Source organism: Esox lucius, chromosome 6 (genome assembly GCF_011004845.1).
Source record: "Esox lucius isolate fEsoLuc1 chromosome 6, fEsoLuc1.pri, whole genome shotgun sequence".
Lineage (NCBI taxonomy): Eukaryota > Metazoa > Chordata > Actinopteri > Esociformes > Esocidae > Esox > Esox lucius.
The window spans coordinates 23,161,529-23,377,234 of record NC_047574.1 but is presented as its reverse complement, the minus strand read 5'-3'; the positions used below and the strand labels follow the sequence as shown (position 1 = coordinate 23,377,234).

General features: G+C 39.6%; 6 protein-coding genes across 12 annotated transcripts; 2 read left to right on the top strand and 4 right to left on the bottom strand.

Moving 5' to 3' along the window:
- The first annotated feature begins 1,018 nt into the window (after nucleotides 1-1,018).
- On the top strand, nucleotides 1,019-8,715 carry LOC105010727 (inactive pancreatic lipase-related protein 1). The gene is made up of 13 exons (XM_020047193.3): nucleotides 1,019-1,061; nucleotides 1,145-1,199; nucleotides 2,232-2,386; nucleotides 2,515-2,637; nucleotides 2,796-2,930; nucleotides 3,423-3,531; nucleotides 3,890-4,009; nucleotides 4,198-4,317; nucleotides 4,739-4,857; nucleotides 5,931-6,060; nucleotides 6,225-6,336; nucleotides 7,330-7,497; nucleotides 8,584-8,715. The coding sequence occupies exons 2-13, from the start codon at nucleotides 1,145-1,147 to the stop codon at nucleotides 8,654-8,656; spliced, it is 1,419 nt and encodes a 472-aa protein (XP_019902752.2). The 5' UTR covers nucleotides 1,019-1,061; the 3' UTR covers nucleotides 8,657-8,715.
- A 5,384-nt stretch (nucleotides 8,716-14,099) lies between these two features.
- hspa12a (heat shock protein 12A) lies at nucleotides 14,100-54,338 on the bottom strand. Of its 2 annotated transcripts, XM_010870267.4 has the most exons (12): nucleotides 53,909-54,338; nucleotides 35,993-36,069; nucleotides 35,730-35,860; nucleotides 30,159-30,345; nucleotides 29,628-29,732; nucleotides 29,436-29,552; nucleotides 27,638-27,809; nucleotides 22,590-22,676; nucleotides 21,567-21,671; nucleotides 20,636-20,894; nucleotides 18,646-18,749; nucleotides 14,100-18,158 (listed from the first exon to the last, which is right to left on the bottom strand). In XM_010870267.4, exons 1-12 carry the CDS (start codon nucleotides 53,997-53,999, stop codon nucleotides 17,527-17,529), a joined length of 2,067 nt encoding a protein of 688 aa, XP_010868569.1. In that variant the 5' UTR covers nucleotides 54,000-54,338; the 3' UTR covers nucleotides 14,100-17,526. The 2 variants fall into 2 exon arrangements, with proteins under 2 accessions (XP_010868569.1, XP_010868570.1); XM_010870268.4 differs by lacking the exon at nucleotides 22,590-22,676.
- A 34,916-nt stretch (nucleotides 54,339-89,254) lies between these two features.
- eno4 (enolase 4) lies at nucleotides 89,255-114,770 on the top strand. Of its 2 annotated transcripts, XM_010892251.4 has the most exons (13): nucleotides 89,255-89,528; nucleotides 91,008-91,136; nucleotides 100,245-100,432; nucleotides 101,137-101,273; nucleotides 101,769-101,938; nucleotides 102,055-102,186; nucleotides 102,418-102,486; nucleotides 104,546-104,710; nucleotides 104,921-105,046; nucleotides 105,150-105,342; nucleotides 113,273-113,334; nucleotides 113,703-113,820; nucleotides 114,337-114,770. In XM_010892251.4, exons 1-13 carry the CDS (start codon nucleotides 89,352-89,354, stop codon nucleotides 114,399-114,401), a joined length of 1,731 nt encoding a protein of 576 aa, XP_010890553.1. In that variant the 5' UTR covers nucleotides 89,255-89,351; the 3' UTR covers nucleotides 114,402-114,770. The 2 variants fall into 2 exon arrangements, with proteins under 2 accessions (XP_010890553.1, XP_019902970.1); XM_020047411.3 differs by lacking the exon at nucleotides 91,008-91,136 and having other exon boundaries at nucleotides 89,256-89,528.
- A 344-nt stretch (nucleotides 114,771-115,114) lies between these two features.
- shtn1 (shootin 1) lies at nucleotides 115,115-146,493 on the bottom strand. 5 transcript variants are annotated; one of them, XM_034292609.1, is made up of 17 exons: nucleotides 146,345-146,493; nucleotides 142,378-142,430; nucleotides 141,642-141,688; nucleotides 136,955-137,063; nucleotides 132,020-132,185; nucleotides 131,390-131,487; nucleotides 131,036-131,117; nucleotides 130,522-130,616; nucleotides 129,222-129,368; nucleotides 127,309-127,462; nucleotides 124,586-124,703; nucleotides 123,515-123,597; nucleotides 121,148-121,254; nucleotides 119,579-119,629; nucleotides 119,268-119,388; nucleotides 118,306-118,473; nucleotides 115,115-117,298 (listed from the first exon to the last, which is right to left on the bottom strand). In XM_034292609.1, the coding sequence occupies exons 1-16, from the start codon at nucleotides 146,400-146,402 to the stop codon at nucleotides 118,355-118,357; spliced, it is 1,608 nt and encodes a 535-aa protein (XP_034148500.1). In that variant the 5' UTR covers nucleotides 146,403-146,493; the 3' UTR covers nucleotides 115,115-117,298; nucleotides 118,306-118,354. The 5 variants fall into 5 exon arrangements, with proteins under 5 accessions (XP_034148500.1, XP_010890552.4, XP_034148498.1 ...); XM_010892250.5 differs by having other exon boundaries at nucleotides 136,955-137,049; nucleotides 141,629-141,688; nucleotides 146,345-146,490; XM_034292607.1 differs by lacking the exons at nucleotides 142,378-142,430; nucleotides 146,345-146,493 and adding an exon at nucleotides 141,779-142,359 and having other exon boundaries at nucleotides 136,955-137,049; nucleotides 141,629-141,688.
- An 883-nt stretch (nucleotides 146,494-147,376) lies between these two features.
- On the bottom strand, nucleotides 147,377-187,294 carry atp6v1ba (ATPase, H+ transporting, lysosomal, V1 subunit B, member a). Its single transcript, XM_010892252.5, has 14 exons — nucleotides 187,080-187,294; nucleotides 167,445-167,500; nucleotides 166,917-167,015; nucleotides 166,739-166,832; nucleotides 166,052-166,129; nucleotides 165,346-165,485; nucleotides 161,557-161,658; nucleotides 160,595-160,692; nucleotides 160,303-160,426; nucleotides 155,641-155,791; nucleotides 155,027-155,109; nucleotides 154,773-154,877; nucleotides 154,483-154,612; nucleotides 147,377-148,340 (listed from the first exon to the last, which is right to left on the bottom strand). The coding sequence occupies exons 1-14, from the start codon at nucleotides 187,183-187,185 to the stop codon at nucleotides 148,198-148,200; spliced, it is 1,509 nt and encodes a 502-aa protein (XP_010890554.1). The 5' UTR covers nucleotides 187,186-187,294; the 3' UTR covers nucleotides 147,377-148,197.
- A 16,734-nt stretch (nucleotides 187,295-204,028) lies between these two features.
- vax1 (ventral anterior homeobox 1) lies at nucleotides 204,029-212,717 on the bottom strand. The gene is made up of 3 exons (XM_010892253.4): nucleotides 211,586-212,717; nucleotides 209,131-209,318; nucleotides 204,029-206,058 (listed from the first exon to the last, which is right to left on the bottom strand). The coding sequence occupies exons 1-3, from the start codon at nucleotides 211,800-211,802 to the stop codon at nucleotides 205,522-205,524; spliced, it is 942 nt and encodes a 313-aa protein (XP_010890555.1). The 5' UTR covers nucleotides 211,803-212,717; the 3' UTR covers nucleotides 204,029-205,521.
- Nucleotides 212,718-215,706: the final 2,989 nt, after the last annotated feature.

Genomic DNA, 215,706 nt, shown 5'->3' with positions numbered 1-215,706 from the left:
TTACAAAAAAAGGAACATGATTACTTTCACAGACATCACAAGGATTTAATGCTGCATGCAGACTTACTTTGTCATATCTGAAAACTGATTGTGAAATCCAAACGGATTACAAGCTAATGGAGCCCATTGTGTTTCTAGGAACTAAAAGCTTTAGCAATTTTCAAAATCTTCCCCAGACATATGCCACTATACAGTTCTAGTTGTCCTATGTGACGCAAACAGGTTATAAAGAATGCGTATTTAATTTGTATACCTAAAACTCAAAATTAAATTGCTAAATGATCCATCTTATGATCATCTTAAAACCATTATCGGTAAAGTATGTAAATCCCAAACTAAGGGCAAATATTTAAGTCAAGATAAGTCAAGTGTCCAAACCAAAATGGCCACCATACAGATCATGTGGAGGCCTTGTCTATTTCCCTTTGCTGGTTTCTACTGTATTGTATTGTACTCAACCCTACTCTATTGTATGCTACTGTACTGTACCTTACTCCACTGTGCTGTTTTCTACTGTTCTACACTCTGTAGGCACTGTACTGGACCTTTCTACTGTCCTTATATTACTGTACTGTGTCTTACACTAACACACTGTTCTTTACTGTACTGGTCTGTACTAACCACGTAAATGATACATTTTTTATGAGGAAAATTGTTAATGGCAATGTCTGTACTAAAGCCAGTTGTAAAACTAATTAATTCATCAATTACACAGATTTCCTTCATAATTGGAACTCTAAAATGTCTAATAATGACAAAATTCATAAAATCAATATAGATTATTGTAAAGAGAACTATACAAGTGATATTTCTCTAAAAAACTTTATACTATTTTGTTAATTTATCTGTTAACAAGGTTAATCAAAACTCTGATGCATGGTCTTCCCGTTTATATTTTGGAACTCATTCTGTGGGCTGGCAAGGAATATTGTCAACATTTCCAATAATCTGACATCTAACAGCTCCACCTGCCTGTTTCCCAGACATGAAAGGGAGATTGTGAGGACTAGGCCAGCATATAAAAACAGCATACTGAGCCAGCTTAATTGTCTGTTGTCATTGTAAGTATTGGTCACTTCATTTCTTACAGAGAATATGATGAACGTATATATTCAAAGTTCATGGTCCTCCCTGTATCTTTTAGATGTCACAGTTTTGGATTCTCGGTCTTCTTGGTTGCCTTTTAGGCGCAGCATATGGTAATGCATCAGTATATATTCCTGCATGTGTCAGTTGTTTTGTAATATATTTTAGCAGAGGTCACTAACAACCTTAATGTTAGTTTCATCATGGGGTGTAAATAATTGTAACATAATTTAGAAATGTGAATGTTATCTTACATTTCCAAATGACTTATTCTTTGTTGTGGGGATGTAGAAATTGTGTTTTGTTTTAGTAAACAGAATGTCAGGTAATAAATTAAGAGTTTAATTTCAAAACGCTACATCCACACATTTTCCAGTGAGTTAAATCATCAGATATGAATGGTTACCATAACCTTGATGTGAGTAAATTATCACTGTTTTCCCAAATTTTGTAGAAATGTATTGGAGTCGTTTTTTCCTTTCACAATGTCGTTTTTTCCTTTCACATAAATCTGTTGTTTAGCTGAAACTGAAAATGTTCATGTGCTGTACAGGCATAATCTCAAATGACATCTTATATGATACCATATTTTGGACCAGAGCATAGATATCATATTACTGTATTGATAGATGGTTTTTTAGAATTTATTAACAACATTTAGAAACCATCGACTGGTAGATTTGTCATATGCAATGATTATACTGTGGAAAAAGCCCACAAACCTTTTTCACATATTAGCTCATGTGGTTTCCTGAAGGTTGTCTCACTGGAACAGCGATTGTTGGCCCCGATCACTGCAATGCTCAAATGCTTGACACTGGATTCTTTAGACTGTGACGGTCACTGTGAAAAAAGTTACAATTAACAACAAAGAGGAAGCTATTTATAACAGAAGCAATCATGTCAGTTTGACATAGAAGCATGTTAATTGATCTCATGAGGATAAAAAGCCAAATGACAAATTTTTCAGTAAGTGGATATATGGGGTTTTGGAATAAAAATATTTAAATCCTTCCATCCAACAATATCATCTTGTGAACAGCAACATACTGTCCATGAGAGTTAACAACATTGTGTGTGCGTGTGTGTGTGTGTGTGTGTGTGTGTGTGTGTGTGTGTGTGTGTGTGTGTGTGGTGGCCTGCAGCTGCTGAGGTCTGTTACTCCGATCTGGGCTGCTTTAAGGATGACATGCCATGGGCCGGTACCACCGAACGGCCAATCACACGTCTGCCCTGGAGTCCTGAAAAGATCGGCACCCGCTTCCTCCTCTACACCAGACAAAATCCTGATGCATTTCAGGCTAGTGGACTCCCTGAGGACACATGGACTACCAACCACAATTTACCATTGACTGTGTCCATTTACATAAAACTGTCACGTGCCAAGTGTCACTGTATGAAATGTAATGGAGAAATATGTCCCAGCAGGAGATCAAGGCTGACGCGGCTATTCTCAAAGCATCCAACTACAACGGGGACAGAATGACCCGTTTCATCATCCATGGCTTTTTTGACAAAGGGTATGAGAACTGGCTGATTGACATGTGCAAGGTAGGCCATGTGCAGCTCCAGTCTGTTAGTTCAACACACCATAAGCCTCTCCAGTGGGACTGAGCTTGAAATTGCATTTAGGGATAAAGTATTTTCAGTTTTTGTTTTCCAGAACAGTTCCCAGTGAGCCATTGAAATGTCATGTTTTTTGCTCTCAGACCATGTTGACAGTAGAGGATGTCAACTGCATCTGTGTCGACTGGAGAAAGGGGGGGCTGTCCCTCTACACACAGTCAGCCAATAACATCAGAGTTGTCGGGGCCCAGGTGGCACAGATGATTGAAGTCTTCCAGGTGAGAACTGCCTGAACCAGAGTTGACACCTGAATTGTTGTGATTAATTCCTTTGAGTCTTTTAGTCTTTGGAATTCAGAGAATACAATTCTCCTAAATTTAAATCTCTATTCAATTCTAAAAAGGTAATATAATACACGACAATTCCCCAAATTCACATTTCAATTGAATTTCTTTGGCTCTACATCTACAAACCACATAATTTTGTTGATTTCTATTAACTAGGGAAAAGTTCAATTGGATCTTGAACAGTGAAATACAAATGCCATTCCAGTTCCATAACTTGAAAACTATTAAAGCTTGAAAATCAGAACATTTTCAATTTCTCCATTTCCGGTGTAAATTAAATAATGTCACTGGGATTTGAAATTAAACTGGAATTTACTCCACAGTTCAATTTGACAGATTATTTCAGTTGGCTACAAAATGCTAAAGGACACCAACATCACTGTTGATAACTCTCCCATGAGCATGTTCTCTGGCCTACTGTAGGATGTCTACCGACAGAAGCCTAGCATGGTGCATGTTATCGGACACAGTCTGGGAGCCCACGCTGCAGGAGAGGTGGGCCGCAGGATCCAGAAACTGGGACGCATCACAGGTCAGGTCTTAACTAGCTACCATACGTACTGTATAGGCAGCGCTTGACTTGGGATAAAATAAGTGAAGGAACTGACAAATCGCACATTAGATTATGTTCATCAAAATGTATGTGTTAATAGGGCTTGTTCCATTAAAGTAGCCTATCCCAGACGTCCCAGGCGTCTCTCTTTTGCCTTAAAAAGAAACCGGAACGTCATTCCGGACCGTTCCGGCCCAAGTCAAACACTGTGTATAGGTCAGGTCCTCGTGGATACACGGTAAGACCAAACCCAGGTCCAATGTCCCAACCCATAAAATAACCCAGAAGTAGTCTGAGATGCTGAGGTAGTTCTCCTGATTTTGTCCTCCTCTGTTAGGACTGGACCCAGCTGAGCCCTACTTTCAGGGCTGCAGTGCAACCGTACGCCTGGACCCCTCAGACGCCATGTTTGTGGATGTCATTCACACGGACATTCTGCCCTTCATCCCATATGTTGGTAGGGACACAAAACAACTGTTTCAATATAATATACAAATAGTGCATATATTAGTCTTCTATTCCAGAAAACAGCATTTGTTAGGGTAACATAGGCCTTAGGTTTTCTTTCAATGTCGATACAACTATGTTATTTAGAATAAATTGTTCTCCTCATGAAGGGACTAAATCATTGTTTTTTGGTTTCAGGCAAGGGTATGTCTCAGGCCGTCGGTCACATTGATTTCTATCCTAACGGAGGAGAGCACATGCCTGGCTGTGACAAGAACATTGCTTCTACCATTGTGGACATCGACGGGCTTTGGGAAGGTAAGACAACTTTGGATTCCCTTGGGCAGATAATCTGCCAAAGTTGTCTCCCCCAGGAACATTGGAGTTGCACTAATGAAAAGAAATCAATTAAAAATCACTTTGCCTCAGTTTCCTAAGTTGGACCTCTCTAGTCAAACACATTTGAAAATAGGGGCAAGCTCCTTTTGATAAGTGCTTCTTGGTGGGGCTCAAGCGGCGGCATTGGTGTCATGCCTGGGGGCTGGGCGGCACAGCTGAATCTGCCACTTTTCATCTTGAAGATAAGAGGGAGAGTAGCAGGAGCCGGCGCCACATAGCTGGAGATCTTGAAGTGCCTGCTGCTCGTCGTATGTTGGGAGACAAAAACATGGCCTGTGACCCCCTACTGTCCCTCTAACCCTGATCCCTTTCTGTCTGCTCGGTCCTGTTGCTGTGCCAGGCACCCGTGACTTCGTGGCCTGCAACCACCTCCGGTCCTACAAGTACTACAATGAGAGCATCGTGAGCCCTAAAGGCTTCACGGGATACCCCTGCTCCAACCAGGACGTCTTCGACTCCGTAAGTCACGTTAGGATGTGAAGGGGGGGGGTTCTCCGAGGTGTAAGGGGGCCACGGCGTGAATTAGGACCATCGCGGGCTATAAAGAGGTTCTGGATTGGGGTGCGTTACGGAGGGGGTACCACCTGTTGTAGTATGTGACATCGATACGGCTGTGAACCGTTTGTATGGTTTTAGAAGTTGATTCGCCGGGATTTGGGTCGAATGAGGGCTGCAGCAGACGGGCTTCCCCCACGGTTTTCCTGTGGGAGGGGCCTTGGTCTGCAGCTGTCTGTGTTACTGACAGTTTATCTCTGCTTCGGGCTGTGACCCCATGAAACTGTGCCAGGAACACGTGGTATGAACACGTAGCACCGTGTCCCCAGAGAGGCTGACCGACACCTTGTTTTTCACCTTGTAAGCACGTTCGGGTGTTATGCCTTCGTCAAGTTGACGGTCATAACCTTGGCTCTTCCCACACTATAAACCTTTATTTAGTTGGGTCATTCGGATCTATGTATTTACAGGGTGTCAATCCAACACGTAAAAGTTGGTTGGGGGAAAAAAGACCTCTGGTTCTCTCTCTGCTTGAGGGTACTAGAAAAAGCCATAGATATTTGACAAGGATGGTGAGAAACTGCTAAAAGAAACAATGATTGCTCAGATAGTCTTTATGGTTTAGTGCAGTGTTTCTCAACCCTGCTCCTGGACGCCCCCCTGCCCTGCATGTCTTAGATCTCTCCCTGTCCTAACATACCTGATGTAGCTCATGAAGGACTTGATAATGAGCTGATCATTTGAATCAGGTGTGACAGAGCAGGATGAGATCTAAAACGTCCAGGATCAGGGTTGAGAAACACTGGTTTAATGTAAAGTCAGTGCAGTTAAAATTATCTCTTTTTTTATATTTTGTCTTAGATTGAAATAAAAAAATTCGGACATGTAGTTAAACACTTGAATATTTCAAAGTATAAATATCTCCAAAGTTGTAAACATTTGAGGCATTTTCGCTGACCTATAATGTATTAAACGTTCTAAACATTGAAATTAATATCTTGATAAGGACTTCTTTCACCTCATTGTATGTCTTTTAGGGGAAGTGTTTCCCGTGTGCAGACCAAGCTTGTCCCATTATGGGTCACTATGCAGACACCTTCCATGTCCCCAATGGCCAATCCAAGCTGAAGTTCCACTTAAACACCGGAGAGGCTGTGCCCTTTTCCCGTAAGTGGCCTTTCTCTGACACAACATTGGGGTGAAATAAGTATCCTCCTCTGAAATACCTATGGTTCTTTACAATAGTGAGACCTTGTCACAGTGGATCAAATAATGCAAGGACAATGATTTACTTCATACACAGTTCATGACCCTGGGTATTCAAATTCCAGGGTACCGCTATAAAGTAAGTGTTAATTTAGATGGAAGTAGATCTGTGTCGGGGATCATGAAGATAGCTCTGTATGGAGAGCAAGGAAACACCCGTCAGTATACGGTTCACAGGTATGTCAACAGTCCTCATATACACTAGCTAGTAGACCAGTTAACATCACAAACAGTAGACCAGTTAACGTCACAAACTGTAAACCAGTTAACGTCACACCCTATAGACCAGTTAACGTCACAAACTGTAAACCAGTTAACGTCACACACTGTAGACCAGTTAATGTCACACACTGTAGATCAGTTAATGTCACAAACTGTAGACCAGTTAACGTCACAAACTGTAGACCAGTTAACGTCACACACTGTAGATCAGTTAATGTCACAAAATGTAGACCAGTTAACGTCACACACTGTAGACCAGTTAACGTCACAAACTGTAGACCAGTTAACGTCACAAACTGTAGACCACTTAACATCACAAACTGCAGACCAGTTAACGTCACAAACTGTAGACTTGTTAACGTCACAAACTGTAGATCAGTTAACGTCACACACTGTAGATCAGTTAACATCACAAACTGTAGACCAGTTAACATCACAAACTGTAGACCAGTTAACGTCGCAAACTGTAAACCAGTTAACGTCACACCCTATAGACCAGTTAACGCCACAAACTGTAGACCAGTTAACTTCACAAACTGTAGACCAGTTAACGCCACAAACTGTAGACCAGTTAACATCACACACTGTAGACCAGTTAACGTCACAAACTGTAGACCAGTTAACGTCACACACTGTAAACCAGTTAACGTCACAAATTGTAGAACAGTTAATGTCACACACTGTAGACCAGTTAATGTCACAAACTGTAGACCAGTTAACGTCACAAACTGTAGACTTGTTAACGTCACACACATTTTGAAAATGTTGAATTCCAATTGTATCCTTTGAATTGACTGTCACCATATCATAAAATAATATATATAACATCAGTTGGTGTTTTGAATACTGTTGAACTTGACTCACCGAATCATTAATACTGTAGTACAACTAACTGTTCCAATCTAAACTGACTACAGGAATAAAATAGTTTTGCTCTTTTCCGTGAAGTGGCCGCCTGATTCCTGGTAAAACCTATGAGGTCTTTGTGGACGCTGAGACTGACATTGGCGAGGTGACCAGGATGAAGTTTCTCTGGAATAACAACATCATCAACCCCTTGCACCCCAAGTTGGGTGCCGCCAGGATTGAGCTGCAGCGAGGGGTAGACAGGAAAGTGTACGTCTACCTGCCCTGCCTGTCTGTCTGACCACACTACCCTGCCCTGCCTCTTTGTCTGTCTGCCTGTCTGTCTGACCTTACTACCCTGCCCTGCGTGTCTGTCTGTCTGCCTGCCTGCCTGTCTGACCTTACTACCCTACGTGTCTGTCTGACCTTACTACCCTGCCTTGCATGTCTGTCTGTCTGTCTGACCTTACTACCTTGCCCTGCGTGTCTGTCTGTCTGTCTGCCTGCCTGCCTGCCTGTCTGACCTTACTACCCTACGTGTCTGTCTGACCTTACTATCCTGCCTTGCATGTCTGTCTGCCTGTCTGTCTGACCTTACTAGCATGGCTTGCCAGTCCATCTTGTGGGGTAGCTGTCTGAGTCCCAGGTGGACAGCAAGGCCATTGGTTAATGCTATCTGTATGCCCTCCAGTGCCAGTAATACGACCTTGAGGCATCAATCTCAGCCCTAGAAAAACTAATATTTCAATATATGATACTAAGGGCCCTTGTGACAATGTTTATGTTCATTTAGTCTTCCTGATTTGAGATCTAAGATGGGAAGAACACCTTAAATTACATTTTGTTTTATTGTATACACAGGCTAACAATGACTGTAGCTATAATTAACAGGCGACAGTAAACACCGTCCCCAAAGTATGGGACAGCGCCCCCTTTAGTCAGCTGAGATTTGGTACAAATTTCAAAAATCATTCATAAGCCAGACCTCACCCGAGTGAATGTTTTTTGGTTGATTTAGTTTTTTGTTGTTTAAGTTACTAACAAAAAATATTGCATTAAGATACTTTTTCTATAGATGCTATTAATCATCTTTGGTTAATATCGATTTCAGTTGGTTTCAGAATAGTGGTGCATTTTTTCAAGTGTTTTACAAATTCTAAATGGCGGCGAATCCACCCGGGTGAACTTCATGGGTCCCTGCAGCAAACTGGTTCCTTGGGAGGAATGGGAGCTATCATCCCACAGCACCTCTATTAAACATAGTTGCACAGAAAAAACATTAGAGGGCAGTGTAGGACCATCTGTGATACACATTCAGTCATGTCCCTGGCTCACCACCACTCTCCTCCGTTGCAGCTATCAGTTCTGTGGAAAGAAGATGGTGGGTGAGGATGTGCTTCAGACCCTTGATCCCTGTGGACTTCAATGAAGCACAACCAAACAGGGTGCACAGAGCATTTAAATAAAGTTACAGCATTTGAACTCTCACTTTGAGTCACAGTCATTCAACCATTTTACAATATTCTAGAAAGGTCCTGAATACTTGTCTATATAATATACTGTATATTCAAATGTGGCAGGTCACTTTTAAGCTCAGTCGTGGTTGTTGGCTGGTGAAGAGCATCCTGGTTGAGCGACCTATGTGATAAGATGGAGATTGCCACAAACCAGCAAGGAATTGCTCTAATCAGGCAAGGCCAAAGGTACGAGTTAGACTTGACAAATTTGAGAAGGAAGGAAAAATAATGAAGTGCTTCAGCAACATTAATGAAATATTGAAGAAATTTTTATATTTTTGTTCAAGGACAAACTTGGAAGCCAAAAGTACAAACATGAAAGAATGCAGATTCAGGTTGGAATCCTGACTTACAGTGTGTGTTTGCAGAAATTAAGTTCCACATCTCATTATTACCCTTAATAATACAGAATAATGTTCACTTTCTCTTAGGGCAAATAGCAAGTTATAAATACCAGTAACTTCAACAATTGTGTGTTTTGCTGGCAATAATGTTTTGCCCATCAGTAGATACATAAAAAACGTGTATTCTAAAAACAACTTTAATTAAAAATGTAATACTACTATATAATTACAAATTATAAATCAGGTGGTTTGAATCAGTAATGCGGATACTATATGTATTTTGCCATAGTATATCGACAACAGGTATGACAACACATCACTTTTTACTGCTCTAATTATATGGGTAACCGGTTTATAATACCAGTTCTGAAAACAATTAAAACATGGAGACATGGATTGAAACCTAGAGTAATTGTCTGTGTTGTAATTGAGCAGTACAGCATCTAGAGATTTTGTTGCATTTTGCCAATATACCACGGCTAAGAGTTGTGGCAAGGAACTCCACAAAGTGTTGTGCCTAAGAATAGCTGTTAGCCATGGTATTGGATATATACCATAGCCCCTTGTGCCTTACTTTTTTATTAGAACACAGACCATTAGTGTAGAATCACACAATATACTGACAAGGTGGTGTCAGTCAATCAAAATACCCAGGCCAACATGAGTAAACTTGCTTAGTTGAGATACACAATGAAGGAAAATAAATACAACCCGGTTTCTAAAAATGTTTGGACGACAGAATGCAATGACGTGCAAATCATTTAATCCCTATATTTAATTGAAAATAGAACAAAGACAACATATCAAATGTTGAAACTGAGAAATCTTATTGTGTTGGAAAAATAAATGCTCATTTTGAATTTGATGCCAGTAAAAAACTGCGTTGCATCAACTCTTCTTTTAACAACACTGCAAGTGTTTGGGAACTGAGGAGACAAATTGCTGTAGTTTTAAGTGAAATGTTTTTCCATTCTTGCTTGAAATAGGATTTCAACCACTCAACAGTTCAGGGTCTCCTTTGTTGTATTTTACGTTTCATAATGCGCCAAATGTTTTTAATGGGTGACAGGTCAGGACTGCAGGCAGGCCAGTTCAGCACTCAGACTCTTTTACTACAGATCCATGCTGTTGTTATATGTGCAGAATGATGTTTGGCACGGTCTTGTTGACAAAAGCAAGGCCTTCCCTGAAAAATATATAATCTGGATTGCAGCATATGGATTGCTGTATATATTGTTCAGCATTAATGGTGCCTTCACAGATGTGCAAGTCACCCATGCCATGTGCACTAATGCACCCCCATACCATCACAGATTCTGGATTTTGAACTGTGAGCTGATAACAAGATGGATGGTCCCTCTCCTATTGGATGCGGGGTCCATGATTCCCAAAACATTTTTCTAATTTTGATTAATAAGGCCACAGGCCAGTTTTCCACTCAGTCCATCTTAAATGATCTATTTTTTGGGAATTTTGTTTATATATGATTTATTCTTTGCATGGTCGGGTTTTAACTTGCATTGTGGATGCAGTGATATACTATGTTCACAGGCAAAAGTTTCAGTTAAAATTAGGCTGAAAGGGCTGTTGTTGAACAAGAAAAAAATTAATACAGGAAAACGTTTTCAGAATATACTTGATTTTGTTTAAGGATTGATTGTTGGTGATTTGCAAGAAACTCTTGTCGCTTGCAAATCCCGCAACCATTGATAACAAATCCATTCAACTTGTACAAGAGATAACGAGTTGGGATGCTCAGCTAGGGTTTGTGCAAGCACAAATCCACACTAAATGACACGCTAAGATCATTTCTCTCCCATTCCCATTCAGACACCGAGTGCAGCCAGCCCAAAGACCTGCCTAATGTGTCCTATATATGTAGAAATCCAACAGCCCTAGTCTCTCTCATTAATGTGTCCCTGGCCTTTTACCAGCTTATGAAGTCCTGATTGGGTCTCATTGTTTTGTCTTCATTTATTTGAATACCCACCCTATGATTACGCCTGGGGAAAATACAGCATTAAAAGGCAAGCTGCCATTTTCATCAGAGCGCTAACAAAGTACATTTGCATGCAGTGACTTCTCAGAGTCGAGCCATCAGCCTTCGCACAATACCAATCAGAACAATCTGTAGAGCCACAGCCTTGAGAGCGACTACATTATAGTATTAGACACAGAATTTAATATGGGGCTAAGGGGTGTGTGGGGGGAGTGCTTATGTCTTCAAATCTGCCTCGAGACATCCGTCACTGTCCTTCTTTTCTGTTTCTTTGTAATAGGCTCATTGAATGTTGAGGCTAATGACAAAATAGCTGTCTAATTCCAGTAATTATGGCTGTTTGTCTGAGGGAATTTGTGGATGACAGCGTTTCATTTTGATCAGTGCTCCCTGAGCTCTGGGGGTGGCTTTGAAGCTAACAAAGCACAGGCAGGTCAAGCATTAGCAAGGTATACTTAAAACAGAGGAAAACACGACAGATGACAGAGAAAAGATTTTTCCGTGTGTGTACAGTTCTATAATTGGATGTGTATACAAAAGGATGGTACTCTATGAATGACAGAGAAAGGGTTTGATAACTTTGGATTAGATAATGGTTGGAATATATAATTGCTTTGTTGGACTCCTTGAATACCAGTCTTCTGAATCCTTGCTTATTAAATGTGATGTTTTTTGTATTTCCTTCATATGGAGTGTGTTATCTAGATAACCACAGAGTGTTAAAGGGGTACGGATGGTGTCTGGCCGGTCCTAAACATTTGATATTTAGAAGCCCTTAGCACACTAGGACTCTGTACTGGGTGAGGCTTACTCAAGGGAAGTTGGTGTACCCACATTAGGAAAAACATTTGTCTCTGCTAACTTTGCCATGGCTTTACTACAACATGTAACAGTAATTTATATAAAACTCTTGTACAAAATCCCCAAACATGCAATCGCGTCTACCACTGGATTCTGTTTATGTAATTGGAGCTGGAATATGTTAATATGTATGGCACCTAGACCCGCTTCATCTTCACACAATTTGTTTGTATGTGCCTGTGTGTGCATGTATGTGCCTGTGTGTATGTGGCTGTGTGTGTGTGTGTGTGCGTGTGTATGTGCCTGTGTTTATGTTCATGTGGGCAGGTGATTACCCTCCATTTCTAGAAATTGCTTTTTTAAGCTTGGGGTTAAAGTTAGAGCCAAGATTAAAGTTAAGCCTTAAAGGTTAGTTTTTTTGCATTTGGTTTAGTGTTTATAGCTAGGATTTGGGGTTTCAAGTTAAAGTTAGGGGTTAGAGAATGTTTTAGTTTTTTTACTAGAATTACATTTTCGTCCCCTAAAAAGTCCTCACATGTATAGTAAAACAAGCGTGTTTGTTCATGTGTGTGTCTGTGTGTGTTTGTGTCTCTGTGTATGGAGGTAGGTTATCCAGACAGCTCTCTCATCAATATTCACTTCATAGATAAGGGTGTCTGCTAAGCAAACACATACTAATGAAATCAAACGATGGCTAGGTACCCTAACAAAGGGGAGGGAGGGGGGCAGCTCAGCAGAGCCCAAACGTGCTCCAAATGGAATGATAACATACACACAGCTTCAAACCTCACCGCTTCCCTGACAGAGTAGTGGAGAGTGTGTGTGAGAGGGTGTGGGAGGGATCGCAACAGCAGTTGAAGGGCCTACTTCGAGAGATTTGCCCCTTGAAATTGCTGTAGCAACTGCCCTACTTTCCAGCCATTTCGGGGGCGACCACCGCACCAATCTGGCGCCCACAGCCCCCCCATCCCCCTTTCGCACATACACCGACGAAAAACAACCTTGCCCCGCGTGGGGTTGAGAGACTCTCCACTAACACTCCTGTATTAAAATAACACACTCGCTCCTAAATGCGCACATTGATTGAATAAGAAGTGCCTGGGTTTAGTTTCATATTCAGCTTGTTGGATCATTAGCGAGGGCGCTTGAGGCTAACTACAATTTAGCAGTGGATTTATAATGCCAATCTATGTACATTCAAATTGAATAATGACACAGCAGTACCATCAGAGTACAGAATAGCACAATAAGGTTGGTGTGAAGCCCGTGCTTTTTTCACACCTTCAAACCCAGGACAAATTCGGCTAATCATCGCTGTATTACGTTATTGCAGGACTGTAGATCCCTGGCTGTGACCACACTGAGGGTGTCTCAGATGGAGGGGGTATGCAAAAAAAAAAAATAGAAAACCACATTTCCATTTCACACCAAAACGTGCGCGTGGAACAGGACAAGCATGAGCACCCCCGTATTTGACCTTTAAGTACTATATAAGGTACTCCAAAGCCATTAGGCCTATTAGATACAGAGATCCGGTGGATAGTATGGACTTATGTCTCAATAACGTCCCAACTCCACACACCACTCAGCTGGAGCTAAATCAGGATCGACTCATCTCGTAATATCCTGTTCTGATCTAGATGAAGACATCAGACAGAAAGCAGCAGAGTGTGAACTAATGTTGTAGGAAGTCTCGAAAACATAACTGCTTCATTTTCAGATGTGAGACGTTACCCGGAAAGGAGTCAATAAATATCAAAGCCATTAATATTATAATTTTTCAAAGAAATAATTTCAATTCACTGTAGTTTCTTAAACTGTCCACTAGAGAGTAGTGTTGCTTTTCAGATATTCTCCTTGTCTACTCAAGCCCTGAAGAACATGCCCAGATTGGTCACACAAATTAAATGAACTCTGTCAATTTTGGATTTACCTCATCACATGTTCTGCAGAATAGAATACATAAAGATATTGGTTGCACTGAAGTGTAACTCTACAACAATTTCAAAACATGTCCTGTGTCATAACTGCTAAGAAAAAAAATATATTAATTTGAATTGTTTCCAAAATTATGATTGATTGTATAATACATTGTAGCTTTTGTTTCAAATATTAATTATCAAGCAGCATTGGTTGGTCATAGACCATAATCTGGTTTCTTCTTCCTTTCTTCCTGTTACACATTTTGTAACGAATAACAAGGTAGTCAGATTTCTTTGAAATACACATAGAATTTTATTGGATGACAGTTCGGCTGTGGATACTTGGCATTGAATACAACAAATGTAATTGAAAATGGTAAAAGCAGGACTTCAGTAATAGAAACATAATGTGTGCCAACCAAAGAATAAACTGAAAGACATTTAATTTGTGAAACATTTAAGAGTGGCAATGATGGCTGAATAGTTTGGTGACTCCTATAACAAGCACCGAATCAAGAAGCAGTGAACGTTCATGTCCTGTAATATTGTAAATTCTTAATTAGGATTTAAGCACTTGGTTTAAGTATGCTGAAGCTAGCTAGAATGACGCTGCTTAATTGTCAATCAACCCTTTTAACTCCAGAGTCATACAAATCACTTCACAGAATCATTTTTTTTTATCCATTTATAGTGCCAATGGTATCCTGCTGTATTAAAGAACCAACACAATCAACGAAATGCTAAACATATATTCATACTGACAGCTTTGAATACCGAGCAGCTACGTACAATATTTGGTGTATTACTGGAGACTGCACCAAATCGTATTTATCAAAGTAGCAATACATTAAAGAAACTCATTTTGTCATTACATCTTTGAACACAAGTCATCCATCTACCTTCATCATTACGGGAATGGGTTGATCGTTGAGCATTAAATCAGTTAGAATGGAGAGCGGGCATATCTGGGCACTTCAGGGATTGGATTTCAATCAGTTGGGAAGATGTGTTTATGATTACGGCGTGAGATCGAATAAATGTTACCGTAGCAGTTTTGGTTCATTGGTCATTGTAGCTGGAGTTGAAAAGGTCACACTTTTCTTCACACATGATGTTGTACCACTGTCACCACACCTACCCTCAAACCGAAACCTTGTTAAGAGTTACTCATGCAATACGTGCACTGCAGGAGAGTCCCAGAGACAGCATTAGAGATGAAAGCCTAAGCATCTTTTCACATCAACAAATGAAGCAAGGTCAACCTAAATTCGGTTAATTCTTTTTAAACCCCAGTTTAGTGTTCGCCTAGAGGAACAATGCGGGAAGACCGTAGACATTCAAGTAAGGTCGTCATGCATGGTCTAAACAAAATCTGGTAACAAGCCACTCAAACTGTGCATCTTTGAACTGCAGCTATTGTTGGAAACAAAATCAATTCAAATCCAGCGCAAAGCCCAGATCCTAGTGAAGAATACCCTACCTGTCTTTAATTTGCACTAGAGGCGTTGTTAATTGTGTCTAAGTGAGTTCACCAGTACATGCCAACATGCTGCAGTGCTCTGACATCTCGTGTTAGGCGCTATATAACACAAACACAAATTTTTCCAGAATGAAAAGCTATAATAATCCATTAATATTAGTGATATATTTTTAATTGAACTCATATTCTGAAATCTTTCTTATTGTCATTTTCTTTCCTTCTATTCATGATCTAATATTTCAACAGCAGTAACTGTAGCTGTTAAACACAGGTAAAATGGAAGCACATATTCAGTGGTTGTGCTAAATCGTGGTAAAGGAATAATAAGGTATAATTGCAGATTGTTATTGCTCTTTTATAATTTGCACTTGTATAATCATTTTAGGGACAGAATTGCAGAGGATTGGAATGGTCACTTTATTTTTTGCAGTTTAAGGGATAGTTTCAGTTGTCTTTATGTCTGTCTGTCAGTGTGAATTGGCAATAATTCTAGATAGAAATATTCAACAAAGATTTCTTATCAATGTTTTGAATGCAAAATCTTTTTTTTCTCAGAAGCCAATTGGTACAGATGACAATTGAAATTATATTGTAAAAACTAAATGTAAACAGACAGAAAGCGAACAGAAAATTGCCCAACCAAAGAAACTCCATATTTGATAACAATAACCACTCATGTTTTAAGGACCAAGGTATTCAAGTGTTTTTTTTTTGTCAATTACAGGGCAACACACAGGCAAGGCTCACTTTCATTCACAGTCGATGAATGTGCCATTCAAATTCTGCCTTGACTCACATGGTACGGCTGATGAAAACAATAAAACATGTTGAGATGAAAGCAAACAAAACTCTGCTCAAAACCTGCTAAAATAAAAAAACAAATCTGTACAATATTTAAATACTGTATTTACAGAAGAAATCTTTCCCAAAGGGCTTGTACATAAATCTCCTAAATTTGAAATATTCAAAAAGGAAATTCAGTGGCTTTTTATCCTCTGTTGTATCATAAGCTTAACAAATGAATGCAACAACAAAGCACATTGCAATGACTAGGCTATATTCTAATCAGTTGGCAGGTTCAGCTAGCAGCATTGTCAACGTTTTCACTTGTATGTATTCTCCAAACATTTCACATTCTTGGATTGATATTCTGCTCTGAATCAGTGCAGGATGTTAACTAGTTTGGTGGATTTTTAAGCAGTTTGTGAGAAATGATAGTCTTCACAATCAAGCCTGATGTCATAACGGGTGGGTGTTAGTCTGTGTTTCAAACACAGATTATTTTGCAGTGCACAATGAACAACACTTAGCAGCCAGCCTTTGCCGTTAACAGATATTGTTGACAGGATAGGTGTATGATAAAATGTTGACCCAAACTTAACTTAGTTTCCATGATTTCAAATGTATTTTAAAAGCTAAGCTTGTTTTTGTAGGGTAATATAACTGTTTTATGGAATATTGTCTGCCTTATCACAGGAGAAGGTAAAGATAAATTCAGACTGGAAATCTGTCCAGGGAAAGTGACAACAGATCAAATGTGTTTTTAAAGGTGAAACACTGCCTTCCTTCATTGTCTCTGTTGCTCCTCCAACCCTCGCCCAATAAAACTCTGCTCTCATCATTAGGATACATATCTGAATTATAGAGCACTGCTAATGAATCTATAGAACTGCTGTTCATGGAAGCCCCAGGTGTCTGGCTTTAAATGTCTTAATCAATCACAGCAGTTATGAAAATATTGTCCTATGAGCCAGGGTTGGAGGGGAAGCAAAGGCATTGAGTTGTGGCTGTATGAGCTGTGAAATTGGACTAGGCTACTATAGTATCCACTACAGTATTCACTTAGCTACCATGAGCCAGCACCGCTACAGCACACAACCAGAGAAACCACACAATGGACCTGAAACCAGGTTGTCCCTTTCCTTAACAGTAAGCACCTACAGTACAAAGCTGTGTTGCATGTATGTATTCGCTCAAGGACAATTCTAGAGTGAAGGGCATTAATGCAGCTCACATTTAAGCCTAGAGAGACAAACACAGGGATAACACCTGAGTGCAAGTTTGTTCCTGACCAGCAAAAGCAGAATCAGACTAGAACTCATGTTACAGGGAATCTGAACAGGCTTAAAAGATCCGCTACACTCCTACAGCATTCTAGCCCCCGGCTCATTGTGTGCCTGCTGACGTTTAACCTTCCTTCGACCCTTTGAAACTTTTTAGTTCTATTTCGTGCATTTTACTGGCTAAGGAAGTCAATGCTAGCCTTGACTGAACGCGCGGTGGCGACGTCCACTGCCATCGCCCGGATCTCCGTGTCCCCGAACTGCATGTGCGTCTGGATCTCCCGGCGGGCGGCGGTGCTTTCCGTACCGGTCACATCCAGCCGCAGAGTGCCGCACTTCCTCACGCCAGGCTCGCTGATGAAGCTCACGACCTCCTTCTCCGAGCAGTAGATGTGGATGACAATGACCTGCTGGCTGGGCTTGGCGGGCGTGTAGCTGCGCTTCACCGTCTCGCCCAGGGCCACCGACTGGTCGCAGGCGATGAAGGTGTCGAAGACGTCGGTGCACCAGCGCGTGCCGTCCTTCACCAGCATCTTTTCCGGCGGGTGCTTGCCCTCCACGTAGCGGTTGAGGACGCCCACGCCGTAGGTGAGGGGTGAGCGGCGCACCTTGATGACGCCGGGGTCCAGTCCGAAGAGGACGGCTCCCTTGAGGATGGTGAGGCCCACGTCGTGGGGGATGATGATGCGGCTGCGCCCCTGCAGCATGTTCTGGACGGCCTGCTGCAGGAGTGGCGACTCGGCGAAGCCCCCCACCAGGAACAGGAACTTGATGTCGCACACCTCCGGCTTCTCAAAGAGGTCAGCTGAAAGGAGATGGTTATTCAGGCAGATGTCCTCCCTTCAGTATGGGTGAAGTGGTGTTTTTAGCGGGGGAAGGGGGGGGGGTGGGTAGAGGCCAAAACCAATAAGCATGGGTAGTGCCGGAGAAAATCTTGAACACACATCACCAAAAGGGTGTAGGTATGGCTTAGATTAACATGAAATGGGCTGCAGTGTTTCAACACATAAGGCTTGAGAAGTCAAATGAAACATGAGCCTCAGCCATTTTGAATGCGAGTTCAGACCTCATAAAAATCAACGTTTCATTAAATTCTGAAGCCAGTCTTTCTGAGTTTATCAACCCTCACACGAAAACACCTGGAAAGATTTCCTAGTCATCACAAATAACATCTTTCAGACACTGCTAGTATAGTACATAAGGAGCCTCCCTGGGTGACTGTTAAGAAGGGCTTGGGAGGACCGCTTCACCCTTCAAGACAACAGGTCATTGTCATAATAGTGGTTACTCACTAAGGTGCTGAATGATGTGGTCGATGGTCGGCTTGAAGAGGGCGTTCATGGCATCAGGGTTCATTCTCAACATGCCCTGGGAGGACCACTTCACAAAGTCCACGCTAAACAGACATGAGAGGACAGACAAGCATGGCATTATTGATCCTGCTCTGATTACCAGACTGGTAGACTGGTAGACTACAGTAAAAGCACTGATACAGTGTCAGCAGGTGGCCTATAATGGCTTGAGGAGGGGAGATAAATCCCCCGAATAAATATCATATACCAGTGTCTTTCACTACCTTCTACACATTGTGCTTCTTGGTACACATATGGAGATTTAACACAGTGATGTCCGATTAAATCTATGTTGAGTATGCCTCTATGCAGTAGATTACATGAGACCAGATTGTACTCCTCCCCCTCTCTGTCTGGTTATTGTGACAGGTCCTATAACGTATAGAATCCTTCTGGTGCCTTCCGATAATTCTGCTTGGTGTGTGTACGAGTGTGCGTGCTTGCCAGTGACTTCTCGGTTTCGCACACGCTATTCCAGCACAGTGAGATGGACCAAAATGATTTAGAGTTATGACTCAGAGGACCCAAAGGAGGTTCAGGTTTCTGGAATCTGAACATCTCCAAGGTCATTTGAGTTGAATGCAGAATGTAAATCTATATGCATGCAAGACAGTACTATTAACAGTCAGTCTACATGAAGGGTTCAAACTAGCCTTAACGAGCTCCATGGTCACAGCTGGAAATCTGTAATCTTCTGGTTTCTGCATGCTTTGCTCGGGCATTTCTTTCACACCTGTTCTCTGAGGTTATTATCGAAACGTCTTTGTACAGTATATGAAGGGTTTAAGTAATTGAGTAATTTTGAGTCATCTTTAGTGAATTAAAGTGCATAACATGGCACCAAACATTCATTAGTGTACTGTACCACTACTAATGCACATGTGTAGGCTGGAAGAAAGCATTTCAGACTATTTTTGTTTGAGGTAATTTGAATTGAATCCACCTGAGTGGGCACACTTAGTCAGCTAATGAAACTAGTCTACTGTATTTTCCAGCAGACGCCTGCTATCTCTTAATTAGCTGACTGACTGTAAGGTAGTTGAGAGGGAAAAGCTGAATTCAGAAGGGAAAATGTGTTCCTCAGTTAGCTGACTAGGCATTTTCAAACTAAATGGAGTGACTGTGCACATCAATGAATGTTTGGACGGCCCCTGTTCATTCAACTCATTAGAAAATGAAAGAGGTGACATTTCCATGAATTCTGCCACAGCTTTGCATTTCAGAGCAGCCACAGTTTAATGATGGGAAGACTTAAAAACAAACAGGTACAATAACTATTGAGTTAAATGGATGATCATTGCCTGTGCCTGGACAACGGATTTATACTGGAGTGGTCCTCACTGTATAGACAGATTATCTGGCTTTTTACCCCACTGCATTACATTGTGTGTTTTGGTATTCAGTGATTGTAAGTGTTGGATAATACACTGTATCTAATCTCATTCATAGCATACATACAAAACCAAATGAATAACATTTGGTCCTAACGATGATAAAAGATTAAATACTAGTGATTTGCTGCAAATGAGTTATTTCATGTTTTATGTTCCTTTTCAGGAAATACCTGGGAATAAAAAAATCAATACCATGCTCGGGTATACAGATCTTAGATCTTCACCTTACCGGGTCAGGATCAGAACCAGTAATATTCTGTTTACTGGCCCAACGGCTTGAGCGCAAGGCTACCCTGCCACCCCATGTGATATGTAACAACTGTAGATCTATACGGAGGACCTAAGTCTGTATTCCAATACACACATACATCAAGTGGATGTGTTCCGTACTGTAGGTCAGCTAGGCCAGGCTTAAAAAGACATGCTTGGGTAATCGTGTAATCACTCACTAGGGATATAAGTGAGTGCTATCAGTACCGGCGGTATTCTGGACCATCCTCTTACTCTCCGAAACACATTCACATGACAACACTCACTTGCTTTTGCGCAGGGCGTGCTCCACACTGTGACCTCTGAACTTCTTGTAGTAGTCGATGAAAGAGAAGGGCAGGTTGATATTGAGGGGATTGGTCCTGTCTGGGGCCGCCGCCCGTTTCCGGGACTCAAACGCGATCATCAGATCCACCCAAGCAGCTGGCCGCTTGATCTTGAACTGATCGATAAAGTCAGGCCCAAAGATTTTACACAGGAGCTTCTCAAACTCGTAGTCAATACCAATGGAGCCGTAAGGACCGCCTGAGGAGGTGACAAGAATCTGGTCAATAACATGTCAAAAGGAGCCTTGTGGCTGGGCATAAATATCACAAAACAGTGTTTCAAAATGTTATGATTGGATCGGTCTGACTTCCAACTCACAAAAATAATCATAAATTTTCTATACTTGATTAGAAATCCCACTTAGTGATGCAAAGGGCTGCATTACTGTGGGCTAAAAAAATCTAGGTCTACTTACTCATATTTCTAAACCGTTGAAATCATGTGGAAATATAATTAGAGGGGAATTAAATGGGCAGCATTTAACATGAATGAATGAGCCAGGGAGGAATTTGTGACAGGGTAGGAACCAATATTTTCAGACAGTGTTTCCCAGGGGACCCTACGAAATTTTACGTAACATGTTTTCTTTAACTTAATGCAGGGCTGCTCAATCCTGTTCCATGACAGCAACGTTCCTGGAGGTTTTCTATTCCTAATTTACCACACCTGATTCTAATAATGACCTGTATAAAAAGCCAAATCAGGTAAGTCACAATTGTGGTTGAAAGAAAAACATCAAGGACGGTAACTCTGGAACAGGAAACAGGATTGAGCTGCCCTGACTTAATGCACAGTCATGCTTTATTTATTCCTCGCTGACTTAGGAGAAACCATTGTGTAAACACGCTGATACAGACCCAGTGTCATTACCTGAGGCTTTATAGAGCTCCTTGAGATGTCCTTCTGGGAGCCGGATCTGATGGACTGTGAGATCAACCGTTCCTCCACCACAGTCAACCACTACATAGCGGTCACCTGGGGACACAGAGAGAAGAATGCCATTGGACGACGAGGACCTGAAGACTAGCAACAGCACCTCTGAAACAGGCAGATTTCCCTTGTAAAGCTGCTTTTGTTTCTGGGAAACGCTTAGCGGATATTGAACATGAATGGTCAGGACACTGTTGTGCCCTGAAACCCCAAATGGGTACTGGTGACCTGGAAACAGTGTAGAAACATAAACACTATGGCAATAGAGGCATGGAGGACATAGATAAAGAATAAGCCAATTTTTGTGTTTAGTTTTTTACCCCAATTGTCTCCCCAATTTCAAAACATCCAATCTGGGATTAAAACCCTAACCTCCCACCAGCAACTCCCAGCGCACACGGGACAGTCAATGTCAAAACATGTGTCCTGCGAAGCACATTGGATGCCGTCCTGATTCTTATCACGCTCAACCGGGCGGTCTAGACCGAGTCCTTATATACCAGAGGGAACGCATTACGCGACCTTCTACCTTGATAGCGCGCACAGGCACCAATCCAGCCACAAGGGGGCGCCAGAGCATGACAAGGCCAGGCAACCATACTGACATACTAACCACCAACAAACCCGGCTGGTGACTTTACCCCTCTGTTGCATTTTAAATAACCCACTATCAGTATGCCCACAAGTCACAGTGGTCAGTAATCACCATGTAGTCATGGAAACCACCGTACGACCACTGACGTCAATACCCAGCCACACCTACAGGAAGCACTTGATTAGTGGTGCAACATAATTGGGAGTGTAAACTGTAGTTAGCCCAAAACTAAAAACAGTATGTCCTCACACTCAATAAGCACGATGTAATTGTTTAACAGGGCAGTGAAAAAACAGCACTTTGCGTGATCAGCGGCTTAGGACAGTAGAGAGAGAAACAGATGCGTAAAAGTGAGAAAGAGACTCTACCTTCTTCCAGCTCCGACCAAAGCTCCCCTATGACATTTTCCACCAAAAAGGTGCGGCTCTGCCGTTTGCTCCGGACATGCTCCTTGGCTGGTTATTGACAGAAAAAGAATGATTGAGTGTGAGAAGGGTGAAAGCGCTTTGGGCGAGCTGTGTGGGTCATACAATGTAAGTCAAGCAACAGGATGACAGGGCTACAGTACATGATGTGTAGGATATAGGCGTGAAGTCAGTGGCAGAACTGTCTCTATGCCCCTTTCCAGGGTCATTGTGGTGTCTTGCAGGAACAAGCAAATCCACTGTGAGGCTATCTGGAATGAGTATTTCACTTTCAGGTTGGAATTATCAGCATACTGTTGATGCAGATTAAATGTTCTTCCTTTAGGCATTGAAATGAGTTAGCTACAAAGGAACAAGATAACTGACCAAGTAAGGGACATTCTGTACTTAACGTTCAAAACTGGAGAATGCACTTATGATGAGTACCGACAAGCTGAAGTGACATTAATATTTACATATTGACCATGTAATCACTGGTTTAACAACAGGAAGGGACAGTAGTAGTAGTAGTAGTAGTAGTAGTAGTAGTAGTAGTAGTAGTAGTAGTAGTAGTAGTTGTAGTAGTAGTGGCATGCTCACATCGAAGGGTGTGAGGAGGACATTTCCTCCATCAGTGGAGAAACAATACACACAAGGAGGAGGACTTTCCAACTCCAGGAGGGCGTGAGAGCTCCATGTTATCACCACCTCACCACCATCAACATGTCAAAACACAATGAAGACATCACCTTCCAGGAACGCTGGGAGAATGTCGGCAGTTGGCTATGGCGACTGCTGCTCCAGCAAATGAGCGGCAGTTATGGTTAAATGTAAGGAGGAAACAATAGCAGCTGGACCTTTCCATCCTGTAAGTTTCCTTTTTGAACATAAATATACCTCAGTTGGAAATGACGTGCAACATCCTACTGGAGAGCCCAGATTCAGAAATGTTTTCCAACCTCTCTCTGACCTGCCAGCAAAACAGCCTACACCCACAATGCGTCTATTTCTTGCATGTTTTACTCAAACCCACTAAATATTCCCTAATTACTATAGAAAACATTTAGATAAAAATGCATATCCACTGTATGCTTATCCAGAATAAAGCCTTAAACAACAATCTCTACAGAACAAACTATGTATCTTAGAGGAATGTAACAAAATAGGGAAAATGGAAACTCAAGTCTTACACTGCATAGTCATAGCTTTAGGCCTGGAACTAAGCAGTCCAAACTCAGCTTGTCTCCAGAAGAAAAACAGGAAGACAGATTAACTAGTCTATGACAGCATGGGGCTAGCACAGAAAACCTTGATGGAGGCGATGATCACTGTGATCAAAGATGTGTCCAGTTAAATAGCAAATCCTTTATTTATATAGTATTTTAGATAATACTACAATAACAATGATACAACAATGATAATATATTTAGTACAGTGTAACCATAGCAGTTAGTGACATTCAGAATGATAGGTTCGACAAAATGCTTGTTATTTCAGGACTGAAGCCTATAGTTTTCAAATTGACAGCTTGGGTAAATGTCAGCTTCTCATCAAGGTCACTGACACTGAGGAGAATGGATTCAATCCATATTCCATGATCTCCCTGAGCCCAGTACATTATACAATCACGCCTTGGAACACTTTGGAATTCTCAACAAGCCTCTGTGAAGGCGATGTTGATCACACAACGTGTCAATTCACTCAACAATAACAACGTGCAAAGATCAGAGATCTCTATGAAATGGCAATTTAAAAAGGTTGATACACTCTCAGAGAACATCAAAATACGTTTTTTTTAAGGGAGAATGTTATTGAGGAAAGACTGCCTAGAGTCAGACTGAAGTAGTGTATTTCGACCAAAGGAATACTGTGTAAAACAGCTTTCAGCTTATGTATAGACATTTGACCTCCAGAATGGATAAGGGCAAAAATAAATGGGAGTTTCTCAAGTCCACGTTACTGTGAGTGCCACTTAGTCCTATCTCTAGTCAACCAGACTGAGATGGCCAAAAACAAGCATAAAGAAAGGCATTGTAATTGTTCATAGCCATTAGCTATGGCTGATTAACATGCTGTCAAGTGAATTTGGATTATATTAGATAATATGGTTTTACAGGGTCATCATTTAATATTGGAACGACCTTCTGTGCATTCAGACATCAGTAAATGTGCCATGCTAAATCCTGAATCCTCTCAAAAATGTAAAATACAAATAGTATTTCTTAAGATAATATGCAACGCCCTGTGCACATTTCAGAAACAAAAAATATATACATTTTAATTGGGCCAAACATGTTTAAGCATGTAAATGTAAAGATTTTTGTTTATTATATGTCTTTTAAGATGAATTGAAGTACACTGTTTGTTTGCATACTAGAGGTGTTTTACATGAACAAAAACAATCAAGGCCATATCACGGCTGTAACCTGTCCATAGAACAGGTCCATCTGTCATTTCTCTGATCTCCCTGTATCTTCTACTTTACTGACACTGTAAATATGTACATGAACTGCAAATCCATTTATATTATATACTCACAGCTTACATCCCATCCTATTCAACACCCATTTTATATACAGTCATGTAAGAACACCTTTAGCTTCAATAGCTGGTGTTGCCCCCTTTGACTGAAATAACTTAATGTAGCCATTTCTTGTAACTGTCTATCAATCTCTTATGAGTGGGAGGATTTTTTTTATTCTCCACAGAATTGCTTTCACTCATGTTTGAAGGCTTTCTTGTAAGGTTGTTTTTACCCAAGTGTTGTCTGGTAATGTTGTGTTATTATATATTTTATTTCCTTTCTGACCTCTCATGTAGGCCAGGTTTGTGTCGTGTTTTTCTGACAGTTGACTTACATTTCAACATTTATCATGGCAAGAGTTCTGAAGATCCTTGATGTTACACTGGGGTTCATACACTCACCTAAAGGATTATTAGAAACATACTAATACTGTGTTTGACCCCCTTTCGCCTTCAGAACTGCCTTAATTCTACGTGGCATTGATTCAACAAGGTGCTGAAAGCATTCTTTAGAAATGTTGGCCCATATTGATAGGATAACATCTTGCAGTTGATGGAGATTTGTGGGCTGCACATCCAGTGCACGAAGCTCCCGTTCCACCACATCCCAAAGATGCTCTATTGGGTTGAGATCTGGTGACTGTGAGGGCCATTTCAGTACAGTGAACTCATTGTCATGTTCAAGAAACCAATTAGAAATGATTCGAGCTTTGTGACATGGTGCATTATCCTGCTGAAAGTAGCCATCAGAGGATGGGTACATGGTGGTCATAAAGGGATGGACATGGTCAGAAACAATGCTCAGGTAGGCCGTGGCATTTAAACGATGCCCAATTGGCACTAAGGGGCCTAAAGTGTGCCAAGAAAACATCCCCCACACCATTACACCACCACCAGCCTGCCCAGTGGTAACAAGGCATGATGGATCCATGTTCTCATTCTGTTTACGCCAAATTCTGACTCTACCATCTGAATGTCTCAACAGAAATCGAGACTCATCAGACCAGGCAACATTCTTCCAGTCTTCAACTGTCCAATTTTGGTGAGCTCGTGCAAATTGTAGCCTCTTTTTCCTATTTGTAGTGGAGATGAGTGGTACCCGGTGTGGTCTTCTGCTGTTGTAGCCCATCCGCCACAAGGTTGTGCGTGTTGTGGCTTCACAAATACTTTGCTGCATAACTCGGTTGTAACGAGTGGTTATTTCAGTCAAAGTTGCTCTTCTATCAGCTTAAATCAGTCGGCCCATTCTCCTCTGACCTCTAGCATCAACAAGGCCTTTTCGTCCACAGGACTGCCGCATACTGGATGTATGCGGCATTCTTTGTAAACCCTAGAAATGGTTGTGCATGAAATCCCAGTAACTGAGCAGATTGTGAAATACTCAGACTGGCCCGTCTGGCACCAACAACCATGCCACGCTCAAAATGGCTTAAATCTCCTTTCTTTCCCATTCTGACATTCAGTTTGGAGTTCAGGAGATTGTCTTGACCAGGACCACACCCCTAAATGCTTTGAAGCAACTGCCATGTGATTGGTTGATTAGATAATTGCATTAATGAGAAATTGAACAGGTGTTCTTAATAATCCTTTAGGTGAGTGTAGACTGCTATGAGTATCTTTCGGTCAGCTCTTTGAATTGGGTGGGATGACTTGTCCTATGTAGATTGGCAGTGGCTTGGAATTTTGTCTATTTGTAGATGCTTGGAAATACACATTAGAAAACATTAACCTTTCTTCTTAGGGCCTCAGACAGGTCTTTTGAACTTGTCATAATATGTTACTGCGCACCCATATGGTTAAGACCAAACAAGACTAAGTTTGTAATCATCAGGCTGGACTCTCCCAGGTTAGTCTCGAATGATTTTCTAATAATTTACACCTGTTTTGTTGCAACTTATTCTAATTTTATCCAATTTATGTGACGTAAAGTTTGGGATGTACTAACTTTCTCAGGAAAAGGAAATTGCATTTGTGTTTATTTTAATTGCATAGTTGGATTTAAAGTTTCTTTTTTGGAATTTGTTAAATTGGTTACCATTATCAATTAACCTGGTTGGAATTTAGCTCATTTATCCACATTTCCAAATATGTTCAAAAATACTACTTTCCTGGGGGTGTACTTACATTTTCACCCCCTGAAAAGTATGAGTGCATTTTGTTTTGTGTTTGCTAATACATCAAGTAAAGTTCTGAGGATGAGTAAATGCACTTAGAGATTATAGGTAAATCTGATTCCAGTATGACTTCAGTGGTTCTATCTGGCCAGCAACTATTCCCCCTTCCTGAATAAAATTATCCAAATTGGACTTTACCTTCAAAGACAGATTTTACACTTTTTGGTATGACCAATAATCAACCTGTAGCACACAATTAGTTTGAGAAGCACATAATGTATGACATCATCACATGTGAGATGTAAAATTATGATGGCACATTATTGTAATATTCATATTCTAATTAGCCTGTGGACTGGCGGGGTCGGAGTTTACCCTGGGTCATCCCCGTCCCCACATTCTCAGTGGGGCTGAAACCATTCTGGGTGGTCTTGGTGCCAAAGTCAACCATCTGGTGGAGGCGGAGCTTGCGACAGTAAATGGAAGCTGCCTCAGGCTCCAGGGCAATGATCAGCTGCTCTGGGTTGTCGCGGGGAACCAGACCACCCTAGAGGAAGGCAGAACCCAGACAGAAAATACAGGAAGTCAACACAATATTGACGTCAATACTAAAACATTAGCTGCTAGATACAGAGTCTCAGCATTGCAGAACAACACTCTGTTCTGTAAAATCTGCATGTTGCAGTGAAGGTGTCTTGGGAGAGGGAGGGGGGGGGGCTAAGGGAAGAGTGTGCCTGCTCCCATCCAGTTCCCCTCAGCACCAACAAATTATAAATGATCTAGCCAGAGGATGCTGAGTCACTGACTGCAGATATGCAGCCTCTCCTTCTCCCCTCCCACTCCTTCTCCCCTCCCTCTCCTTCTCTCCTCCCTCTCCTTCTCCCCTCCCTCTCCATCTCCTCCCTCCCCTCGGAAATTCCTCCCTTACTGAGCCTCTATCCCCGCTGCAGATCAAGCCGTCTAAACAGCCCCTCTCCTCTCCGTCCTGAACTCATCTCTTTTCTTGGCCATCTCGCTCTACTTCTCTCCCTCTCTATCCTGTCTCCCACACTCATGCTCTCTCTTCTCCCTCTCTCTCCGCTCCCTTCTCTCACACACCTGCTTCCTCCCTCTTTACCGCAGAGGGCAGGACAATGTCTCTATTGGACGGCTGTAGCCTCAGACAGACTGCCACACCCATGTGATCCTCTCTCAGACAGTCTAATATACTGGACCCCCACCCCTCTGTCCCTTCTCAGACAGTCTATTTTATCCCCACCTCTCAACCCTCACCACCTACTCCTCCGCCTCTGAACCTCCTTCCTTCACTCTTGTCTGGCAAACAACCTGTCTCACCACAACCCGGCCTGTCTCACCACAACCCCGGCATGTCTCACCACAACCCGGCCTGTCTCACCACAACCCGGCCTGTCTCACCACAATCCCGGCATGTCTCACCACAACCCAACCTGTCTCACCACAACCCAACCTGTCTCACCACAACCCCAGCCTGTCTCACCACAACCCGACCTGTCTCACCACAACCCGACCTGCCTCACCAGTTCAGTTCAATAGTGTGAAATGGAGACGTAGTGATCTGTAGGACCAAGGTATTAGTCATGTTTTTATTCAGCCCTCTTCTCAGCCTTTTGAAAAGCCTCACAGTTGACCCTCCATTTTCTTTACCCTCTACCGACTATCTCATCCACTGTCTCATCCTCATAGTCTCTCTCTCTCCTCCTCTCTCGATGATGAAGTCATCCCTTTCCCTGGTGGCTCCACTCCTGCAGTCATGGATCAGTCTGCCTGTGTCTGGCACCGCAGTGGGGGAGGGAGGGGAGACTGGGAGAGGAGTGTTCATCCCTGTCTTCCCCCGCCGTCCCACAGCAGCCACCCCTCTCTCGTCTATCTGCAGAGCTAACCATGGCCGTAATTCGCTTCTCTCCCTGGGGTGTGCAGTACCTCAGTGAAACAACAGAGGGCTTCACTCCTGTGATTTCAAAAGGGACAGGCAGTTTGATCCGTAACATGCTCGTTGTTTGAAATGTTAACGGGAGATTACAGCTGACAAGGTCTTTTGAAACCAGGAATACTTGTGTGTGTACATGTGGGCGGCGCCCATGCGCCCCGGGTCTCGCCGATCGCCTTCGGCGTGCACACGTACGCGTGTTTCAACGTACAGGGGCCAACCCACCTTGTAAGCTGCCTCCCTCATGAACTGCTTGGCCGGCATTTTCCAGATGGCTGGCACTGTAATGACCCATCTGACGTCGGCGTTGTCAAACTCTGCCCCCGCCTGGTCACTCAGCTCCTGCTCGGAATCACGTCAAACATCATCACTCTGAGCCACCCAACAGCCACGTCAGTCCCAGTGGTCTTACTCTACCTTCAGAGCTTGCTCCTTGAAGAATGCCAGGGCGTACGCGAAAATATCTATGGCTTTTACCCTCCTTCCATTGGCTGCATGAAGCTCCGTGTCGATGGAGAGATTCTAATTGGGCAAAGGAAGGAGGAGATAGCAACAGAAAAAAACATTTGAGGTCTGTGTTACAGCAATCTTCCGTTTTAGAATTGCTAATAAACACTAAGAAAGATTGAGCCAACATAATATAACAGCCTTATTTATTTGAACCTCTTTGATGAAATACTGCATGTGCAGTGACAGTAGCTTGAGCCAACGTTGGTTTGCTGTGTTACCTACTTGGCACAGAGCACTTCAATAGCTAGCTGCAGAGTCAGCACAAGGACAGATGCTGGGAAGTAAAGGACGTGTGTTATTGTGTTTGTGCAGGTGTTTGTATGTGTGTGTGCAGGTGTGTATGTGGAGGTGTGTGTGTGTATGTGTGTGTGTGTGTGCACAGGTGGGTGTGCGCAGGTGTGTGTGCGCAGGTGTGTGTGAAGGTGTGTGTGTCCTTACTGCAGTGGTGTGGAGTTTCATTTTGAACTTCTCCAGGTATAGCCAGTGCTTTGACTCTGTAGAGTCTAGGTCGTGGTAAAAGTCACGTGCTGCGTAGCCAAAACTATGGAACTTCCTGTCCGGTGTCAGGAGGATTGTGGTAGGGGTCTTCTGATTGGACACTCCGGGGTCTCCACCCTCCCAGCGTCTGGGAATGACCGGAAAACACTTCAACCATTGAGCAACAAAACTGCAGCAAACATTTGCTTGAATCTGGAACAACAAAAACCATATTTAACAATGTGTGCGTTTCTGGGGGGAAATTCTGAGATTTGGTTGGGTGTAACATAAACGCACTGTTTAAAATGGGTTTAAAGTCATTGCGAGTCATAAGATTAGAAACCCAGCCACTTCCCTGCAGTGCATCTTCTCTATTAGTTTAAAAAAAGGGCTAAATATAGCTCAATCAGGCCAAAGCATTTATAAGATAATGTAGCACATCACTATGTCAAACTGAACAAACATTTCTGCAGACAAAAGACATGTCCAAGGTCAGCCACACCACTTGAAGTGGTGTTCCCTCAGCAGTCCTTCATTGACAGTCATTATCGGCTTTCTGAACTTGACCTATGCTAATTGAGATAAACTAGTTCTAGGGAAAGAAGGCTAACTATATTTAGTTCAGTTCCCTTGGAGACAAGCTTAAGTTTGCAGATGTGTCCTGATGAGGCCGTGAGTCTGAGTGGGTAATGAGTCTGACTCATTTAGAAGATTTGGGAAAAAACACTGGAAGCTCAGGGCTTATTTTCAGCTAATCCACACTGGCCGAGTTTATGGGCAGATAGATTAGCTACATCATACCGATGCAGAATGTTTTGTACACCGCCCTATCGTGATAAACATCGAAAAAAAAAGATACTTCAAATTACACCATAGTGTTACAGCACATCATTGTAATAACGTCTATAATTAACATGGTCATTAAGCGCTTCAACATCTGTAATAACAGCCAGTTAGTCGTTGTAAAGGAATGGAAAACATGGTTGTGATTGAAACTGCTGTTGAAATTCACTTTGTGGTGTAATTCAATGACCTACATGTGAAAACGTGGCTGATAATAAAGCTAGTCTACTGTATAGCGTGAGGTTCTGGACTGGAATTTGCCTCACTGCAGTAATAGCTTACTAAAAAATGCAGTGCAGAGTGAAAGTGTTAATTATTAATTTATTTTCTTTTCACTGTGTATACAGTCTGTAACACAGACATTGAGAATGGGATTATATCCATACTTCTGAAATCAATATCTACAACCCTTTTTGCATGCAAGGTACATATTACTAACGGGTGGCTTAGTGAAAATCCAACAGAACCAGTAAGAACATTTACTTGAGGAATTGGTAGCCATTTCTGAATAGCTGTTTTTGTCTCAGGATGTTTGATTTGAGTGTTTAGCAATGCAAGTTGATTCCCTCTCCATTGTGAGTGCCAGCGACAGCTAGGACTGGGGATGAATGCTAATGTGTACATCAAAAAGACACAAATGGCATATGCTCTCTATCAACACACCAATGCAGTTTTCCTCTTTTTTTCAAAAACAATTTCTGGCTTGACATCTCTATCAGAGAAGGTCTCAAATGTAACAGCACCGGAAAACAGTTATTTCGAGGTAGGAGAAAATACAGCAGATCAATTTTGAGGGCTTTTCCAGAGAAACTATTGTTTATATAAGGACTCGGAGAGCATATAATTCAATCCAAAATAAATAATCTTTGGTCTGTGGGTATTTTCACTGCAAGGTCGGCTAGCACTTGTAAAAATATATAGCTCAATTGATGGCAAGAGTGAATGACCCAAGAGAGTACAGGATTCCCTCCACCGACGCTTCTCTTGGTCTGGGACTGTGTTGAATCACCAAAAAGACCACAGTAAAGAGATCAATGAGAAAGACCATGGGAGATATAAGGTCATTGCCGCACAGTCAAATAATATTTCGTAATAGTGAATATTTCTCAGTCTTTAATGATTTATTTTAACGGGCCCACAATGGCAATATTCAAGTCAAGATGTTGATATCTTTGGCTGAATTTGCAGAATAACATTTAGAAGTTATCCTTTTTAGGTTTAAAAGAAGTTACTGTTAATGGCAAACGTTTGATATCTTACATAGAATCAATAGCTTAAATTTAAGCACATTTGAATGGGGGTCAAAGAGGGGTATTGGACTGTTCCCCCATGCTATGGCATTTCCATTGATTCACCCATGTTCCATTGTTCGCTTTACCACATCTATGGAAGATACTCTATGTAATCAAGTACTTCCTCAGATCAACTTCTTTCTCAGAATACTACATCTTTTGTCGCTGTTCAATGTGGTAGCCTAAACGCGGTCCACAACATTATATAATTTTGATATACGACTGTGATTTTTTTGGGGGGTATTAGAAAGTGTCAAGGCTTCTTGGTGGAGCATCCTGGCCACAGGATGCAGTACTGACCAACACTGACCAGGGGGAGGCATCGTTGGCAGTGGTTTCCTTGACGCTCTACTGATTTGCTCAACTAAAGTTGTTAGCAGAAGGAATGTGACCTAACACGCAACAATGGTTTACAGCAACACGGCTCCCAAGCCCAATGGGAGTTGCTGTGATGGGACAATGTTATAAGTATAACTGAATATGAATTAAATTGCGGGGAAACATCTGATGCTAATTCTCTGTTCATATTTGAGATTTTCTGCATGTTTGTTAAATGTCATGCATAAACTGTAACAGATTATATTGCATTTATTTTTCCAGACTTGGTTTCTTTATATAGAACATTTCTTCTTCAAACTGCTTATTTTCAAGTCCCATTATAGCTACCACTAATAATTCAATCAAGAAAAACCTGTATTCACATTGGCCTTCTGTGAATAACATTGGCCACCCATGCTCTAAGATATACAAGGAAACTGAAGTATAACTATATTTGTGTATGAAACCATATTAACACCTCCAAGTATGGAGGCTGGTCTTGGTATCTGGCCCACACAGGGAGAGAGCTGTTGCTACAGATCTCTGCTCAATGAACCAAATCTTTCTCCTAGTGCTAACAGGACCATTATACTGACTGGAGCCATGACATGATGACTGCCAATGAGGCATATAAGTGGTTAGAGCGGAAGCTAACACTGATCCTTCTGACATTTAAACACTGTCATTGTAATCCTGTTAGAAGACTGTATACATTTCCATTTGATGACAATGAATTTGAGGAGAAGTACTTTCAGACACTCCTTTACCATGGCTATCAGTAACCCTTATTACGCCCAGAACATGCCAAATAACAGGACCACAATGCATTACGGCTAACACATCTCGCCTGCCTCACCTGACAGAGAATATTAATAGGACTGTTACAGAGAAGAACAGACTTGAGTTCACCTCCCGATGACTCCCTCACTGACCACAGGTTTACTATGTAAAAGATGACATTAACAACACCGACCCCATGTTTACTATGTAAAGGATGACATTACCAACCCCAACCCCATGTTTACTATGTAAAGGATGACATTACCAACACCAACCCCATGTTTACTATGTAAAGGATGACATTACCAACCCCGACCCCATGTTTACTATGTAAAGGATGACATTACCAACCCCGACCCTATGTTTACTATGTAAAGGATGACAATACCAACACCAACCCCATGTTTACTATGTAAAGGATGACATTACCAACACCGACCCCATGTTTACTATGTAAAGAATGACATTACCAACCCGACCCCATGTTTACTAAGTAAAGGATGACATTACCAACAATATCCCCATGTTTACTATGTAAAAGATGACATTACCAACTCCGACCCCATGTTTACTATGTAAAGGATGACATTACCAACACTGACCCCATGTTTACTAAGTAAAGGATGACATTACCAACACTGACCCCATGTTTACTATGTAAAGGATGACATTAACAACACTGACCCCATGTTTACTATGTAAAGGATGACATTACCAACACTGACCCCATGTTTACTATGTAAAGGATACCATTACCAACCCTGACCCCATGTTTACTATGTAAATGATGACATTACCAACACCAACCCCATGTTTACTATATAAAGGATGACATTACCAACAATGACCCCATGTTTACTATGTAAAGGATGACATTACCAACACCGACCCCATGTTTACCATGTTAAGGATGACATTACCAACACTGACCCCATGTTTACTATGAAAAGGATGACATTGCCAACACTGACCCCATGTTTACTATGTAAAGGATGACATTACCAACACTGACCCCATGTTTACTATGTAAAGGATGACATTACCATTACTGACTCCATTTTTACTATGTAAAGGATGACATTACTATTACTGACTCCAATTTTACTATGTAAAGGATGACATTACTATTACTGACTCCATTTTTACTATGTAAAGGATGACATTACTATTACTGACTCCATTTTTACTATGTAAAGGATGACATTACTATTACTGACTCCATTTTTACTATGTAAAGGATGACATTACCAACACCGACCCTATGTTTACTTTCTAAGGGATGACATTACCAACATTGAGCCTATGTTCACCTTGTAAAGGATGACATTCGCAACACTGACCCCACTATTATTTCACAGCCATAAACAACTATGACTAGCAACCACACCACATTCACTTCTGAAAATGTCCTTCACCACATTCATTTCTGAAAATGTCCTTCACCACATTCATTTCTGAAAATGTCCTTCACCACATTCATTTCTGAAAATTTCCTTCACCACATTCATTTCTGAAGATGTCCTTCACCACATTCACTTCTGAAAATGTCCTTCTGAAAATGTCCATCACCACATTCACTTCTGAAAATATCCTTCACCACATTCATTTCTGAAAATGTCCTTCACCACATTCACTTCTGAAAATGTCTGTATCAAATTTCACAATCAACTGCTGTAGGCCTACTCTCTATATTAATGAAAACTATTTGTAAACCTACGACGACACAACGTTTGAACTTAACTGATTGAGAATGTCTGAAGGAGAAAGACTATAGTGCTATACAGGTGATGATGAAGACCATACTTGTATAAACTTGATATACCACCTGACCTGAAGCTCAAGAAATTATCAACATTTGACACATTTTAGTAACATACAACATGTGGTTAAATACTGATACCACATGTAAATGCACGTAATAGTATCCTAAGCCCTTTTTCGTTAATTTTTTACATTTAATATAGGTAGATCATGGAGGTGTAGTTTGAATAATGCAATAATATTTTTAGGAAGAGCACTGATAATGTTGTCCACCTTGATGACCTGACTGCATTTACACGGAGCTAAGATTAAAACACAAACTCATCCACCCACCGGCATGAGTCAGGCGAATCAGCTTAAATTTCAATCACAATATGCAAAGTGTACATTCACATAGATCTGGTATAAATGTGTGTTTCTTGTTAAGCTAATACAAATGCGCATACAGTTTGAATATTTTATAAAAGGTGTAAATAGGGTCAGTCTCTCTTTCTCTACCTTTACTCAAGCACTGCATTGCTGTGTTGGCTTGGCTCACCTCATTGTGTGAATGCATTCTGGCTCCTTGGTGAAGGCGTAAGCATAGCCACTGGAAGTGGTCCCAAAGTCAATCGCAACCACCACCATGAACGAAGGTCCTGTGTGGGCGTTTGGGTCTGTGTCATTTTGCTGAGGTGGACAGGAAAGAAAGACAATGAAACATTTAAAGGCATGTGTACTTTATTCTAGATGGACATGCAGGTGGCGAGTAGCTACATTACAAAAGTAAGTAATGCGATTGTCTGAGCACACATTTGGTACCTGGATGTGAGAGGGTGACAGTGGGGTGATGCCTGGGTCACCCATGCTCTTGGCTGGAGAGGGATTTGCCATCTCATCTGAGGAAGGACAAAGAGAGAAGTGAATGTAACACAAGCCAACAAGTTAGTGTTGGTTGTTATACAGCAACCAACGTCTAAAAAATCAGATTTAGCACATCCAATACTGGCACATTGTTACTCCACATTTCTCAACAATTCACCGAAATTGGGTGGCCGTGATCTTCATTTTGATCGTTCAGTTATCTTCTAATAATGCACTGCAAAGATTAAGACCATTCTAACATTTAATTTGAAACCCATGGCTATCTTTCAATCCTGCGTTTAGAGGGAAATGGCTAATGCACCTGGCTTTTAAACACAATGGCATTTGAATTAAATTAAAGATTGTGTATTGGTCCATTTGCCACCACTTTCATTAGCTTCACTTAATAGCACTGGTGAAAAGGCCTTTTGACAATGTAGAATAATAGTGCTTCCTCTAGGTGTCTGGAGATGGTCTGTCCGTTTCCACATCGCTCTTCCTTTTCTCCTCGCCCTTACAAAGTGGGTGAGTGGTCTGAATCCCCACAATGCACTTTACTTGGTAATTACTGTGTGGAATTACAGACCACCTGTGGATAGAGTCCATCCTCTCCACACCCTCCCCCATACCCCAATTCTAAAATCAGAACCGTGAGTTTTATTTCAAAGGGACAATCTGCATGTCTTAAAACAGTTTTTGAAATACTTTTAATGCTCAATAAATTCTATTGACAAAATTGAAACTGCATAACCTATAACATGTTAAAGATATTTGAATATAATGGATGGTCAGTCCTCTATCTATAGAATTTGAGAGCGGTTACAATTCTCTCACGTTTACGAAACCAGTGGTGGGGTGTTGCTTTGTTATTGTAGCAGATTTCCCCTTTAAAAGAGGACAATGAAAATCAGCACACTAGGTGTGAAATGATGCTCTACTGGTGAATGTGTTCAAGTGCTGTGCCACGGATGGGTCTAGGGTTCATCGTCTGAGGAGTTTGTGCCGGCAACATAAAAAACGTAATGAAAAATGTCATAAAATTGTATAGAGGAGAAGAATTTAAATGCAGACCATTTTTCTGACTGTCTAGTGCAAGTTTATTTGGATATCTGGTATCTAAATACCACAATAAATCCTTTAGATTATACAAGTCAACCAAAAACCTCAAAGTAGTGATGACGTCAACTGATAATTGACGACCACATCGAAGAGAACAAAAGAAACGTAAGTCATTTACCGAACTGCTAACAGTTAATGAATTCATTGTATAGTGTGCTTTCACATATTCAAAACATTTGTAATGTGGTAATAACAACCTACCAACACAAACATTCTGAGACCACTGCTTGTAAAAGTGGGGCTGTTGAGCCAAAACGGATCCCCCGAAAAATGAGCACCATGTAATAAAACCGCTCACTTTGAAATTTGGAATTCCACAGCTTACAGAAATATGTAATGTACACAATATATTGCTTGTTATTGTTTGTTATTCACAATAGTCCCAGAATGCATTTTTAACGCTGGGCTCTGAATAAGATTTGATGTGTACCCTGGAAGTTTGAAATAAGGTTGGGGGCAGTGATTTTTCACCCTGGATTACACGTGTCATTGTGGAAGCCAAACTTGTCATTCTCCCAAGTCATTCTACATAGTGTGGCCACATCAACACAAAGACGTTCCAACACCCAAACACTATGAGAGGGTTTATATAATGAATAACAATAACAAATGTCAATAACAAGGCTATAAAGAGGACGTAACAGTACCAAGTCAATATAGAAGGGCATGAGCTCATTGAGGATTATGTATATAAGAGACAACACAACGAAATAGAGAATAAACAGTGACAGCAGCAAATTTAAATAATGTAAAAGTCTATGTGTGTGTAGTCAGTACTAAATAGATAATGCAAAAAAGGGAAAATGGAGATAAACCAGGTTGCCAGGCGACATTTGGCCATTAAGTTTAAAAGCCTTGTGGCTTGGTGAAACTGAACAGGCACTAGTTGAGTGTAGAGATCCTGGATTACAGGGAGCTTGTCCTTGGTGATGAAAATGGACCTTCTCAACACCATCTAAAGCACAGTGTGATCAGGGAGGGGGCAGTGGCCATACCGAGCAGGGATGCAGACTGTGGGGCAGCCGTCTGATCTGAGGGGCCTCCAGAGGGGGGAAAGGCACCGACGGGCTTCCTTCAAAACTGCCTGGACGTTTGTGGACCATATTAATTCCTTAGCAATGTGGACGCAGAGAAACTTGAAGTTCTCCCTTTCCACTTCAGCCTTGTGCAGATGAATGGGGGCGTGCTGGCTCCGTTTCCTGACGTCCGCGATTAGCATCCCTATGGCTCTTTTCATTACACCTATTCATCATAATGACCAGTGATGGGGCTTGCCACCTTTGAGTTATCAGCAAACTGGATGATGGTGTTGGATTTGTGCAAAGGAACCAGCGCATTCAGGAGGGGAATACGAATGGCCCTTGGTTAGGGTGGTGGATGTGTTCCAGCCTATCCTCACTACCTGGCAGGCTCTGGCACGGCGTACTGTTCTGGGGCCTTATCAGCCATGCACACATTTTTTGTTAAATTGTGGGGTACGTGGAGATCCTTGGATTTGTGCTGCAAATTATTGGGGTGGCTCAAACAGTTTATACATATTATACACACAGACAATGAGAACAAATAGGACATGATTTCATGCTACTATAGGACACGGACACAGCAATGGTATAGCCAACTTATTAAAGCAGTGTTATTTAATGCTAGTCCTGGGGACCCAAAACACCTCTTGTTTCTATTTCTACTTAATTACACTCACCTGGTGTCTCATATCTGGGATAATACCCGATTAGCAGGACAGGAGGAAAACCAGAAGTGTTTTGGGACATCAGGAACAGAATAGAATACTACTGGATAAATAGTTCTATTTGTTGTAGGTCTAAAGTAGCGCTAATGAACCAGTTTTGAACTACCACAAAAACAGTTACTTGATGAAACTGTAGATTGAGTGTTACGTTTCCCCCAAAGAGTGGTACTTCTGTCTGGAATGTTCTACACACATTCTGACAGGAAGTATAATATGTCAGGGTCTTTCCTCCTCCACAAGTGTCTGACAGCATCTCTAGGGTAGAGAATGTTCATACTCCCCACCCCCCACCGCCCAAAATCATTTACATATATCAAATATTTCTGCTATCATGGCCGGATGTGTAAGCCATTCTTAAAATTAGGGTTTACATTTACATTTACATTACATTTATTGCTGTGTGGCCTACAGCTGGTTCAGTTGTCTCCTCTTTTTCACCACTTTCCTGTCCAATAAAGCATAAACACTAGAAAAATGCTCTCCTTGAAATCCATTGGTGTTTTGTGATATAAATTATGTTGCCTCAGTAACCTCATAGCTAAAGCTGAACTGAGTAGGAAGAGGACCTCTTTTTGTATCTGGACTTTTTTCTTCTCCCTGCAAAACAAGCTTTAACTTCCTGTTCTCGTCACATTCCTTGGTTTCCCCCAGACGACTCCACATTTTTTTTGCCCCTAAGCACAGATGTCAGACTGGGTTTTTACAGGGAAACAAGGGCCTAATCTGACGGTACAGTCAAGGTTTCAGACATCACAAATGAGCAGCAAGAACAAGAATTAAAAACTGGGTGTCAAATTTAGAATCTTTGGCACTAGCAGATTAGCATATCTGGTATTGTATTATATAAAATATATATAAAACATATTTAATAAATATATGATATATTGTTATATGTTATGGCATTGTTTAGGTTTGATAAAGGTAACACACTACCACACCAAGTTTTCATCTAATGACACGGTTTCATAACAGAAAGTGAAAATTCACAGATCCAGAGATGCTCTTCATCTTTTTCATTTTTTTAATGACATTGTTGTGTCTTCCAGAGGGGTCATTGTAGCCCACTCTCAGTAAGTGCCTGTGTGATGAAGACAAAATAGGCAAATCCAATCCCAGCTTTTAACCTTTGCCCCTTCAGCACTCTGCTAAGAAATCATGTCAGACTCCTCTTGTCACCTCTGCCCAGATCACTGCAGCCAGGCTCACACCACCTCAACACAGAAAAAACTGAAATGGCCAAACATTAAATGTCCTCGTCATCTTATCGCTGGTCTTTTAGGCTATGATAATGGGACCAGTAATTGAATTGCTGCTGGTATTGGAAAATTAAAGATTGAAAAAAAACTAATAATGCATAAACATGAGGAAAACATTATTTGTAATTCTCATTTACAATCCTAAACTGTTCTGTATATTAATAAAAGCCTTAGAGTACTAATTGGCTTACCTTGCTAAGCCTCATAAATGTTAACAGGCTCCTCCCCGTTTTGTCTAGGTCACATTTCAATATCAAATTGTAGTTAAAGAACTAATTGTACATCAGCCCATATGACGGTTTGCAATGTGTGGCAAATGTTGTTAATACAAATATCCTAACAAACTTCCTTTACTGATGTTTAAGACCATGTGTTTGGCCAAAAGGGTCAGTTCTGTTTTATGCATTAAATAATTAAGCATGATTAAGCATTTGTTCAATCTTTGTCTATAGATGCTACAGTGCGAATCAAGCAAAATACAGTATGTCACAAATGTTATGACTGTAGATCAAACATCGTGATGCATGTGGCCTTGCAAAGTCAGCTTTTTCAATTAATGCCAGTAGCACTTTTAAGCCAGTGAGGGGAATTTTTTTATGCTGGACCCCTATAGCAAGGCATATAATTCACACAAATGTCATTAAAATTGGTTCAGTGATGACTCAGATATCACACAAACCATATGTATCTATGGCGTACAATACGTACGTTCAGATAGAGACCCATCTTTGAATTAATTGTGCAGACAAATATTGGCAAGTAAGAATCTTCTCTTTTTCCAAGTCTGATCAGATCCGTTTGAAATCTGTTGCACCTTTTCCAGAACAAATAGCAAGTTTGGCCTTGTAGGCAAACAGGCTGCTAACTTCAGTCTTAAATGAAAACAATGATATTGTCCAGGGGACATTCATTGATATTGTGCATGTAATCCATTCAAGACACACTGTGTACAGAATGATAGCACAACTGGCATGTAACCTGTCAACACCAGAGAGATGAAATTAGTTCCCTCATAAAGTGGAAACTCATTGGGTGAGTGCAAGCAGAGCAGACAACTTTTGTGGCACTGTGAACACCTTAACTAAAAAAGATGCATTATTAAATTCACTGCCACAAACATTCCGTGGGACAAACAAAACAAAAACTATCAAAGGGCTACATTCATATAGAAGAAGGGAACATTTGATTGGGTGGCTCTCCCTTTGAGAGAATGTCCCACTTCTTCGCACATCTGAGGTCCCATTCATGCCATGTGGCAGCACAGCAAGCAGTCAGAGGGAAGCTGAGAGGGAGAGAGTGAAAGAAGAGGCCGCCTTCATTCTCCCTTCTTTCTCAACAGCATCCAGCTGGCTAAGTGCCCAGACACTGCAGGGCAACATCCTGACAACAGCTGTAGCCCAGAGATTTTTCACCATCCTTCGTGGTCAAATTTAAATGGTTTCAGACCTGCTTTTCAGGTGTGTTCTACTATAACTACTACAGTGCCCTGCATAAGTATTGGGACAGTAAAGTATTGGGAGAGTAAAGTCAAAATTGCTGTCTTTGCGGTTCAGTCAAGGCATAAAAACATGATTAAAAGATTAATATGAGGTAAGAGTACAGACTGTGACCTTTCTCCAGTCGTTTCAGCACATACTTTGGGCTGCACAATATATTTTTTTCAGCATTGACATTGCGATGTACGCATCCGCAATAGTCAAATCACAGAACGTGCAATTTCGTAAGGTAAACATATATCAGTCTCCAATATATATTTTTTTCAAATGGAAAACTAGCATTATATCTGTCTGATATAACGTAATTTATTCCAATTCATGGGTTATTGGATACACAGTTAATTATAATAATTATTATTATTATTTTAAACACGGAGTTCTTTGCTGCACGTGGTTGACATGCAGGCTTTGCTTGCACGTGACGAAATGATGAGCAAGGAACAGGCAAAAAAGGCCAAATTTGGTTGCATAAATAAATGCATTGTCAGTTATATGGAAATATTTTGGCTACAGACAGGATGATGTTGACCAAAAACAGGTCCGTTGTCGAGAATGCCCTGCAATTGTTGCCACAACTTGAGGCAACACGACCAATTTGTTTCATAATTTAAGGCAGCACCACAAATCTTCGTATGAGGAGTGCAAAGCATCTCAATGCCATCCATAGCAAAAACACCATACAAGAAAGGTTCCAAACGGCAAAATCACAGATTCAATAACATTTCACGTCACCAAAGACATGGAACCAATTAACAAGGTTACCAAAGAGGGTTTTAAAAACATGATCCGTTTGCTTGACAAGCGGTATGTAATGCCATCACGCAACTATTTTTCTCAAGTTGCCATCCCAGAGCTGTGGGAGAAATGCAAGACAAGTTGAAAGAGAGCTGTCACAAGTAGAATATTATACAGCAACAACGGACTTGTGGTCCAGCCGGACAACGGAGCCCTACATAAGTCTGACCATACACTTTATTAATGAGGACTTCAACCTGAAAAGTCGCTGTTTGCAAACTGCATTTTCCCAGAGGATCATACAAGTGAGAACATCGCAACAGGGATGAGAGAAGGGACCTAGATGATTGGGACCTAGATGAGAGTCGTCTAGTCTGTATAACAACAGACAATGGCGTGAACATGGTGAAGGCTGCTGCCCTGAACAAGTGGACCAGATTGCAGTGCTTTGGCCACAGACTGCATCTTGTAGTTGGTAAGTTATGCCCAATTGCGCATTCTATTTTACTACTGTTGCTATTGCTAAACTATTACTGTTACATATTATTACCTAGCAACCTGCTCTGAAACATAACATTTTTCATAAGTTTCATACATTTTTATTGTAGAGAATGGGGCTGGGGAAGAATGAAGGATACAGAATGTCAGGTTGATAGCCAAGGCTCTTTCTGAAGACATCCTGTTTTTTCATATCTATATCATATCTATCTATATATCGCAGAAAAACTAAATATCACAATGTCAGTTATTTCCAATATCGTGCAACCCTAATACATGTTTTAGTAACTAAACACAGCAAAACGCAGACCCCAAACACAGACTTATAAGGCAAAAGCGAAGGAGAGAACTGAGTCTACACTTTCCCTATCTCTTTTGTGTGAACAATCAATGCAACAGAACACCCCAGATAAATTAGAAACACCTGGGAGCAGAATGGGGGGATGGAAAGGTGAGAGTGATGTTATTCTTAGTTGGTAAGACAGAAATTCTTAGAAGGAGACAGAAATAAAAGCTGACATTATGTGCCTTTGCTTTAAATTCACCTTTAAACCTTATTTTCATATGCCTTGAATTTTGACTTGCCTTGAACACTGCCCCAATGCTTATAGAGGTCTCTATAAGGGCTGTTGTATAATGTGACTGTCAGAATGCAAATTTGCCTGATATCTGAAAAATGTACCTGACGCCCAGTACACCCTGCCGTGTTCTATAAACAGCAGGAACTTAACCAGACCCAGGCTTCTGGGGCTCAAGCACCGGTTGTTTTTTGGTCAGCGCTAAAATCTTTCTCACACACACACACACACACACACACACACACACACACAGACACATACACGTTCTGTTTGTGCACTAAATTGTATAGGCTACACCATATCATATGTACTGCAGAACTAGAGATATAAACCTTATGCAGCAATCTTGTAATCTCATTCTCAGACATTTCCAATGTGTGTATTATGCAATAAGCTCGGTACACGGTTTGCAGCAGGGAAATGTAGAGGGAAATAAAACTGGAGGGAAAGAGTCTGGAGGAGACAAGGCCCGGATGTGCTGCCATCATTGGTAATGTATCATTGGGAATGCATCTTCGCATGCGTTATATAATTATATAGGAGCCAATCATTTCACATGGTTTTTATTTATTCAATCAGTTAAAAGTCGGTGGCAAACCGAATCCCTGTTATGGTAAAACTGAGGTCCTCCACAGAGGATTGTAATGTATTGTACAGCAGTTACAAATAAGGCAGGAGTGTGGAATGATTCTTCAGACATTATAAATATTATGTAGCATACTTGCAGTCCACATTATATTTATTGAGCAGAAAATCTTATCCAGAGCAACACACAGGACCAAATATGGCGTCTCGCTCAAGGGCATTATTGCAGAAATTTATTGCATTTCTCAATATGAAAAACAATATTGACCAGCCTAGACAGACAGAGAGAAAGAAAGAGGAAAGCAAGTTGTCAAAAATAATACCTTAAGTAAAATAATTTACTCACTTAAAGGGGGTACATTTATTCATTTCTAAGTACAAGTTAAATACTGTGTGCAGGACTCCCTCCATGGTATCTGGCTGTACCAGGAAGTACCAAGGTGCTGATATAAAGAGAACTGTCTCAATCTATAAATCTGTGTCTTCTGTAGCTCAGTCATAAGATGGTCCAGCAGAGGAGATTCTGCAAATGCACCGCCTTTATTGGACTGAGTGAAAATTAAAATCATTAATACAGAACATGACTGATAATCCATCATTTTGTCTAGACATTTTTTTTTTGATCTTTTGGTATTCATATATGTATTACTACATGTTATTTTTGACTAAATCTTAGCTCACTCCCTGAAGCAAACCTAAAATGGCCTGGACAATATTATTGGCTAGAAGTAGTTAGATTTCTTTTTATTGTCCTTTATTTCGGAATTGAACTAACCCATGGTGAGTTGCAGATACCTGATAATGAGAATTTTCCTGTTTTGCCTCACTGTGTACACTGCAATAAGCATGAAGAAAGATTTGTCTGAAAGTCAGACACAAGGCTGTAACCAAGCATTGACCATCTCAAGGTTACAAGTCCATCTCCTTAGACCGTGATGTTCCTGTTTCCACCGTACAAATATTATCTAGAAGTTTAAGGCCCGTCTCACCGTACCCAACCGCCCAGGGCGTGGCCACAGGAGAATAGGAGAATTCCAATGATGGAGAGAGTCCCTCTATCCACAGCCACACCAACCCAAGCTCAATGTTAGACACTATTCACAGCTCTCTCCACATTATCTGCAGACGAATGGGCTTGTTGCCGGACTAAATGTAAAAAAAACTCATTTTTCCAGATCAGTCTTTTAAAAAATAAGCGTAACAATTTGACACAAAGGCTGGCTGAGGCTTTATAACAAATGGCTCAGCAGCTACACAACTTGTGTTTTTACCTTCCCACTAAGAAACTTGTAAAAACAGTACGCCAGCATCACCTATGACCTGTAAATAACCAAGATGTTAGGAACAGGGATGCCAATTACCAAATAAACATACAGAGATGTGTCTATCAGTCAAGGCTAGCTCAATGTTTATGTACGTTTAGTCATTTAAATATGTTAGTTCCCTTTAGGTAGTCCCTCTCCAATGAACACAAGTTCCTACAGAATGGGGACAATTCCCTAGTGTCAGCCAAAGCTAGGTTCAGAAGTCCAAGGAAGCTTCCTGTATTTCACATTACGTCAATAAGCAAACTAGCTAGATTGTCTACTGACAAACTGCTTGACTAGGTTTATAAAATGTATAACAATCTGCACCAAAATTAAAGAGACTGTTTTTACATACTATTTTGTCAGTCAGCATGTTTTATTGAGCATTGGATCCTTTTGATCACAGTTGACAGTTGCTGACAAGAGTCTTGGTGGGAGGCAGCTGCTTTGTAAAATCTCATATCAGCTACAGTAGCCATTTACTGACTCAGCAACAATACCTATTCAGTTTTTGCAAAACATATTCAACTTAATGTTTGCTGGAGTGAATAGCAGCATTCATATTCCATTTCCTTTAATATAAAGGTTGACTAGCTGGCTCAGCTATGTTAACTAGCTAAGCGGTCTAAACTAAAAGAAATACATGAGCCATCGAGTGTCCAATATTATCATTAGCTTTTAACAATGGCGTCCTTTAAAAAAAAGAAATCAGCTGCTATACTAGTTGCATAGTGTCACATCCAATGGCAGAATCCAGGATCCATGAAACGTGACATGCTGTCTCGTAAATTAAAATATTGAGGGAAAAAACTATTTCTGTGGGTGTCTGATGTAGCAGGTAGAATGTCACATTGACAAAAATGTTAGACCTGCATGACCTGCTAATTTTAATGAATGTCAAAGTTAAGAAATGCTGCACATTTGTCAACAAAACATTTTAGGAAGATGGTAATATGCTACAATATAATTTCCTCATCAAAGGAGGTTTATTTGGAAACTGTAACTGTATCTAACAAAATCGTTAATACATTTTATGTAGTCATTGTGTGCAAAGACCATGGGACAAAATACTACATTTTAATTTGAATTTGCACAAATACTTAGTAACTCTAAAGAATATGTATGAAAAATAATCTTTGTGTATTATCGCTTAATATGATATATTTCATGCTAAATCTAAAAGGCTGAAACACAGAGGAAGATTTTTAAAACAGCTTCATTGTCCAAATATAAATGGATGGGATTGTCGAACGAGGGTGGTGAGGCCTTTGAAAGCCTTGTTTCCTACCAGGGCAGAGCAGTTAGGTCATACTGAGGAAATTACTAAAACCTCTCCAAAAAACAATGGCTTCTTTCTCTCTTTCTCTAGACATCCTGAATGACAAAAATAGCTTCCCATTGTGTAATTATTGTAGACACATAAACATTCACAGACATTCGCTAACAACAGCATTGCTTTGGCAATAATTTACATGATCACGCTCAAGATACTAACTTTACATCATCAAGACGTTTGCAATCAGTGCTTTCACACATTTTACTATTAAACGTGTGTCTGGATCCGCCCCAATGCTTTTTTTGGCCCTAGGTGCACCGAAGGCAGAGCTAATGCTAAATAATTTAACAACGTAGAATAATTGAAAGCTTTGTTTTTACCAGAGTTCCAATTCATTATTGTTTACACACAGCTATGGTGCTTTAAATTAAATCTGTCTGAGAATCTGCGCAGGCTTAGCAAGATATCCGACTGCACTGCATCTATTGAACCGTCCTTCATTAATACAGTTTTTTGTTGTTTGTTCTCAAACAGCTTAGAGCAACACATCCATTAAATAAAAAAGAGCACAAAGGAATGCAGGTCCCTAACATAGATGTAGACAGCACTGATGTAGACAGCACTGATTTTGGAAATTTATGTTGAAGATCTTGTATCTGACATCATAATGATGGGAGAGAAATGTGATTAAAACCAGTAAGTAGTAACACATTCTTACATTCTTAGAGTCCGGCAAAAACATGTGAAACCAATAAGGCTTTATTGGACATCAACCAGGCGTGAGCTTCCTCTGTAGGCTTTCGTTTCCAACACTGAACTGTTGAGATTACAAAGAGTAGAGTTGAGAAAATACAATGAGTACAGCTTGCTGTGGAGTAGATTTTGTTTAATTAAGGAGAGCACCACACACAGAGAGTTTGCAGTATGTTCAAGAAGGGCCTCTTGTGTAATTCAAAAGACAGCTAATGTCTAGCAGCTGGTTTGCACTTATTTTCACATCTACAACTGAATAGCTTGGGAAAAGTCCCCAAAATCGTCACACAGAATGGCTAGCTATTTAAGTTATTCACATCTAGGCAATAACAAAATGGTATCCTATCACAATCACTTTAATGACATAAGTTCAACACAGGTAAGAAATGTGATCTACTTGTTGAGAAGAAACCCATGTGTTCAGGTGGCACCTCTGTCCTGTGTCTTGTCTTGGAGCAGCGGTTGGAACTTTTTAATCTTAAGGTCTTTTTGGCATTAAAAGACAACTTTCTGCCTGGTTACCATTCTTTCTCAGTCACTCCCAGTCATTGGGTTGAACTCAAGCAGAGCCACTAATGGCAGAAGTCTTAAATCAGCTCTGACTGCAGCCACCAATCCTCCAACGCCCCCATGCATTTCACAGACAGATTGCAAGTAAATGAACAATTATAGCCTATTAGATTCTGCAGCTGAAGGGTCTACTACACTGTACATGTTTAATATGAAAACAGCTTTATCACTGCTGTAGCTCCAGCTGTACTGGAGCTGTGACATCACTGGTGATGTGCTGTAAAGTGCCCAGCCAAACACTCAGCAAGAATGTATTGGTTGCCATGAGAAACTAAAATGTCACCTATGTTACTAACTGATATGTGAGTAGAATGACATGGCATGACAGGACATCTATGGTGCAATTCATTTTTGACAGCTCATGGTGTGACCCACACTGAGGTATTGTATTGTATTGTACACCACCAAATCTAAATCAATGGTCAATGTTCACCTATGGTCACCCAGCTGATTCGTGACCTGACTGATCATGTAGTGATTCTTACAATACAATCTTAGGCTAGAAGTAATCTTTAAGGCATTTCAGCATCTGACTGGACCTAATTGCTTGCACACTTCTTTTCCTTTGACACTCAGGATTGGTCCCTTGCATGCATGGAATGTGCCATGCTGACCCTGGTCTTTAAAAATACTATACAACTGTTCTCTCTGTTAATTAAAGTTGAGGAGGTTGTAGTCATATATGAGGGAGTCTGTGTAAATACTCACAGCTGGACAAATAGGAAAAACAGTCCACTTCAAGTTAAGCAAACCAGAGGAAAACTAGGATTAGCAACAGGGCTAACATTGAATCTCGTAATTTTTTTAGAATATAGTACACACTCTAGAGCAGTAACTAAAGGAAGGAAATAAATTCAGGCGTGGGGTGTTTCTCATCTGAGTGGATGATCCGACTGCAAATGGATCAAAGCTAAATCCCCTAATAAATTATTTAATAATATAACCTTTTATGTGACAGTTGCAGTGGGGCTAATTGCTGAGCCTTCAGACAGGTATCGCATTGATTAGACAATGTGAGACCATTTAATCAACTGATGTGTAATAGATATAATAGATTACTTATGTAGCTATGATTTGCCTTCTAGTTTAATTACTTGTTGTGACAAGCTGTCGCCAGTGTTAAACTAAAGCAGCTTTTACACTACGTTAGTTTTATTAAACAAGACTTGAACAAAACTTGGTCAGATATGCGTCAGAGATTGTTTTGGTATGAAAAGGTGAAGATCTTAATTTTCGCTAAATTACATGACACACCTTCCTGAGAGACTCCCCAAGGCTACTTGACAAACCTAAAGACAACATCACAGTCAGTGCGTATTGGAGTGAAATTAGCTGTGACGTTGTATGTCTGGTCCTGCTCCATGTATGAACAGAATCAGATCCAAACTGTTGTTGGGAAGCAACAGAAAAATAATCTTACACTGGCACCTGTTCTAGAAATGTACAGAGCTGATGTATTGATTAATTGTACCACTGTATATACCTTACCTTCCTTAAAGAGTTCTGCTGAATTTCTATCACACATCTGAAAAATGATACTATAACCAACCACAACACTTGGGCAGCTCTGCATTAGTTACCAGGAAAACAACAGACAGTGAGATTATATCCCTTCCAGGACTGGAGGCCTAAAAGCTGCACACGTGTTGTGCCTTAATGCATACATCTGGCCCAGCGAGAGTTCACTGTCTTATAGTGTGAATACAAAACAGCATTTAAATGCCATGTAAAGATGATTTAAATGAATTGGTCATCAGGACAATTGTTGTAGTATAAACAGTCCTAGTCTGTGTTGTTTATCTGTAACGAACTTGGAGATCTCCGTTGAACAAATAATATTGCTGGTGTTGGTAGAATTGTTGAGGTGCCACTGAGTACTTTTCGTTGCCTCCCAACTACAACATAATTTTTTTCTTCTTTTTTTTCTGACCTCAGTAACTACAGGGAATACTTGGAAATCTGGCTATAAATCGTATTTATCTAAATAAAATGTTGATCCGACTCGTTTGATGAGAGTTGTTTCGGAGGAATCATGTGTAGTCTACTCCCCAAATTCATTCAGAGGAATCATGTGTAGTCTACTACCCAAATTCATTCGGAGGAATCATGTGTAGTCTACTCCCCAAATTCATTCAGAGGAATCATGTGTAGTCTACTACCCAAATTCATTCGGAGGAATCATGTGTAGTCTACTCCCCAAATTCATTCAGAGGAATCATGTGTAGTCTACTACCCAAATTCATTCGGAGGAATCATGTGTAGTCTACTCCCCAAATTCATTCAGAGGAATCATGTGTAGTCTACTACCCAAATTCATTCGGAGGAATCATGTGTAGTCTACTCCCCAAATTCATTCAGAGGAATCATGTGTAGTCTACTACCCAAATTCATTCGGAGGAATCATGTGTAGTCTACTCCCCAAATTCATTCAGAGGAATCATGTGTAGTCTACTACCCAAATTCATTCGGAGGAATCATGTGTAGTCTACTCCCCAAATTCATTCAGAGGAATCATGTGTAGTCTACTACCCAAATTCATTCAGAGGAATCATGTGTAGTCTACTCCCCAAATTCATTCAGAGGAATCATGTGTAGTTTATCCCCCAAATTCATCATCAGTTTTGGGTGTGTCTACATGCTCAATCAGAGGGTTTGGATTTTATTTGTCATCTCTAAAATTTGTCACGCTCTCAAGATGGGAACTGATCAATATATCTGAAGCCATCAGCTGAGTGCAAGATCAATGTTCATTTGCCACATTCTCCCATTTCACTGTTAATTGTTACAGTGCTTAATATTTTTAAAACACTGTACGTTAATCAAACTGAAAAAAGACAAGATTACTACAGAAACATGAGCTGTGACCACACCCTGGATAGTATGGAGCCTCCATTGTCCTGTCCTCCTACAAAGCAGAAATGGAATGACTCTGCCGTGGCTGGTGACTTCTATCTCAGCGACGGTGAGGTCACCGTCCCCCTTTACAAATTAGGATTGGTACGTGTTGTGTGGAATAAGAAGCAGGCCATGCTGATACAGGGCCAGCCGCACTTGGCCCCCCCTTGCTCTTCTTCAGGAGGGCTCCAGACAACCAGTCGACCAGGAGGGAGAGATCCGGCCACCTCCCCATTGCATCAGCCTAAATTCAATGCAGCGGCTCATTGAAGCGCATTCAGAGCACATGCCCTCCGACCATATCACAAAGTCAGTGGTAGGATAACCTAAAGTAGCAGGCGTAAAACACAGCATCAGGGCAGCATCTCCCACGTACTGGACGAGAAGTAGAACAAATGTCTAGGCAAGGCCCGGAGCCATGGCCAGGCACGTACACAGGTAAGGCTCAACCTGTGCAGAGCACATGACCCTTTGTATTATAGTGCCCTTTCCAGTTTGTATGGACCTGTTCGCACTCCAACTGGCATGTGTCGTCCGTCATTTTTGCCGTGCATCACGCACTCTGACACAACGACCGTCCATGTGAGCCGACAACTCCGCCCGTTTAATCAGTTTCAGCACATGCCTCTCAAAAGGTCTGTGCACGGTACTGGCCATGGGGAGTGGGGGGTTAGCAGCACCTTGCCATTCCAAATGCTTCACTATTAACAACTGATTTGACAGAGATGCGTGCCGACAGAAAGAATCATCATTTTCAGATTGAGCATCCAATAAGCGACAAACCACCCCTTTATCATCATAGCAGCCCATCTATCTGATGCTCACTGGCAAAAGAAAGTATAGATTAAAAAAAGAGTATACCACAGTGAATTAGAAACATTAGTAACATTTAGTTAGACAAGTAGGCAATGTTTGACTCGCTCAGATGCTTTCTCCAGAGTTTCAGACACTGACAAATGAAAGTAAAGTGTGTGTGCACACTGCTTGGATGTTGAACCTGTTTTGGATGAATGTGCAAAGGTAAACTAGTTTTCAATATGTTTGAGATTTGTCATTTGTTTGAGAATCAGATGAAAACATCATGACTGACTGCATTCGTGCTTTATGGAAAATGTCTTTTTTTACAGGAACATGTGCCGGTATTCACAAGGGTCCTGTGAAAAAGTGCTCTCCTATCATAAAATGCCCATTGAACATATTCTAGCACTAGGTCTGTGCTTGTTCTCTGCCGTACTGTTAAACAAAATATTTTTGACTAAGTGTCACTATGGTAATGTACAACAGTGACATGGCCTAATAGGTTCTGCTTTTCATTGTCCTCTGAAAACAGGAGCATCCAGGTTTTTGGGATCCCGCAAAGGGTATGAACAAGGAAATATAAGAAAATAGCAGCCATCACTAAAAACCCAGGCTGTTTATGGTTTCTGAACAAACAAACTAAATCCAGTCAATTATTTCTGATCATGAAATCAAGCATAGATCGATCTCTGTAAAAAGGTATCCAAAGCATATTGCTAATCAGCTCTGACGTTCAAAACACAGGAATGTGTGATGATATTATTTCTGTAGAATTTTACCCTGATGATGTCAAAATAATAAACAAGCTGCTTAAACGTCATTCTGTGACACCAGTCCTCTGAGAAAGGGCTCAATCGAGCCGTTATGTGGGCGCATCATGAGTGCCCCCAAAATGAACAAAGATCTCTTTATCTGAATCCTCAGCGTGTCGCCGTGGGAACGTGAAAGACGAGCATGCATTGGGATTTAATCCAAAGGCAAAATGTTTGTCTGCTGGCTGCTCAAAAACTAGAGTATGCTGTGACATATGCGCAAACTTCAGGCCGATAAACTGTCACAAAACCCAACCCTAAAGGTGGAAAAGGCAAATGGTCAAGCCTCAAGTTCATTGTGACGAGACAACACCATAGCGTATTCACAACCGGTTGTCAACAAATCACATGCTTGCGCAACATCCTGGGATGAAGTGTGCTAATTAGGAGATGACAGACTTAATACAGACAGGAGGTCCTCTGTTCAGTTTTAACTTCTCAGCGGGGCATCACTAGTGGGACACCTAACTTCCACGACAACACCACAACACAACAGCGCGTAGTTAGCGCCAATTGAAATCTCTTCTTCGGATTTAAATTATATCCCAAAAACAATTTACATGCCTTCTTATGCCTACTCATCTATGAAGATTTTCTTGCAAATAAAAGAAAATAAACCAATGTAAAGCCTAGTTCTAAATTACATGTTGACCATGAAAAGAAGAATTTTAACAACAAAAATTCACTGCATCCAGGCCTGAACTGATTGCCCATTGGGCTACGCCCATTCCGTATAATACAACAATTCAAATAACTGCTATCAATTAGAGCAGTCAGAGTATATACCGATTGCCCAAACGTTACCAGATTGCTGCTCTACCTGCTATGACAGTAGGGCACGCAGACTTTTGCTGCATTGAGTCAGACCTCCCGTGGGACAGACCATGTGACCAAACTGCACCGCTATAGAGGATCAAGCTCAGCGCGCGTTTATACCTTTTCCGCGAAATAAAAAGGGCGTAATAGCAGGCCTATGTGCGTGAACGAGACTGATACCCATTTTGATGGACTGCAGTGGAATTGTACTGCAGAGTAAAATTATAATAATGTGTGGTGGTCAAGGTGAGTTCTTAGAGGTAGCCTAAACCCCCACATTGCGGCAGAACTGATTCCCGTTAAAGCCGCATGGCCACGACACTAGCTTATAGGCTACGCTAATAATAATAATAATAACCCTTGTAGTTTATAGGCAAAATAATGAATTATCATATCAAAGCTAAATATATCGAGAGCGCATATCTCTATACCAAAGCAATCACGTACAAGGACGAGTCACACCAACCGTGAAAACGGAAAAGGAATCTTCCTGGTGTGATCTCAAAAAGCTGTAATGCGCACTGATATAATGTGCGCACCTACAGAGTAGCTTCAGCTTCCAATAATAGCTTAGAGTTTTTTGCAGGATAGCCTACTTCAGAATCACAAGAGGGTAACAAAAGAGCATTTTACCTGCTATTATGTTGTCTGGTGTCGATTCTTTCTCAGTCGTCATGTCCATCTGTTCTATCTTTCCTTGAGTCTCCCTTAAACAGTTACACATGCAGTTTGTCCTTGTTTACTTTACGATATATGACAACCTCAATTCTCTTCCCTCGGATATTCGCTCTTTTTTCTTCACTTCCTTTAACTAGAAAATAAGACTTGCTATTAATGGCGAGCTAAAAAGCACATTTACAGGATGCACAGCGGGCTTGACCCATTCAGCTTAGTCGAGTTTAAACGATCTAAACATCCAAAGAAAGGAAGTCTGGTAGTAGGCTACCCCAGGCTCCTACTTTCCGATTGTTAGGTAGCCCTCTGTCCTGTCCTGTCCCGCCCCTCCCCGGCTAGCGCAGCTGTTCTGGCAAGGAATGTCTCCCAAACCAGGCTAAAGTCTAAAGCAGGGACTGCAAGGATGCAGCACGAGCCAGCCTATACCAGCGTTTATAAACTTTTTTTTGCCAGGGACTGGCAAATTATGGTCTTTTCTGGAGACCGCCTGCGTAAAAATATTGATTTTATTAAAACATGTTTTATGACAATTTCTTATAATACAATATTTGCTAATATTAACACTAATACAATGAACTAGCAAATTATGATTCTCTATTTTAAAACATCATTCTCTATTTAAGGACAAGTTGGGCCTACTAAAAACAATTAATGGTATTGGGAACTTCATGTCAGGGAACATCATCTAGTAATAAATGACGAAAAACAGACATTGCTTTAAATTGGGATAATGCCTCAGTTCCCTTTTAGCGTCCTAGCAAGCACGTTTATTTATATAGCACAATTCATACACAGAAGCAATTCGATGTGCTTTACAAATAAAAATACAATTATATAAAAATACAATAGCATAAAAACAAATACTTAAATGAAAACATCAAAACAACATCATAATAAGAAAACATTGAATAAGAAAATAGAAATAGAATAAAAAGTGGATAAAAGAATAGGAAGCTATAAAAGCTGTAAGGCTAAACTGTGGGGTTAAGTTTAAGTGCTCAGTCGGTGTGTGAAAAGACAAGTGTTTTAACCTGGATTTAAAAATGGATACGTTTTGGGCATGATAAGATCTTCTGGTAGTTTATTCCACTTGTGTGCAGCATAACTGCTAAATGCAGCTTGACCATATTTAGTTTGGACTCTGGGTTCTACTAGCAGACCTGTGTTCATGGATCTATGAGCCCTGCTCGTTTTATATTCTTCAAACATATCAGAAATGTATTCAAGGCCTAAACCATTCAGTGATTTATGAACTAAAAGCACCACTTTAAAATCTCTTCTGTAACTGACTGGAAGCCAGTGCAAAGATTTAAGAACTGGAGTGATGTGTTCTGTTCTCTTGGTCCTGGTTAACATTCTAGTAGCAGCATTCTGAATGAGCTGCAGCTGTTTTTCAGTTTGTTGGGGAGTCCAGTTGAGAGGCAATTACAGTAGTCAACCATAAAAGCATGGATGAGCTTCTCTTGGTCTTTTTGGGACACCAAGACCTTGATTCTGGCTATATTTTTAAGATGATAGAATGCTGTTTTGGTGACCGCAGAACACCAAGATTATGCACTTGGTCCCTGGTTTTTAGGGCCTGAGAATCCAGCTCTGTACTAATACTAGTTCTTTTATTTTTGTTGCCAAACACAATAATTGTAGAATAATCCATTTTATCTTGGTTTAATTGTAGACAATTTTGGTTCATCCAGGTATTTATGTGCTCTATTTAGTGACACAGTGAGTCTATTGAACTGCTGTCAAACAGTTCAAGAGCCATATATATTTGAGTATCATCGGCATAGCTGTGGTAGTTAATGTTGTTTTGTAGAATTTGGCCCAGAGGTAGCATATAGAGATTGAACAGAAGCGGTCTGAGAACTGATCCCTGTGGAACTCTGCATGTCATAGCCACCCTATCAGATTCATGATTACCAATGGTGACTAAGTAACTCGGCCATCTAGATAAGATCTGAACCAATCAAGGACTGTCCCGGAGAGTCCTACCCAATTTTCCTGCCTATCTAGAAGTGTTCTATGATCTACAGTGTCAAATGCTGCACTGAGATCTAATAAAACCAGAACTGTTATTTTTTCAGAATCAGTATTCAGACATATATCATTTAAAACTTAGCAGGGCCATTTCAGTGCTGTGGTGAGGACGGAAGCCTGACAGAAATTTGTCTAAGAGACCGCTTGAGGTCACAAAATTGCTGAGTTGAAGACAACCTTCTCAATGATCTTGGCTATTAAAGGGATAGATGCATCCAGTGCTTTATGGCAGTTGTTTTTAGAGACATTGGGAAAATGCCTGACTGCAGAGAGCTATTAACTGTTTGCTGTAGGTCCATTGTTATAGTTAAAAAAAAGTCTGATGGCAGTGTGTCGAGACAACATGCGGAAGCTTTAAGATGTTTCTTCTAGGGATTTTTGATAAGTTGTATTAAATTGCGACATAACCAAGTTATGTCTTGGTGGTCATAGTTACGGTACAGTGTCATTAACAGACTGTGTAGTTGTAATGGTCTGTCTAATACTTATAATATTTTCACTAAAGAAACAAGCAAATTCATTACATTTCACAGTGGACATGAGTTCTGATGCTATCTGCTTTAGGGGGTTTGTAAGCTTGTCGACTATTGGCAAAGAGTGTGGGTATTGTTAAAATTCTTCTTCTTGTTGATCATTCCCGATATATTTTGCTGTCTGGCCCTGCAGAACTCATTGTTGAAGCTGCCAGGGATTTGTTTATAGAAGTCATAGTGGATTGGAAGTTTAGTTTTCCTCCACTTACGTTCCGCTTTCCTACATTCTCTTTTCAGGGTGCTTACCAACATATGGTTCTCCATGGTGTTTTCTGTTTGCTCATAGTTTTCTTTACCTTTACCGGTGCAACACGATCCATGACATTCAATATTTTGGTATTAAAATGATCAAGGAGTACATCAACTGACTCAGCACTTATTGTTGGAGCGATAGCTATGGCTTCCATGAACTGAGCATTGGTACTCTCATTAATGTACCTTTTCTTAACAGAAACAGAGTTTACTTGAAAATACGGGGGTGATAAGTGAATAAAAAAAGACACAGAAATGATCAGACAGGGCCAAGTCTTTGACCATGACGGAGGAAATATCGAGACCTTTAGAGAGAACCATATCTAGGATGTGGCCTCGAGTGTGCATATGCTCTTTCACGAGTTGAGTGAGATCAAATGTGTCAAGCAGTGGCAACAGGTTTTTTGACATTATTGTTTGTATTATTATCTATGTGGATGTTAAATTCTCCTGTAATAATAAACAAGTTATAATCAACTGATATAATAGAGATTAGTTCAGCAAATTCATAAATAAAATTTGCAGAATATTGTGGAGGTCATGAAATGGTTAAAAGCAATATTTTGGGGGCACCCTCCAATGTAAAACAGAGGTACTCAAAATAAATAAAATTACCCAGTGTATTTTCTTTGAACTGGAATGTATCTTTGAATAGGGCAGCCACTCCTCCTCCTTTCGTATCATTTCGACACGTATTCATATAGCCACATTTCTTAGGGTGCTGTCTCGTTAAGAACAGTAGCACAACAATCTTCTGTTAGCTGCGTTTCAGTGAGAAACATAAAATCTAGGTTGTAGGATATTATAATGTCATTTACCAAGAATGAATTGTTGGCGAGGGATCTGATATTAAGTAAAGCCAGCTTAATAGATGAAATCCCGTCACCCGTCTGCATACCTGAGTTTGAAAATTGCTGACCTTTTCATTATCATGGTATAAGCTTCTGCAGTCCTGCCCAGGCACATTTTCTTACCATCTCATTATGTAAATAATGACCCAGAAATCTATAAAATAATTTTCAGGTTACCTCTTATTTTTAGCTTTTTGTACTGCCTTATAGGAGACCAGGAACAAGGTACCCTTTTCGTCTTTTGCTTGTAATTAAAATATTTATTTAGTTAGATTTATGTCACAACCAACATATAACGCTAAACTAGCTAAAACTACCTACTGTAACCATTTTAGATCATACCAGATGTTTGTGAAAGTGGCTATAATGACATCTCACTGACACAGAAGGCAGAGGTAATAGTAAAATAATGTGTGGTTAAATTTGAATAAGGACTTTATGTTCTTTTTGTGAGGAATGTCTCTTGTCTTGCCACCCTACCCCACAGCTCAAACTTGAGAATATGCATGATGGTTGTACAATGCAGGGGTGTGCAGTTCATGTAAGAATTTCATGCAATACTTTAAGGTTGTTTTAGGCCCCTTGGTAGCCTCCCTGATGAGCTTTCTCCTTGCCTTGTCCTCAGGGATGTCCTTATCTTTGACATTTTGCCTGGACGTCCTGACAGGCCACTTCTGGGTGGTGAGGATAGACAAGAATAAATCATCCACACACACCTTTAACATGGATGATGCCTTGATAGTGGTAGGTTTGATCACAGATGAGGCAGCCTGTAAGAAAAAAGTCAGAGAAGTGGCAACGTGGTGCCTGGAAAATAGTTTATTTCTCAATGTCAGCAAGAAAAAGGAGCTGATCATGGACTACAGGGAAAGGCAGTGGCAAGCCTGAGGGTAAGTGTTGGTACTGTAGTACTGGTAGGATCCGAGTTCATCACTGTGGCCAAACTCCCTGCCATTCAGAACCTTTACACTAGGGTTTTCTAGAGGAAAGCCCTAAAAATAGTAAATGACCCCAACCCCAGGTTGTTCTCTACATTATGGAATTGCAGGCATGGTATGTGGTACTAATGCCTCAAGTCTGTAACTAACAAAACTCTGTACAGCCTCCAACCTGAAGCCAACAGACTTTAGACTGACAATTAATTATCAGATAATATCTACCTAGCTATCTATCTATTGAGCATGTAAATTCAATCCACACACACACATACCTTGCAAACATCTGTAGTTTAATGGCAATTAAGTGCTATTTGTGTAGTATCAAGTGGTTTCTAGCCCCTTTGAGGCATGTTGATTTTTCCTATTCTTAGGAATTCAGTCACAAAATGTGATTAATTCACCAATGCTACCCCTCTCAAGAACACAGACGTGCATCCTGATGCTAACAAGCTGTGCAGGATGCATTAGAGGGGAATGTGACTAAAAGACATCACCAATTGACTCAAGGAAATTAATTGAATTCAAATTTCCTAAGTCTTAAGCATTAACTGAGACGTTTACTGATGCAACACAGTGGAAAACCTGCCCCTGTCCCAACTTTTTTTAAACGTCCATCCATCCATCCATCTTCTTCCGCTTATCCGGGGCCGGGTCGCGGGGGCAGCAGTCTAAGCAGGGATGCCCAGACTTCTCTCTCCCTAGACACTTCCTCCAGCTCTTCCGGGGGGACACCGAGGCGTTCCCAGGCCAGCCGGGAGACATAGTCCCTCCAGCGTGTCCTAGGTCTTCCCCGGGGTCTCCTCCCGGTGGGACGGGACCGGAACACCTTCCCAGGAAGGCATTCCAGAGGCATCCGAAACAGATGCCCAAGCCACCTCAGCTGACCCCCCTCAATGTGGAGGAGCAGCGGCTCTACTCTGAGCTCCTCCCGGGTGACCGAGCTTCTCACCCTATCTCTAAGGGATCGCCCAGCCAGCCTGCGGAGAAAGCTCATTTCGGCCCCCTGTATCCGGGATCTTATCCTTTCGGTCATGACCCAAAGCTCATGACCATAGGTGAGAGTAGGAACGTAGATTGACTGGTAAATCGAGTGCTTCACCTTGCGGCTCAGCTCTTTCTTCACCACGACAGACCGATACATCGACTGCATTACTGCAGAAGCTGCACCGATCCGTCTGTCAATCTCCCGTTCCATCCTTCCCTCACTCGTGAACAAGACCCCTAGATACTTAAACTCCTCCACTTGAGGCAGGCACTCTCCACCAACCTGAAGTGGGCAAGCCACCCTTTTCCGACTGAGGACCATGGCCTCGGATTTGGAGGTGCTGTTTCTTGTGTTTCTGATAAACGTGTTTCTGGAAAATTCACAATGGGCATGTCTTTTCTCAGTTTAAACATTTGATATGTTGTGTTGTACTATTTTCCACTAAATACAGGGATAAACGATTTGTACATCATAGCATTCTGTTTTTATTTGCATTTTATGCAGTGTCCCAACTTTTTTGGAAACAGGGTTGAAGATAACACATTTTTGCATTTTAGTTTTTCCACTTGGAAACATTAACTTTACTTTTGGTAAGCAAGTCCATTATACAGTGCCACTGGAAATAATTCAGTCCTCTCACTATTTAATTTACCATCAGTCTACAAACAATACCCCATAATGACAAAGCACAAACACATTTCTTGGAATTGTGCCAAAATTGATTGAAAATAACAAACTGAAATATCTCATAATTATTTAGACTCTTTGAGCTCAAATTGAGCTCAGTTGCATCCTGTGTCCTTTGATCACCCCTTGAGAAGTCAACACAACTTGACTGGAGTCCACCTGTGGCAAAATATATTGATCGGACATGATTTAGAAAGATACATAGTGTCTATTTAAGGTCCAAAACCAAAAGATAAGCCATGAAGACCAAAACTCCCGTAGACATCCCAAAGAGAATCATGTCAGGGCATTAACCTGGAAAAAATATAAACTAAGGAATAGGTTCGGAACCACCAAGATTCTTTCTAGAGCCGGCCAAACTAAGTAACCTGGCAAGATGTCCAAGCCAAAAAACAAGTATACACCTGTATTATTTTGGAACCACTTATGCTGTACTTTAGCACAATGTATAGTATTATAATAGTAATAATGACATTTCAACAGTGGCTCCCATTCTTTTTCTGTCAGGTCCCCTATTTTACATTCAGAACATTCAAGGACATTCACTTCATGAGTTATGAAGATACTGGGAGTTTTTTGGGGGGTTCAACGGAATGGTTAACTGACAGCAACGTTCAATTGTTTTGGATGGACAGCTACATCATATGAGTGGTAAATTACTGCACTTGCATTAAAGGGGCATTTTGGAGTAATTGTGAAATGGTAGACATCTATCGGTCATTTCCTGGATGCTGACATCCAGTTTACACAATTTATGTTGAGTGGAAGAACATGCAGATATGTCCATTCAGGTGTACTACATTATTCAAATAAGCAATTAACATCCAATCAAGTTCTGTGGCAAATATAAACATATATTTTAGTAGGGTTGTGGTGCACTCATAGAAAATATGCCAAGGCCCATTGAAGCTGTTCTGGTGGCTCATACTGAGACCTTACTGAGATTCTAAGTTGGTATTTCTTTCAATGTATCACCAGTCTGTAGCCTTCACATGATAATCCATAAAAATAAAAAGTTGTCCAAAAAAAAACGTATATTATGTTTGATCATTGATAAATTGTTAAATATAAAGAAAAAGCAAGCTAACCTGGTCCATGTTTACCTTCTGGTTCAGTGAGCTATGTAGAAAGGAGAAAAACGGTTTGTCGCATTGTGTTTTAAAGATTAATGTCCCCATCTTCAAATCTCCCAAGCTCTAGGAATAGTGAAAAGTTTGTAACTGAATTACACATCATGAAATTGAGAGGGAAGACAACAAATGAATATACTACATTGGAAGTAACTGGTAAAAATATATTTGAAACCGACATTCTCTTGCTTTATTTGTGTAGAGCTTTTCTAGCACAATTACACAAAGTGCTTTACACAATAAAAATATAAATACATTAAAATAATAATAAAAACATGTATAAATACATATATATTATTTTAAAAAGTTAAAAAGAATAAACTAAATATAAAATCACAATGGTAAAATATTCGTAAAAGCCATCTTATAAAAATTCTTATTTTATTATATCTTATTTTGGCAATGTTTCTAAGTTGATAAAAGCATGACTGCACCAGTTTTTTGTTTTATATTCAAATTGTATGTCTGGATCAAAGAAAACTCACAGATTTCTGGCCACAGGCACAATCTTTTTTTTAAAACTTCATCCGAAATAGATGGAGGGGCCAATAATTAAAACGTTGGTTTTATCAGTGTTTAAATTAAGAAAATTATTGGACATCCAGAATGTAATGTCTTCCAAGCATTTATGCAGAACACATAGTCATTTGGCTATGTGTTCTGCATAAATCTTGGTTGAAGACTTCAACCCCTGAGATCCCAACCCAAAGTTTGTCAATTAAAATGTTGGGGTCCATATTGTTGAAAGCTGTACTAAGATCCAGTAACAACAAGATTGAACATTCCCCAGTCTGCATTCAACAAGTCATTTGTAACCTTAACAAGAGCAGTTTCAGATTATGTTTCTAATGAAACACTGGAATATCTCAAAAATAAAATTGTGTTCCACCACCTGTAAAAGTTGTTTTGCTACAAATGTTTGGATAAGAAGGGCAGCTTCGAAATTTGCCTGTAGTTTTTAGAGGTGTCAAGATTAGGTTTTTAAGAAGAAGCTGAACAGATGCTGACTTATAATAGTCAGGGACACAACCTGTGTGGAAAGAACTGTTTGTTGGGGAGAGTAGTTCAGGGACTACTGGCCTGAACTAGGGACTATATATGCTCAAAACAACCCAGCAAAATGAGTTTTGTGAGAGTTACCACATTTGCTTGATCGCCTTGGTAACTAAGTTCATAAACAACCAAACACCTTTGTCTGAATACATAAAAAGGTAGCGGACTGTTTGGAATAGTAACAAAGAGATTTAAAATTCACAAACCTTTTTGAGGATCAAAGATACCACTGTGAGGCTCCAATGAAAGAAAAGAGAATCCAAACAAGGCGTTTGACACCAGCAAACAAGCTCTAGAACTTTTGAACACTGTGGTATAACATCCTTATCCTTCAACAGTAAGCTTTGATTCATTGCTAGCCCATTGGACTGTTCCAGTGCACATTGCTTCTTCCAGACGATCCTGACTGTCTACCCTGGAATAGCAATATACAGTGGGGAGAACAAGTATTTAGTACACCCCCGATTTTGCAGGTTTTCCCTCTTACAAAGCATGTAGAGGTCTGGAATTTTTAATCATAGGTAATCTTCAACTTTAAGAGATGGAATCTAAAATAAAAATCCAGAAAATCACATTGTATGATTTTTCAATAATTAATTTGCATTTTATTGCATGACATAAGTATTTGATCACCTACCAACCAGTAAGAATTCCGGCTCTCACAGACCTGTTAGTTAGTTAAATAGAGCTTTTTGATCTAAACTCCACTCGCCATGTTTGGAGGAAGAAGAAGGATGAGTACAACCCCAAGAACACCATCCAAACCGTGAAGCATGGAGGTGGAAACATAATTCTTTGGGGATGCTTTTCTGCGAAGGGGACAGGACGACTGCACCATATTGAGGGGAGGATGGATGGGGCCATGTACCACGAGATCTTGGCCAACAACCTCCTTCCATCAGTAAGAGCATTGAAGATGGGTCGTGGCAGGGTCTTCCAGCATGACAACGACATGAAACACACAGCCAGGGCAACTAAGGAGTGGCTCTGTAAGAAGCATCTCAAGGTCCTGGAGTGGCCTAGCCAGTCTCCAGACCTGAACCCAATAGAAAATCTTTGTGGAGGGATTTCTGAGGATTTCTGAGATTTCTGAGGATCTCAGAAAATGAGTTGTTGATACTCATCAGGCTGGAAAATGTTAGAAAACCATCTCTAATTCACCAGTTTACAGTCAGACAGATTGTGTACAAATGGGGGAAATTGAGGACCATTGCTACCCTCCCCAAGAGTGGTCGACCAACAAAAATCACTCTAAGAGCACGGTGTGTAATAGTCCGCATGGCCACAAAGGAACCCAGGGTTACCTCTAAGCACCTTAAGCCCTCTCTCACATTGGCTAGAGTCCACCATAAGGAGAACACACCAGATACTGAAAGCAAAAGTTCACCTACTTTTGCCACTCACAGATATGTAATTTTGAATAATTTTCCTCAATGAATAAATTACCAAGTATATTTGTTTAAAATGTGTTTAATTGGGTTCTCATGATTTACTTTTAGAACTGTGTTTAGGTCCTATTTGTACAGAAATATTGAAAAGGGTTCAAAAACTTTTGAGCACCACTGTATATTTATGTTGTACAATTTGTAAAAAATCTAATCTGGATTGACCAGGAAAATCCTGCACCTTGATACAATATTATAAACCTTTTGAACGGTAAATACAGCATTGAAAGCACTACACTGGGAAGTGTACTGCACAATGTGGAGAGAAGGATGAAGTCACTGCCTGGGAGCTTTAGGCCTGAAATGCTTTTTTGAACAATGTTTATATTGTTGTTTCAGTTTTGAATGGTGAATTTTGATGTTTACTTCACAAACAAGTATGAATCATCCAACCTAAACAAGAAAAAGGATATTTAGTGCATGAAGATTCACATAAAGGTTTTGTAATAGACCCCTAGTCGTGAGAAATAAAATAATAAATTTAAATGGTTTAGTTTATCATTGGGCCCCACAATGTGGTGTAAAGAATTATGAATCCTAATAATTCTGAATGGGTGTTCAGCCCGAATCAGTAAGTATCATGATTTTACTAATACTGTCTCTAAAATTGCTACCTTTAATAACATTTAAATGGTATGTTTGTTCTGCAACGATCTGCAGCTGCCTTACTTCCTTCCCGCTAACGAATGATGATAATGAGCGTGGTTTATACGTGTGCCAAGCGGCCGACGTCATCCCGTTTTGGGCGCGGCCTCTTCTGTGACCATATTTGGAAGTGTCCACTTTCGTCATGATCTTGTAGCTGTAGCTGGATATACTTGAATCACTGTGGGCATAGTAAGTAAGCTTGTTCATGGAACACAACATCATCCATAGCAATGGGGTTAACCCTGCCCTTTCTTTTAGCTTAAGACTTCTCCCCATTCCTTAGTAAAAGTTGGTCTTAGCAGCTGTGTAAATAGGTTTTAAGAGGAAACTCTTAGCTAGGAACTTTTAGTGCTGTTTAGGAGTCCTCTTAGTGGTAATGACAAAATGTTTTGTGAATATGGCCCCAGGAGTCACATGATTTAACCAGCCATGGGTGGGGGCAAAATAGGTAAACAACGAGGCACAGCTGCTTCCCACATCCTTGTGACATGACAGTCTTGTTCCATGGTGTGTCTTACTGTAAGTAGCTCTTGATAAGACTCTCTGCTAAATACCTAAAATATCTGTCTAAAATGTATATTACAAAGGTACAATTTGTATGATGCCTGAAAGCCTACAGAGTTAATGGCATTTCTTGTCAATGAGTGTAAGGTTATGTTGGTGGTAGATAACATCTGCCTTATATACTTGTAATATGTGGTTGTCGATTCCCCATATGCCGTAATGTCACCACGTCAACATACAGTACATACAGTGGGGAGAACAAGTATTTGATACAATGATGATTTTTCAGGTTTTCCCACTTACAAAGCATGTAGAAGTCTGTAATTTTTATAATAGGTACTCTTCAACTGAGTGACGGAATAAAAAACAAAAATCCAGAAAATCACATTGTATGATTTTTAAGTAATAATTAGCATTTTATTGCATGACATAAGTATTTGATACACAAGAAAAGCAGAACTTAATATTTGGTACAGAAACCTTTGTTTGCAATTACAGAGATCGTAGGTTTCCTGTAGTTCTAGACCAGGTTTGTACACACTGCAGCCGGGATTTTGGCCCACTCCTCCATACAGACCTTCTCCAGATCCTTCAGGTTTCGGGGCTGTCGCTGGGCAATAAGGACTTTCAGCTCCCTCCAAAGATTTTCTATTGGGTTCAGGTCTGGAGACTGGCTAGGCCACTCTAGGACCTTGAGATGCTTCTTACAGAGCCACTCCTTAGTTGCCCTGGCTGTGTGTTTCAGGTTGATGTCATGCTGGAAGACCCTGCCACGACCCATCTTCAATGCTCTTACTGAGGGAAGGAGGTTGTTGGCCAAGATCTCGCGATACATGGCCCCTCCATCCTCCCCTCAATACGGTGCAGTTGTCCTGTCCCCTTTGCAGAAAAGCATCCCCAAAGAAGGATGTTTCCACCTCCATGCTTCACGGTTGTGATGGTGTTCTTGGGATTGTACTCATCCTTCTTCTTCCTCCAAACACGGCAAGTGGAGTTTAGACCAAAAAGCTAAATGTTTGTTTCATCAGACCACATGACCTTCTCCCATTCCTCCTCTGGATCATCCAGATGGTCATTGCCAAACTTCAGATGGGCCTGGACATGCGATGGCTTGAGCAGGGGGACCTTGCATGCGCGGTAGGATTTGAATCCATGACGGTGTAGTGTGTTACTAATGGTTTTCTTTGAGACTGTGGTCCCAGCTCTCTTCAGGTCATTGACCAGGTCCTGGCATGAAGTTCTGGGCTGATCCCTCACCTTCCTCATGATCATTGATGCCCCACGAGTTGAGATCTTGCATGGAGCCCCAGACCGAGGGTGAATGACCGTCATCTTGAAATTCTTCCATTTTCTAATAATTGTGCCAACAGTTGTTGCCTTCTCACCAAGCTGCTTGCCTATTGTCCTGTAGCCCATCCCAGCCTTGTGCAGGTCTACAATTTTATCCCTGATGTTCTTACACAGCACTCTGGTCTTGGCCATTGTGGAGAGGTTGGAGTCTGTTTGATTGAGTGTGTGGACAGGTGTCTTTTATACAGGTAACAAGTTCAAAGAGGTGCAGTTAATACAGGTAATGAGTCGAGAACAGGAGGGCTTCTTAAAGAAAAACTAACAGATCTGTGAGAGCCGGAATTCTTACTGGTTGGTAGGTGATCAAATACTTATGTCATGCAATAAAATGCAAATTAATTATTGAAAAATCATACAATGTGATTTTCTGGATTTCTGTTTTAGATTCTGTCTCTCACAGTTGAAGTTCACCTATGATAAAAATTCCAGACCTCTACATGCTTTGTAAGTAGGCAAACCTGCAAAATCGGCAGTGTATCAAATACTTGTTCACCCCACTGTATATATACACACATAAAACTATAAATGCTCATTAACCATATTTTGTTGAAGTTTGGCATTCTCACCTAAGCTCCATGTGCCATCTTTTCTTTTTCTCCATCAACACCGGCCGAGTAGCAGAGATAAACGTCATCATGTCACCTGGTCTGTGGTGAATAACATATCCTTACCCCATCTGGTGGTCACTTGCTGTGTTACTTCCTCATAGTCAATGAACATTTATTCTAGTCAGTTAATAACGGTAATACGACACGGTTGATTCAGTACTTTACTTTTTTAACCAGACATCTGCCGGGTTAACTTCACACATAGCTACTACACAGGAAGTTAGTCATTTGTTTAGTCATACCGTGTGAACATTTAACAAATAGTTCACTCATCACTATTTGTACAGGTAGAAAGCAAGGCGACTCCCTGTCATACAAATAATGCAGGAACCAATTCAAATTCAAATCAAAATAAATTCTAATTCAACCACTACTAATCTATCGCAAGCCTTTAAGTGCCTGGATCCATTCCCTTATATTTGTGGTGGTATACTACCCTGAGTAAGCTGTGGTATATAAACTGGTTAACAACACAATTACAACCCTGTTTCTAAAAAAGAAAGGATGCTGCGTAAAATGCTAATAAAATCAGAATTAAATGATTTGCAAATCTAAATTTGTTTTGGGAAAAATAAATGCCCATTTTGAATTGGATTCCGGCAACATGTTTCAAAAAAGTAGGGACAGGTGCGTGTTAACCACTGTGTTGCACCACCTCTCCTTTTGACAAAACTCTGTAAGTGTTTGGGAACTGAGGAGACCAATTGCTGTAGTTTTGAAAGTGCAGTGTTGTCCCATTCTTGCTTGATATAAGATTGCAGCTGCTCAACAGTTCGGGGTCACCTTGCTGTATTTGTCATTTCATAATGCGCCAAATGTTGTCAATATGGGACAGGTCTGGACTGCAGGTATGCCAGTTTAGCACCCAGACTCTTTTACTATGGAGCCATGCTGTTGTGATACATGCAGAATGTGGTTTGGCATTGTCTTTCCTGAAAAAGATGTAATCTGGATGTTGCTCCGAAATCTGCATATATTGTTTAGCATTTATGGTGCCTTCACATAAGTGCAAGTCACCCATGCCATGTGCACTAATGCACCCCCATACCACCACGGATCCTGGCTTTTGCAATGTGCACTGATAACAAGACGGATTGTCCTTCTCCTTTTTAGCCCAGAGGACACAGGGTCCATGATTTCTGAAAAAATCTCAAACTTTGATTTGTCAGACAACAGGATAGTTTTCCACCTTAAATGAGCACAGGCCCAAAGAAGGCACAGGTGTTTCTGGATGCTATGTACGGTTTCTTCTTTGCATGGTAGAGTTTTAACTTGCATTTGTGAATGCTGCGACGCACTGTGTTCACAGACAGTGGTTTTCCTGAGCCAATGCAGCTATGTCCTCTACAGAATCGTGTTAGTTTTTAATGCATTGCCGCCTGACGGCCCAAAGATCACGGCCAGCCATTGGTTTTCGCACTTGCCCCTTACGTACAGAGATTTCTCCAGCAGCGCTAGCAAAATAAAAGCCATAATTGTTGTCAAATGTTGTCCTTGTCTGTTCTTTTTCACAGACTAGAATATATGGCCTTATACATTTCAATGACGCTTTTATTGTGATAAAGAAAATCTGAGTGCTTTCAGCATTATATCCTGCTGCTGAAAATAACCATAATGATGCCTCATTTGGCCATCACTACCTTCAGTAGCTATGTTATATTAATCCTAAAATAAAACTGTTTACGGTCATATTGCGACTATTTCTGGCGGATTTTCAAAGTATGCATCCGTGCATGATTTTTGGGGTAATATAGGGTAAAGTAGGGGTTTCCACGATTCACTCGTCTTCTAACTTGACGAAAATGTCAGTTATCGTCACCTATTTCCATAGTTATTGTATCAATGTAATTCATGAATGAAAGGAAAACTAATGTTGTTATGCCATGAAATAGCTTTGGCAGTGTAAAGTTCATCTTCAGTCTTGCTAGCAATTGCTCAATTCTTATGACAATTCCAAGTAGTAAGTTAGTAGATACTAGTAATTCTATTACTGGCTAATAATATGTTAAGATGTCCAGTGGCAAAAAACATACAGTTCATAGATGCTATTTCGGGTGGAGGTAAACTCAATAAGAAAGTTAGTCAGTTTAACACTCTTAATCGTGTCTAACGAAACAAATTTCTAACTTACACAACGTTTCCAGTCTTTTGGTTCCTCCGCCCCAGCTCTTTTGAAATGTTTTGCTGGCATCAAATTCAAAGTGAGCATGTATTTCCCAAGAAATAATAACATTTCCCAGTTTAAAAATTTGATATGCTTCTCTAGGGAACAATTTTCTATTGAATATAGGGTTTAAATATTTGCACATATCTTTCTCTTTACATTTTACAGCGTCACAAGTTTTTTGTGGAAAACAGGGTTGTAGAACAGCACAAGTTTATGATTTTCAGGACGTTTGGAACTGTGTCCTTGAACGGACACTTCTATCACTTTTTCCAAAATGGTTACATATGCACGTAATTTCTGTGATGATGCATCAGTATTTTAAAAGGACACAATATCCCAAAACATATTTAAAAAATGTAAGCAATTGAAATAGAAAATACTATTGGAACCCAGATCTGGCATGCTCAAACACTCCAGGTCTGCAATGAAGCGGAGTGGAGCATCTACAAAACCAGGGTAATCTTGTTTTTTTGAAAGTAGAAGAAAGGGAAAACACATCCATTAATAATTCTAGCACAGGGGCAAACACTATGATGGAGCTTAAGAGCCTGAAAAAGTGTTTACTGGTTGTGAGGACAAAGGCCCTTTCCTCCTTTTACAAAGTGCATAAAGGCCTGGATGAATCAGGCAACATTTTAAGTATAGCTGGATTCATGTTCCACAACTAAGGATGTTACTGGCATTCTTTTCTTGTTGCAGTCTTGCAGCATTATTATGATCAATTTATATCTGCCTAATTGGAAAATGCTCTCAAAATCTTACAGAGGGAAGACATATTCAAGAATGGTAAACAAAACAAATGATCCAACTGGTAAGAGTTCTGTTTCTCAGATTGCTGAAGCATTGTATTCACGGCTGCTCTTTGCCATTAGCTTACCTCCTGGTTTGCATTTAAGGACAATAAATTAACATATTGAATTGGGATACTTTAATGTACTACCAATGAGGTCCAGTGTATGGTGTGGTATTATACTATGTGTTGTGTGATGAAGACTTGGTCCCTATTTTGAAAGATGACAAACTATGGTTGGAAAAATAAAATGTATGATATGCTTGATCTAATGTGATTATGGATACCACTGACACAATTTAAACCCCAAAAACAGTCTTCCTTTTTCACTTGGATATAAACATTAGGTAACATGAAAATTCCATTTGTCATCTATAACCATGGGAAACAGCTCACAAATGAAAATAGGCAAATGCTTTGTGACTTTCATAAACCATCCAATGTAAAAATATGAAACTAAATAAACACAAATATACAGTGGGGAGAACAAGTATTTGAAATTCCAGAAAATCACATTGTGTGATTTTTCAATAATTAATTAGCATTTTATTGCAAATAAGTATTTGATCACCTACCAACCAGTAAGAATTCTGTCTCTCACAGACCTGTTAGTTTTTCTTTAAGAAGCCCTCCTGTTCTCCACTCATTACCTGTATTAACTGCCCCTGTTTGAACTCATTACCTGCATAAAAGACACCTGTCCACACACTCAATCAAACAGACTCCAATCTCTCCACAATGGCCAAGACCAGAGAGCTGTGTAAGGACATCAGGGATAAAATTAAAGTTTGAGTTGAGTTCGAGATGAAGGTCAATCTCCCTCAGTCTGGGGCTCAATGCAAGATATCCCCTCGTGGGGCATCAATGATCATGAGGAAGGTGAGGGATCAGTCCAGAACTTCACGGCAGGACCTGGTCAATGACCTGAAGAGAGCTGGGACCACAGTCTCAAAGAAAACCATAAGTAACACACTATGCCGTCAAGGATTAAAATACTGCAGCGCATGCAAGGTTCCCCTGCTCAAGCCAGCGCATGTCCATCTGAAGTTTGCCAATGACCATCTGGATGATCCAGAGGAGGAATGGGAGAAGGTCATGTGGTCTGATCAGACAAAAATAGAGCTTTTTGATCTAAACTCCACTCGCCATGTTTGGAGGAAGAAGAAGGATGAGTACAACCCCAAGAACACCATCCCAACCGTGAACCATGGAGGTAGAAACATCATTCTTTGGAGATGCCTTTCTGCAAAGGGGACAGGACGACTGCACCATATTGAGGGGAGGATGGATGAGGCCATGTATCGCGAGATCTTGGCCAACAACCTCCTTCCCTCAGTAAGAGCATTGAAGATGGGTCGTGGCTGGGTCTTCCAGCATGACAACGACCCGAAACACACAGCCAGGGCAACTAAAGGAGTGGTCCTGTAAGAAGCATCTCAAGGTCCTGGAGTGACCTACTCAGTCTCCAAACCTGAACCCAATAGAAAATCTTTGGAGGGAGCTGAAAGTCCGTATTGCCCAGCGACAGCCCCGAAACCTGAAGGATCTGGAGAAGGTCTATATGGAGGAGTGGGCCAAAATCCCTGCTGCAGTGTGTACAAACCTGGTCTAGAACTACAGGAAACCTACGATCTCTGTAATTGCAAACAAAGGTTTCTGTACCAAATATTAAGTTCTGCTTTTCTGATGTATCAAATACTTATGTCATGCAATAAAATGCTAATTATTACTTAAAAATCATACAATGTGATTTTCTGGATTTTTGTTTTAGATTCCGTCACTCACAGTTGAAGAGTACCTATGATAGAAATTTGACTTCTACATGCTTTGTAAGTGGGAAAACCTGCAAAATTGGCAGTGTATCAAATACTTGTTCTCCCCACTGTAACTTACATTACCACTATAAGGGTATCAATCAAGAAGTTGAAAAACAGTTAAACACTGGTAAACCAGCTTTATAGAGGACATAAGTACTTCCCCATGCACAGTGAGGAAGATGCTTCGGGAGAAAATACTAATATATGGACCATTGTTGAAAGTTGAACAAACTTGGTTCTAGAAGATACTAAGGCTCCAGTATAAAAATAGATGCCACTTGCATGCAAATAGTCTATTTAGAAGGGTTGCCAGAAAAAAGCTTGGTTAAAAGCAACCAACAAATGTTTTCCAAACACCCCTGGATTGCAGCCAAGTGCTATGGTCAGAGCTAAAAACAACATTGCCTTTTGGATGTGCACACTAACATTGGGTTTGGCAATAAAAGGATGATTGTGATTAAAACAACTTTAAAACTCCAGTAAAGTATGGTGGCAGATCTTTGATATTATGGGTTTGCTCTGGGGCCTTGGTTAAGTTCCACAGCATAATCAACTCCACCAAGTTCTTTGCCACTATTGGATCCTCCAGCAAGACAATGACACAATTACACTTAAATTGGTTTATGGAATAGAATTCCAAATAAAACCTACACCAGAGGTCTCAAACCGGTTCCACGGAGGGCTGAGTGTCTGCAGGTTTTCGCTCTCACCTTGTACTTAATTGACTAATTAGGTGACTAATTGGTTAGTTTCTACCCCCACCTGGTTGTTTAGGTCCGAACTGGGAACCAATTTAAAGAAAAACCCAAAAACCTGGAGACACATGGCCCTCCGTGGAACCGGTTTGAGACCTCTGACCTACACTCTTAATGGAAGAGGGCCGTCTATACAAGCAGACTAAAAGAGCTCAAGGATCTGGAAATATTGTTTAAGGAATTGCCTCTCCCAGAGTGATTCACATATTTGTAAATTACAATATGGCTTATTGTTGTTCATTATTTGCACACCTTTTTGCTCATCTTCATTATGGTTGGCAATCATTTTGTAGGTGACTGTATAAAAGTTAGTTTCATGCAAAAGCTTAAAAGGAGGAACAGTGCAACTGGTAGCATAATGTGCATGCCATGATTGATTAGGGTGCATGCACCATAAGCCAAACCACCACCTACAAAGTCCACAAGAGGGGAGTGTCGGTGCAGAAACGGTCAAGGCTTGTGGTTGGTGTCAAGTTGACCATTAACCTAGCGCTCATGCAGTGTTCAGAGAACAAGCATCTGCAGGAGGGTTAATACTTTTATGAAAGACATTCTCTAACAAGCATAACAAGTGTCGATTACTGAATTAGCCTATGGAAGGAAGTTCTGCAATTAATTCTTTACTTGAGGAGGCCTTATAATAATGTCCTTGAATCCATGTCCCAAGATACATGTGAGGCAAGGCCTTTGCTATAATAACAAAAAATGTGTTTATGATGATTTCAGTGTATGGTAAATTATTAATATATCTTTCGACCTAAGTAACATTTTAGGATAATCTATTAATAAAGTATACATTTATTTATATTAACTCTGGGTCCATTTGACATGTGTGCTAATCTTACCATTAATAATTACAACTATATTTACCAGAAACTGGTATGCTGTGTAAATGAAAAGAAAAATTATGCAAAGATCTGCAAATTATTTAAACCCTATATTCAATAGAACATAGTACAAAAACAACATGTGAAAAGTTGAAACTGAAAAATATTATATGCCCATTTTGGATTTGATGGCAGCAACACTTCAAAAAAGCAGGGGCAACAAAAGAGTGGAAAAGTTGTGTAATGCAAAAAGAAAAACGTGGCGGAACATCTCACAATTGATTAGGTTAATTGTCAACAAGTCAGTAACATGATTGGGTACAAAAAGAGCATCCCAGAGAGGATGAGTCTTTCAGAAGTAAAGATGGGGTGGGGTTCACCACTCTGTGAAGGACAGTGCGGGCAGATAGTGCAACAATTTAAGAATAACTTTTTCAATGTAAAGATTGCAAAGACTTTTGGGATCGCTTAATCTATAATAAATAATATCATTAAAAGATTCAGAAAATCCGGAAAAGATCTCTACACAAGGGACAAAACCAATATTGGATGGTCATGACCTTTGGGCCCTCAGGCAGCACTGCATTAAACATAAACACGATTCTGTAGTGGACATCACTCCAAGAGCTCAAGAACACTTCTGAAAACCACTGTCTGTGAACACAGTACATTGCTGCATCCACAAATGCAAGTTAAAACTCAACCATGCAAAGAACAAACCAGATGTAAACAAGATCTAGAAACGCTGCCACCTTCTCTGGGCCCAAGCTCATTGAAGATGGACTGAGGCGAAGTGGAAAACAGTCCTGACAAATCAAAATGTATACATACTTAATAATACTCTATTTTGTTCAAAATTCTAAATAAAATCTAATTATTTAAAAAAAAGATTTTAAAATGTACAAATATTTTAATAATATTAATAATATGAACATAGCTAAAAGTTGAAAAGGAAAGTTTTGAGTGAGGAACAGAAGCGTTCAATTTGCAGTGGTCTCTTAATTTTAACCCTTCTGTTCCTCACTCAAAACCTTCCTTTCCAACTTTTTTGGAAAGGAAAGTAAAAGGTGCAGTTGTCTCAATTCTTTCCAGAGCTGTATGAAATTGAATCTGAGTTATTTTTATTCTAGCTACTTCATATTTTAAGGGATACTTACTCCTGGGCTGTGTGGAGGTCTCAACGATATCTTAAGGTGAATGCACAAACTAAGTTATTCTAGATAAGAGCATCTGCTAAATTGACATGTATACACAAAGGAATATAACCTATACAATACGTTACATATTAATATACATAACAACTGTTAGAATCACAGGCAGTTTAGAAACATAGTTCAGTGGCGCAGTCAGCATTTTTGTAAAATACAAATGTTGAACAGGGGGATTCCTAGTGGATTTATGTAAAGTAGCCTACACTCATAAGGACTGGCTTAATAAGTTCACTAAATCTTGTTCAAATCACTCCCCTAATCTGTGAGAGACAGGGTTCACAGGTAGGTCAACTAGAGGGTCACATCACTATTTATTCTCAAAGTACAGATACACATACCCATACGTTTTAATTGCTGCAATAGTGCTAAAAGGGTCAAAACACACAAATTGCATGCAGAGTTAACATGGGGGAATAAACTTCAGGTAGCAGGATTACATTGATCATGACTGACCTGAGCTTCCCGCCTGACCTCTGCTGATAGTATGACATGGGTAGGTCCACATTGATCTGGCCTGCATGATTCCTTGGCCTGGATTCATGTTGAACCTCTAATGGAGAGCAGGTGGCAGCCAATTACGCTCCCTGCGGACTGTACAATGTGTTGCAGTTTACCCCTGCATCTGACAGACGAAAAGCAGGCCATGATGGAGGAGATGAGGACGGAATCTAAAAGTCATGTGAAGCTGTCTCAGAATTGACTTGGAGAGTCAATTCAGCTGCCACACATGGTACATTCACTGGTGGGCCTTGGTGAATGCTGTGATGTTGTCCTTCTAACAAATTGTTAGAGATGGCACCTAGGAATTTGAATGATTCAGCCAAACTATAGCGGAGTCCACAGTCTCAAGGTGGATAGGTGGAGAGTGTTTCCTGAAAACACACTCCACCTCCATGGTTTTGACTCCGGGTTATTTTGATTGCACCAGTCCCCCAGCTGTTGGGCCTCTCCATGGCACATAGACTGATCTCCATTAGATATCAGAACGACCACACTGGTTTATCTGGCAAATAGAGTAACTTGATAGAGGCATTGGAGGAACAGTCATTGGTGTAGAGCATGTAATAGTGGATAATGGAGATAGAGACGGAAAGGCGCACACCCACTTAAAATGTTGTGTTCAGTTGGTCAGGAGGTCACTAGGGGTGGGTATTGGCAAGTACCTTCCGATACGATGTACAACGACTAGCCATAACATTGTGACCACTGACAGGTGAAGTGAATAACACTGATAAGCTTATTATCATGGCACCTGTCAGTGGCTGGGATATATTAAGCAGCCAGTGAGGGGTGTTCCTGGCCTGCAGTGGTCAGTACCTATCAAAAGGGGCTAAGGAAGGAAAAGCGGTGAACCGGCAACAGGGTCATGGGCATTACAGTTTGTTGCGTATGGGGATGCGTAGCCGCAGACCAGTCAGGGAGCCCTTGCAGACCCCTGTCACTGCCGAAAGTGCCATAAATGGGCACGTGAGCATCAGAACAGGACCACGGACCAATGGAAGATGGTGGCCTGGCCTGATGAATCATGTTTTCTTTTACATCATGTGGATGGGCAGGTGCGTGTGCGTCGCTTATCTGGAGAACACATGGCACCAGGATGCACTATGGGAACGAGGCAAGCCAGCGGAGGCAGTGTGATGCTTTGGGCAATGTTCTGCTGGGAAACCTTGGGTCCTACCATTCATCTAGATGTTACTTTGACACATACCACCTACCTGAACATTGTTGCAGACCATGTGCACCCTTTCATGGCAACGGTATTCCCTGATGGCATTGGCCTCTTTCAGCTGGATAATGCACCCTGCCACAAAGCAAAAATGGTTCAGGAACGGTTTGAGAAACACAACGAGTTCAAGTGTTGACTTGGCCTCCAAATTCCCCAGATCTCAATCCAATCAAGCATCTGTGGGATGTGCTGGACAAACAAGTCCAATCCATGGAGGCCCCACCTCACTACATACAGGACTTAAAGGATCTGCTGCTAACGTCTTGGTGCCAGATACCACAGCACACCTTCAGAGGTCTAGTGGAGTCCAATGCCTTGACGGGTCAGGGCTGTTTTGGCAGCAAAAGGGGGACCTACACAATATTAGGTAGGTGGTCATAAATTATGGATGATAGGTGTATATCCCAATACACATGTAACAATTCAATACATAACAATATCACAACTTAATCACAATACATACTAAAGTGCTAAAGAAACCCTCAAATAATATTAGGCTATATACTTGAAAGGAGAATATTTAGCTACTCCCCTTTAGCAACCCCTAATAAAAAAAAGAACCACTCAATTTGAAATAACTTAGAACTTCTCAATTTAACCCTTTATACACCAATATAACTCTAGAATGCGGCTGTAGATTACGGAGAATTCTCAAAATAAATCATATTTTCTCACACGTTTCAAACAGACATAGCACAAAAAACAAATAACAATTACAAGTTAACTTTGTTTTAAAGAGCACGTACACTTTAATTTGACAACACTTGAATGTAACTGATATCATTTGTTTTCGCCCATTAACAAGCAATAGAAAGAACAAACGCCGCCAGGCGTCTGAGCAAAGCGTAGCGCGCGTCGCAATCGGGCCAACGTTGAGCCGCTTTCATTACAATGCCTTCCAACAATACCCTGATCAGCGGCTCACCAGCGGCTAGCCACTTTTATGTACTAAACCCAGCGGGATGCCTAACGCCCCAATATTAGGTTTTATTCATAATAATCATTTACAATAATTTGTATCATATCACAAATGACAATGAACTGAATAAAATCTAAACAAATTATTTCAAATAGTGCAAGATGCATACAAAAAAAAAACATTAAACATGTGCAAATAATTTTTTTTAATCAAATAGTGCAAGAAAACATGTCCAGCAACAGATATAGTAAAATTACAGTATTTGAATGTGAAAAAGTACAAAATAAACATAATATAATACAAAATAAACCAGGGCTACAATGGCAGTAATATGCATATGTGTGACCTAGCAGCAAACAATAGTTACTGAATATTATAGATACATCAGTGCAATAAGCTTATGAACACCTTATGAACACTACAACTACAATCAGAATTAAGAACATACACACACAGCTTTAAATATATTAAGAGGATAATGTGATCATATACATAACATTGTACATAGCAGCAGTTAAAAAAATAATACAAGAAAATAATAAAAATAATAATAAAAAAAAGAGTACTGTAGATTAGCAGCAATATCGGTTGTGCTGGAGATGTCATTCATATTCACGACAGGTCCCTTGTACCACCGCAAAGTTTTCTCCCGCCTGCACAGTCAACTGCCCCTTTCTGGTACCTGGGGACCTGGTTCTGGACAGTCTCGTCCTTGGCATCCTAGTTGGACGGATTCTTCCTTATGGTTCTTGTAATACAGTAATGAGATATTTTACTTTAATGGTCTGACATGATTGAGAATTGCATGACATTCAAGACAAATGAAATGTTTCATGAAGACAACATGCTAGCTCAACTATTGTCTTGTTTTTACCTGATGGTAGAGCCAGCTGTGCCCTCGGCTTGACATTCTCTTCAGTCAGACGTTTATCAGAAGCTGAAAAGCACAATGAAATGTCAATAGCTTAATAGTGAAATAAACAAAACTGCCATATACATGTAATTTCAGAAAGGCTGTACAGTATTGCATTTTAGTAAAGGGCACACATTCAGACAAATGCAGTTTCATGAAGACAAGAGTTGCTAGCGTAACTATAGTCTCGTTTTTACCTGATTGTTGAGCCAGCTGTGCCCTCAGCTCGACCTTCTCTTCAGTCAGCCACTTGATCTTCTTCAAATGTTCTGAAAGTAAAGACAGTGGTAATTATTCAGTCCTAAATATCTGGTTATTTTACAATCAGAACTCAAATCACAGTGTCCGCCAACATTTTCATTCTTACCTTCATGTGCAGAGCTAAAACTTCCCCCAAGCTCTGCCTTCTTGCCCTTCAAATTAAATTAACAAATAAAATTGGAAGCAACATGCTTTAATAAGTTAAGCATCTGGGTTAAGTGAATTAACCCACACATACCTATGTACCAGTCCTCCACATGGTGGCGTGGAGTACCTCTCTGGTGCCTTGGAGTAGTGTGCTTGCTCCATCCTAAAAAATAAAAGTTGGGGAACAGGTAAAAATTGTGAAAACAAGTAAACATTGCAGAAATTATGAGATCAACATGTAAATCACATACCTCCAGGGCTGCAATCCACAGGGTGTTGTGGTGTAGATGTACCTTGGGGTGGTTTTTGCTCCTCTGGCATTACACACGTCCAGTCTCTCACGCGTCTAGGAAAAGTTAAGGATTTGTAAGCATTTACCCTGCAAAACATATTTTCATTCCAAGTTTCAAATTGTTATTATGTTTTCAAATTCACCTGCATGCTTGATGAGCTTATAAGGGACATCCTCCCAGGTGTCTTCAGGTGGTGAACAGGTTCTGACAAACTTGTCGTGGCTGAAGGACTTACTGCTGGTGATGCTGTGTGGTGGTCAGTAGCAAGTAGTAACTCCCCCTTTAAGCCACAGGCGTGGAACTACTGCCACACAGTCAGTCATCCTCCTCCGGGAACAAAACTACAGAAAACGTCATGACCTGAAAGCAATGTTTAGAAAAGAGGTTAAAAAAACGGCAGTATAAGACACACAAAGCCTAGCTAAGAACAATGAGGATACACAAAGACACCTCAGTAACGTAATTGTAACAAGTGCAGGTATAGCTAGTCTAGCTAAATGTTATGGCCAAGAGTAACATTATCCACACGTTATACACAAAGAAAATACAATTTAGCCTACGTTACGTATAAGTTACAAGGAATACGCACATTATAACATTCTAACTTGTTGATTAACTAAGAAACACGATTTAGACAAGTTAGCTAACGATGTTACCATACCTGTTTAACTGTTGAGATGTGAAGAAGCACAAAACATCTGAACTTGAGGATGAACGAAGAAACAAAAAATAGTAAGCAAACAAACTTGGGGACACACTAAGAAACACAAGGGTTACTGTAGGTATTTTCCCGCCAATGGTTTAGAACTTGCGTTCAGCTACCAGTGACTTTGACTAAAGAATTCAAATGTTAATAGAATATTGCATTCATTGTTTAATACAAAACAGTCATTACGTTCTTACTCAGTAAACTAACAAAACGTATAATTATTATAATAACACAGAACAGAACTCACCATAGTTAAGTAGGTGACTAGGCATTTAATAATTTCCAGTCCAATTCAGAGCATATAGCTTATACCTTACACCCTTTGAAAAAGAGTTGTTCCTTTTCCTGAACGAGACTTAAAGCACCAAGTAACTAAAATTATCCAGTTTTCACAATACTAGAACGTGGTATTCCTAGCTTGCAAAAATTGCGATTGTTTTGCCTTACATGCAATTAACATTCATTACAGCGCCATCTATGGACACGGCAGTGTTTAAACACAGTAAAAACTGTCCCCCATTAAGCGATTAAAGTCGCAATGGCGAGAGACAGCTCTTTCTATGTGTTTACTGTACATGTCTACACAAAGGTCCCTTTACACGAGCAATAGTGCAAGGTCAAAGTTCATTTTATTCATAAACTACCAATGTTGACCAACATTCTGTAGAGTAAGATTTAACAATATTAAATAAAGTTGATACCAATAATCAGTACCAAAATAATAGGGGTACAATAGCATCTCTGATGGAAGAAAATGGCAACACAAGCAGATACAGCAGATCACAGCGCACACCCTCTCATCAGCAGCTAGCCGCCAATGGAAAGCAGCCTGAGATGCAAATTAGCTTACGCAAATTGAGATCAGGAGAAAAACGGCAAAACCTGGGGGGCAGCTGGCTGTAGTATATTATAGCATGCTGCGGCCCACCAGCAACAAAACGCCGGCGGGCCGCCAACGATTGCTCACTGGCAGTTAGCCGACTATACAGCTACTGAAACGCTTTCTAGTACAAGACTGAGCAAGCAACCACTTGAGCTCCACAGCTGATGTGCTTGTCTCTCAAGTTATCACGACAGGGTTGCTGACAACACTAAACTTGCATCCGCAGTTTATTTGTTACTAACCTCGACAACATTATCACTTTCAAAGAGCAAGGACGTGTCTAACCTCGTATCACCAAACAACACAGAAACATTCTCTTGTAACATAAAAAGTTGTGGTCGCTTTTGCGCTTGCAGTTTGAGTAAAGAAAAAAGTCAAATGACAGCATAACCTTTTCTGGTTTGTTTTTAATGACGACATCCATGGGAACACAGTAACAGGCTTTTATCAGGTAGATTTTGTGATGTTGGATATTTACACAAATATTATTGTTAAAGAAACACACCCGTTCAGCAGCCGCTACTGTAATTTAAAAGAAGGCTATAAACATTGATTCTACAGACCAGAATATCAATACAGTAATGTGAAAAAAAGAATCTCGATTTTACATTAAATTGTTGTATTGGCACAGCACTAGAAGTCACTGATCCATCTGTGGGAGTTTGTCTTTTAATAGTTCTGGGATGATTGTGTTAAACACAGAGTTTAAGTCCACCAACATTTTTCTTGCATTAGTCTTTGGGTTGTGGAAGTGTTGGAACGCCCCTGATGATAGCAAAAACAGCATTCTAAGATAGACCCAATATCAACGGTCAACAAGCAATGGATTGCGATGTTATAAGGATACTTTGCTGCCTCAAGACCTATAACACCAGTTTGATGGCAGACAAAAACACAGTTTCAGTGCCTTTCTTAGCATGAGACTCCACGCTTTAATAAAGACCTCAACTGACTGGTAGCAGGCAAAGAAACATGGTTTGGATTTTGAAGACTTTAATAAATTGTTATCAGGATAGGAGCACCACATACCAGGTCATGATTGCAGAGGACCCGAATGCTCTCAATGGGGATGCAAAAGTATTTGGAGCTGACCCAGGGAGGCATGCCAATTGTCTTGTTGCCTTGAGGCATGGAGTTGCTGCTGCACCCTCTAGACAATAAAGGTTGATTTGATGGCAGTGTGGATGCTAAGGAACTTATAACAGATTCTCTTTACTGCTGTTGATATGTTTTGCTGCATGTTCTCTCTTCTGCTTCCTAGAGTCAACCTGAGTTCTGCTGACATTAAAGGACAGTCCTGTTAGCCTTGTGAAGATGCCTGGTCAATTAAATGTAAGCATGCAGAATCAGGAAGCCTTGTGCGGCTAGAGTCCTGACACCTGGATGCCAGTTTGCTTAACTACTTCCTGTAGGCTGAATAATCCTTGTTGGTTATCAGGCTTTAAATCATGTTATCGTCGTTAAACTTGATGATGGAGTTGGTGTCATCTAGAGGCACACAGTCATGGGGAAACAGGGAGTAAAGCAGAGGGCTGAGGATACACCCCTGGGGGACCTCAATGTTAAGAGTCGTGAGGAGGAGGTGATGTTCCAATACTCAAAGCCTAAGGTCTTCACATCAAAAGGACTGCAAATTGAGTGGTCTCCAGACTCATGTTTAAAAGAAATTGAGGACCTATTATTTACTCACCTTTTATACATCGGTCATTGAGTTGTTAGGTTAAGTTATGGCGACATCGAATACAGTACAGGCTGTCAAGGGCTCCAGACTGCAACCTGATTATCACAATTGGCAACCTTCGTCTTTTTCAGTTATATTTGAATAGGTTGAATCAGTGCAACCTTAAAAAAAGGTTTTATAAATTCTAGGATTTGGTTAGACACAAATGTGAATTATTCTTATCCGGATTTCAACAACTCTTCTTGTGTCTGTTTTGCAAGTGGCATGTTTGGCTATGCAAGTTAGCCATTTTATGCCTCTTACTCATCCTTCGCAAACCAATCTTTGATGCCATTTATAAAGTTCAAAACAGAGATTGTTGTACTAAAACACAACTTCACTCTCAAATCAGTGTATGCTAAAGAAACAGTGTGCACCCAGTTTACTGATGTCATACCAGATACAATAGAGAATTGAACCACAGATCAAGTTGCCTCGTCCCCATAGATTTGCTTGGAAAATATTTGAATATTATTTTGTGCTATTTTCTGCAACAAATACACATTTGTTTTATAATTTATAAGACAAATTCTAATCTTCTTCTTGTCTCTGTAGCAGACATATGATGAGCTGAGTTGTGAAAATTGTGAGGACAGCAATACATACCATATTGGCACATATATTGTGATATAAACCTTCTAAGAGATTTGCAGCCTGGTATACACTATACACAAAAACAACATGACATGAGTCCTTTGATAAAAACATCTAATCTGTTTAATTCAATCTTCTTTTAATCCTCTAGTTCAACAGAACCTATACATAGGGTGTGTGTGTGTGTGTGTTTCTAACTGTTTGTAGGTTCAGTTTTTTCGATCACAGCACCACAATCTCTACAAGTAACTGGACAGAGACAGGGCAAGCCTGGGACTATAGGAATGGGGATGGAAATTGTGATATTGTATCATTGGTTTCAGTATAGACTGAAACCAATGATACAATATCTAAACCTAAAAAAAAGGATAAAGTTAGCTAAACCTAAAAAAAAAAAAGGAGTTATCTAAAAATGACCTGCAAACATTTCAGGCTAGTGGAACTACAATCAAAAGCAGTCAAATTATTTGATATCATTCAAGGTCAGGCATGAGGCAGTTTTACTCACACGATGGTTACGAGTCCTCTCTCACCTGTTGTCTCCAACCGTCTTTGACCGAATTCTAGTTATGCACGGTCCAAAACGAAACGCATGTTCTGCAATGGTTATAAAACGAAAATATGTCACGGCCTGTTAATAAATCCTCCCGTTAATGTTTTTATACATAGGCTAGACATAACGTGTGAATGCATACTGAAACCGTAAGAGGAATGTAGAGGCCTACTCTACTTCACGCGATGTCCAGGCGATGGCGACAATAACACTAGCATCACTATTACGGACATCGACGTGATGAATCTCTCATACATTTTGAAACATCCGCATGCGTAAAAGAGCGAAACATTGTATTGCAATTTTGGTTTTCGACCAAGCATGTAATGACTATCGGTTATCCAAATTGACATTCCTACTCACAGTGTTATTCCATCCTATTTCTAGAGGAAAATGTGTCAAATGTGTTTTTGTCTTATCTTGACAACAGAGCGGCCATCTGTGGAAAAATGGGTTAATTAGTTGGCCTATACATTTTACTACATAATATTTGTTTTGGCTCACTGGGCTGCTTTTGTTAGCCTAGACTATGAAACAACCGAATATACAAGCTTTATGTGAATGTGATGGAGATGGGATGTGTCCTTTAACATATATGTTTTGTATTTTTGGCATCCGCATACACGGCCACAACCTGAATAAGAGCCAATGGAAGCACTCGATTCTGTGACGTAGCAGACCCTGCTGCCCTCTCGTTGACTTGCTGTCTTGGAGCAAACTGCCCTTTGAGTGAACCAGTTATATGCTTGAGCTCAGCCGATACACGTGGCTGTTCATCCGATGCGGTTTTGGGACTGCTCACTGTAGCCACGGTATTAATTTGAGTGGCTGCGGATCCGGCTTTTCGCGGACCATAATTCTCTGGCGATATTGATCCGGTAGCTTCTGCGCATGTCCGGATCATCTGTGTATCCCTTTTCTTCTTAAGGGCTATCGGCATCATTTTATCGTCATAATGTACTGTATGTGGCGTCCGTTTATACATTTTTTTTTATTGCTGGAAAAAAACAGCTGTTTGAACGAACTTTACAAAAGTATATATAAAAACTATCCCATCTTTCCTCTGTGCTGTACAAACTTCGACATGTAGATACAACCAAATGTGTTTTGGAACTAACATACCTATTACAAATATACTTTTTAAATGCAATGCCCCGGAAAAGTCGGATCTGCAGGCACGGCCTTTAGGTAAAGGGAAGAGAACAGTTCGTTGCAGAATGTTAAGGTAGAGCCACATTCGATTTGTTTTAAATGAATAGTGTAGCAATGGCCGGATAAATGTTTGTAGGAGTTGCCCAGATTTTCAGCGCACACGTTCCTAAATTAGCCTACAATTTTCCATGATTTAATTTCCAATCTTCTACCGATTATTTATATTGTCTAATGGGACTTACAAACGCATAAGACATATAAATAACTAAAACATGGACATAATATAATTAAATGGTAATGTCTGACAGGCAGACGCATATCACACGCAACCTAATTTGTACAGCAGACTACGCTTTCTTGTGTAGGACTATTTAACATAATCTATATTTCCACTAAATAAAGCCTAAATCGAAAAAAAATTGCAATGTTCAATAATGTTTGAACTCTACTGTACTATATTAATTTTTTTATTGAAATGATCTTGCTTAATGCCAAATGTTCCTTCAGCATACCAAATGTCAACGACCTCAGCGTTTTTATCCGTCAACTGCACATTTCGATGTCGAATATTAGTCTATCATCCCTTGACCACTTGACTCCTCAAACGTATGTGATGTCCTCTGTTGCAATGAAGAGCGAGGAATTTACGTGAATCATTTTAAAACAGAAATCGAGGCTATATTGGTATTTTTATTTCACCTTTGCCCGCTGTTCGAACCTTGACTCTGTCACCGGATTGAACCTTGGCTGACTGCCAAATCTAACTGCTAGGATGTTATTATTAAAAGTGGATGTGGTAACTATAAAGACACAGATGCATAATCGGCTGCACTATTCTCTGGGATATTGTAATTCACTATGAATATATATCTGTAAACACAAGCTGGGAAAGTGATTGTAAAGAACATCTCTGAATTGTGCATAATGCACCCCTCTAAAAAGGACAATGAAGGAGTCCTGTTCTCTATAAGTATTGCTCTGGTTTAAGATGGTGTGTTTATGACATCATCAGGAGACTGGATAACACTTTACATTAAGTGGCTCTAATTACTACGTAATAATAAGTGAAGTATTATTGCCCAATTAAATCCAGGAATTTTTAATTTCACTTCCACTATGTCATTTCACATAAGTAACTAGTAATGCTATTACATATTCTCTTGTTCCACTATATATAATGTAATTACTCATTGGAGGTCACCTGTTAATTACATATTAAAGATCCGCAGTTCACAGTTTTTGCCCACTGCTTGTAAAATCTACTCTGTCAATCCAAAAATGGTCCTACCAAGTTTACTATGCCATGTATTTGCTGATTTGTGCCCCATGTAGGCAAAACCACTCCCTTTCAAACTTGCAATTTAACTCAGGTGAGATAGTTATCTTCCTAATAGGAGGATAACATATACAAACACCATATTTTAAATCCAGCCCAAAATAGAAGGTTTTAACACTGTTTTGTTAATCACAACAGTTTCAGACTGCATCTTTAACTCTTAACAAAATGCGACGTTACATATTAGTTCACCTACCATCAACTCAACAAAATATCAGTGTGGAATTGTACTAGATTTAAATAGGCTTAGGAACCCTAATAAGAACAATTGTAACAAAGCAAACCCTTTATTCAATACACTATTTGAGGCAGGTAAAAATACAGAAATAACATCTTGTTACAATTATTTCAAATCTTCAATGCATGTAAAACATCACATTGTGTTATTAGCATTGTAATTGCCAAGTGAATGTTAAGTGAATGTAATTACAAAAAGTGAATGTAATTACAAAAAAATATTAGTTACTTAAAGCACAAAGAAAATGTGTAATAACAGCAGTATTTACACATGTGAATGTGTAATCACATATTTCTTGTACCAAATGTGTAATATCTAACTGGCAACAAAAATATACAATTTAATTGTATACTATGTAATTACTATGTTGTTGTTACTGCTGTTATTAATACTGTTAATACTGCTGTTATTACACATTTTCTTTGTTCTTTAAGTAACTAATATTTTTTTGTAATTACATTCACTTTTTGTAATTACATTCTCTTAACATTCACTTGGCAATTACAATGCTAATAACACAATGTGATGTTTTACATGCATTGAATATTTGAAATAATTGTAACAAGATGTTTTTTCTGTATTTTTACCTGCCTCAAATAGTGTATTGAATAAAGGGTTTGCTTTGTTACAGTTGTTACTATGTTAGGTACATATTAATTAGTGAATGTTTATATCAAGTGTTTACCCAAGATTGCAATATTTAATTATGTGCCCGGGTGAACAGGATTCAATTAAGATTAGATGTTCACCATGGACAGCCTAATAAAAGTACAGATAGCAAATGCTCTCATCTTTAAATCATGATGTAATACCTATTTCATATATAGGTTCATGTTTTTGTTTCAAGTTATTTTGCTAAATGTATAGGTATAAGAATAACAAGACCTACCACACACACAAAAATCTTACTTGCAGGATTTTCTTGGGATATGAAAATAAAGAAATGTAAAAGTGATAAAATAATAAACACAGTATCAGTTCCAGTAGTGTAATTAATTTAAATAAAGATTTACACGCAGTGTTTCTTTTTCCTGTCTGTCTGTTATGGTTGAGTGCGTTCGTGAGTGTCAGTCAAGCCAAGTCAGTGTTGGTGGTCAGACAGGTAAAGAGTAAGATTAAATATATTACACAATGTTGTTTATTTGAGATGAGATGATGGGTAAAATGTTGCTGGTGAAGACTATATTTGTTGGGAATGACTATTAGCATAGTTTTGCATATTAACATTTCAGAAAATTAGGCTATGGTACTTGAAGTGGGCCTATAGTGGTTAATTGTTTTTATGCATTTAATTCACTTTAGTTGGAAACCTATCAAAAAGCATACGTAAACGTATAATCTAAAATCTAATCATTATACTTTTGTCTTAACCATACAAAATATACAATATATGTTCTATTGATAATTTACCGGATAACCTCAATGAATCACCAATGTCTTTAGATATTTACGCGTTCAGCCTTCTGTTCTGACACACGTCATCATGAAAGATCAGCCTACATTTGCATAACAAACGTTTTTTCCGTAGTTGTTTTACAAACAAACCTTTTTCTATGATTCAGGTGAGATGGGATGCAGTATAGGCAAATATAGATGTTGCGACTGGAAAGGAGAATTACGTTAAAAATGAATGGATGCAACAGTAGCCTGAAGGTCAAAGTGCGTAAGGGAATGGGCCAAGAAAGAAAGTGAATTTAAGAGATCATCGACCGACCAATTTGAATTAGCTTAAAATAACCGCAGGGTCTTCCCTGAAACTGTTGGCCTACGTGACACTGAGTCAATGCATTCAATACAGGCACACCCCAGGGCTTTATGTCCAAACTCAAAGATAGAATAGACAAAAACACAATATTTATTTTAACTTTTTTGGGGACATTAATAACATAAACAATGATAATAATACGAATAATGCGCTAATAAAAATAAAGTCTTATTCTTACTATTATTGCTATTATTATTATCTGCTTTACGCAATTCTTTAGGCCTACACTTTCATTATCATAGTTGCGTATTTGCCGTAAAACATTGTCTGAATCATTTATTATCATCTTGTGAGCCTGCAAAATAATGAAAACAGAAAAACAGCCAAATGTATGATGCAGCTCCGTATGGGATAGTGATTTTTTTGTTGAATTCCGGAATTTAACTACGCCTTCCTAAAACCCACTTTTTATATTGACGAGGCTTATGAAACAACCACTGTCGAGTGCTTTCTTAAGGCTACGTCAGCAGATCCTAACAGCAGTACTTTACAGACCCTGCTCACTGTTGAGAGGATAGGGTTACTTTTCCCTGAAGACTCTATAGATAGATTATATAGATTATGTTAGAATAGATGGATACTACTTGACTGAAACCTTGCTTTCAATTCAACAGCAAATGCATATATCACCAATAAATACGACCTAAAAACTAGGACACACAGTCACTTAAAGCAGTATAATCATGAATATTAAGAAGTTACATAGCAATAGTGTTAAAAATCTATATGATACAAAAAGGAAACAGAAACGTTTTGTTTTGGACCTTGGTCAAATAGGTTTTTCAGTCATCTCACTACAATGCCCCACAGGCAGATATTTGGTAGTGTTGGCCCAGGGTGGCTACTATTGTAATCTATACTTTTTAAGGAACGATCCGTTTGGGATGGGCTCCAGGTTGTCCCAGTGGATGCCGATGGTAGATCAAGCCTTCTTGATTTAGCATTTTCTACGTCTGCAATATGGCTTATGATGTTACGCCCATGAATGTCGACAAGTAAAACGAAGCATCGACTCTATTCATTCACAGTTGAATATTAGTTTGAACATCATCTAAGGATCTTTTTTTATAGTAATAACATGCGCTTTTTTAATAATCAGAGCGTGTTTTCTTTTCACTGCATGCTTAAGTCAATTATTACGAAATTGAATATTTGTAGGAGTCCACCCTTTTCGCGGTGGACCCACATAGCCAAATGCGTTTTCATTATACTCCCTATGTCAATCACAAACTAATTCAGGTTAAAGATAACAATGTAACGACTGGTATTATAGTAGTATAATCAGATTTTTTTTACAGTCGGTTCATATTCTAAAACATAAACCTCTGCAATCCTTTGTTACATTATTTTGTAGGAAGTTGTAATCATAGATATAAAGCATGGTTGTAATCGTAGGCGGTTCTATCAAGTGTTGTGTATCAACGGTTATAGTTCTATCTCGGAAATTCTGTGACATTTAAGTTGCTAAGCAACAGTTGTAGCCTGTACCAAGGCAACGCTCTGTTGACAGTTTCCTTGCCTTCTTTCGCTAGCTAGTGTTCACACGTGTAGTCAGATTATGTAGCTAACCCTTGATCTCTAAAATATCCCTATAGAAAGTTATAGATATGTCTAATAAAGGCTTAATAAGCTGTAACAGCCGTGTCTCCAAAGAAGACCAGGAGTTTTATGTTTTAAAAAATAAAGCTGCTGAATATTTTAGGTCAAACGGTGTTCCACAGAAGATAGAGTGTATCCTGAACGACATGTTCTTCGATCAGCCTGATGACATTTACGGTTACCTGGTATGATCGCTCATTTATTGATTGGCTTACATTTTAACCAAAAGCAATATATTAAATGTGTATATAATCTCAACGTTAGAGAGAACGTTGGGGTAATGCTACCAGTATGTAGTCTAACTGGAGAAAAGGAATCGCTAGCTAACGTAGTTAGCCAGACTAATTAGGTGACTGATGGTTATTCAGCTTGAAACTAGCCTACATTGCTTAGTTGTAAGCCTCTAACCAGCCTACAGCGTCATTGCGTTTCGGTAGCTTTTGTTACATTATTATTTTCCAGTGGACTGCAAGAGTATACTGTAAGGCTATATGTTTGCAGTTTAGTACGTTTGGTATGGTATGTGGAGTTTTCTGACCCAAAATGTTGACCCCTGTATCATCATGCCAAAATAGTTCAACATACACTATATGGCCAAAAGTATGTGGACACCCCAACACATTTTTGAGTTCAGGTGTTTCAGCCACACCCATTGCTCACAGCTGCATAAAATCCAGCACATCGCCATGAAATCTCCACAGACAAACATTGGCAGTACAATGGGTCATACTGAAGATCACAGTGACTTAAACGTGTGACTGTCATTGGATGTCACCTTTGCCAAAAGTCAGTTTGTGAAACATCTGCCCTAGATCTGCCCCGGTCAACTGTAAGTGATATAATTGTGAAGTGGAAGCGTCCAGGAGCAACAACAGATGAAGCCACGAAGTGGTAGACCACACAAACTCACAAAGCAGGGCCACCAAGTACTGAAAGTGTGTCTGATGGGTGAATCTGGGTTTTGACGGATGACTGGAAAACGCTACCTACCGGAATGCATAGTGCCTGCTGTAAAGTTTGGTAGTGGAGGGATAATGGTCTGGGGCTGTGTTTCAGGTTTTGGACTAGGCCCCTTAGTTCCAGTGAAGGATCATCTTAATGCTACAGGATACAAATAAATTTGAGACAATTGGGTGCTTTCAACTTTGTGGCAACAGTTTGGGGAAGGCCCTTTCCTGTTCCAACAAAGCTATGTCCATAAAGACATTGTTCAACAAGGTTGGCGTGGAAAAATTTGAGTGGCCTGCACACAGCCCTGACCTCAACTTCATTGAACACCTTTGAGTTGATTTGGAACTGCGATTGCAACCCAGGCCTTCTCGTCCAGCATCAGTGCCTGATCTCACAAATGCTCTTTTGGCTGAATGGGCTCAAATTCCCATAGAGTTGAGTGGCCCACAAATTCCCACAGAGTTGAGTGGCCTACAGAGTTATAGCTGCAGAAAGGGGGTCAACTCCATATTAATGCCCATGGTTTTGGAATGGCATGTCCAACAAGCTCATATAGGTCTGATGGTTGGGTATCCACATACTTTGGCCATATATTCATTTTACCCTTTACTCTTTGTCAATCTTTGCCATGAATGGAGTGTGGCCAATAAGGTGCGGAGTGTGGCCAGTTGTTTTTTCTGTTTCTGCAAATATTTTTTTAAATCATTTTCTAGGCAAATTACTTTTCTAAACTCTCAACACCACCTGTGATAAGCAGAGTACTGGGGAGGGAAATTTATGATGGAAAGGGGGAACTATCTCTCCAGGCAGAAGTCCTCTGCATTATCAAAAATGAAGAAAAGGTAAGATTCCTTTCACTTAGTGCTCTAGTTAGCTGGAATAATTTTACAGTGTTCCATCTATACTCACCTAAAGGATTATTAGGAACACCATACTAATACTGTGTTTGACCCCCTTTCGCCTTCAGAACTGCCTTAATTCTATGTGGCATTGATTCAACAAGGTGCTGAAAGCATTCTTTAGAAATGTTGGCCCATATTGATAGGATAGCATCTTGCAGTTGATGGAGATTTGTAAGATGCACATCCAGGGCACAAAGCTCCGTTCCACCACATCCCAAAGATGCTCTATTGGGTTGAGATCTGGTGACTGTGGGGGCCATTTCAGTTCAGTGAACTCATTGTCATGTTCAAGAAACCAATTTGAAATAATTCGAGCTTTGTGACATGTTGCATTATCCTGCTGGAAGTAGCCATCAGAGGATGGGTACATGGTGGTCATAAAGGGATGGACAATGCTCAGGTAGGCCGTGGCATTAAAACGATGCCCAATTGGCACTAAGGGTGCCAAGAAAACATCCCCCACACCATTACACCACCACCACCAGCCAGCACAGTGGTAACAATGCATGATGGATCCATGTTCTCATTCTGTTTACGCCAAATTCTGACTCTACCATCTGAATGTCTCAACAGAAATTGAGACTCATCAGACCAGGCAACATTCTTCCAGTCTTCAACTGTCCAATTTTGGTGAGCTCGTGCAAATTGTAGCCTCTTTTTCCTATTTGTAGTGGAGATGAGTGGTACCCGGTGGGGTCTTCTGCTGTTGTAGCCCATCCGCCTCAAGGTTGTGCGTGTTGTGGCTTCACAAATGCTTTGCTGCATACCTCGGTTGTAACGAGTGGTTATTTCAGTCAAAGTTGCTCTTCTATCAGCTTGAATCAGTCGGCCCATTCTCCTCTGACCTCTAGCATCAACAAGGCATTTTCGCCCACAGGACTGCTGCATACTGGATGTTTTCCCCTTTTCACACCATTCTTTGTAAACCCTAGAAATGGTTGTGCATGAAAATCCCAGTAACTGAGCAGATTGTGAAATACTCAGACCGTCTGGCACCAACAACCATGCCACGCTCAGAATTGCTTAAATCACCTTTCTTTCTCATTCTGACATTGAGTTTGGAGTTCAGGAGATTGTCTTGACCAGGACCACACCCCTAAATGCATTGAAGCAACTGCCATGTGATTGGTTGATTAGATAATTGCATTCATGAGAAATTGAACAGGTGTTCCTAATAATCCTTTAGGTGAGTGTATGTTACATATGTAAAAACATTGCTCAAAATCTGCAATGTGCCTGTGCAAACTAGCCTCAAGGTTTCATTGTAAAATCTTTATGCTGTTGAATGGGCCATTTGAAAGAATTTTTTTGATCTAGCATTAATGACTTCAATAAATGTGCAGGCGTAGCCATGGGAAGTATGGGCTCTGGGGATGCTGCAGCCCCCAACCCCTGTTGTAGCCTCAGCACCCCCGACAGAGTTTGACGGCAAAATCCCTCCATTCAAACACAACATGCAGTTTTCTCATAATTCCATTAACAGCCTACTTCATACCGCTTAGAAATATATAATGTTGTGTGCAGTTTGTACTGTTAGTGTAGTAACACTTGTGAAAACAGACTGTTAGAATAGCTTATATACTGTAACTGCATCTGGCACTTTGATCCAGTTAATTAATCTTTTTGTTACTCGTGCTTGTTTTCTGGCATGTATGCACAGATTTTTACGAAAGATTCCTTCTGTGCCCCACTTCCATTATTTTCGTTAATAACGTCAGAGCCGTGCAGAGACCTCTCCAGTGGTAACACTCCCAGCTTCATTCACATATGGCTCCCCACCAGAGAAACTAGGGTTCAAAACTAATCTCTACCCTCACTACTATATGTCTCTCCTTCCCCTATCTCCAGCTGTCAATTAAAAAGAGCAAAACAATATAAGGAGAGTGAGTGGCCAAGTCTGACCAGGCCAGTGAAATTTGCACATGACTGCAAGCTCTACTGACCTTCTGAAACAGATTTACATTGTGGAAACTAAACTGTCAGTTTCTGGTAGAGTATGCTCACTGGAAGTTAGTAGCTTGAACAAGCCAGGGTGTGCAAACTTCCACATTCTGTGAGACATGTAGTATACTTGAGAACACTTTGAGATACCAATTGCGACCTCTTCTGGATGTGGGTATCTCATCCAGAAGAGGTTGTGAGAAGTTGCCGACTTGACTGGGGCTCTAGTCAGAACTGATGGAAATAGCCTCCCAGCTGGCAGATTTGAGCCCCCATGGTGATGTACTGTATCTAGGCTTGCTCTATGACTAAACAGCCTCCTCGTAATGCCACTACCAGTGAATCGTACAGTGAGACAATAACCCCAAGCACACTTCAAAAGAATGGTCAATTTACCACAAAATGTGCATTTAGCAATGGCCATTGTATAGTCTTTCAGACTTAAAGTTACAGTCTGGGACTTCTGCAATTCAATCTTTTTTAAACCTCCCATTTTGTTCTGTGTTGTTTATATGCACTAACTATAAGGATAATCACGATCAAATGTCAATTTGCCTTTACATTCTAAGTTTGAAAGTGTGTGGATTTGATTCAATGGAGCACAAGTCCGCAAATAGATGACACAATGTTTGAGGGGGACACTTTGGCTCCACAGTACAACTTTTATAACCAGTGGGCAACAATCAAGGACTATATCTTTAACTTTATTACAACCCTGTTTCCAAAAATGTTGGGACGCTGCGGAACATGCTAATAAAAACAATGCAATGATGTACAAATCATTTATCCCTATATTTAATTGAAAATAGTACTAAGACAACATATAAAATATTGAAACTGAGAACTGTTATTGTTTTTGGAAAAATACATGTCCGTTTTTAATTTGATGCCAGCAACACGTTTAAAAAATAATTGTGACGGGGCATGTTTACCACTGTGTTGCATCACCTTTTCTTTTAAAAATACTCTGTAAGCGTTTGGGAACTGAGGAGACCAATTGCTGTGGTTCTCAAAGTTAAATGTTGTCTCATGCTTGTTGTCTCCTTGCTTGATTTAGGATTTCAGCTGCTCAACAATTTTGGATCTCCTTTGTTGTATTTTTCATTTCATAATGCACCAAATGTGTTCAATGGGTGACAGCTCTGGACTTCAGGCAGGCAGGTTTAGCACCCAGATTCTGTTGCTACGGAGCCATGCTGTTGCAATATGTGCAGAATGTTGTTTGACATTTTCTTGCTGAAATAAGAAACACCTTCCCTGAAAAAAATATTGGTCTGGATGGCAGCTTTATTGTGGCCAGCCTAAGGCACACCTGTGCAATAGTCATGCTGTCTAATCAGCATCTTGATATGCCACACCTGTGAGGTGGACGGATTATCTCAGCAAAGAAGTGCTCACTAACACAGATTTAGACAGATTTGTGAATAAAATTTGAGAGAAATAGGCCTTTTGTGTACAAGCTCGTGATAAATGGGGGCAAAAACAAAATTGTTGCGTTTATAATTTTGTTCAGTGTATATGGCGTTATACATTTCAGTTATGGCTTTTATTGTGATAATGAAAATCTGAGTGCTGCCAGCATTATATCCTGCTGCTAAAATAACGCTAATGAAGACTTGTTTGGCCATCACTACAGTAAATAGTTTCATTTTAGGCTCCCCGTAGCTACAGAAGGTTGTAGCCAGCTAAGTTTTTGTCTATTCTCTTTCACCACTGGCCGTTTTACCAGCTAATTAGCCATTTGTGAATTACATTGAGTATCTATCAGTACAGGTGACAATAACTGACTTTTGTCAAGTGAAAAGACGAGAGATTTGTGTAGGCAGCAAAGTGTTTGTCTCTCCTGAACAAATCCTAATATCCACCAGAAGTGTTTTATTTTAGGCTTCCTATTACATAGCTACATAAGGTTATAGCCAGCAAAGTTTTTGTCTGTCCTGAACTTCAGGCATAATGCATTTAGACTGTTACAGGAGTTGAACACAGGACCTGTTGTTCCATAGCCTGCGTCCCTAACCACTATGTTATTTATCAAGGGACAGACAGCCAGTCAGTCAAGGACGGACAGACTCACTCACTTACTCACTCACTCAGTAAGAGACATTCGCTCTTCTAGGCCGGCTCCGCTTACGCGGAAATAGGCCTTTTGTGTACCTAGAGAAAGTCTTAGATTTTTGAGTTCAGCTCATGACATATGGGGGCGAAAACAAAAGTGTTGCGTTTATAATTTTGTTCAGTGTAGTTAATCTAGTATGTAAAAAAAACAGACAAGAACAACATTACAACGGACATTAAACATAAAATGACAGACTAGATCGTTAACTATATCGCCTTATATAGTTCAATGATGGCTTTTATTTTGAAAAAGAAAATCTGAGTTAGCGCTGCTAGCATAATGTCCTGCTGCTAGAAGAATGTCCATCACTAGTTTACTGTTATATTGCAACTATTTCTGCTGGATTTTCGAATTATGTTTTAGGATTTCTTCAGGATAGTCAAACACTTCGCTGGCTAGACAATTCTCTAATCTTTTCACTTCACGTAAAAGTCTGTTATCGTCACCTATATTGATACAGTAGTTATTGTATCAATGTCAATCACAAATGGCTAATAAGATGTTAAAACGGCCAGTGGTAAAAGCCATACATTTAATAGAGGCTATTTGTGTTGGTGGTAAAATTAATAAGAAACGTTACAAAGTTTAACACAATGCGTAATGACGTCTAGCAACATATTACTGGCTAATAAGCTTTTAAAATGGCCAGTGGCAAGAGACATGCAGTTCATAGATACTATTTGTGGTGGAGGTAAACTTCGTAAGAAACGTTACTCAGTTTAACACGATAGTTACTGGTGTCTAACGAAATATTCAAACTTGACGTGATGTTAATGCATGACAATATGCTATACTGACACTAGGCAAATGGTCAGCTCTGTGGCGTAGTGGTTAAAGACACAGCCTTTCACGAGGGTGAGCTGGGTTCTGATCTCAAGAGGGCAGCCATGATCAACCTTTTCTATTGTGGGCCAGCTGAACTAGGCTTGCTTGGTTTCTTGTTTCTTTAGCATTAGGCCCACACAACCTTTCCAGTATTTTGTTTCCCTGTCCTAGCTTTTTTGAAACATGTTGCTGGCATCAAATTCAAAGTGGACGTATATATTTCAAGTAACAATAAAATTTCTCAGTTTCAACACTTGATATGTTGTCTTTGTACTATTGAATATAGGGTTTAAATGATTTGCACATCATTGCATTGTGTTTTGCTTTACATTACAGCATCCCAACTTTTTTGGAAACAGGGTTGTAAAAACCTGTGATTTGAATTGAAGATGACGGTCTATGAGTGCAGACAAAGGATAGCAAGGACCTGGAATGATTAGAGGAATGGCCTTAGACAATTAGAATAAATTTCTCTCTGACCAAAATGGCTGGCATTTTGTGCATGGATTATGACATATCCCCTCTAGTATTTTATTAGGATGTCTATGGTTGTTGCTTGTGGCTACTGATGCAGCTTTTCCAGACATGGCTGGTAGGAGGGCTTCTCCACATAGCATTGGTTCGCAGCGTCATTCACCTTTTAGGGGCTCCCGTTGCCAAGTGACCTGTTGAGCTAGGTGCATGGGCATTTTTTTACGTGAAATGCCGGAATCTTGCTTTCTATTGCCCTAGCCTCTAAGATTAAGGTGACCAGATGGCTTCGTTTTGCGAGCTATTTCCCTTTCTTACTGTTCCTTCTGCATCTGCGCAACAGACTATATCAGTCGAATGAGTTTTCTGCACATGATTGAGTGGACTAGGCTATCCGGTTGTGTGACCAGCTTTTTGACTGTTTTTATTGGTTGCCACATGTGGAAGGGTTAATGGAAGTTGACTAAGTAGCCGGCAGTGACTATGCACAATACCCAGGCTGCCTCGTCCTGCAGGGTTCAGGTCTGGCTGGTCTGCCATCTGCTGTTTCATTTAGTATCGGCTGGGGTTGGCTTGGGTAGGATTCAACTTCCCCATAGTTCTTACTAAAAGGGATTGTATCGTTATGGTTAGGCTATAACTAGTGTTCCCTGAAAAGGGAAACAAGGTACAATTCTGATTTGGCCATGCGCGGTTCCTGTGGTCAGTGAAGAGCAACATTTGATAGAAGGAATGAATTGGCTTAGCAACTGTGGATGTGTAATGATTGCACACGGAACAGACGGGTGGAGGGATGGATCCAAACGCAGAGCGCAGGAGCCCTTTTATTAGGGAGAAAACACAGTAGTGCAGAAGGAACAGGCTGTAGCGTAGTCAATAGGCAGGCGATGGGTCGGTAACAGGCAAAGCACGTAGGCAGGAGGCAGAGGTACAAGTAGGGTAATCCAGAGAGGCGGTCAACAGGCAGGCAAAGGTCAGGATACCAAAACAGGCTGTTTTCAGAACTTGGCTCAGACAGTGGAACGCTCGGGATTAGAAGGCTCAGTAGAGTGCAAACACAAACAATACCTCACGAAGACTGACAGCAAACACAGAACTCATATAGGGGTTGAACAAGACACAGGTGTAAACGATTATGGGGAATGGATAGGCTATATTCAAGGCACGAAGGGAAACAGGGCACATCCCAGACCTCACAGGTTGGCAGGGTTGTATTGTCTTTTTTAAGTTTAACTTTGGGTAACAGTAGTATCTTTTGGCAAAAATCTCAAAGTTTGAAATTGAAGTTGCTTACTACCCAATTGCTGAACTCATATAGCAAAATGTGAGTTTCAATTGTGTGGAGGCTGCAAAAGATTCCTAATATTGCAACATTCCTGGCACAATTCCTGGAAAGGGTTTATTAATCTGTCAAAGTAGGTACAGTGGGGAGAACAAGTATTTTCCCACTTATAAAGCATGTAGAAGTCTGTCATTTTTATCATAGGTACTCTTCAACTGTGAGTGACGGAATCTAAAACAAAAATCCAGAAAATCACATTGCATGCATTTTATTGCATGACAAAAGTATTTGATACATCAGAAAAGCAGAACTTAATATTTGGTACAGAAACCTTTTTTTGCAATTACAGAGATCATATGTTTCCTGTAGTTCTTGATCAAGTTTGCACACACTGCAGCAGGGATTTTGGCCCACTCCTCCATACAGACCTTCTCCAGATCATTCAGGTTTCGGGGCTGTCGCTGGGCAGTACAGACTTTCAGCTCCCTCCAAAGATTTTCTATTGGTGTTCAGGTCTGGAGACTGGCTAGGCCACTCCAGGACCTTGAGATGCTTCTTACGGAGCCACTCCTTAGTTGCCCTGGCTGTGTGTTTCGGGTCGTTGTCATGCTGGAAGACCCAGCCACGACCAATCTTGATTGCTCTTACTGAGGGAAGGAGGTTGTTGGCCAAGATCTCGCGATACATGGCCCCATCCATCCTCCCCTCAATATGGTGCAGTTGTCCTGTCCCCTTTGCAGAAAAGCAACCCCAAAGAATGATGTTTCCACCTCCATGCTTCACGGTTGGGATGGTGTTCTTGGGGTTGTACTCATCCTTCTTCTTCCTCCAAACACGGCAAATGGAGTTTGGACCAAAAAGCTCTATTTTTGTCTCATCAGACCACATGACCTTCTCCCTTCCTCCTTTGGATCATCTTCAGACGGGCCTGGACATGCGATGGCCTGAGCAGGGGGACCTTGCGTGCGCTGCAGGATTTTAATCTATGACGGCATAGTGTGTTACTAATGGTTTTCTTTGAGACTGTGGTCCCAGCTCTCTTCAGGTCATTGACAAGGTCCTGCCGTGTAGTTCTGGGCTGATCCCTCACCTTCCTCATGATCATCGATGCCCCACGAGGTGAGATCTTGCATGGAGGCCGAGGGAGATTGACTGTCATCTTGAACTTCTTCCATTTTCTAATAATTGCGCCAACAGTTGTTGCCTTCTCACCAAGCTGCTTTCCTATTGTCCTGTAGCCCACCCCAGCCTTGTGCAGGTCTACAATTTTATCCCTGATGTCCTTACACAGCTCTCTGGTCTTGGCCATTGTGGAGAGGTTGGAGTCTGTTTGATGAGTGTGTGGACAGGTGTCTTTTATACAGGTAACGAGTTCAAACAGGTGCAGTTAATACAGGTAATGAGTGGAGAACAGGAGGGCTTCTTAAAGAAAAACTAACAGGTCTGTGAGAGACGGAATTCTTACTGGTTGGTAGGTGATCAAATACTTATGTCATGCAATAAAATGCTAATGTGAATTAGATTTACAGTATTTTAGAATGGGGAAATTTGTTTTACAGTATGTTAATATGGGGAGATTTTATTTAAAGTCACCTTTGGAAAGCCTGGCCAGTCCTTTACATCATCTCAGCAAGGGTTACAGACTGCTGAGGCTAGCACTTTAGGATCCAACACATAAATCCCTTTTTTACAGTTGAAACTACATTATAGAAGGAAGAACATAGTGGGTTTTGTAGCCTTTAGAGTGATGTTCTTGGATTATTACTGCTCCCATTTAGTTGTGAAATGGCTCATGGTAATTGGCCATGACAGGGAACAGGGAGACTAGTGGTTGAGCCTTAAGGGGGACGGAGAGAGTGGATATTAGTTCTGACACGCCACGTTCTGACCACACTGTTGGCTTTAGGTCACGGGGAGGTGACTGTGTCAGCGCTGCTTGCCTCTGTGTTCATCACAGCCTGGGCCCTTTCTAGCATGGAGGGCGTGGCAGGGGGAGGCACAAATAAAACCCTTTTCTCATTGTCCTGTTCAAATATTGGATTGTTTTATACGTTGGGCCATGTTAACTCAAGCAGAGTGCAATGCTTTTGACACCATCTGTTTTGCTTGGACTCGTTACACTGTGAAACTGTGACCACTTTCCTGCCTGACATCTATTTATTTTGTTTGTTGGCCATGTGAACAGACTATGAATTGACACAATAAACTTACAGTAATAATGGAGCAGTGACCATAGAATAGAAGCACAGACTCTATGGAAGTGACATTCCAGAACTTCGTTGTCCATGTGAGCCCAAGTATTGCCATTAGTGTTAAATGTAGTGTTAAATATAAACAGTGTTGTATGTTTTCCTCACTGGTGCAACCCATTGGTATTCCTTGCTAAAATGGTTCCCCCTGTCTTTGTGTTCAGACAACAGGCTCTGCAGTGATATCAAGCCACAGTGAGGACTCAACTGATCCAAGTGATGGGAACAATATCAGCAATGACAAGAGGAGGGATTCTGTGAATGTTGCTCTTCACTGGATCCATGAATCACTGAGCACTATCCTTAAAGGCTCTGATCCTTGCAACCAGACAGCAGTGGATCAAATACTTTGGTGGGCATCTTAATACATGCAAAATGACAGAATTATTACTAGTCGATCTTCCAAGCTTTAATATAAAACATTTTACATCTCACTAGTTTGCTGTTTTGTTCATTTTGATTCATTTGTACCGGTCCGCATTCTAGTTTAACTAGTTGTCTTTGAATAATTTTTCATGAACTACTAGTTGCTTTTTCTAAAATGACTGCTCGATTTTATTTTTATTGCTAACTAATTAATAAACTAGTAACATTTCAATAATTACAAGTTGCTATTACATTTCAAACTTGAAACGTTCTGACTAGTAATCGTTTTAATTTAATTATCAACAAGTAGTTGTGACAAGTTATTAATGATGACAGGTAATACATGTACTCAGACTAGTAAGACAAAAAAAAATGTTTGGTAAATTTGTGACTAATGAAAACAGAAAAGCAACTAGTGCATTTTTGAATATTTTCAGTAGTTTTGGAATTACTAGTATCTTTTACATTTTGACTAGTAAAACTGAATGTCTACTAACAAATACTTTAATAATATCTATTGAATAATTAGTATTTGATCAATTTAGACTAGTAAAACTGAAATAGTTTATAATAACAATTGGAATAGTTACTAGTACTAGTTTCTTTGAAATTACGCCTAGTCAGCTCCTGGGAATGTTAAAATGGCTTTTCACAAGATGAAAGCCAAATGGCATTTATGTTTTGTGCCAGTGATTTCTTCATGGCACGCTTCTTGGAGTACCAGGATGTACGGAACAGAGAAACAGAGAATCAGCCACCTGGTATGCCTGTGCCGGAGCCATCCCCTTCTGCTGCACACCCCAAAGATAAGAAAGGTGGAGATAAAGGTAACAACTCCCCCTGGTCAGGCCTGGCAGATAATGTGACATCAAATCACATTACCCCTGGATGCTTGGCTTTTAAAATATTAGCTTGTCCTCTATAAAACACTGCAGAGGGACTATGTGTAAGCTAAGTATGCATAAAAAGCCCAACTCGTGCTCAGAGGTCATGTGCAGGTTAAGTGTGCCTCTGAAGTTTCCACCTGGGAGCCACATAGAGAGGTGTTATTTTAAGAGCTAGCTTTACAGTATCAGGTCCCAGTTCCTCAGAGGTCTTGGTTTAAGCGCTGGTCCAATGCACTCATGTCTCTGGCTTACTTCCTTAGTGGTCCCTTGAGGTAACTTGTCTACTCCTCTTCCCAGCTCTCTAGTGACCAACGTGTCTTGTAATAGAGTGGCTTTGGGAAGCCCGGCCTCTCAGATGGTCAATTTTGGAAAATGTTCTTCCTCTCAAGCTGTGTACAACATTTGGACCGATTAAGTTTGTTTCTGGGTTTTCAGGCAAAAAAGGTAACAGCACAGAGAAGCCTGTCCCACGTCCAGAGCCGTCTGAGCCGGTCCTTCCCGGCAGCATGGCTATTGGTTCTGTGTCTTTGGCTGTAGCCAAGACTGGGGCTGTATTGCAAGACGTCCCCCTGTATAAGTACATCACAGTTCTGAGGAACCAGCAGGTCACTGAACCTCTCTTCAGCACACTTGTGCACGCATACATTGATCTCCTGTTAACCAAGTCCACATTAACACCTCACCAATTCCTCAAGTCTCACAGTTTTATTCACTTTTACAGCCGTATCCAAAAGAGATACGTATTCCTGTTCCCTTGGTTACTTTGTTAAGCTGTGGGAAGTTGTCCCCTGGAAAACTCAATTTACTGGAGGAAGTAATCGTCATCCCAAAAGCTGGACAAAGACTGAAACAAGTATTACTCACAAACAATTTTTTTCAGCCTTTATTCTCCAATATTAATTTTGAATTCACACTGTCCTCTGTCTTTCCAGTATGAAAAACGCTAAAGTCAACAAATTGTCTTGATTGTTTTGAAAATATGATTTTTATAACATTGTAACCCTCATTTCTTTCTACCACATTTTGGTATTACATAGAATGTAGATGTGTTTTTTTTTAAGCCATCTATGAACTCTGCCAACAGGTAATCACAATGGTCCTTGAACTTCAAAAGGAAATGACAAAAATAATTAACAGTGCTTCAAAAACAGGGGTAAGAACTGTAAAGTTAATAGTACATTTGTAGTCACTATTTGTCACTTTGAAAGTTGAGTCAGGGTCCACAATGCATGGTTGGTTGTCCTATTTAATCTTGGGGGAAAAAACCTTAAATATAGATGTTACCGATTGATATATTCCTTGTACTCAGTATATACAATAAATGATAACACTGTGTATATCACCAATTCACAGTTGTAATGACATGTTTCAAGGTTATCAATTCAATGCAATTCAATGAAATTATTAATATTTGCTCCCAAAGGTTTTGGCAAAGCAGGTTTTGGGGGGTTCAAATACTTATGACAGTGCAGTTCATAAGTATTTGGATCGTTTTGGCCCTGATTTGAAAAAACGCAAGGACTATTGTGGTAAAGTATAGACCATCAGATTTAAGTTGAGGGTATTTTAATCCATATGCCCATGGATTCAAATATATCAATTTAGAAATAACAGCACATTTTACACATTGCTTCACATCTGTCTTTTATTAGGCAGGTGTTTTTGTTGGCCTCATGTGCATGCACAAGAGAGCTATCAATGTTTAGTCTTGATACTAAGCTTTTCATTTGCATTTGGATCAGACCTATTAGAACTGTGAATAATAATGAGTAAGGTTTATAGAGGCGACAATATCAGAACACCCACATATTCTACCATGTTCTGCTAATGTAATCGGTAATGGTGACAGATTAGCATGTCTTGGGGGAATTATCTTTGTGCCTTTTCCATAATAATAATACCTAATTTAACATATACTGTGATTTTCATTGAAAAAAAAAAAAAAATGTTAAAATTTTGTGATCACCCAATACGAACACTAAATACATGCCTACTCCGTAGATAAACATAAATGCATGCCTACCCACAAGATAACCCAATATACATGCCTACTCAGTAGATAACCCCAAATGCATGCCTACCCAGTAGATAAATCTGCCTAAATATGTGCATACTCAGGAACTAGCTCTGCCTAAATACATGCATACCCAGTGGATAATTCTGCCTAAAACGTGCATACTCAGCAACTAGCTCTGCCTAAATACATGCATACCTAGTAGTTAGCTCTGCCTAAAGACGTGCATACTCAGTAACAAGCTCTGCTTAAATACAAGCATACTCAGTAACTAACTCTACCTAAATACATGCATACTTAGTAGCTAGCTCTGCCTAAATATGTGCATACTCAATAGATAGCTCTGCATAAATACATGCATACACAGTAGCTAGCTCTGTGTAAGTACATGCATACTCAGTAGCTAGCTCTGTATAAATACATGCATACTCAGTAGCTAGCTCTGTATAAATACTGTGATGGAAAAAATATTATTATCCCCTGTTGATTTTGTACTTTGCCCATTATACTTTTAATGGTAGGTTTATTTGAACAGTGAGAGACAGAATAACAACAAAATAATCCAGAAAAATGAATGTCAAAAATGTTATAAATTGATTTGAAGTGAAAAAAGTATTTAATCCCTTCTCAATCAGAAATATTTCTGGATCCCAGGTGTCTTATATAGGTAACGAGCTGAGATTAGGAGCACACACTTAAAGGGAGTGCTCCTAATCTCAGTTTGTTACCTGTATCAAAGACACTTGGCCACAGAAGCAATCAATCAATCAGATTCCAAACTCTCCACCATGGCCAAGACCAAATAGCTGTCCAAGGATGTCAGGGACAAGATTGTAGACCTACACAATGCTGGAATGGGCTACAAGACCATCGCCAAGCAGCTTGGTGAGAAGGTGACAACAGTTGGGGCGATTATTCAAATTACCATTCAAATTATAGACTGATAATTTCTTTGTCAGTGGGCAAAAGTACAAAATCAGCAGGGGATCAAATAATGTTTTCCCTCACTGTATGTGCATACTCAATAGATATCTCTGCATAAATATATGTATACTCTGTAGCTAGCTCTGTATATATACATGCATACTCAATAGCTAGCTCTGTATATATTGATTCACCAATGGATTCGCTCCTTAGATATACATTACATTTGCCATGCATATAATGGCTGACTAAGAAATTCTATCTTTCTTTCCAGCCCATGCTGACAACAGTGTCTGACTCAGGAGCCTTAGTTGTTGGATTTGAGCGTCCTGAGCAGCCTTTAGATCTTATTTCTGAAGCTTCTAACACCCTTGGATTGGGACTTGGAGAGGAGATCCATTTGGCATTAAACTGTGCTGCTCACAACCTAATGGATTATGTATGTAAACAGAACAGTGAAACATGCCCTTACATTGACAATAAATCTTTGTTCCAAGATGTACGACTGAAACCAATGTATAACCTACAACAATGATTTAGTCAGATTTATAGTTTGTTTTTGATGTAGTTCTACTTATTTAAAACAAAATATGATCTGGCAAAAATATGTACATTACAGTTTTTACAGATTGTATTTGCTCTTTTACAGCCAAAAGGAAAGTATGACGTTATTACAGGAATCCCCAAGACACCAGATGAACTTGTGGACATGTACGAGGCTTTGATTAGTAAATACCCAGCAGTTGTAGCCTTAATCGATCCTCTGCGAAAAGAGGTGAAGAGTGAACACTACTACAAAGTCAATACCACAGTGCAGCAAAGTGTGCATGGCTGAATACAGATTGTAGAAACCCATGTTGTGTGTGTCCCTGTGTAAGGATGTGGAGCAGTGGGAGAGACTCAGCAATGCTGTAGGAGCCTCGTGCAGTCTGCTTTCTGACGTTTCAAAGCCCCAGGTGCATGGCTCACATGAAGATCCCCCATCTCTTCCAGGAGTCACGGGGTACATCCTGAATCAGACCAATGCGTTCACTGTCACCGACCTCATCCGTGTTGCCACAGAGCACAAAGGTGAGAGACGCTGATGTAGTAACGGTTTTACAAAAAGATAGTATTATACACTGCTTACTGTCCATTGTAGGTAACATCTATAGTAAGCATAGTTTTAGTGACGGAATGTCAAGAAAAATGGAGGGTAAATCCATGCTAGTGGAATTAAATGTATCAGATTAGTGTCTGTAATTGACAACATCAACTCTTATGTTTCAAGTTTCAAGGCTTATTTGTCAAATGCACCAAACAACACAGTGTCACCTTGCACAATGAAATTCTTGTGACAACTACGCAGTGAGATTTAAGAAGGGTATAAAAAACAGAAGTATAGCTAGACAGAAAATAATAATAAAATAAAGCAACAATACACAGTACCTCATAAAAGTGAGTACACTACAAATATTTGAGTATGTCCTTTCATGACAACACTGAAGAAATGACACTTTGTGAGTGTAGAGCTTGTATAACAGTGTAAATTTGCTGTCCCCTCAAAATAACTCAAAACACAGCCATGAATGTCTAAACCACTGGCAACAAAAGTGAGTACACCCTTAATTTCCAAATTGGGCCCAATTAGCCATTTTCCCTCCCCGGTGTCATGTGACTCGTTAGTGTTACAAGGTCTCAGGTGTGAATGGGGAGCAGGTGTGTTAAATTTGGTGTCATCGCTCTCACACTCCCTCATACTGGTCACTGGAAGTTCAACATGGCACCTCATGGCAAAGATCTCTCTGAGGATCTGCAAAAAAGAATTGTTGCTCTACATAAAGATGGCCTAGTCTATAAGCGGTTTGACAGGACAGGTTCCACTCGCCATGGTCGACCACAAAAGTTGAGTGCACATGCTCAGAGTCATATCCAGAGGTTGTCTTTGGGAAAAGACGTACAAGTGCTACCAGCATTGCTGCAGAGTTAGAAGGGGGGGGGGTCAGCCTGTCAGTGCTCAGACCATATGCCGCACACTGCATCAAATTGGTATGCATGGCTGTCGTCCCAGAAGGAAGCCTCTTCTAAAGATGATGCACAAGAAAGCCCGCAAACAGTTTGCTTAAGACAAGCAGACTTAGGACATGGATTACTGGAACCATGTCCTGTGGTCTGATGAGACCAAGATAAACTTATTTGGACCAGATGGTATCAAGTGTGTGTGACGGCAACCAGGTGAGTACAAAGACAAGTGTGTCTTGCCTACAGTCAAGCATGGTGGTGGGAGTGTCATGGTCTGGGGCTGCATGGGTGCTGCTGGCACTGGGGAGCTACAGTTCATTGAGGGAACCATGAATGCCAACATGTACTGTGACATAGTGAAGCAGAGCATGATCCCCTCCCTTCGGAGACTGGGCCACAGGGCAGTATTCCAACATGATAACGACCCCAAACACACCTCCAAGATGACCATTACCATGCTAAAGAAGCTCAGGTTAAAGGTGATGGACTGGCCAAGCATGTCTCCAGACCTAAACCCTATTGAGCAGCTGTGGGTCATCCTCAAAGGAGGAGGAGCGCAAGGTCTCTAACATCCACCAGCTCCCTGATGTCGTCATGGAGGAGTGGAAGAGGACTCCAGTGGCAACCTGTGAAGCTCTGGTGAACTCCATGCCCAAGAGGGTTAAGGCAGTGCTGGAAAATGATGGTGGCCACACTTTGGGCCCAATTTGGACATTTTCACTTAGGGAGGTACTCACTTTTGTTTCCATCGTTTTAGACATTAATGCCTGTGTGTTGTGTTATTTTGAGGGGACAGCAAATGTACACTGTTATACAAGCTGTACACTCACTACTTTACATTGTAGCAAAGTGTCATTTCTTCAGTGTTGTCACATGAACAAATACAATCAAATATTTACAAAAATGTGAGGGGTTTACTCATTTTGTGAGATACTGTCCATAACACTGTACCCTAGCAGCAGTTTAAGAAAGAGTACTGTAAACTAGCAGCAATCTGGGTAGTAATACAGAATTTTAAGATATGGCAAGTATGGCAGTAATATACATAGCAGTGTGAACTAGCAGCAATTGGTAGAGTTATTGAATATTCTCGATACAAATGAGTGCAATAAGCTTATGGATGGTGACATAGCACACTACATCTACATAGTGAGAATGAAGAAAAATGTATTATGTACACACAGCAAAAAAATAAATCAAGACGATAAAGCTATAATATACATGAATCTACATAGCAGCAGTTTAAAAAGAGTACTGTAAACTAGCAGCAATATTGGTAGTAGAACTGAATATTGTAAGTATGGCAGTAATATACATAAAAAATAAACTAGTATCAATTTTGAAAGAGTAGGATGGGGAGTATGAACAGTATGGTAGAAGCATTGTGTATTATAGATACATATGAGTAGTTAGCTAGCAAAGGGCAATGTAACTGGTTGATGAGCCTTACGGCCTCAGGGAAAAAACTGTTTTTGAGTCTGGATGTGCATGCTCCGATGCTCCAGTAGCGTCTACCAGACAGCAGCAGTGTGAATTGGCCATAGCCTGGGTGACTGTCATCTTTGATGATGTTCCGTGCTTTCCTCAGGCATAAGGTATGGTAGATGCCTTGCACGGAGGGAAGATTGCAGACAATGGTGCGCTCCGCAGAATTTACCACCCTCTGGAGGGACTTGCGTTCTGCAGTGGAGCAGCTGCCGTACCAGGCAGTAATGCAGCCTGAGAGGATGCTTTCAGTGGGGCACCTGTAGAAGTTGGTGAGAGTTTTTGCAGACATGCCAAATTTCTTGAGTCTTCTCAGGAAGTTTATTAGTTTTTGGGCAGTTTTCACTGCCGAGTTTGCTTGTCTGGGCCAAGTGAGGTCATCCTTGATGAACACACCAAGAAACTTGAATTCAGAGACTCTCTCCACTTTAGCTCCATCGATGTGTATGGGGGCATGACTCCTGCTCTGCCGCTTCCTGAAGTCCACGATCATCTCTTTGGTCTTACAGATGTTGAGAGAGAGGTTGTTGTCCTGGCACCTCTGTAAGCAGTCTCATCATTGTTGGAGATGAGACCCAGGATGGTAGTGTCATCTGCAAATTTAGATGATGTTGGAGCTGTGTGTGGCCCTGCAGTTGTGCATGAACAGGGAGTACAGGAGGAGACGTAGTGGGGCTCCAGTGTTCAGGGTCAGTGCAGAGGAGGTAAAGTTGCTCATTCTCACCACCTGAGGTCTGCCCGTCAGGAAGTCCAGGATCCAATTGCAGAGGGAGGTGTTAAGTCCCAGGTTCCTGAGCTTAGGAACAAGCTTGGTGGGCACAATAATGTTGTTCACGAACAGCATCCTCACGTATGTGTTGCCTTTTTTCAGGGCAATGGCATCGTCTCTGTGTTCAACAGTGACATTGCAACATGGAGTGATAGCCTTCCTTCTTCAAGATCCCTTTACCCTGTACAAATCTGTCACTTCACCACCACCAAAGCACCCCCAGACCATCACAATGCCTCCACCATACTTGACAGAAGGTGTCAAGCACTCCTCCAGCGTCTTTTCATTTGTTTTTCTGTTATCCGAATACCTCAAACTTTTGTCTGTCCATAACACTTGTCCAATCTTGCTCTGTCCAGTGTGTTCTTTTGCCCATCTTATTCTTTTCTTTTTATTGGCCAGTCTGAGATTTGTCTTTTTCTTTGCAACTCTGCCTTGAAGGCCAGCGTCCCGGAGTTGCCTCGTCACTGTTGAAGGTAAGACAGGTTTTTGGCGGGTACTATTTAATGAAGCTGCCAGATAAGGACTTGTGAGGTGTCTGTGTCTCAAATTAGACAGTAATGTATTTGTCCTCTTGCTCATTGTGCACCAAGGCCTCCCACTCTTCTTTATATTCTGTTTAGAACCAGTTTGTGTGGTTCTGTGAAAAAGCAGTACACAGCGTTGCACAAGGTTTTCAGTTTCTTGGCAATTTCTCACATAGAATAGCATTAATATCCCAGAACAAGAATAGACTGATGACTTTCAGAAGAAAGTTCTTTTTTTCTGGCCATTTTGAGCATGTAAATGATCCCACAATTACTGATGGTCCAGATACTCAACTACTCTACAGAAGCCCAATTTTATTGGTTCTTTAATCAGCACAAACGTTTTAAGCTGTGCTAACATAATTGCAAAAGGGTTTTTATAATGATCAATTAGCTTTTTAAATTATTAACTTGGAATAGCAAACATTGTGCCATTGGAACAAATGAGTGAAGGTTTGCTGATAATGGGGTTCTGCATGCCTATGTGGATATTCTATTAAAAATTAACCGTTTCCAGCTACAATAGTCATTTACAGCATTAGCAAAGTCTACGCTGTATTTCTGATCAATTTGATGTAATTTATGTAAACAATAAAATTGCTTTTTTTTCAAAAACAAGGACATTTCTAAGTGACCCCCAACGTTTGAACAGTAGTGTGCACTGATCAGCAATAACACCTGCCTAATATTGTGTAGGTCCCCCTTTTGCTGCCAAAACAGCCCTGACCCGTCAAGGCATGGACTCCACTAGACCTCTGAAGGTGTGCTGTGGTATCTGGCACCAAGACGTTAGTAGCAGATCCTTTAAGTATTTTAGGCTGTGAGGTGGAGCCTCCATGGATTGGACCTGTTCGTCCAACACATCCCACAGATGCTCAATTGGATTGAGATCTGGGGAATTTGGAGGCCAGGTCAACACCTTCAACTCGTTGTTGTGTTCCTCAAAACATTCCTGAATGTGTGTGGCAGGGCTCATTATCCTGCTGAATGAGGCCAATGCCATCAGGGAATATTGTTGCCATGAAAGGGTGCACATGGTCTGCAACAATGTTCAGGTAGGTGGTACGTGTCAAAGTAACATCCACATGAATGGCAGGACCCAAGGTTTCCCAGCAGAACATTTCCCAAAGCATCACCCTGCCTCTGCCAGCTTGCCTTCTTCCCATAGTGCATCCTGGTGCCATGTGTTCTCCAGGTAAGCGACGCACATTACTCCGTGGTCCAGTTCTGATGTTCACATGCCCATTGTAGGCACTTTCGGCAGTGGACAGGGGTCAGCATGGGCACTCAGATTGGTCTGTGGCTACGCAGCCCGATACGCAACAAACTGCGATGCACTGTATGTTCTGACACCTTTCTATCAATACCAGCATGAACTTTTAAATAATTTGAGCTACTACTGTAGCTTGTCTGTTGGATCGGACCAAACGGGCCAGCCTTTGCTTCCCACGTGCATCAGTGAGCCTTGACTCAGTTGACCCTTTTTCCTTCTTTGGAACACTTTTGATGGGTACTGACCACTACAGACCAGGAACACCCCACAGGGGCTGCAGTTTTGGACATGCTCTGACCCAGTCCTCTAGCCATCACAATTTGGCCCTTGTCACTGAGATTCTTACGCTTGCCAATTTTTCCTGCTTCTAACGCATCAACTTTGAGGACAGAATGTTCACTTGATGCCTAATATATCCCACCCACTGACAGGTGCCATGATAACAAGGTTATCAGTGTCCTTAATGTTATGGCTGATCGGTGTATGTGTCACAGATGGAACCAAACATGTTAAAAGCCCAACCTGGTTTCATTGGAATATGTAAACCTTTTATGTAAATCTAGGGCACCCATTTTCATATGATATGTTGCGCTAGCAAAACGTTTAATACATTACAAATTATCTAAAATGATATTAAAACGTAGCATATGTTACCAACATTAGACAAAAGTATTGTATGTTACAAACGCTAAGAGTGGGTATGTGGGTAGTGCACCTGACTGTGGTGCTGAAGGATGCTGGTTTGAGACACATCCTGCCATTTGCTATTTTTTTCCTGGATTTTTACTCTAACGTTACTTCCCCTAACGTAATATATGTTACGAATTTGTCAAAGATTTTTGAATTTGTAGTTTACGTATTCCAATGAGACCAGGTTGAAATGCCAGATGGATCAGGTTCAATCACGCTGATCTACATGGCTGCTGTAAGTTTGATGGTATCAGTTGGATGAACTCCAAATAAAGATTTTCCTATTTACATGTTGACAAATCGAACATTAGATTACTGGGAGCCAAATCAATGTCATCTGTTGAGGGCCATATATTGATTGAATAATGTGAATAACCCTATTACATGTACGTCGTTGTAAGTCATGGGACCAACATTTTTTTTTAGGCGGTTTACCATTGTTCCAATCTCTTGACATAGGTACCTTTTGACAGTGTATGCAATGACTTAAGAGGAATTTTTGTTTCCTGATTTGCAGATATTTGAAAATGGGGAAGGGACTTTCTTGACACTGGCTGAATCACATTTTTATAAATTAATTTTATAAAATATCACTGTAACTAATACAATTGTGTGTACATTTTATAACCCCAACATACAGTACATGTTATAGAATTATTTCCCTGAGTCTGTTTTGGCACATAGCTGTGTACTTTGACCTAAACAGAGTGCCAGTCAAACGTTTGGACGCGCCTACTTCAATTCTGGAGTATTTCTATATTTTTACTATTTCCCACATTGCAAAATGTATATTTTAGATTCTTCAAGGTAGCCACCCTTTTTCTTGATGACAAACTGTTGGCATTGTTTCAAACAGCTCCATGAGGTTATCACCTGGAATGCATTTCAATTACCAGGTGCACCTTGTTAAAAGTTCATTTATGGAATTTGTTCCTTCTTAATGCTTTAGGGTGGGAATAAAGAGGCTGACAAGGTAGAGTTGGTATACAGAAGACCGTCATTATGTCTGTATTGTAGTAATCCATATTATGGCAAGAACAGCTCAAATAAGCAAAGAGAAACAATAGTCCCATCATTACATGAAGGTCAGTCAATCCGGAAACAGTGCCATGACCATCTTTCAATGAGAAATTAAACTGGCATTTATATAATATGCAGAATTATTACTAGTAAATGGTTTACAAATGTGAGAGTCATTATTATGAAATTGTTAACACACACTTAATGTTTATTTCCATGGTTTCTTACTCACCCTTAAAAGTGTTACCATATACTACAAAGAAATAGTTACATGCATTACAACTTCTGTTATGATACACACGTTGTAATGCATGTAACAATTGTTTTGCCCAAGCAGGCCATGAAATCCTAATCCTTTAAGCATCACAAGGGGGAGGGCTAAAGGGGGTAATGGGATGGAGCCTTGACTCTCCAATAGCCACTTCGACTGAGCCAGCGTGGCTGCCGGCTCCAGAGCTAATTGGTATTCCAATAAGCTCTGCGATATGTTTGGATTTGCCACAATTTAATACAAAAGAATGAAAAGGTGTGTCTAATTATGAGCCCTTTGTGTTTTGTTTGTCTGATTTCTAGGCTTGTCATATCAAAAAAGAAATACACACAATTTAAAGTTGGTATTAAACTGAGGTTTAGAAAGGATAAAAAATCTTTTAAATTTAATCTTTGTTGTGTCATTTAAATGTGAAGCCACAGAGCAGTTTGACACCTTGATTTATCATGGATGTCGACATTGAAGGACGTCGACATTGAAGGCATTCACCATTTTAATGTCAGTTGGGTTCTATGCATCGTTTTGGTTCCTATTCAATAGGGTCAATCCAAGTGCACCCAGAGCACTCCTCTTCTTGAAATAAATGTTTTCTTCTTATTAAATGGTCTTAAGCTATGTTAGCACCATCTAGTGGCGACAATACATATGGCACAATAATTGGTTTAGGGCTCCAGCACTGCAGGTGGCAGTAAATTACCAAAATGAGCTGTTCATTTATTAAAAAATTAAGAAATGTGTACAACATTACAATTGCCTCTATGGAACACATATGCAGACTGTATCAAAAGTAGGTCTCTAAGTTGGTGGGTTATTTGATCCTCTTGACTGATAAAGCCTTCTTACTAAACTAAGTTTACCCTTCAGGAATGCAATATTTAAGAGGGAGTTTACCCATTATGACAAATAATGTGAAGAGTTGATTAACTGACCCGGTAATACATGACTCAAGTGTCTGTGTTTGTTAGGTGCAGTGATCATTGGAACGACTAGTGGCGAGCCCTGCAGTGACGACTCTCTCTCAGATATGGTGAGGCTTAGTCAACCACCGGCTTTGTCTCCTCAGATCTAGATGTTTATATCTCTCTGTTTCCCCGTCTGTCTTAACCAATGTGTTTGTCTGTAAATCGGCACATTTCTGTTGGAGGTCTGACAGTACGTAGTGGTGACATCAATTATGCATGTACTCTGCGCTGTATTCGCCAGTTTGTATTCACCAGTCCAGAGAACCTTCGCTGAATTGATATCATCAACAGTGTGCCCGCCATTGTGTCCTCACTGCTCACACTGTAACAAAGCCGAGTGAAGGCGTCTTCTCTCGCCGTACAAGCATTAGTATGTAGTAGTTGCCCTGTGTCCACACACCCCAGTCATTGTGAAGTTCTGTCTCTCCCTCAGGTCGTAGGACTGGGAGTTGGGTATGTCAAACTGGGAGGTCTGGGTCGTGGAGAGCGGCTGACTAAATACAACCGTCTGATTTCTATAGAGGAAGAATTGGCCCAGCAGGGAATACTGGGTATGGCTTTTTCCTCTCTTTTCAGTCTTTTCAGCTAGTAGAAAGAAGGGGCCAGACATGGGGAGGGGAGGCTGTAATGGCTGGACTGGTGAGAACACATCTCTCCCTGGCCATGAAATGAAACTGTATGTCAGGAATCATGAAGGATGTGGGCTCAGGAAAAAAAAAAAAACTACCTTGGTTCTGTTAATTGGCCACCTAATTATGCTCCCCCAAGAAAGGACAGGGACATTGGACAGTTACTGAAAAGCGAGTTCATCTTTGTATGAAATAATTAACTTGTGCACCAATTGCATATAGAGGACTCTTGTATATCATTTGATTCTGGATCTGGAATATATATATATATATATTTTTGTGTCACAGCATTATAACATCTAGAACAGATAGACATGCATTGAAAGACCTGTTCAATGTGTCAGACATCTACAGAATGGGTTCAATAGGCTGTCATGCAGGGGCTAGTTTTTCTTTGGGCTTTCTTGTCCATTGAACTTCTTTCCCTTTTTTTTGCAGATTCAAGACAACAACACACATCCCCTCTCTTTGTTGGGGGAACGGACAAGCAGTCATCGACGTAATCGACAAACCATAATGTCTTCATTCCAAAATGACATTTTTTGTTCATGTTTACTTTAATGTAATTACAAGACTTTTGACAATTGAATTGCGCTAGATCATACACCATTAAATGTTTTTCTATTTAGCTTTTTTTAAATCATAATTTCAGTCAAATAGGTTTCTAATACAGTTTCTGTACTTAAAAAAAAGAATACAGAATGGACAAAAAAAGGCCACAAAGTTATCACAATACTTTTGCATTGCAAACACTGGATTAAACTGAAAATGGTATGAACATATATTCACATCGACATTGTTTTTAAATAAACACAAACAGATCTAATAAAAAGTAAGACGCTGTGGTCACTATGTCATTATATTGAATAAACCTGTCCCTATAACAACAGCCATGTTTGGCTTGATGACAATGTTTGTATTATTGGTGTGATTCAGTGGGGACAACAGACAGGCTTTGTTCTCTGAGCTCTTCTTTGCTTTACCATAGAGCTGACTGCAGCATTGACAGGTGCAGCTTCGTTGCCTGAAGAGAAATGTAAAAAGGCCTATAGACCAGACACTGAACAAGACCGTGGACGTCAAGACTCATCAGCCTGAACAACCCTTCAAGTGTAGAGCAGGACAGCATATCATGGTAAAAAACCATAGTTGTACTAAAATATTTTGATACTGACAAAAATTTTACAAAAGGCCACAAATGTTTTCAGGCTTTGTGTTTTCATCCTCGGTTTAATGTATACACTCTTCTCCGTGTTTAGTGATCAAAAATTGCGGTCAATCAAATCAGTCAACGAGCCGATGCAAAGGAATGCTGAGGCATAAAGAAAGTTCATGTGGCTGCCATTAAAGCCAGCACATTAACAGAGGGCCCCTTCGTAATTAGTCATATCCTCAACCGACCCAACAATGCGGCTTCTAGAGGAAATAATTACGTAGCCACCAGTCTAAACAGTTGTTGCGTCCTCTGTGCTAGTGTAACAGCGGGAGCAGTTGTTCCGGTGAGAAGAGAGTCCAGCGAAGCTTTGTGCACTAACAGACAGGGAGAGACACCACACAGCTGTGTTGGAGCGCTAAAGGCCGGCATCAATGGGCCTGTCAAAGGACTTCTCATTCATTCATGCGTCCTTTCAACTCAAAAGAGAACGTTGATTTAGTCACGTGATTGCCCATTAATTACTGTATTTAACTTATCAATTTACTTGATTCATTTCCCCCCCTATACGTCTATGAGTATCTTTACTTAAGTTGGCTTTACTTCACAACTATCATAACTTAGGTAGGCATGTCATTCAGTAATATGTTCATATGGAACAAAGCATGATTGCTCTGAATGATTGTAATCGCTATAAAAGACTGGATTTCACTTGGCCTCAACGTGGTTAGGTTAGCGTTGCTTATAGGATGTAATGCAAATAGTTGATTAATGTGAGAATATAGACATCCAGCCAAACCAAGAGAGGAGAGAAATATAGAAAAAGAGTGATTGAGTCTACCGGATCTACAGACGTCCTCTAATCAATGAGTGTGGTTAGCCAGACATTGAGGACAGAAACAAAGCGGGCCTGTGCGTTGGCCCTGAGCAACCATGGCTCCCCACTAGGCAATTACTGTGTTTGGAAAATAAACGAAATGACTAACAAAATAGGCTAAATTAAGTGTTTCCCAGACACACTAAAAAGGGACATCCTAATTGCCAAACCCTCTGGGAGGGAAAAACGACAACATTGCATTGTATCGACTGATGGCAAAATAAATAGAAAAACATCTGTATAAGCACTTGGTGACAAATGCTGATGTAAAAAGGGCTTTATAAAATATATTTGATTGATTGAGAAATAGAGAGCAGTAAAGATGGCTCTAACCAAACTAGCAAAAAAACGGGCGCAGCATGGCGCTAGGTAATTACATGGTCGCCCTGATCGACAGAATGTTTACTGCTTGTCAGTCAATGTCAGACGACAGATCGCTGAAGATGAAGCAGGGAAAGGCATTGACTAGGTCACTGACTGTTTCAATGGTTAGCTGTCAGTTGTCTGAAAACAACAGTTCTGGAGAAAAAACAAGTGTCAGCTGGGTGCAGTCGTTCATACTGTCTTTGACTTCTCAAATCAGTTTCGGAAAGAAATACTTAACAACTAACACGGTCATACTTTTCAAGTGCAATCAGATGAAAAAGGTTGAGGGAGACTGAGGCTGGGGTTCTAACATACACACATTACTGACATTGTACTGCAATGGGGGAAACTGCCATAACAAATCTTATTTTTTTTACTCTTAATGCATGCATGCTTCATTTTCTGCATGATATATTAATCAGGTGGTCGAACACATTCCGATGCCATTTTTACAGTTAAACTCAGTTGGAATCAAGGAATATTTCACACTTCTGAATCAAGATCAGTATAAAGTGGTTAATCTTTTAGTGTTTGAATCCTGGCCTGTGCCTCCATTTTCTGCAATAACATCCATTATTACTAAAGTATGATCGTCCTCGCTCTCGCCCTTTCCCTAGCTTCCTGTCTTTCCACTAGGTCGAGTGACTTAATCAAGCAAGGTTGGCTGCTCAGTGACACTCGCATCTCCTTGGGTGTTATCGGCGTTAAGTCTTAGTTAAACTCATCTTCCTTCAACATGAGAAAATGGACAGCTACAGCAAAACATGTCAATCTGCACAATTAGTCATTTCCGGGTCCTTGGTCCATGCTAAATCCCCTTGTCCACAGCTCTCTCTGTCTGCACGTCCATTGTTTAGGTGAAGTCTTCTGTTAAATAAAATTACAACGTGACTTCCTCTTCCGACAATATTGTAGCCCCGTCTGTATATTGGGGCAGTCAACTGATGAATGGATGTGCAGAGCCAAACGGTCTTAATTCGAAGTCTGAGCACCGCTTGAGGCCTCTGAAAGATAAATCGAATACAGGACACTTAATCCTCATACATGCTTTTGGGGAAGTATATGTATACAAACACGATGGCATTAAAGAAAAGTCACTTAAACTGAATTTCCTTTACAACCTTAGGGGATTTATCCCTTTCTTTCAGCTGTTCTCCAAGTGGAAATTATGCCTGGTGGCAAATGAGGCCCAAAGCCTTAATTAGTGTCCCACACAATGGCTATGGAACATCACCATGGCTCTCGCATTCCCCCTCACTTCAAAAATAGTCCAATCATTTTGTGCAGGTGAGGGAAAACAAAAAAAGCCCATCCTTACGGTCAACTAAGAATGATGGTCATTGTGGCGTTCTGTGGGGAGGTTGATCCCAATCCAATTGGTCCATAAGAAACACCTAGAAGAACAGCTTAACCTCAAGCTGACATGCCAAGCACTGGACTCAAATCTGAATCTCCAGAACTGCCAGCTACAACGTGTATATTCACATGCTTGAAATTCTTTAGTGTTGAAATAGCCAATGGTGACCAATTAATTCTGCCATCAAAATCTTCACAATACCGCCTCTAAATAACACCTGCACAGCCTGATGCAAGAGAGGTTCCGTTGGCAAAAGAAATCTTGGTCCATGAAAGACCGGGGGAGTATCGACCGAGAGTAGTGGAAACAAAATCTGCCACAGTGCCCTGTAATTGCTCACTGGGAGGCTACAAGGTTAATACTGGTCTAGACAGACCAATTTAAAGACATACTTGCTTTGGCAAATGTTCAATGCTACAAAAGCCTGCCGACAGTGCAAACAAAGACTGTGTCAATAATTTGGGCCTCACCTTCACCATTAAGGGAATTTAAACAACGCTTCTGGTTGTGGGAACAAAGTATTTCATTTCACCTAAATCAATTGCACCATGGTAATCCTTCATGCTAGTGCACTCCCTCCACACTACCAAACAGGCAGCAGTGTGAAGACATCACAGCTTAATCTAACATGAAACCACAGTGCACCAGGCTTACCCAGGGCCCTGGGCCGCTTTAAACCAGGACTCGGTTCCACTGAGCGGGCCTAGAACGGAACATTGTCCTGGGACTCCTGGGACGTCTGTTTGGTCTGGGGCTTGGCTGTTCTTACCCTGTCGACATCCAGCACACTGCTGGGGAAGGGACACGGTGATGACGGCAAACCTTTGCACAGACAGACACGCACAGTCAGGTTTACAGTAGATCCACAGGCTACAGTCAACCACTGGAAATGATTACTGTAGGCCTAGGTATAAAGCAGTTATATCTGTATCTGTAACTAGGCCTACATTATGTCTACCTGTTTTACAGTGAAAAGCTAAGTTGCAAAAAGGCACAATTTCACTTTATATATTCTACAGTATTTTGTTAATATCTGTGTAAAAGGATCACACTTAAAAATGTATTGAGCATTTATTGAAACCAGCTGCCAGGAACTCAATTCTCAAAAAGCACAAAGTGGTGCCCATAACACAAAACGGGTGGGCTATGTGGAAGTTGGGATGTCATATTTTGAGTTTTGTAATGCTTTGTTTCAAACAATAATTAAGAGATTATTAGAATAAAGGGTTAAATAATGTATATATTCATTTGACAAAAGGTGAAGGGAGTGAATTAATAGAATTACATCAGAAAATCTGCTAATTCAATTCCTTATTTATATCTTTCCCTAAATGTACAGTCACCTGTTTAATTTAATAATAACAGTAAAACCAAAACGTATAAACGTTCAGTTATGATACTTTAACTGTCAGATGGCCTCTTACCTATTCTTCGTTACACAAGAATGCATGATTCCATGATCTCATCCTTTAGCTATTGTCATTGAAGCTATTTGTCTGAACTGACAAAAAGTTACAATATTGTTTGGCATATTTACGGCCACTGAAACCCTCATCCGAGTTAGTACGTGTTTGTCCTTCTTAAATTGCATATAATTTAAAGAAGACGAAACTCACAACTTTCCTGTGAGGTCTCAAATGCTCCCCGCCGTCTCTGTAGAACTCTCTCCAGCTCAGACTCTGCGTTTGTTGACGGAGATCCAGTTTTTAGGTGGGGGGAGGGCCTTTTGAAAGTGTCCTTTACAGTTTGAACATAAAGGGAAAAAGATTCTGGTATGGTCTTGCGAATAACTTTTTAACGACTGAAATTTAACATTTGTTATAAAAGTAGCGGCATATTATGTCAATTACTGTTTATTCTGGTAGTTTTCATACAAAACAACAAGAAAAATACCACAAAAAGGGGTATCATTAAAAGTATCCATTACCAAAATTCCTTTAAGTTCCTGAATGGCAGAATTAGAGGGTGTCCTTTCTCGCTGGGAAAAGAAAGAGGAAAACAGAAAACCGAATTGGTAAATAAGCAGCACACATTTGACAATTTAAAATGTTCAGCCCAAAGGACCTATTAACATTGTTGTTTATCGGTAGACCAGTCTTCATGTCACACAAACCAGAACAGAGTTAAAAATATATTTAAAAAATAATTAATTTTGTATGCAGTCAGGCAATTTACACATTATTTACAATTTTGGCAAAGGACAGTTATTAAATGTCTCCAATTTTGAGAGAACTGTTGGCAGAGTGCTAAGCACTACATGCACGCCATCTAAGACATCTTATAGGTTACAAAGCCTTTCTTGCTGCAGTAACGAGATTCCTACTATTGTCATTGTTGGAAGAAAATCTTAATGTCATGTGTGCCTAATGAGCTATTAATTATTCAGTGAAATATGTTTCATGAATTGAAGGCAATTACCCTTGAGTGTACTCTGAAGACATTAGACACTTAATATATATTTTTTAAATATCTCATGTATTTTAAGTTCATTAAAAGAGAATTTCACTTTTTTTTCTAAATGTATGTTAAATGGTTCCAAAGCCTGTAAGTTGTGTACAGCCCAAGATAAACAGTAATCCATGATTCAGTTAGCTTTCAATAGCCATACAAACTTATGGCTAACTTCAGCCACTGCTTAGAAATCATGAAGTAATCAGTAAATCTTAAAGTAATATCATACTAAATATGGTGCTGATTTCAGTTGATTTGGCTATAGCAATTATTTGTAAATATGCTCACCCTGATGGCTCTGACTGATTTTTAGCTAGTGGTGGCTAAAGTGAGCTAAAGTTTGTAATGGCTGTTTAAAGAAAACAGAATCATGGATTACACTTTATCTTGCCCCATTTACGGATTTCAGGTTGAGGAACCATTTACATCAAGTTGAAAAACATGGAAAATCTCCTTTAATGGCAAAATATTGCCGTTTTGGGGCATTCTTCGTCAGCACAGCAATGCTACTTAAAGCCTTGTTCACACTGGCAGTTGGAATCTAATCAAATGCTATGTATTCCCATATAGGCTTTCCCCCCCTGCTGTCATAAGTGGCAAATACTACACCACATTTAAAATCACATTCATAGAAGGTTTGCACCTGTAGAGTAGCTTACACAGGACATACCATTTCTTATACTGTTTCTTTTGAGTGCATGTCTTAGATGTTTTACAGTGTACAAAATCAAGCCCACTTTAGTAATCACTTACATTACTCTTATAAACATACAGTATTAATGAAAAAGAGAGACAGGTCCATAACATTTTTTGTACAGGTCAAAATTTCATCTGCAAAGAGGAAACATAGTAGTCTGGGTGAGGTCACCTTAGTTTACATTCCATTCTGTAATCCATGTCATGGGCCAAAGACAAGGAGTGGCAAGGATTGGAATGCTAGTTAAACAGACTATGCACTCCGACATACTCAGTATGTTTAAACAGCTTTTCTTCAAGGTGAAGTGCTGTTGTTGGTAACCTATTGAGAATTTTGTACTGTATGTACCTGGGCAGGCCTGGTTCTGTTGGGAGACTGGCCCACGGGTCGGAGGTGAATCCCACTTTTGATTCTCTGCATCATCTCATCCACAGCTTGTTGCCTGATATCTGTCTCTAGGAAAAACATGTAAACGGCACACAGGTTCTTCTTCTCAAAAGCCAAATGTCTGTATTTGAATTCATACTAACAATACGGTACCACTAGTAGAACATTTTATGACAAACATGACCTCCATCTTCCTCCATTGCAATCAATACATTTCATAAAGGTGAGGTTTCAATAGAAAAATGACTAGAAACAGTTCGTGCAGTAGTCTTTATAAATGGCTTTGGTTCACCTTCAACTCCTTCAACAACAATTTTTCATTCATAAGAATATTTACAAGAAAAGTGGAAAAGAAAATTGCGAGCTGACAAAGGCTGGAGATAAGGTTGGAGATAATTAATTTAACAGCTAGGGTTACATCTCCATGACTTGGTACTGTTGATGCCAGTGTTATCAACATTCTGCAGATGTTGCAGGCATAATGATGTATATCGTGGTATGATGTGGTATGGCTAATGACTCTGGCCTTCTCTCAGTTTCATAATCCTCGCCCCCTCAAAGTCAATTTGGGAAGAAATTCAAAGGGGTGGTACTTCAGGCATTATCATCCAATAGGTTTTGAGGAGATGAAGAGAGGATGTTGCAATTGAGAAATGGCCTTTTAATTGAGGCTAATCACTTTTGTCTAATTTACACTATATGGGCTTAGAAATATGATTCATATGATATCATTTCAAAGATGTTTTCAATAGCTAACAAAGTCGGTCAAAGGTGTCACGGTCCCTGAGTCTCCCCCTGCCTGCCACCCCAGAATATTGAACGCACCTGTCCCTAAAGTGCTCATCAAGCAAGACTACTTAAGTGTACACTATGCAAGTGTTGGTGTAAAGTCTTGTCTTTCAGTTGTTACGTATCATGCTTTGATTACCAACAACGTAGTTTTGTTTGTTGCATTGAATTATTAAGTAAAGCCACTTGTGCGTTTGCATCCTCAACTTTGGAGTGCTGCCTGTTTTGTCACAAAAGGAATTAGCTTCTATTAAAACAACAGTCAGGGACAGGATATGAAAACATTCCCATGGCATTGGAACACATTAAAGTCCATTATTAAGAAATGGAGTATGGCACAACTGTGAATCTGCCTAGAACAGGCCGACCTCAGAAATGGATAACCAGACGAGGAAGGCACTAGTGCACCAAGAGGCCTATGGTAATTGTAAGTTGCAGTGTTCCATGGCTGAGCTGGGAGACACTGTTCATGCTGCAACAATAGCCTGGGTGCCTCACAAAAGTGGCCTTCATGGGAGAGTGGCAAAAAAAGCCCTTGTTGAGTTTGCTAGAAAACGTGGGAGACTCTAAGACCAAGTGAAAGAAAATTATATTGTCTGATGAGAACACAATAGAGTTTTATGGCCTCAGTGCTAAGGTTTAGCACAAACCAACACTGTATATCATCCTGTGAACACCATCCCTACTGTGAAGCATGGAGGTGGCAGCATCATGCCTTGGGGATGCCTGTGTCAGGGCCTGGAAAGCTTGTGAAAATGGAGTGTAAATTGGATGCAGCAAACTACAGAGAAATCCATGAAGTTGCCCTGCCGAAGTCTGCAAGAGACCTGGGACTTTTATATTAACCTTCCCACAGGACAATTATCAAAAAAAATACAGCCAAAGCCACAGAGGAGTAGATCAAAAAGAAAAATGTACTGGAGTGGCCCAGTAAAAGCGCAGACATCATTCCAATTGACCTTTTGGTGTTCACCAAAGGTACCCATCCAACTTGATGTGGTCCAAGGGGGTGAATACTTTAGAGAGCCACTGTATAAACACCTGGGACTAGGCTGGCATCTCTGGAGGATTTACACAACTAATTATAATAATCAAGTAATACATATTGAAGTCTGTGCTACACGTTATGCAAAAGTGGAATAGTTACTGATTATTGTGTTAAGCCTACACATGATACATTGTGCAAGCTTCCTTTCCCACTGTCACAGCATATGGCTGATTTAAGATAAACTCATCAACTCTGACCAACCCTGTTATTTAATTTGGCACTGAGGTAATTTTTCTTCATTAACTTTTAGAGATTAGAGAAAAGGAAACACCTCTTGAGATTAGAAGAGACAGAAGGCACAGTATTCTTGCATCAATAAGAACAATGTTGGCTTATTACATAATAGATTATATATGCAGTGGAAATGAAAGTGAGGCTGTCCGATAACATCTTTGAACTAATGTTCAGTTCTAGTACACTACAAGTGTTATTTTGTCAAAGTTCTTAAAACATACTGTTGATCTGAGGTATGACATTACTCTTTACTGTACCTGGCTCCTTTACTGAATCCTGGACCACTAAAGGAATATCACAACCGATTTCTTTCTTTTTGCGAATCATAGATAGTAGTGAGCTGTAAAGAAATAGAAAAGCACAGTGTGGGGTTGAAAAGTTATTATTAGTTAGTTAGTTACTAAGAGTTACAGTACCTTCCAGAATAGAGGCTATACAAAATGTAATTTTTGTTCAACATCTTATTCAACAAAAAAGTATTTATTAATTAAGAATTTGTTTTTTCTTAAAACATTTGACCCACATTTAACAGTTAGCTCTCTAACATTTTGAGCATAAAAGCAAACTGATATACAAACAATATATTTGTATAGCCTTTTTTTATTTTATTCTGGAGTGATACATGCAGAATCCCTGGCCAGGAGGTAAGCCATGTCCTCAGTATGAATAATTCATGCATATATACACTGAACACATAAATGCAAGAATTACAAATATTTCACTGAGTTACAGTTTATATGAATCACTATAAGAATTAAGTTAACTAAACCTTGATTTATGGATTTCAAATGACTTAGAATACAAATGTGCATCTTTTGGACACAGACACCTTAAACAAAATAAACTAGGGACATGATTCAGAAAACATGTCAGTATCTGGTGTGAATGCCATATGACTCATGCAACACGGCACATTGCATAGTCAGACTGTTGTCCCACCCGTCTTCAGTGGCTAGGTGAAGTTGCTGGATATTGGTAAGAACTGGAACACACAGTCACACACATTGATCCAGAGCCTCCCAAACATGCTCAATATCTGGTGAGTTTGTAGGCCATGGAAGAACTGGGAAATGTTTTGCTTCCGGGAATTGTACAGATTCCTTATCTACAATTCATTATCTTGGCAGACAAACGACAAACGCGCAATCACAGGGATGTAAATACATTTGTGCTAACAATTTGTGAGGAATAACCTGTTTGAGCATATGGAACATTTCTGAGATATTTAGTTTTTGCTCACAAAACATGGGCCCAACGTGGGACAAACACTCAACCAATACTCATGTAACCTGTATGTTATAAATTAACCCCATTTGACAGTGCGTCACCTGAGAGGGTTGGTGATTTGGGCTGGAGGAGGAGGAGGGGGTGGTGGGGGCGGAGGTGGTGGGGCTGGAGCCGGGTGAGGGTTACTTATCGCCTGGAGCTTCTTCTGCAGTTCCTCAACTGGTCAACAGCACAAACAAAGAACTAGCATTAGTATCCATGCCAGAATAAGGAGTTATAATTAAGTAATAAGGCCCAAAGGGGGTGTGGTATATTGCCAATATACTATGGATAAGCGTTGTTCTTATGAAATACAGAGTGCCTGGATACAGCACTTAGCAGTGGTATATTGGCAATGTACAAAAAAATATAAAAAAAAATTATTCACCATTTGGAGAATTAGCGAAATGTAACACTGAAAAGAATTAGAAACATCCAAATTAAAGTAAATTTATACAGGGGGAAAAAAATCCATAATAAGAAATAATTCTAACAAAACCATGTGTGCCACAATTATTGGCACCCCTATTTGCCAATAAAATAGTACTGACTCTTCTCCTGTAACATCTAATAAGGTTGGAGAATACAGAGCAAGGAATCTGAAACCATTCCTCTTTACAGAATCACTCCAGATCATCCAGGGTCCTTGGTCCTCTCTGATGCACTTTCCTCTTCAGCTCAGCCCACAGGTTTTCAATGGGGTTTAGGCCATGGCAGATGACTGAGATGCTTGATATTGTGTTCACTGAACAATTTTTGTGTAGATTTGGACGTACAGTTAGGCTCCTTTGTAAATCATAATGATAACAGAAATCACCAAAATGGCCCTGATCAAAAGTTCACATACCCTTGAATGTTTGGCCTTGTTACAGACACACAAGGTGACACATACAGGTGAAAATGGCAATAAAAGATGAATTTCCAACACCTGTGGCTTATTAAATTGCAATTAGTGTCTGTGTATAAATAGTCAGTGAGTTTGTTAGCTCTCACTTGGATGCACTGAGCAGACTAGATACTGAGCCATGGGGAGCAGAAAAGAACTGTCAAAAAACCTTGTAACAAGGTAATGGAACTTCATAAAGATGGAAAAGGATATAGAAAGATATCTAAAGCCTTGCAAATGCCAGTCAGTACTGTTTAATCACTTAATAATAAGAACTGGACAATTCTGGGATTTCCTGATACCAAGCCAAGGTCAGGTAGACCAAGAAAGATTTCAGACAAAACTGCCAGAAGAATTGTTCGGGATACAAAGAAAAACCACACAACATCACAGAACCTCCACCATACATACCACTGGGGATCAGATTATCTTTGCCTTAGCCATCCTTCTGTTTATGCCAAACCCACCTTTAGTGTTTGTTGCTAAAAAGCAACATTTTTGTTTTATCTCACTATAGCACTTTGTTCCAGTCACAGTTCCAGTAGCATTTAGCATACTCCATGTGCTTATGTTTGTGGTGTAATGACAGGAACTTAAGGTTGTTTTGGAGACTTCGTAACTCCAAGAGGCTACTCTCCTCTGTAAATCTCCAACAGAGATCTTTGGGGATTTTTTTATTATTTTACTTGGGTCCTATTCCAGGCATGTTTGTTACAGTTCCAGTTGCTTTGAACATTTTTTATATTGCCCTAACAGAATATATGGGCATTTTCAGGTGAGTAGCAATTTATTTAGTAATTCCCTGACTTACGTAGCTCAACACACTTTTCCCTCATTTGATTTGTGTTTTCTAATCTTTCCCATGTTGATGTATGAATAAGGGAATACGACCTCTGTGTCACCTCATATTTATGCCCCAGTCAAATAAGAAGTCATGGATTACTAATTGAAACACTTATCAACTTAAAAATAAAAATCTAAATGGACAAAATTCTTCAGTTACATTTTGTTCATAAGAATTTCTTAGAGTGCCAATAATTGTGGCACATATAGTTTTGTAAGAAATAATTATTTCTTGGTGACAGATTTTTCCACAAATAATTATTTTACTTCAATTAAAGGTTGGATGTTTCTAATTTTTTCAGTGTGACATTAAGCTAATTCCTTAAAAGGTGAATTATTTTATAGACAATTTTACCAGGGGTGCCAATAATTTTGGAGTGCACTGTACATGCCCTGTGCTAGTGGCACCAGACAATACGGGTACGGGTAGCACCTATAGTAAGTAAGCCACAATAGTGACATTTTGAGCGTATGGGACACTGATTTTTCAAAAGTTTCATATGCTCTCTGGATGTGTATAGATTGTGTTGAGGAGAAATATGGCCAACCACTAGCTTTTCAGGTCCATATCAGACTGTAAATTCCTCAATTGCTAAAAAGAGATGTCTGTCTATATTTAATTGTATTTTCTTCACAGGTTTATCCCAATTTCTTTGGCAGAAAATCCTCTGGAAGACTCTACACTGAGCATGAATAGACTGACAATAAACTATTTGGGAAGTACTCAATTTAAAAAAAAAATGCTCCCATTACCTTTTATAATATTATTAGCATTTTTCTGCATTTGTATGGTGGAACTCAAACAAATGGCTACCTTAAGAAAACATTTTTCTTTTGAGTTTTATGCTAACAAAGGAAGAATGTTCTATTCATTTATCCACAGTTAAAATCCAAGGTTTGCCATGTGGATGGAATCCACTGTTAAAGTATAAGAATACAGAAACCTTTTGACAAAACCCACTCATTCCCTGCTGGGATCATGTACAACAACTTTGTGTAATATTGGTATGTACTGTGCAAGGCCTCAGTGTCTGTGCTGTCTGCTGTGCCACTCACCAGTAAACTTGAGATCCTTGGCCTCCACCTCAGCCTTGTTACACCTCTCTTCATACTCCCTCTTCTCATCCACTAGGAGCTCTAGTTTGCGTTGTAACACCACCACCTCCTTCTGTAGCTCTGAATCCCTGAGCTGCTTCTCAAACACGTTCACCTGTTACTGCCGAACATTACAGTCACTAACATACAGAATATAAGGAAGCACTTTATGGACTTTGTTGGCACTGAAGAGTGTTTGTGTGATTGGTGAATAGTGAATACCTAAAATGTGGGTTTATTACTGGTAACTCTACCAGTAAACAACTTCGATTTCAAGTTTTATGTGGAATTTTACTGCATTATATCTAGTGGCATTTTAGAGTACTTCAGATTATCCAAGGAGATTGTTTCAGACAGTTTATTAACACATGGTAAATAAAAGCCTAATCGTAGTATAAATATAATCCCAATTTTAGTATAAATATGAACCTGATATCTGTGAATAGAAATGGGTTTTAACAACCTAAAGAATATTATTTCAAAATGTTGTTTTCCAATATACCTACTCAAAAGTTTTTTAAAGGGCTAAAAGGGATACTTCTATTTGAACCATAGTCTTTTCAAAATCTGTATGGTCTACTGTATGTGCCTGGGCAGTTCTGACTGTACTATGAATGAGGAAATACAGTATGAGATATGGTTGTTTTCCATGGCACACTCTTTACCACAGACACAAATATGTTTTTGAGGCAAAATTGGGATCACTGCTTTAAAAAACACACACACACACACACACACACACACACACACACACACACACTTACTGTATTCAAACACACAAAAACAATGGAACATGATGTAAGCTGCTCAGAGTCTGCACCACAAACAGCTCCTGTAGTGATAATTGCTGATAAGTAGCTTTGGGTTGGTGCCAGTCAAAAACAATAAAAAAAATCTGCTCCTCAAATAATGTGTTAATTGTTCTTTAAATGAAGGGTATGGCTCACCTTCACCCTAGACTAGGGGAGATCAGTGATCCCACTCTTTCCTAATTGCTTTCATCCATCCAACCACTGCTAAGAGTGAATGGTGCCTCTGATGCTTCTTATCATTATGGATACAGCAAGTCGCTGGCCAAAGTGCTCTCTGTGGCCATTATCATTCAATAGGGCATCTCACAGCTAAATTGACAGGCTAATTGACTTTCAGTCTTGTTCAGATACACATTCCTATTGGTTAAAGGCAAACTAATATTGCTTGGATTTTTTTTCCAGATGAGATAATGTATTAGTCATTAAAAAAGGACAATGTTTGACTGTGGGGAAAAAAATATCTTGTCTCACAATAGATTCCAGACAAAATGTTCACCCACTGAAGAACTGTTGATGACACAGTGTTGATTTTGGTGTGTGATCTGTTTTCGGTGATATGTTTGATGTTGGTGTGTGATCTGTAGTTGGTGACGTGGTATTTATTTTGGTGTGTGATCTGTAGTTGGTGAAATGGTATTTATATTGGTGTGTGATCTATTGTTGGTGACATGGTATTTATATTGGTGAGTGATCTGTAGCTGGTGACATTGGTGTGTGATCTGTTAGTTAGTAATATGTTAGTAATATGTTAGTAATATGTTAGTAATATGTTAGTAATATGTTAGTAATATGTTAGTAATATGGAGCTGGTTTTGGTGATCTGTTGTTGGTGACATGGTATTTATGTTGGTGTTTGATCTGTTGTTGGTGACATGGTGCTGGTTTTGGTGACCTGTTGTTGGTGATATGGTGCTGGTTTTGGTGATCTGTTGTTCGTGACATGGTGCTGGTTTTGGTGATTTGCTGTTAGTGATATGGTGCTGGTTTTGGTGATCTGTTGTTAGGAATATGGTGCTGGTTTTGGTGATCTGTTGTTGGTAATATGGTGCTGGTTTTGGTGACCTGTTGTTGATGTTCGAGTCTCTGGCTCTCCAGGGCCTGGGTGAGCTTGGTGACATCCCTGAGCGCTGTCTGCAAGGCCTCACTGGGAGATGAGCTCTGTAGCAGAATCTGACTCTGCCTGTTCAGCTTCTTCTGCTCAACCAGCATCTTCAAGGGAGGAGGATTGACACAAAGGAGCTGTTGATATCTAACAGCACTGTGGTGATACACTATTGCATGTGAAAACCACTAGGCTTAAGGGAGGAAAAGTAAAATGCAGTCTTCTTATCAGTACAACAAGCATACATGCAGTCTTAGTGTAATAAACACATCTTTGAGTTCTGGTATGACAATAAAAGCAACTGAGCATGTATACTGGTAAGCCTATTCAAATTGTGCCTTACTGTAAGAGGCCATATATAAATGTTTCATTATGCAGCATGCAGGGGTGGTCATTCAATTAGTTATAATGTTCTCTGGTGATAACACATAATGAACAGTGTTCTTGAATACTGATTAGATTGCGAGAGGGAAGAGTACAAATCTGCACACCATATAGAACATACAGGAGTCAATTCAGGCCTTTAAGCAAGCCATGACAGCTGCCATCTTAGGTTGTTATGAAATGGTCTGTGTATTTATAAACTGATACGATTGCCATTCCGGCAACATCATAATATGGACAATTAATGAAATCTTTGAGAATAATATACATATAAATGTCAAATTTGAGTGCATAAATCAATTTGCTTAATCAGAGATTAAATTGTCTTTCAGCAAAATAATGTCGTGACAAATCCTGGTTGGGTCAAAATTACAGTGCCCGTTGGTGCCACTGACGTCTGTTCAAAGTGTCTTAGCACCGTCTGGGGTGGGTGGGTGGGATGTTGGAGAGGGCTGCCTTGGCTTGTCACGCTCTAGCACCTCCTTTGGTAGATTGGGAACCTGCAAAAGCTTCTCTCGCTGCATTCTGAGGTCATACAGTCACATGACACTTTAAGAATACTCATGCTACACAGCATCACACTTTCCACATATAAAACACCATGTAACACTGGATAATGGTGTTTTATATTACAATTCAAACAGATTATTAATTTCCAGATTCAAACAGTCATCTTGGCTGATTTTAGGGAAGGAGTCTGATTCCACTGTTTACTTGTTTAATGCTGAGGTACATCACATTAGTGTCTAAACAAAGTTGAATCCGGATGAGGTGTGGGCAAAATGCAACACACTAATCAAATCAGAGGAAACGTGGAGCTGAGAAATACCAATCCAAAGCTGCTAAGCTTGTCAGGGGTGTTTAAAAAGAGCTCACCTCTCGTGCAAAGTTTTCTGCTTCTGCCCTCAGGTCTCTTTCCAGATCCAGGTTCTCCTGCAGGGCCTCATACTCTTCCACGGCAAACAGAGACACTGGATGCAGAACAGAATTTAATCAGAACCTTTGAAAGTCTGGTTTCGTGGGTACTAAAAGTTTGGAAACTGGTATTACCTGTAATGCTAAATGAAAACTGTGAAAAATAATAATAATAACTGTAATTTGCAGGCAGTATGAAAAGTTATGGAAAACCTGAAACTCAATGTTTTTTGTTCATTTTATTTACTAAGTATGTCTCCACTCAATAAGGATCACCCAACACTCACAGCACAGTGAGGGGATTCAGGCTTCACTTGACACTCCTTCTGTCAAATGTAATCCCACTCAAGGTTGATTCTAACAAAAAGCCAAAGAGAGTAGGGAGTCGTAATTGCTTTACAGAAGGGTGGCCTAGTCTTTTGGACAAGCCATGGTGTTAGAAGTGAAAATATTGTAGTGAAGAACACTCTCTGACCTCTGTTGTATTTCGCCAACAGCTTCTTTTGTCGGACTGTCTCGGCAATCAAAAGAGTATTATCATGTTTTTCTTTCAGCAACTATTGTGAATAAAATAGGAATATAAAAGACAGAAAGAGAGTTAATTAGATTGAGCTGTTATTTGCATTCTCAAATAAATGAATTCCAACCCTATTTTAAGAACACTGTCGATGGAAACAATTCTAGGTCTCCATTTATTCAACTACTCTATTACAATATTTGGACATCCTTATGCTTTTTAACCAAAAGGATCAACCCCTGTTCGTCACAGATGGATTTTTTTAACATACAGCAACAGTCTTTTAAACCATCCCAATATATTTAGACTTACTTCGTTTCTGATGTTCCTTAGTTCCTCACTTGTTGCCTCAAGATCAAGGGCGGCTTGGGTTTTCTCCTCCTGAATTAACTTTAATTTATTCCTCAGTTCTGACAATGAAACATCAAAATATATTAGTGTCTTTTAGTCAGTGATCAATCATGTGGTACTAGAGAGTAAAGAGAACAGTCAAGTAAATTAACAACAAAAGAGATCCAACTGATCAGGATGGCCACCTACAGGTGGGTACATTTACATATTTACATGCAAGTCATGCAATTGACGTTATACACAGTGACTTACAGTAGTGAATGCACACATTTTAATACTGGCCCCCAAAACATTTTAATACTGGCCCCAAAAACATATAAATACTGGCCCCAAAAACATATAAATACTGGCCCCAAAAAAATGTATAAGAGCCCCCCAAAAGAATTCTTCTGGCCCCAAAAACTGAAAAAGCATGGCGAGAACAACGCAGTTCTTCATTACAAGTGTTTGGTCTTGTGTTTCGTTACAAAATATTTATCCTTTGTTAAGCGAAGTGTGTAGTAGCCTTTAGACAAACTTTGATTGATCTTTTTTTGCAGAATATCAATGCATAATAGCTGCTGTGGATATGTAAGAATAGAGAGACAGGACCTGTGATGGTACTCAGACACAGAGCTGAGAAACAATCCGTTTCTCCCTGGGCCAGAGCAATCTCCTCGTCTTCATCCTCGAGGCTGATCTCAGCAATGGTCTCTGCCCCCAGGTGAGCCAGGTACAGCATACTCTTCCTCTTCAAAGACTTATTCTGCCGGTTCAACTGCAAATAGAAAGAAATAGATGACCTTATGACCTGCTGAACTATTTCAGTTCTTTCATATACAGCTCTGGAAAGATTTAAGAAACCACTGAACCGTTTTCTTTCCTTTCCAAAAAAGTAGAAAAGGAAGGTTTTGAGTGAGGAACAGAATTGGCGGTGGTTGAATTGGCAGTGGTCTCTTAATTTTAACCTGCTGTTCCTCACTCAAAGCCTTCCTTTCCAACTTTTTTGGAAAGGAAAGAAAACGGTGCAGTGGTCTCTTAATTTTTTCCAGATCTGTAGATACAACCTAGTGCTTTAAGTCAAATGTAATTGGCCCTTCTCCACATTAAATATGCTTGAACCTTAGTCAGTAGTGGCTTAAGTTCAGCCTGCATAGATATGGAATACTAACACAAATTTAACAGGAGCTCTACTGGGGTGTGTCCTTGCAGCACATTGCAAGTGTCCATGAGCAAGCAATTCGCTCAAGACAAAACGCACCCCTTTTTAGAGCATAAGGTAAACTTTTAGCAAGAAAGTAAGAACATTTCATATGAAATAGATTGAAAGGAAAGCAGATAATGGGCAACGTAGCAGAAGATACTGCAGATTCAAAGTTGATCCCATTTCCTCATTCATCATCCATTCAATCACACTGTACGTATAAGTGGCATCGTGGAAAGACGCACAAGCAATAATCAAGTGTGAAATAACTGCCATGTCATTAAAATGAGCCAGGGGAAAGGCCTGATGACAATGTTTCTTTTAGACATAATCACAGTACTTTAAGAGAAACATCTATTTATATACCCCATTCCTATCACACTTTGGACCCTGTATCTCTTTTCTTTTTAAATTCCATGCAATTTGATCAGTTCTGCCTGAGCCATCCATATTGAACTGCCACCACCAAACCTCACATTCTGAAAGTTTTATTATCAAAATGGCCATGTGTCATTTATGGACATTTCTACTAAGTAAAGACTAATAAAGCCTAAGGGAAGAAAATGTATGCAAATTATGCACATTTCTTGATGTAATTTCAGAATTGAAAGTGTGGGGGGAGAAAAAAAAGCAGAGCAATAAAAGGAGACATTTAGACATCCCAGCCAGGGCAGATTGCAGCAATTCCATTTTCTGATGATGCCCTTCAAAGTGCATCTTTAAAAAATGCAATCAACAATACATAACACAGAATCACAGTCTTTGATAACAATCTACTATTGATGAGAGAGAATGTATGAAATTACATACTCAGAAAAATCAGGCTGACTTGCAGGGAGGCTATCCACAATGCTTCAGAGGTCACCATTTTAAACTCACGGTCCACTCATCTTTGATAAAACATCCATACAAAACATTACTGTGATTTGACTGGTGCCACATAACAGCCACCTACTATTATTGCTTTTTAATTTGAAATGCTGGCAAGTTTAACATTTTGACTAAACATATCTTTTCACTGGTTGACCTTTGATGTGTTGGCATGCAAAATTAGCAGCTCTAGGCTGAATAAATTGTAAATCAAGCCCTACCAACATGTGTTTCCCTTTAATGTAAATATATATGAGGGAGATTTCCATGCTGTCATCTTCAAAATAATAATTCAGATTCTAAACTTTTATTCATTTTCTAATATACACTCTGTGGTCTTTTTATCACAAACTATGCTAATTCATGCTTTATGCATAAATAATAAATTACTTGAGTCTCATTATCCAATTAATAGGTCCCCTACTTCACACATGCCATTTCTACAGTATGGTTCACATCCTAGTTAAATAGGCAGTACTGTCCATTTAGCTCTAGCATACAACATCATTCTCATCCAAATGACCCTAGTAATGTGCAAAACTATACAGGGAGGTGCCTAATGAGAATCTATTCCAGAGCTAGCACATCTGATCCAATCTTCAGACCCTTGATTAATGAAACATGTGAGCTAGTCCAGTACTAAACAATTGGGGAAATCTGGAGGTCCCCAAGGAGAGGTTTAAGAGACTGCTCTAGTCCCTTTATAAAGGTAGTGTGCAAACAAAAGAAACAGAGAAATGACAACATTTGCTATAAATCACATTTTTCCTTAGAAAACAGTAGAATATTTGAGATGGTTGTCTTCAACAACATTTGATTTGTTATCATGAGTCCTGAATTATTTATTTTTGTTAGTCCATTCCTTAGACTAGACATGTATGCCCCTGCATGAACAACAAACACAGCATTCAAGGTTCAGCTGTTTAAGTCCCATTTTTTCAAAATTCATTTTACAACGTTCCAGTAAAGCCCATTTATCAAAGGAAGCAAAGAGGTGTTTTCATTTTTCTCTTGCATTGTTTTCACCAAAAAGAGAGGAGAACAAAGACCTCTCTGCAAGGCTGGTCTGACCCATATTGAAGCGCTTTTCTGTTACATTGTGGTTCCGTCCGTGGTTGTTCAATGCAGCATTTCTTCGCTCCCCTTTTTCAACTTAAGAAGTGCTTTTATTCATCTGCTAGACCTTCTCTTGTACTTCTATTTCTGTATTCCTATGTGGTAAGCCAATTCATTCAACACACAAAATCATGTGATTTGTGGTCTATGTGTAGGAAGGCAGACAACCTCAAGCACACAAACACAATCACACAGAGGAGTAAATCGACCACACATTGTACATGCATAAAATTATTCAAATATAATGTAAAATGACATACACTACCATTGAAAAGTTTGGGGTCACTTAGAAATTCCTCTTTTTTTTAAGAAAAGCCATTTTTATGTCCATTAAAATAACATCATATTGATCAGAAATACAGTGTAGACATTTGCAATTATGTTAGCACAGCTAAAAACTGTTGATTAAAGAAGTAATAACACTGGCCTTTTTTCAACTAGTTGAGTATCTGCAGCATCAGCAATTGTGGGTTCGATTACAGACTCAAAATGGCCAGGAACAAATAACTTTCTTCTGAACTCGTCAGTCTACTCTTGTCCTGAGAACTGAAATGAAGGCTATTCCATGCGAGTGGTTGCCAAGAAACTGAAGATCTCACACAACGCTGTGTACTACTCCCTTCACAGAATAGCGCAAATAGAAAGAGGAGCAGCAAGTCCTGGTGCACAACTGAGCAAGGAGGGACTATTACATTAGAGTATCTAGTTTGAAAAACAGATGCCTCATAGGTCCTCAGTTGGCAGCTTCGTTAAATAATAATAAGCTGCCAACTTGAGATTGACAAAGAAAAAGCCATAACTCAGACTGGCCAATAAAAAGAAAAGATTAAGATGGGCAGAAGAACACAGACACTGGACAGAGAAAGACTGGAAAAAAGTGTAATGGACATACAAATATACTTTTTAGATGTTCAGATCACGAAGAAATTCATTTATGAGATGCAGACCTAATGAAAAGATGCTGGAGGAGTATGGTGTAGACATTGTGATGGTCTGTGGGTGCTTTGGTGGCAGTAAAGTGGCAGATTTGTACAGGGTAAAAGGGATCTTGAAGAAGGAAGGCTATCACTCCATGTTGCAATGTTAGGCCATACCCTGTGGATGGTGCTTGATTGGAGCCAATTTCCTCCTACAACTGGAAAAAGACCAAAAGCACAGCTCCAAACTACGTAAGAACTATTTAGGGAAGAAGCAGTCAGCAGGTATTCTGTCTATAATGGAGAGGCCAGCACAGTCACCAGATCTCAACCCTACTGAGCTGTTATGGGAGCAGCTTGACCGTATGGTACGAAAGATGTGACCATCAAGCCAATCCAACTTGTGGAGGGGTGCTTTAGGAGCCATGGGGTGAAATCTCTAAAGATTACCACAACAAATTGACAACTTGAATGCCAAAGGTTTGCAATACTTTAAATGCTACAAATGGAGGATTCTTTGATGAAAGCAAAATGTTTGAAAGACACAATTATTATTTCAAGAGTTGGTGAATGGAACAGCATTCCAGGTGACTACCTCCTTGAGGCTTTTTTTGTTTTCTACATGATTCCATGTTAATTTCACAGTTTTAAAAGCCTTCCGCTGTTATTCTATAACTTTGTAAAAAGCCTAGCTGTACGTGGCCCACTATGCTTGGCCGGGACTGGACTGTTGTGAGGACAAGGAGAGCGTCAGTTTTGTGCACTGCTGGCTGAAATGCCAGGTGGACACAGAGGGCTTCTGTCCAAAATATTTGATTGGGTAATGATGAGGATTGATAAGTCCAGCTTCAGCGGGCTGAGAAATCACTGCTGCTCGTCTGCTCACGTCTGCTCACTCTGATTCAGACATAGACATTTGGCAAGCATTTCCCAAAATAACAGTGCAACAGAAAGATTTGCAAGACCAATTTTAACAGAGAAAGTAGCTAGGTTTGCCATTCAATTGGTGACATATTGTCATGTCAGTATTTTAAAATATTTGTAATGAAATACGCAAATGTTCCCCTATAGTGCCGAGCTCCCCCAAACTGTTTGATTCGGTATAAAAAAAATCACTGCCTGATGACATTGTGCACATAATACTTTTTGCATATTTTTTCTTCAATGTGCTTCCACACCATTTTCAACTGTACCGAGGGCTTTATAACAAAACTGTGTTAAACTGCAAATGTTTCTGCTCCCTAGCCAACAGCTGTACAACACAGTGTGGGTGTGGCTACCCTACATGTTGAGATAATATTCTTTTTTTAAAGCCTGACCATTTTATTTGTCAAACATCAGCCAATTGCCGATAATCATGTCACCCAAGTAAGACCCTCAATATGTATTTGGTCTCATCAAGCTCATCACCTTACTTTCACCACCTTTAGAGAGACCCACCTTAGAGGCCAATGCTTCCACACTCTGTCGGCAAGTCCTCTCAATGTCCAGGCTCTCCTGAATGCTGTTAACCTCTTCAATGACCATGTGGGACACTGTATCAAAGGGAGACAAACAGCACTGTTGAACACCTCCAACCAGATTAAACACTGTGCATTGCGAACACCTCCAACCAGATTAAAACACTGTGCATTGCTGAACACCTCCAACCAGATTAAACACTGTGCATTGCTGAAACACCTCCAACCAGATTAAACACTGTGCATTGCTGAAGCGACCTCCAACCAGATTAAACACTGTGCATTGCTGAACACCTCCAACCAGATTAAACACTGTGCATTGCTGAACACCTCCAACCAGATTAAACAATGTGCATTTGCTGTAACACCTCCCAACCAGATTAAACACTGTGCAATTGCTGAACACCTCCAACCAGATTAAAGAAAGCAACAAGTACACAGTGTTTAATCCCGCGACTGTTTGAATTAGGGCCTATAGTTAATAATACTCTATTTGTAATCAGGTACACAAGCTATGCTTATTAATCCTACAGAGTAGACAACCAAAACATTTCACCTCAACGTAGCGGCCCGTGAACAACACCCACTGACTTACACTACACAGAAAGGCTTTTGTGAAATAAATAGTCTCTTATGTTTCAATCTTGAATATAGAATATTTTTACATGTCTTTGAAGATGTTCAGTGGTTTTACAATTACTTAGAATCCCAAGGTTAGAGGTACCACTGAGGATGAGACGAATAGGTCATTGTGAAGTCTATCAATACAAGCATAAACTCACTTACTGTGGATCACATACTTTTTGCTTACATTTATAGATAGTGTATGTACTCATGTCAACACAAGGTCACATCACTTCAAGTATGTTTGAGTTTTCCTTTGTGCTTTGTGATCTTAGCCCTGAATCATATGCTCTCTTTTTCTAATCATAGGAATTTGAAAATAACTAGTGAAGAAGCCAATTAGGTATTATCAATACTAATTTCTGGGTGTAAAAGCAAAAACTATAAAAAGACATTTGAGACTATTTCAGACCGGAATAGGAAGGTCAAAGGAAACAACCTACCTGTGGAATTGGAGGATTTTATTAAAATGTAAACTATGTAAATTGTGTGTTCATAGACATCGAAAAAGTAGATCCATAATAGGATACCATTACCAGAATGGTTAGTTGGTGTTTCTCAACAGAAACCAAAATGGATGAGATCACCAGAGTCGTTAGTGTAGTGTTTCTCAACAGAAACCAAAATGGATGATATCACCAGAGTGGTTAGTTAGTGTTTCTCAACAGAACCAAAATGGATGATATCACCAGAGTGGTTAGTTAGTGATCTCAACAGAACCAAAATGGATGATATCACCAGAGTGGTTAGTTAGTGGTTTTTTCATCAGAACCAAAATGGATGATATCACCAGAGTGGTTAGTTAATGTTATTGATAGAAACATAATTGGGGTTAGTATTTCCCAGAGTGCTTAGTGTCTGTTTGATAGAACTGTAATGAATGGAATAACCTAACTGGTAAGTTAGTGCTCGTTGATAGAACCATAATTGATCATATCTACACAGTAATAGGTGTCTATTGACAGAACCATAATGGATGGTTTCACTACAGTAACTGGTTGGTGTTTTTTTCATGACAAAATGCCTGGATGGAAATAAAAAGTTTGAACCTAAAATGAAATGTTCACCTTATTTTGGTACCATTCTCGAGCCCCGGATGTTAGACTTCCATAAACGGTTCATTAGAAAATCACACTTGCTAGCTAAAGATTGTGAAAAAAGTTGAAGATTTGAAAGAAATAGAAACGTTTAGAGACAAACTAATGCTCTAAAAACATTAACATCATTTGCAGGCATAATCAAAAAACCTGAAGTGAAAGGGAACAGGCTTACTTCCACTTAAGTAATTAAACATTGTGGTCAAAGGAAGAAAATAGGAATTAATGCCAGTTAGCACATATGCTGTTCACTTCCCAATGACACCTAATTAAAACTTGATGAACGTCCTGTACCCGCGATATCAAAGATCCTCTAGCACACTCTCCTAGTCAGTCCATTCAGTAGCACTTAGCTGCCAGTTTTCATCCCAGCCTGTCTTTCGCTTCACTCTTTTACAGACTCCATAATGCCCTAATACATTCAAAGCGCAGCAAAAAGAAAAAGCCTTGAACTAAATGACACGTTAATTCTAATTACCGGTAGGCATGGTAAATAAACAGGCCTAGAAGTGGAGAATCTACAAGTGCGGGGCAACAGGGGTTCTGACACGTCAGAACTGGCAGTCTTAATTGTAATTTTCGGCCTCCCATCATCGCTCCATCTTTTTTCTCCCCTCTTTTCCTTCCTCTCAGGGAAGACAGTGATTACCCCTGTGCCGATGCGCCGCATAATGGTATCAGCGTGCAGACAGAGCAGTGAATTAAATTGTATCTGCAGCCGTGCTGAAGCCTTGATGAGGGGGCAGATGCCTTTGTGGTGTTATCATTATAACACAATGTCTCATGTTGTCATCAACCTTGCCATCGCCAATTGAAAAGACGTGATTGTGTGTTGGGGGCTTTTTTTCCTCTCCCTCTTCGTCCTGTCGTTTCGTTGTGAATAGGAGCAATTTTCTAAGAGCTATGAAATCACGTAATAGGTCCTAATATGCAGCTGCTTGGCATAGCAAGGCAGCCTCTATTAAAGTGGAAGTCAAACACAATATGTGTTTTTTTGGCTGGAGAAACACTGGATGTATGAGCAGAGGCCACATGTATTCAGATAAAAAATTCATTGAATACCATTATTATAAAGAACAACTATGTCAACCCTCTATGACATTTTCATACTTTCTAAAATTCCAGTGATCAAATCACTGGCTTGAGTGGTTTGTGTGATGCATTTTGATTTTTTTTGGGGGGGGGAAACTGTCCCTGTAAAATATCACAGAAACGCATTGTATTTCAAGCACATTTGTATGCATGTAAGGAAACAGTCAAAATCGAGGTGGCTGAGACGATGCTGTAGGTGTCCTTTTGCATTTCATTCAAATGTACAAAATAAAATCGTATTTCAATGTGTCTCTCATGTAACAATAGGTTAACCAATTCTGCATTGACATAAGGGGTAGCAATGGAGTAAATAGCATGTGCCTTTAAACCAAAGTTACCAATTCATTGTGAGTCTTGGGTCCAAAAGTCACAGCAGCAAAGATAGCGAAGTTAATAGCTGATGTAAAGTACACTCATAGAAAAACAGTACACATATACACTGATGAGCAAAAACATTAGGACCACCTGCCAAATATGCTGTTGGTCCTCCTTGTGCCGCCAAAACAGCACCAACCCTCCAAGACATGAATGCTACAAGACCCATGAAGGTGTCCTGTGGTACAGTATCTGGCACCAAGACATTAGCAGAAGATCCTTCAAGCCCTGTAAGGTACTAAGCGGATTGGACTTGTTGGTCCAGCACATCCCACAGATGCTCGGATTGAGAATTGTAGTGAAATCTGGGGAATTTGGAGGCCAGGGCAACACCTTAAACTCTTCATCATGTTCCTCAAACCATTCCAGAACAATGTGTGCAGTGCGGCAGGGAGCATTATCCTGCTGAAAGACGCAATGGCCATCAGGGAATACCATTGCCATGAAGGGGGGTACCTGTTCTTCAACGATGTTCAGGTAGGTGGTAGGTGTCAAAATGACGTCCACATGAATGCCCGGAGCCAGGGCTTCCCAGCAGAACATCACCCAGAGCATCACAACTCGCCTCCACCGCTTGTCAACTTCCCACAGTGCATCCTGGTTCCATCACTTCCCCAGGTAAACGCGCACACTTACACAAGCCGTCCACGTGATGTCAAAGAAAACTGGAATCATCGGACCAGGCGACCTTCTGCCACTGATCCAAGGTCTAGTTCTGACACTCGCGTGCCAACTGTAGGCGCTTTGGGCAGTGGACATGGGTGCATCATGGGAACTCTGAACGGTCTGTGCTACGCAGCACCATTCGCAGCAGGGTGTGATGCACTGTGTGTTGTGACACATTCCTCCTGTAACCATCATAAACATTTTCTGTGACTTGTGCCACAGTAAGACTTTTTGTCGGTTCAGACCAGACAAGACAGCCTTTGCCGCCATTGCGCAACAATGAGCTTTGGGCACCCGACATCCTGTCCGCCGGTTTGTGGTTGGTCCTTCCTCAGACCATGTCGGTAGGTACTCACCACTGCATGACCGAGAGCACCCCTCAAGCCTTGCCATTTTAGTGCTGACCCAGTTGTCTGGCCATAACAATTTAGCCCTTGTCAATGTCGCTCAGGTCTTTACTCCTGCTCATTTCTCCTGCAGTCCACACATTGACTACAAGAACTGATTTTTTGCTTACCATCTAGATCTAGCCGAACCTTGGACGATGTCCTTGTTAGGCGATGATCAACGTTATTCACTTACACGTGAGTGGTCGTAATGTTTTGGCTCATCAGTGTACATACACTTTAAGCAAAAAACAACAACAATCACTGATTACTTTTAAATATTACACATGCTATCAAGGGAAATCACAATCACTGAGATTCTAAATTATTGACATATATCAATATAAAAATATCATATTAAATGTTGCAAGTCAAATTTGACTAAACATTTTCAAAAAACACAGACAACTCCACCTTTTTGAAACTCTTCAAGCTTTTGACTGCCTCGTCTCTCTCTGCCTGCATTTGCTGACACTGATGTAACCAAAGTCACAAAAGAAGAACAAAACACTAATCTCTTTTCATTTTGATATGAAATTATATGATAATTTAGTACATACTTACTTATTTTAGTGAGTCCAAAGTACAGTATCATACCAGTGAATCTAGGACAGTTCATATTTTATTGGCCGTGCTAAATTAACCACAATCCAGATTTTTTTTAGGAAATGGCACAGAATGAATTTTGCCTGTGTGTGAATCTGTCTGATAAATCTAAGCCCTGCCACAGTTGCAGGAAGAATATCTCATTCTCTCTCTCTCTCTCTCTCCTCTCTCTCTCTCTCTCATTCTCACTCAGACACACACATTCGTATCACTGTACTTGTGTAGGACCTTCTATTTATTATCATTAAAAACATGCCCCTCTACTACCCCTAACCCCAACCCAGACCTTAACCTCAATAACCCAACCTTTATTCCCAAACTTAACTTAGCCCTAACGCCCAACCTAAACCTAACCTGTAATGCATGAACCTAGATTTTTGTGGGGACTTCTGGTCCACACATGTACTGTACAGTAAAACTATACACAGTAAAACCACGCCTAACCCCCATTAATAATTAATTGCAAACAGTAAAATTACACACATCTGCCCAAAACCTCTTGCATGGATGCCCTTACAAATCCACTGAACAGTTATACATATTCTTATAACACTGACCTCCATGGCAGCTCGCTCATGCTTCTTCTGAAGACCCTCATACTCATGAACAGCTGTAGGGACCAAAGGATTCCAGTCAGTCATCTCAAACTGTACATCATCACATGAGAGGAAACATCAACTCATATTTGGTCTACTAATACAGAACCACCATGTGGAAACATGGTTGATGTGTCTCATACCCTTAGGAGATCATGACTATTTCTCAAACCCACCTTTACAAAAACGCTGCTATTTAATATTTGAGTTAGTGCAAATCTTAAGGAACTGAAAGTGTGACCTTCCATGGCTTCCTGATTCACTGGAATGTCCAATCTTGTGTCATCAATTACCATGGGGAAAATAAAATGTCTCCCAAATGAAGAGAAAAATGGTGGTTGACCATTATAAATCAGGTACATACACGTACAAATAGCTAAAGCTCAAAACATAGCATGTTCACCACTAGTGCAATAATTAAAGGGGAATAACAACACATTTGTCTATGTTCATAAATCGCTTGAAGTAATTGTTGGTCAGTTTCTTTAAGAAAGCAACCCCCTCACTCAGGGAGAGCAGGGTTGAGCAAATGCAAGAGCAGAGTCATCTGGTTACATTTCCCTTGCCACACTAATGAGACTTCATCCAACTTTGTGCAATAATGATCAACGTGAAAAACAAACATTACTGTTGAACCACTGGCTGAACACTGGCCAAATGTAACAGAAAGATGTATCCACCCTTACCAGCTTGGGTCTGGTAAGATTTAGAACCCAAGTGAAAATGCACTTTTTGTAGGAGGGATTATGGTAACGTTTCTGTGCCATTTAGCATGTTTTACTACACATTTATTATTTTCTTGGTTTACCTTACAAATATTTGAAAGAACTCATTGCAGCCAGGAGTTTGAATAATATTTTAAAGAAAAAAATTCAAATATTTTAAAGAATTCATTGCATCCTGGAGTCAGGGTATAGCGACAGTTCCCCGAGGACCCTGGTCAGGGTATAGCGACAGTGCACTGAGGACCCTGGTCAGGGTATAGCGACAGTGCCAGAGGACCCTGGTCAGGGTATAGCGACAGTGCCAGAGGACCCTGGTCAGGGTATAGCGACAGTGCCCCGAGGACCCTGGTCAGGGTATAGCGACAGTGCCAGAGGACCCTGGTCAGGGTATAGCGACAGTGCCAGAGGACCCTGGTCAGGGTATAGCGACAGTGCCCGAGGACCCTGGTCAGGGTATAGCGACAGTGCACTGAGGACCCTGGTCAGGGTATAGCGAAAGTGCCCCGAGGACCCACAGACAGTGGGTCAAATGTACCTTTTTTCATCCATACTCTGTTAGTTCTACATTATTGCAGGGATGACACATCTATAGCCAGAAAATGTACATCCATTTCCAGGGACAAAATGTTCAGAGAATCTGAACTTTTCGAAACTTTAGCCAATAGAGATGACATGGCACGAACCACTGACTTACAATGACACATTCTCATTGGGTGTCTGTTCTTACCTCGGCAGTCTTGGCAACCATTTAGTATAGATGTGAGTCATTGCAGTCGTATTTTAATCTGAAAAGCAGGTCAATGGCATTTCCTCCAACGTGAAATATTCAGGTCCCACATGCTTGGTGATTCATTCAATGAACAAAATGGAGGAAAAAGTTCTACTTTGTGTTGGGCGCAGTGCATATAACATTTCCCCATACTCATCAAATTCAAGCACTCTGTTACATTGCTCCACAGGAGAGTGGAATCGCAAGGCCCCTTGCGGTTGAAGTCTTGAATGCAAAACTTTCAAGCAGGCAGCAGACATTTTTTAAACGGTTCATATCAGAGCAGCTAGGGTCATTCAGCAAAACAAGATGTTATACCATCCTAGCTTCTTTATAGGCTTACGACTTTACATACGTTAAAGAAACAAGCTGAGCAAAATGTAACCAAACGGAAAATGTAAATTATGTGAAACAATATATTTCTCATCTTGAATGAAATCTCCCATAATAAAAGCAAAGAGAGAGAGACTCAATGCACTACAGCATGTGCACTTGTCCAACCAAAGGTGGAACAAGAGCATGTGAAAAGGACAAGGACAAGATATGTTTTAATTAAATTTTAAGTTTTATGTATAAACCCTATTGATAACCAGGTATTATAAACAGTAGTATTTCTATTCATGCTCTTGACTTTACCATGTGACCCCATATCGATGTGATGCTGAATGTTATTCCTTTCAATGGAAACAGTACCCATCAGAGCGGGGTGGCAAGGACCCCTAGCATTGAATTCTCTCTTGTGAAATTGACACTGCATACTCTCAAAAAAAAATGTAAGGGCAGGACTCCATAACAGAACAGAAAGTCACTAGTCTAGATCCATCTTAACCTGCTACAAACTCACAGAAAATACAGCTCCGGAGAACATTACGAGACCACTGTACCTTTTTCTTTCCTTTCCAAAAAAGTGAAAAAGGAAAGTTTTGAGTGAGGAACAGAAGCATTCAGTTTGCAGTGGTCTCTTAATTTCAACCCTTCTGTTCCTCACTCAAAACTTTTCTTTTCAACTTTTTTGGAAAGAAAAAGGTGCAGTGGTCTCTTGATTTTTTTCCAGAGCGGTAGTTACTAAGAAACTTGATAATTTGTCTTGTGAAACTACATATTTCTCCTGTCATATTTGCAATCTCACAATACATATATAAAGGGATGCTAAAAAATTAAAAAGAATGCTAAAAATTAAAAGGCTGGTCTCAGGGAACAAGGAAGTATTAATGGACAAATTCCTAATTTATTTTACGTTTGGGTACAGACAGGCAGCTATGGGGCAATGGTAAGTGCATTTCAAAAAATAAAAAGGGTGGCTGTCTGGAAGAGTATTTTGGTTTGGGATGGTGGACGGGTGACTTTTTTTCTAAACTTAACCCTAACCCGTACTTCTATAACTAACCATCACCTTAATCTTAAAAGTAATTTGTAACATATTGAGCTGCTCTGCGGGTGCACTGAGAAGCTCGCCGGGCTCGGCCGGGCCCAGGGCCTCTGGCATAGCCCTTCCCACCATCTCTGCAGGGCCTGCGTAATGTCCTTCTGTGTCTCCAGTGGCACAGCCGGGGAGCAGGGCCTATTGACGCGCACGGACGGGGATATGGGCGGCTCCCCTGGTGCAACCAGGGCTCTGAAAACGGCCTTGAATTTACACAGGCATGTTTGAGACCTACCAATTGGATTGTGGGCGTCAATCGTAAGAAAAGCGAGCGATATGCATGCATACTACACAAAAACTTGATACAGTTCCGACACAATTCTCTTCGCCACTTGCTACTGTACATTCAGGGAGGATCTTGCCTAGGAAAATGTGGCACAGGCAACCTTGCAAGGTGGCGTTTTGAGCTATGTATTTCTGCAAGTTTACACAACAACAAAATCTTCTTCGATATGTCTCAAAATAGTAATGTACACAAACCCAAAAAAAGATGAATTCCCAGGAGACAAGGTTGAAATAACACTAGGCTAATTTAGTTTTATTGTGAATGAGGCATAATCCGACGTTGAACTGTACTTTCTGGGCCCTTCATTGAACATACTATTACATTGCCATATTACATATTGTGTAGCTAATCTAATATTCAAACTAGGCTATTCCTCAGCAAAGGCAAATCAAAACAAATTATAATAAACCACTGAAAATCTCGGATGAATTCATTCCATAATCTCCCCCTTCGTTCAAGGTAAAAAAAAAAAAAAAAAAGCTAAATAGGAGTAACGTACATACAAAAGGGTCTATAGTCTACATTAAATTCAAGTTAAAGACACGTTTTTTCATGTCTTCAGCCAGAAAAACAATAGACCACGTAAACATATTTAACGTCAACAGTACAGCCTACGTGAAGGTAAACAACTGGAGGGATATCGAATTTCCACTGTGTAATTTGCATTCTTCGAACAGAAACCTATGCAGCCTTCACCAAAACGTAGCCATGATATTAAATCTTACCTTGATTGGACAGCTCTGTAATGAGCTTCATTTGATTTAGTTCGCTCGGAGCTGCCATTGGGAAAATGTATAATTGCAGTATGCAAGCACAGGCTACACATTAGTGTGCAACAGGAAATTACAGGCAACCTTGACACGCCTGTTTGTGCACAACACTCACCTTTGGCCACTGGACCAAGTCTGATTTATACTGAGTGCGAGTTTTTCCTCTGTTGTTGACTTGGTCTAGAATGGCTGCTTAGGCATCAAATACATATAACCTTCATTTGAGTTTAGTTTTGGATAACTTTGCTGCTGACAGGACTATGAAGCTTCACTGTGGTCTCGTAAAAACTGCACATCTCAAATAACATTGACATAAATACTACATAATGGACAGAGGGTTATATTCTTCGCTATCAAAAGGATTCGGTGTTCAGTGTCCACAGAACGGTACTCTGGAATTCCAGGTCCCGCCTATATCCTATTTGGAAACACGTACTTGGAATATTCGATGAGTTGTGTTAACGTCAACCAACTGTCATGTCTAAATTCGAAGTCAGGTGTTAAGTTGTCTGGAATATGTTGTGGTCTGGAATTTAAATAGCGACTCCGTTTTTATTCTCAACAATGCATGGATGACAACCGATGCATTACAAAGCGTACAGACACAAACTTGCACATCACAACTGCAAAACATTGACGACTAAATCCCTGTTCCGCTTAACGTGAACACATTTTGAGGATTGACACACCTCTCAAAAATCTTCTTGTCCACAGTTTGGAAGCAATACCAGGTGTAATTACATAGGTGGAAAGATAACTGAAAAATACTCACATAAAAGTAACTCATTTAAATATCAGTCAAAAGCAGTTACTATACTTTTAAAATAGCTATTTTCGCTCTACATAAGTGTGAGTATATATTTTTTCAATACACAGAATTCTACAAGCATGACGTTGTTAATAAAAATGAATAATTACATCTCAAATTTCAAAGAGTTATACACTTTACCATTGATGCTATTTATGCACAAGAACCAAGTCTCAGTATATTAGTTTTAATCTAATTTATTTAACAATCAATATAACAGATTCGATTTCTGCAACAATTTTTTTTATAGAATTAACAATTAAACAGGGGAATGGTAAGTCGTTTTTTTCCTTATAACAGCACATAACACACATATACAGCAAGAACATAATATAAACATCCTTATCTTTCAATAGTAATTACATCAAGCAACAGGGGCCAATCTACACAAAGGTCTAGACATAGAATAAAAATACATTTCAAGTGGCCCAATAGTTTGTCCAATAGAAACCCTTACCTCAAGCCTATAACAGTTAAACAATGTGCAAACTACTGATGATGTTTTGTACAATAAATCATTATCCGAGGCATTTATTGAAGTAAGAATTTTGATCTTGTTCACAATTTCACCTGATTTGAAATAAAGAAGTGCTATCTCATGGGTGACTAATAAAGTAACACTGGACGAATCAGACCACTGAAATGTAAAAAAGAACAGACAAAAATTCCCTTTGAGATGTAACGTAGAGGAAGCTTTTATATATTTGCAAGGTGTATTTTAGTCTACGTTGGGAAATCAACATAACATGGACAAAACCCAGAAGTATAACCAGAATAAATAACAGGCTCATTATTCAATGAGGGGATGTTTACATCTCAGAGTAGACAATCACAGACACCATTTGTACACGTTAATGGAGACAGGTACAGTACAATCCATCTATGGGGGGGGAGCTGGGATTATTGCTCTTTGTGGATGGAGGAAAGGGACAATGACAAAGACAATACTGGTCTCAGGGGTGGAGATGAGTGAGGGTGGAGACAGAGCAGCCCGAGGCGCTCAGTGACGAGTGGCGGATTCCCTGGGGTAAAACTCAGCCAGTGTGCTCTGGGGAATCCTCTTCAGCATCTCTTTGGGGAAGATTCGAAGCAGCTGCCAGCCGATGTCAAGGGTCTCGTACACGGTCCTGTTGTCATAGGGGCCTGGTGGGGGAGGGGACAGTGTTTAAGACAGGGGTATTCCAACTCTTACCCTATAAGGTCCAGAGCCTGCCGGTTTTCTGATCTGGTGTCCTAGATCGAAGTCACTGATTGGAAGATAAGAATGAAAAAATGGGATGGAACTGGCTTTGAGGCCCAGCGTTGAATTCCCCTGGTTTTGGAAATATACATTTGAATACATTCCTTATGACAACTTCTAAGCCATAACAATTCACTTTTCATAACTCTTGGGTCGGTGTCAATGTTAAGTCAGGGACCTAACACGTTTGAAAACGCAAACAACTTACTCTGTATGAAAAATACAATTTAAGTTTTTAGGACAGATTCGATAGATAAGCCAATAACCGCATTGTGTCACAACAGGATTACATGCAGTAGATCCTAGTGATGCAAAGCCCAGTGGAATCACTGCTCTGCAATCTCATAATTTGAAGGACAAGGTGACTGAAAGGCAGAAATTTGTTCTTAGCCCCGTCTATGTTTCAGCTTAGAGTGGAAGAGAAAAATAAATAAATGTCTTTGACATGACACTTACATTTCATGGCATTTCTATGGACAAGGTTTTTCAATTTGGGGTTTCAATTTACCTTAGAAGACTCATCAATTCTAATGAGATGATCTCCTTTTACTAGATTGTTTTATGTATATAAAAAAGGAATTCAGGCTCACTGTACAAAAGGCTGGATGGAAAAGCTCACAAATCCTTCATTTGGCAATCTCATCATTACAAGGACAAGTTTGAGAATAGTTGTGGCATAATGATTTAACAGCTACCACACATTATTGCTGAAGGACTCTTGTTGCTTCTGTAACGGAGGTCCCGGAGGAGAACCATGCAGATGACATGAACATTTGATTCGTTTTTACTGATGAAAAATAAATGTCTGAAAGCAAAAGCGTTGAAAATTAACAACGTTTACAAACAAACGCTTGAATGACCTTCAGGATTAGGCCTAACAGCGTGCAATTCCAGATGGGACGATACTTAGTCCTTTGTTAAAGCTGAGAGCTGAGAATCCTCAATAAAATACACTACTGTTCAAAAGTTTTTGGCAAAATGTTTATCCATTAAAACATCAAATTAATCAGAAATACAGGTGTAGAAAGTGTTAATGTTGTAAATGACTATTGCTGGAAACAGCTGATTTTTAATGGAATATATACACTCACCTAAAGGATTATTAGGAACACCATACTAATACTGTGTTTGACCCCCTTTCGCCTTCAGAACTGCCTTAATTCTATGCGGCATTGATTCAACAAGGTGCTGAAAGCATTCTTCAGAAATGTTGGCCCATATTGATAGGATAGCATCTTGCAGTTGATGGAGATTTGTAAGATGCACATCCAGGCCACAAAGCTCCCGTTCCACCACATCCAAAAGATGCTCTCTTAGGTTGAGATCTGGTGACTGTCGGGGCCATTTCAGTACAGTGAACTCATTGTCATGTTCAAGAAACCAATTTGAAATAATTCGAGCTTTGTGACATGGTGCATTATCCTTCTGGAAGTAGCCATCAGAGGATGGGTACATGGTGGTCATAAAGGGATGGACATGGTCAGAAACAATGCTCAGGTAGGCCGTGGCATTTAAACGATGCCCAATTGGCACTAAGGGGCCTAAAGTGTGCCAGGAAAACATCCCCCACACCATTACACCACCACCACCAGCCTGCACAGTGGTAACAAGGCATGATGGATCTATGTTCTCATTCTGTTTACGCCAAATTCTGACTCTACCATCTGAATGTCTCAACAGAAATCGAGACTCATCAGACCAGGCAACATTCTTCCAGTCTTCAACTGTCCAATTTTGGTGAGCTCGTGCAAATTGTAGCCTCTTTTTCCCATTTGTAGTGGAGATGAGTGGTCCCCGGTGGGATCTTCTGCTGTTGTAGCCCATCTGCCTCAAGGTTGTGCGTGTTGTGGCTTCACAAATGCTTTGCTGCATACCTCGGTTGTAACAAGTGGTTATTTCAGTCAAAGTTGCTCTTCTATCAGCTTGAATCAGTCAGCCCATTCTCCTCTGACCTCTAGCATCAACAAGGCATTTTCGCCCACATGACTGCCGCATACTGAATGTTTTTCCCTTTTCACACCATTCTTTGTAAACCCTAGAAATGGTTGTGCGTGAAAATCCCAGTAACTGAGCAGATTGTGAAATACGCTCAAAATTGCTTAAATCACCTTTCTTTCCCATTCTGACATTCAGTTTGGAGTTCAGGAGATTGTCTTGACCAGGACCACACCCCTAAATGCATTGAAGCAACTGCCATGTGATTGGTTGATGAGATAATTGCATTAAGGAGAAATTGAACAGGTGTTCCTAATAATCCTTTAGGTGAGGGTACATAGGTCCATAGGCGTACAGAGGCCCATTAACAACAACAACCATCAGTCCTGTGTTACAATGGAACATTGTGTTTGCTAATCCAAGTTGTTAATTAAAAAAAGGCTAACTGATCATTCCAAAATAATTTTGTAATTATGTTAGCACAGTTGAAAACTGCTGTGCTGATTAAAGCAATTAAACAGGCCTTATTTAGACTGTTGAGTATCTGGAGCATCAGCAATGTTAGATTCGATTACAGGCTCAAAATGGCCAGAAACAGAATAACTTTCTTCTGAGAGTCATCTGTCTATTCTTGTTCTGAGGAATAAAAGATAGTCCATGCGAGAAATTGCCAAGAAACTGAAGATCTCGTGCAACACTCTGTACTACTCCTTTCACAGAACAGCTCAAACTGGCTCTAACCAGAATAGAGAGAAGAGTGGGAGGCCCTGGTGCACCACTGAGTAAGAGGACAAATACATTAGAATGTCTAGTTTGATAGTACCCACAAAACACCAGCCTCAACGTTAACAGTGAAGAGACTACTACGGGATGCTGTCCTTCTAGGCAGAGTTGCAAAACTGTATATGGGCAAAAGTACACAGGCACTGGACAGAGGAACATTTGAAAAAAGTGTTACAGACAGACAAATCTTAGTTTGTAGTGTTGGGATCACAAAAATAACTTTTGTCAGACGCAGAACAAACAAAAATATGCTGGAAGAAGTGCTTGACGCCATCTGGAGGCAAAGTGATGGTCTGGGGGTGTTTTGGAGGCAGTGAAGAGGGAGATTTGTACAGAGTAAAAAAGTGATCTTGAAGGACAGCTATTTAGCAATGCCATGCCAGAGCCAGTGGATGTCGACTGGTATTCGGTCTATAACAGTATGGCCAGTACAATCACCGGTTCTCTATTTTGCTGTGGTGGGAGCAGCTTCACCATATACTTGTGGGAGGTGCTCCAGGAAGCATGGGGTGAAATCTCTTCAGATTACCTAAACAACTTGACAACTAGAATGCCAAAGGTCTGCAAGGCTGTAATTGCTGCAAATGGAGGATTCTTTGACAAAAGCACAGTTTTGAAGGACACAATTATTTCAATAAAAATATCATTATTTCTAACCTTGCCAATGGCTATATTTCCTATTCAAATGCTTTTCATGGAAAACAAGGACATTTCTAAGTGACCCCAAACTTTTGAACAGTAGTGTATACTTAATATCCAGTTCAGTTCATTTCAGGGTCTCTTTTGATGGGTCTGAGTATTCACACTACATAAAAATTTAAGTGAACTGCACTGATTCCATAAAAACTGTCTGAAAGGAACAAAGTGTGAAAACACCCTGAATGACTAACTGTAGACATTATATTTGCCACTTTGGCTTCTCTTGTATTTTGTCTCAACAGAATAATAAATAACTTTTACTGAGGACTACCAGCTATTAGCTCACATTTGGTACCGTTCACCCAATTTATGGGGACTCAAAAAAAAAGAAAAACAAAAGACTTGAAAGGAAATAAGAACACTATGCTAAATGTATGTCTATAGTAACTTGGAATTCACTTTTAGAAACACAAGTTTGGCCAGAGCCTTCATGTTCATGCATCAGAGAATTCTCTCTACACTTGCTGAGCCCCTCGAGATGCCAAACACCATTCTGGATAACTTGGCCAGGCAGGACAGTGTTGCAAACACATCCTTCCAAATGCTGATAATGTCCCTGTCTGCATTACGCAGTTGTATCATTGGATTATTAAGTAGAGTTGGTCTGAGTGTGGTTTGTTTCCCTTTTTTAAAGCAATGTAAACAAAGCACTCCTGATTCATTTGCAAATACTACTGCACTACGTCCCTTTTGATGCATTGGGTCTAATATACATTTCACCTGAGCTTCTATGCCCTCAGATAATAAATGAACAGGTATAAAATTGTTTGCTAATTGTTAGCTATGGCGGGGAGTGGGTTTGTTTCGTCAGACAAGGAGACAAAGGAACTTCAAATTTGGAGTGATGATTATATTGCACAAATACCCAAAATGCACATTTGTTAACGGTCCGAGTTCCTATTCTTCACGACAATATAAACGCAGATGATTAAGTCCTCAACAGAGGTGAAATAGGCCAGGACAAAAGACAAGGGCAGTGGGAATACAAACAGAACTAAGATCAGTTCATTCAAAGAGAAAAATGTGAAAACACCGGACTCCGAAAACTGAGGAGACTCAACATGCAAGTGACCAAGACAACCTCCTGATCCCAGAGCAGCAAATGTGTCACTATCAGGGAGGTCACCAGGCCTATTATATTAATTAGCCCCCCAAAATAAATCAGTCAATATATTTTCTGTGATTTTTCTTCGTCAACCGTTCCAAAACACATCTAAAATTCTTACAAATTGTTTAGAATCATGTTCATTTGGCAGCATATTTGGTTAAGTTTGATGCTTTGAGGGTAACTCACTCATCTGAAGCAAGTTCTCTTCTGTAAATAGTAGCTAACGTCTCCCTACTATTCGCCACCCCCATTATCAGACATTTCTAGTGGTTGGAGAAGTAAATCCTCTCAACTTCAAAATGTAATAGCACTGGAAAGCAATGGTACGTATTGCTAATCAATATATTCTTTCAGCTATCCCACCACCATTTTGTATAGAAAAGTATGGAGGTTAAAATCTTTTTTGAGATCTTTAAAATGTCATGTATGGAAATTGTTTAGACAAGTTGCAGTTTGTGAAATTTGACTTGCACACGACAGACCAGAGAGTCATGTAATATCAGTGATCAGCCTTTTTTTTTATTTTTTACCGGAAGGCAAGAAAGCTAGCTATAACTTTCTAGTAGACACTTCAGACAAGACTATGATCTGTCATTTGTAGTACAAATAAAAACCAATTGAAAAGTAATTTAACAAAATAGTAAGGTGGACAATAATTGGAGACGGTGGCCAATAATAAGGAGTCGTATTTTTTATCTAACCAACTTCTGAAAATATTTCCCATTAATGACATGCTAGCTAACATTTGTATGTCACCAATAATCATCATAAACATTGATGACTTGATCAATTGATTACTGTACAAGATGTTTTTCTAAATTGTTGTTGGATATGCCGATAATAGGGGATCCGAGATTAGTTATGTTCAATTCTTCAATTCTTCTTCAATGGAACACATTTGCAAAACTGTGTGTGTTCCACAGATTTGGGTTAGAAGTTTACTTATTGCAACGCATTCTGTTCAGAGGAAGGGAGATCCAGTTATTAAATGTTTTTTTTTTTTTATCAATTATTTTTAATGACTTCATTCACGAGATGAATGGGCCAATGACTAAATCTGTTTTGAAATAATTCTGAATGATTCAGAAAAATCTCATTAAGAAACAGAATGTACTGTATGTAGATGTTCATTTACTATAAACTATAGTTCAAAGAAGTATTTTGGCTACATAGTACAGACGTTTTTGGGACTTTTGTTGGTGTTTGTTGGTTATTTGGACATAATTTAAGTCATATTAGATCAGTATCTAACACAAACTATGATACAGGTATACTTTTAGCCAATCTTGAACAAAAATAACCTTATTTTGATAGATTTTACACCCATTCAGTGACTTGGCCAAGTGCTAACAAATGCCTACCATTCACCAAACACTGGATCCTGGTGGGAGTCACATACACACCGTTGCATCTTTCTCTTCGATCATGCCAAACAACTGGCATTTCAACAGCCATGCTCTCTGGTAGCTGGGCTACGCCCATACAGCATGCTTAGTCCTATCTGTTTTTCAGTGTCTTACCCTGAGCAATGAAGTTCTTCTCAAACTTCTGCAGGAACTCCAGGTAAAGCAGATCATCGGAGGTGAGGGCCTCCTCTCCCACTACAGCCTTCATGGCCTGTACATCCTTACCAATAGCATAGCAGGCATACTGGGATGCAGGACCCAAAAGGAAAAGGCAGAGAAAGACGGGAGAGAGGGGTCAAAGGACAGAGAAATAAAAAGGGCCACACAACAAACAATGCTTTGTGGTAGAAATTAGACGTGACTGCACAGGATATTTAGTCTGTGAGCAGAGTGACAATAACTACCAGCTGGTTAGAGACATCAGCATGGTCTTTACGAGTCATTCCTTCACCGATGGCAGACTTCATCAAACGAGACAGCGAGGGAAGCACATTGATTGGTGGATAGATCTAAAAGGAAAGGGTGGAATAAGTAAGAGAAGTCAATAATATAATTGGACAATAACTGGACAGGAGAGAGAAGGATCTACAGTACTTAATAATAGCAAGGTCCCAAGCGGTGGTAATGTATTGTCTGTTATCGGTCAGTATGCCAATACCTGTCTGTTGTGCAGCTGTCTGTCCACATAGACCTGTCCCTCAGTGATGTACCCAGTCAAATCAGGAATAGGATGGGTGATATCTGAAAAAAGACAATCAGGATAACAATGTTAAAATAAATTAAAAGGTACATGTAATATCCAGGTATCCATGACTTAAATCAGATAAACAAACACAGTCAAAGCATGAACTAAGCATGGCCCATCCATTTTGCCAAAAAGAAATATCAGCAAACTGGGAATACAATGTTAGTGTCCACAAATAACTTGCTTTTCCTGTAGAGCAAAAGCTATGTAATTTTTTTTTTGGGAGGGTTGCAATGAAAAAGTGTCCGAGCTCTGAAATATGCTGACACAAATGTTTCTCTTTTTAGTAAAAATGGGAGACTCCCATTCAAAAACAGATTGGAGGCCCATCAAAGAGGTTGCTATAGTAACAGTAACGATGAAACGCTGTCCCTGACAATATTTTTTTTAACTGCTCTTCAAACAGAGACACAATTTAAAAAAAGAAATGCTAATCTGATAAAACACAAATCCGTGAACTCAGTTTGAAAGAACTCCAGGACATTGTTGTCATTTTATTTTTGTGGACAAAAGCAGTCTTTCCTCACCGTCGTTGGGCATGGTCAGGATAGGGATCTGAGTGATGGAGCCGTTCCTGCCTTCCACTCTCCCGGCACGCTCATAGATGGTGGCCAGATCGGTGTACATGTAACCAGGGAAACCACGTCGGCCGGGGACCTCCTCTCTGGCAGCTGACACCTGGGGTGGCATGGTACAAACAAATGAGCAAGGGAATGAACCACGGGACCATGAGTACTGAACTACTGGAAGCCTTTCATTATTTTAGCATGTGATTGAGTCACTGAGCATGAACTTCTTTATGGTTTTGGATTGTGAATTTCTGTTTAAAAGTCTATTGAAAAATGGTCTCCATAGCAAACCTTCCCATTAAAATAGGAGAAAATTACAGGAATTAGATTTTAGAAAAAATAAATTACTATAACAACTGTAATCAGCTGTAAATTGTTAAAATCAGAGAGGTAGTCAAGCGCTGTCGTTTTCTCAGTCAACCTGTTGTATAATAAATGACTGAGACCCAAGAGAAAGCCAATCACTTCAAATAGTTACATTCATTACATCCAGAAAAAGACAGGTGGTAGACGTTTAAGAAGGAAAAGGTTCGCCCTTCAAATATTATAAATAAAAATGATATTCGCATAATACATGGTCTGTTTTATCACATTTTAGGACCCTGTCATACATTTCAGCCTTGAATTTCTGTGATGTGCCATTTACGTTTAGCAGTGACAGGTGGGGCTGTGGTCATTTTAGATAAAGTAGTTTTGGTTAAGTGGGCAGGGTCACTACTGTCCTAGATTTAAGGAGAAGCTGGTTCCACCATTGCGGTGCCAGGACACTGAAGGGCTTCGACCAGGCTGAGGGGGAGCTGCCCTCCCATAGTGGTGAGACGGCCAAGAGACCACAGATGAGGAAAATGAAAAGCTTGGGAAGGAATGTAAGCTTTCAGCATTGCCAGAACACTTCCTATCTGTTCCTTTAGGATTATAGGATTCTCATGTAGACTTTTTTTAATTGCCCAAATTCAAATGTAAAACCAGTGGACAAGATCACACCATATCAAATTTAAATCTTTTAACATTTTGTAAAGTTGTTATTATAATACCATTCAATACCATTTAACAAGAAAATGGCTCCATTAAGCAAGTCTTTTGGGGCAGGCATGTGCTTGTCTGTGGTAGTGCTTGGGCAATTTTGTAGGATTCAAGGATGCTATATAAAACTAAAAAATAAATACAATATGAATACATTGACTTAAAAACAAAATAGTATCCGGGGAAGAGGAATGTCTGAAATGTAAATCATTTCAGTGATATTTACACAAATATATGTTTATATATGGTGTGACCTTTCTTAGGTGAAGATAAAAAATGAAAGTTCATGCAGTTTGGCCAATCAAATGTTCACCAACAAAGCCTTTCACATATTTAGTTAGGACAAAATGCTTAAACAGATACCCAGCCAAGACCCATGTTGAATGTCTTTTGGCATTCTTAACTGAGAATTCAAAAACAATCTGTAGTAATACACGGTGAATACACGGTGATACTCCAGTGAAAATGTAAATAACAGTTGTCTTGTTGGTTTGTTAAAATGGTTGAGAGCTAGGGCTGCACATTTAATTGAAATGATGTTGACATGTGCAATATCCAAATGTTCTGCTCCAAAAAAGGTGAATGATACGCCCTTCACACAAGGCAATGGCCATGCATCGTACATCCATTATTGGTTTTTTTGCGGGTGCTGTAGGTATTTTTGTAGCTTACTTAAATATTCTATTTTTTATCCAAATCGTGCAGCCCTATCGAGAGCAGGGTGTTTTTGGCCTAGATGAGCAACACCACCAGAGGCAATCTGGGGGTTTGTATCGATTATGCTAGTATTATGGTTTGATAGTATTTCAGTACTGTACCCAACGAAATGTGTTCACATTCCTTAACTACCTTTAATAGATTAAAGATGTTTTTTTATTCTGGCATTTTCTGAAACTTGTTTGGAAGTCACAAAATAAAATTAATGTTGTAAATAAAATGTTTATAGCAGATATGGGTCTTTTGATGATTCAGACAAAGTAGTGACTTCTTAAAGTCAATAGAGAGTTCACAAAGTAATGTTCGGCATTTAACACACAGGAGTAAAAAAGAAGCTGACACATTTTCCAGATGCTTTTATTCATCCTGAGCGCCAGAGGAAGGAGATGGCAGACACTTGTGAACTATGGATTTAATTCGTAACTTGGCCTTCACGTATGTGAATCAGAAGTGAAATGTTAATGCCATGTTGTAAAAACATTAAATACCACACAAGCCCAAGGCTTAGCGAAGGCTTTATTGATACAGCACATGTGTGCCAAGGTTAAAGAAAGGCAATGAAGAAAGCCAGCCATGCTTTCACAAGAACATAAACATTTCAAACTCACATTGTGAGGCCGGCACATTGAAATGTCAAATGTGTTCTGCTGCATAAATTATTAAAGAGCCGGAAGGTCTGACACCACAAAAAGAGCCATAAAGCCTCAAATTAATCTTCTGAGAATTTAGTTTAAGGCATTTCCAGAAGGCTTAGGGCACATTATCCAGCCTTCCCCTGAGAACATTAGGGGACATTACAGAATTTATCACTTGGACAACACATGAGATGTTCAGATGGCAAAATTACAACACTAACGAAACACTAACGAATTCCATCTTTAAAGGTTATTTTAGAACTTAAACTAGTTATGAGCTCTAGTGTATCACATATCGGGGACCAACTTAACAGACAGCAGCAGGAAGATCAGGTTTGGAAGGTGGACACTATCGGGATGACAATTACCTCAACCGAAGGTACCCTTCCCCTAACAGTATGCACAGGGCACTTAACGGGAAGCCATGTAAAGGTTAAAAACCCTGATGCAGATATTTAAGAGTAATTTTCTCCTGATGATATCTCCCATTTCTGAAAAGCACATACAGTGGGGAGAACAAGTATTTGGTACACTGATGATTTTGCAGGTTTTCCCACTTACAAAGCATGTAGAAGTCTGTTATTTTTATCATAGGTACTCTTGAACTGTGAGTGAAGGAATCTAAAACAAAAACCCAGAAAATCACATTGTATGATTTTTTTTTAATTACATTTGCATAAGTATTTGATCACCTACCAACCAGTAAGTATTACGGCTCTCACAGACCTGTTAGTTTTTCTTTATGAAGCCCTCCTGTTCTCCACTCATTACCTGTATTAACTGCACCTGTTTGAACTCATTACCTGTATGAAGACACCTGTCCACACACTCAAACAGACTCCAACCTCTCCACAATTGCCACGACCAGAGAAAGCTGTGTAAGGACATCAGGGATACAATTGTAGACCTGCACAAGGATGGGATGAGAAGGCAACAATTGTTGGCGCAATTATTAGAAAATGGAAGAATTTCAAGAAGACGGTCTGTCTCCCTCGGTCTGGGGCTCCATGCAAGATCTCACATCGTGGGGCATCAATGATCATGAGGAAGGTGAGGGATCAGCCCAGAACTACACGACAGGACCTGGTCAATGACCTGAAGAGAGCTGGGACCACAGTCTCAAAGAAAACCATTAGTAACACACTACTCCGTCATGGATTAAAATCCTGCAGGGCACGCAAGGTCCCCCTGCTCAAGCCAGCGCATGTCCAGGCCCGTCTGAAGTTTGCCAATGACCATCTGGATAATCCAGAGGAGGAATGGGAGAAGGTCATTTGGTCTGATCAGACAAAAATAGAGCTTTTTGATCTAAACTCCACTCAATGTGTTTGGAGGAAAAAGAAGGATGAGTACAAGAACACCATCCCAACCGTGAAGCATCGAGGTGGAAACATCATTCTTTGGGGATGCTTTTCTGCAAAGGGGACAGGACGACTGCACCGTATTGAGGGGAGGATGGATGGGGCCATGTATCGCGAGATCTTGGCCAACAACCTCCTTCCCTCAGTAAGAGCATTGAAGATGGGTCGTGGATGGGTCTTCCAGCATGACAACGACCCGAAACACAAAGCCAGGGCAACTAAGGAGTGGCTCATTAAGAAGCATCTCAAGGTCCTGGAGTGGCCTAGCCAGTCTCTAGATCTGAACCCAATAAAAAATCTTTGGAGGGAGCTGAAAGACCGTATTGCCCAGCGACAGCCCCGAAACCTGAAGGATCTGGAGAAGGTCTGAATGGAGGAGTGGGCCAAAATCCCTGCTGCAGTGTGTGCAAACCTGCTCAAGAACTACAGGAAACATATGATCTCTGTAATTGCAAACAAAGGTTTCTGTACCAAATATTAAGTTCTGCTTTTCTGATGTATCAAATACTTATGTCATGCAATAAAATGTAAATTAATTACTTAAAAATCATACAATGTGATTTTCTGGATTTTTGTTTTAGATTCCGTCACTCACCGTTGAAGAGTACCTATGATAAAGATTACAGATATGCTTTGTAAGTGGGAAAACCTGCAAAATCAGCAGTGTATCAAATACTTGTTCTCCCCACTGTAGTTCAACATCCTTAGGACCAAATGTAGAGTTTCAAGGTCTTCTTGTGTAGGATTTCCATATCTCAAACATTTAGGTAGGCCGTGCTGACTATCTGGCACATGCTATGCATTTAAAAAAGTTATTGCCCTCAAACCTTACCAGGACAATGTTTTTTTTATTTTTATTAAGGAATCTGCAGTTTGTTACCCACCTCTCTCAGAGCCTCGGCATACGAGCTCATGTCAGTCAGAATGACCAGGACGTGCTTCTCACACTGGTAGGCCAGGTACTCAGCTGAGGTCAGAGCCAGACGAGGAGTGATGATACGCTCAATACTTAAAAAGGAAGGAAGAAGGAAGACAAAAAGGTATTCAACCAAGAGGGAGGGGGATATGTACAATTTGCAAGTTTTGCCTTTGAACAGTAACATTTTGTCATGAACACATGATTCCATTTGTAACTTCAAAGATGAGAGATGGCACAGAATTTAGACTCAAACTCACGTGGGGTCATTGGCTAGGTTCAAGAACAGGCAAACATTGTCCATGGATCCATTCTCCTCAAAGTCTGACTTGAAGAAGCGGGCAGTTTCCATGTTCACCTGAAAATAGGTTTTATAATAGAATGTTAGAAAACAGAGGTTCATGATTACATACCAAGTTAATAGTAGAAGGCCTTCAACATTCTTCAACAAAAGTATTAATAAAAGGTTGCCATCAATAAAAAGTATTATATTGGAAAAAGGAATTTCCATTTAAAATATCACAAAATATGAAGACAAATTCTTTCTACATATTATACCGTATGTTGGAATCATACAAATGATGCTGCTTACTGGATCAATAACTTTCAACTCAAGGTAACTTAATAGCCCCAAGTTGAAAACGTGGTTAAGTGTTAATCAGATGTTAAAGAGGCTCGCTACAATGTCCTTAACACTGTGTCCTTTTCCTAATTGAAAATTCTTTGTCAATGAATATATAGACTTAAACAAAACCCTTTTCATACACGTATGGATTGCATTTCCCCGGTCCTGTTAGAGAGCGTTATAAGAGCCTCAATGGGGCGTGAATTATCCATTAGTAGAGAGTGGATAAGGCAGTCCAGAGGAGCAGAAGTGAGGTCACTAACATCTCAGTCACAGGTCACAGAAGATTCCCCACCCAGTGTTCAATAGTCAGGAGTAGAGCAGCTGAACTGGAGAAAATTTGATACTGGCTGACTAAATGCCTTCCAGACTGCTGAATAATAATCTGCCGACGTGGCCAGAATCTACTCAGCGGAGCAAAACTAACACGGGACTTAAATACTAAGTCACCTGGTGAATGAGAGTGAGAAGAGGAGAGGGGGACAGTGTCACAGTGGGGTTAAGAGGAGGGATTAGCCACACACTAGAAGAAGGAAGAAAAACAAAAGACCAAGAAAAAAAAAAGAAAAGAAGTGTATCTAGCACCACTCCGCTCACCCCCATGGCGGCAAAAACGATGGCAAAGTTATCGTCGCTGTAGTCCATCACATCCTTGGATTTCTTCACAAGGCCGGCCTGACGGCAAATCTGGGCAGCAATCTGAGGAAACCAAAACACACACAGGATTAAAAGTGATAAGGTCTTGAAACACTCATGGTGATAAAACAACCAGCCCGTTAAACATTTTTGGACATCACGGAGCACCTCCAGCTATCCCAGTTACTGGAGCATTTCATGCGTTTGTGTGTGTGTCCAGGTGATTATGCATATGTGTCTGTGTGGATGTGTGAGGTCAGCTGCATAGTTGGAGAAAAACTCGGTAATTAGGAATCTTAAGGGTAGGAATTTCACGCTTATCGCTTAACGTAATGGTTGCCGCCTGCTGATCCAGGCTGGCCCCTCGGTGCACCCTGAGCTGAGACACCTGGCCCATAGAGAACCGCGTCACAAACGACCCCATGACATCGGTTTAATGAAACAAGAAGTGTTCTATACCATTCCAGTGACACGAGAAGTCGACCAGCATCATTAGTTGGACAAGGCCTACCCTGTTGGCTGTTTTCAGTACAGTAGGATTCTACAGTGAGCGCTTCATTCAACCACCCCCTTTTGATCCTGCACTTCCAGAATCCTTTTATTCACATTCAAAACACGGACGCTAATCAAGGGACCGGATTTTCTCTTCCTATTTTTCTTCCCAAAATCATTGTAGTCCTGTTGCTTCGGTTTGATTCTATGCATTTGATTGATCCCTCCACCCCAGGGCAGAATCTGATTGCGCATGTTTCAGTTTGGCGGGTTGCCCTGAACAACAACACAGCTTTCTGTGAACACACAAAAAAAAACTTGAGTGTTGGGGCTCCATTGTCTGGCCTGAAGGTCATAATGAGGTTGTTTCCAATCGGTGATGGCTGGCGAGAGGACAGCCACCTCAAGCGTTAACAGCCTCATGGCTGGGCTACCGATCCTATATTAATCAGTGCCATTCACACGATCACTTAATCCCCTCTCACCACCATTGTCTTATTAGTTTAATTCGTTTACCAGTTCAACCAGAGGGCCTCAGTGGTCATCACGCTCTTTCCAGTGCTTTAGAAAAAGATCCTCCCTTCAATCATGGGAAACAATGGATACTGACAACGTGGGCTATCTAATGTATGTGGTATTCTTTAAACGTTGTTGGAGACTGGAATAATACAACTCAACCTTGTTTTCAACGAGCCTCAGTCTGGTGGGCTGAACTTTTCTGGATAATAATGAAGAACTGGTATTTCTTATCTTGACCCTGAAATTTCAAGGGATAATCGAATAGCTGAGAGGTAGCGTGGTGAATGAGAAACTACCACAGGGGTATCTCATAATAACATGTTGGAATGTAGAATTATTTCTAACTCCTTGACACTGCCTAGTACATCGCCTATATGGGTCTTAACTCTCAATCTTAAATCAGATGAAAACACCCGTTGGTTTAACTTTTAACAAGAAATAAGAACTTAATTTGTCCGGAAATAGTTGCTGATTGCCCAAATCGTTTGACATTTAAATATGTCATTTAGCTGATGCTCATCCAAAGGAATTGTCTCCCCATTTAAAGATCATTAAAGGAAGGGTTGCTTTGGCACCTTCCCAATTAATCTAATTTTAAATGACCGCTATAAGCAAATGGCTTTAACTCAGTTCTCTAAATCCAATAAAAATACAGGGCTTGGACAAAATAACAGAAACACCTAAAAATATATATTAATGTCAAGGACCTAATAAGGAGTAGGGCCACTCTTTGCCTTCAGAACAGCTCCAATCCTTGGAATGCTGTAATACAGTCCCGAATTGTCCGTTGTGTGATATTGCACCATTGGTTAGGAAGAGAAACCTAATTATTTAGGGCTGAAGAAGGTGTAAATCTATTTTTTAGATGTTCAGATCTGGTCATTGGGGACACCAGGGAAGGTGTCCTGGTTTTCATAAACCACTCCCAAATTTGTTTAGCATGTATATAAGGGCATTATTGTCCTGGAATATCGGAAACATCCAGAAGGAACACTGTAGGATCCACCCAGTCCTGTAAAGTGGCCTCATATTCCTTAACCTCTAAACAACTTGCTGCAGAGCAACAATCAGAAACAATGATTCCCACCAGAAGGCTGCCCATAAGATTACAGATTACAATTTTTGAGAGCTGGCAGAAGATATCTTGGACTGAAAGCATCCCTTGGCTTTCTCCAAACCAAAACGTGTCCAGATGTAGGAAATTTGAAAGACTTATGTCCATATGATTTTTTCCATTCCTCATGGGTCCAGGTTTTTTGCTCCTTACACAAAGTTATGCGTCATTGTGCTTTGGCCTTGCATAAAAGTGGTTTCTCAATGGCCGCCCTACCATAAATTCCTGCTTTGTGAGGCTCACAACATCTAGTTTTTGTTGAGACTGGGTGATAGAGATGCTGATTCAATTCTGTGGTAATTTTCGAGGTTATGCTTTTGGGGAATTGGGCAACTAGTCTGTTAAGTGTCAGCCTTCTTAGGGAGTTTTTCCTAGCCACTGAAATACCACACTTTTGTTTGCTCACTGGGGTTTCAGGCAGGGTGTTTTGTAAAAGCACTTTATGACAACTGCTGATGTAAAAAGGGCTTTATAAAGAAATCTGACTGATTGATTGTATATACTACTAACTGGCTGCGACAGATGCACTCCTAATTGCGACTTAGTTACTGCAAATTAACCCTCCTTTTCCAGATGGTGTTTCCGTTATTTTGTCTACCCCTGCACCTCAGCACATTAACAACTCTGGAAGGTTTGATTAGTCCATACTGTATTTTTAGATGGTGAAACAGGAAGTCAGGTTCAGACGGCTGTCATGTGCCAATAACTAACATACTGACACACAGAGACCTTCTATAGGTCTGACTGAGGCTTAGAGGCAGGTCTTCATTATTACGACAAGGATGTTTTAAATGGGATTCAAAATCTATTTTCCACAGATGTAGTGCCTTACAATCAGGAGTTCTCAAACGCAGTAATATCAAGGACCCCCAAATGAGCAGTCAAATATTTATTATCTATGCTATACCTTTTTCGGTGGCTTACAGCATGTTTGTCTACATAACTAGCTAAAACCTTTTGGACCTTTTTGTTTTTACACTGCTGGTCCCCCCCCTCCCTCACCTACATGCCTTACGAGTCATCTGTAATAAGATGCTGACTACCACTGGTGTACAGAGAGACAGACAAGTGCCATCTTAATACATGGTCCTATGCACCTTTCAGACTTCTCTATAGTAGGTTTAATACCATGTGTTTAACCATAGGCAATGAAATAAAAAAAAATGCACTGTTTGAAATTACAAAATGCACTCCACAGGCACTCAAATGTCAGTGTATTTCTGAGATGTCCTCTGCTCTGTTTTTGCAAGCTCCTGGTCCACAAGGACAAAACAATTAAAACTCTGTCTATTAGGACTTATTATTTCAATTGGCTGGTAATATACACACATTCACTTGTACTTACCGTAAGTGCAGGCAGATAACACACATTCCACAAAAGACATTTGACAGGAATTAAACACAGAAAAATAGATCACAACAAAAATCATAATCCCCTGACCTTAATAATGCAAATCGCTGAGGTTTTTAACAGAACGGAGTGCCTGATGTTTCCAACTATATTATTCTGTCAGTGATACAAAACCATCTGCAATGTTATGGTCTGAGCCTATTATACAAGAAGACAAAGGGAAACAGAATGTATGCATTTCCTAGCCTAGTCAGAGCGACTGTCTCCAGCATACCTCGTTGTGGGGCAGGCCAGCAGCGGAGAAGATGGGGATCTTCTGTCCTCGGGCAATGCTGTTCATCCCGTCAATGGCAGAGATACCCGTCTGGATCATCTCCTCAGGGTAGATACGGCACTGAGGATTGATGGGTTGGCCTGGAACGGGTGAGAAGGTCAGACTAGACGGTTAGCCACTACCGACCCACGTATTGGCCACACCAAAACTATATCGATGGTAAAGACGCTCTTAACGTACGTGCAGCTGGACAAGAATATTTCATATAAACAAGGCTTCAGAATAGAGGTAAAGATATACTAAACTTTTCAGGATTTTGTGTATCAATACATTGCAGTGAGAAGGAAGGAAAGTTTGGATTGGAGGATAGGGTCAAAGACAAATAATGGAAAAGTCATCTATTTAGTGAGATCCATATCTGATTGTACACTACAAGTAAAAGGTACTATGAACAGGTGTTGTATGCATTAATCACAACACTGGCAGTACCAAACCTGTTAAAGACTGAAAACCCTTTACAAGCTAATGTATAGCTTCACATCTAGATGGAGCTTTACTTACTCTAAGCTCAGTATATTCAAGCCAAGGAACCATGACTCAATTATGGCTAGAGTCAAGGCTGGGGGCAATTGCATTCCAACACAGACAATGTCATCTAGGAAAATCTTTGACTCTAGTGATGAACAGAATTACAGATTCATCTTACCCATGATGTCCAAGTAGTCTTCAGCCAACACAGTGGGTCCACGGTCAATGGGCTTGCCTGAGCCATTGAAAACACGTCCTGAAATGAAAGACAGACCATCTCTATTATATTAATTGAAAATGACATTGATTGTTATCCACATAATTCTCTCTGCTTTGGATTCATTTTTTATTTTATTTTTCAATAAATTAAGAAAACTCTAGCAGGTTTCAGACAATAGATGAAATACTGCATTTTATATTTTCATGAATTTAGGCCCATTATTATGACACTTTCAACAGATTCACAAACAAATATATCTACCCACAAGTCTCACTAAGGTGGTGTGATTGAGATATCTGCAAAAGGTCACCCAAGTCTCAGAAATGTTCATCAGTGTTTTGTTCCCCTAATTAGTTTTTGGCGAAAACTCGCTGTGGGACTAAAATTGAGGAATTAACAGAGGAGATGTAAAAAAAAATAAAAAAAATCAGCAGAACAATTGTATTAACAGACTGAAGCTTACAGGGTATTTTCTTCTTTGTGTGAGAAGGGGGTAGGGCGGAAACAGTTACACAGAATGATGAAAACCCAGAACAGAAACTCTAGAGAGCAGCTAATTCAGTGGTAATCAATGGTGGATTTCATGCTTCCTCCTGCCTTGTGCCCACCGGACCTCACCAGTATGTTACGGAGGGCTCATCTTACCCAGCATGTCCTCAGACACAGGTGTGCGCAAGATGTCACCGGTGAATTCACAGGCAGTCTTCTTAGCATCAATACCAGATGTCCCCTCAAACACCTGAAATAAATGACAAACAGTACATTTTAATTGTTTGTGGTTTGTGCTTGCGCGCGTGTGCGTGCGTGCGTGCGAGTCACTCACCTGAACAACAGCCTTGGTCCCAATCACCTCCAGCACCTGGCCACTCCTCCTGGTGCCATCAGGTAAAGTTAGGTGCACAATCTCGGCATACCTGGGAAACTGCCACAATAACAGACGGGGAAATCACAAAAAAATTTGAGTACAAAACATTTATGACCAGCTATTAAGCAAACCATGCAGACAATATAAATATGTATTTCCATTTGCAAGGCAGAACAAAAAGGATCATAGAGTTCTTCTCGGGTAAGTTGCACATACTTGTGTCAGACGCTAAACTAAGTTCTATGGGGAGATGTTAAAGATAACTTTTTCACCCGTTTAGGAGAGTCAATGGACCAAATTTCACAGCCTTTTACAATAATTCAAATATTGCGAGCAATGACAAATTGTGAGCAGTTAAAAATGACCGGTGACTAACAATCTGGTCCTTGTTAGTCATGCATCTCAGGGTGTTGACAGACGCTAGAAAACCAAATAAGCATCTGTCCACAAGAGATTAATAGAAAATAATACTCTCTCTCTACTCACCTTCACATTATCCAGGATCACCAGAGGGCCGTTGACACCAGACACAGTAGAGTAAGCTGAAAGTGGACGATAGAAGTAAATTATTTTGCAAAATAGTTTTGTCTCCCAGTACAGTAGTTGATCAAAATCATGACATTCAGTGTAGTGGAAAGAAGAAATTGCCAGCACCAAATGTGGGCCTAAGACTGCGCTTATGACCTTTCATCTATATTACATTTAAGCCATTTAAGCAGACGTTCTTATACAGGGCGACATTTTCAAATATTTTCATACTGGCCACACTATGGGTAGCGAATCAACAACATAATGTTGCTGAATGACGTCGTCAGGTACAGAATGTAGTGTCGCAATGTCACTTTACATCAAAGCAGGGGTGGTGTCTTCCTGAACAAAACATTCATCAGCATATATATTTGTGGGGCCAGAAAACTGGAATTTGCTGTGTTATTTGTTTTATGTAGAAAAAGGGACAGCGTTATTGTCAGAATCCAAGAGTGATTTTACACTACCATAGTTGCATTTAGATGAATTACACTTTGCTTGGGATTTAGCAATAACTGCCACAGCGTCAACAACCTTGTCCTTTATTTCCACAGAGCACAGAATATACTCGCTTCGGGTCCCTGTTATTGTGAAAATAGCAATGCCGACTGTTTTGAGTACAAGCTAGGACCCAGAATGTCTATTCCTGTGTTGATTAGAAATAGAAGGAATTGTGAGCATGCAACCTATAAAGTAAACTTGTCTAATTTGTTAACTGGAACATGTCAACCTACTAGTCCAGGAAACTATTATATCTATTAAGATGGCTTTACTTAATATCAGATCTCATGCCAACAAACCATTCTTGGTAAATGACATTATAATATCCTACAACCTAGATTTTATGTTTCTCACTGAAAAATGGCTAACAGAGGATTGTAGTGCTACTATTCTTAAAGAGACAGCACCTGAAAAATGTGGCTATATGAATGTGTGTTGAAACGGTAGGAAAGGAGGAGTGGCTGCCCTATTCAAAGACACATTCCAGTGCAAAGAAAATACTCTAGGTAGTTTTATTTATTTTGAATACCTCTGTTTTACATTGAAGGTTACCCCCAAAATTTTGTTTTTAACCATTTACAGACATCCATGATATTCTGCAAATTTTATTTGCTGAACTACTTCGTTATATCAGTTGATTATAAAACTTTTAACATCCACATAGATAATAGTACAGACAATAATGCCTAATAACTTTTTGCACTACTTGACACTTTGAATCTCAACATGTGATCTGGTTCTCTCTAAAGGTCTCGATATTTCCTCTGTCATGGTTAAAGACTAGTCCTTGTCTGATCATTTCTGTCTTTTTTTAATGACTGATCACCCCAAATGTTCCAGTAAACTCGGTTTCTGTTAAGAAAAGGTACATTAATGAGAGTAGCAATGCTCAGTTCATGGAAGCCATAGCTATCGCTCCAACAGTAAGCACTGAGTCAGTTGATATTTTAATGCCAAAATATTGAATGTCAAAATATTGAATGTCATGGATCGTGTTGCACCGGTAAAGGTAAAGAAAACTATGAGCAAACAGAAAACACCATGGAGAACCACCATGATGGTAAGCGCCCTGAAAAGAGAATGTAGGAAAGTGGAATGCAAGTGGAGAAAAACTAAACTTCAAATCCACTATGACATCTATAAACAAATCCCTGGCAGCTTCACCAATTAGTTCTGCAGGGCCAGACAGCAACATTTATCGGGAATGATCAACAAAAAGAAGAATATCAACAATACCACACTCTTTGCCAAAATTTGTGTGTTTCTTTAGAGAACAAATGTTAAGTATTAGACGGAACATCAGAACTACACAGTCTAACAAGGACTCTGTACCGTCACCACAACCACCAAGACATAATTTGGTTATTATTATGTCACATTCTAATACAACTGATCAAAAATCCCGAGAAGAAACATCATAAAGCTTCCACATGCTCTCTCGACATACTGTCATCAGACTTTTTAAAATTTTATTTAACTTTATAACAATGGACCTACAGCAAATGGTTAATAGCTCTATGCAATCAGGCATTTTCCCAACATCTCTAAAAACAGCTGCCATTAAGCCCCTATTAAAAAAAGAGAACACTGGATGCATCTATAATGAACAACCATGGACCTGTATCAAATCACCTTTTTATAGCCAAGATCATTGAGAAGGTAGTCTTCAATCAACTCAGCAATTTTGTGACCTCAAGCAGTCTCTTAGACAAATTTCAATCAGGTTTCCGACCTCACCACAGTATTGAAACGGCCCTGATAAAAGATAAAATTATATACGGCTGAATACAGATTCTGATAAAATAACAGTTCTGGTTTTATTAGATCTCAGTGCAGCATTTGACACTGTAGATCATGGAACACTTATAGATAGGCGGGTAAAATGGGTAGGACTCTCCGGGACAGTCCTTGATTGGTTCAGATCTTATCTAGGTGGCCGGAGTTACTTAGTCACCATTGGTAATCATGAATCTGATACGGTAGCTATGACATGCAGAGTTATCTGAACAGAAGCGGTCTCTCTCTATATGCTACCTCTGGGCCAAATTCTACAGAAAAACAACATTAACTACCACAGCTATGCCGATGATACTCAAATACATATGGCTCTCAAACTGTATGACAATAGCTCAATAGACACTGTCACTGTACAGAGTTTAAACCAAGATAAAACTGAGATTGTGTTTGGCAACAAAAATAAAAGAACAAGTATTAGTAAAGAGCTGTATTCTCGGGCCCTTAAAACCAGGGATCATGTGCGTAATCTTGGTGTTCTGATAGACCTCACATTTAACAGTCATATCAAAGTGTTCACCAAAACAGAATTCTAACATCTAAAAAATATAGCCAGAATCAAAGGCTTGGTGTCCCAAAAAGACCAAGAGAAGCTCATCCATGCTTCTATCTCTAGTAGGGTTGACTACTGTAATAGACCCCCGAAAAAGACTGTAAAACAGCTGCAGCTCATTCAGAATGCTGCTGCTAGAATGTTAACCAGGACCAAGAGAACAGAGCACAACTAGTAGAGCCCAGAGTTCAAACTAAACATGGAGAAGCATTTCCAACAGACAATCCCCGCTGCTACTGAGGCTAAAGGATGTCTCACTCAATCTGATGATGTTGGTCTGGTTCTGAAGTCATCTTGTTCTAGGAAAGCATCTAAATACATGCCACACACACTGGTACCTAAAACAATTCTGCTATAACCAGCAACAGCCCTTATTCAACAGAGAGCAGCATGTTAGTAACCAGGTAAACAACACTGTCAGAGTTTAAACGCCTTCCTGGTCAGGGGTTTGGCCAAAGCGTTGCACATGTGACTCATAAGCTGCAACACTCGCGGTTATATCTGGTGTGGCCCGGCATACGGTTATAAAATATTGTTTGGATAAAAGGCGGGTGGGTTGCTGCCAGGTTCATAGTGGATTGACATTTCTAGGCCTAACAATTTTGTTTTAAAAGATTTGTTTTTTTCTGGGAGAACTAGGCAATAGTATTCCTCCTGGAATATGCTGCCAGCACGTGCCTCTCTATCATGCTCACTAATCAAAACAAGTGGTTCCCAACCAAGGGGACTAGGACCACTGGGGGTACTTGTCTTATCCACAGGGGGTACTTAAGAAGACTCATGAGACCATAGGCTCACTAATTAAATGTATCTGTTGTGTACTTTGGAGGCTGACCACCAGACCACTAGGGTGTTTTTAGGAATGTTTGACATTAAAAACCAATTCACCAAAAAATTTAAGATGTCACAGAATTTGGCAATAAAATTTGTTATGTTATGTACTCTAATTACACCAATATTTCAGTTTGTGTCGCCCACACCGACAAATCATTCCTCTTGATTCACAACCACCTAGAAGTCCTGGGGTATGGTTGCCACATATAGTTGACCACTGAGCAGATTTTGTCTTGTCAATAGTATGTTGATAACAATTGAGCTGACACAATGGAAAAGGGTATTGTTTGGGCTATAATTATAAGCACTACATCTACCAAAACAAAAAGGTTTCAGTTTGGGAAAATGTTGGTGCCTTGTTATCATGTGAGCATATGACATTTAACAGCTTATATTTGATCTAATATACTGGATTGATGATTAGAGCCCAGTTATTGAGAGTTAAGTAGGACAAAACATGCTGCACAAACTAGAACACAAGAACCTACAAATCTAAACCATTTAAAATGGCCTGAAATTGACAATGAAATAACACTTAAGTATTTTTCGTAATGCTAACCCACAGATATGTCAGCAGATAGTTGATTATTAAAACGTCTACTAATGTATTTTCAATGAAGATGAGAAAATATATTGAAGACAGTGCATTGTTGTGGTTACAAGGTTACAAGGGTCACTTAAATTCACACAGCTACGTGGACTGTCTTGTGGTTCAATTGCCGCTTACAGTGGCCAATCTATAATGGCCTTTAATGTCAGGCAAAAGTTGCAACAGCTTGTCACCAAACGTAAAAGCAAGTGGCTGATGACAAGAAAGTCCTTAACAACACCTATGACATTATAACGGCTTCCATGCATTTTACGGGAAAATGTCAAGGCCAGGCAAAAGTCAAGACAAATACAATAGATGCACTTCGATCTAGATAAATTGAGTTTTACCCAATAGGTTCAAAATGTTCAATCTATTAAACATGACCAGATATGTCTGTGTAATTTGGCTACTGTGAACTTTTTACACTAATAACCTAAACCTGCTTACGCACCATCTATTAATTATGCACCATTTAAGAAATGTATCCCACTGTTGTACGGTTAAGTAAAAACAAATGGAGACGGATCAAATAACCACACAACTCCACCCTATAATGAGAATGCATAGTCTAATGACCAAATATATTAATTCCCACCATTCATTCATTCATTCATTCATTCGATAGAATGCAGCGCTCTCCTGGCATTTGAAAGAGTTAAAAAAATTCTCAGTGTGCAACTGTAAAATGTTTACATACACAAAATCCTTCCCATTTAGAACGCGTCGCGGTGTGCAAACATGGCCTTTAACATTAGTTTCACATGGACAGAGGAAGGCCGACCCCTTCATCTTTTGTGTTCATTTCGTTCCGGGATCCTAACCCTTTTGTAACTAGTTTTGTCCCCAGGAGCCCAACACCACACCAGTGCTCAAAGCCACACCAAACACACATGGACGGTCACCAGACTTTCTACTACAGTATGGGTGGGCTACATTTGGTTCTCTTATTTGGTTCTGGAGTCCAAAACACAAACACACAAGCAGACACCAGGTTGAAACCGATCACATTTTCAACTATACCAGGCAAAACTATAATTTTATCAACAAGGCGTTTTTCAAAAAATTCTGCTTTGGCCAATCTTTCCATCGTGACTAGGACATTTAAACTAGAACAACTCACCAGACAGGGTATTGAGGATCCCAAGTGGTCACGGTCATGAGAAATATGTAGATGGATGAATAAGCAGAGGAGGGCCTGGAGGCTGTCATTAAAGGCCGAACTAAGGACAAACAGAAGAACATGGGTGTGGTCCAAAACTTTGTCCTCTTACTTTTTGGGGGGGGAGGCTGACATTGGAGCCAATTTGTCAGTGTCTGCAAAAACTAGGGGCCTCCAGTCTACTTCTCCTCACACGTCTGTAGCATGGGTGGGGTCATTGTTTCCACCAGGTCTTCCATTATGCCCTTGTGTTTCTTTTATGTGTGAACCGTCAATCTCTTGGCCAATATCAAAGCTGCAGGGGAATTAGAGTAGACTGGTTCTAACACGGAGCACTAAAGCCTGGCAGGGTGCATCCACTATGCCACTAATTAGGCAGCAGCCAACAAATAACCTGTCAATGCACTAAAGCGCTATAGCCATTTCCCACAAACACCTGCATTTCAACCCCTATTACACAGGCAGGCTGCAAGAGAAAGAGGGGGGAGAGAGAAAGACAGAGGGACAAAGGAAGAGCTCAAGTGTGATAAAAGGACCACCACAACAGAGGCGCTAGCTGCCCTTCCTTCTCCAAATAAATGGCCTCCGCTCTGGCTACTAGGCCTATGTCGACCAGCTCCCTGCACTAGTGGTGAACACATTTAGAAAGCCAAAAAAAGACCAAAATTACAAAATCCACAATTCAATTCTGCAGCACCTTATCTAATATGACCCTTATAGGTAGAGACAGAGCGCACCAATGAAAAAGCCATTGCCAAGTCTTTGTTTTGCCTGCCTCTGCCCTATGGCACAGGCCTTGAATGTAGGCTAATGAGTCATCTAGCATGAATAAACACTGCTAAGCCGACGATACCCACAGCCTCAACACGGTTTGATTGAAATGATCCCCTAATTAGCTGTGAATACTGGCTAGCTCTATTTCTTAACTTGTCACAACTACTCATATCTGTAAGCAGGTCAATATGAATTGAACGCAAGCGATCCATGCAGTAGTAATAATCATAACCTAGAAGCTAGATTAACCTGGGTTTTCATTAGAAACGCAGGTCGGATATAGGTTAAGGGTCACTGACGACAGACTTAAACCTTAGCTTGGAGGAATTCCAATTCAGTAATTCCCAATGATGGCCTTTTCTCATTGCAACAGTTCCACAGCAGTTCAGGGTAAGTAATAACATGTCATCACAAGCACATCTCTCCAAGTCAGGTAGTGAGGGTATTGCTGGCTCAATCCAAAGGTTTTTCGCCAGTGCACATGTTGGGTAGGTGAATCAATTCAGCCAACAACCCCGATGGAGATTGCATCAGCCTAACCTACCACAGGGAGTTATTAGTGCACAACCCAACAAGGCAGCACTGCCTGACATCTACCGGTCCTCCCTGGGCCGTGCTGAGACAAGCTGCCATCGCTCTATTCCAGTCCCATAGCCTTTTGTTTGCTCCCCAAAGAAATCTTACTACTGACCAGCATAACTAGTATTAAATACTACTCCATTAAATCTTAAGTCAGTCTTGGTCAGACAATGCCAAAAAATAATTACTTAATAGCAACACTTACCCCCCAAAATTGGCCACATCTTAGAGATACGCACATACGGCTATTTACTAAAGGGTTTGGCTATATTAATTATGATGCAGGAAAACTGCAGCTTTATAATTGTACATCAACCTCTTAATATCTTTTGAGAAGCCCAAAAAGCCCTAATGGAAAATATTTGAAAATAGAAATAAGAACATGTGCCCAATTACAAGATGGGCCTTCATACAGAACCATCAACACATTCATTGAGAGAAAACCAGATATGCTAGTAGCAACACACACAAAAAATACATTGTTAAAATGATGGTTTAAACTAGACCCAGCAGAACTTATAATAATGAAAAACAATTCAGAGGCATCCTCTGGGACAGTTACACACTGCTCCAAAAATATAATAGCCCACTCATTACACAAGATAACGATTCATCAATGAGCTATAGATTCATATGGTGTGAAGCAGCAACATTTCCCATTAGGTTTGAAAAACTTTCTCCACCCCTATTTTGCTACTTGAGCTCAAGTGCAGCAGTCCTCTGGCTTGGCATGCAACGGCAGTGTGGGTCACCCTAAGGCCTGTTCAGCTGCCAGAGCCCTTTGTGTACAAAGATGTTAATTGGTCCTAATCCGCCACTAGAAGCTGTTTTGGTAGCCTGACCTCGCACCCTGAAGGACACCTTGGTGTGAAATACTAAAGGGGCCATTCAAGTACCAGAGAAAAGAGGCACAGAGCATTCCAACACAATTCAATTTCCCAGCTGAAAGAGGGGGCTCTGGGGGGTACTGGGACAGAGATGGGGTGCATCATCATTCAAATGCTGAATAAATGGTACAAAGCGGTGGTAACAGTGATGTGTGGCTCACAATCACACATTTTACCCGACAACAAGCACACTCAGAGGGCATCTCACAGGCTGCCAGGATGCTAATTGGCCCAAGCCTGAAACCAGGGAATCTCCTCATAGGGTCATTCCACACTAAACTAAAACAACAAAAGACTGATTTCAGTGGTTTTTCACAAAATGTAATCCATAGAAGGGTCCTTGGGTAGAAGGATTGTTGATTTTAAATTTGCATCTTAAACCTGTCCAGCATGTGGTAATTATCATTTTAATATTGTTAATATGTCTGATAAATCACTGTTTATTCAATGAAAGAATCGCCTTGGAGTACATTATATTTAAATAATTGCTTTAATCACATTTGGCCTTTGAAATGCTCAGTCTGATCACGTTGGGACCGCGAACAAACATTTATATACACAGCCGGATTGGCTCAAAGTCTAGTTTAGAGCCCACCCATTCCCCTTCCCAGATGAATAGTCATTGGTCAAAAATAATCAGATTAAACTACAAAGAAGGCAAAAAGGTTAGATCACCCATGAAACAAGGCGAAATAAAAAAAAGGTCTGACCACACTACGCATTTCATAATGTTTTATCTGTAAATGTTGGAATGCAGCGATTTGTCATAGGTATAGAAGTAACAGATTTTTTATTAAAACTGCCTAGACGAGTCTAAGCCAGACTAAACCATATTTAAACTAGTGAGAACCCATCTGAAGACATCTGGCACAGGCTGATTTTACGGTGAAATTATAAATTATATCAGTCAACGTGATTTATCATTATATTAATTTGTGCCTTGCATCTTCCTAAAACAGTAGCTCTGGGAATCACTGCTTCTTTTCGCTAAGTTAAGAAGGGAACTATTGAGATCTGTAACTAGCATCATTTTTACGTAACATACATTGCCGGTTTCGCAGACACAGATTAAGCCTAGTCTAGGACTAAAAAAATCTAGTTCAATAGAAAACTCGGTGTCTGCAAAACCGTCCCATAATGTTTTTACATGTAGACTTACTGACATTAAAACATCCATTGATTTGAGCCTTGTTTATTGAAAACTATGCAGATAGGAAAAACGATTGAGACCTGTGCCCAGCAATAAAGCTAAGGTCATTAAAACTAAATATGCGTGCTAACCATGCTTGACATAGTAATCGGTCTACCGGTCTATTATTTAGTACAGGCCAGAGTGTTTAATCAGTCTTTAAACTTCCAAAACACAGTTACTGTTCTGACAAGTGAACATTTGGTAGAACAAACCGATCAGATGGAGTGGAATGCTAAGAAAGCATGAATTTGCGTCTGAAAATGTAATGAATAGGAAAAACATATCTACTGGTAAACTTGTGTAAATACTCAGCATGTACAACACTGCTTCAGTTCATAGTACAGTTTCCTCTGCTAGGCAACCAGTGATAGAGCATGACATTTTGCTTGGCAGAAGAATAGAAAGTGGACAATGTATTTTTGGTAAATGTATGTTAACATCACTGTTTGATATCATTGTATAAGTTAGATAAATGTGAACATGCCTTTTTCCGGTGTTGTTGTCACATACAGTCAGGGAAAACATATTTGAGTTAATGCCTAAGAGCTGGATTTTGGTCTCATCTGACCACAACACTTTCACCCAGTTCTCCTCTGAATCATTCAGATGTTCATTGGAAAACTTTAGACGGGCCTGTGCATGTGCTTTCTTGAGCAGGGGGACCTTGCAGGCGGTGCAGGATTTCAGTTATTCACAGCGTAGTGTTACCAATTGTTTTCTTGATGACTATGGTCCCAGCTGACTTGAGATCTTTGACAAGATCCACCCATGTAGTTCTGGGCTGATTCCTCCCCGTTTTTATGATCATTGCAACTCCACGAGGTGAGATCTTGCATGGAGCCCCAGACCGAGGGAGACTGACAGTTCTTTTGTTTCTTCCATTTGTGAATAATTGTACCGTTGTCACCTTCTCACCAAGCTGTTTGGCAATGGTCTTGTAGCCCATTCCAGCCTTGTGTAGGTCTACAATCTTGTCCCTGACATCCTTGGACAGCTATTTGGTCTTGGCCATAGTGGAGAGTTTGGAATCGGATTGATTGATTGCTTCTGTGGACAAGTGTCTTTTATACAGGTAACAAGCTGAGATAAGGAGCAATCCCTTTAAGAGTGTGCTCCTACTCTCAGCTTGTTACCTGTATAAAAGACACCTTTTTTACATGGATTTACTGGATTTTCTGTCTCTCACTGTTCAAATAAACCTACCATTAAAATCATAGTCTGATCATTTCTTTGTTAGTAGGTAAACAGACAAAATCAGCAGGGGATCAAATATTTTTTCCCCTCACTGTATGGGTACAGGCACCAGTCACCAGACAAACAAAAGACAAAAGAGCCCTTTCCTGCATTTGCTTGTAATCAGTATCGCCAGGCATAGAACACCACATGGGCATGATTAATGTAAAAAAAAAAAAACATTTTTCCAAATATAAAATTCCCGTCAAATAGTAACATTGTGTTTTCCGATTGCTATTTTTTTAGGGAAATGGCATCCATGTCCTCTATGAATGCTGGAACTTCTGGAATTTTACAAACATTCGAACAAAGAGGGAGCCCACAGTTCCAGATTCTTTGGCGAAATTCAACTTGACACTTTTTCGATTGTGTTAAGGAGATGTAATATATCATTGCTAACATCAGAAAATAGTACAGTTCAGTAGATGAGGCACAGTGAAATTCCCCTGTAAGGGATCAATTCAATAAAACATCAGATCGGCTAGGCTCTTTCCACACACAGGTCTTGAAAGGCCTAATGAATACACTAGACACCTTCAACTAGGCCTACTACCAGGGTGAATCCCCCTACATGGGTACAGTATGTTTGAACTTTTTAGGACTGATGTGTGAGCATTAAATATTATAAATAAAAGACAATAAGTCATCATTAGTATGGCAGTTTTGAATAAAACCCATCTCAAACATTTTGCTGATGTCCTAACCAACAAGTCACTCAAATGTAAAGAGGACAAACGAGTCCCTTCACAATCAAATCAAAACAAAGGGGCATCTCTAAGACACACATGGGTGTTGAAAATGTATTTCACACAAAAAAGCAAACCAAAGTAAATACCATTGCTAAGATAGGGAGTCAAAGTGGAGTAAACAAAACCTGGAGAACAAAGTTCTAAGCATGTATAATCTCAATAAGTGGGAAACTGAAGGTATTGCTCTCCCAGAGTCTCTCATTCCAACCTAAGAACTGTGGCAGTAGATGTCCTAGTAAGGTTAAAATACATCTGGACTAATGAGGTGACAAGCAAAGGTGAAACACTTGGCCCAAAACATTCAAACGCTAAACAGGTTGCCAAAATCCAAACAATCTCCAGATCAGGTGAAATCATTAATGGTACCAGTGACAAATTATAAAGGCCCAAATCATTGTTTCTGTTGTGTTAGGATTGACAAGATAGAGACACATTGAATACCAGTCTGAACTCCTCTTGCTGTTTAACACCAAGTGCAGCTTTCTGACATTGTTTACAAGTTGAGTGGTCATTGTGCTACATTTTTTAAATAAATCTGGTAACAATGGTTGACTTCAGTATCCATAATTGGACAGAGTTGGGCGAGTTTGTTTTGCATTAATATTAAACCTCCATTTAGTCTGCCTGTCTGTGTCTTGCACGTTTAATATGCTGCCAAAGAACCTACCTAAACACAGCCTGTTTATGTCAGGCTTATGTCTAAAATACCTTACTTTAAGTTACACCAAATATGTTTATTTAACAATATGTAGAAGTATATTGAGCCCAAGATTACAATTCTGATAATTTCTGCAATATAGTGAGCAGCAGTATTAAAAAAAAAAAAAAAAGAAAGAAAATGCAAAAAACATATACATAGAATAATTCTTCATCTATTTGCAGAATCTTTAAGTTTCATAGTGTGACAGAAAGATGGGGAAAGCTGGTTCCACAGCTACACCATTTTTCATTCCTTCCCTCTAATCAGGAACCGATTTAAACCTGGGACACCTGTTGAGTGCCATTTATTGGGTTGAAAACAGCAGTCCTCCAGACCTCACAGAGTAAGAATGGAATGCCCATGCTATTTTGATAAAGTCATACTTTTTTTAAATAACAGTCACATTTTTGGTGACGGTTATATTAAAATAAGAACATTCAGAAAATGTGTCAAACTACCACAGACAAGCATTAGCAGACCTAATCAAAGTATAGGCTGTGCAAAGCTGACCACAAGGCAAAGGGGGGCTACTATCTATAATACGAAATGAAGTTGTATCTTTTTAACACTTATTAGGTTACCAAAACTATTGACTTGTACTGTATGAATTATAATCTTCCACATTTTTTAAAGCAAAAATAGGTGGGTCTAGGCTAATTGTTTAACGATTTAATAGTTTTAGACTGGTGGTTAATAAGCCATTTCCAACAGTGCAGCACAAATAAAAGAAAATAAATCAAAATACTATTAGAGGGACAAGAGCCAAGACTGACCTTGCCCAATGGAATTAAAGCAACCTACAGAACAGAGAAAATATAATTGGCTTGTAAAACCAGTGTAAGATCACAAAATTCTAATCAATTCATAGAAATACTGTATAGTCTATGGTACAAGGACAGCTGATAGTGATGGTGTGAAAAAAGGAAAATTCCATCAGGATATTCTTTCAGAATATTTTTCATATTGTTTTGACAACCGCCCAATTTTCTGCAGAAGTTGAATGTACCTGTTCCATACCTCTGGTCATAGCTTGTCCTATACCTTCAATAAAATAAAATAAAAAGGCCAACCGGCTTTCAGCAATTTAACAAACCAAATGTCTCTCATCCCTCTGCAGCAGACATGTTGAAGGTGCACAATGGTGACACAGTCACCCCATTGAAACGGCAAGGCTTCTTCAGAAAGTCTGCTCTAAAAACGTGATCTCATACTGTCACACAAACATATCCACCAATCACAATCCTATTCAAAATGAAGTTAAGGTGTTATTTGGTTAGGGGAATGCAATTCATCAATGTTTCCGCTGTTATTATTTTAACATGCCACTCCCCCATACTGTAGCAAAATCACAGCCAACACAGGAAGAAAAGATACGAGCAAAAACAACTACATTTGTTAGTCACATTAAACGGCATTGCTTAGTAAACAATAACTAATTAGTCTTGACTTTTCTGTTAAAAAGCAAAAAAATTCAAATAATACATTTAACAAATATTATTTAATTAAATTAACAAAAACAACGCAACTTGGTCAAATAGATATGTTAACACACACACACACACACACACACACACACACACACACACACACACACACACACACACACACACACACACACACACACACACACACACACACACACACACACACACACACACACACACACACACACACACACGTTAATGTTTTACCAAAATAATATTAAAACAATAATGCTTGACCATGTCAGCTCAGTTCATCTAGAATATTTGTATTTCAATTGCATATAGCAACAATATTATCGTGGCACTCCTTCCTTTGTAAAATGCCACCAATGGTAGATTGTTGTTTAAATGACAATTAATGAGGGGAAAAAAAACACCATACCTAAGGCTAAAGATAAAAAAAAAAACTGCCAACCAAAAAAACTGCCAACCGAGAAGCGCATGTCTGTCTGTCTGAAAATAACATAGTGGTTAGAGACGTGGACCTGCAACCAATAGGTCCCACATTCGATCCTTGTCACAGTTAAAGCATATTAGGCATTAGGATTTGTTCCAGATAGATAAAACCTTCGCTGGCTACAACCTTCAGTAGCTGCGTTATAGTAAGCCTAAAATAAACTATTCACAATTATATTGCGACTATATCTGGATTTCTTTTTGAAGTACGCATCAGTCCATACTTTTTGGGTCAGGACAGACAAAAACTTTGCTGGCTATAACCTTCAGTAGCTACGTTATATTAAGCCTAAAATAAAACTGCTTATATTGCGTCTATTTCTGGTGGATTTTCAAAGTACGCATCCGTGCATGATTTTTGGTATAATATAGGCGAGACTAAGAACCTGTGGGCAGTAAAAAATGTGAGGTTTCCACAATTCTCTCATCTTTACACGACTAAAAAGTCAGTTACCGTTACCTATATTGATAGTTATTGTATCAATGTCATTCACAAAAAAAAATGCTTTTGTGCCATGAAATAGCTTTGGCTGTGTTAAGTTCATATTTAGTCTCACTAGAAGTTGCTAAAATCTTAAGTCTATTTCAAGTAGTAAGTTTGATGCTAGTAAGCCTATTACTGGCTAAAAAGCTGTTAAAACGGCCAGTGGCAAAACCTTACAGTTCATAGATGCTATTTGTGGTGGAGGTAAACTTAAGAAACGTTAGTCAGTTTAACACAATGCTTAACAGTGTAATGCGAAATATTGAAACGTGGCGTGATGATAATCACAAAGTAACTGCAGCTCGGGGTTGCCATATCTTCTCCCCGCTAACAGAGGGCGTGTGGTAATTGGAGGTCACAAACAGCATGCCAAGGGAAAGCACTAGCAGAAACCAGAACTTTCTGGAGGCTCCACCCTTAACTCTCTTCAGGTTCAGTATGGGCAACTATAAAAAGAGGGCCAGGATCTGCCGAAGGATAAGCATTGTAACAACATCCTGTATTGGTTTGCTTCCCAAAAGACGTCCGAGGTGATGGGGCACAGCCTGAGGAGCCCAAAGACTCCTACAGCGAGCAAGAGACGATGGTGAACGGAGTCTCAACATATTTGGTTTTCCCTTTTCTTGATTTCATATCTTTGTGTTGTGTTGCCATCAGGCCTCACAATCCACAGTCCATCACTGATTCATGTGCTGTGTGCTCACGCTACGCGAGTTTCATCATATCTGAAAATTACTGAGAGGAAATCACTTTTTCTAATCTTGGAGGAAGTGATCAATGTAGCAACGAAGGGGATTTCTTGACATAGAAAATAAGCTGGCCTCCCACTTCTTCATATGGCTAGGAAGGCATGTGAAGGATCTCTCAACACATTTGGATTGATTTCTCCATTTACAAATGCAACAAAAGTATGACACGTTCTTAGTCAACATTTAAATTCTCTCATATGACCAGGAAAATGCCCACAGAACCATTCTTTCTCCAACAAGCCAGTAACATTAACATAACATAATTACTAAAAGAGAAATCATTGTTCAAAGAAATTAGATTAGGTTGGGTTTTGTACATAGAAATATGACATTAATTGTGACATCTGAGGCATTTGTTTATCATTAGTGTACTACATTCATTAACATTAATTGCTTCTTTACGAAAACGGCCTTGCACAGTGTCTTTTTATAAAATGTTCTATTTGCAACAAAAACAATGGGAAGCAGTCTACTGGGTTAATCGCTTAAGTTGCAACAAACATGAGAGACAAAGGACATCAATACAAAGTCAAAGAATGACTGCACACCTCTATGGGTATGTTCTCCTCAATTTCCAAGAGCACCTGGCCGTCTATTAGGTTACTGAAGCACTTCAAAGCATTGCTACACTGTGATCTTATAGTCTTAGTTACATATATATAACTACAGTACCTCAGAAATGATTTGAACCAAGTCTCCGAAGGTACAGGTATATTCTACCCACCAAGCTCCCTCAATAAAACTGGGCCTATGGCAGGTACACTATGTTCCAGCAAGTAAGATAACTATCATAGAATGCATTGAACATATAACATTCCATCTTAAGATTAATGAAAAAACCATTTTCATACTAGTTCAACAAATAATAAAATAACAAAAACGCAAACAGGACAGAGAGAGGGATAAACTGTTTTCTAAAGATTGCTATAGGTTATCATTCATCATTTGTGTGTTCAAATTGCTGCCCAGACTATCAGCATGCATTCTGAATGAAGGCTGTTCACGATGAGGTTTGATGAGAATGGAAAATGGTGCAATCTGGCATGCCAACATTAGAAGGGACATTTGAAAAGTAGGATGGGGGTGCGTATAGGGTTATTACGCAAAGCAGCATCTTCGCCTTAGCTTTCAGAAGGCCTCAGCTCCATTAAGTCATTTTCTTCGTGTTTGCTATGAGGCTTTTAGTCCATTCTTTCTTCTGACACTCTTAAAGCACCAAACTAGGGGTGCAACCGAACACCTAACCCACGGTAGGTATAGGGGTTTGAGGGTCACTGTTCGGTACAGTTGCGGTACAGCACAAAAACATATTGCCTGCAGTTACTGAAGATGTGTTTTTCTGGGGGGAGGGCAGAAGACCCAACACTAATCCAGGAAGATTATATACTATATACATACCATATTAGATAAAGTGCAAACATGGCACAAACATTGCCTCACAATCTTATATTACAGGTAGTACCTGTTTGCAGAAATAGCTAGGAGAGACATTTGTAATGTGGTTTGAGAACCATAGACGGACCTGAAACCCTTGATTCTCAACCACAGCGTACGGGGCGCATCCACAGACATACACACGCCTAATGCTCATGTCATTTCTTTAGCCCAGACTGCTGCTAAGGACAGCATTGGGGAGACGAAGTTGTGTGGTTTCTTAGCGTTTCCTTGTTGCTCCGGTTACATAAAAAATGGCAGTAGGAATCAGAGGAAGACAGCTGGAGACACTGATTTAAAGGGGGGGAGAAGATATTGAACCCTGGTCTACAGCGGGAAGCTGCATATGCGCACGGAGTCAGGAGCGTTACCATTGGACCATGTCTCCACACAGATAAATGGGTTTGAACACTAACATAACATTCCTTTAGCATGCCCATGTTACCCCGGACAAGCAAACTAGCAATATCAGAAAAATACCTGGGCTTTTCAATAAGCAAGTGTCTCTAAGCGCATGTGCACATATTTAGACTGGACCATGAAGTAATAGCAATACTAGTGTCAGAAAAATACATGTTACCTTTTCAGTTATTAGGCAAAACCTTCTGTCAAAAGCTCATTAAATGTATTAAAGGTCACTCGAGCAGATTAGGTATAGGCATTCACAGCACAAAGCTGGCGATAACCTATACCCGGGCCTAGTGGTTGTTGGTTTTTCCTGCTTTTCATTGCACCTTGATGGCCTTGCGGGGTCAATGCATCATACTCAATTTCCTCCTTCAGGGAAACACATTTACATACAATATTGGAAGCTAGCTTCCTGTCTACTGGAAGCATACAAACCTTTAATGGAACCCAGACTAGCTTAGCAGAGTGAAATCAGTATACAGCAATAAGCTATTTGGAAAAAGGAGGAGAAACGGAAGTCTTTGTCGGCTTGTTCTACCCATTGTCGTTGGCTAAACTGACAACAGCATGAGCACACATGGGCCTTGGAAGGTGTTATTTCTAGAAGTATGACCTTCTAGACTAGGTCATACTTTTGATCTAGTCTATAATCAAATAGACTCTGGATTTAGCCCAGAGAAATCTGTTTATTATTCTAATTGGACTCTAAATAGCTCACCCGGCACAGCCAGAAGAGGACTGGTCACCCCTCTGAGCCTGGGTCCTCTCTAGGTTTCTTCCTAAAATTCAGCCTTCTTAGGGAGTTTTTCCTAGCCACTGAAATCCAACACTACTGTGGTTTGCTCCTTGGGGTTTAAGGCCGGGTGTCTCTGTAAAGCACTTTGTGAGAACTGCTGTTGTAAAAAGGGCTTTGTAATAAATTTGATTGATTGATTGATTGTGAGTTCAAGTGTGCTCCTTTAGGGAACAAGGGTTAGAGACAAGCTAAATATTTAATAAACAAGAGACAGTAGGCCTAAATGCTTTTTACTTTGCAATTAGCAGGTCACTTGAATTAACATGAGAATAACCAGCGATGACTGACTGAAATGAATCATTCAGTTCATAGCCAATGTTTTGAGGTGCATATGAATATAAATTGTAAGGTTATTGGTTATGCCAGCTAACTTTAAGACATTACCTGACATTCAGGGCATGCCATTGCCAAACAGGCAATGTCTTTCTGTACTCTGTATCCAGGCACATTGTAATGAATGGAATATCATCTGAGCAAGGCTCCTAGTCAACATCTATGTGTTGAAGACTAAGCCTTGGTCCAAGCAGAAACCACTAGAAGTCTCCATTTTGAAAGAATGTCTTAAATCGCAGCAGGGGGAGGTAAGAAATGAATATGCCAATTCATTCTGCTGTGTATCTCCCTGGGGATGTAATGCAGTTTTAGAAAACTATGAAAAACACTAAATGACATGAAACTAGTGTGATAGTGAAATCAGAAACAAACCATACCTTCCCTGTCAATCAACAATTAATAAGTCACCATTTACCACCAATTGTTATCCATTTAATTTGGACAGGGAAAATAATACATATGGCAATTGACAATGCATATCCCGGTACCTCTTCTGAGGGCCTGACTTAAACAAATGGCGGCATTTTAAAAAGGAAACAAGAATCATTGAGCAAATTACACTACATTATATTAATAACGTCTCCATAACAGCTATGGTGATAGATTGTCGACCCCAACCTCACTGAAGACTGTGAATGATTATATTGCCTACTACCTGCATTTCGCTGTTTAAACCAACTCCAATAGGTGTAAAGATTCAACTGTGAAACATTGATACATGCAGAGTTTATTATAGTTAACAATGGGTAAAACAAAAAGTTTATCTTGTGTTTCAATGCAGAAACATTTATAAGAATTAAAACCCTACTCATATTACAGACCAAGTGGTAAAGCTTCATATTACACCAATGTGCTCCCTGTGGCACTACAGATTAACAATTGCTGTCTTACAGGAGGCATGGGTAAAACAGATATTTAATGTAAAGTTCTATCTGGGTTAATTCTCTTTAATTATACAATATATATGACATTTGTGAACACTGTAAAATGTCAAGATTTATTTTGCTGTAGCTTCTAAACGAATTACAGGGTTTTCTACTACTAACAATATTTTATTCAATACCCAAACTGCAGTTGGCTCTGTGACATGTTGGAAACAAACGTTAATAGATATTTTAGAACAGTACCAGACAGGACATTGTCTACTACACTGCAAGTAATAAAAGTAATTGAGAAACATGTCTAAGATGTATACACGTATATAGCTAGGATGGCAAGAGGAAATATATAAATGAAAAATGAATGAACGCATGACATTTCAGCTGTAGGCACAGTCTCGTGATTACGTCACGAGTCAGATGATCAATCCATCTGTCACTCCTAGGTAGAGTATGTTCATCCTAGCAACTATTTCAACAATAAAAACATTAACATTTTGTCATATGAAGGAAAGCCGAAAGATGCAGAAAATAAGAGGAAACTAGTTTTTATTTCCTTACCGCTGCTCGGTTACTCATTTTCTTTCCGTCATGGGCAGTCAGCTGACTGAACTAGCGTAGCTACTAGGGTCGCTGTCTTAGGTTCTTAAAGTTAGCATTACCGATGGAAGACTGATCAAGACAGTAAACGTTGCTAAATAGTTATAAGCATAACCAAACCAGTTTGTAATAACATTAATATCACATTTTTTATATTTAATGTAATACAGTAGAGAATATAATTTGGATAATTTTGCAAGACAGTTCCGCATAGGCTAGCTATACCTCTGGTCGCCTTATTAAAACTTTGCTTAGCCGTGTCGGCTGCACCAACGCAAACTGCATTTCATATTGCTATTTTTCAGATACCGTAGAGTAGCATTTGTGTTCAAGCATACATGCCAGAGCTAGGTTAACTAGCTAGCAAGCTTTGGACAATCAGCTGTTAAGCTTCTGCTTGCTAGTAGTAGTAGTAGGTACGTACTTAGCCTTGGCTGTGAGATGTAGTTTCTGGTCACAGCCTGTGTGTGTGTCCTTGCCGCAGCTGGGCCGTTCATGTCCACTGTCCTGTTTCCCACTAATGTTGCCATAATTAAATAAAAGAAACACGCTACTTGAGCTACAGTATTGAGTCGACTTGCAGGTAGCTGACCGTATTAAATGACACTGAGTCATATGACACTGGAAGCCGGATGTTTGAGTTTACAGGAAGTCACGACAGAGTGCGCGTTCACATCGTATTTTTTCAGTTGTGGGCGCGCGTCTCAGTGTATAAGCAGTAGATATGCTTAGCCTAAGAGCAAGGGTAGGCTATCTAAAAAACATTTTATGCCAGAGTACAGCAAAATTGAATTGAAATGTTGAATTGTTAATGGTTCTACAGATAGATTATGCACTATTAATAAACATATTACACATCCATCCCAAAATGGGAGGTAAAACAAATATTATGTTATTAAATGAAGTCCCATGTTTAAGCAACTTTCTGTTTTAGCACACGTTGGTATCAGAAACGTGATTAAACGTGATCATTTGGCTATGTAAAAGAAAACTATAGGCTGTTGCCATTACCTAAATAAACACACAGAAAAAGCTGTTACACCTGATTTTTTATTTGACAGAGATAAACCTATTATTCACACTGACTGAAATGCATAATATTAATGGAAAGTTCATGAAAATGTCAGAGAAGTTAATCAATTTCTTAAAAAGATGTTGCTTAACACAGCAATACAGTTCTCTTTCATTGCTTTGGTTCCATTCTCAATTACACTCCATTCTCATTACTTTTACTTGAAATTATTCTCTACACTGTTGTTAAAATACGTTACTATTATCTGACTACTTTTTACTAAAAATAAGTGAAACATTTGTTAAACCAATATATTTGAAACTGGTTTGTCTACTGCAAATTTTTATAAACATATGAATTAACTATGTTTGTATAGTAGAAAGTCCTATATGTATTAAATAAATTGGGCACATGGGGATGTAGTATATTCCACTGTACCACAGCTAATTACCTGGATACAACCCTCAACCATGGTATATTGGGCATATGCCACAAACACAGAGATTCCTTATTGTTATTTTATGAACTGATTATGAATCAAATTACCAGAGTAAAACATGTTTTACCATGCCAGTAGTATATGGTCCCATACCATCATTTTCAGCAAATAATCATTCAGAGTTCAAACCATCCAGATAATACATGTATAAAGTATACTCTAAAATAAGATATGGACAAGATCATAGACGTGCTGCATTCAACAAATTATTCCTATAAACATTTACTCAAAATGAAGTTGCTAGTGTATTTTTGATGCTTCACTTAAATTGCCTTGCTAACAGACATTTCTATCCAAAGTGACAACACAGAGACCACACATTTTGTTACAACAGAGCCAAATGGCACAAGCAAAATAAAAATAGCAAATATACAGCTCTGGAAAAAATCAAGAGAACACTGCATCTTTTTCATTCCTTTCCAAAAAAGTTGATAAGGAAAGTTTTGAGTGAGGAACAGGAGCGTTCAATTTGCAGTGGTCTCTTAATTTTAACCCTTCTGTTCCTCACTCAAAACCTTCCTTTTCCACTTTTTTGGAAAGGAAATAAAACGGTGCAGTGGTCTCTTAATTCTTTCAGGAGCTGTATAATATAATTGAAATAAATGCGTATATTGTTAGTGTACTAAAACACTATTTTTAATAATATATTCTAAGTGTACTAAAGAAGGAAATAAGCACAGTGAAGTATACTTATTACCATTTACATACTGTTTTAATAATATTTCCTGTACTAAAGTATATGTGGTTCCAAAATAGTATTCTATACATTCTATAATCTATTTTAACAGCCAGTTAAAGCTGGCTCACAAAATACCATAGTAAATAACACAAACTCAGACAACAAAGGTACTAAAGACCGGGAACAGTTTCAGGACATGTAGGTAATGGCATAAACCACACAAAAACTAAAACCAGATACCTAGGACTTATCCTTACTCCATGCTGCTCCTCAGGCCTGTCAGGTCCTATCAATTTTAGTCCAGTTGGGTTGTGTTGGGTATCCCTCTCAGTGTTGGAGTGTTCAGAATTTCTAGTCTTGCTACAGAGAAAATAGAGAAACATTGTAAGCCCCTGCCTCTTGTGCACTTGTACTGATTCAGCATGGGTTTAAATTCAGCCTACTGCTATTTCAGCAAAAGCTCTCTCCCTTTCCCCCCCCCCCATTGTCTGTATTAATAAAGCATAAATGCCTACAAATATATATGTCCCTCTTCTAAAGAGCATTCTGATGGGAAAAGGCCAACTGCTGGGGTAGGGTTGAGTTTTGACAGAGACCTGTAGACAACAGAAAAACAAAATTGTTTAAGTGAGGTTACCGACCTAGCAACTCTTATTACTGGTTTCCTTGTTCCAGGACATTCCGACTAGAGGAGCATGGTTGGTGTCCAGAGTGATATTAAAGTGTTCTCCCATAAGGTAGTATTTCAACTTCATCAATGACCACTGCAACCCTAGATGCTGTTTTCTAAATTTTTTCTACACTAGTCCATAGCTTTCTGATTATATAAAGGATGAGATGTTCTTCACCTTGTATTTCTTGGGACAAGGTTGGACTGATAAATCACTATCTTTCTCCCAAAGTTATGCATCACCAAGACAGGTCTAGAGCACAGGTCATCTGTCAAATTCTGTAAGGCACATTCTGTCTCATCCATCTGGCTGGGTCTTTAGAGTTATGGCTGTGACTTGGCTTAGGTCTTTGGCCACTGTTGGATAGTCTCAACTTTCTTCCCCCTGCCAAATGTTGATGCTTAGATACTCTGTTTTCTCTAATCCCAGAATGCATTTTTCAGCATATGCACCCCTGCATGGTTTGTCGCTGAAATACAATAGAGCTTGCCTACCTTCAAATGTCTCCACAGAAGCTTGACAAGTCACAGCAACGATCTTTTAACTTCTAAGAATCCTTGGACTGTAACTGAAAAAAGCAAGCTTGTTAGCTTGCAGCTTCCTTCAATGCATAGCATGTGATTTAAAGTGTGTTGGTCTCAGTGCAAAAACATACAAATACACCCTAAGAACCTGTATATAATAGAAGTGACAGTGTCAACGTTTCCTTGCCTGACTTTCAAGAATTCAAGAATGATGATGATCAAATGATTTTCAGGCCTTTTGGACAAAGGTGAACATTTTCCACGAGCACACACCTATTTGATAAATTGTGTATTTCAAAATCACAATGTGATTGTCTAGATTTTCTTTCACATTTCTTACTGGAAATGTATTTCAGGGACCTTGAGATCTCCAAGAATGTGTACCTTTTGACTCCAATTGTATATTAAGGCCCTACAGTTTTAATGGTCCCTAAAAGCAGGCCATTGGGGTGCTACATTCTTGTTCAGTGTCAGTTATGCTAGACAGAGGAAATATTTTATTAATTTTGAACTTTTTTTATTGACATTCTGTTTTTTCAGCTATGCTACAGTACTAGCAGATTATGAGAGAACAGCAACATGCATTGTTGACTGTAATCTCATGACTTCAACTCATGACTTCTAAATTTAGAATTCATTTTGTAATTTCAAAACAAAGGGACATTGTCTGAAACCTTGCATAATTTTCAACACAGCTACCCTACAGCCAGGTCCAGGTATACTACATGAGGTATATTGTATGAGATGGGGATTTGTCAAAATCAATGATCTGCTAGTGCATTGTAATCCTAGCTTGCCTTGATTTAGTACTGGCTACAGATTGCCTTAACCACATGTGCCTCAAACTCAGTCAATGTTGTGGATAGTGCATTATCACTTATTTTGAGTGATAGGCAAGAACGGTACTGTTCCTGTCTCACTTCAAGCCACATGTCCAGCACAATAGGTTGGAAACGAATGTGATGGTTTTATACTGCTACCATCTACCTGACTGACACACACGCACGCACTAGCTCTTTGCAGAAAAAGCACTAGAAATTGAAGTGGGTAAGCTCAGCAGAGTTGAAGCTGACGACACAACCCATTCTAGTAACCCATGGAAAGCCTATCCAAATGTTTAAGACTTCATGCAAACAATAGCAAGTGAATGATACTGAAGGGGTTCCCGCCCACAGGAGCATTGCCCTTGTTTTAAAAATATCAAATTTTTTAGAGTATGTTACAATGGGATCAAAAGATATGATTTCACCCAAACACTGTGTTACACAGCTACCTGGAATATTCATAGCTGCGAATGTAGTGCTGCTATTTTCAATAGGTCATTGTATTACTTTAAATGAGGCCACTGTACATTTTGTTACTTGATAACATTTAATGTAACTGATATGTTGGATCCTCAATTAGTGTTAGTTGATTGAATAACTAATGACTTATTTTTAACCAAGCTGTTAGTAGCTTCATTTGTATTACATAAAGCTGCAGTCCAAATAAACTATTTTTCTTTAACTTGAGTGGTTTTGATAATATACGGGCTCATATTGGCACAAACCCTAACAAAATTATTGTTTTTAGGCTGGTTGCAATAGTGCCAGTATGGTACCAAGCTAAGGCTTACACAAGCTATTCCAAATTCAATGCACACAACATTATATAGTAATTTTGGTAATTGACACATCAAATAAAAACATTATATGACATGTTATTTTGACATAGAAAGCCCCAGTGATCCATATAGGTTAGCTTGCTAGCTACCTCTTCTGAAATACAACTTGGTAAACGTCTTAACTCTGTAAATTATGGAAGCATTTAGTTAATTCAAAACAAATGTTAATGCAATCCCACATTGGATTTTCATTTTCCAATTTTGCCTGCATCATTTCAGTCAATATAAAAATAAAAATGCAATCATGTGATTTCCCTTCGATTTTTCATGTATTGGTATGCACATTCGCTGACAATATTAAAATGTTAATAAAAAGCCATTTGGCATTTCATATTCAAAGTCATGCCCCGCTTTGTGGTTAACATAATTAAAATGTTAATACTAATGTGAACAGTGAAAAACAGTGCCATCCTTTGCAATTGAATTTCCATGCTCTAACACTGTTTTCCTAATTTAATCAAAATGACATTGCAATGCGATTGCATTTTCATGTTCTACGGCCATTCTGAAGGTGGGACACTGTTTAATGTGCCAATTGGAAATAGGTAGGCTACAATCATAAATGTATGGGTACAATGCTGTACAAAGGCAACAAGTCTAGTGCAAGTAATGTTGGATTTCACAGATCATATTGAAAGCAATTTGATTTCCTGGTCAGATGCTCATGACAGAGTAGAAAATCTAATTGAAAATGTAGCTGAATTCTCTGTGAATACTAATAATTGACCGGTTAGCATTGGCAAATTCATCACATGATTGCATTTTAATATTCATATTGACTGAAATAATGCAGGCAAAAGTGGAAAATGAAAATGCAATGTGGGATTGCATTAACATTTTAATTAAGTTAGCTATATACTTCCATAGTAAATGGCTCAAAATGATTGAATACAATTCTGTCCGCATGTTTCCTCTGAAATGTATATGTTAAGCAATTGCGAGGAGGAGGCAGCTATTCATTTGTGAAAATGTATGCTAGCTAGTTAACAACAGTATCATATTAGCTAGCTTATGGTGGAAAATGTTCTGTTACGTTTCCCACGCTGGTTGACAGCATCCGTAACCTTATTCCATTCCAAGCACATTTCACATAGTTTAAACTTGAATAAAACTAAGCAAAATCAATGCAATTCTCCTCAATTAAGGACAGAAGGATAACAGGACTATTTGTGAGTCCAGGCATAATATTTTGAATCAGTTCTGATTAAAAATATGTTGTCTCTAAAATGGATATCATACGGTGTGACACTATATTGTAACGATGATATTGAAACAGGCAATTGTTCGTAGACCCTTGAGGAGGAGGAGTACTTATTCAACCAGACAGTACTGAAAAAACCTTAGTAGGACATGGAAGGGTTACAATGTGAGTTGTCTCTTGTAATTCAGTACCCTTTCCAAGTCGTTTAGTGTGACATAAAATGTTACTTTTTACATAAAAATGACAAAGATAAATTACTTTTTTTGTCATTATTGCATTTAAATCTAGGAAGCTAGCACATAACCACAAGGCCCAATCTTGTGCTATGTGCATGAAACCTCATATGGTGTGACACTATATCATATTATGTGACAGGTTTTTCTTGATCAGTAATAGGTACAGGAAATATATGATATTTACTGTATTTTCTTTCACACAGAGCAATTATTAATTTGAGCTAACAATTTATTATTTTATTTTATTACTAATAGCTAAGCTTAATGCATGTTTTGTACTTTTAACACTTTTTTTTGTCTATAATCACATGAAAACAAGTTATCCAGGCAAAAGCCTAGTTATATAGACGGGACGGTCTTGAACGGCTTGCTAATCAGGTTGTTATTCATTTTCTTCTTTTAGCAGACCTCTCACAGTCAAAGTAGCCTGTTATTTTACATTAGGACCCACTGAAGAAGACTGTACCTACACCATTTGTCACACTTACTACTAACCTTAACTTGTTTATATGACTGATTTACCTAGGGGTAGTTATGAGAACTCCATGCTTACCAGTAGTTAATATTCAACAGACTTAACTGTACACAAATACCTGTGATACTATTCTTTATTAGTGTGTTCCTCTCTAGAAATGGTTCTTCACTAGTCCTGTGTCCAAGTCCAAGTGTTTCACACCTTTGTGTGATTGTTCTTAAAAAGTTTTTAGTTTTTTATGTTAAATGCATATAATACAAGTTTTTGCATTGACTAATTGTAATGTGTTGTGGTTCATGCTATGGTGTGACTGTATCATTTGGTGTGAAATTCAAAATGATGACCAAAACAAGTATTTGTTAGTGATAAATCATAAAAAACTCAGTGGAACACATGTATATTAGTATCAGCAAGAGACACAACATTTCTTTTTGATTCCTAACAGGGTTTGTCGGAATTATTCTAAAATATATTGAAAGATTGAGAACAGATGTCTGACTTTGCGCAATGATTAAGAAGAATATCAAGATAGTAATGATAAAGAATAATGATAAAGTGAGTTTAATAAGAAACATATACCAAGCATTTCATTTTATATACTTTAACTTTCATGCCACACCGTATGAAAGATGTAGGCACTAATTCACTAACAAATTGGTGAATATATTCAGATTCCAATAAATATCTTAAAGACCACATGTATTCATGGACATATACAGTGGGGAGAACAAGTATTTGATACACTGCCGATTTTGCAGGTTTTCCCACTCAACTGTGAGTGACGGAATCTAAAACAAATATCCAGAAAATCACATTGTATGATTTTTAAGTAATTAATTAGCATTTTATTGCATGACATAGGTTTTTGATATATCAGAAAAGCGGAACTAAATATTTGGTACAGAAACCTTTGCATACACTGCAGAAGGGATTTTGGCCCACTCCTCCATACAGACCTTCTCCAGATCCTTCAGGTTTCGGGGCTGTCGCTGGGCAATACGGACTTTCAGCTCCCTCCAAAGATTTTCTATTGGGTTCAGGTCTGGAGACTGGCTAGGCCACTCCAGGACCTTGAGATGCTGAGATGCTTGCCCTGGCTGTGTGTTTCAGGTCGTTGTCACCCACGAACCATCTTCAATGCTCTTACTGAGGGAAGGAGGTGGTTGGCCAAGATCTCTCGATACATGGCCCCATCCATCCTCCCCTCAATACGGTGCAGTCGTCCTGTCCCCTTTTCAGAAAAGCATCTCCAAAGAATGATGTTTCCACCTCCATGCTTAACGGTTGGGATGGTGTTCTTGGGGTTGTACTCATCCTTCTTCTTCCTCCAAACACAGCGAGTGGAGTTTAGACCAAAAAGCTCAATTTTTGTCTCATCAGACCACATGACCTTCTTCCATTTCTGCTCTGGATCATGCAGATGGTCACTGGCAAACTTCAGACGGGCCTGGACATGCGCTGGCTTGAGCAGGGGGACCTTGCGTGTGCTGCAGGATTTTAGTCCATGACGGCGTAGTGTGTCACTAATGGTTTTCTTTGAGACTGTGGTCCCAGCTCTCTTCAGGTCATTAACCAGGTCCTGCCGTGTAGTTCTGGGCTGATCCCTCACCTCCCTCCTGATCATTGATGCCCCACGAGGTGAGATCTTGCATGGAGCCCCAGGCAGAGGGAGATTGACCGTCATCTTCAACTTCTTCCATTTTCTAATAATTGTGCCAACAGTTGTTGCCTTCTCACCAAGCTGTTTGCCTATTGTCCTGTAGCCCATCCCAGCCTTATACAGGTCTACAACTTTATCCCTGATTTCCTTACACAGCTCTCTGGTCTTGGCCATTGTGGATAGGTTGGAGTCTGTTTGATTGAGTGTGTGGACAGGTGTCTTTTATACAGGTAACGAGTTCAAACAGGTGCAGTTAATACAGGTAATGAGTGGAGAACAGGAGGGCTTCTTAAAGACTAACTAACAGGTCTGTGAGAGCTGGAATTCTTACTGGTTGGTAGGTGATCAAATACTTATGTCATGCAGTAAAATGCAAATTAATTATTAAAAAATCATACAATGTGATTTTCTGGATTTTTGTTTTAGATTCCGTCTCTTACATTTGAAGTGTACCTATAAAAATGACAGACCTCTACATGCTTTGTAATTAGGAAAACCTGCAAAATCTGCAGTGTATCAAATACTTGTTTTCCCCACTTTAAGAGTCAGTATAATACAACTCAATAATTTTTATGCCTAAAATTTAAAGAAAAAAGGCTTATATGTGAACCACCCATTTCAAGATATTGTTTTGGTGAGGTTGAGTTTTGCAAGAATTCCACCTATCACCAAGCTATGTCATGAAAAGTATATGTTGCAAATGCAAATAAAAAGGTGAACCTACTTATTTTTTAAATGCTATTTAATGTGAAATGTCTTCACAATAATTCCTATTAGTGTGAGTAAACCCTAAATAGGGAGTGGATTTCAGCAGATTTTACAGAAATACTGAGTCATGAATTGCAGTTATTCTTGGCCAGCGCTTGACAGGCTGTTCATCATGCTATACCAGCGCCTCTATTTTTCAAGAAACACTGTCATAGTTATTTTTTTGTGGTTGAACCAGAACGATGGGTCAACCATTGGCTCATCTGTGAAACACATACATTAGGGTATGCCTATCACTGGCATGGATTCACAAACAGACAAAAAGGGTTTTCAAAGTGGAATGTGAGTTCTCCAGTTAATATAATTTAAATTATGATTCCACTTTGCCATGCATAGGTTAATCCTTTAAACTAGACCTCAACCTTAAGATCTAGACCTCAACATTAAGATGTGATGTACCTCCCCCACCCTTTTTCCCTACCAAAACTCACTGAATGAGAAAACCAGAGGTCACTCCCCTCTGACCCTTGGCTTCAGTGTGTCCCAGAAAGGAGATGAGTACTGAGTGGAAGGTGACCATGACTGAGATCCCTATGTTTTTTTACAGGAGAGTTGGTGTTTGCCCTAAGAGTGAAATAGTCACATTTTTACCAGCCAGTTCTAAAAACAATGATTTTAACACATTTTTGGATTTGTGCCAATTTATTGAAAATAAAAAAAAAAACAGAAATATCTCATCTATATAATTATGCTGTCTCTTTATTCGGGAATTTGTACAAGCGCCTTTGGCATCAATCCATTCTTCGAGGTGTGTCTACCAGCTTTGCAAACCTGGACTTGGGCTGTGTATCCATGTAGATCCTCTCAAATTGCTATCAGAATGGATGGGGAGTGCCCACAGATGTTCAATGGGGTTCATGGGTAAGCCACTCAAGGACATTCTGAGACTTGTCCTGAAGACACTCCAACATTGACTTGGCTGTGTGCTTTGGGTCATTGACGTGCTGAATGATGAATCTTCACCCCACCCTGAAGTCCTGTGTGCTCTGTATCAGGTTTTCTTCAACAACCTCTCTGTATTTTGTTCCATTCATCCTTCCCTCAATCCTGACCAGTTTCCCAAACGTATCCTGACCAGTTTCCCAGACATAGCACTTGGCATTCAGGTCTAATAGTTCAATTGCTTTAAGAGTTCTTCAGACGGCATGTCTATACCTTTTATTCAGGAGTGGCTTCTGTCTAGCCTACTTTTTTCTAATCTAATCTCTGCAAAGAAACTCTGAAGCTCAGTGGCCATTGAGTTTTTGGTCACCATCCTGGCCAACGCCCTTCTTTCCCGTTACTTAGTTTGGCTGGATGGCCAGCTCTAGTAAGTTTGTTAGTAAGTTCCTAAGAACTTTCAATGCTTTAGCAATTTTTTTATAACGTTACAGGCACCCTTCCACCATCTCAAAGCTTGGCGTCTCAGGCTCTGCACATTCTTGGATTACATCCTACCTAGCAGGTCACTTGGCTCTGTCATATTTTTAGATGCTCTTTAATTATTATGATGACATTCAACTATTTCTCCACATCTAGGTGGCAATGGGCATTTTACTGTGCCAGGTCACCTCTCTGGTTGGGTGTCTGCCCACCACCTCAAGCTCAACTTCAACAGGATGGAGCTGCACGTCCTCCAAAGGAACGGTTGTCAGTTCCAAGGCCTCTCCATCAGGGTTAACAACTGCACAGTGTCCCAGTCCCAGAGTGCAAGGAAGCTTGTATGACCATGGAAAACACCCTGTCGTTCTGAGCAAACATCAGAGGTTTGACTTGCTCCTGCAGATTCATGCTTTACAACATTAATGCAAACAAAATATAAAATTGTTAGCAAGTACATTCTGCACTTTGCAATATCGACAATGGTGTAATTCTTAAAGAAACAATGCTGTTCGCAACCTCTATAGCAATTTGAAGAAGAGACGTTGACAACAATTATAGGTTTTAATGACGGAAACATAATCCAGATTTATTTTTGCAAATTAATTAATTAATTATTGTACTGTCTTCTTTAATATGTTCAAATGAAAATTACTATCCATCAACAAATCAGTGTCTTTTTCAGACTCGATAAAGTTCCTTTTTGTTTTTTTCATCTTCTTAATCCTTGGATTTCATAATTGGATAAATTAATAGGTGAGGTTACCAGCAAATTTCTAGATTTGTGAATCTCTTCAGGCATAGCAAATCTCTGGATTTGTTACACTTCAGGAACTTCAGGAACTTACTTGCTAGTCTAATGAAGCGTGAGAGGGTTGGCTGTTTGATAAGACCTGTTCACTACAAATCAAATGATCATTTGTACCAGTAGGTAGAGGAAAGAGGCAGACAAATAAAATTGATACAGCTTGTCTTTCCTGCCAGCTCATGTGATGATGAGAGCAATGTGTTGGTGGTCTCAAACTATGACACCCCCTAAAATGTCCACTGGTTCCCTAGCCCCCCACTTACAAAAACCTCCAAACCTCCTATCTAATTGGACTGCAGGAGGAGAGAGAATGAATGTGGGTAAAAGGGGGAGACATAGATGTGATCGTTTTTTCTCCAGGGAGATTCCCAAGACACAGTGGGGAAGGTAAGATTCTCTGCCTACGCTCATACTACTGATAGACAAAAGACCCTCAGTTTCCAGTGCCACTGAAGCATCACTTCACTCACCAACTGCAGAAGAGAGTGGGATGGAAAGAGCAGAATGTCGTCTTAAAATCTTACCAGAGATGCATGGCAAAAATGCACTGAGTAACATTATAACTGTTTGTAACAATGTTAAGTGTTCCCATGGTAGCCCAGACCAAAAAGAATTTGTAGCAACACCACTCTGCATGCATAAATATTCTTTCCCTATTTTCAGGTTTCCTGGAAGCAAATATGACCTATTTTAGTAACATTGTTAAAACAGTCATTTTATGACTAACTCTAAAAGTCACACACAAAAAAAGCATTTTGCCTAAATCCCGTCAGTAGAATAAATGTCCCGTATAGAAGCATAAACTATAATTTAAAAAAATAATTATTGAGCTATAAATGCTTACTGCTTTATGATTCTGTTATAAAATGTTTGCGAGTAATTATTATTTTTAAACTTTTTGATACTTTTACCCAATGCCAAATACATTTTTAGGGGAGCTAGTATATTTCTAAAATAGTATCAAGCAGTTTGTGTTCCTTTGAGGTTTAAACGGGCCATACAAACAGATATCAAAACTGATATCAAAATTGCTAATTAATGTTCCACAATAAGAAAAGACAATTCTCCCATTGAGAAAGTAATGTAAAGCACATAGATTAATGCAGCGTATGTTCATTTCAACAGCTATATCTCCAGCTACTGCCAGAGAAATGAGAACAGTGAATGCCAGATTATGGCTGGGAAAAGTAACACATTATTAAGATTTTTGTATTTCAATCTGATCCAGACTAATTTATTTAATGTGAAACTAAGATTACAAATAATGTCAATATTGCACTTGATGGGTACAATGTGTTTAGAGCAGAAATGTTGAACAAAAAGGTGGAGGCGTGGTCATATTTACAAAGAATAATGTAAAAAATATTGTAAACTGTAGTCATAAGTTACTCAAATTGCTAGCCTTAAGCATTAAATTCTGAAACTACTGTAATATTAAAGTTATAAATGTATATTGTCCACTATCTGCCAAGAAAGGAATGCTAAATCAACTAATGGACCAATTGGCCACATTTATATCAAATTAAGTGATAATCATTGGTGCTTTTAACCTAGACTGGGAATCAAAAGAAGTAGATAGAATTAAAGAGTTCTGTGTTGGCCTAAACCTAACCCAACTATTTATGTCAAATTCAAAGGAGCCTTAAGAGTCTACAGAGATTGATTAAATATTGACAAATGTTACAAAACAATGTATGGGAAGCAGTGTATTTCCAATTTATATTAGCAACCATTGCCCGATTGCATACATCAGAGATGTCAGAATTCAAACAAAACTTTAGCCTATCACTAAAATACAAGACCTCTCCCAAAGTGATCTTGACTGGATTTCAGCCTTTCCAGAGGCCAAACTAGCGCTACTGTATTTTTCTTATGTTTTTACCTATATACCAGATAAGCATGCCATTTGTATGAGGATGAGAGTCAAGAACAGATCCAATGCCTGGTTTAGTTCTGAAATATCTGATACTATTCCTAAAATAAATGTGTCATGGGCAACTGCTAGATAAATAACTTCTAGATTTGACTGGCATATTTTTAAGATATTGAGATCTATGTATAAAACTTATTAGAAAAGCAAAAGCAGACTACAATGTACAAACACTATCTTCCTGCAATGGATGTCCTTTCAAATTCTGGAAAACAGAAAGAACCTTGAAGAACAATGCCACCACCGTACTGCCACAACAGATCGTTTTGGACTCGGTACCTATTACTGATCAAAATAAAATGTCTTGCAGCAGGTGAACTTTTGGTAAAAACCTCTACACCTACTCAAAATGACAGAGGAATAAATTACAGAGTAAAACATGAAAATCTAGTAATTATCATTGACTCAAAATCAACACTGAATTTGAGTCAAGGGTTTTCGCTGAATCTTCACAAAATTGATTCTTTGGTAGTATTTGACACAAAAAAATACACAGGGGCTAATACGCTAGGATTTAATATGTTTAATAAGCAGGATTATTGTTTAGTGCTGCTCCAATTATCTCTGGAGCTGTAACACATATATTTAATCTAACGTTAATTTCAGGTGTTATCCCTCTGGAGGTCTGGAAAACTGCTCATAGGCTCCTATTGCATAAGGATGGGGGCAGTAGCGTCCTTGATAACTATCACCTATCTCTAAATTTTTACAGATCTAGATGCATTGGTAAATAAACAGTTGCTTCCCTTTTAATCAGAAAATTGCATTTTGAATAGATTTCAGTCTGGTTTTAGATCTGGGCGCAGTAATATCACAGCAACAACAGTGGTTGTAAATGATATTGTCAAAACCTTAGACGACAAATTAAGCTTTGTTGCTCTGTTTGTTGACCTGTCAAAGGCATTTGATACAGTAGATCACTCAATCTTATTGAAAAAGCTGTCTTCATTCGGCCTGGCCAAGGTCACTTGCCACTGGTTTTAAAATGACCTTAGTAGTAGAACACAGGCTGTCGTAGCTGATGGAATTCAATCAAAATATCTTGTTGTCCACAAAGTTCCAGAGGGTTGCATTTTAGGTTTTATATTATTAATGAATTAACCTTCTATTTAATCTATATATTAAAGAAAATTTGAAATTGCATTTCATTTTAATGTTGAAGACACAGTATTATATGCTATGGCTCCATCTCTTGTATAAGCCATTGCAAATGTCCTACTGTTAGAAAAATCACTTATGGACCTTGGTACTAAATGCAAATAAAAATGTATACATTTTAGTTTCTAGGTCACAGAACATAGCTTTGGATGACCCTAATATTACTAAATTACTGAATGATTCTTTATAGAAGGTGTTGCTTCTTACAAATGCCGTAGGATTTTATGTTGCCACTACATTATGGTGATATACTATTTATTCATGCCTCAGCTTCTGTACTCAAATCTTTAGATTCAGTCTATCATTCGGCCTTACATTTTATCAATGGTGCAAATATCCTTCAGTTGGTTGGGAGTCACGGAAGTGACAAAATATTTGATGATGTTAGTATATAAGACAGTCATGCTAAAATGTCCTGCCTATCTAACAGAGAAAATTGTTTGGAAGAACAGCAGTTACCAAACAGAGTCTCACGAATGAATAGCGCTGGAGATACCGAGGGCCTATTCAGAACCAGATAAAACTGCTTTTGAAGATTTTGCCACACACTCATGGAATGCCATTCAGAGTGATATTAAATAAAATGTGCCTATAAGACATTTTAAATCTCTTATAAAGAAAGTGTATATTGTCAACTAATAGTGTTTTTTTAACATATGCTTTATTTCCATTTTGTATGTGTTTTTTTGTTGTAATACTGAGCTCCGCTGTATAAGAAACCTTGGTGTCAGTTGTTTTCACTGTATAAATAAAGGCAAATGATGAAAAGTTTGCTCTGAAATACTTGCACAAAATACATACTAAAGGATTAAAGGCTAATAATTTCAGTTGACTAGACACTATATTTTTATGTTCACCACCACAAATATTAAATTTCATAAAACAAAAGGATTAAGTATTGTAACTTAAACAAAACTTGTAAGGTTTATGTCAATTTATTATTTTAATTATTATCACTGCAATACTTCTGAATTCAGTTACTCATGTTTTCCCAAATTAATGTAGTTAGCTCAACTAATGACTTCATACCGTGTACCTTTCACCAATTTTGCATACTTTTCCCCTTAAAACTAATTACCATATTGTTTTATTTTCCCCTTTAATATAATTATTTTGTTTGCATGCTCTTTGTACTTATCCATATCTAAACTGTTCCTTTGCACCAGAGACCTATATAATTCTATAATAAGTGACTGAAACTTACTGGACGAAGTATAACTTCCAAAAGGGGGCATTTCACCCTGGGAGACGCTTACAGTAGGTGGTTTGTATCATGCTTGACAGACTTCTAGGTCAGTTAGATTTGTCTCAAACATGTTCTACAAAGTATTACTATCATGTTCTCCTATTCCGATTTTGTTCGGGAGGCGTGATCTACATTCACTATGAATACAGGAACTTGTGGTATGTTGTAAACAGATGAATACATCGGCTGTTGATTATATTCGGAAATTCACATACTGTTGTTTTACATTGTGTTGAGGAAATATTGTATTTTTATCACAGGTGAGCAATTGTGAAATTCCCCTTTAATGAACTTGGCTAATATAAGCCAAAGCTAATACATTTTTAAAAATCTACATTTTCCATTCACTCAAACAAACAGTAAGTTCTTTGACCAACAGCCATCCAATTTATACGTGTTGAGTCGAGTAGTAGCCATTAGTATTATTTTATTTACATGTCGCCACATGTCATTTTGGGCTATGTTGTTATGTTTGGATACCCCAAACTACTTTTATTGTTGCTGTCATCACCTTCATCCCCAGTTTTTTCATGCTAAGATTTCCAAGGTTTTGAACACTGTGACTGATTTTTAAGAGGCAGTTCTCCCCATTGTGCAATGTTTGTTGTGTTTTAAATGGTAAAATGTAATCATTTTGTATAGAAAGTGGGATTTTATTCTATTTGATAAAAAAACATTGCAACTGAAGACAGACACTACAAAGGCCCTTTTTTCTGCATGGCTTGGCTTCCAGACACATTTTGACAGTTCTATAACATCCTTACAATTGCAATATTTCAACTGTCTGTCAATTTTATATTTTCCATATTCCATATTTTAACAATTTTGTATTGCTCTATAACATATTTTCTTAAACACAATTTAATTGTTTGTTTTAGTAATTTGGCAACTTATTTGTTAAACTTGTAGTTTTGCATAAGACCATCATCTAAAACTCTTACCCATGAGAGATTGTTCTCAGGCAGGACGCCTGAATCCAGCTCTTAGTTGTGGTATACTAGCCAAATACCACAACCCCCTGAAGGGCCTCAGTGCTATTATAAACTGGTTACTAATGTAATTAAAATATGTTTGGGGTGATACCTACGATATTGGGGCTGATATACACTAGATATTCAGTACCACAGCTTCAAACCGATCAGCATTTAACACTTGAACCAACCAGTTCATCATTAACTTCATCATCCATTCTGAAAACCTTTGGTATTTTTGCATCAAATTCAAAACATTACTGTAAACTGTTGGGGCTACTGTTGAAAACTGGTTACCACCTTAAAGGACTAATTAAATAACTCACATCCTTCCCTGTGTGTCAGCAATTCCTTCATAGTACAATGTGAGTTCACCGCTTGCAATATGTAACCCCCCAACAAAATAAGGGTGTGGGAACGGGATTGATAAGCTGCGTTAACATTGCCATAGCAGGATTCATGAATCCCAGTTTAAGTAGGATTTCAACCCAAAATAAACAAAAGTCCCCTCTGTATGGCTTGCCACATCCATTGCTTTTTTTGTTATAGCCAGACCATTATCATCATGACAAATGTACTTTATGAAATAAATTGAAAAACACACTTGGCTTTTTTGGTAGCCATATATATAATATATATATCCACACTCGTACCACACATTTCACAAAGTTCAAGATATTTCACAATAACAGCACCAAAGAACTTTGATTGATTCATCACCCCTCCTTTACATTCATTCATTCCTTATTTAGCGGATATACTAATCATTTATTAATTACAGACGTGAATAACTTACAATAAAATAACAATTTTAGGTGCAATTCTGTTTCCTTTCTTTTATACCACAGTAATTTCCTTCAGTCACCTCATGCTCTTTTCCTTTTAAACCTGCCACCATGGTGGCTGATGTTTAAACATATCACATGGGGAAAGGCTTTGTCTTAAAAATGTGAAAACCTTGAGAACGTTTTTTCAAATGTTGCATAAAGCAAAATTCACTATATGCAACTTTACAAGCTACTTACTGAAATTTCCTTCATCTATTTGCCCCACCTCACCATTTCCAAGCTTTTATCCAACTCTTATGTACATGAAAATCTGGACTACCACTCTAGTATAATTAAAATCACAGACAAAAAAGTGGATACTGCATCTTTAAGACATGAAAGTCACATTTAGACTGCGCTAAAAATGACACTGGGAAACCCCTCACAAAAACATTTAGAAAACAACTAACACAGAACAATTTAACTATTATACTGACAACATTTTCCTTTAGTCTGTTTGGGCCCAAACATAAAAACAAATACAAACTGGTATAAAAGATTGTTATTGTAGCTTAATATTGCAAAACATCTGCATATGTAAATCGCATTTGTGTGTTAAATGCCTGTATTCATCATGAATATCTTCAAATGGAAAAAGAGACTTCCTTAAACTGAAATGTCATATTTGACAAGGGCCAAACTAATTCCAAATTCACCATGTTGTCTTTAGCTGAGTCCGTCACCTGAATTGCATGAGCTGAAATGCATAACAACGCTATAAGCCTAGACACAGTGAAATAAGTCTACCCAAAACAAGATAATAAGAAAACAATCTAAAATGTAAAATCATGTTTAACCCTTGGCCAACCACTCAGTTCTGTGTAATTTACCTACAAAAGCTAAACATCTGTGTTGTGTTACCAAAACAGATGCAATCAGATGGGGCATATTTCTTTCTCTGCTCTTGCTCAAAAAAATTATCTAAAAACAACATGCTTTCATGGAGCATTTGTATTGAAATTCGGAATGTGTAGATTCAGCTTTGATTCAGTGCAAAAGCTTAAAAAAAAAATCAAAATGTGTGTGTGTCTCTTTCAGAGAGGCTTCAGATGTTCAGTTGGATTTACTTTAACGGCAACACAATACTAACAGGACAGAAGAGAGCAATACAAACAAACTAAACCAAGACAATAAAAATCAAGGAGATCAACAAAATAAACCAAAATCCTTCGAAAAACATCATTCCAAAACCTTTTTCTCCATACACTCCTTGCCATTGGTCCGTGAATAAGGCTCAAAAGCAGAAGAGCTCAGATAGCGGGCAGAGAGTTCCTGCAGGTTCCCAGCTAGGGAGCCGGTCATGGAGAGCGGATTGGACGACATGCGGGTGGCGACGCTGCCCAGCAGAGAGGGCATGGGGAAGCTGAAGAGGCCATGCGCCGACGGAGAACTCTGGAGGCCTGATACCGTCCCTGAACTGGTCACTATGGGCAGAGGGGGACTGCCGCCAGCTGTACCCGAGCTGGAACCGCTGCTGCTGCTGCTCCCATTGCTGGTCATGCCCATGGAGGAGCCTCGCAGGGCAGTGCCCAGGGTACCGTTGCCGCAATGGGGCAGAAGCCCGGGCAGGCCGGGCGGCGTGAGGAGCCTGCCCTGCTCTAGAAGTCTCAACACACTGCAGGTGGCCGCCGTCTCTGACACCACCGAACGCAGCTCAGAGTCTTTGCCCTGGTCCTTCTTCTGCTTTGTACGTCGATTCTGGAACCAAACTTTCACCTTTGAAAGAGTTCAAAAAATAAATCCTAAATCAGCCAGGTAATAAGACTTTCAGCAACATAGCATAGCACATATATGCAAAAGGATTATTGATATTATGGCACTGTTATTTATGTATTTTTATATTCATGTATTGCAATACCGATATTTGCAGGAAATGATTCAATTATTTGGATTGTTCTGAATATTGAATTCCCTTGTGGTCTTAGTGTAGGCCAAACTTGGATGTCCTCATGACTTTTATTGTAATAAAAATAGCATTGGATACATTACCATGGCATGATCAAGGAGAACCTGACTACTACTTCTTGACTGATTAAGAAGCAAATTTACAGACAGAGGGATAGAGTCACAACCAAACGCAATATTAACATTTATGTATCACACCAATTGATGTTATCAGAGAAGACATCAATCATATTTTTTATACAGCAAATATGAATACAGAAATATGCAGTTTGGTGTTTCGATGGTCAGGTAGTCTATCTATGTGTGTCAAAAGTATACTCATGACAGGCGATATAACAAAGAAAACTACACATGACATGGCTTTTGTATTCCTATTAAAGTGGATAAAGAAGAGGCCATGTTGATACTGAAGAAGTAATGTAAACACATTTGAATTCCATTTTTAATAGTCTCTCAAAAGTAAAAATACACCAATGTTTTTTGTGTTTTATATTGTAATTATTAAACTTTTTATATCCAAATATGATAACAGTAGTTGTAACTGTGTTTTGTTGTTCATGTATTTACCCACCTCAAGTCTGTGGCAATCAAACCTAATTACTTTCATACGGAACATAATTAAAGTGGATGTTTCTCAATCAATGAGCTTTCACAGCTATAGTACCTCAAACTACAGCTACTTCCATCACATCTGAATAGCATATTTTTGTTGTTGCAGATGAACAACTAAGTAATTTCACAAGATTACTGGATCAAGTGTAAATCTTTACACTCTAAAAAATAAGGTATTATATGATAACTATACCCTCATGTTCTAAGAATATAAAAAAAAAAATAATAACCGTAAAGGATACATTTTCAATAACATTTAACAGGGGTTTTGAAGCCAACAATCCAAATAAAGATGATTAGTTGGGCACACTTCCGCAAATGGCTGTCATTTCTTAATGTAACACCCTAAGAGTGTTAATTTCATGATGCCTTCATTAAATACCACTTCATCAACTTATTAAGGAGCAGATATTTGAAAATGTTTTGTAATCAAGAACCATGGCATGCATATAACATTACATGTTGCATGTGAGAAGACATAGAAAAAAATGCAAGTTTATGGTCCTCACATGAACGGCGACCCAAGGGCTGTGTGAAACCTAAAGCGTCATTATACCATTGGAAAAAAAACACCAAAGGATTTGGAACTCATTAAGGGCTGACAAGGTAAACACGTAGCATGCACAATAAAAGCTTGGCTGTGTGCTCTGCTGTAGCATGCACAATAAAAGCTCGGCTGTGTGCTCTGCTGTAGCATGCAAAATAAAAGCTCTGCTGTGTGCACTGCTGTCAAGGTCATTATGAATATTTCTTGTAATGGACCGACATTTTTGATTGGAAATACGTGCCTATGCTGTGGCTCACAGAAAATACCTGAGCATAGTGTTCCTGTCTGACCTCTGTCCCTGCAAAGTCAAGGTTGTTGCCCACCGAAACATTCATGATGTCAGATACTGTACGTAGTAAACTTAAAAGGCAATGTGGCTGACTATGTCATTAGCCGGAATGCTAGATAAATACATAAATAAAATTGGTTTGTAAAGTAAGCCTGAGCTGTGAAGCCATGAGCTGGATTTCCTTGAAGTGAAAATGAAACATATAAGGTTGTCTTAAGTTTAATATCTCTTGTTGAGAGCGAGCAGACAAGTGCAAATACAGTTCACCCACAGTGAGCTCAGAGCAACCTTTACCTGACCCCAAAGCTGAGCATCAGTTGGAGGCTTTTATTGTGGGGGAGGGGTGGACTAGAAACCGACTTTTTCTAAACTGAAAATCTGTCTCCCGTAAGACCCATATTCTTCACCACGCACAATGGTTTAATTTAGGTTTTGAATATGACCATTAGCTAACAATTCACATAATCTTTTTTTTTTTAAGTAACTACTTTGTAGGCTAAATAAAACAATTCTGCGTTATAGTGAAATATTAATAGAATGTATTGAAGTGGAATAGGACCAAAAAATTATAAAGACAAGTAAGTGTGTACCATCCAAAATATTTTTTCATTTGAGATACAGAATGATTTTGACCGACATTTTCATTTGAGATACAGAATGATTTTGACAGGCATATATATCATTGCTTATTACATTATGATAAAACGCTACATATGACAGTTGGGATTACATAGCTAATATCTTTACTCTAACTACACTGTGTCTAAAATAACAACAGCAAGCCTAGTGGGTTTTGGTTTAAATAAATTAGATTTAGTGTTCCACCATTAGCAATGTCCCATTTCATGTTTGTCTGACTTTTGATTATTACCCACTTAACCCTAAGATTAGAGTTTTCACCCTCATTGTAAAGCTCTAATTATTTTGTTGCTATGACAAAGAATTAATATTATTATTTATTCAATGTGTTTAGAAATTAATTTACAATTGTTCCTTAGGTTTATAGCCAAAGATACCTTTTAATTGTATTTTTTCTTTTCAAAAGAAACATTGAACATATTGATAATAGTGTAGAAGCAAGTGAGAATTTTTTTTTGCTCATTTCATTTGCTGGTGTTTTGAGGTTGGAAACTACACAACCCTTACCATTAGACAGGTTAGAAATATTTTGACAACTTAATAGTTTTTTTATAACTTTAATTAAATTCCCCCTTCCAGCAGCACACAACAAGCTTCCATTCCCACTGTGACTAATAATGGATGACTTTAGAAGAAACCCTGTTACAGTCAATCCTGATATTTTGTTACTTTACTGTAATGTTTCCTAATTTAACCTATTAAGGCAGGTAAAACAAGTACTTTAGGACATTGTAAAACATGTGTGAATATAAAACATACTAATGTGAAATCCCTTGTATTGTAATGGTTCAATTACCTGAGTTTCAGATAGATTTAGCTGGCGGGCCAGTTCTGTCCGCTCCCTCCCAACCACATACTGACACCTCTGGAACTCCATCTCCAGACGATAAAGTTGTTCTGCGGTGAATGAGGTCCGGGTTCGTTTGGGACGGTCCAAGTCCAGTCCCTTTGGCAGAATAATCTCTCTGATAGATCCTTTGGCATCTACAACAAAGAACAGGTGACCATTAATGCTTTGTCAGAGATTACTATATTCAAATATTGAAATACATTATATTCAAATTTAGGATACCTTAATGATTCCTAAATTATTATCACCATACCAAATTGACCATTGTTAATGTTTTGAAATATGTTTAGGTCTACTGATATCAATTAATGTATTAATCAATATCAATGGCAGACTTAGACTTTGTTACAGTGCAAAAAAAACAACAACATGTGAACAAGTATTAAGTTATTTTACTGTTAAGTAAAATACATTAAAAAAAACATATTTTTGGGGTTAAAAGCAGAGGGTCTTTATCCATTAAATTACATTATACAATACAATTATTTCAAATAACCAAGAATGTCTGCAAAGTAAAATAATAAACCATTCAGGTATGAAAGTGCAATGAATTGTGTACATTATTTACGTGAATCCATTCAATGCACAATATAATGGAGCTTTATTTCTACCTCTCTTTCTACTTAACATGTACACGTTCCGAATCTTAGCCATGCTAAAACAAGTCTTAAATTCATATAACGAAGTGCAATATACAGAGGAAAGTTGTCAAAATGTAAAAAACATCTACTGAGTGCCATGATAAAAAAGAATCTTTTTATTATGATGATTTTTTTTACCAAAACATTTAATTACATAAAATCTCTCCTAAACTCTTTAAACAAACCGAGATGTTTTCCTATAGTTTTCTACAATCCAAATTCAATGTGTGTTTATGAACTAAAATTAAGTCTCTCTGGATAAGAGCTTCTACTAAATCTTTATAAAAAGTAAAACATTTTAATAATATTCTACATTTTACATTTTATAGTGTAAAAGGAAATAACTCAAGGACATATGTTTAGATACTTTGAAAATAATTATATATTTGTTCTACCTTTTTATATACAATATATAAATAGAAGAAAATAAAGAAGAGAACAAGATAGGGTTATTCATAGAACTAAAAGGTAATTATTACTCCTTACATGAGGATTATTTCCACATCTCTAAAATCTGCTAAATGTAACTTGAATGTAATGAAAATAAGGTTTGATTTATTGCTCTACCAATTAGCAAGGATATATTTCTCAGTTTGTCCAACTGTGTTACACAATTGTGATGTGCAGATATTCTTCTACAACTTGGCCCTGAGGCCAGATGACACAGAACTAAAATAACAAAGTAATTAACACATTTATTTGAATGAACTGAATAGACAATACTTTATGTAATTTTGAAATTCGAAAGATGATACAAGCAGCATTTTACCTCCATTAGTATTACTTATTTAACTTCTGAAAAGAATCAGAAAGAAAACCCTGTTTTACCTTCTTTACAGAAGTATAAAAGACCAAGAGGCAAACATTTCTACATACTGTTCTTATTCTTTTAAACCTCTCTGAATAAGTATTAAGCATAAAAATATTTCAATGGAGAGAAATAATGTGTAGTACTTCTATAAGTGTTTTAATTTGAAAAACTATTTTATATTAAAAACAGACTCTTTAACTTAAACCATTTGTGCTGTGAGGATGTGTGAATGCTGTATAATAACATTTCAGAAAAAGCTAAATTGTTTTAAAATGTAGAAACTATCTACGAGCCTTCTGCAGCTCACATAACAAAGGAAAATCATGAAAATATGAACACATTTATTTTTTACAAAAAGTGAAAAAAAAAAGAAAAATGTTTATATTTACTCTAAATTGAGGAATGATCAAGAAAAATACTCAGAATAGATTTACATTAACTGAACCGACCAAGGGAGAGAAAAGAGTGAGTGTGTGTGTTGTTTTGTTCCTTCTTTGGCATTATGTTGAACTCTCACCCGAGAATGCCCCGGAAGCTACAAACGGCACTATGGCGCATTGTTAACTGATAGTGTCTACTTTCTGTGCTTTCTCTGAGTGATAATAAATTGAACAAACAAATATCATTAAGAATGGATATTAGCTAATTGCGTGTAATTAAACCAAGTATAATGAATAAGATAACGGTTTCAAAATGTAAACCAACTCAAAACATGCCTCAAACATATTTTACACCACATAAAAACACATCATTTTGTGGGGAACTAAGTAGCAGTACCTATGTTAGTAAAAACAAAAGCTGCTTGAATATATATTTCACCATCACAAATAAGTTCGGGAATTCAACCAATTTTACATTGCCACTAATCTTATTTCATCATGTGAATACACATAAACTAAAGTGATAGGTGAATAGCAGCAGAAGTAAATAGTAGTGCCAATCCTCTCACCTCGAACAAGTATTCTCCGGCAGTAGTCTGGATCCCCCGTGCTCCCTCGATTCTTATCACAGTTTTCCACTGTCCCAGATGGTGAGAAGGACTCCTGCTGATCCTTTAGGAAGGTTTTGGAAAGGTTTCCTTGGGAGTCCTTGCTGTCTTTCCCATCCTTTAGTCCATTCTTCAGCAACATCCCTGGTTCTGTTTCTTGGCTATATCTGACCTCCATACTCACTTGGCCTCTCCAATGTGTCTTTATTACTCCACTTTTCCTTTAGTTTTTCAGGTCAAAATTGTAATATAGAGCGTATTGCACGATCGTTTTCCTCAGCAATGTGGTTTTGTTTTAAGACAGCGCCTTTTAACCTGCAGAGTCAGCAACCTAATGTCTGGGGAACACTTGCCTCCCCCGTCAAGGTGCCCTGTTCTCGTTGTCCAACTCACTTGTCCAATGATCATGGACTTATCACTGAAACTCAAAAGCGATTTAATGCCCCCTCACCTTGTTACATACACATCAAGCTGATAGATGATCTCAAAATAATCAGAGCCGTGGACTGACGCACGCTCGCTGTTTCAATTGATTACGGTAATTTTGAGGCTTCCACATTTGCGTAGCCTCATGAATACACTAAATTGTTTGGGAAATATATCAGGTCCTAATGGAGGGTTTCGCTCACTCCATCCCCCTCTGTCAGCCACCTCTCAGCCAAGGGAATCAACAGAAAGGATTGTTCTCGCTTTGCAAAAAAGTGACCCTGAGCACACAGACACAATCACAAGGGTACAACACTTCCAGAAAAGTTCCCAGGCACTTCACTCTTCGATCCACGGAACTTGGACAGCCATTTTCGACGTTTCTCCAGAGTTAGTTATCTGGCCACGATGGCCAACTTTAATAAAATCTACTGTGTCCTTCACCAATGATTGTCCTTCTGCAACATTCGGCTGTCAGCACTATAGTGCTATCACAGGTGAGTGGGAGAGACAGAGCGAGAAAGAGAGAGAGGACGATAGAGCAAGGGCAAATGAGAGAACGAGAGACCGAGATAGAGAGAATAAAGGAGAGGCATAGATGCGTAGAGCCAGAGGACACCGAAAAAAGTAAATCCACCCGATCGGAATTTGTACTGGCCGTGAGAGCTGTTTCACAAAAAACACCCAGCTCGGCATAACAGGAACGTTGTTAAAGTTTCCTGTGTCGTCCCACGTCACTCAGCGTGACGAACAACAGCTCGAAAAGCAGCCCACAGGTCCTAGTCATTAACACAGCGTCCCCACCATTCATATCTACGCACTACAGAAGCAGTCCTGTGCACTCATAATCTTAACCTGAACATCTGAAAAACACAAAAAAGGGGCAAAACTCGTCATTAGTGCCTGCACTCACTCCTGGAATGGTCCCCCTCCAGCAGTCTCCTTCCACCCCACTGCCCAACCCACCCACCAACTCCTAGCTATTTCTATTGTCAGAGCAACAATATCTCAGGGAACAGCAGTGGCCAGTAATCCAATAAGACCATTGATTAGGCCACAATGATTCAATTCAAACCAATGGCCTTGTGCAAGGAAAATTCTCCGGCCCTTCTCATCACCTTGCATGGCCAGAAGCCCTCTTGAAGCTGCCCCCCTCCCTGAACACCATTCATTTCTTTATGGGAAACAGAGACGAAAAGGAGTGAAAGATGGCAATTATCTAATTGGACTATTAACAAACAATTCTGTGAGTGTGGCTGCCAGGCAGCCGTCTTGGGGTGGGTTTAAGGGCTGCGTGTTGCACTAACTTTATTCACTCAGTGTTTGGGGGTGGCTGTTTGGAGTGGAGAATGAGCAATTGTTAAAGAAAGGTAAAAGGGGGCTAAAAAGGGAGTGACAGAAGGGGACTTCTGCTTCTCAAGCTGTGTTGCTGAGCTTCAGCCTGGGAAACAGCTTGTGTACGTACCGCTGTGGCCTCTCAGGTTCATTGTGAACAATCCTGTTCTCAGTCTCTTGTTCTACTGGAAAGTCAGTACCGCAGATAATTCAGACAATGTAAAAAAAATTAAAAAAACGTCCATGTAAAAGGCGGAAATATAGCACATTCAAAAGGTTGAGGATTCAAAACTCATTATGGGTGTGATTTGTTTAGAAATTGAATGCTCTGTTCTGTTTTTGAAGGTTACCTATTGTCTTCAGAACTAGTTTGAATTTAGTCCAGTGATTTTTATCACTGTGTTAGTTATGTTTCTTTTTATATTGATGCATTCCCTGTAAGTCTTTGTATACATAAAACAAGGTAGTGAAATAGTACATTGATTAAAATTGCTCTGTGTATGTGCAATAATGCTGTGATTACTATTGTAACAACATTGTATAAAGAGGTTGTGAGGAGGGGATTTAGTAATCACTTTGTGATGGCATTATTATGGAATTGACTGTTGTTTCTTAGTGAAATGAAGGTTACCGGGACCAGTGAGTTACTAAATGGTTTGCGCTCTGGGCATTGCCCCACACACTATCAATCTTTGCACAGCAGTGGCAAAAGCCAGATGAGATGGCAAAAGCCAAGCAAATACATTTAAAGGCTGCACCCCATGGGGCTGGAGGTTTATTCACATCTACTCCATCTAAAAAGAAGGTTCCAGCAATCCCAATAATGGGGATTATTCAACAACGTCTTAGTAACAGAAACATTTTGCAACACAGATACTACTATGGTATAATCATCCCGCAAATAGAGTGTTTTTAACACATAATATGCACAGATAGAAGAATTCACATATGAATGTATGGCTCTGTTGCACACGAGGAGGAAATGACACATCATTTTTTTTCCAATAACCAATAACCAATATGCCAATTAACCCTATTCCCCTACATAACATTCATCTGTAGCTCCGTTCAGATCCTCCCTGAGGATAGTAACATCACCAGCCACCGAACGGGAACTCTTATCCATATATATTGCTCGTCATGGGTGGGTTTACAACTGTTTACAGAAATGGCCAAGTGCAAGCAGGACCGCCACTTCCACCAGTGAATAATGCCACAAAACATTCATCAAACATTCATCATGATCACAGCCGGCATGATTAGTGGGAAGGCCCAGTACCAGTGCCACGCTCCTTCACGGAGATTGTGAGCGCAGTGTAATGGATTGGGAAAGAGTGAGTGGACATTTCAATATGCTTCTATCAATCAAGGCAGGAAACCAGAGGTTTTCTCTAAACACATTTAATGCCGGGATAGAAATCAAGAATTTTCACAAACAGACGTCCGGAAATAAAATAGGCCTGCGTTTAATATACAAATCATAGAAATTGGTGTGGCGTGATGCTGTGTTGTGAAAAGTGTAGCTCTCTTGACGATGAAATGATAAACATTGACACAGACCAGACAGAAACAATCATCTTGATTTCTATTCTAATTCTGTTATGCTTAAGCAAAGAAATAAAGCATAAGTGAATAACCTGTTTCGTCACCACTGAGGACCTGAGAGGTATCTTGTTTTTCATAAGTTATTAATGCCACTAAATCTCAATCTCGGCAGCAGCAAATGCCCTAATGGAATGGGTCTACACTATGTTATACAAAATGTGGTAATTCAAGGCAAATTGTTTTACATTTAGATATAGCATGATTATATCCAAGCAACAGTAAAAAGCAGCTGTTTTCTCCAACTTATTTCTGTGATAAGGTGCTTGCTCTATATTCCTAGGTACCTTAGCACAGCCAGTTGTGCTGGTGAGTTTTGTGTAGAGGTTTAAAACATAGCAAACTTTATCCTGGTTTGACATATCTCTTGTAAAAACCCATGAGCCTTACAATGGAGTACTTGTTGTTCCAAGTAATATTGCGAAAACCAACTTTCCCTAATTTTTCTGCTAAACATTTTTAGTCACGGTTAGCATTGCATTGGTCAACTGTACTGAAGCAGACATAATAGGTATAAATAGGTGTTTAGTGCATCTTATACATTAAATACAGTGAGAAGTAACCTGATATTTAATGTTTTATTTGTACTGCTGTTTTGTTTAACAAGAACTAAATTAACAATATCTTCATATCAATACAAACAAATATGGGCCGACATTATGATCCCCAACACACATTCAACCAAAGCATTGTCTCAGGACCTGTTTTCCACTCTGTGA

What these genes read in the sequence shown, in the direction of transcription:
- hspa12a (XM_010870267.4), bottom strand. Translation starts at nt 53,999, where the DNA reads ATGTGTAACTGTTTAAGGGAGACTCAAGGAAAGATAGAACAGATGGAC. An exon ending in ACCAGACAACATAATAGCAG is followed by an intron (nt 36,070 to 53,908) that starts GTAAAATGCTCT and finishes GTCCTTCCTCAG; the next exon opens with ATGAGATGGCAAATCCCTCT. An exon ending in GGGGACGGGGATGACCCAGG is followed by an intron (nt 22,677 to 27,637) that starts GTAAACTCCGAC and finishes GTCAATAACCAG; the next exon opens with CCAAGGAGCATGTCCGGAGC.
- vax1 (XM_010892253.4), bottom strand. Translation starts at nt 211,802, where the DNA reads ATGGAGGTCAGATATAGCCAAGAAACAGAACCAGGGATGTTGCTGAAG. An exon ending in CCGGAGAATACTTGTTCGAG is followed by an intron (nt 209,319 to 211,585) that starts GTGAGAGGATTG and finishes TCTTTGTTGTAG; the next exon opens with ATGCCAAAGGATCTATCAGA. An exon ending in TAAATCTATCTGAAACTCAG is followed by an intron (nt 206,059 to 209,130) that starts GTAATTGAACCA and finishes ACTCTTTCAAAG; the next exon opens with GTGAAAGTTTGGTTCCAGAA.
- atp6v1ba (XM_010892252.5), bottom strand. Translation starts at nt 187,185, where the DNA reads ATGGCAACATTAGTGGGAAACAGGACAGTGGACATGAACGGCCCAGCT. An exon ending in GACAGCTGCACAACAGACAG is followed by an intron (nt 154,878 to 155,026) that starts GTATTGGCATAC and finishes CTTTCCTTTTAG; the next exon opens with ATCTATCCACCAATCAATGT. An exon ending in GAAGAACTTCATTGCTCAGG is followed by an intron (nt 148,341 to 154,482) that starts GTAAGACACTGA and finishes CTCCCCCACCAG; the next exon opens with GCCCCTATGACAACAGGACC.
- eno4 (XM_010892251.4), top strand. Translation starts at nt 89,352, where the DNA reads ATGTCTAATAAAGGCTTAATAAGCTGTAACAGCCGTGTCTCCAAAGAA. An exon ending in GCAGTGGATCAAATACTTTG is followed by an intron (nt 100,433 to 101,136) that starts GTGGGCATCTTA and finishes GTTTTGTGCCAG; the next exon opens with TGATTTCTTCATGGCACGCT. An exon ending in ACAGTGCTTCAAAAACAGGG is followed by an intron (nt 102,487 to 104,545) that starts GTAAGAACTGTA and finishes CTTTCTTTCCAG; the next exon opens with CCCATGCTGACAACAGTGTC.
- shtn1 (XM_034292609.1), bottom strand. Translation starts at nt 146,402, where the DNA reads ATGGCAGCTCCGAGCGAACTAAATCAAATGAAGCTCATTACAGAGCTG. An exon ending in GTTGGCGAAATACAACAGAG is followed by an intron (nt 130,617 to 131,035) that starts GTCAGAGAGTGT and finishes TTCTGCATCCAG; the next exon opens with TGTCTCTGTTTGCCGTGGAA. An exon ending in TGAGACCTCACAGGAAAGTT is followed by an intron (nt 118,474 to 119,267) that starts GTGAGTTTCGTC and finishes GTCTGTGCAAAG; the next exon opens with GTTTGCCGTCATCACCGTGT.
- LOC105010727 (XM_020047193.3), top strand. Translation starts at nt 1,145, where the DNA reads ATGTCACAGTTTTGGATTCTCGGTCTTCTTGGTTGCCTTTTAGGCGCA. An exon ending in GGCTGATTGACATGTGCAAG is followed by an intron (nt 2,638 to 2,795) that starts GTAGGCCATGTG and finishes TTTTGCTCTCAG; the next exon opens with ACCATGTTGACAGTAGAGGA. An exon ending in CATCGACGGGCTTTGGGAAG is followed by an intron (nt 4,318 to 4,738) that starts GTAAGACAACTT and finishes TTGCTGTGCCAG; the next exon opens with GCACCCGTGACTTCGTGGCC.